The sequence below is a fragment of the Miniopterus schreibersii genome (genome assembly GCF_964146895.1).
Source record: "Miniopterus schreibersii genome assembly, chromosome: 2".
Taxonomy (NCBI): Eukaryota; Metazoa; Chordata; class Mammalia; order Chiroptera; family Miniopteridae; genus Miniopterus; species Miniopterus schreibersii.
Genome location: NC_138102.1, coordinates 170,009,317 through 170,297,674, shown reverse-complemented (window position 1 = coordinate 170,297,674; position 288,358 = coordinate 170,009,317). Strand labels below are relative to the sequence as shown.

General features: G+C 40.5%; 3 protein-coding genes and 1 long non-coding RNA gene across 7 annotated transcripts in view; 2 read left to right on the top strand and 2 right to left on the bottom strand.

Annotated features, from left to right (window-relative positions):
• The window catches only part of CFAP54 (cilia and flagella associated protein 54), a 215,331-nt gene extending 178,743 nt beyond the window's left edge, over positions 1-36,588 (bottom strand). Inside the window, exons 1-14 of the mRNA XM_081128376.1 lie at positions 36,255-36,588; positions 29,768-29,873; positions 27,192-27,335; positions 23,817-23,988; positions 20,060-20,118; positions 15,099-15,242; positions 14,358-14,471; positions 14,140-14,241; positions 9,641-9,839; positions 5,292-5,473; positions 5,042-5,204; positions 4,040-4,125; positions 1,791-1,925; positions 624-774 (exon numbers count right to left, since the gene is read on the bottom strand). Of these exons, the coding sequence (XP_080984502.1) occupies positions 624-774; positions 1,791-1,925; positions 4,040-4,125; positions 5,042-5,204; positions 5,292-5,473; positions 9,641-9,839; positions 14,140-14,241; positions 14,358-14,471; positions 15,099-15,242; positions 20,060-20,118; positions 23,817-23,988; positions 27,192-27,335; positions 29,768-29,873; positions 36,255-36,571 (2,074 nt within the window). The 5' untranslated portion in view covers positions 36,572-36,588. The remainder of the gene's footprint in view (positions 1-623; positions 775-1,790; positions 1,926-4,039; positions 4,126-5,041; positions 5,205-5,291; positions 5,474-9,640; positions 9,840-14,139; positions 14,242-14,357; positions 14,472-15,098; positions 15,243-20,059; positions 20,119-23,816; positions 23,989-27,191; positions 27,336-29,767; positions 29,874-36,254) is intronic.
• A 59,780-nt stretch (positions 36,589-96,368) lies between these two features.
• Positions 96,369-178,542, top strand: CDK17 (cyclin dependent kinase 17). Of its 2 annotated transcripts, none has more exons than XM_081127637.1 (17): positions 96,369-97,022; positions 138,553-138,699; positions 146,651-146,815; positions 150,416-150,549; positions 152,428-152,553; positions 160,584-160,640; positions 161,734-161,848; positions 162,586-162,680; positions 163,212-163,274; positions 165,913-166,036; positions 168,717-168,837; positions 170,832-170,929; positions 171,422-171,527; positions 173,624-173,666; positions 174,671-174,761; positions 176,264-176,341; positions 176,871-178,542. In XM_081127637.1, exons 2-17 carry the CDS (start codon positions 138,582-138,584, stop codon positions 176,906-176,908), a joined length of 1,572 nt encoding a protein of 523 aa, XP_080983763.1. In that variant the 5' UTR covers positions 96,369-97,022; positions 138,553-138,581; the 3' UTR covers positions 176,909-178,542. The 2 variants fall into 2 exon arrangements, with proteins under 2 accessions (XP_080983763.1, XP_080983764.1); XM_081127638.1 differs by lacking the exon at positions 96,369-97,022 and adding an exon at positions 97,858-97,876.
• Positions 178,543-182,750: 4,208 nt separating this feature from the next.
• On the bottom strand, positions 182,751-242,791 carry ELK3 (ETS transcription factor ELK3). Of its 2 annotated transcripts, none has more exons than XM_081131021.1 (5): positions 242,730-242,791; positions 216,716-216,924; positions 199,796-200,575; positions 190,493-190,615; positions 182,751-185,384 (listed from the first exon to the last, which is right to left on the bottom strand). In XM_081131021.1, the coding sequence occupies exons 2-5, from the start codon at positions 216,920-216,922 to the stop codon at positions 185,286-185,288; spliced, it is 1,209 nt and encodes a 402-aa protein (XP_080987147.1). In that variant the 5' UTR covers positions 216,923-216,924; positions 242,730-242,791; the 3' UTR covers positions 182,751-185,285. The 2 variants fall into 2 exon arrangements, with proteins under 2 accessions (XP_080987147.1, XP_080987146.1); XM_081131020.1 differs by lacking the exon at positions 242,730-242,791 and adding an exon at positions 241,465-241,859.
• A 10,641-nt stretch (positions 242,792-253,432) lies between these two features.
• LOC308552990 lies at positions 253,433-256,590 on the top strand. Of its 2 annotated transcripts, none has more exons than XR_013998168.1 (3): positions 253,433-253,548; positions 254,146-254,248; positions 255,783-256,590. It is a non-coding gene; the product is annotated as an uncharacterized lncRNA (long non-coding RNA). The 2 variants fall into 2 exon arrangements; XR_013998169.1 differs by lacking the exon at positions 253,433-253,548 and adding an exon at positions 253,633-253,763 and having other exon boundaries at positions 255,783-256,585.
• Positions 256,591-288,358: the final 31,768 nt, after the last annotated feature.

Below are 288,358 nucleotides of genomic sequence, written 5' to 3'. Positions count from 1 at the left end.
AATATCAGGGTGACTAAAACATGCTCTCTTCAAGAAACATACACTCCATCAGGCCATGGAAGGGGAGGGCGCATGAAAGGGAATAAAAGGAGAGGGGACAGAAAGAGGACAGAGGAGGAAGGGATGAGCAGGCGGCGCTGAGGGACAGGAGGGACATACAGCGGAAGACAGAGTTTCGTCCGCCATCGAGTCATGTGGCACATAACTTTTTCCTAAACATCCACTTAGTTAAACCTATGTTATTTCTATCTCTGATTATAAATCATCGATGAAGCACAATATTGAAATGCCCAGTTTCCATTACCAAAGGTTATCCTCTATTCTCCCGGCCGGGCGTGGCTCAGTGGTTGAGCATCAACCTAGGATCCAGGGGATCGAGGTTCGATTCCCGGTCAGGGCGCATGCCCCGGTTGTGGGCTCGATCCCCAGCAGGGGGCGTGCAGGAGGCAGCCGATCAATGACTCATCATCGATGTTTCTCTCTCTCCCTCTCCCTTCCTCTCTCTGAAACCAATACAGTTACATTTAAAAAAGTTATCCTGTATTCCAATTTATACATATATATTCATATGTGTGTCTATATACATAAATATATAATCTCATCCTTTTTATTCGATATTTTACCTAGAGATTTTTTAAATGTTCTAGTTGGGTTTCCTAAAGCCTCCAATATTTCACTTAATCGTAACGTGACCTCTGCCACCACCACGACATCAATGTCTTCCATTTTATAGCTGTGAATTACTTCGTTTATCTGCCACAGAAGATAAATCCACTAAAAAGAGAAAATACACAGCAAAATCAAAGTATGTTGCATTGCAAAAAAAGTCACACTGTTCAAAACTTAGTACTTGCCTAAAATCACCCTCTGATAATTATATGAAAACATTATACAGGTACCCCCTCCTTATTAGTGCATCTTAATTATAAATAATATAAAGTTCAATGGTCCTAATAAGATTATGTTTAATAATCAACATGTTTATGTAAACTTACATAGAAGATTCATGTAAGCTTATGGTCTGCATATTGATAGCCATAATGGAAAATTTATCATGTTATTTTTATTTATCAGTGAAGATTATCCCCAAAATTCTCATTCCACCCCCTAAAAGGAGCTGTTATGTTCGCTATCAAAGTCTTCCAAAATAGTGAGGGGAAGCAGATGTTTCAAGTTCCATGCTAGGTGCCTTCAACACTGTCTTTGATGTCTATATCCCCAAAGCTCTGTGCAAAATAAGCCATCACACTTTGGGAGCTAAGACAAGAAAATAGTATTTATGTACCCACATCATTACTTCATCACAGTACCTAATAAAATCATACCCTTGCATCCTAACATAGCCAATCTTAGCAGGCTTCAGAATCACAGGCAACTGTGTTATTGCTAAAATATTTTCTCCTAAGTTTCTGGGTTATAATTATTCACCTGCTCAACTTTTTCCTTCCCATGAAATAGCTCTTTATTTAGTCTAAATATATTATTGCAGAAAAAAACTAAAACTCCTTACTTATTTGTATTTTCTAATATTAACCTTCTTGATAAATTTATCCAAGCTCATTTGACCTTAGACACATTATATTTATTGCTCCCTTAATAACCTGAAACACCTCCCCACTCCCCAAAACTAAATTGGGGCAGAAGTACAGGGAATACACTTAAAAGAAAAGCTGACTCAGCAATACATTTTTAAAATGATAGTTATACAGATGGATAAATAGGGACAATCTAAATATCACAATTTAAATTAGCAATAACAAAAACATGTGAAAGGGAAAAAAAATAAATACTTTGTTAGTACTGATTTTCTGGGTGAATTTTGCATAGTCATTTCTGGATATACTGAGCCGCTGAATTCCTAATTTGCATTTCTGCCATAAGAACATTATCATGTCCACCACGATTTCTTTATCAGGCTGAACATTCTGAAAATAAAAGTGGTAAAATAAATTGTTAAGAATAGTAAGATATACAGACAACATTTAATGTGTTGAAATCCTAACTCTCAATGTGATCTCATTGGGAGGTGGGGCCTCAGGAGGTAATGAGGCATGAAGGTGAAGCCCTCATGAATATAACAGTGCTGTTATAGAAGGGGCCCTCAGAGTCTCTCTCTCTTTTCACCAAGGACACAGTGAGCAGACATCTATGAACCAGGAGGTGCATCCTCACCAGACACCAAATCTGCGGGCGCCTTAATCTTGGATTTCTCAGCCTCCATAATTGTAAAAAATAAATGTTTGTTGTTTAAGCTGTCCAGTCTGGCATTTTTTGTTACAGCATCCTGAACAGACTAAGACATATACCAAATGATTTAATCCTCAAAACAACCTACAAAGTGAGTACTATCTCATCATTCCCAGATTACTATCACCCCACTTTACAGATGAGCAAGCTGACGCACAAGAAGATTAATTGTATTTCCCGAGATGAAATGAATAGAGAGTAGCAGAGCTGGGATTCAAACCCATGTAGTCTAGCTCCAGAGATCTGTCTCAATGAATGCTCTAGGCTACTTCTGTCTCTCTAAAAAGAAGTCTCAAACATTTTTAGGCACTTATGTAAGTCACATTTGAAATGTTTATATATGCCTTTTTAAAATTCCTATATAATAATAATAATTATAAATGGCGGTGAACTATTAAGAGAGAGAATGGGAGGTAGGAAAGGATATAGACCAGGGAAAAGAAGAAATTAAACAGAACGTCACAATGGGTATCAATAGATGACCCAGAATGAGTACATCTCCTGTCAAATCAGTGACTTGGCTATTTTCAAAGAAATATAAAGTTACTTATTTTATCTGAACTAGAAAGATAACGAGTTTAAGATTAAACATACAAAACTGAGCTCTTCTAGGGCAGCTCTAAGATTAATTTGTATATATAGCACCTTAGTACAGTGTTTGGGAGCATAACAGAGATCAATAAATGTTTATTGAATTGAACTGAAATGAACTAAAATGTACATGATTTTTTAAAAAACAGGTAGGTCTCAGAGGGAAGGGAAGGAAGGGAGACAGGAAGAGATTAACCAAAGAACTCATATGCACAGCTCAGGGGCACACACAATAGTGTGGTGAAGGCCTGGGGTGGGGTGAGGGCTGAGTAGAGGGAGGAAGTGGGGAAAAATAGGGGACATCTGTAATATTGTCAACAATAAAATATTAATTTTAAAAATATCCTTTTTTTTTTACTAAAAAAAAAAAAAAAAAAAAGCCGATAGGTAAAACTTCTTAACTCTCTCCAGCCTTGATTAAAATTTTTGGTTTAGCTTTCCCACTATAATCATTATATTTGCTACCAATTATCTTTCTTCCAAAAATTAAATACCTGTCTCAGATTATAACGTAATTTAATAAACCCAGAAGAAATAGAAAACACTCTAACAGAACTTCTCAAATCTCGCACTGTGTTTCACTTGCCTGAACAAAAGTTAATACAATGCTCTATAATTGTGGTTTTCAAACTTTTTATTAATAGTAAAATCAAATTTTCTAATAAAATCCCATCAGAATCTCAACTAACTAAAATAGTCATGGTGTTACTACCCAAATTTGGGCTCCCAAGGAATCTCACAGAAGGCCTGGAGATCCTGGAATTCAGTTTTAAAGTCAGTACTGTACCAGTATTACTTAAACATTCATACCCACAAAGAGGTCATTTCTAAATACTGGCCATTATGTACAAAGTGATTCCAGATAATAACCAGGCTTTGTACTTATGAACTGAAAAGCAGTATTTCATTAAGAATATAAACTCTTCATTAAAACCACTGCCTCATTTCCTTCATTATTAGAAATATAGGAAGTCTAAAAATGTCCTCCCAAAAAAGAAACGGATTAACACCCAAAATGATGACAATAATAAAAAGAGACTTAAAATTGCAAGTTGGGATAAAACTCAATTTCTTATTATAAAGATTAAATATGTAGAGAATTTAGGAAAGGTCCAATTCTTGTGATATTTTAAATCTCACTTTAAATTAGATATAATAGCCTCTCTGATACTATCAAAAATTATCCAAATAGCTATTTCACCTGGGAAAAGGTGCAGACACAGGAATACAAGGTTGTTGCTAAACTGAAAAGATCTTCTGAATATCCATAAGTCTTCATACAAGTATCTCAATTCATAAAGGAAAGTAAAACAAAAACCAATTATAAAATTTCAAATAGAAAAGGCACAGAAACATAGAAATTCTACAAAAATGACACAAATGATATGTTGGCAAATATTATGTCAATAAGACACTTCAGATGTTTCTATATGAAAACTAATCAAAGTGGGCTCTAATTCAACTAAAATGGACTATTATTATTATTATCATGAATCTACAATCTGTATGCTATGTCCAAAATGGAAGTGAAGAAGCTGGTAATATTAAAACATATGTAAAACATGACCACTAAAATAAAAACAACAAAAATATCTATTCAGAAACCACTAGAAAAAATGTATCATTACTTGGTACAAATTATTTACTACAATTGAGCAGCCATACAATGCCTTAAGAACATGATAAACCATTAAAAATGGGGTTAAATAATTCTCATTGGTCTAAAAAAATAGAGGCTGCAGATTTTCAATTATATAAACAACTTCTAAGACTTAAAAAGTACTAAAATGGAAAACTGCATGCATACTTCTCTTACCAAACTAATGGCTTTTGATTTACTGCCCTGCTAGTCTCTCACCTACCAACAAGGCAACAGCTAAGGAGAACCACCTTCTGCTACTCAAAACCCACCACCCAGAATAAAATCCATCATCTTTACAAGGCCTAGGATCCTGCAAGATCTGGCACCCACCTATTTCGCTGGCCTGGTCTCCTCCACTTTCTCAAATTCCAGAACCACCACCAGTACACTCCAGCCACACACACCTCCTTGCTATTCCTTCAACAACCAAGCACACTCTCACCTCAGGATCTTTGTATTCCCTGCTCCCATTGCTTGAACATTCTCTCACCTCACCTATACAAAGTATATTTTATCAGATAAAATTACCTTAATTTTTCAAAAATGCAAATAAATACTAACCGTGAAAAACATTTTTTTTAAGGTAAAAAGCTGACTGTCCTTCTTTGTAGATTTCCAAAGGAAAGATCAAACCTTTGTTCCTCTTTATGTTGATTAGCGGTTCCATTGCAATAAGAAGAGTTAAATCCTTCTCTGCTTTCTTTGACTCTGGATCATCCTGTGTCTAAAAGATGTATACCCCACAAGGTAATTAGCAATTCAATGTCATCTTAACAATATAAAAACCAATTAATGATTTTTCACATATTACCTGGAGAAAATCAATAAGGTGTCCAGCTGCAGATACAAATAAACACCATTCCTCGTAGGTAAAAGCTAATTTTATAAATTTCACAGCAGCATCCAGAGAAATAACATTTTTTCTTTCTATAATAAGTTTCAGAAGAGATGTTTTTGGAAAACCAAGCATTCCCTCTATACCAGTATTTGACACTAGAAAAGGAAAGAAAGAGGTTTGAAAGTCATTCATGCAAAAAAATACTTACTAAATATTAACTATCAGATACTGCCAGGCACTAGGGAGACAATGGAAAAGAAACACAACCCAGGCCTTCATAGAGCTTACACTCTAGTTGGGGGAACAAGAAATCATAATGGGCAAATTCAGGGTGCTGTGGGGACAAATTAGAAGGGCATTGAACACAAAGCTTAGGGTATGTGAGTAGTCAGGGAATGCTACTCATGGAATGTCAAATATAAAGAATTAGCAAGAGTTAACTAGTGAAATAGGAAGTTAGATATTAGAGATTGAAAAAGCAGGAAAGAAATCTAAAATAGGAATATATGTTTTATAGTCATCATTATCTACCCACAGTAAATGATACGATCAGCCATGGACAATGTACAGCTACCTAGGACAGAACAGTAAAGGACACCAACATGTAAGAGAAGAGCAGAGGGAGAAAAGGCAGCAAAGAAAAATGTTTAGAGAAAAAGGAGTAGTCAACAGCAATAAATACTGAAGTGGGGGAAAAGCACTGAAGTGGATTCATTTGGTCTGAGCTTGTCAGTTAAGCCCATCTTCTGCCTCAGCTCAGACTTTCTATAACAACCTGAATAATCTCAACTCACACATATGAGCTCACAAATAATGAAAGAAACCTGCAGGATTCCAAGATGGTGGCAGATCAAGTAGAACCTACATTGACATGCTCCCGGGACCAAACTGAAATTACAACTAAAATATAGAAAAACCATCCTGAATAATCAACTGAAGACTAGCTGGAGAGCACCCTCATAACCAAGGACATAAAGTGGAGACGTCATAGAGACTGGTAGGAAGTGCAGAGGTATGAGAGGGCTGGCTGGGAACCCACAGGCAGCAGCTGAAGTTCTGGAAGGATATCTCAGCTGTGGGGGGTTCCCACTGAGAATTCTGGTTTCTAAACCCCAAGCTGGGCTTCCCAGCCCAGAGCACCAGAACTGAGAAAGGTGCCCACATAACAACTGGCTGTGAAAGGCAGAGGGGTTTCTGTCCACCAGGGAGAGATGGCTAGTAACGCAAGTAACCTCTTAAAGGGCCAACACACAAAATTTCATGTGCAGTCACTCACCTTGGGCTCCAGCAGAGAGAGGGCAGAGTGGACTAGAGCTGTGTGAGGAAAATCTATGGGTGCTGGCTCTGGGGATAGAGTTTGGATGGCAGCGATCTGGATTCCTGTGCTGAACCAGTCCTCTATACTGCAGAGACATATTTCTCAGGCAGATCTTTACCATCCAGGCAGCTTTTGCCTCAGATGGAAGCAATTGCTCCACCCTGTTGGAAAACCTCTTGCCCCCGCCTGTGGAGTTTGTACCTTACTGTGATCTACATCCTGAGGCTCATTAAGAGACAGAATAACAATCAGCCTGGAGGCAGAGGTGGATCTCTGGGTGTTTTGATTCTTTGCCTGACCTGCTTCTGGACCTGGGGCTTGGAAAAGCAGACCTTGGTGTGCATCTTGGTCCTTTCCAAATGCTCCCAGCCTCAGCAAAGGGAGCCACAAGCTGTGGATTGCTGATAGCTCCAAACATGGTACTCAAGGCCAATCACAAACAGCATCTGGCATTGGCCTGCACCAGAGACTGTCCAGAAAGATGGGAGTCCTAGCAGATCTACCTAATACATAGAAACAAACCCAAACAGGCAGCCAAAAAGGGGAGATTAAAAAAAAAAAAAAAAAGCGTCTTACATGAGAAGAAAAAAAAAAAAGCCTCAAATGAAAGAACAAGAGAATTCTCCAGAAGAAGAGCCAAATGAAATGGAGATAAGCAATCTATCAGATATAGAGTTCAGAATACTGATTGTAAGGATGCTCAACAGCATAAGGAAAGATATGGAAACTATGAAGGAATTAAGAATGACACAGCAAAAATAAAGAATACATTGGAAGGGATAAACAGCAGATTAGTGGAAGCTAAGTATCGGATCAATAAGTTAGAAGACAGGATGGAAAAAAGCACTCAATCAGAGACCAAAAAGAAAAAACAATTAAAAAATAGGATAGTTTAAGGAAGCTGTGGGACAACATAAAATGTAACAATATTTGCATCACAGGAATTCCAGAAGGTGAAGAAAGTGAGCAAGAGCTAGAGAACATGTTTGAAGAAATAATAGCAGAAAACTTCCCTAAGCTGGTGAAGGAAAAAGTCACACAAGTTTAGGAGGCAGCCAACAACAAGGAATATGTAATCTTTTTAAGTACATACAGTCTATTTACCAATACTGACCACAAGTTAGGCCATAAAGCACATCTCAACAAATTTCAATGGTTTCAAATAATATAGAACATGCTTCTCAGACCACTGAGTAATTAAGCTAGAAATCAATAATAAATAAAAAAATTAGAAAGTCTCCATTTGTTGTGACTCATGACCCATATATCACAGAAGAAATCACAAGGGGAATCATAAAATATTCTTAACAAAATGGTAGTAAAGATATGATATATCCAAACTTTAGGTACATAACTACAGCTGCATTTAGAGAGAAATGTCTTACTATGCAAATATTTAATAAGGATAAATCCTGAAAATCAATGACCTAAGCTTCCAAGTCAATAAAAAATTTTAAATCAGCAAAATAAAGCCAAGAAAGTAAAATAAAGAACAGAAATCAATAATATGTAAAACAAACATACAACAGAGAGGATAAACAAAGTCAAATATTGTTCTTTGAAAAGACTAATGAAATTGGTAGAGACTCCTGCTACAACTGATGAGAGAAAGGCAAAATGACCACTATTAAGAATGTAACAAAGATATTATAAAGATCATAATTAGATATTACAATTTTAATTAAAATTTGAAAATATTAGATAAAATCAAAATTTTTCAAGGAAAGTACAATATACCAAACTGATATAAGATTTTTTAAATGAAAAGAAAGCCTAAATAATCACTTTATATCTATGGAAGAAATTTAATCCATAGTTAAAAATCTTTCCACAATGAAAATTCCAGGTCTAAATGGCTTAACCAGTAAAGTCAATCAAACATTTAGAAAGAAGTAACACCAATCTGACACCAACTCTTTCAAATAATAGAGAAAAGGGTTAATAGAGAAAAGGGTATACATCTCAGTTCATTTTATGAAGCCAACATGACCTTGATAGCAAAATCTAAAAAGGACCTCATAAGAAAGGAAAATCTCTCTCATGAACAGAGAAGCAGAAATATTAAACATTAGCAAAAAAAAAAAAAAAAAGCAAGCAATATATCAAAAGGATTATCCTCACCTCAACATTACGTTTATCCTAAAAATATAGGGTGGTTAAAAGTTAGATAAGCAATCAATGTAATTCACCACATTAACAGATATAAAAGAGAAAAGCCATCTAATCAATTCAGTAAATCTCATTAGGTCTATACAAAAGCTGTTGATAAAAAGTCAACAACTATTCAGGGTTAAAAACAAACAAAACTCTTAGCAAACCAAAAATAAAAGCAAACTCCTTCGTCTGCAAAAGGGTATCTTTAAAAAATCCTTTAGCAAATATCAAAATTAATGGTAAATGTTGAAAGTTTTCCCTTAGAGATCATAAATGAGACAGGATATCTGCTATTACCACTTTTTTTTTAAATCTTCACCCGAGGATATGTTTTACTCATTTTAAAGAGAGAGGAAGGGGGAGAGAGAGAGAGAGAAACATCAGTGTATGAGAAAAACATCGATCAGTTGCCTGCCGTATGTGCCTCCACTGGGGATGGAACCCGCAACCTGGGTACGTGCCCTGACTGGGAATTGAACTGGCAACCTTTTGGTGCACGAGACGATGCTCCAACCGAGTCACACGGGCCAGGGCAACTGCTATTACCACTTTCATTCCCTGTTTTATTGAAGAGCCTATCCAGTGCAATAAGTCAAGAAATATAAGAAAAAATAAATAAAAATTTAAGAATTAGAAAGAAGGAAATATAACTGTCTTTATTGACAGTGATTGTATATATTAAAAAATCTAAAAAAAAATCCACTAATAAATTATTCAAACTACCAGTTGAGTTTAGCAAGTTTGCTGAATTCAAGATCAGTAAAAATTGGATATGAGCTTATGTGTGTACTACACACTAAAAGCTTCTCTTACTCTTGTTCTACAACAAAATATTATCTTAACAACTTACTTATTAAAAGTTCTCTTCCCGCTATAAACAGTTCTGAGACAACATCACGAATTTCTACTTCTTCTGTAACAATCGGTCCAGTTTGCAGTGTTCGCCTATTTGAATCAGAAAGAGCTTCCAAGACAGCCAGAAACCGGGATGCAGTGCTATCAAACATCTCATCCAATAGCCGTTCTGTGGTGGTACGTGGCCACGGCAACTATAATTTAAAAATATATATACAATCCATTTTTTAAAAGTTCTATGTCTGATATTATTAGGCAAAGTAAAGTAAGACATGCTTAATTAATGCTAAAAGAGAGAGTGGTTGGCCTATCAATGAGATGGCTGCTTTTATGATTTTCATTTTTTGAGGTGTTACTCCAGACTCCATTAAGGTTTATGTCATGTTGCCATTACATCAAAGACTTTGCTATTTCTTTATATTTTTGCGTTTCCAAGGCAGCATAAAAAGGCTATTTATTACTATCTTTTTATTAGGGCAGCATCAATCTCCACATGCTTTGTGATACCTTAATTCAGCCCTTAGGAACTGATCCTTAAACTTTGGTTGCCTAAGAATCTCTCAGGAGTGCTTTAACTTTTTATAAAAATATTTGTGTTGATTTTTAGAGAGAAAGGAAGGGAGAGGGAGAGAGAAACATTGATGTGAGAGCTGCCTCCTGCATGCCCCCTACTAGGGATCAAGCTCACAACCCAGGCACATGCCCTGACCAGGAACTGAATCAGCATCCTTTTGGTGCAAGGGACAATGCCCAGCCAACTGAACCACACCAGCCAGGGCTCTCAGGAGTGCTTTTAGATTCACACACCGCATCAGTGGGCCTGCATGGGACATTCTTAATAAGCGCTGCAGGAAATTCTGATGCAGGGTCCTCAAAACCAAATTTGAAACAATGTTTCATAGCATAAATAACTGGTCTTATGTGAGTTAACTCTAAAGAAGAGTGGACCAGCTGCATACTAATAAGTTAGTGACTGTTAGAGCTCTGTGTGAATTCCCAGCCACTCCACTTTGTATCAGGCCAGAATGATTCCACCTCCTGCAGATGGTTTGCCTCCATGCTCCATTCTCTCCGACAAATTACCTGTGCTCTGTATTTAGATTACCAGGAAATAAGAAAGGCAACTCTAGTTGGCTTTCCTAGAATCCATGTCCTATTAGAACACACCAGTCATATTCCCCGTTATTCCTCTGCTACTTTCCTCTTCTTGGGGCAAAGTAAGACAGAAAAACAAAAGCAGGAACAAAACCCAAATAGGTTACAGTGAACTTATTTTTTTAAATATCTTAGGAAAACGAGCAAAAAGAAGAACAGACTATTTATCAGAGCAATAGATGAATACCAAGTAAATGATTTTAAAATATAAGTATTTCATAGATCTATAAAAAAGATTTCGAGTCAAAGCAATACGAAATGGACTGTCAAGCATGACAAGAAAAGTATTAATGTCTATAAAAACAATTAACTTATTCAAATATATTTTAAAAATTAAAATCTCTAGTAGATAATTCATCAAAAAAAGAAAACAAAGAGTAAACACAAATAGAAGGGTAAGTTGAATCTGAAAAATAAAGTTAAAACAAGCCATTTTATTAAAACTGAATTATAAAAAAAAATGATAATATCAAAATGATAATAGCTTGTGGCAAAATCAGTACATGCAGGTTTTCACCCTAAAGAACTCCTTTTTGGAAATTAATTTTGCAATATATATCAAGAGAAATAAAAGTGCATCCTTTGATTCAAGTCATACACCTTGAATTTTATCCACAGAAAACAAAAAATATATATATATAATTGAAGATGTTGATTACATCAATATTTCTTAATAGCAAAGTAGTGGAAACAACTAAAATAATAAAATACAAATATTAGGCAAATTCTGGCACATATACTGCATAGGGTATATTAGATCATCTTTAAAAATGTCAGGACAGAGGAGAAGCTGAATGACACAACCCATACAGTCTGTTCCACTTCTAAATACTATGATTTCCACAACATTTGCTCCATAAGACGCATTGTTAACTCCCCCACACAGCACACCTAGCCCAGTCAAGCTCAGTTTCTCACTGTACCCCTATGAACTTTGCTTATTCCTGCTTCCAAGTTATGATCATGTTCTGATCCTTTAACTATTTCCCCTCTTTTCCTGTCTGGTCAAATTCTGCTCATTATTCCAAAGCCATTCAAAAAAACAGAACTACGACTTAGTCTTTTCTATATTCCACCACACTTGACAAAACAGTAAGTGTTCGATATATGGCTATAGAATTAATGAATGAAAAATAAATAACAGCAACAGCTAATATTTACTGAGGACCTACTATGTGCCAGGAACATTCTAACATGTAACTCATTTAATCACTACCATTATTTTCTCCATAATACTTATGACAAACTACATTTTATTTATTATGTAATTTCTCCACTAGAATTACTTATTCACATAGCAACTACATTAAAAATATTTATTGAATGAATCACTAAAGAGTCAATCATTAGAAGTCTGAATTAATAGTCCTTTAAAATTATCCTTTGAAAGTCAAAATGATTTACTATGAGTTACTGCTTTACAAACTCAAAAATGTTTTATAAAATAAATTTTGAAATTGAAATTGCTTTCTTGTACAGGAAACATGATAAAATTGTTTAATACACATAAAGCAGGACATAAGGCAAACTATATCAAGGTGACATATGATGACTTTGTAAAAAGGGTTATGTTAACTGTTCTCTGTATAAACTACCCACTAAACAATTATGATTTTTTCCTAAAAAGATATACTCCCATACTTTCCATATAGTAATTATCTTAAAGGAAGCCAGAAATAAATTTTTTAATATAACATTATCTGAAATTTTAAACATTTTTCTTTTAAAATATACTTAATTTTTATACCAGGATGACTATAAATCAAGTCCTGATAATATCCTAATTAGTGACAATCTTACAGCTTTGAGTACATAAGTTTGGTTTGCCTAGGGGGAAAAAAAATGCTAATGAGAAAAAAAGAACTGTCCCCTGCTCTCTTACAAACACGATAGTATTACTACTTACCAGTATCAGATGCAGGCAGTTCAACAGCTCATCCATGAAATTATCTGTAACTTGGCAAGTCACAACCCCCACCAAGTTTACACCATTGGTTGGTAAGGGCTGATTTTAAAACGCAGTATGAAATGTACTTCTGGTGTCAGTCATCAATATATCATAGTCACAGTAAGTAGCAATGGGCAGCTACAACGTCCAAATAATATCTGGATTTAAATATTGATTTAAAATTTTACAAAAGGGAGAATTTACTCCTAAATCTTAGAAGGAGAAACAGCAAGTTAGTAGTGAGAAAGCAGTGGACCTGAGACCTGGGTTCTAGTGCAGGGTGGCCAGCAGCTGTCTTTGTTGCCTTGAGCTAGAATTGTAAACACCCTGTGATTTATTTCCCCATCTGCAACAGACAAGGACTGAGCCACGTGATTTCTAAAATCCCTTCCGGACCCTGAGATTCTACTACTCTCCTGTCAGAAAGTGCTCGTCTTCTTCCCCCTCACCTCCATTTTCAGTCCCCACAAAGGAGTCACAGGAAAGAGTTTATGACCTTGAGGACACACAGGGGACGACTTCAAAGAAATATGGAACTGGCCTTAAGGAATCCTGAGGCTCAGAAAGGCAAAGGGGAGGACGGCGGGAGAAGGAAAAGGCAGGAGGGACAAAAGGCAGAGGACCCCACAAGGCCTAATGAGATCGCAGCCCCCTACCGTGAGAGCCCTTAGCTCCTGTGAGAGCCCTTAGCGCTGTCTGCCAAATACGTCTGTGGCTGGAAGGGACTCTGTACTAAGGCTTGACACGTGAAAAGCAGAGACTGCTGTCACTTCCACGCTGGGCATTACTGCCTGTGTGAGGTCCTCCAAAGCTCTCTCACATCCCCTCTGACAGGATAACCAGCAATTTTCTAAATGAGAACTGCTCCTCGATCTGGCCCTGAGCATGGATCATGAGCAGAGCCTGCTGGTAACTATAATAACTTGACTCCACTGGGAAATAAAGGGTTGTTTAAGCCACCAAGATATGGGGTTTGTTTGCTGCTACACTATGACCGAGCTCCCAAGCACTCCCAACGGCGAAACTGCGGCGGGTGAGAAAAGGTGCATCCGCCCTCTCCAGCCTTGAAGCCTCTATGCTACCACCAAGCAGTGGCAGACACAGGCCTCTATGGAGCCGCTCAGAGGCTTGTGCGTTTGAACCCCTCCCAGGATCTTCTCCAGCCTCTTGCCCTTTAAAGTTCCAAAACTGGGATTGTGCAAAGGTACAAAAGCGGAGAGAGGGGTGAAGTGAGGTCACGTCCAAACGGGGCAGGCATTCCTCTGTCTGCCGTGGGTGCCAAGAATCATCTGTAGGATTTGATATTTAGCGACCAACCTTAAAGGATGCGGAGGCAGAACCTAAATATACCATAAGGGTCTGAAAAGGAAGGAGAACAGTCTTAGACTTACAGTTTGTACTTCCTTTAGGTTAGTTCTTATCTTTGGTCTAAAGGAACTCTTGGTTTTTCTTCTGGATTCAAACACCCCTCTTCTGAAGATCATCACTGCCATCTGCCGCAAAAGGAAGAATTCTGGATGAAGTAAGAGTGGGGTGCAACCTCTAACATGAAGCATTTCATCAACTGCAGAGTGCAATACACTCCTTTTACTCTGTGAAATTCCTATACCTTTATCGTGGCCTCCCTGTAGTATCTTCTGGATGCTTCTGGCGATTGTGAGGAACCCATTAATTCCAGTTGCCTTAATTCATCAATTTTAGCTAAAGCACGCCGAGCGAATATCTATATGCAATGAAAACAGGTTGAATTCATAAGAGAACAGTGATTAAAAATGTATCAAGGCAGTATATTTTATTCCCCCAGACACTGGATTTAACTGATGAGTTAAGCTCTAAACTGATGCTGACTCTCTGTAACACAGTAGCTATTCAATCTACCATTTCCTATAAGTACCACTAAATTCTACAGATCTAAAGTTAATAAACTGTCAGATAGGCTGATTTGATGAATTAAGAAATTTTAAAAATAAGGAGAGTCAAATTCTGGTACCGATATTTCCAGTACCCACCTAATGCAACGTAATATTGAATGTCAAAAAAATAAAATAAACTAGGAAGGAAAGTGAATTGCATATAAGGAAATAATGAGGAAAGGAAGACATCAGAAATTTTACTCAGAAAAGCAACAAAGAGGGTGGAAGTGAATAGAGCATAAAGGGGAGAGAAAGGAAGTAGAGCAAGTCAAGCAAATTTCTGCAAATTAAGCCTGGGACTTCTGTCTTTGCATCATTGCAATTCTTTGCAATTCAAATGTTTGTTTATGTTTTTCTTGCCAGACATCTAAAGAAGAAAATGCTGCATACATTGTATTTTAAAATATCAAAATCCTCAGAATTAAAAAGTAGCATACCTCCCCATGGATACAAGCCTGGCAGTCATAGTAGCACTGGCAGACAGCAGTGTAAAGAGTGGCTCTCCACGTCAGGTACCTGACAGACAGGAGTGGGACTGAGGATTCCATGCACGTACTGGCCCACAGGAGATATTCCAAGGCCTGAGAAAGAAAGGGCATAATTGAATATATTTTCATTTTAAGCCAATGATTACGTGGTTTTTTACTCAATATACTCAGATTATAAGTTGTGAGCACAAATTGCTACTTAAACCAAAAACAATGAGTCAAGAAAACACAAGCATTTAAAAAGTAAAATAGTAATTTAGACAACTCGAAATCTCAAGTTAACCATTTTAGAATGTCTTCCTTCTTAGCTCCTAAAGTCCTATGAACTCGGCTCATTTTTATTAATATATATCAAGTGTCAACAATAGCATAGGAACTAATTACAATACAATTGTTACTAGCTGGCCTGGAACCAATGTGTTATTTTGAAAATAAACTGGTATAGCAGAATAGGGAAAATGGAAAAGGCTTACAGTCTGGGAGCTATGATACTTAGTAGAAACAGTTGAAGACTGGGATCAAATAGACCTGCATTTCAGTCCCAAATTTGTCACCTAGTAGCTGTGTCATTTTACCTCACCAGACCTCAACTTTCTCATCTTTAAAATGGGCACTTTGGCACAGTGCTATTAGGGAGACAATGTACACAGTGTGCTAGGATGGTATTGGTTACACTCCATAAATGATATCTATTTCCAGTGTAATCATTCCCAAGGTACAGTGTGAAACAAAATTATGGTGAAAGGGTCATCATTGTTATCAGTCTATCTGTAGGAATAGATGTAAGAGCCTCCTGTGCTATTTTAGCTGAATGACTTTTCCCCACAGATCCACTCATAATTCTTTTTGAACACGTCTTTCCCACAAACCCTATACCGGGAAACACTGTTTGACTACATGTATCCTGCAGTTAACTTTTTCAGTCTTTTTCCTTTCTTCAAAAACATTCCAAAACCTCAAAGGGTAATTAGATTGTATTGCCTTTCACTTGATTGAATATAAGAAGGAATTTGGTATGTGCTCCACATATTGTTATAAAAAATATTACTGGGATGAAAATAAGAATCTGTGAGCTAAATATCTCAGAATATCAAATTCTAAACTTTATCCATAGAAATGTTAGACTTAACCAAGCAGGTCCTCACCTGTCTCCCCAGTCTATTGGGCACTTCTGCACTTGCCTCCTCTCCTTTGGTCTCGCCATCGCCCTTCTTATAAACTGCCCGCCCTATACATACTCCTCACCTCCACTACAGTTACCTTTTTAATATGCAGATGGGGTTGTGTCGCTCTTGTGCTCAAAACACTTCCGTTGCTCGTTGCTCCCCATTGCGTATATGACCAAGTGCAAGCCTTTTACAGGGCATGCAAAGGCAACTGCTGCCTTTCTCCACACCTACAGATTTTAGTGCCAAGAGAGACCTTAAAAGTAACCTTTTAGACTTCAAGGGGCTAAGCTGCTTGTGACAAAGCTGGAGCTAGAATTCGGGTCTTCAGAATCCCAAGTGCAGCAGCATTCTTTCCACTACACAGGAAAACCCTGACAAAGGGGAGTTCTAATACATACATACACACACACACACACATATATATAGCTATATAGCTGTCATCTCACTTAGGGTTCTGAAAAACTGTCATTCAGATTTTTAAAATGAAAGTCCATTTTCAAAAAACTACTTCTTAATTTGTAGCCTGCTTTTTTTTTGGCCCCTGAAAGAACTATTTCTATTAATAAATTTTTTTTTATATTAATGGAATTTAAGCAGGACTGTTCTCTCCAGAGAAAAAACAAACTTTGAAAAACCAAATTTAAATTTAAAAATAAAGTGTTCTTATTACAATAAATTAAAATATCAAAAAATTAAATATAAATTACCAAAAATTAAAATTAAAAAAATTAAATTAAAAAAGAAATTTAAAGCTATTTTAAGTGTTTACATCACAACCAGGAAAATGAAAATTGAAACAATGAAAGCCCATTTGTTTTTAATGCATCAGATTGTCAAAGGTTGGAGAGAGTGTTAATGGGCCAAAACACTGTTGGCAGAAAAGTGTGTTTTGGTCAATGTTCCTCTGTTAAAAAATTTAAGATATCAAGAAATAAAAAAATAAAACGTTTGCTATACTAACTCTTCATTTAAAAAGAAAAAGAAAAACCAAATTATAGGAGCTCAGGAAGAGCATGGTTCCGGTGTAGGGCACACACAATTAATCGGTTCTGCCACAGGAAGGCACTGCAGCATCACTTATGTCAGCCTTCGAGGAAAACAACACAGAAGCATTTCAAAGCTTGGATTTGAAGTTTATGTAATGGAATGTGGAATAATTTGACAATCATTGTCCAAGCCACAAGCTTTATAAATGAAACAAATCAATATTTTCTTAGAATAAATAGATTCTACTGTATTCTTTAATGTTTGGTGAGTATGATACTACAGTTTTAAATGCCTCAGAAGCAGCTACAGATTACTCCATAAATGAAAGCAAAGTTGTAATACGTCTTTAGGAAAAGAGATTCCAGAAATCTGCCCTCCCTCCATTCCCTAAGCTCATGCTGGTGACCTCCCACAACACAAAGGTGTTTCCCATTTGGGAAAGGCCCCCAGCCAGTCTTGGTCTTCAGGATGTCTTCAGGAATACAGATTGATGTCAAAAAATATTAACCCCTCTCACACAGCTCCTCAGTTTGAGTAGGTGAGCCAAAATAGGATGGGTCATGAAAGATTAAATTTAGTCAACAGACATGGATTACTCTAATGGTGTTGAGAGGCAATACAGTGTGGCACCCACTCTGGCCTCAGCTACACTTCTAACTAGATGTTTGACGTTGAGCAAATTAACCTTTCTGAGCCTTCCCTTCTTCATCTGTAAGAAGAAAGCAGTAACAGCACCTTTCTCAGTGTTGGTATAAGGATTAAATGAGGTAATATATGAAAGTGCTTAGAAGCCTACCTGATAAATGGTAGGCATTCATTCAACAAATGATGATGATGGTGCCAACCTCATAAGACTATAATGAGTATTATAATGTATGCAAAGCCCTTCACCCAATAACTAACACACAGTAGGGATTCAATAATAATAACAAATGGTAGCAATAATGCCTGGATCTTGTAGTAATACGAGTTTATAGTATCTGGGGTTATATCAAGAAAACCCTGAGGATCTTCTATCTGTTTCTCCTGTCTCATGCTGTAAGAGAGTTGAACTATAAATCAGTTACAGAATCAGGGTCCTTCAAACCCAAGACACAGACGTGGTTGGTTCCCCCAGCCCCAGGAAATCAACTCACCAGCTGGAGGTTTAGAAATTTCTAGGTGAAAATTATTAATTTCCTTGGAACTTATTAGATTGAAAACACTGAAAGAATTTCCTCTCAATCTTCAAATGCCAACTACACAACCACCCATTACTCCAAATTTCTTGTACCCCACACTCTCCTCGCTCCCATCCCACGAGACTGGGACCACAGGGCTATTACCCCTTCAGCCCTTATTTTGTCAGAGAGAAATTCAGTTTCTACGAGGGGGAGAGGAGATGTCTTATGTAGGGTATAAATAAGAAATTATCTTAAAATGACTACCATATTGAAATTCTCTCGGCATTAACAAGCATAAACTTGAGCAGCTCAATTCTGGCACAGACATCTCTGCCCGCCGCAGCTCTGGCACACAGACGCTGCTTACACCAAACCAGGACGGTGTGTGCAGCGGTGTGTGCTGCAGAAGGGCAACAGCAGTGTGCAGACGCTTTTTAGGAAATCGTCTGGAACTGAATGTAGAGTCACTGGAATAGGCTGCAGGCCAAACTTCCATTCTACACGGGCCAGTCTCCCCTCATTTTAATTCACACTCAGAGAGCCGGCACAGTCCTGTTCCAGTGGCTGTCAGTGATGGAGCTTTTAGATCCGAGGAACAAGAGAGAGAGAAAACACACACATCATTGTTACCCACTCAGCATGCAAACAGCTCTGCTTCCATTTTGATTCTTAAGTGTTGCCAACTTTTAAGACACTTGGCTATGTTTTGAGAAAAATAAGAAAAAAAGTCTCTGTCTTGAGTGTTAGAATGTTAAGGGTAAGGTTTTGAGTGTGATAAAGAATAAAGTAGTTATGTTGCAGATGCTGGTAATAATTTGAGTATGGTCTCCACGAGAGTGTATTCTCCCTTCTTGGCCAACATGCCAATGAGAAAATAATGAATACAGGGAATAAATATGTCTCACAGAGACAAAGGCGCCACCAACATTGTAGGGAATTCAATAGAAGCTTGAAGCTAAACTCGAGCTGTGAATACTGGTGAGTGGGAATCTTATTATAAAATAAGGTCATGACTGGAATGGAGTTTAGATGTTCTTTCACCCTAAGGAACACTAACATTCATTCATTCACTCACTCATTCCCTAGCATGTGGGCCATAAGTAAAGTCCAATCTCTTCAAGCAAAATGAAGTCCAAGCTCCATAATATGACATAAATAGGATAACCATAGTTTATCCTTCAAATCAGGACACTTTTGAGAGTGAAAGCAAGCACTATTAATAATTACTCCAGGACAACAGATATAAACCAGGACTGTCCTGAGCAAGCCAGGATGGATGGTCACCCTGCCTGGAGATACAGTTACCAGATGGATGTTCAGTATCAAGTTGACAAGTTATGACTAATCTGAGAGACCAAGGGACAGTGGAGAATATCAATTTTAAGAATGCTTTTCTTTCATTAATACTTTATCTGCAATTTTACATACGATCATATTAAAGTAAAACTAAAAATAGTAAACCTATAATATATATTCACTAAATTTTGTTATGTAATTCACTAAATTTTCTTTGTTTAGCATTCAATGCCAACACAAGTCTGCAGAAAAATAAGAAATACAGGGGAAGATATTTTGTTGGTAAATTTCATACCTTGGAAGACTGGCCTATAATCATCAGTTTTCTGCAAATGGTGTAAATGTAAACGGTACCTAGATAGAAAAAAGGATCATTAACATGTTTTACAGTCAAATGAGGAAAGTTTTATATGCCAATTCCTGTGGTTTAAGTCTGTAGTTCTCAAAATAAGCAATCTCATGAGAAAGTCTGATAATGGTTCGAGAATTATAACCATTATAATTTGTTTTGTAACCAAATCATTAAAAGAACTAATATGACCGTATTTTAAATAGGTTGACACAGGAATCTTTTAGCCTCATTATAGAAGCAGTTTAAGTTTTGAAATATATTGAACAAAAGAATATTTTAGTAGCATAATTTATGTACCCTGTGGTTTTAGTAATTTACATAAAATGTTATTGGTTCCCATGATTTCCTTATGGTTGAAAAATTAAAGATTTATTTCGAAATAAGATTAAAATACATATTTAATCAGCATGGCACAATACTCAACATGGAAACTCATAATAATTTTAAAATCATAACACATAATAGGTTGCATTATATTCATTCGCAATCTCATATAATATTTATACTATTATTAAGGTATGTCCTCTGAGCACTCTAATAAAGAACAGCATTTTCAACTCCTATTTAACATCATTCAAGTAGGATTTTTTGGTCAGGCCATAGATTAAATGAGGATAGAAGGCTGGTGGCAGGACTGAGGGGAGGGGGAAGCATGTCAGCATGTCTCTCTAGATATACAAAGGACATTATCATGCTATAAACATAACCAAAAGATAGTAACATGCCTTAAAAAGGCATTTGATTTTAATGCAAGTACTCTAAATATTTCCTATAAAATAACTGTTCTAAAATTCATAACCATCAAAATTCAACAATTATGAATCCCGTGTTCACATTTAAATGTGAAGCTTCTGAGAAGACAGCATCTGCTCCAAGACACACATCACTTGATTAAAATATAGCTGTAAGCATAACAAATATTAATTGCATAATCAGTGACAAAAATATTGAATAAAATCTTAAACACATACAGCACCGTGAACTTCGGTCCTTAACACTCAAGGACTCGGCATTCTTACTGTGACTGCTCCCAGGACACGGAGTTAATTATGTCACGTACGATACCCCTGGGGAAGAAGCCATTTGGCTGGTAACGGCTCAAGCCGGGCAATCTTATTTCAATTTGGTTTTGTCCACCTCTATTTTTAATCTTAAAATTAAACTAACTGTGTTTCTTTGTTTAAAAAAAAAGTCACCAAGGAAGGATATCCACAGGAAACGCATGCCTCTCCACAAAACATGTGATTCAGGTGTAAGCCAGGAGCCTGTATAAACATGTCAGTAACAGGAACTGGGGATTTCGGGAGGCCTCAGGAGACTGACGAAAAGAATGACAAGGACCCTCTGTATTCCAAAATGTGCCTCTAACCTTCCAGCCCTCGTGCATCCTGACTAAAACTGAACCCTTCTTTGATGGCTCATGATCTTAGCGTGACTCACAAATTCCCACTGCCGGAGCGTGACAGAGAGAGTGCTGCTATAGAATGGAGCATAGGCTGACTCTTAACCTCAGGATATCTCTGGAAGTTTGTTTTGTTTCAGTTTTGACCAAATCCCTAATGTGAGTTTTTTGTCTTATCATTTGACTCCTTTTCATCCAAGACGGTCATCACCAAAATAATCTATTTGAGGGTTTAAATTAGTTGGGTTCAGGTTAACTGAGAAGCAAGGTGCTATGGAATATTCATACACCCAGGTAGGTTTTATGAGAGAACCAAGGTTGGTTACACATCTTAAGAAAGGAAGGGTGTCTATGTGTATAATAATCAATTAAAAGTAATGAAAATGAGTGTTCATTCTAACTGGAAAGGATAAATGTATTTTGATAAATTGTATCAATTAGTTTTGATTACTTAAAACCCAAAGTTTTAAAACTACAGAACCTTTGCATTTGCTAATCCTCCAGGTGGAACGCCCTTTCCCCAAATATTCCGACGCTTCATTCAGGTCTTCGCTCAAACATCATCTCACTGAGGACTTCCCTGACCATTCTATTTAAAATCGCAGCCCCGCCCCGGTCCAGGTCTGGCTTTCGCTGTCCCCTCCTCAGCTCTATTTTTCTCCATAGAACCATCTGCCTGACCACTTACTTTCATTTTGTTTATCATCTCCCTGGAGCAGAGCATAACTGTAAGAAGAGAGTTTTCATCTGTTGCCCACTCCTGTGTCCCTAGCACCTAGAACAATGCCTGGCAATATGCTGTGGATGAATTAATTAAAACAGGGACACGGGTTAGTAAAACTATGTGTATTTCCCACAACCCAGCCATCCCACTCCTGGGCATAGATCCCAGAAAGCTCGCACTCAGGTCTATAAAAGGACCTGTGCAAGCATATTCTGTGCAGGATTATTTGTGTAGTTATAGAAGTAAGGCAAACCAGGTTCTACACCTAGGAGTATACACCTACCTACAGAATACAAGTCAGTAGTCAGAGTTAACAAAGTAGATTTACACACAGGAATATGGCTAGATTCTAAAACCATAGTATTGAGCAGAAACATATTTAGGAAAAAGAAGAAAATCTCGAGCATGATACTACATGTATAAAGAAAAAGCACACACCAAAGAAAGGCTGTAGAAGATACAGAAATTGTTTATTCTTTTTTTCCAAGATTACTGAAATTTTTGTGTGTAATCTTAAAAGGACAGCAGCTGGGGGGTCAGGCTGTGTCATTTCACCACTTAAGCAAGGCCCAGCTGCAAGACTCAACCCATGGACCTGTCACTGCTTCTTGCTCAGTCCCTGCCAAGACCCATGACCAACTCAGGTGGAGAGTTGGGAAACTCTGGGAAACAGATCCTCTTGAGGATGATCACGCACAAAAGCTTGATAATCACTGGATTTAAAAATTTTCTTCCAAAGTTAGCCTCATCTCTGGCAAAAAATGTAATTTTCAATCAAATTATCAAAAAATTATTTGGGGAGGGTGAGGAAGGAAAAGGCTAGGAAATGCATTTCAATTGCCATAGATGATCCAATTGCACAGAAAATCCAATCTGTTTTCTTTTGAGTTATTTTGTCCTGCTCTCACACACAAAGAACACACTGTCAATATTTTCCTTTTGAGAATATATTATCCAGAGAACAATAGCAAATGACTCATTGCATCTTTTCATTGTAACTTTAAAAAGAAATTGAGTTTAAGCTGCAACTCTCTGAAGTGAAAAATAAATGCTACATTTTGAAAGATAGTATTTCATGATATATATACAATATATATATGTCTGTGTATATATATATATATGTATGTGTATCTATACAATATAAATATACTATACACACACAAAAGCTCCTTACTCAAAACCAAGGCGGAGAAAAAGGTTGATATGCAGAAAGCCAGCCAGTGGCCAAAGTGTCTGAGGAGAGGACCAATAAATAGATGATGCTTAGAACCCATCTAACCTGCAGTGGTTCTTTGCTTCTTCGCCACTTATATTTACTTATTAACTGTGGGCCCTGCTTTCCATATACCTGATACTGATTAGCCCCACAGGCTCTAACCCTTCCTTGAACAGAAAACTCACAGGCATGCTTTGTAAGTTCCTGCTTATGAGGACAAAGTAAGATGTAAAAAAAGTGCAAATAACCACAATCATCCTACTATGAAATAAACATGTTTTAAATCACAAGGTAATCAAGCTAACACCAAACTTCAAATAACTTTCTGAGAGATCTGGGGGGGAAATAAAATACATACCATTGAAGATAATCCAGCAAAGGTCCTCCTGTGGCAACGCCACCTGCATGATGAGCCGTAAGGAGGACAAAATCTGCAGACACTGGAGCACAGATTCTTTATTCTGCAGGTTCATGTCACTGTTACAGACCAGCTGGTAGCTGCAAATATTTTTGCCATTTAAAGCATGAAACTGAAACACATGGAAAAATATAAATATGAATATAAATAAAGCGTATGCAACTTAGAAAAGCTTTTCTTAAAACATAAAAAACTAAAATGGAAACAACTGTGCTTGAATTAATAGATTAGTATAGTGTCCCTCCAAAATTCTTATGTTGAAACCTAGCCCCAATGTGATGGTATCAGAAGGTGGGGTTCTTGGGACGTAATTAGGTCATGAGAGTAGCGCCCTCATGAATGGGATTAGTCCCTTATAAAGGAGATCCCAGAGTGCTCCCTCCTGCCTTCTGCCATCTGAGGACACAACAAGAGCACAGCCGTCTATGAACCAGAAAGCAAGCTCCCACCAGACACCAAATTTTCCAGCACCTTGATCTGAGACATCCCTGCTTTCAGAAAGTAAGAAATAAATGTTTGTTGTTTAAGCCATAAGTCTATGAATTTTGTTGTAGCATCCCCAACAAATTAAGACATAGAAAGACAGGTTTCTTCGAAGCATCCACTTAATTAAGATTACCTTTCCTTAATCAAAGAATTTCAAAAGCAAAAAAAAAAGTACAAAATCCTATTTCCAAGAATATGGAATTGAGTCAATTTTTAGAAATTCACCCAATAGCATTTTAACTTATTAATTCAGACATAATTATTACCATTTATACAACTGATTCTCGGCAAATGTTTACTGAGCACCTCAACATGCCACACTCTGCTAAGTAATATTTGAGGAAGACCTGGCCCCTGCTCTTGGCAGAAGGAAAAGAATTCCAGGCACAAGCAATGTTAGGAATGCTTAAGGCAGTTTCTGTGGTCACTGGATTGAAAAAAGTCCTTTGTAAGGTTGGGTAAGAAGGCTTAAGATAAAGAGGTTAGGTTACAGAGGTGGCTCATGGTCAGAACATGAAGAGTGTTCCAAGTCATTCCAAGGAACATGAACGTTAGCCAAAGAGCAAAGTCAGAGGACAGAGGAGTAAAATGATTTGATTTACACATCAGAAATTAATTATGACAAAAGTGTGAAAGATAAGAAGCAGAAGGAAGGGCACAAAGCTACATGCAGGGAGGCTGGGAAAGATCAGAGGCCTCCGAGGCAGTCCAGACATACCAGGGTGATGAAACAGGGCCCTGGAATCGGGGATGAAGGGAAAGGAAAGACTTAAGCCTTGTGTGAGTCAATGGGATTTAGTGGCCAATTAGATGCCGGAGATAAGGGAGAGGAGGCGGTCTGCAATGATTTCCCGCTTGGGCGACTGGCTGGAGGCAATTATGGACAGACGACAAGTTCTGCTTGGGGTAGGTCAAGCTGAGATGTCTGAGACATACCTGGAGAGATGTGGAGTTCAGAAAGGAGATTCTGGCTAGAGTACTGATGAGTATTGTTAAAGCTATGGGGGTGGAGACCCTTAGTAATACAAACGGGCCTTGTCTACCACATAGATTTCCTGCCTGGATACTTTCTAGCCACCGGGCAGTTGGTATCATAGAATGTATTTGTTGAATGTATCCATATGTCAGAATAATCATTATCTTCTAAGTGATCTCTCTTTTAGAAGCAGATAAGGATACCAACATTTTTTTGAGCATCAGGCCCTATTCTAAGTCTTTTATTATCTCAGGAATCTCAAAACAACACTAGGAGGTAGGTCTTATTATTACTTCCGTTTTACAGATGAGGAAACTGAGGCACAAAGAAATTATAAGGTCCCACTGTTGGGCAGTGGCACAGCAGCTCTTTGAACCCAGGCAGGGTGGCTCTGCAGACCAAATTCATACCAACTCTGCCATAATGCCTCCCTATAGTACATACAAAGGGGACCATTAAATATAACATACAAGATTAAGTACATTTACACAAAACTTTACTGTTAATATTTTGACAGTAGGTTGTTCATTATTACTACTTCATTTATGATCTTTATGCATTTAAATCCAAAATCTATTTCTCTAACAAAACTTCTCAAGACCTCTAGTTCTGTGTTGTCAAGTTCCTACTAGACTAAGTTTTCAATCTTACTAATTTTACACCTATTTGTTGAGAACTGAGGGGTGCCAGTGTCATGTCAGAACCTCAGACTTAGCTTAAAAAAACAAATTCTTCACATCTATTTGCACCCATCACAGCAATCCTGCTGGTATACTCTTATTGTCTTCATTGCTTTGCCTTCTGCCTCCAGTCTTTTCCCTTCTAATCTATTCTGTGTAGTACTTCTAGATTAATAATTCTGACTGTATCACTTCATCTATTCAGCCATTCAATAAAGCTTTACTGAGGATCTATTACATGTCGGGCACTGTTCTAGCCACTATAGATTAGAGGTTAGAGCAGTCCCTGTTCTTGTAAAGCTCACATTCTAGAATGGGAGACAGTAAATTTAAAAAAATTAAGAAATCAAAATGTAGCTGGTGACAATAAGTGATAAAAAGAAAAATAAAGTAGGGAGTGCAGGAGATCTGATGTAAGGGATGAGCCACACAGATAACTAAGCTTTGCAGACAGTGGAGCTCACCAGCGTACTGGTGCTAAGCCAGGGAGGCCAGGTGAAAGCAGGATAATGCAATAGTATGAGAGAGAGATGGGGGCCTGGACCAGAATGGGATAGGAGGAGCCTTAAAAGTCCAGACTCCTAAACTTTTCATTCAGTACTCTCCCCAATGGGGTACCAACTTATATTGCCAGTATTCCTATTCATACACCTATGATATAGCCAAAACCGAACTGCTCAACGTGGCCCCAAACATGCTTTGAGATTTTCTGCTTATTAAACCACATGTTTCCAAGGTCTTGAATAATCGAGTTTAGAATAACATAGCTTTGGAGTAAGACTGATTAGGGTTCAAACACCGACTCTGCCCATTGCCCTAAGTGGGCTGGTTTCTTAGTTTCTAATAGCCTCAGTTTCCTCATCTGTAAAAAAGTAATGTGAGGATCAAATGTCTTTAGTTTGTAGACTAAAAGCACTCTACAGATATTAGTTATTATAATAATAACCGTCTTCTGGGTGAACGAGTGATTATAGTGACACAATCTCCAAAGCATCTTTACAAAGTTTAAGAAGTGCACGTTCTTATCCATTACTGGAAACATTTATTAAGCAACTTGTAGCACGCAAGTAAATGCTATGCTAAGCACAGGAAGGACATTTAGAAGCTGTCCACAAAAGGATATATTGCACAGCTAATCATAAATTGTAGCTATTTTAGCTGCTTTCATCTTACTGTGTGTGCAGCGGTTTTGTCTCCAATGCCTTTTGGAAAAAAGACAGTTTTGAATTGATGTATATCTACTTTATTCTCATCAAAGTTGATATTGAACTGCTGAAGATATCTTCCATAACACTGCAAAAGGGCCAATTTATATTCCTAAAATAAAAAGAGCACTTGATGAACATTTAAAAATATCATTTTGCTTATTAAATGTTTAATAACTATTAAATTATTAAAGTGTATTGATACTGAATTATTAAACTGTCATTATTAAAATTAGCTATTTATATTATTCTTAATAGTATCAATCTTGATTATTACTATTACTACCACCAGTACATTATTACTACCATTATCACTATCTTTTCCAAACACATATTATTTGACAGACACCGTGCTAGGCGATTCATGTGCATTATTTCATTTAATACTCCTCACAACAAGCCTATTGTGAGATAAAACCATCACAATCTTAAAGATGAGAATATCCAAAAAATTCAGTATCGCCGTGATGGTAACCCATCCCCTCAGAGAGGTAGATGAGCTGTGTAACTAGCCTTGCTTCTCTGATACCTCCTAAGCTCCATAAAAGAAGGAAATAAGGAGATGAGGAGGGGGGAGAAGGAGGTGAGAAACCGAGAGGAGGAAGAAAGGAAGGGAAGGAGGGAGAGAGAAAGAAGGAGAAACAAAGAAGAAAGGAAAAAGGAAGACTCGAGAATGGGAGGGAAGGGAAGGAAAGGAGAGAGAAACCCAGATGAGCTGGCTCAATCTCTTATCTGTCAACAGTCTCTGAAGCCACATCAGGACAAGCCCAAAAAGTCAGAGCTATTGTTAGTTACGATTCTGTTAGTTCCAATCCATGCTTATATTCCCATGACAAAATCAGATGCCTCATTTCTGTAGCCCACAAGGCACCGTGGACCTGGAGAGTCTCAGGCCATGGGTATGCTAGGGCTCTGGAATGCGTGTCTGCTGCAACCCTCACCCAGCTTCCTGCCCTGAGCTGTCTCCGGGAAAAGCAGCTGCCCTGGGTGTGAAGTGCCTTTCAGGTTACCTAGCCCCTTGGGAGGCATCCACTGTCCAGTGCTGTTTTGTTTCTATTTCTACTGACTTGTTTGTTACTGTTCACTAATTATTTCTGATTCTTTTCTGTTCTAATTTGATTCATATAATGAATTCAAATCTAGGTTCAAAACAAGAGTATTCTAACAAAATGATCTTTACTGTAACTAAAATAAAAATAAAGAGATTCTAGAAACAAGGTAACAAGTCAAGTTCATTTTCAGAATTATAAATACTTCTATCAGCCCACTTTCCTAACAGTAAAAAGTATTTAAAACATTTTCTTTGGTCTTTTAAGCACATTTTAAAATATCCTATCTGGGCCTCTCTATCTGAAATATTCTGAATCCTCAGTCCCTACCCATCATCCACTTACTTTATCAACTTCTAACGTGTTCCTTCCTCCTCCTTCCACCAATATCCACTCCACCCACTGGATACTCCTCAAACAAACCTCCAACTGTGCTGAGTATCACCAGCTTCTTACATTGAGGAGAAGCATAAAAATGGAGAGGGAGCACGCTTCTAATTCTTGTCAAAACTATTATTCCACTTCACATAAATATAGCTTACAAGTTGGATCTCATCACCCCACCCTACCAGTTTTCCAAACTCTGTATTTTCAAGTTTCTAAGAATCCTGGTCCAATGGTGATTCTCTAATTTTGACAACAGAAAACAGATCTTAGTTCTTCCTTATGAAACTTCCTTCTAATCTTATCCTCTATTTGGTAAACTTCTCTCCCAAACCAGAAGGGTTCAAGTCCGGAAAATAGAAATATAGGGGGAAAGAGACACTGAGAAACTGAAGACTGAGGAGACACTATACATGGCCCATGTCTGGCCTAAAATCACTCTGGATAAAATAAATCTTGGTCCAAGGATCCTAGGTGCCAAACACTTGTATTTAACTTGGAATAATTTGGCCCTATGCCAGAACTTAAGGGGAAAACTTACATTATCATTAACAGAAAACTCAGCCTGGGGGGGGGGGGGGGGCGGGGTCTTGGCAAGTCCATGAGCCCACAGCTATCTAAGACCTGGGCATTAATATGGAACTAGAAACAGGGGCAAACTCAGTTTGGAATACAATGCTGATTAAGAAACAGGGCATGTGTGGAATGACTGCTATATTTATATTCGGCAAAATATTAACGAGTTGTTGAAAGTCATTAAAACAGGGCACTGGGAAGCAGGCAACGCAGCAGCAAGGCCAGAAGCCATGAGAGCTGTCTGCTGGGTTGGCCAACCATGTGAAAAACAACAGGAAGCGGGCCGGGCTCCTTTGTGTAAGGTAGGAACATGATGACTCAGCATTTCCTGTTGGGCGCGACCACACCCTCCGTTAACTAGGGGCTGCGCACCTAGCCATCCCCAGCCAGCTGTCTTTCTATTCAGGAATCTCTCACCTCTAGAAAATCTCAACTACAAAATTAAAACACAAAAAATGAATGGTACCAAGCCCAATAATAATATAATTAGCCAAATGAGTTTCATTTAGGTTCTTTTTACTCCGTAGGCACTTACTTTCATTTCACAAAGGCTGTCTCCAACCTTCAGAAGCTTTTCATCATAATAGTCAGCTGGCAGTCGGTGTGCGTATTTGGTCCAGATATTAAACAAAGCCACGGCACTGTAAAAATCATAAAATAAAATGATATCCTCAAAGTCAGTAGGAAAGCTCAATTAATTAGCAAGCAATCCTTAAAAAGTTATCTTGTGCTAAGTCTTTCCAATGTGCCTTATTGTTAATGTCTAATAATTAGTAAATTATAACTACAGTTAAAATCATTGCTTTTTTGTGTCAAGCACTGATCGAAGCTTTTTATAAATAGCCTTTTTAAAAATAGCCTTTTTTTAGAGCAGTTTTAGGTTCACGGAAAAATTGAGAGGGTATAGATTCCCCATATACCCCGTACCCCCACATGTGCACGGCCTCCCCCATTATGCACATCCCCCACCACAGTAGTACATTAGTTACAACTGATGAACCCACATTAACACGTCAATATCACCCAGTGTCCGTAACTTACATTAGAGTTCACTCTTGGTGTTACACATTCTATGTGTTTTGACAAATGCATAATGACACTGCCATTCACTGCCTTAAGAATCCTCAGCGCTCTGGACACTCATCCCTCCCGACCCCCAACCCCAGGCAACCACTGATCTTTCCATTGTCTCCATAGTTTTGTTTTTTTCAAAATGTCATATAGTTGAAATCATGCAGTATGTAGCCTTTTCAGACTGGCTTCTTCCACTAAGTAGGGTGCATTTAAGATTCCTCCAGGTTTTTTTCATGGCTTGATAGTGCATTTCCTTTTAGCACTGAATAAGATTCCATTGTCTGGATATCTCACAGTTTATTTATCCTTTCACTTACTGACAGGCATCTTATTTGCTTCCAAGTTTTGTCCATTTGAGTAAAGCTGCTATAAACATCCATGTACAGACTTGTGTACAAATGTAAGTTTTCAACTCCTTTGGGCAAATACCAAGAAGAACAATTTACCAGACTATGTTTAGTTTCGTAAAAAAGAAAAACCACCAGTGTCTTCCAAAGTGGCTATACTTACTGGCAGTGAATTAGAGTTCCTGTTGCTCCATATCCTTGCCAGCATTTGGTGTTTTCAGTGTTCTGGATTTTGGCCATTTTAATAATTCTGTAGTGGAACATCATTGCTGTTTTAATTTGCATCTTCCTGATGACACAGGGTGTGGAGCATCTTTTTATATGTTTACTTGCCATTTGTATATCTTCTTCGGTGAGGTATCTGTTAATATCTTTGGCCCACTGTTTTAATCAGGTTGTTTTCTTACTGTTGAGTATTATGAGTTCTTTGTATAGTTTGGATAATAGTGCTTTTATAAGATATGTCTTTTGAAACTATTTTCTCCCAATCTGGGGCTTGGTTTTCATTCTTTTGACAATGACTTTCAAAGAGCAGAAATTGTGAATTTTAATGAAGTCCGGCTTATCAGTTCTTTCTTTCACGGATTGTGCCTTTGATGTTATATAGAAAAGCACTGAGCCCAGCCGGGCATGGCTCAGTGGTTAAGTATCGACCTAGGATCCAGGTGATTGGGTTCGATTCCCAGTCAGGGCACATGCCCGGGTTGGGGGCTCCATCCCCAGTCGGGGGCATGCAGGAGGCAGCCGATCAATGACTCTCTCATCATTGATGTTTCTCTCTCTCCCCCTCTCCTTTCCTCTCTCTGAAATCAATAAAGATATATTTAAAAAAAAAAAAAAAGCACTGACCCACAATCATCTAGATTTCTCCTATGTTATCTTCTAGGAGCTTTACAGCATTGTGTTTTACTTTAGGTTTGTGATACATTTTAAGTTAATTTCTGGGAAAAGTATAAGGCCTATGTCTAGATTCATTGTTTTACACGTGGATATCCAGTTAATCCAGTACCATTTATTGAAGTGACTACAGCATCTTTACTCCATTGTATTGCCTTTGCTCCTTTCTCGAAAATCAGTTGACTATGTTTATTGAAAGCAAGAACCTCAACTATATTATCATTCATTGTCAAGCTCCAAAAATAGTGAATATCTAGTATATGTAGGTATGTGATAAATATTTGTTGAGCCTGGCCAGCATGGCTCAGTAGTTGAGCACTTACCCAAGAACCAAGAGGTCACTAGTTCGATTCCTAGTCAGGGCACATGCCCAAGTGGCAGACTGGATCCCTAGTAGGGGGTGTTCAGGAGGCAGCTGATCGATGTTTCTATTTCTCTATCCCTCTCCCTTCCTCTCTCTCTAAAATCAGTTAAAACATATAAAAAAATAAAATAAATATTTGTTGAAAGAATAAATGAATGAATGAATGAATAGGGGAACATCGAGCCCACAGGCCATATACAGCCCAAGAAATCATTTGGTCTGGCCCTGCCAAAGAGAAGCAGTTCTAGCCATCACATTAGGGGTGAGTTAATTAAATGTTTGACCAAATATAGCAGGCCAATTTTTAAGTTGATAGTTTTGTATGGCCCTTGACTGATGTTATAAATACCCAAATGGCCCTTGGCAGAAAAAAGGTTCCCCACACCTACCATAGATGTTTAGAAAGGAGGAAGTTTTTTGGGCTTGTGTTTGCTTTATCGTTTTCAGTTTCATTTGATGCTTCATGAAATACTACAGTATTAGAATAAATATAATGAATCCAAAAAAATTAATCAGTCTTGCTAAAATTCTTAAATTATGAAGATGAGAGAGCTAATTCTTCCAAACTTTAAGAGTGACATAATGATGACTAGGTCTGTTACTCATAAAAGAAAAATACCAGCCTTGTTAAATCAATCAAGGTTACATAATAAGAAAAGTGAACCCTAAGATAAAGTTAAGATGCCTCACTGGGAATGGCTTACATAACGATTAAACAAGGAAACTATAATGTACATCATTTAAGAAAAGATCGTTAACATTGTCTGGATTGCTGATTCATTATAGCTGCTACTGGGTATTTATAATTTTCCAAAATAGAAAATCATAACTATATAAACAGAGTATCTAAATTTTATGTGTTTAGAACAAAAGCATACCTTTTAAAAATTAACCACACTCTAAATTTAATGACATTGCAGGTATGATCAAAATCTACATTTTAAGTACTATGAATTTTTATGCTTATGGAGGTTCTTACAGTTGTAAAAGGAAACAAGTTTTGATTTTAAAAAATAACCATCTGTCGAATGTTAGAAAAGCAAATCCTACCTCCTGTATTCCTAGCTGGTCTCCACCTTGTCATGCTTGCTCCATTTGAACAAGATCACCAAAATAATATTTTAAAACAAAATCGCATACTGGTAATACATCGCCAAAAACTACCCAAGCTCTATCAATGGTCTCTAAAACCTTCCAAAGCCCTACCTACTCCTCTAATCTCATCTCACACCACTGCACCCACACTCAGTAAGCTATGCTAAATGGGCTTCTGTCCATTCCTCCAAAGTCCCTGACTCTTTCCTGCCAAAACCTTCCCACGTGCTTGTTCTATTTATTGTCTCTCCTTGCCTGGTCAACTGCCAGGCATCCCTCTAATCGCAGCTTAATGTCACAGTCCTCACCACTCATTTGAAATATCCCTGCTGTGTTCTTTTTAAGCCTCTGCCCAAGGGTCATCTACTCTGACCACCTTATTGAAAAATGACAACCTCCTGTCTCCCATTCTATAACCCTTCCTCTCTTCATTTTTCTCCTTAGCATTTATCACTCTCTAGGTCACCATAAAATGTATTTATTTAATATGTTTATTGTCTATTTCCTCCTCTAGAATATAAGCACCAAAAGGGCAGGGATTTTTGTCCAGTTCACTGCTGTATCCCCGGCACCTAGTATAATGCCTGGCACATATAAGTGCTTGGTAACTTCTTCCTATGTCACACTTGTTTCTGTGTTGACTTAATGACTCATTGAAAGCCTATCTCCCTCTCTAGACGGTAAACTCCAAGAGCACAGATTACCATATCTATTTTGTTCACAACTGTGTAACTCATGACTAGGGCAGTACCTGCCACATAGTAGGCACTCAATAAAAACTGTTGCACAAAAAACTAAATACCTAAATTGTACGAGAGGTTAGATTGCTAAGGTCCATGTCAATCCTTAACATTTGTGATTGTCTAACAGTCTGTTCAAAGAAAGATGGAACAGATACTGTACTTACTGACTGATCCAGGTCTACTTTCCCATATATAACATTAACAATTATTGAGATGCAAGGACAATAAACCTTAAACTCTTTCAATACCAAATATTCACTGAATGTTTACTATGTCCCAACCATCAGGCTACGTGCTGGAGATAGAGCAATGGAAAAGAGAGGCCTCATCCAAAAGCTCACAAGGAGCTTACATTCTAATGGTGAAGACAGACAGCAAACATCACTACAAATAAACAAAAAATATAAACGGAATAGGCAAACCTGCATCAGGTATGAAAGGTCACTCTAAGGAAGTAACAACTGAGCTAAGACTTGAAAGAAGAGAAGCAACCAAATATCTGAAAAGCTAAAGAAAGAATATTTCAGACATAGGAGGCAGCAAATATTAACTCCCTGGGGTGAGAAACAGTAGAATCTGTTTCCCTGGAAAGCCCTGAGAGAACAGTGAAGGATGAGCTGAGATGAGACAGGCAGACAAGGCCAGATCCTCAGACGAAGTCTTAATTTTATTCTAAAAAGCAATGGAGAGCAATAAAAAATCTTTAGAGAGGGCAGTGGGTGATTGATTTATGAAGGTCACCCTGACTGCTATGTGAAGGATACATCTGAGCATCAAGTAGCTACCGGGAGAATCTGAGATGGTGGTGTCTTGAACTGGAATGTTGGCAGTGGAGACGGGAAGATAAAGTTCTAGCTAAGGCACAAACGAGGAAATATGTTAAATACAAACATATATCGCTTAGATATGCAATGTGCTCTCCTTGGTCAATTCTCGGTTCTCATCTTACTCCGCCCATCATCAGGATTTGCCAGTTACTCAATCATTCCTTCTTCCTTGAAACACTTTCTCTACCTGGCTTCCAGTACGCCCCACGCTCAGTGATTTCCTCCTATCTCATTGGCTGCTCTTTTAAATCTCTGCCAGTTTTTTGGGGTTTTTTTTACACCCCCACCCCCACCTCCCATCGTCAACATTCAAGCATCCCAGGTTCAGTCCTTGGACTTGCCTCTTCTCCGTCTAAACGTACTCCCTTAGCTAGTCCGTCTGGTACCATGATTTAAATATCGATATGCTGACAAATCCCAGATGCATGTCTTCTCTGACCTGCAGATTCAACTACCTACATAATGGCTCGGCCTGACTGTCAAATTACATCTCAATCCTAACATATCTGAAAACTAAACTCATGATTTCCCTCGCTCCTGCTGGAAACCAGTCCTTCCGGCAGCCACAACCCCACCCAGGGACCATCACACTTGCCATTCTCCGTCTGATCAACTCTTTCTACAGAAATCCTCATCACTTGCTACCGTATCTGCTCGTCTTTCTCAAAGGCCACCTTTCCTGACTTTCCCTGACCATCCCCCCATTACCCCACTCTAAATTGCAACAGTCATCCCACCCCCTCCACCCCCGCTACCTGCTCTCATTTTCTCCCCACTGCTGACCTCCCTGTGAAATAATTTCCTTGCACATTTGTTTAGGAGCCATAAAAATGTGTGCTCCATGGGGATACAAATGTGTGTATCTTTTGTTAACTTGATGTTTTCCTAGTATGGTACCTGATATTATATATATAGTAGGTGCTCAATAAATAGCTAAATGCATGAAAGAATAATAGATACAAGTTATAACTATGTCTTCCTCTTAAATGCAGAAACAGAAAGATCAGTTGAAACTAGTCACTGCATTGGCATTCTCCGCCACTTGTCTAGATTTATAGTTGCTCAGTTTGCACGGTATTTGGGGGGCGGGGAAGACAGTTACGTAAACGGACGAGAAACCTCTGCAGTTCGACCTGATAACAGGGTGACAGAGCCTCGCAAAAGGCAAACAGATGTGCAAAATCAGTCCCAAAATCGAGAACACGTCCCCGTTGATCCTGATGAGAATATAAAACGAGGAATGAAAGGCACAGGTGCACAGAATGGCATACTTCATGGCATCGAGAACTTTTTCCAGAGCCTAAGCCACCCTCAAAGCGACTCCTTTTTTCTCGGTGCAGGAAACTGCGCCCGCAGCTCGGGAGCCTGCGAAGCCCCCGGCGCGAGCCTCGGCCGGGCGCGCGCGGAGCAGCCGCGGGACTCGCTCGGCGCCGGGGCGCAGGGGGCGCCGCGGTGCTTCCCTCGGGACCCGAGCGGGAAGTCAAGATGGAATTAAGGGCTGGGAAGGCGACGCGACCCCGCTTCTTGAGCTGCGCCCGCCTCTCCGGGGCCTCGGGCCGGGTCCCGCGGGGGCGCCGCGGCCGCAGCTCGGGGACCACCCGCGCGCTCACCCGCGCCTCGGCCTCGGCCCCGGCCCCTGGCGGCCCGGGGGCGCCCCCGCCCCGCCCCCGCTCACCTTCGCCGGCGGAGCTCGTGCTTGAGCTCCTCCGTGGTCGCCACGGCCTTCTTTCTCTTCATGAAGCCCAGCAGCTCCTGTATCTCCTTCTCGCAGGAGGCCAGCAGCGGGTTTCTAGCGTCCAGCGGCCCATAAAACACGGCGAGGGGCAGCGAGTCTTCGCCGCAGGCGGAGCGAGGCAGCGAGTTCAGAGAGCTCACCTTCGACTCCAGGGTCGACTTGGAGACGGTGGTGGAGGTGAGGAGCAGGGGCGGGCCTGCCTGAGCGCCCAACGACGAAGACGCGTCCGAAGTCCTGGAGGAGCGGTGCGCCGCCATGTTGGCGAGACCCCGGCCGCTCCGGGAGCGTCCACACACGCGGTTGCCTGGCGACGGTCTCGCGGCAACCGGGCGTCCAACGCGTTTTCGGGGAAACACAGCGGCCCCTGGAGGGCAAAGGAAGAAAGACCCCGGGTCCGGGAAGGAAGAGTGCTCCTAAGGCGGTTGGGGGTTCCCCCCCCCTTTTTTTCATTAATGAGAAAGACAGAAGGTTCGGGACAGAGAGCGAGCGAATAGGAGAGCCAGACTTACAATCAGATTCAAACTATACCTTTTTTTTTATTTATTTAAAGCACTTAAGAATGATGATCATCATCACTAATATATACCAGGCGTTCTAAGCATTTGAAATATAATCTCATTTAGTCATTAGAACAGCTTCATAACTTAGGATATTATTAGTATCTCCGTTTCATAGTTTAAGAAACCAAAGTTTACAGAGGTTTAGTCATTTGACCAAGGTCGGAGTAAATCATAGGATCAGGGACCAGGTCTTAGCCTTCTGACTTCAAAGCCCATGCTCAAAATGAATAGGCTATATTAACTATCTCCGAAACACTAAGCTTATCAATCAATTTGAAATTTTAAAAATATCTGACAAGCAATTGAAAAGTCAAGTACATGCAACTGGTCCAGTCTCTTTCCTCTGTTTGTGTATCTTGAGGTCTGTAACTGTGGGAATGATGTCGGTGTCTAATAATTACGATTCTATGGATTCATTTGTATTTCAAACATATCTTAATTATCAATATATTCTAAATTAAAATGCATTTTACTCAGACTTAACTATTGGACATTAATGTGTAATAGAAGCTTGAAGTATTAACTCTCAAAATACTTTCTCATTTTAGGCAGGGATTTTAGAAGGCTTTGCTTCTGATGGGGAAACTATAGGCCTCAAGGGTAATATATGAACAACAATAAGATTGAGTGATTGACTGATTGATAATGTGAGTTCCAACTAATAGGGAAACTGCTTTCTTTATAAATTATGCAATGCCAAAAATTATCTACTAGAGGCTCAATAAATAAATAAAGACAGTGACCCTAACACCCTGTGAATCCAATTTCCCACTTAAGATTAAGAAGCTTATTGGACCTCTGCCAGATTTCTTTCAGGCCTGACCTATTTTATTTATTTATTTATTTATTTATTTATTTATTTATTTATTATTTATTTTTGGTAGGGCTAGCCTAATATATCATGTGTACTATATTCTAAGATTCTTTGAAGGAAAATGATTATCATTTTGCTCTTCAAGGCAGGGAATTATTGCCTGAGAACCTTCTTGGTGCTCTGATACCTCACTGTAGAAGTTCAGTTCTCACATAAGGCTGTATAAATTATCCTTTGATCAAGATTTTATCTTGTTTCTAAGTGAGCAATAAAAATGTTAAGAGTTTTAAAGTTTTAGGCCTACAAAAATTCATGCTTGGGGCATTTACAAAAAGTATTTTTTTTTAAAATTTTTAAAAATCAGCTTGGTAAATATTTCTTATCTTATCCCTGTTCTCACATAACAGACTTGTCCAATTAGGATCAAAAGCTGGCATAATTTGCCACTGAGTACTAGCTATTAAGTTGATGAAAGTGAAACTGCCAAATAAAATGAAATGAAAGTGGTCAGAGAAGAGGAAAGAAAATAAAAATAAAACAGATAAAGTGAGGTTTTTCTCTATGATCTGGCTGCTCTCACAACCTTAGTCATAGTGCAGACACATTTCAAAGTCACTGGTGAAAGAAATGTGACTAATTAATTTCAAATACTTGAATTATGAAACATTGCACCTTAGTCATTTTCCTCCTTGCACGTACTATATTAACAATGCTTAACTTTCAGTAGTTTTTGGAGCTTGTCTGAATAATTGAAATGGGTATTGTACTCTGAATCATCCTTGTGGTAAGATGAGTTTCCATTTTGTTCAGTTTAAATTATATTTGAGGCATTTTTAAGACTTCAGAGGCATTGTCTTTCTTGTAATGAGATGCAGCTATTAGAATATGTTTTCTATTTCCCTGTCACTGTGCTTTATTCTTTTCACTGCACTGAAAGAGTGGAGCTCTGCAACTGTTGTGTCTGACAGGACTAAGTAATGTAAATAGCTTCCTTATAAATAATGTCAATTGCTGTTTCCTTATAATTAGTGTCTTTGCAGGCTGCAGGGATCCTTTTTGCCCATCCAAGAGTCTTTATCATCTAAAGTTACCGTTAGAGAAAGAATTAATAAAGTTAGTACTCTCCATTCCTAATTTAGTTTTTAATCATTTGGACTGTCCCAAATATGTGCATATCTATGGTAGTGTTTTTTTAAAGCACAGAGTTCCCCCCTTGCTGCCTCACCATCTAATTTAGACTTTATTTTTTAACTTCTTTATTCTTTCATTCAGTAAAATGCAACCATTTCTTTAGGGTAACATACAATGAAGAAGTGAACCCACCCATTCCCTCCAAGAAGCAGATGACACACCACTAATCATGATAAAAAGGCATGCTGTGAACTGTGCTATGATGAAGGTTGAAAAAGTGCTAGAGGAGTCTCCAGATGAAGCTTGGAACTGGAAAGAGAACAGAGGATTATAGAAGAGGTGATGTTTCAGCCCTGGACAGTAACTGCTACTTATTAACAGATATTGCAACAGATATTGGCCTATTTGCTGTGATAGCCCAGCACCCCAGCCTGGCAGCTGGCATAGAAGACGACTCGAATCTTTGTTGGAATGAGTGAGTGAAAAGAAATAGGATGAAACATTTAGAAGGATATCCCTGACTGATAGAAAAGCCAGAGTATGACACAGTCGTAAACATAAACAGCCAGTTACATACATAATCTGTCTAGCGTGGTAAACCACAAGCTGCAGTAAATCCAAAACAGAAAATAAGACAGAAAGAGAAGCATGAAAAAATACAGTGGGCAGTTGGGAGATATGCTAAGAAATTTGACTTAGGTCTGTATTCAGCGGGCAGCCTTGATTAGAAAAACAATATAGTGTAGAGGTTAAACCCTGAATGCAGGGGCCAGAAAGCATGGTTTGAATCTCCAGTTTTTCCAAGTTACTTAACCTCACTGTGCCTTGCTTTCTTCGTAAAACGAGGGTGAAATAATTCTACTACTTACTTCATAGCTTTTCTTTGTTTAGAAGTAAATGAGTTAATATATGTAAAACCCATAAAATAGTGCCTGGAACACAGTAAGTGCTGTGGAAATGTTTGCTAATATAATTATTTACTTGGGAACCATCAGAAGTTCCTAAACAGAGAAGAGCATGATCCAATTTGTATTTTATGTATTTTAGAATGGCAGTTATTATGGCAGAATGAAAGATGGATTGGAGCGAGGAAGGTCTGATCTGAGTTACATGGATTATCACGATGGTTATTATGCACAGTCAACAAGTGAAACAGAAGTAGTCAGCTAAAACCACAGGTAGACACCGAGGCAGAATTAGTAGAAAAACAAATTCTAATCAGTAAAGTAAAAGGAGAGTCACGGAGTGATATGTAATTTATATAATAATAATTTTATATATGTAGTATAACATATATATGTTTTATGTAATATATATGAAATAGCTATAAAAATAATAACAGAAATTCTAACAATATATTTATGGTTCTGAATTAAGTCTTTCCTAAAAGCTACAAAAGTAAGAGATAAAAAAGGGAAATACTGATCAACTTGAATAGATTTTAAAACTTTTGGAACAATGAAAGATACCACCACAAAAATAGAAAAGCAGCCACACATTGGGAAACAATATTTGTAATGCATAACTTATTGGGTGAGCACTATATTGATAAGTATTAATAGCAGGCACAAATGGATGGAAAGACCAGATAAAGTCTGGTCTTTAGGTACGGCTTAGGTAAATCAGCTTAATACAGACTACCAATGGGAGTCTGTAGTCAGGATATACAACAAAGAGATCAGCAACACTATCCAGGACAGATAGGAAGATAAGTTTTCAAAACCTAAAATCCTCACCAGTGGTACACAGCTCTGGATGGTAATATCCCAGCATCTTTCAAGTCTTTGATCCTTGAACAAATATCTCCAATTCCTTTGGAGTGCAGTATTGCTTCTAATTTAACATTTTGGTATGGGCATTTTCGAAGACTTCCACTTGGGCCTTCCATCCAGAACAGCTGTAAGGCTACAGGTTAGTGATACGGTGTTAGTGGTGTGCTAAATACTAAGTCCCCCTTCAGTTGATGGTTCTAGGTTTGTGAACTGCTTGAGATCTGGAAACTAGCTGAGGAGCCACAATTTTCCATTGCAGCAACTGATGTCACACTTTGTTTGCAATGTCATTGTAACTGAGTGAAATGCTCAGCCTCTCTGACTCTGTCTTGTTCAGGCTTGCCTGGTTCCCAAGGCCTTCAGACTTATAGCTTCTGCTTAGTCTTACATATAGACATGCTAATCATTAAAGGAATTTTGCTTTCGGCTTGAGTTTTACGAAACAGCCCCTTGCCAGAAAGTGCCTCTCCAGAGGAGATAAGGAAACTATGTATTGTTTATCAAAAATTTCCAACAACCTCGTCACCAGACTCACATCAACTAGCACAATCTTCCTCAGACACCTGCTGGCACCCAGGTGTCTTCGGGTCATCAATCACCTGTTATCCCTCCCATTTCCCCTTCCCTTAGCATAAAAGAAGCCTGAACTCTGTACTTTCTTAAGATGGATTTGAGAATTAGGTCTCCTATCTTCTTGGTTGGCATTTTCTCCATCAATAAAACTTTATTTACTCCAAAGTCTGGCATTTTGAGTTTTGGCCTTTCAAAGCATTGGGCACATGGACTTTGGTTGGGTAACAGTTTGAGTTTTCTGATTATCCATGTAGAGCAACACCTTTGTTGCCTGCTTATCTGCCTTGCCCCTTTAACACCGCAATCCATTAGCTAACATCAGATATCCATCCCTCTAGGTAAAGGCACTTTCATTGTCACTCTGGCCTACTTGTCCTTATGATAATTACATTAGTAGCCTTTGTTAACTGCTACCACCTGGCCTTTGTTGTTATAGAATTACATCATCCCCACTAATATTATGAAGCTAAACTTCTTGGCGGAATCTTCTACTATCAACCCTGGTGTACAGATAACAGGAACTATCCAGCTTCTCCAAAGGTGCTGATACCTCATTGCTGCATTCCTACATCCTCACTGAAGAGAATAGCCTCTGGCCATCCCAGGGAACACAGCCAAGTGGTGGGTTCTGAACCCATACATAATAAGTCCTTTCTAACATTCCCACTTCTGTGAGCCTTCTGACCCCTTCTTCAATATGATAGAAGTTCTGTCATCTCTGCTTCATTTGATGTAGAACATTATCAGATCCATGCTTCAAGAAGCCATCTCAAGTTATCAGGAATCCTGAATTATCGGTGGGTACCCCCCATATTAATTAATTCTACACTATCCAGCTTTGAATTCAGTCCTGCTGGTCTAACATAACAACATACACTCCTACATGTTTCCCCCAGTTTCAGCTAATATCCGTTAGCCAAATCCTACAATTCCTTTGGCATGTGGGCTATTTTTTTCTCAAAGCAGATCTTGTACTTTCTTGCTCAGGCTGTGCTGAAACCTGACTTTGGTTTTTAGCCAGGAGGTAATGAAAGATGTTGGGGGCATATCTTGAGGAAAACAAGAATCATCTTGAAAGGCACCTGCTTCAGATTAGAAAGGTTATTGTATGTGCCCCCAAGCAAGCAGAAACTCTCTCTGGCAAGTGGTTTGGGGCTATTTCTGCCAGCCTGGAGAGCTCAGAGGAATTTAGGAGTTCAAAATTCTTAGGCTTGTCTACCTAAAGATCTCCATTTCAAGTCTCTGAGTCCCATTCTTTTCTTGGAATCTCTGCTAGATAATCAGATCTGGGGCCTGATTTTCAGCATAGTCTACCCTGCAGTTACCCTGAGCTGCAATAAAGGCACTCTGACTCTCAGCGCATGACTTAAATTGTCAGTCAATTGCCCTAAGACTGTATATATATATTGGCAAGATTTTCAATGCCTTCAAAAGAAGCCACGCCACAATCCCTTTAATTAATATTGCCCCCATACTGACTAAGCATAACAGCTATTTGATCTCCTCTTACCTTGCTGTCTACCTGCACCCTACCACAATTAAACCATGGATAAAGTCACTGTATACAAAGGGTTCTTACCACCCTACGTTCTACCACGATTGTCTCCCTATTGCTTTCAGACAGTGGGCGATTTAACTCAAAAATCCCATCTTGAGGGTCTACTTTTTACAGCTCACTCCTACTGTGTTAACCTAAATATCTGGTTATCTGGGTTCCTTAGATAAAATAGTTTGAGGCAAAAGCTTAAGTGCTAGTGCTTTATTTGGTAGTGTAATTCCCATGCAGCAAGAATGAGAGAAAAGAGAAATGAGACAGGGGCTGTGATGGTTAATTTTCTGTGTCCACTTGATAGGGCTAAGGGATGCCCAAATAGCTAGTAAAACTTGATTCTGGGTATGTCTGTGAGGGTGTTTCTGGAAGATATTAGCATTTGAATCAGTAGCCTGAATAAAGATCACCCTCACCAATGTGGGTGAGCATCAACCAGGCCATTGAGGGTCAAATGGAACAAAAAGGCAGAGGACAAATCAGTTTGCTCCCTCTGCTTGACCTGGGGCATCCATTTCCTCCTGTCTTGGACACTGACATTCCTGGCTCTTTGGTCTTAGATTGGAACTTACACCACTGACAATCTTGGTTCCCAGGCCTTTGCACTTGGACTGAATTACACCCCTGGCTTTCCTGGCTCTTCAGTTTGTAGACAGCAGATCATGGGACTTCTCAGCCTCCATAATCAGTTGAATCAATTTGTTGTAATATGTGTATATATCTCCTATTGGTTCTGTTTCTTTGGCAAACCCTGACTGATATAGATATTGGCACTGAGACATGTTATTGCTGTACAAATACCTTAAACTATGAAAGTAGCTTTGGAACTGGGTAATGAGTAGAGGCTGGAAGAGTTTTGAGGTGCATGCTAGAGAAAGCCTACTTTGCCGTGAGCAACTGTTAAGGGAAATTCTAGTGAGGGCTCAGAAAGAGAGAAGAGAGCTGTTGAGAAAGCTTTGATCTTCTAAGAGAACACCTAAGTCATCCTGAACAGAATGTTGGTAGCAATATGACCATATGGTAGTAAAGGCCATTTTGACGAGGTCTCAGATGGAAATGAGGGACATGTTATTGACCAATGGAGGAAAGGCCATCCTTTGTTATAAAGTAGCAAAGAACTTGGCTGAATTGTGTTCATATTCTAATGTTTTGTGGAAGATAAAACTTGCAAATAATGAAACTGGATATCTAGCTGAAGCTATTTCTAAGCACAGCGTTGAAGGTGATGCTTGACTCCTCCTGACTGCTTACAGTCAAATGTGCGAAGAGAAAAATGACTTAGAGTAGAATTGTTAAGTAAAAAGGAAGCAGAATGTAAAGATTTGGAAAGCCCTCAGCCTATTTGTATTGTAAAAAGTGAAAAGTGTGTGTTTGGAAGAGAACACTAAGAGTGTGGCCAAGGGAACATTCGATAAGATTAGAATGGCTCAGCCATCTCAACAGAAGCCGGGAGCTATTGTTCAAGACGATGGAAGAACGACTCCAAAGGCAATTCAGAGATCCTCGGAGCTGGCACTCCAGTCACAGACCCAGGGTCCCAGGGGCAGAGCAGCTTCCAAGGAGGGACACGGGGTCTCTGCAACTGCCCCGGGCACAGCTCCAGCAGGCACCCGTGCCGCCTCTCCGGAGGGTTAGGCCACAAACTTGGGCGACATCTGTGCTGCACCATCCCTGCCAGGGTGCAGAGTGTGCAGGAGCAGTGCAGACGGCCGCCTCTATCTAGATTTCAGGGAACAGGGCTGCAGGCAAGAGCCACAGGCTCAGCACCCCAGCCGGGAAGAAACTCCTGCCCAGGGGAGAGGAGTGGGGAGAGAAGGGGGTGCAGGAAAGAGCTACTGTGGGACTGTCCCACTGAGCCATCGGGGCGATGCTGCCACCCCAGCGGGCTTGGAAGGCAGAGCATGGAGCCAAAGAGGACCGATTATTCTCAAGCCTTTGATGTTGTTTAATGTTGCTTGCCCTGTTAGGCTTTGGACTTACCTGGGACCTCTCGCTCCTTTCTTCTTGCCTATATCTCCTCTCGGGAATGAGGATCTCTGTCCTGTGCCTGTCCTACCATCGTATTTTGAAACATAACTTATTTGATTTCACAGGTTCACAGCTGGAGAGGAATCTTGCCTCAGCATGAATTGTACCTCCAGTCTCATCCGTATCTGATGTAGATGATATGTCGATGAGACTTTGGACTTTAGACTTTAAAGTCGATGCTGGGATGAGTTAAGACTTTTAGAGCTGTTGGGACAAAATGAGTGAATTTTACACAGGAGACGAAAGTGAGCTGGGGGTTGGGTAGGGGTAGAAGGCTATAGAATGAATGTCTGCACCACCCCCCTCCAACACACACACACACACACACACACACACACTAAAATTTATATGTTAAATCCTAATACCTGATGTAATGGTATTTGTAGGTGGGGCCTTTGGGAGGTGGTTAAGTCATGAGGGTGGAGCCTTCACGAATAGGTACCCTTACAAAGAGACTCAGAGAGCTCCCCGGATCCTTCTGCCACGTGAGGACACAGCAAGAAGACAGCCATCTATGAATCACAAAGTGGTCTCTCACCAGAATCTGAATCTGCCGGTGCCTTAATCTTGAACTTCCAGCCTTTAGAACTGTGAGGAATAAAATTCTGCTATTTAAGCCATTCGGTGTATGGTATTTTTCTTATAGCAGCCAGAAAGCACTAAGACCAGGGACAGGTGGAAAGGAAATACCGTGCTGGCCAACGCATCATAAAGAAACTCATAGGCAGTTACTCAGCCATGTGGGCTATCTCCCAACAGACTATATAGATTTTTATATACTAAATCTTGGTGTAGTCTATATGAAGGAAGGGCAGAGAGAATACACCTGCTGTTTCATCCTGTCTTCCGTATCCCATTGGTCAATATTCGCCTCTGTGCTTCCAGGTTGGATCACCTAGCCCCTAGGTAGCTATTGGGTATGCTAAAGCTCATACCTTGTGATACAGTGTTTCATCTTTGTTCAAAAGTGGTGGAGGATCCAGAAATTCCAGTTGGTGGCCTCAGGTGATGGAATCAAACAGCTCAGCACGGAGTGAGTCGCCACAGCAGCTGCGGAATGCAGCAAATTATCGCGGGCTCAGTAGGCAAGTGAAGACAAGGAATTCCAAGGCAGTAAATATGATGTGTCCTCACACACAAGGCCTCTTGGATGCCCACGTTAGCAATACCCTTAGGAAGCAGAGCAGCAATATGGAAGGAACCTGGATCCCCAACACTGTGAAACTGTCATGTTAGTCCTGGACCACTCCCATACCCAGATTATTACGTGAGAGGAAAATCAATTTCCATCTTGTTCAAAGCACTGGTATTGAGGATCTTTGTAGAAGCAGTCAAACCTGTATTCTCACTACCTATGACTCAGAAATTTTATTTATCCAAACCAGCATTAGATAATCATGCACACACTAAAGAAGCATATACAGATGTACAGCAGATGTTCATTATGAACATTAAATGATCATATTAGAAAAGCATTAGAAGCAACCTAAATGCACAGCAATAGAGTAATGTGCACATAAAAAATGTGTCCATTAAATACTAGTCAGCATCCTAAAAGAATAGTATATCTTTTTGTTTTGACATGAAAATATTGACATGAAAATATTTTTAATTAAAAAAAAATTATAGGATGATGTGAACACTATGCTAATATTTATCTATAAGGAGATACCATAAAATGACTATAGCATTTGTATTTACATGTATGTTTGTGTATATTATGGGAGAGAGGGAGAACCGTAAGGATAAGAGAGAATGTGTTGAGAAGTTCCGAAAGAAAACTTAATAAATTGTTCACACTGGTTACATCTGGAAGGAAACTGAAATTGGAAATCTGGACTCAAATAAGATTTTAGACTTGTCTGTACTTTTTAAAACTTTTAACAAAGAAAAGTCCTTTCTATATTATTTTTGTAATTTAAAAGTTAATTTGAAAATGTAAAAATAAAACGATTAAGTTTGTTAACCCAGGAAGATGGGATTATAAGGATCTTTGTTCTGTGTTCTTTTCTTACAGTGAACATGTGTTACTTTCATTGTAAAAAAAAAAATAATGAAGATATACACACAGCAACAACGATGCTACAAACTGAAAATAAAAATTCCATATTCCTTAAGTTGATAGAATTTCCACTATCTGCCTCATTTTGGGGGAAGTATTTGGAAGCACATTCTTGTACTATATACCCTTTGCTTCATTTACTGAATTTCTAAAAAGACATAAAATGTTTTTGATTCATTTGTGCATTTTTAATACTGAACTCCAAGACTCAGGGTCTACATGGATCCCCAAATAGGCATATGTTCTTTACGTGTCCTGCCTCTCCTTGCCATTCCCCCACCATCAACTTTCTTCTTTAAACGTGAACTCAGACTGACTCCTAGTTTACTACAAAGCAGATAGTAAAGGGAAATCTGCAAAGAGACTTAGCAACTGATCCATGGGAATGCTGGCTCCCCTAAGGAAGAGCTTAAGCAGCATGAAGACTGGAAGAGCACAAAGAAGAGGCCCTTTCTTTGGACTTCCATATAATACTCTTCTTAATGAAAAACTGAAATTTTATCTGACTCTCTGGATTGGTCATAAAACTCCAGTCTAATGGTTTCCAACACTTTTTACACCATAATGCACAGTAAGAAATACAAAAAGCATCATGACCATAATTTTAGTTTGGGCTCTTGTCAGGTGACTACATTTTAAATGCTGTTGGTTTTATCTGTTACCAGATCGAGATGGAAACTCAACTCTGTAAAGTCACAGTTTTTGGACTGTTTCATTCCTTCCTTGCTTGAAAACTGGCCAATTCTTTCCTGCACTCCGATCTTTCTTGTAGTACCTTGGCAAATACAACCAAAATAAAGCAATATATGCTTTTTGTTTCCCAACTCCATCTGAAGCCCCATGTTTGTTCAGTATGTTTTATGCTACAAGTTACTGCAGATAAGAGTTTTACCAAATAATTCATCATAAAACAGCGTGAGTCACCATCTTTCTAGGTTCCAATAACAGGTTTTTTTCTGCCCACCATCTGCTCTGCAGCCAGAGCTACACATTTTGAGTTTTTTGTTGCAGCAACAACCTAATACCAGTATAAAACACTTCGTCAGTCTCCTTAGACTCAATCACGGCGGGGTGACGAGCAATCCCACATCTCCGCAGTTTACAAGAACAAAGTGTTACTCCTTATGCATGTTTGTGAATGATGTGGCTCCGCTGAACCTATGCCCCACACGCTATGAGACTTGCCTGGGACATGGCAAGTCTCAGGGCAAAAAAAAGGAGTAAAAATGGTGAAGGAAGCATTTATTGGCTCCTAAAGCTGCTCTGCTGTGAAGGGCACCATTCACTTCCACTCCCAGCTCACTCTCTAAAGCACTTGCTACGCCTCCTGCTTGTTTGGTGGCATCATCAGAAAAGGCTACATTTCAGTTTTTGTATGCAGGGGCTTCAGCAAATTTTCCTCTGTTATGTGAGCCTTGACTTTTACTGCAGTTTATGAAATGAACTTGAAGGAAAGCGCAAGGGATTTTTATTTGCTTAATTTTCGTTATCATTATGGCACTCTCAGCCAAGACTTCTCTGCTTTCCATAGTCAAAAAGAAGTTGTTATTTCCTCCCAGATTTGCATAATTATTTTTAAATGTTGCTGAAAGAGTAGTTTCAAGCAGTTATTACTCAGGATGTTTTTTAAACGAAACCCAGGAGGGTTTCATTATTGAACTCATAGAGGATGTAAACACGTCTGCACGCCTTACGTTGTTTAGATTGACAGCTGCGGCCTGCTGTGGATTCCTTCCCTGTGGTGGTCATAGCGCTGCCTCCAAAGTCACTGTCAAGGTCATCGTGGGAATGGTCACAGGGCGTGTAGGAGAGTTCTTAGGGACACTGCCTGGCTCAACCACTTGTTAGTTGTGTGACTTTGCAAAATTAATTTAACCCCTCTGTGCATCAGTTTCCTCATCTGTAAAATGGAGATAATAAAAATTGTAACTAATTGTTGTAAGAATTCAATGATTTAAAGCTAGTGAAGTGCCTAGATTGTAACTCATTGAGTTTTTGGATAATATAATAATATAAAAGACCAATTGGTAAGGTGACAAGCTCACTTTTTCAAAAGATTTATTTTGGGGACTTAGAAAACTCACAGAGAAATTTTACATTTCTGTTTATCTTTGAAGTACGTTTTTAATTCTCATCTCAATAACAAACTCTCTTAACAGTATCATGAATGCAACGCTAAAATTATCAGGCTCCCTGTCAGCAAAAGGTCCAGTTTTTTTCTAGTTTCTCACCACACATGATTTTTTTCAACTCTCCGGGTTTTACACACACACACACACACACACACACACACACACACACAAAGTGAAATTCTGCTGGTAGAATTTGTTTGCACTTAAGTGTGGCAAGACTTTTAAAAGCCCCAAAATTCAAAACATCTTTTCCCAAAATATTTTCAAGTAATTTAATTTCTTGGAGAATGGTTGGCATACTTTTTCTGTTAAGGCCAGATAGTAAATGGTAGGCTATTCAGGTCATAGATCTCTGTTGTCACTGCTCAGTTCTGCCATTGTGGCCCCAAAGTAGCCATAGACAATAGTAAATAAATGAATGTGACTGTGTTCCAATAAAGCTTTATTTACAAAAACAGTGGGTCAGATTTGGTCTGCAGGCCATAGTTGTCCAGCTCTGTCTTAGATGTTACTCCATATTTACCTTGTGATTTTGATTTTCTCTAGTAAAGAACAACATACCCATGGTGAGAGGAGAAACTCAATTTGTGAAGCAATAAACTACAGAAAATGACTTATGAAACATACTATACAGGTACATAAACAGAGGAAAACAGATGAAAAGCATCGGCAGGTGAGAAGCTGCAAGAAACACAGATTAAAACAAGCACAAGTTTTATTTTCTGCCTCAGAGTACTTACATATATACATACATACATATATTCATCTTAATTCTCAATTCACCAGTGAGAGATGCACACATCACTAAGGAAGTTCCTAAAACTCTGTGCCCCAAATAGCATCATCAGTCCACTAAAATAGTATATTCTTATTTTCAGGGCTCACTGATGAATTCTTCATCATCTTACCAAGATTTCCCCCTTCTGTGTGTCTATATTTCAGAAATAAACAGAAACTATGTGTGTAGCTAAGAATGTTTTGCCAGCATTTTCAGGCCCTTTGATCTGCTGGTTTTACTTCCAAAGTTGGCAGACACTTTCAAGTTAATCAATTATGTATCAATCTCTAACTCCTTAACTATGAATCCATTAAACCACAATGGGCCTGAATCAAGGCTGTGGTTTAAATTAAATGAAAGGTGAAGCCAGAAACAGTGAAGAATTGATAGAACTTGATAGTGAGGCCAGAGATGTGTGTGTGTGTGTGTGTGTGTGTGTGTTAATTGTTGTATCTCCAGTGTTTAGAACAGTATCTGACACTGAGCAGTCACTCCACAAACATTTGACGAATGAATGAACAAGTGATTGAACAGAAAATGTATGACAAATATGGAAGGTAAAGGAAAATGGAATGACAATGAATTCAAGACTCAGAATGGTGTTAATATTCAAGATAAAATCTAAAAGAGATTATTTGAGAATCTTGCTATACAGCAATCGGATGCATGTAACCAATGCATGTAAACCTCCCTTTTCCTCCAAAAGCCATTCTCCAGGCACTTAGAAGTCTCGTTTCTACTTCATTTCTAATACTAGCCAGACCAATCTGATTCTTGGTCCTGGGGAATCTGAAACTGGGATTCTGCTGGGCACAGTAGAACTAAATGCAAAGGTACTCAAGTCTGCCAAGAGCTTGGAGAAGCAGAGAATGCTAGTCTGGAAAGATAGAAACAAGATGTCTCAGAAAAGCAAAGGCAGAATCTGAAGAGAGAGTGGTTTCTATGTTAACAAGAGTTTTCTGGTTCTGATTCGGCTCCCTCGTAGAGACCTACCTGCCTTTATGCCATTGTTTCTAGATATCCTCATGATGAATTCACCAGTTGAGAGAAGGGCAAGTAACCAGATTCATTTTCTCAATCTCTAAGCAAAAATCATTAATTAGACATCAAGGTAGATGACTGATTCATTTTTGGACATATTACATCTGAGTTTCCTTTCCTTCTTCAGAAACATTGGTACCTCATTTGACCAGAGCTTTCCTAGACTTTTCATGATGTTTTCACAAAATATCTAAGCCTTTTTCTTCCTGTCCTTCTAGGAAATATCTTACAAGATAGGTATATTTTTACTACCTTAACCTCAGGAAAGAAAGTATTCCTATTTCCCAAATCTCTGAGCAACTTAGGATGCTCATCCCTTTAGAGTGAATAGTCCTGAAAGAAGGAAGGCTCCCAAAGGGTTTGGACCATCAGAGACAAGCAACAGAGAGAGAGGGTTTTTCTCTTGTACACATGTCCACAAGGCATGATGTTATCCTCCTGGAATATAAGAAAAAATGGGATAGAAGACACGGAGAGAGAGCAGGGAAATTTGAGCTACAGAATATTATACAAGCAGTGACATGCATGTCATTCTCTCATCACCTCTTCACAGCACCTTGGAAAAGTCTGCAAATTTCCAACACCTCTTTGCAAATTGATTTCTTGATGTCACCAGGCCCCACACACTCACAGCCCACGCTCTTTCAGCTGCTAAGTGCACTGGATTGTCACAGTATGTTCCAGAGGCTCCAGATTTCTCTGAAACGCAAAAGATGTGTTTCTGATTGGAAGCAAAGTCCTTGTCTTTCAAATTCAATATTCTCTAAAAACAACGAAACGACACCCACTAGATTTCAACCAGTTCAAATTAAAACTGATTTTTCAAAGCAAAGCTTATAAGCTCTAAAATTAAATAATAGTATTTTACAACGCAGAACTCAAAGATGACTTATAGATTAATTTTGCACTATTAGCTTCACTTCATTAGGAATAAAAATCATATCATGCTACTAAAAATGTTTATTTCTAATATGCATCGGTAACTATTACTGTTTTACAAAAGACGGAGTTTCCTAAGTCAATAATATAAACATTTTAGGCAAAAGTGTAAGACTGTGATAAAAAAAAAAAAAACAAGGGGGAAAACCTATGGCAAGAAATAAGTAAGAACATTTCAATTTAATGGGTGTGTTTACATAAATTTAATCAATATTTGTTGACTAAGAGCACAATAATAGAGTAGGGACCAGTGAGATATAAAATGAAGTCCATAGACCTGAAGAGTTTAAAGACTAATAAAAGAGGCTGGTCATCCATTCATTCATTCAATAAGTTTTTATCAATCATTTGCCGTAAACAAAATACTTCACTGGGTACTAAATCTTAATGATTGCACTGTAGCATTGGATCATTTCAACACATGTCATCAAATTTAAACTTTTACTTTAAGATTTTATTTTGTCACAAGCACATGTTTGTTAAAAAGATCAAATGATACAGAAACAAAAAGTAAAAGACTCTCCATAAGTACCACCACTAGATGGGGTAACCACTATTACATTGTAGGGTATCTTTTCACACTTCCTAAAATAAGTACATGCAAATACACACAAATATCTTTTTTTTTAAAACAACAACAAAAAAATGGTATCATACTATACACAGTCAGTATAGCACACTGCCTGAGAGCGTGGGTTGAAGCGACACCACCTCAATTCAAATCACAGCTCTACCAAGTAACTGCTTCCTTTTACTGTCCATCTCAATGCCAAAATATTCTAATATTTAAAGTGGAAATAATATTAGTACATACCTCATAACATTCTTGTGAAAATGAATAGTCATAATCACTTATAACAGAGCCTGGCACATTCTAAGAACTCAGTAAATGCTAGCTCTTATTCTGTAATTTGTGTTATTTTAGTCAAGGTTGTGGACCTCCTTCCTCCGCCTCATTTTTTTTCAAAGACCAAATAGTACCATAGTATAAATATATTATACTTAATGTAATATATTCTGCTATAATTATACATGCAGATTCCTCCAATGTCTTCACAAAGAATGCTGTAAATAATATCTTTGTACTCTTACTGGAATACTTTTGAAGAGTAAATGCCCAGAAAAGAAATAGATGGATCAAGTGGGATAAATACTTTAAAGTATATTTCAGATGCTTCTGAATTTCTCTCCTAAAATGTGCCAACTTATACCACTGCCAACTTACTTGAAATGACACTCTTATTACATACTTAATTTCTACATATACATAGTTCAGTTTCTACTCACTATTTTTTTCTGTTGAAACACTAATCTTTCTCTGACACTACCATGTTACTTTAGTTATTATAATGTTTTAGTATATTGCAATATTTGTTAACTTTACAGTCTTTTGAAAACGTATTCCTGAAATTTGTTATTGCAGATTATTGGGGAGATAACCAGCTGAGCACCAAAAACTCACGCTCCTTTTTCATAATATACCTTTGATGCCATAAAGAGGCCGCCTAGTTAGGGACATTTCTCAGCACCCATCCCTTACGTCTAGCTAGGACCATGTGGCCAGTTCTACCAATGGAAATGAGCCAATACAATGTGTGTCATTTTCAGGTCAGAGTGATGGGAACCAGGTAGGCCTTGTTCATGGTTAGTGTCCCCCCCACCCCACCCCAGCACTCCAAGGACCTACCAGGAGGCCAGAGCCACAGAGTGGAAGATGCCTGGCTTGCAGAATGACCTTATGGAAATCAATCTGACCAGAAACACTTGCACTGATTGCAAATGAGAAATAAACCATTTATTGTAGTAAGCCACTAAGATCTAGGGTTTTCTCTATCACCTTAACTAATATATAGATGATGTATTACAAATGGCATTTTTTAAACATTCAGTTAGGATTTTAATTTGGATCACATTTTATTTATAGGTTAGGTTAAAGGAAACCCACACCGTAATATTGAGTTTTCACATCAGGAGAAAGTACATCTTTACATTTATTCTGATCTTTTTCTAACCTTCAGCAAAGCCTTGTTGTTTTCTTTATGCAGATCCTAAACATTTCTTGCTAAGTTTATTTCTATACATTTTATAATTTTGTTGTAGTGTGACTGCGATTCTTTTTCATTACTTTTTCTGTTTGAGCATCACTTGTACATAGAACGTTTGCTTTTATAAGATTGTCTTTTATCATCTTATGGAATCTTGTTTGTGCCCTTGGCTCATTGGTTTTATTTCTTGCATTATTTCTAACAAATAATGACAGTTTTACCCCTTCCTTCCCTATGTAAATACTTCTTCATTTTTTTATATTATTGCATTAGGTAGGACCTTAAAAATAATATAGAAATGAGCAGTGATGACTTTCTTTTCCTGTTTTAAAGTTTTCCACCATGATTATAGTTTTTACAAATTCTCCTTGTCTTTCTAACCATTTTTGCTTCAAAGACTTTAACACTGTATTGTTGATTATTATATATTTTTAATAGGCTTTATTTTTATCAACCTAATTTTTTCCTTTGTCTTGTGGATACTTTTGGTATTAGAAGTGGCCACATTAAAATGTAACCCCAACATTTGCCAATAGATCAGCCCAGAATAGGTATTTTTACCCACAGAGCCAACAATCTCTTCCTGAGACTCTCTGCTTAGGATTGTGAGACTCCTCAGTGACTGAAGCTGTAATGGGTAAAACACAGGTGGCAGAGGCACTGCCACCAGCTGAGTAAAAGAAACTCAACTACAAAGAGACTGAATAAAGCAGATGCACAGAGAGAAACACAGATGTCAGATAGGGAGACGGTTTCTTGGATACAGTTTGCATCTGAAGCCTTAACTGCATTCCTCCTCTAGGCTCTGTGAGATATACTCATTTCCTTATGATAAATTCCCCTTGGCTTAAACTAGTTCATTCATTCCACAGCTATTTATGGATTACCTAGCATGTACCAAGCGCTGTTAAAGGCACTCAAGATAAAGCAAAGGAGAAAACAGGGTCCCTGCCCTCATGAAGTTTACATTCTGGTTGGGATGTACAATGAGCCAGCAGTGAAGAGAGATGGGCTGTGCTGCTTAGATAGGTAGTCGGGGAAGCAGCCTCACGGTGATTCTGAACGCTGGCAAATCAATGACAGCTCCTGGTTCCTGGAGACCAGCCAGTCAGTGATAAAACCCACAGCCCTTAAAGTCAGCCACTCAACAACAGCCCCACCTGTCTAGACAAGAGCCAGTCAGCGAGTCAACCGCAGCCTGCTGCAGGGACCACCTAAAATCTGTCAATCCCCAAACACGCCTGCTTCTGAAAGCCCACCAAATCCTGAACGCCAGGCTTCTCAGAACCTTGCACCAGATCACATCTGGCTTTGTGTGGGGAGACTGTGCCTCATGAGCACAGCTCTTCCATGGAGGCAAACCAGAAGTTCACTTTTTTTTTTTTTGCATTATATAGTTCAATTTATCATTAGTCCATTAATTCTCAGTCGTTTCAAGTTCAGCCCCTGTTTATGTGAGTTGGACTTGTGACTGACAGACACACAGATGCTACTATGAGATTATCACATTCAGTCTTTTTTCATTCTAGCTGTGGTTGCCATTATCTGTTCTTTATTCATGTATATTTGAACCCAAAATGGCAAAACCCAAGTGTAGATTTTGTGATGAATTTTCTAAACAGTGGACTTTTATTAACAAGGGAAAAAGTTATTTTGAAACTCTCAGTGTGCAATTGTTTGCTCAGTATCAAAAATGGTGGAAAGTCAGATATAAATCTGTATATGCCAACAAGTAAGCAGATGAGATGTATCATTTACTCAACTGTTACCAAAGAAAGTGATAAAATAATAATTTTTTATTAAGAGAAATTCAGATGAAGAAGATAAAATAATCACAGCTGGAGCTGTAATACCTTCCTTCCTTACCATATACCAGTCTCAATCTTTCAGTTCCGTTGATCTAGGTGAAGTAGCCCATTGCTTAAAATAATTTATTGAATGTGTTTTAAAAAACCCTGATGAAATAGCTATCCCGTTAAGTGTAAAGGTTAATCATAAATGGAATAACATTATTTTTAGACAGGAAAAAATATTCCAACTTCAGGTGGATAATTTTTATGGCACTTCCATGGAAATCTCATTCCTTGAAGAATTCTGTTCTTTCACAAAGATGTTACTAAACATTCATACAACATGATAACAAGTAGAATGAGAAAAAGGGAATAAAAACTGATGACAATATTCTTTTTTTTTTTTTTTTTTTTTATCAGTACACAATGTTTTCAAAAGTTGTTGACCAAGAGATCACAGCGTAATCCTGAAGAACAGAAAAGCAAGTCATGCCTGAAGTATGGTATTATGTTGCTCAACAAATCAAATTTAAAACTTCAGCATACAGTAATACGTTACTAATGTTGAGTATATTTGCTCATTAATGAATATTTAATGGGCAAAAGAAATAAGTTGACCACTGTATAATCTATGTTATATAATTGAAATATAGATGGTACCTGCAAGAAATTTTATAAACAAATCCTACACAACAATAAATATTAAGGAAAGCCAAAGGAAATATAGTTAAAAGAGGAGGTGTGAAATTGAGACACTTAGAATTTATTTTAGATTAACAAGTAATGTTTAGTGTAAATATGCCCCATGCATTTTTTTCTTTTTTTTAATGTACATATGCATAGGCAATTAGAAATAATCAAAATTTAACTGAGTGTCCTTTATTTTTATTTGCTCATTCTGGCAACTCTAAGGGAGGGGTAATTCTTTTTTAGTTTCCCAGGACTTAAATTGCTTCTTTAAAAAATAACAACCTATTCTTGTTTTATAGACAGAGTAAATTCATAGGGATCTCTGTTTCTGCATTAACTCTGCTGCTTCATAGGAAATTTCCTTTGTTTCTACAATATGGGGTCACTTGTCTCATGCTGTTTGTTTTTCTCAAAGGTTCGAGAACTCTTAGATATCTAGTCACACTTACAATTTCAGGTTTAGATTGACCTACTTGGGTAGCTGGAGTGTTTGAGTTCATGACATTCCTCGTTTTCTTGGCAATCTATGCAATTCTTGGGTAGGAAAGACAGACTATGTTGCCAAGTGGGCTTTCCTTTAGAGGGCATAAGTAGCTTGCTCTCTGGATAGAGGCGCTCTCCATCCCTTATGCCAAGGAAATCATGTCCTGGTTTGCCTGGGATGGTCACAGGTTACACTTCTCATCCTGGCTTAGTTATTAATAGTGCTTGCTTTTATTCAAAAGTGTCCTAATTTAGACAACACATTGCATTTTCATCCTTCTTAGTACAGATGGAACTTAGCTGGGATATTGTCCCATTTCTCTGCTGGCCCCAGCGCCCATTTCGGAAGTCTCTCATGGCAAATATCCCAGTTAATTTAGAGAGCAGACTCATGGCCTTAAGCTGGGGCCAAATGCTACAGCAGCCACTTGGAAACGAAAGCCCCCTACAGGTTCTCCGCAGCGACATGATTAACTACCTTGCTGGCTGCCCTCCTCTGCCCATATTTCTCAGCATCTTAGGTTTCTTTTTCAGGGATTATCAGAGCTGCTCTCTTTCACCTAAATTGGATTATAAGCTTTTATTTTATCCCTTTAAATGGTATCATCCATAACTAACCCCATCTGCTTTAATATAATATTAAACCTATAATAGTAGCTATAATGATAATTTTAGGTATGTGAGCACTTTTTATGTCAGGCACTATTCAAAGCACTTTACTTGTATTAATCCTCACAAAAACACTATCATTTATCTCCATTTTCCAGATATGGAAACTGAGGCACAGAGAGGGAAAGTAATGTACCCGAGGTCTGGAAGACCCAAAGAGAGGAAACAAGTTACCAAGAAACTACTCCAGCTAAATTCCTCTCCTGAGACAACAGCCCTCTTTCTGGCTTCTAGAGGCGCTAGGGGTTTCGTGCTTCTGAATGAATTCTGTCATCTCTATGGGCTTTTTGACAGGAAGGAAAGATTAACTCACGAGGTCAGTTAACTTTTTGAACCGAAAGCTTATCAAACTATTTTTTTTCAATTGTGGGTGTTCTGTCATATTGAAGAAGGGCTTCTGGTCTAAATTATTATTTGCTGTTGTGCAGTCCGTTGAAACCTCCTATTAGCCAACCCTTGCTAACAGGCACAAGCATTCACACACTGCCTCCCCCTGCCCATCAATCTAGAGTTGGATGAAGATCTGCTATAAAAACTGGAAATAGTGCCATTGAAATTTCCACACAGCCTCTGGACATGCCCCAGTAGGTTCCTTATGGGCCACCCCGGGGTCATAGTAGGGCATCTCTTTGCAGTATATAACTCCAAATCATATTATTTTAAATCAGAAAGGGACAATAACAACTGAGATCAATCCCATTATTTGGCAAATCTGAAAATGAATTCCAAAGAGATCAAGTGATTTACCCATCACCTCACAGCTAATTAGTATAATTAGGGAAAAGGCCAGAATTTCCTCAGAGTTCTTTTAATCCTGTCTCACTGCCTCTCTATTCTGTTGCTTTGGGAACAGAAAAAGAAAATCATTAAAATCATGCTATCATATGCCTAGAAATGATTTGTTTTGTGTAGGTTTGCTCTAAATATTCTGGATCCATACTTCAGTGAAAATTACTATCTCAGTTTTAAAGGAAACCTTTCAAATTTGATTGCCAAATCTCTCATGGTCCCCTACAGTCTTTTTCAGGTTTTTCTGTCATATACATGCAGGTACAGTAAACCACACTACTTTTCACCTCCAGAATAGAATTGACTCATATCTGTTTGAATATGTTAACATTTTCATATCAACTGAATCACTCGCCAGAACAACAGGCTTTTATGCCAGTTCCTAGTATAATCCACATCACCCCTCTGCTGGATAAAATAAAGAAATATTATTCTACTGTAAAGCTAATGAACTTTGAAAAGTGAAAGCTTTTCTTCCCTCCCCCCCCCCCTTGTTTTTCCTAATAGCAATTGGCTTCCTGGGTTTCAGATATGTTCTAGAAATTGCAACACTGAGAAGGTTAAAAGGGGGGTGGGGGCTTGACATAAAGGAAACGGGAGAATTAAAAGATGTTTCATAATTTACCAAGAGATTAATAATTCTCATTCTAAAATAAATAAAGATGCCCTTCTTGTCCAGGACCATAAGGAGATCTAGAAGAAGAAAGGGGGGAAAAGTAAAAATAAGCTGATAAGTTTTTGTCATTTGTTAGAGGGAAGAAGTAGCTACTGATACTCAATAATCTCTGTTTAGAAGCATTTTGGGAAGTAAGTTCTAAAACTTCTGTTGTTCATAAGCCATAAATTCAAGATAAAAAGCAATGATTCTTGTCAATGAAGAGCTCTATCTTCTGTCCTTGACAGTCTGCAGCTAAGAAAGCAACAGAGCTAGAAAATGTGCTAAGATTATCTGCCCTTTCAGGTTACCCCTAGTTCCCTCAGCAGACGCACTTCCTCAGGCCCAGCAAAACCCTCCCTCCACCCCACGCCAATCATTTGGCCAACCATTTGCCTGTTGACACTGATATCTCCAGTTCCTCCTCTTCAGCCCACCAGAGTAATATCCCACCCACACTCCTGTTAACCCTAGCTAAAACACCATCTTTTCTTGTTTTATTTTCTTAATAGCTCTTTTTTGCTATCACAAATTACCTCATTTGTTTATATACTTGTCTGCCAGCCCTTTTTTGGTGCAAATTTTGTCTGTCTTAGTCAACATGCAACTCCAGTTTCTAGAACAATGCCTAACACCTAGGAAGTGCTTGAAAATATTTGTTGAATGAATAAATTATTTGGCTCCCTTGAAGCTTCAAAACATCTTGGGCTCTGGAACATAAAACAGCAGCTATCAACTCTCACACCTTGCCCACTTCAATCATCACTTGGAAATGTCCCACCTCTGAAACGAAAACCCATGGAAATCGCTTTAATTGCTACCCCCTCATTCTCGGGTATATTCTCTACTGCTTTAATGTCAACAATTCCAGACTTTCCAATTATAACACAAATGTTCCACCAATTCTATCTAAGGCTTTAGCTCAATTCCTTCTGCAGCTGAGCTTAGTGAAAGAGTAGTTTACACCCACTAGCTTGATTTTATCAGCTCTCACTCTATCTCAACCCCCAGCCATTCTGGTTTCTGTTCCCACACCCCTATCAAAACTGCCTTTGCAAAGTCACCACCTCACGATCCCATCAAACTGTAAAAACATTTTTTAAAAAAGAAATCTAATACCAAATATTAGGAGTATGTGGGAAAACAAACTTTCCTACAGCTGGAGCAAACATGGCACAGCACAATCATTTTGGAGAACAGTTGGTAAAGTTGAAAACATGAACTACCAATGGCATATTCCCCTAGAGAAACTCCCTCACATGAGCACAAGAGGACCTATTATATGTTTGTCACAGCACTGTTTATAGTAGCAAAAATTCGGAAATCACCTAAATGTTCACTGTGGTGGGGACTTGTGCTTGGTCTTCAAAATTCCCTTCCCCTTCCTCATCAGTAATTGAACAACCGAGTTTAGGCATGTGGTCTCTTAGAATGAAGATTCTTTTCTTATACTCTCCTTTAGCTCTGTGACAGTGTAATTAAGTTTTAGTCAATGGGATGGAAGCACAATTGAGGAATGAAACATCTCTTTTTTTGTTCTACTACAGGAATGCAGATACGTCCACTGGAGCCGAAGCAACCACTCTGAACTCTGAGGCAACATGTACACCAAGGTGCATGCAAAGAGGAGTAACAAGACAGAGCCTGCGTCTCTCAACCCATGGCACGCGACTCTATCCCTAGAAAACTACCTTTGTACTTACAACAGAGATAAAATTTTCTTTTCTTGCTTAAGACCCCATTATTTTGTTTTTTTGTGCATCATTGTTAGCCACAATTAATCCTAACAATCAAAACAGTGGATTCATTAAATGGACTCCAGTACAGCAATAAAGAGACAAACACAGAAGTCTATCAGCAGAGATAAATCTCAGAAACATAATATCGCAGAATAATACACACAAAATAATACTACATATTTAAAGACATCCATGTAAAATAACACATTGTTATGGGTTTTACATATTTACATAAAAAGTACAAAACTTATATGAGACTGATTCACAATGACTTCAAAATAGTGATCTCCTTATAGTAAAAACTTTTCTGATTCTACATTGATTAACCAGCTACACTGATTATCAGTCATTATAGTCAAAGCCAAAAAAATGAAGATGCTCTCAGTTTGTGCCGTCAAGAGCTTTCAAAGCTGATCTGTCCACACTCCCCTTATAAATCGTCGCAGTTGCAAGTCTTGCTCTTCAGCAGCTGAGTGGCTCCTGAATGATGAGAGGTGAGACAAGCTGTTTCTGGGGCTGACTTGGTGAGACCGAGTTAGGAAGACGACCCTGTCAAGCCTCAACAGAGCTGGAGCAGCAGAAGGGGCCTCTGCCAATCGGCCACTGAGGATTAGCCACAGTTTACTCGTATTTACAACTCTTCCCTTGGTGTACACCAAGTTAGGGTAGGAATATGGACCCTGCAGGGTGAGTGAAGCAAGAGCTGGCTCAGTATTTCTTAGATGTGCAGGAAATCTGAGCTTGAGATGGAAAAGAAAATCAACCAGTTAGCTATTTGCAAGTTTCCAGTAATGGTGAGAATAGTAAACACCATTCGTTGAGTACTTACCATGTTTTATATATGCACACACACACTCACACTCACACACACATGTATATTTGCTTATTTTAAAATTTCACAACAACCCTATATTATAAATTTAAAAACAGAATTAGCAATAGCTAGTGGTCACATAGGTAGAAAGGGGTTGAACCTGAATTCTACTTAAAGGGCTGTCTGAAGCCAAAGTCTATATACTTGACTGCTTAACTAGGCCACTTACTACCACTAACAGTATTTACTTTCATGGGCTAGTCACATGTGCAGGTAAACTAAATAGTTGATTACATTGTTCAGTTAAAATGGTGATTACACTGTGCACAGGCCATTGAAGGGTGTACCTGTCCCAAGCATTTCTATGTTCTCCAGTGTTGCTACCATTTAGGTCACTTTTGGGGTTAAATGATGTCCCCCAGAATATCAGTAAAGTTTGCCTCCTCTGATGGAGACATTATCATAGGTTAATTTAACAAATTGAACTACAATTTAATAACAACCTATTAAAATTAGATTTCCAAAGAATGAGATACCTGTCATATACACTTTACTTGATAATGTAGAAGTCTTTTTTTTAAAGATTTTTTTAAATTGACTTTTTTGTTTGTTTGTTTATTTTTTTAGCGAGAAAGTAAGGGAGAGGGAAAGAGAAAAAAACATTGATGTGAAAGTAAAACATCCTGGGCATGTGCCCCTAATGGAAATCTGGCAACCTTTTGGTCCATGGGACAACACCTAACCAACTGAGCCACACCAGCCAGGGCAATGTAAAAGTCTTATAAGGATCAAGTACTCCTAGGAGGAAAAGCTGTAAGGAAGGGACCTGGACAATGAAATGATAACATAAAGGAGATTTATGCCCTGTGGATCTGCTATCTCAACCTGAAATGGCATGTTTGAGTTTGAGGAAATCTTGAAGATTACTATTATCACTTCCTTTGTTGCATCCACCAAAATACACCCTTTACAAGAAAAGGAAGCTTAGCCCACAGAGATTCCTCCATTTGTTCATAACCAAATAGAGAGATTTAACTGCGCAAAGACTAAATTATGAGCCTTTTAACTCCCAGATCACTTATTTGTCAAAAGTTGAGAAAAATACCAAAGAGCAGAAAACAATGAGATAAAAAAGAAATATTTGGCCCAATTCATAACTTTCACCAGCACAAGCCAACACATTCACCCACTGCCTTTATCTGGTTTTGGACAGAGGGAAGAGAAAAGTCAGGGGAGGAAAGGAGGTGCTGGGTGGGCGCCAGCAGCTTTCTGCTTCTGTTTGGGAAGAGGGCTGTTCAATTCTCTGGACATGCAGGAGCTGATTGCCGCTTCCTTCCAGCCACAGCTCATCTGAGGAGGAAGGGGGGGCTGCTTGGACAGTGGGAGGAGAGGCTGCTGTAATAGAGCCAGAGGATCCATCTTACCCAGTTTCCAGCCGTCTATTTCCAACCCCCAACATCTCTATCAAGAGGAGTCCCAAGCACTAGTAAAAAGTTGCCCAACAGCTCCCTAGATCAGTGATCTTCAACCTTTCCATCTCATAGCACACAGAAACTATTTACTAAAATTCTGCGGCACACCAAAAAATATCTTTTTTGCCAATCTAACAAAAAATAGGTATAATTTTGATTGATTTACAAAAAATAATAATAATAGTAATTACCTACCCTTTTTGCTCCAAAGTGACTTCTTAAAAAATCAGGTGCCTATATTGGTACAAAGGATTTCTGGTACCAAGAATTAATCAATCAGATACAACCTTATTGTGCAATGTGACCCATAAGATGCAAGCAATTCTTTTGTATGACCTGTACATTTATGGTTCAAGATAGGGCATTCACACTGGACGGCTGTTGCTGTGTTGGCTGCTATTATTTTTTTATTTGACAATCTAAGGGAAAAGAGGTCAGTGCCCCTGACTAAATGGTCAGGCATTGTACGTTTTAAAAATTCTCGTGGCACACCATTTGAAAGTTGTTGCCCTAGATGGAGCTCATCTTTGAGCCAAAGCCAAGTTTGCTGTGGTTCTCACCTGCTGGTCCTAGTAATGCCCTCTGGAGCCACACAAAGAGGTGAAATCCCTTGCCAGGCTCATGTGGCTCAGTGGTTGAGCATCTACCTGTGCACCAAGAGGTCACTGGTTCAATTTCTGGTCAGGGCACATGCCTGTGTTGTGGGCTTGATACCCAAGGGGGGGGGTGCAGGAGGCAGCCAATCAATGTTTCTCTTTCACATTGATGTTTCTGTATATCTCTCTTCCTTCCTCTCTCTCTAAAAATCAATGTGTGTGTGTGTATATATATATATATATTTTTTTTAAGTGAAATCCCTTCTCTACGTAACAATCCTTCACATATTTGATGAGTCAAGTAATAATAATAATGGTGAACACTTACAAATAGTGTTCACTCTTCATTATTAGCACTATTAATTGTGTTCTAGATACTAGCACTATTCAAAGTGCTGTACTTACATTAATTTGTTTAACTTTCACAGCAACCCTAAGTACTATTATCATTTTCCCCATAGAAAACTGAGGCATACAGAAGTTTAACTTACTCTGCTCTCACAGTTAGTATGCACTGAAGCTAGGAGTTGAATCTTTTCACTGAATCATTGTGTTACATAAACTTTTCTTCCCTATTTTTTGCTCCCTCTCTCATGCACTTCTCATATGTCATGAGTCTTCATCTCTTTCACTCTTTCTCTGACTTACATTCCAGCTGGTCAATGTTGCTTTTAAACGGTTACTGTCAAAGGCTGAGTTCACTGACAAGCAGGTCTGAGTGAGACAGAGTTTATAGCACAGAGTATGTGTATTAATGAGCGCCCTTGACATCAACATAAGGTGAGTAGGGTTGGGTGAGTGGGGCAAAGCAGACCAAAATTTTTTAGCCTATTGAAGTATATATCATAAAATATTCATAGGTTACTCTGAAATGTAAAATATTTTCAAAGACTAGATTTAAGATTGGTTGACATTTTGCCTGCATTAAATAAACCACTTGCCCTATTTTTGTCCTAAATTTTAGTGAGGCAAGTTCATCTAGAACCCCTAGAACCCAGTTTATGAATGCTGATAATGGAAACCATTTCACTGATTAGGGCTAATTACGAAAAAGAAATCTGGGTATGTTCACCTCATCGGAGATATAGTTTATCTTTAAAAATCAAAGGTATGTTGTTCTTGTAAGTGTTAAGAAAAAGTGTACAGAGTCCCTGAAAAAACTATTAGGCTTCTTGTTTGTGTGCAAATTTGTTCATTTGTTTGTTAGTTTAATAATGCTACTGCTGGTTGATCGACAAGTTGTTTTTTAAGAGCTCCACAGTATTTTAGCAAATCTGTAAAGTAATAGATAATTAGACCCTAGGAAAAAAGGGATAGGATGTGACAGCCCCCGCAAATCTGTGATTTGTCAGATGCCTGTTATGGCTGCTGCTTTAAGTGCTATTAAAGTTAAACCTTGAACTCCTATCTTATTTATTCTTACAGTCTGTTTATCGACTTCAAATTTGAAGGTGGTTCACATTTCAAAGCTCTTTAAGTCTGTGTCCTAGCTTTTATTACATTATCAATTTCAGCAATCACAATTTCTGACTGCACTAGAGGAATTTGTACAGTATAAATAATAAAAATCATGCAAACGTATAAAAGGGACATGCAGGGGGATATTATTTTAATAATAACCATGAATAAAGAAATAAACGTTTTTCCAAGGCAAAGTAAAAGCAGGTTAAGTTAAAGTAACAGGAAAAACAATAAGATGAGGAAGAACCGTGGGCGTGCAAAGTTTACTATGCTCTCATTCAATGTGAACCCAGCACAGCATGGTTCCTCCACGTTAAGCTTGCCGAGAATGGTAATTCCCATTTTCGAGTTGAATTACTTCCCCAAAGCCAGCCCGTCACATTCCGCAGATGCCAGACGCTCAGCTACACTTTTCTAGCAGGCCCTGTGCCTCCCTCAGACCCAGCAACATCCAGGTGACCTCCTAGGACACCACACATAACTCCCTGCTCTTTAGAATAGTTCAGCCCTATCTCTTTCAGGAAACTAACTCCATCCCTTTGTTAGTTTTGCATAAATGTTCTTCATGGAAACTGCTCCTTCTCAGCCATACCGAGAAAAGAGCAAAAGAACTTGGCTGCTGGCTATATCCATTAGAATTATCTATATTTTCTTTAACCCCCTTGAATAATGAGTTTGATAGAAGTCAAAGAAGAATGCAAAGCTTACCAAATAAGCTATCCTCTATGGGCAGCTTTCCCATGAATGAACCCAAGGTTTCCTGTAAGAATTACATAATATGTTTTGCTCACTTTGCCACAAGCCCTCACCTTGCCTGTGATGCAGAGCTGAGCTGTCAGAGAGACACGTCGAAGGAGAAGGGTCAGCCGGAGGCGCTGAACCAAGTTTATAGCTGCAAAGGGAAACTGACTAATCTTAGAAATTTGCTTTTCCTTCCTTGTGCTAGGCTTGATCCAACTGGAGGAAACTGACTGGTATTTCATGATTTTCCTTTACAATAAGCTGGGAGCAAGCTGCAGAGGAAACCAGTCGGGTCGGAGCAGAAAGGAAACTGCTGAGCACCTCCGTCAGTTTCCTGTTGCATCCAGCTGATAGCAGGAGGGGAGGATGTGATGTTAGAGCCGCTGGCCTCAGGTTCTTAGATGCTGCTGATAAACACTGCTACCTCCATTCAGTGGCTAGCGATTCATCGTTTTCTACCGACCTAATCTAGATTCAGACTTTGAAGACTGCCTCTTAGCTACCTGGACCTTTAAAATGCTGTGCTGTGGAAGGTATAGAGAGCCAACAATTAAAATATTTCCTTTACAAACAGCCCCCTGATGATCTACCAAGCTTCAGACATGCACAAGATCTGTATCTCGGGAAATTAGCTCTTTCAGAATACAGTCAGCTCACTACAGACATTTCCATGCAGGGTAGGGGGAATGTCTTCTGATTTAGTTGGGGGTAGATGTGTGTTGAAGACATTTCACTAGACATCATTTCCCAGCAGGGCATGTGGCTGCTCTGCTCAAAAATTCCAATGATTATCCCTTGGTTACAGAATACAATGCTAGTTTATTTGCAAATAATTTGAAAGCCTTGCACAACATAGTCCCTACCTACCTTTACAGCTCTTGTCTCAAACCACCCCACTTATTATTAAAAACAAAAACAAGCAAGTCTACACATGGTATCCCAGGTTTCAGAACTTGGGCCTCAGTCAGGCTGTCATCCCAAATGACCTCACAGTTCCTATTCTCCTCTCCAAGTCTCTTCCACAATTTAAGTTCAGTTCAAGTTGCCATTTCTCCACCAAGTCTTCGGCAGTAACTCCAGGTACAAAGAAACTGCACAAACCTTGAAGTATTTGCTTCTCACTCGGCCATTAATCGTTTCCGTGACGGGGCAAATTTGTGTTACTTTGTTGTACAGTTCTTTCTTTCTTTCTTTCTTTCTTTCTTTCTTTCTTTCTTTCTTTCTTTCTTTCTTTCTTTCTTTCTTTCTTTCTTTCTTTCTTTCTTTCTCCTTCCTTCCTTCCTTCCTTCCTTCCTTCCTTCCTTCCTTCCTTCCTTCCTTCCTTCCTTCCTTCCTTCCTTCCTTCCTTCCTCTTTCTAATCATCACCCATGGATACTTTTCTCACTGCTTTTCAGAGAGAGAGAGAGAGAGAGAGAGAGAAGCATCGATGCGGGAGAGATACACCGATTGGTTGCCTCCCGCACGCGCCCTGACCCAGGCAGGGGATTGAGCCTGCAACCGAGCCATGTGACCTTGACCTGAAATCGAACTCGGGACCCTTCAGTCCCAGGGCCAACGCTGTAACCACTGAGCCAAATGGGCTAGGGCCAGTTTCTTAATTCTTGCAGTCCTGTTTATGTCTATATGCTTCTGTAATAATTTGGTGAGAATGGTGATATATTTTACTTCTTTAACTGCCTGCACCCCACCCAGAATAGTGTCTTCAGTTCAACAATACATATGTTAGGTTAGTTTATTGAAAGTACATGGTATTAAACAGGAACAGATACAACCATGTATAACCTTAAGTGGAGTGGAATAATCTAGCTCTAAAATAAGTATGGGTTTGGGGATTTAAATAGCTTAGGTTGCTACAAGTTTTCAGATTTAGAGTTTAATAGGAAATACCTTGACTATTTTAACCCAACAGCCAACCTATTAAACAAATTGAAGCATATAAAAACTTTTCTGAGTTTGGGTGATATTGATGTAGGTTCCTTGATTATGACAAAAGTATCACTCTGGTGCAGGATGGGGATGGTGATGGTAATGGAAACTGTGAGTGAGTGGGGGCAGGGGCATATGGAAAATCTCTGTACCTTCTGCACAGTTTTGCTGGGAACCTAAAACTGCTCTAAAAAAATAAAGTCTTTAAAAAAAAACCCTTCTGTATTGAATCCATTTATGTTCCACACCAGATCATTCAACAATATCTTGTTCCCACTCCCAAACCTCAGCCACTTACATGCTGCCACCATTATGCAATAGAAAGAGGAGTCCCTGTGCCCCGTGCCACCTGACAAGGAGGGACTGCTCCATGTGCACACTGGCTGGGGTGGACCTTGGAGGCTCTGCCTTCACCAGAGGCTGCCTGGGCCAGTTGGAAATCACAGAGGGGTAAAAGGAGTTAATGTCCCCACGGGGTAGATTTTAACCAGTGAGAGACAGGGATGACCCAACAAATAGTCTTTCGTCTTATCCATGGACTGGTCTGGTTTCTCATGGCCTCTCTGGACGCCAGTCGGTGGTGTTTTGTTGTGAAGCTGCGGCCAGCTTAACAACATGCAGCCTTGTCTTCACTCCTCTTTTCCTGACTCACCCCCTTTTTCTCTTCACTCTCACTTCCCTGACACTACACCCCTCTCTAAAATGATGGATATGTAAGCTCTAACTTCAGGCTCTGTTTTCGAGGGAATCTGAACATCTGTCAGATGCCAAACCCTGTGCTTAGTGCTAGGGGAAAGCCATAGCGCTCTATAGTAACAAATGCCCTTTTTATATTTTGTTTTCTTTCATTGGTAATGCATTCACATGGTCCAAAAAAGTAAAGGCGCAAAAGGGTAAACAGTTCCCACACATGCGCCCCTGGTACTTCATGTCTTCTGCATCCTGTCCACACACCAATAATGTATCTTGGAAATTGTTTCAATCGGTGCATTAAAAACTTCCATGACATTTTCGGCAGCAGAGTATTCCAACCTGTGGATATATCCTGATTTACTCCCTCATTCCCCCACTGATGAAACTTTAGCATGTTTTGTTCTGATTCTATTACAAATAATACAGAAATACATAACATCGCATGTCAGTTGTTTTGTACAAATACCCGCCTATTTATAGGCTACATTTCTAGAAATGATATTTGTAGGTGAAAGAGGATGTGCACCTAAGAGCATCTGTTATGGCATATCCTCGACAACATAGTCTGTTAACAAAGTTTTTGCTTTTTATGTTTTTGGTTAATAAAAGATGGCATCTCAGCATATATTTAAATTGCACTCCTCTTATTATGAATGATAGTAAATATAATTTCAGATGTTCAAGAGCCATTTGTTTTTCCTTTTCTGTGAACTGCTTCTTTCTGAAGAAATTTTCACCAAGGGAACAATCTTTAGAGCCTCTATTTTTAAAACCCTGTGCACCATGACTCAAAGCAAATTAAATTGAGGACTTTAACACACCCCTCACTACCGCTGCTTGAGATATTGCAATTTATATCATCTCCAAGTTTCAAAGTCTGGTCCCCACACTCAGTGAGTTCCCAGCCTAGCAATAAATCAAGGTGGTAGGGAGAAGAGAGTAAATCAGGCTAAAGAATATTCAGCTGTCCTAATTTTAGTGCCCAGAGGCAGGACACACTTGGCTGATGTTGGTACCCGAAGGCTCCATCTGATTGCTGGGTGGGCTATAGCTGGCATCTCTAAGCAGTATCAGGGCTAAGAGGGGGGTAGAGTGCCCTGGTTCTAAGAACTTTCCAAGGATGAAGACTGACTCCAGCCAGAAGTGGACAGAGCTGGAACAGGAAGGGCCTGAGATACTACCGGCATTAAGGTAAAGCTATCTATGTAGAAACTATTATAGGAATAGACAGAGGATAGGATGGAAGTGAGGTCTAGAAAGGTCTCATCCTGAGATGACTTGAATTAAGGTGGAACAACCAGACAGAGAGACATGGCCCTTCTACACAAAGGGAATATAATAAGCAAAGGTATGGAGGTCTGAGATCCTTTCTCTGTGACTGAAGACCAATCCAGGGTGGCCAGAGGACAGAAAAGGCACATGTGTGAGACTCATGTGTGTGTGTATGTGTGTGTGCATGCGTACACAGGGGAAGGGTGTGAAAGATGAGTAGAATGAGAGATGAGGTCACCCTTTAATTAAAAGCTTTTCTTTGTTAGGGTTCTTTTCAATTAAGCTCAAATTTTCTTATAAATTTTGTTCGGCGTAAATGAAAAGCCCTCACATAAGCATAGCTTGGGATGATGTATAAACAACCTACTTTAGGGTATTTTCCCTAAAATTGGAAAGCTCGCTAGGTCAGAAAGAGATTGAGAGTTGGCCCCTACTAGTCAAAGGCCTCTTCTTCCTCTCAAATCAAAAATAAATCCCAGAGCATGAAGGTTAGTGGTATATTTGGAAGGACAAGGCAGTATAGCACTGGGGATGGAGTAAAGGAAAAACTTACTTTAAAAAATAAGGAAATGTATACCCCTTCTGTATCTAAGGTTATTAGAGCTCTCAGAATAAAGCACAATAAAAGGTAGATAGATGTGAGAGAGGCCTGTGGAGTGAAATTAGCTACATTACAGAACTCTAATGATATCCACTTCCCAAACACCCAATAGGTTTTCCTAATGAATACTAGAGCTATAACCATTTTAAAAATCTGCTTGGCTTTAATAAGAAAAAAATACATGATAATGACTTTTTCAAAGAGACGTTGCCAAGGTTTATCCATGCCAAAACACTGAGCAAAATTTTAATGTGAAATGAACCACAGAAAAGAAATGTTAATAAGATAGAAGCTTACAAAAGCTCTGTCATCTAAAGAGACATTGGCCCTCACTACTCTTCTTTCAGCTCCTCAAACCACTCTCCTCTAATCCTTGATGTTTATATTATTCATCTCCTTCAAATCCAACAACTTGCAGACTCCAGGGCTTAAAAACAAAAGAGCTCAGTTCCCAAATCTTTACATATAAGGTAAAAGGAGTAGCAGAGGTTCAAATGACCTCACTAGTCATCCTAGAGTATCATTCTGCCTTGTCCTGAGAATCTAGGCAAGGCCATGTCTAGTCCATTCTTCTTTTGTAATGGCTACTGTTTACATCTTGTGTCCTTAAGGACTTAGGACAAATCAGGCCAGGAACTACCCATTGGAATAGTAGGGAAAGTGGGGAATGGATACACTGAGGTTAGGGGTCTAAGAATTAGTTGGGAAGTGATTACAAGGGGCAGGCTGGGATAGGCAACTGGGGTTCTGTACTCTTAGTACATGGCCAACACCTCAAGTCATCTGCCCAAATGCCATTTCCCTTCTTGCCTGCAAATAGCCTCAGCTTTGCTCAGAAAAATTGCCCAGCTCACAGGATGAATGATGATTGGTCTAAGTCAATCATGGGAACTCATAGCCCTTTGCCAGATATTGGTCTAGGAGTGGGCAGGTGGGCTTGACTTGAACAGTGCAATGTCAGAAGTCAGATGAGGGCTTGTAGGAAAGATTTCATTCTTGATAAAATAAACTCAGGAGAAAACCCTTTGCCTCTCTTCTCTTTTTTTTTTTTTTGCCTCCCTTCTCTTGCTTCCAGCAAATGCCTTTGTGTGTGGGATATTTCCTAGAAAGGTTGTAGCCATTTGACAATCACAGAGGCGAGGTTGCTGACTCACTGAGGAGGCCGGGTGAAATCTGCCTTCTTCATAACATTGCCGAATTACCAAACCAGCCTTGAGACAGGCTTCTTTTTAAGTAGGCGACAGATATCCTTATGGTCTTGGGTTGTTTGTTTCTTGTAGTTGAAAAAATCTCCTAGAAATGGTAGAAACCAAACCAGTAACCAGAGAAGTAGTGTTGTGGTGAAGTCCAAAGAGTAAAGAGGAGCAGTAAGTGGGGAAGGGGGCCAGGAACATGTCAGAATGTGGTATGGGAAACAGGCTGGGAAGATCATCAGGACTGGGAGAGTATCTGGGAGTTCCTGGAGGCCTCCCTCAATGTGCTTCTGGGTGTTAGACAGGGGTTGGACTGACAGCATAAAGAATCAGAGCAGGGCTAGGCATCTCTGAGACCCACTCCTTCCTTTATTCTTCCAATAGAACACTTAGCCCAGACCCTTGCTGCCTCATGCTTGGAATCTTACACATTTCTTGATTCTTTGGTCTCTCCACCCTCTAGCCCATCCTGGACCTGTAGCCCAATTAACCACCCATTATGTAACTTTTGCATATTGACACCTTCTATGGTGCCTCATTTTAAAACTTTACCTTCCTTCGCCTTTTTCATGCTATTCCACTATTGTTTCTATAGTCTTATGACTTTATGGTGAACACCATTAAAAGCAGCCATCAGAAAACAGTCATTAGTGCTATAAATTTTAGTACATTGACAAATTTAATAACGATGATCTTTTAAATTTGAGATTCTATTTGTTAGAATTCTTTTTAAACAATAATTTTTAACTAGCTTCACCTTTTAATTTTACAATCAGATTTTTTTTAATGGAAAAAGCAGAACTTTATTTCCTCAATAGCTCTGTTTAGTTCCTCAGTATCCAGCTCCCTGGTTTGTGGCATCATCATTTCATACTTTGACCACTGTGATAGCCCTAGTCAGTATTTTCGTACCTCTTGCATGTTCTTGATTCCACAGCTTTGCTCTTATCGTTCTGTCTAGAATGCTCTCTTGTCTCCCCTTAACCCAATCTTAAACATTCTTCAGAGCTGAGCCTCAGTTTCACATGTCAGCTGGGCCTTTTCTGACCACTGTAATGCACGGTGGTTTCCTTTTCTCTTGAGTTCCTGTAGCATCACTCAGTACCCATGTTTGCCTTGTACTCTTGGTCTTTTTAAATTTGCATGTGGCCCAAACATTTCCGAGACTTCAGCCTTCCCTTTAGTGTTACACAGAATAAATCAACCTCCTACGGCACATAGCTCTGCTCTCTTGAGAAGAACACTTGATTTTACTTTTGCTCAGAACCTCTACTCACAGCTCATTTTTTTTATCATCTCTCCCCATCTTGCCTCCTGCACTGCAGTGCTCTCTTCACACTTCTTTTCCCCAAAAAGAGACATAAGCTTTTCTCCTCTCCTTTAAAGCATCACTAGCACAAGGTTGTTCTATCTTGAGAACTTTTACTAAACATTTGGGAATAATTAAGCTTAGAACAGAAAGTGCTTAAAAGTTCTATATGCTAATCAAAATAATTATCAATTATTGAGCACTTCATATGTGCCAGATACTGTGCCAAGCATTTTACATGCGTTATTTCATTTAATATTCAGAGCATCCTCACGCACTATCATACAGCTGGTAAGTTAAGGAGCCATTATTCAAATCCAAGTCTTTCTGGCTCTACAGTCTGTCACAGTCATTAGTGATTCTAAAATTCATGGCCCTCAAAAAAACCTCTTATTGAGTGTAGTAGATTTGATGGGTCACCTATGCAATGTTTATTTACTGTATTTCTCACATTCCTCCTTATAGGACTTTGATTTGGTTCATGAATCCACCCTCTTCAAGCCCAACCCCTGATTCTTCTGAGCAATTATGGTTGGCAGCTATGCCGTGTTTTGGCCAATAACATATGAAAGGAAATCTGGGCTGCTTTTAGGAAAAGTTCCCTCCTTCCAAAAGTGATACACAGAAAGAGGTAGTCTCGTCCCCTGATTGCTGTCCTGTCCAAAGGTGATACATGGAACTGCTGTAGTATCTTATAACCACGAGGAGATCATCCTGAGGACAAAGACAATACAACACGGGGCGCAAAATGGAAAGATAGAAAAAAGCTGGTCTTTATTGTTGGCCCATTAACATATTTAGTCCTGAACATTCCTGCCTCTGGACTTCTTGGAATTATGGTGTTATTACTTATATCCATTTCGAGTCCTGGTTTCTGTCATTTGTATTCTAATAGACATTTGGTTTCTCTCTTCTAAGATTCCAGCCCACAGCCTTCTTTGAGCCCCAGGTTCCCCAAATCTGCTCTCCCTGAATGTCAAAGAACAACAAATTCTATTACTTTACTATGGAGTACAATTAGTTTCCTTGTGTCTCAACATCTCCCAGCTAGCCTCCAGGGTCCCCTTCTCACCACTTCATTTCCAAAGGGCCCACTTAATGAGTTTTCCTAAAAAAATTTTTCCTCAGAGATTAGATGCCAAAGACCAGGAGTCATATTGCCCTCATTAGAATCTCTGTTTCAGTTCTTGCTAGCTGTGTAAACTTTGACAAGCTGCTTTAAATCTTCTAAGGCTCAGCTTGTTCTGTCAAAGGGAAATAATAATTGTAGGGTTGTTATGAAGATCAAATGACTGTCATCCACACAATGCCTTTACACTAGTTCCTGGCACTTGTAAGTATTCAAGATAAAATGCTAATTGGAAGTAAAGGGAACTAGCTAAGGTAGGCCAAAATGGAAATTTCCATTCTGTGTTGGCTCATAGAATGGAAAGCCCAGATCTATAACCAGGCTCAGAAAAGGCAAGGACCAGGGAAGGCAGTTTGGGGATCTAGATAGCAAGCAGGAAGTGACCTTTTTCAGTCTTTTCATTCCTCCACTCAAGATTCAAATTCCTGAGAGCAAGCATCTGATTGGCCTAGCGTGGGTCGTACCCACCTCTTGGTTTGGCTGAAAAAGTACCTCAGTTAATGGTGTCACCAGCCTGTCTCCAATAGTGCCCCAAACCAAACTTGGTGCGCTGTCACCAAAAGAGGGGGTAAAGTGAAAAACACAACCTAACTGCATTGGTTAGTCTACATTTATTATGTGATGTTTATAGGACAAGGATTTTGTTTTATCCAAATAATTCCACCATAATCAATGTTCAAGGTCTACTGGTTTTTCTTATGTGACTTAGCACTGATTCTTTGTATTTTTAAGACTTGATCCAAAATCCGAAAGAAAGCACATGTATGCTCAGGAAGTCTGTCAATGACTAATTATAAAGGAATATAATGAGGTTGTTTTTGAAGGATGGGAAAAGCAGAGTAAAGGTGAGGTTGTTAACCAAAAAATATCGATATTAAAAAAAAGTGTGGAGGAAAGCATAGACGATTGGGAATACTACCATCAGCCCGAATTCTTCCTTTTCTGAATTGTGCATCGATTTCAGGCCTAGGGGATGAAGTAGTAAAAGGGAAAACATCTCAATGGTCTGAGTCTTTTTGTTTAATCTTTAGAGAGAGGTTTTGTTTTTGTATTTTTTTTTATCTCAAGCATGATCAGAAAAGAGATTTCATGTTGCATCTATAGGCAAAAACCTTAGAGAAAGCATTAACTTCACCATTTATCACTTCTTTCATTTTCAACCACCAATTTGTGTACATTTTTTCTTCTAAACGTATTTTCCCTTCAAATCCATTCCTATTGTCAAAGACAACCTGGATACCTATGTCACCCTGTGGCTGAACTGCCACCACAGCCAGTCTCCCAGTAGCTTGTTCTTGCTCCATTATTTTCTATGAAATCACAGCACGAGTCAGTTTCCTCAAGTGTTATTTGGTCTCACACTTTTCAAATCATACTTAGACTCCTGATCCAGATGTGAGAGCAATTTGGCTGAGACATCTGTTGCCTCTTTGTTCATCAACGTTGATTTCTACTGATCTCATTGGTGAGGCAGGTGCCCCCCTTCCTTCCTCTCTGCTCCATGTTCACCACTGCCCCCCGAGGCTGCGCACATGGAAACAGTGGCAAACAGACAGGAAGGGAAGCCATGGTCTTGGGTGAGCTTGTTTAAGGAAAGAGTAGAGAGTAAGAGGAGAGGAAGGCCAGGGACCAAGTTACAGGGAACTTCAACATTAAACGGCCAAGCAGCAGAGAGTGAGCTTTGAAGGAAGCAGAGAAATAGATGTCAGGTAGGAAAGTAAAGGAAAAGAGGCCCTTGCCCTGCTGGGCGTGGCTCAGCGGTTGAGCATCAACCTAGGAGCCAGGAGATCAAGGTTCAATTCCCGGTCAGGGCACATGCCCAGGTTGTGGGCTCGATCCCCAGTCAGGGCGTGCAGGAGGCAGCCGATCAATGACAACTCTCTCATCATTGATGTTTCTGTCTCTCTCTCTCTCCCCCTCCCTTCCTCTCTCTGAAATCAATAAAGACATATTAAAAAAAAAAAAAAAAGAGGCCCTCAAAAAGTAAAAAGAGGTCATAAACAAAATGTGGTATATACATACAATGGAATATTATTCGGCCTTAAAAAGGAAGGAAATCCTAACACATATTACAGCATGGGTGACTTGAGAACATTATGCTAAGTGAAATAAGCCAGGGGCAGAAGTTCAAACACTGTATGATTCCACTTTTACCAAGTACCTAAAGTAGTTGAACTCACAGACACAGAAAGTAAAATGTGTCTAGTAAAGTTCACCATATGGAATGGCCTCGGGTTTACCTTTTGCAAGATAGAAAGGGTGCTGTGGATGGACAGTGGCTGTGGCAGCACAGCAGTATGCGTGTACTTGACGCCACTAAGCTGTAAACGTAACGGTGATTGACACGGAAAATTCTGTGTGATGTGCACTTTACCACATTTTTTTTAAAAACAAAGAGAGGTAAACAGAGTTAGGTGCTACTAAAAGGTCAGGTGTAAGGAGGACTGAAACATCTCCATTTTAGTGTCAGGGAGACTGCCCATGACAAATGCAAGAGATATCCTGCCTACGTTCTGATGACTTCAACATCCACATGTAAACATCCACACATATTTTCTGGCTCATGCCTGACTTTCAGTAAAAGTGAGTCATGACAGACCCAGGCCCCCTCTGGTTCCGGGGCTCACCCTTCCTCCTCTCCCTGCCCTCACTTGGTATATTTCCCTCTCCCTGGTGTACTCTGACTCCCACACATATTTCACCATTTTCTGCATAAAGCTTGACAGGACTTAAATGTCCTGTTTCCCAAATAGACTACTTATACCTCCTCTCTGCCAGCCTGCATCTCTCTGCTGCTTCCAGGCGGTGGCTAAACCCTTCCCTCCTCCAAAGCTTTCTCCTAGATTAACTTCCTTTGGCTTCAAAAATTCTTACCATTGTCTTCATCTTCACTATCCACTTAATAGAATGTTGGTTGTTTTTTTTTATAAAGAATGGTAAAATGCCATTTGTCATTCCTTCAACAATTATTTATTAATGTAACATTTTGTAACTATTGGTAGAGCCCCTACTCCATACCAGGTCGTATGGTGGTCTCTAGAAATACCATCTACACCCTCCAACAGCTCCTAGTCCTGTGGGGGGGTATTTCTCTTTTTCTGGGCCCTGTACAGAGACGTTTTTGTCTTGAGGTTAAATTTTAAAATGTAAAAGGCCAAGGGAAAAATATACATCTTTATGGAAAGGTTCACAACTATTTTGGGAGACAATATAGTACTACAGTTTCAGTAGGAACTCCTTCCCATTGCCAATAAGTTAAGTGTACTATAAACTCACCATGCTGGCCTCATTATATGCCCATGGCATAACTTCTACAGCAGAACTTTCTCAGCCTCCCTACACGGACTTTATGTTCCAGTACCACTGATTTCCTTTATTATCCCATTTCTAAAATGCAACTGATGACTATAAGACACACTGTCAATTACATAACTTTTTTAAATATATATTTTTATTTATTTCAAAGTGAGGAAGGGAGAGGGAGAGAGAGAGAGAAACATCAATGATGAGAGTCATTGATTGGCTGCCTCCTGCACGCCCCCTGCTGGGGATCGAGCCCACAACCCGGGCATGTGCCCTGATGGGGAATCGAACTGCAATCTCCTGGATCCTAGGTGGATGCTCAACCGCTGAGCCACGCCTGGCCGGGCTACATAACATTTTAGAGGGGGAAAGAAAGGATACAACCATAGTACATTCAGAGAGTGATTATAAGACTCATACCAATTATACTAATTTGGAAATGTTAAAGGGGGAAGCAGGATTGTGAAGTGTGCATCTTATGTTAAAAGTTATACAGTATTTGTTGCTCCCAGAAAATGCTTTGCCTTTCTTGGACTCCAAACATTTGCCGATGCTTTTCCTTCTGTTTGGAACATCTCTTTTCTCCCTACCCTTACCTACAACCTATCCAGTTTTTAAGGATTCCCTCCTTCCTCTCATGAAACCTGCTCTGATCCTACCAACCGAATGTAATATTTTGTTTGTTCATCGGTTCATTCCATAAATACATAGTGAAAGCCTGCTATGTGCCAGGCGTTGTTCTAGGCATCAAGGATTAAACTAATTTGGAAATTATAAAGGGGGAAGCAGGTGGACAAGGCAAACAGACATAGTCCTGCCTTCACAGAGCTTATATTTCACATGGGGAGACAGGTAAAAATCAAGTAAGTTAACAAATTAATACAAAATCATAAATTGTAATGAGTGCTGTGAAGAAAAACAACAACAAACAAGGAGCTGAGACAGAGGATTGTAGTAGGGAGTGTCCTCTCTGATGGGTGGTCAGGGAAGGCCTCTACGAGGAGGTAGAAACATAGGCTGAGACCTGAAGGGAGAGGAGGGGTTGTGCACGCAGAGTGGGACAAGGACCATCCCGGGCACAGGGAACGGTATGTGCAAAAGCCATCAGGTGGACCTGAGTCTGATATGGTGGAGAAACAGACCCTCCCTTCCTTTGAACCTCCAGAGGAGTTTATCTCTTCCTGTGGGGTTTACTCTAGTTGCCCTTGATCAGAGTTCTTGCTATTATCTTCTTAGTTTTGTTTCCATGCCTTATAATTAGTAAATTCTTGAGGGCAAGAATTGAGTCTAATTTATCTAAGTTTTCCTCTACAGTGCCTAGGGCAGTAGCCTGCACAAATTAGATGCTCAGTAAGTATATTTTGGATTCCATAAGACTACAAATTTGGACCATATTTACTTACTCCATTATATAATCTTTAATTGAGCTACATGTTCATCGAATACTTTTAGTTTTTACCAAGGGTTGTTATAACAGCCGTATTAAATTCATTACAGTATTTGCTGTAAAACGGTACTGAAAAAACATTCTTCGATATATTATTCAATGTACCCTCTGTGAGTTCCTTTTGGAGCTCAGTGCTGGCAAAAATTCTACTCCTGAACTAGTTTGCTGCTTCCCTTCTAACTCAAGATTTATGTCACGGGTCATGCTCCACCTTACTGCTGTCAGAGCTAGAAAACTAAAAATCAATTTGACCATTTAACTCGAACAATTAGAGCAACATGTTTATCTCTATGTTTACAATATCTGTGTTTTTCTTTTTCCAAAATTCTGACTTTTCTCTTGATAATGAGGACTATCACAATTTTCCAGGCAGTGTGCCAGGTGCTTTACATTTCTCATTTAACCTTGACAACAATTCTGAGTTTTATAGCGGAAAAGAAAGAAACAAAACTGAGGCTTAGAGTAATGTCAGACAGACAGCAAGTACTGAAGCCTGGATGGAACAGGCAGCCTGACTTTCCCACTATGCTGTATTTTAATATTTCATCATGTGGAGTGTTGTAAGTCTCTTAAAATAACTTCAGGAAAGGGAAGGAGAAAAGTCTATTCCTATGCTTACATGTGCTTACATTAAATTATTTGAATTGAATTAAAAAATCAAATACAGCAGATATTGTCCTTGCCAGTTTGGCTCAGTGGTTAGAGGGCCACCCCTCGGCCTGAAGGGTCTTGGGTTCGATTCTGGTCAAGTACATGTACCTGGGTTGCAGCTCCACCCCCAGTCCCAGTCGGGGCACGTGCAGGAGGCAACCAATTGATTTATCTCTCTCACATTGATGTTTCTCTCTCTCTCTTCCACTCTCTCTGAAAATCAATGGAAAAATATCCTTGAGTGAGAATTAAAAAAAAAAAATACAGCAGATATTGATAACCTATCTTATACACTATCATATTTGGTGGTAATGCTGAAATATACCAAGAGGATGCTAACTCTTGAAACATTTTATATAGATGAATAGAAACTAAATGATGGAGCATTTTTATGCAGTTTTAATACACAATAAAATTTAAGAGGTAAAAAGTTGTATTTTATTTTATTTTTTTAAAGAATAATTTATTGATTTTTGGAGAGAGAGGAAGAGAGACATAGAGAGAAAGAGAAACATCAATGTGAGAGTGCAACATGGATCTGCTGCCTCCTGCACCCCCTACCCTGGCCTGGAAACTCAAGCACATGCCCTTGACCGGGAATTGAACCAGCAACCTCCCGGTACATGGGATGACACCCAACCAACTGAGCCACAGCGGCCAGGGCAACCTTTTTATTTTTAATTTTCATCACAATATGAGTGTGAATAAAGAATCCCTTAAACTGTCAAGTTCAAAATGTGGCCCAACACACTGCAGTAAATTTCAGAGTCATTAGCTGCATTGCAGTAAAATTCCTTAGATAATATTTGCCACGTTTTAATATAAAACTTGTTCCCAATAGGGAATTGGATCATGGGTTTCTGGCTCTTTCAGACACTCCAGTTGAACTCATCAGGAGGATTTCATATTGCTTAACACTTAAATAAGTGCATCCTCTGTCAGCCAAAATTGCTTTTGCATTTTTGGGGAAATTATTTATAGAGAGAAGGGAATTATTAGAGTTTATTCCTAAGGCAAATGCTATCTTTTAGGGCAGTGTTCAAGGCTATCTTTTTTTATCCACTCATGTCAAGGGCTTATATGAGCACTAGTAAGAAAACAGGGCTATTACTGTACTGAGAACTGAAAAAATTGCCAGCAAAATATATCTCCCTTCACCAAAGCCACAGAGGCAAGAAAGCTAAAAGCTAAGTAGAAGAACCTGTTTGGGGAACAAACAAGGCCACAGAAGGAAATCCTCCCAGGGTTTTCGAACTCATTTAGTGAGAGCAATAGCTTTTTATTCTCAGGAAGAAAGCTGTTTCCCCAGAAAAAAAGCCTGCAGAGTCACCTTGCCGAGCCAACATACAATGGGAAAACGGCAAAAAAATAAATGGATTATTGAAGAATAATTCAGGAGGAAGGTAAAAATATCTGCACATCTACAGCATATGGTGTTTTGCTTATCTGTTCCTAAGATTACCTCGTACTATTATTGGGGGCTTGGGGAGGGGGGAAGAATTAACAAGAAAATATAGTTCTCTCTTTCATTTTGAAAGGGATTCATAGAAGAAGCACAAATTAATTGCAGTCTATTATCAAAGTGGTCAGGCTTTAAATGGACAAATTTTAGCATGGCCAAGGGCAGTGGAAAAAATATGCTTTCTAAAGATATGAAAATGATGGCATTGCAATGGTGGCCCAAAAGCCCAAGAGACATAAGGGACCGAAAGATGTGCCTGAGTCAGCGCCACTAAGGGCTGCACAGTTCAGGCACATGCTTGTCCCAAGGCTGGCCATGCAGGAATTGCCAGGCGGTTCTACCCATTGTCAGACTTGATGTTGTTCATGGGATGGGGGTGGGGGCAGTTAACCATCAGTTTTGTCTAAATATTTCTCCTGCAGCACGCTTTCAACAAGTTGCTTGGGCATGATAGTCTGCCAGCTCGATTTGGTGAGTCTTTCAAAACCTCATTCATTATTTTATCAGTCAACTGACATTTGTTGGGTGCCCACTAACTGCCAGACTCTGTGCCAGACTGGGAGGCTGTAAGGGTGAGTAAAAGAAGGGATTCTGAGAAGCAGATGGTGTGATCAGGTCTCAGAAAAACTGTTCCACGCTGCTCCGACGCCCAAGAGCTTGTTTGACGTGAAAGACAGTCATTCGTTTGTAATGGAAATTTTTAAGGACCTGAATTGTGAACTGGGATTCCACTCCTGATAAACATTCGCTGCAGAGCCTAAGTCACCGATGAGAAGACTCTTTGGGAGTCAGATTCAGAGCAAAGGGAGCCGGATTTGTTTGTATCATGGTATCTTCCCCAAAGATACTTTTATTCATTTCCCTTTAAATTAACCCTCCCTCCTACAAATATCTGATATTTCCCTTCAGCTAAGACTTCTGCTCACTCTGCTTATAATTATTTTCTCACCCAGATCTCCGATTCCTTCGCATTTGTGTAGTAATTAAGAACATAGTCTTTGGAGTTAAGGAGACCTGGGTTTGAATTTTGACTCAGCCAATAGCTATGTGACAAGTTGGTTGTCCTTTCTGAGTTTCAGATTCCTCATGCATAAAACGAGGGCAATAGCAGTACCTGTCTTACAGGATTATTATGAAAATCAAATGAGATACTACATGTAAAACAGCTAGCCCAATTAGTTACAACTAACACAACTATTATTCTGAAAGTATATGCTCTCATAGCCAAGTGGCATATACTCTTCTTGACTTGCGCAAGTCTCATTTTTTCCAATATTCTGTTTCATTTTAATACGTAATTTATATTCTAAAAATAACAAAGTATTATGAAAAAATTCAAAATTGCAAGGAAAGATGCACTACCTCTTACTTTTGCCCTCCTAACCCAACCATTAAAAATTAAAATTATTGCCCTGGCCAGTGTGGCTCAGTTGGTTGGAGTGTCGTTCTGTACACCAAAAGGTGACGGGTTTGATTCCTGATCTGGGCACATACCCAGGTTTCGGGTTCAATCCCTGGTTGGTGTGTGGGAGAGAACTGCTTAATGTTTCTCTCTCTCTTTCTCTCTCTCCCTCCCCTCTCTTCTTCTCTCTAAAAAATCAATTTAAAAAATTAAAATTATTCCTAATATTATATTTACAGATATCTGCTTGTAGTGGATCTAGCTGAAATTGAAAAAAAAAAAAAAGTGCTTCAAAGCATGGCATCCTTGGCTCGATATGCTGTGCCCTGTTGTTATGAGGCGTGAAAGCCAGATTGCTTTCTGTGCACCGTGACTGGCTTATGGCAGCTGGCAGGTACAGAGCTGAAGAAACACCTTTCTGCCTCTCTACCCTGAAAATACACGAGAAAAGGAGGTGGTTTGGTTGCTGTTATTTGTTTTGTTTTATTTTGTTTTGTTTTGAGAAGAAAACAATTTGGAAGGGCTGGAATTTTCCAAAAGCTTACATTTGCCCCACACTTCTTGTCTGAAGGCTTCTGATTGCATTGCTGGGCAAAAGAAGTCACACATGAGCCTTGCGCCTTTCAGTGATCAAGTTAAATCAAGACTTGGCACAATGGGATAATATGGAGGCAGTGCCTTTGCCAAATGACATACTCTGCTCTGGATTTACTGACATTTCATCTGTTGTTTTGAATTGGAACATGGAGGAATTTGCAATTATGCTGTTTTCTTCAGGAAAAGAAAAATGCCAGTCATTTTCTGATGTTTGTCTGCCAAATATGTGTTGAAATATTTTTAAAGAATTTTACTTTAGGAGCTCCTTATGGAAACCTCAAAGGCCCTGAATTCCTTAAAAATGGTAAAGAGTTACTTCTTCAAGGAAGAACTCCTATTGTAAATAAAATTTTGGAACTATGGTGCACATGCCGTGTTTGGCAACAGATCTGGTTTTTCTGCTTTGATGAGGAAAGGCAGCCATGAGTCACGGCTTTCTAAATCACCTCGCATAGGCACCAAAGCCCTTGCCAATAGTCCCCAAGGAGTTTTGCCTATTGCTGCAGAAGTCATCAATTTCTCCAGGCTCAGGGCTTTGACTCATTGGGGTTTAAAAACATTTTTGTCCAGAAACGGAAGCAGGATATGAAGCTATTCATTAGATTTCACTCCTAAAGAGTTATTTGCGTTTTGATTTATTTGATCATGTGTATAAGGTAAGGCTTTTTTTCAGCCTAAGATCCTGAGGGCACCATGTTGAAAGCTAACCAAAACACACACACACACACAAACTCTCTCTCTCTCTCTCTCTCTCTCTCTCTCTCTCTCTCTCTCACACACACACACACACACACACACACGCCACTGTGCGAAAAAAAGATTGCAAACAGACAAATATGAACATCCCTACCCGTGCTAGAAAAGATTGTCCTGACTCTATTCAAGAGGGCAGAAATCTATAGACACCTGCAAACACTGCAGAACTTCTCCAAAGGTTAGTTATACTCATTTGACTTTAAAATTGAAATGTGGATTTTAACCATTTTCTTGCCGACATAGACAACATTGATGAAGCGGACTTTGCAAAGTTAGTGGACCCACAGAGGAAATGATGCAACTGTATCAGCTTGAAGAGTTCTAGAGAAATCCAGTATATCTTGACATAAGCCTATGCATTTGCTACAAACCACTTCGCTAACTGGGGGCTCCTTTCACTTGTTGCTCTCAAAATTAAAAGTCAAAACTGATAGAATGGCACAAATGACATTGTGATGTAAAGACTAATCCATAATCTCTTCCAGTCAAACGACAGCAGCCTTCTCACTTAAATTTGCTTTGAGGAAGAATTTTAATTTTGTCCTTTATTTGCACACTTGGGATTTATTTCAAATTACTCCATTTATGGGAATAAACAAGAAGAAGGAAAATTTGGTAATTTTTTCTATGTGAAGGAAATAAATTTCTAATGCAATAAAACAGAATGTGTGCCCCAAATTGAGGGAACACTTATGTGCATTTTTTTAAAGAAAATAATCCTTTTCTTTCATTAGATAAAAAAAGGGGGATGACTGCCCACCCCAAAATAAAACCAATTGAGAACCATGGATCTAATACAGCCACTTCATTTTACAGTGAATTAGTGGAGACTCTGGAACATGAACTAATCGCCCAGTCACACAGTGTTAGAACTGGACTCTAAGCCCAGCTCTCCTGTGTCTAAGGCCACTATACTACGTTGCCGTTACATGTCCTCAGTGGGACATCACATGGTTACATAAGAAGTTCTTTGGAACCAAAATAAAACCAAACAAAACCAACCAACCAAAAATACTGTCAATATTGTACACCTGGAACCAATATAACTAAATATAATACTGTATACCAACTACACTTTTAAAACATGTGAAAATGAAAGCTTTTGTTTCAAAAACATGTTATCATCAGATTTCCCCAACCTTGACTTCCTACCTGTCTAGACCTGCATTGATTGCCAGCCGCTTGGAAAATCCATCCACCACCTACCCCATCTTGTTCCTGCCTGTTTTTCTTCTTTAATAACAGGTGTCCTGGTTTTAAATCCACTAGCCGACTTAAGCATCTTAAATAACCAACACCGGCCTTCAGCTGGGTGTGTCTCTATTTTCTAAACCCAAACCATAGCTTTTCCTGCTGTGTTGCTTTGCCATTGTCTGGACTCCCCTGTACACAGCACTGTCTTAGTCCGTTTGGGCTGCTCTAACAGACTACCATAGGTTGGGTGGCTTTTAAACCACACTTCTTTCTTTCCTTTTGTAATCTTCGCTCAAGGATATTTTTTCCATTGCTTTTCAGATAGAGTGGAAGGGAGAGAGAAACATCAGTGTGAAAGAGACACGCCGACTGGTTGCCTCCTGCACTGGCCCTGACCAGGGCTGGGGATCAAGCCTGCAACCGAGGTACGTGCCCTTGGTGGGACCCTTCAGTCCTCGGCCAACACTCTAACCACCGAGCTAAACTGGCTAGGGCTAAACCACACTTATTTTTCACAGTTCTGGTGTTTGGCAAGTTCAAGATCAAGGCACTGACAGATTCCGTGTCTGGTGAGAGCCCACTTCCTGGCTCACAGCCAGCCATCGTTTCACTGTCCTCACAAGACAGGAAGGATGAGGGTCTCTTTGATAGTCATTAATTCCATTCATGAGAACTCCACTCTCATGACCTAGTCACTTACCCAAGGTCCCACCTCCTATTACTATCAGACTGGGGGGAGGGTGTGTGTTAGGATTTAACATATGAATTTTAGGGGGACATAAACACTCAGTCCATAGAAAATTGCTTATTCTAGAGTTTAGTGAGGTATGTAGTGAATGTCTTATGGCCATATGCTATCATGGACCCTTAGCTTCAAAAAAGAAAAAAAAATGAAAAAGCTAATTTAAAGCCATTTTATTTTCAAGTATATGAAAGTCATATATTGTTCACATTTAATTCAGTATGTCTTTTTTATAATATGAATTATTTTGAGTTCAAGAGTTTTTCTTAAATTGCTCATCAAAATTACAAAACAGAGCTGAAAATTCGATTCTTAGTCTATAGTTCCAGTCTACCACTTGGAAGACAGGGCAGGCCATTTAAATGAACTCTGCTTCTAGTATAGGAACAATAAATAATAATAATATTAGCTATCAGTTTCAAACATGGTACTGGGAGCCATATCGCCTCTAGGCCTTACAATCACTCCCCAAAGTAGATAGTATTATCCCAATCTATATAAGGTGAGACAAAAGTAGGTTTGCCACTTATTAATAATATTATATGGTACCTGGAATAAAGATTTTTTTAAAAATTCATATCAAGCCCAATATTTATACACAACTTCTCTTTTATCACTAAAAATGAGTGTAGTTTAAAGGTAGTTCAAGAAAAAAAATGTGTGCTTCCTGCCAGAACCCAAGGGCCTTTGTTGGCCCGCAGTCCAACTTCCCCTCTCGGCAAGCAGTGGGTGAGACCAAGGCAGGGGACTTGAGAGGAAGGCGGCAGGATCCAGGGCAAGGGAGGCCGAAGCAGCAGCAGCTTACGCAGACTCACCTGCCTGCAAACGTGGTGGGCTCCGGCAGCGGAGAGTGCCTAACACGCATGGCAGCTGACTGGTCAGTAAGGCAGCGAGGAACCCCCTCCCTGCAGTGACCCAGGCATACTTTGGGGAACACTGTGCAGAAAGGTGGGAGGCCCATGCAACACGGTCACAGAGTGTTAGGTAGCCAATAAATAGGGTCATCCTAAGGACAACAGGGACAAGTGTTTATCATGACCACAAATGAAGATCATGGCACAAAATTACCTCTACGCTATTAAAACATATGAATATGAAATAAAGGCTAGAAAGAAATACTTGAAAATGATAAAAGGCACAGTCTGGAGTTGAAGAGAGTTATGTGATTTCCTTTATTTCATTTCTAAACCTTTTTGTAATATGGTTATATTATAATTTTTAAAGAGTATTTACCAAAAAAGTTAATGGATGAAGAGAACATCTCATTAACATTTTTCTATTCTGTAAGCAAAATAGAAAGTTCTTAAAAATGCTAATAATTGTTTCTTCTGTTCTTCCTCTGTCATCTTTCCAAAGTCTGTCTTCAGGCTCCTTCTCATTCCAATTCCTTCTTTGTTTTGTGCTCGCTACAGCTACATGTATGCTAAAATTGAATAAAACTGCCTAGCCAGCGTGGCTCAGCGGTTGAGGGTTGACCAATGATCTAGGAGATCGAAGTTCGATTCCCAGTCAGGGCACATGCCCGGGTTGCGGGCTCGATCCCCAGCAGGAGATGTGCAGGAGGCAGCCGATCAATGACTCTCTCATCATTGATGTTTCTCTCTCTCTCTCCCTCTCCCTTCCTCTCTCTGAAATCGATAAAAAGATATTTTAAAAATAAATAAATAAAAATAAAATTGGAGAAAAATTGATCACTCCCCCCTCAGGCTCAATTATGACATAATTAGAGCCTGTTGTGCTTTGCTGGCTTGGTTGTCACTTACGTGTCTAAATCTGAGTTGGAAGTACATGACTTGCAAAAAAAAAGCTGAGACATCAACTTGTAAGACAGTAGAAGGCATGAATCAGATACAAAAGGATGGGAAGTGTTTCTTAGGTGAAGAAATAAAAAAACTGAGATGCCAAACTTGGGGAGTGAGATTGTTTTAGATGGGAAAACTGGAAACTCGATTCTAGGAAAAGAAACAGATTACTTCACATTTAATGGGCTTATAATTTAAACAAAAACTAAATTTATTTCTGAAGATTATTTAAAAATAAATGTGTTAAGGATTTACAGCATATCTATTGTGAAATAGAATGTTTAACCTTTCAAATAAAAGTTTAGTACTCCTCTCAGCCTTGCCAAGCATAAACACTAGACCCAAATTTCATGTGACTCTATAGTTATAACTATGTCATTAATTCTTTAAAAACAAGGGCCTGGTCAGTAACTAAATAACTAATTAAAATTTTTAGTTTTCAAAATATTGCCAGGCAGCCAAGATTCATGAAGAATGGGATGGCCCATTCACAATTTGGCCAAAAAACTAGAGGCTATTTCAAAATGTCCTGATTTCTTTTTCTTTGTTATTATTATCTATTTATCAAATGACTCACCTAAAGAGAGACACCTGCCTTTCATCTCTATACATAATAGATTCACTGTTTTTAAAGACTGGATTACTATTAATAACTGAATTACTATTAATAAACAATTGACATTTGAAATAAATATATCAAAATTTATAGGAGTAAAGGTAGCCTGCTTACCTTGCAAATTCTGCCAAATACATTCCTTGTGGCTTGGGATTATCACTTAAGGTATTTCTGTATTCTCTACAGCATTCAATGCTAGACTCCTAATTAGTCACCAATAAGTACTTGTTGACTTGTCTTATGTAAGCAGTGTAACCTGCCTCGATTTTCTATTCCTTCCACTTCTCCCAGCTGGAAGTCCTTCTCTTCCCCTGGCAGCATATTCAAACTTTTATTTTATGTCCTTAGTTCTTTCTGAGTTATGGCCAGGCCTTCTTCTCCTCTGATAGACACTAGACCCTTTGAGGGCAAAGACATTGCCTGTTATCTTTCTGTTCCTTACAATGCCTGGTACATTATAGACACCAAACATATTAGTTGAAGGAATACTTTAATGAAATGGTAGTTGAAAAGTAAATATAAGAGTTGGAAGGCTTCTAGCTCCCAAACCTAAAACTGCTTGAGTATCTCTGATAAAATAAGTTGAGGTTTATGGTTGTACTTGTAAATACAAGGTAGAGAAAGTAGATAACTAAGAATCTGGCCCTGCTGGTGTGGCTAAGCAGATGAACATCAACCTACAAGCCAGGCGATTGCAGTTCAATTCCCAGTCAGGGCACATGCCCGGGTTGCTGGCTCAATCCCCAGTAGGGGTGTGTGCAGGAGGCAGCTGACCAATGACTCTCATCATTTATGTTTCTCTCTCTCTCTCTCCCTTCCTCACTCTGAAGTCAATAAAGACATATTTTTTAAAAAAAGAATTTGTACTCATGTGTTTTGTTCCCCTTACAGAGAGAGGAAGGGAGAGAGAGTGAGAAAAACATTGATCTGTTGCCCCGCATACTCGCCCCAGCTGGGGATTGAACCACAACTTGGGTATGCGCCCTGACCAGGAATCAAACCCATGACCTTTCATTGTACCCGATGATGTTCCAACCAACTGAGCCATACCAGCCAGGATTACAAGAAACTCTTTACAGATCATGCAGTATATGTGTTTTATTCCAAATAGTTACTACTGACCCTTTACATTCTGACTGTTCAGGAATACTTATAATGAAATACACTAGTTATAAACATCTAATTTTTTTCTAAATGGGGCTGCTAATCAGCCAGCAAAAATGTTTATTTTTCTCCCTTCTAAATGTTGTAGTTCTGCTCCTTGAAGACAGATTATTTCTCTGGAGCATTATAAACTTAGATCTCTGCCTTCTTGGATGCATTATCACCAGAGTATTTTTCCATGACTTTTATAGTCATGGTGTGCTGGAGTGGAAGGAAGAACACTAACGTTTATTCATTGCCTGCTAAGTGCCAAATATTGTTAGGCACCTTCATATTTGGTGTCCCATTGAGCCTTCATGAAAGACCCTATGAGATGTGCCGATTTTATGTATGAAGAAACTAAAGCTCAGGAACATTAATATTTCTCATTGTCTTACAACAAATAGTGGGGCTAAGATTCAAATCTAGGTTTATTTTACTTCAAATTCTATATTCTTTCTATTGCATCATGCTAAAATTTTTGTGAACATTTAGGCAAAATAAAAGAGGGTTGCAATATTTTACTCCATTTTGGCTAACAGTGAATAGAAGGTAGCGAAGGAGTAAAGCACAGAGAGATACCTACAACCGTAAAAATTGGTTGATTTTAAATGATTTGAATTATCCAAACATGTGAAATAGCTTTTTAAAACAGACAATGCTACTAAAAAGTTTATTATTGGAAGAAAATTATCTTTTAACCAACAAAAATAGCCTTTGTAAAATGTCTTTGTATTTCTAGGTATAAAAGAGGTGATACTGAAATATTTAGCACTTCTGATGCCTTCCTATCAAACTAGAATTTGAGGATAGGTCATTGTTATGAGCTCTGGAAAGCAATTCTGACTGTGACCTACCTACTGGCTTTGAGTTTCAGGGTGCCCCAAGAAAAAGGATGTTGAGCCCAATACCAAGCTTCTCCCTCCCTAGAGGGAGAGCACATTGAATTGCACAGATCATCTTCATATCAGGAGTATAAAAATAGGAGATATTTATATTCAGTAAATATATGAAATGAACTATATTTCCAACCTTTTGGACTATTTTCACGTTGAGGAGATGGAGGGATAAGAGAGCTGACATCTATTGAGTACTACAATCTGCTTAAAAAGGATGTTCTAATTTACCAGGTCAATATTTTGTGTAGGGTCAAGTAGGTTTCAGGCAGAGCTCACTCGCTATTGCCCACCTATACTCTTTTTCACCATGGAGAGAAATATGTCAAGAAAAATGTGATCTTATTTGTAGCTTTTATTAACCTGTTCTTTGAGCCGGTGGCTAGAAACTACCTGTGGGTTAAGTGGTGTGACTTCTATATAGATATACTTACAGAGAGCCTGCATTTATAATATGGCTGGAAAATTCAGACTTGTGCAGATAGATCACAAAATGGTTTCAAATGCCATTAAATATGATAGTGTTTTGCATCACCTTCTCCCCCCCCCCCCCACACACACACACACGCACACACACAATTATTTAGGTATGATTAACAGACAATAAATCGCACATATATTAAGTGTCTAATTTGATGTTTCTTCGTATGTATACACCCATAAAACCATCACCACAATAAAGAAAGAAACATATTTATCATTCCCACAAGGTGTCCTCATGCTTTCTTAAATCCTTCCTTTCCCCCGACCCAAGCAACCATTGATCTGCTTTTTGTCACTATCAGTTTGTGTTTCCTGTAATTTTACAAAACACGGAGCGATGCAGTGGGTGTGCTCTTTTTTGATCTGGCTTCTTTCACTCAGTATGCTATTTTTGGAGTCATCTATGTTGATGCACATGGCTGTAATTCACCCCTTTTTATGGCTGAGCAGTCTCTCATGCTGAATATACCACCGTTTGCTTATCCATTTATTCATTTGCTCCCCTTCTTGGTTCACTTTGCCCTCCTTATCAAAATTACTTTCCTTGGTTTGAAATTCTTCGTTATACACTTGGCATTTACCCAAGTTTAGTGCACATGTGATCCAGATGAAGCAAACTCTACCCAGGCTTCAAGGGTAGAGCAAATGTGGCCATTCAACTGCTTCGGCGACAGTGACAGCTCATGGATTCAAGCTGGGCTGATGAGAGCTAGTGTTTGTGCTGCTGAAGATGTTGCTCCCTCTTTTCCATAAGACTTGAACCAGAAAGTACAGAGCTACAGATATTGCAGCTACCTTTTCACCCAAGGAGCAGACAAGCCAAGGCTGCCAAAGGCAGAATCGAAAGGAGAGAAATCAGGTCCTAATGACATCTTGAGGGCTGTTGGATAAGATGTCCCTGAAGCCTGTGCTACCCTTGGTCTTGGAATTTGTATAAACAACAAAGTCTCTTTTTGTATAAGTTGTTAGAGTTGCTGTTTATGTCATTTTCAAAAGAAAAAGTTGTGATACAGGTACTTTATATTCATTATCTCATTTAATCCTTACAACCTGGCAGGTATGGTATATCCTAATTTTACATATGGGGAAACTCTTAGTTAAATAACCTACCAAAGTCTCACAGTGACAAAGCTATAACACCCACCCAACCCAAAGGACTGCAAAACTCAGTTCCCAGTGCGGCTTTCAGGCTAGCCCTCTGACCTGCTCAGCTTTGTGTGTTTCTACACTTTCTTTTTTATCACCTGACGTTTAATACTATTAACATTTGTGGCTTCCTTATTTGCAGAAATAAAATTACATTTACAGGGCTTAATTTTTCTCCTCCTCTGCCCCTGCTTTTTACCTTTCTTCTTATCTTTTTTCTTTCCCTCATTTTAACAATGTTTCCATTTTTCCAAAGTTAAATACCAAATATTTGCTCTAGTCTTTCCTTCACAGGTCTTATCCACTCGAAAATGATCTCAGAGTGATGTTGGTTTGGGCAAGGCCAAGTTAGTTTACTGAAAAAAATATTGCCCTTCTGAACTGATAGCTAATGGCTAGAAGGATTACGTCTACAACTGATAAATTTCCCTAAAAACAAATCACTGGGCCAGATTTCAAAGATGACAAAACCAGAAGGACACTGCTGCTCCCTCCCTCCTCACATTCTTTAGAAGGGTGAAGAGTCCAATGATCATTTCAACAAGCCCCTGGGAAACAACTAATTGCCACATCACCCTGCTTAAGATGTTCAGGGTGAAAAACTATGACTGCCCTAGCTCCCACTTTTCAACACAATTGTCTTGAAAAAGGAGGAATCTGTTAAATCTGAAAGGTGGCTTCACGTTGTGTTTCATTTTTCAGGAAGTTCAAATAAGCTTTAAATGTATTTTATTTGATTAAGAGCCCACCTCTGCTTTTTTTTCTTTTTTTTTTTTTTCCGTAGACAGAACATCAATCTAGTTAAAAGCAGTTAATATCACAAGGTTTAAAAAGAAAAATGACTTAATTCCTTCTTAGTGTCTTAATAGAACCTTGTGTGGAGCCTTCCTGGAAGCTAGGAGACTAACACTCCTTAAGCACTTTGTCAGCAACTAGAGAACAACTTTATTTTACAATGAAATGTTTGAAAATTATATCGTCATTAATTGTCAAGACTGAGTTTGATTCCTGGATTCTTGTCTTTTTTAAGGACATATGACATCACTTTCCTCAAACGTTCTTACAATGCTCCCTGGACTGTACCAAATATCTCGGATGTTATCAAGCCTTGACAATTAAATCCAGGACAGCAAATATGAAATTTTACAGGTAGACAGGGAAGAAATTTCCCACCCCAAATTTGTAACTGGTATGTCTTTGGAAATATTGATTTTAACTAGATCTGGCTTTGTAAAACCTCTATAGTTAATCTCTACAGGTGTTATGTTTTTAAAGCGATGGGCTACAAACAACTCATTTTAAAGCAATGGGCTACAACCATATCATGCAATGGTATAAAGCTGTTTTGCAAATGTTGGAATGGTACAAAATATTTATAAAAAAATAAATGTTAGGGCGAGGCTAGCTGTTTTGTTTTTAAGGAAAGTTAAAAAAATCCTTTGACAATTCTCTTTTTCTTACCTATACAGGCATACCTCGTTTTACTGCACTTCACTTCATTGCACTCCACAGGTGTTATGTTTTTTACAAATGGAAGGCAAGATCCTCCACCAGCAAAAAGATTACAACTCACTTTATTGCTATACTCACTTTCTTAAAATGGTCTGGAACCGAACATGCAATATCTCCAAGATAGGCCTGCAGTGTCATTTTTACCAAATGTAAAATTATATTGTGCAAGTGATAGTAGGGGAAAGACAGTTGATTGCTTCCGTCAGTTTGATTTGTTTCACTCTTGTTGCAAAAAGAAAAATTATATTAAAAAAAGATTTATTATATGGTTCTGCCTAGCAAAAAGGGGAAAAAGCCAGACAAAAAGTTTTTCCCAATTTGGTAAGTTAACTAATTTCTTTGAGAATTTTTTACAATTATTAAAAACTGGAAATGGTCCAGAAATTCAAACATATGGAAAATTGTTTTGTAAATCAATAAAGGTATGTATTGATGCTGTGTAGGGGCAGTGGTTCTCAAATTTTATTGTGCAACAGAATTCTAAAGGACTTGTTAGAACAGTTTGCTAGGCTCCAGTCCAGAGTTTCTGATTCAGTTCATCTAGGGTGGGTCCTGAGAATTTTCATTTCCTAGAAATTCCCAGGTGATATTGCTGCTGCTGGTTCAGGGGCATTTGTTTGAGAACCAGATTTAGAGAACTAAAAACCAGCTTAAATGTCTCTTTTCTATATCTTATCCAGATGTTTCACATTTGTTTCCTAAGCTATGTCACTCTCAAAGTGTGAATCACAGCAAAGACTTTCTGGCTTCATTATCTTCTGCTCTCTCTGTCTAAAGTTCAGTGACCTTCAAATTCTCCCCTTCAAGGGCCCCCTTTCCCAAGGCTAAGGAGTTAAGTGCCTATTGCTCTCAGGGAGCAGTTTCCTAAACTGTGCTCATCAGCACACGTGGGTCTTAATATTTTCATATATGTCCTATGATAAAGCTATTGTATGGTCAAAACATTTTGGGATACACTGGTTTAACAGGAAAAAAATTATATTTATAAAAACTTTTTAATATTATATTCTTACAAAAATATTTTTATACTGTAAAAAATTTTAATCTCAGAACTTCTCAGCTTTTAATATGTAAATGTGCATTGTGAATTTTCAAAAGGAAGATAAAGTATAGGGTGTTTCCCATGTGGATTTGATCTTGGAATTCTTTCTCAACCCCTCTTCCTCACCAAGTGCCAGGGAATATCTATTAAGCACAGTTTGGGAAATGCTGTAAGTAATTTTATAATTTAACTTTATTTTACAATGTTTTTAAAAATCTATATTACAGCCTAGGAAAGAGCCCAACTAACATGCCAAAAACATGATGTATAAATTTTAAATCAATCTACAAAAGTAACTAAATAAATGCATTCACCCATTATTTTGATTGTGACTTTTAAGTTATCTTATTAATTCTCTAAGTGATTTACATGTTTATTGCCTGTTTCTACCACTAGAAAGCAGTCCCCCTGTCTGTCTTATTCACTTCTATATCTACAGTACCTAGAACAGTGCTTAGCACACCATGTGCAGTCAGTAAATATTTTTTGATGGAAAGGACAGATCAATAAAGCAACCACCTTAGTTCTAATTATGGAATCTTTATTATAGTAATAAAGATACAGCAAGAGGAAACAGTGCTCTTTAACAGCTTTAGGTAAGGCAATCAACAATCTTGATCTCTAACGGAGTAATTCCAATCTAACGGCATGTACGGGGAAATACTGATGTGAAACTCAGGATGCCAATTTGTAGCCTCACTTTTATTATGACTTTTAATATTTACTAAGGGATCAAAAAAAGGGCATACAATTATTTTTTTAAATAAGGAAAGTATGTGAAAAGTACTTGTCATACAAGTAGGCCTTAAATATCAATTTTTCTATCTAATTTTATCTATTTATAAATATATCTTTATTGACTTCAGAGAAGAAGGGAGAGGGAGAGAGATAGAAACGTCAATAATGGGAGAGTCATTGATCGGCTGCCTGCTGCACGCCCCCCACTGGGGATGGAACCTGCAACCCAGGGATGTGCCCCGACCAGGAATCGAACCCCGATCTCCTGAATCCTCCGCGGATGCTCAACCGTGAGCCACGCCCCACCGGGCTCCACCTACTTTTAAAATACCTCTCAAAAGGATGCTGCTTCTTGCTATATTATAAAGTTCTTTGACTTAGACAAATCTAAAAAGCATCATTAACAGTGCTTTCAATACATAAATTTTAAAAAGCACACTTGTTCTAAAGGAAAGCTTGCGTTAGGTTTGCATTCTGGTATGATAAGCAAGTGTTAAATATGCGTAGAGCATGTTGCTGATTTATGGATCCTGGTAATTTTAGACGCATGGAAGAAATCCAGCTGAAAAATGTATAATTGTTGGATAGGGCAGCCGATACATTTAACTTTGCCCAACAAAATAGAAGAAAGAAGTCAGCGGGCATTATTTTTAGGGGGAAAGGATCCACCTGGGAATCCCAGAAGGGAATTGTCTGGTCTTTAAAACAGACCGTGATTTGAAATTGCGTTAACAATCAATTAAGCCTATTTCCTGGTTTGACAGTGGCAGAGCATTTATATCTCACGGCACCAGGCCTTGTGTGCGGTTAAACTTTCCCTTCTCGCTCAGGATGTGCACATCCAGCCCGTTCTCTCCAGCCTCCTCCTCGCCTCCCTCTGGGCGCCGATGCTCCTTCTTCCTCGAGACGTTTCCATCCTAGGAGCGGAACAAAGTGGGTCAGCGTTACTGCAGTTTGTCTTCACTTTCCCTCCGCTGTTCATCGCTGAACTCGCTCTCAGCCTCTCGAAAAGAAGAAAGTAAAAACATTTACGGAAACTGGGCCAACGTCTCCCAGGCCCTCCTTCAAGAAAACAAAACCCAACCGAACCGCGGCCGTGGCTCCTCTGCTCTCCCAGCACCTTGTATTTCCTTTCTCATAAAGCTCAGGTTTTCATCATAATTGCTTATCGGATAGCTTTCATCCCAGCTACACCCTCAGTCCCCTGAGGACCTAGTATATTGCCGGGAATAGAATATAAAGAAGTTTGAAGTTTAAATAAATAAACGCTACGTGCGGAAATGACTGCTGCATTGGTACCCACACGCAATAAAGGAGAAAAGTTGCAGCAGCCAACGCGCTCACGTGTGGGTCCTCTGACATCAACTCTCCAGAAGACCAGTGAGGACCTGCGGCAGGGGGATCTTAATTACATAATTACCGGGCTAATTTAAGCCGGGGGTTTTCTGCTGGGGATGGGTGGGAGGAAGATGAAGGGGCTGAGTTATCCAGATAACTCTTGCCCGGTAGCCGTGGACAGACGCTGCCTGAGCTTCTCAGTCCTGTGGGGTCCTCTCACCCTTCCTGCCCGGGCCCGGCCGCTCCAGGAGGCGGGCGGCGGAGACGGAGGCCCCCCGCGCCCGGCTGGGGGTTTCCCGGGGATACCCCGCCCTGCCCGCCAGGCCCCGCCCCCGGCCCGCCGGCCCCGCCTCCCCCGCCGCCGCCGGCAGGGGTCGCGCTGCCCCCAGCCAGCAGCTCGGGCGGGGGTGGGGAAAGCTCCGGCGGCCGGTCGCCGTTCTCAGCCGACGCTGCTGGTTGGATCGTTTCAATAAAAGTCTTTTTTTTTTTTTTTTTTTTCCCCTCTCGCTCGCTCGCCTCCGGGACACAGGCGGAGGCGTCAATCCGCAGCCGCCGAGTGAGAAAGCGACGCACACGCAGGCAGCGAAAGCGACCGCCCGCGGTCTCCTCGGCTCCCCACCGGCCGCCCCGGAGAAGAAGGAGCCGCGTTCGGCCCGGCCGCCTCCGCCGCGCTCGGCGCCTCCCGGCCCGCCTCGCTCCCGCCCCGGCTCCTCCGAGGGGATTAGTGGGCCGCCCGCGCGGCTCGGCGGCCCGGGAGCCATGTTGACCCGGGGACTTGGCAACGCGTGAGGGACCCGCGCGGCCCCTCCCGAGGCTCCGGACTCTTCGGCGAGAGTCTGCAGGCGGCTGCGGCGGGGAGGCCTGCGCCTCGGAGACGCCTCGTCCGCCAGCTCCTGGGACCCGGACCTGCATCCGGTCGCCGCGGGCGTCGGCGGAGCGGCTCTCCCTCGGCGCCTCGCCTCGCCGCGGGACGCGGCCCCCGCACTTGCTGGTGAGTTGGCGGCGGCGCGGGGCTCCCCCGGCCAACCCCGGGCTGAGAGGGGCGGAGGGGGCTTGGGACGGAGGGCGGGCGGCGGGCGGCGGGCGGCGGGCGGGGCGCGGGAGCCTCGGGCCCGGCCGGGAAGTTGCGAGCGGGAGGCGCGGCGCTGGGCGTCGCGTGTGCCCGTCGCCTTCGGGGTCCAGCGGGGACCTCGGGTCGTCGAGGCATTTCTAGGGGTGGGGTGGCTGTCGGGCTCCCTCGCGGGAGGCGCCTGCCGCCGCCGCCTCCGGGGCTCGCTGCCGCTTTGGTCTCCGGGGGAGGCCGGGCTCCCCTCGAGGCCCGGGAGGGGAAGAGGTTGAAAGTCCCCCGAGACACAAAGGTCCCCTGGGCGGGGGCGGAGCTGCAGGCGCGGCGGCGTAGCTCCGAGGGCGAGGAGGGGACCCGGGCCCGCGGGAGGGGGCGAGGAGGCGGCGGCCGCGGCGCTCGCGGCTCCTAGGAGACGCCGGGGTGCGCGCGGGTGGGGAGCGCCGAGGAGGCGGGGGGCAGCGCTCGCGTGGGGCGGGGGCCGAGACAAAGATCGGGGCGGCCTCCCGCCGCCGGGTCACACCCCGGAGTGTCGGTCCGGAGCAGAGGCGGAGGGAACGTGGGAAACGCAAGGAACCGAGGAGGAGAGGGAAATGGGGGGCTGCCAAGTATTGTCTCCATCGCAGCGGCTTTTCTCAGCGTTTCTGTGCCTGATGCTTTTGCTCCCCAACTCAGCCGGATAGCTCCAGATTGCGTCCCTGCCGTCACCCCCTCACTGCCACATGGACTCTCCTGTGGTTTTCCCCGCGTTCTCCCCCTACTTTTCACCGACTCCTTTTCGGGTAAGCGGTGTTTTGCCTTCAGCTTGAGGAACGTTTGCTAATGACAGGATGCCTGAGCTTGCTCTGACCCTGAACTGCCTTGAACTCTCTGCTCTTCCTCCCACCCTTTCCTTTCTGGGATCTTATAATGTCACATGGCCGTTAACAATTAGCTTTTCTTCTGCAAAAATGGCAACAGCATTTAGCTGAAATCTGTGGCACTCGTCATTTATATTAATGCGTCCACCGAAGACACGTCTTTGGCTTAGCATCTCTTTAGTGAGCAAATTTCCTAGATACAATTCCAATTTTGTTGAGAGTTTTGGCTCTTTCTAGGGTCAGCAAAGTGTGTTACTAGCAGCCAGACCTGTCACTTATCAGGACAGGTCCGATGCTTGGCTTAGAGATAGACAGTTCCTTCCTCGAACTTTGCTGATTCTTTCTTGAAGGATTTCTTTTTAAGAGGTGCTTGTGTAAGCAGGTGAGAGTACTAAATCTGAATTACTGTGTGTTAGACTTATTTTGTTAGCCAGTGGGCAAAAGGAAAATGAATGGGATCTTAATACCTTTGATGCCTTGAGTAGTGGAAATCCTCCCTTGAGCTAGAAATAAGGTTCAGCCAAATTTTAAGGAAAAAAAAATTAGCTAGACGTAGTATCATTGGTTTTGTTCTTTTATGAGACCAAGTAGTTGGTTTATTAAATGTTGGGGGGATGTTTTGTTAATGAAGACATTCTAGTCTTTGTAATTCCAGCATCTGTAATCTAACATTGTTTCATAAACAGTTGGAACAAAAGAAAAAACTGTGGCTGTATGTAAGAAATATTCTTGTTTTTATGTTATGAGAGAATATTGGAATATAAAAGTGCTATTCTTTTACCTGGTAAACTATCTCATAGGCCAGAAACACAATTTAAATGCTGGGCTTCAAAGAAAATAGCTGAATCTTTGAATTTATCTGTTTTAAAATTACTATGCAAATGTAATATATTAATGATTTTTTTTTACAGTGAAAATAAAAACACATTGAAATACGAATGGAAAGAAAATAAAAGTAAAGCCTGTTTGATGTGGGGCATTACTGTTGATATTGTGTAACAACAGTCATATCTTGTTGCTCGCTACCATTAAAATGTTGACACTATAAAAATTGTGAAATAATTTCAGTTTAGGAACGAATGCCTGAATTATGGGACTCTTTACCCCCACCCCTGCCAATCACCACCACTTAACATATTTGGGGTGTCTTTGAAATTAATAGTTCATACTATTAATAATCGATGTTTTATATAATGTTTATTTATTGAGGATACACTGATTTTTTTCCTGCATGTTTATTAATGTCTGATTAGATAATAGAAGTTTAATTCTCATTGGAAGGTAATCTACCAAAAAGTTAATAAAGATTTATGGGTGGATTAAAAAAAAAACACATTTCTGTATTTTTCAGATTTTCATGTTACTTTTACAATCAGAGAAAAAGTATGTGAAGAGTTAAGGTCTTGTTAATATCCCAGTCTGATTATTATTAAAAGAGGCTTCTATAAAATGTGTAATTTATTCTCATCTTTGGATTCAGGCCCCAAAAGTAACTTCTAGTATTAGGTATTTGGAACAGTGTAGGTTGCCAAAGGTACTCTGGTTGATAGTAGGAAAGGAGAGAGACACCTAATAAGGAGAGATGAAATTGGAAGAATTGATTCAATGTATGGTAGTCTTGTACACCAGTAATCTTGTTCTAATAAGTCACTGGTTTTACAAAAAATAGAAATTAAATTTTGTCTGTGGCAGAATAGCTGTGTTGGCTAAGCAGATTTTAATGTATATATTTGTTGATACTTTCGTTTTCAGGTATTGAGTCAGCCCTACAATTAATGGTGGAAAGAGATGGCATATAAAATACTTTATTCTTTCAGGGCTTTTGTTTGTCTTAATATTCAGCAATATTTACTTCCTTCCTTTACTGGTAAAATAGATAACTAAAAAACTGCAAATACCTTATGGTGAGCCATGGAAGCTATAATGGCAACTGAGGTAGATACTCAATAGTGAAGATGATAGTGCCCCTTAATAGTAAAAACAAAGCAAAAACCCTGTAACACGAAATTTTTGCCCTGGTATTTTCTTTGGTATGGTTTAATAGTCCTGAATATTTATAAGGCACTACATTTTGAATCATTATTACTGTTCTCTAGTCTTTATAAAAATTACACCATCGTGTCATGACATTGTTTTATATAGCTTTTATACTTCCATGGTGGATAATTACTTAATGAATTTATTGCTGTATTGAAAAAAAGAAAAAGACATGTTAAATCCAGCTTATAAAATATTCTTTAGAGTATTTTATCTATTTAAAAAATTCCCTCTATTCATACTTACAAAGGAAGAATAATTTTATGTTCCTTGAATTTTGAATGTGTAATTTTTGCTTAAATTTTTACATGGGAAAGTGTTAAAGTGCATTTTATAAGCTGATTATGGGATTTTGCGTTTTAAATGAAGATGTAAATAAGTTTATGGCACTTAAAAATGAGCTTTGTATAGTATTTGTGAGGTAAAAAACTGCTTGCAGTAGAAAACCTGATATAGTAGCATTTAACCTATAATGTTGGTAATTTCTCTGAGCTGGTGGGAAGTGGACCTATTAGAGTGGCTGTAAAAAAAGAATTCTGTAGGATGTTTGTAATAAGCCAAGAATTCTGACTGTCATGAGTGAATTCTTTGTTATTATTTTGCTTCCAGGCTTTTTAGTTGGTAATTGCTTTGATATCTGCAAAATATTGACCTAGAAAGAGGAATTGCCAAGGGCCAGCAAAATGTATTGAATATATCTGAGTGAAGCTTACCTTTCCTAGCCTATTTTTCTGTCTCTGTTGGCCAGTTTGGAAAATCAATAGACATCTACCTGTAAATCTAATAGGTGGGATACTACTATAAATAATGTTATATTCTGCAGTAACATATGATGCTGTGTTTGAGATGGTTTACAGATTCATGGCATATTGAGATGAGTGAAAATTATCTTGCTCTCCAGAGTCTCCTTTTAAAAATATGTTTTGTTATAAGCTATGTGAAAGAAATAACCTTATTTAATACCTTTTGCTAGGTACTATGCCAAGTGTTATTTTGTTAAATCCTTACAATAAGCCCATCTGATAGGTATTGTGCTTGTTTTTTTCTTTTTTTCTTTTTATTAATGCCAAATACTTTAATTTGTTAGTAAGAAACAAAATACATTATCTTAAAGCTGTGCTTTGGGTCCTTCATTTTCCATTGATTGTAACTGTTTTTCAAATGAGAAAACAGAGGCTTTAGGTTCAGTAATTGTCTCCAGAGCGAAGATTTCTGTTTAGGCATTCAAACCATGTTACGCTGTCTCCATGGGGATGTGATTATTAAAAAGTCAGTGTTGAGTGCTGTAGAAAGATCTAAAAAGTGGTAAATTGAAAAGTTCATCAAAATTAGATTTAAATTCCATTGAATTCATTTTACTTCATAAAAAATAGAATTCTACAAAATGTATAAGGGAGGACATATACCTCAAAATGAGTTAAAATCAAGATGATAAAAATATATTTAAAGTATTTGTGGATTTATTTTTAATCATGGGTTTATTGATTAGATTTCTGTGGGCATAAAATGAATATGGGTACTGAAAAGCAAAAGTAAAATTATACCTGGCCTTGTGATTCAAGTATGTTTATTTTTATTTTTATATGTTTACTTACTTATTTTGACTTTTCATGTGTTAAAATTAGTTTGCATTATTAGAGCATACACTTTAAAAAGGAAGACAGCCCAGTGCATGCTGTGTAGGTTACTTCAGTATTAGGTGAAAATTTTGCCTTAAAGTAGATAAATTTTATGTTTATATCTATACACGTATAATTGCCTGTTGGCTTTGGTATTGCTTATGTATTTTAATTACGTAAAGTGTAAATTTTGATCTTGTGTTTTTATTAATATGTGGCTATATATCACTGAAAAATGGAATATCAAACCAGATTGTACATTTTTGGGTATAACTTTTTATATTAAAAACTGACCCTTATGATATAAAAATTGCTAGTTAGTATTGTTGATATCTTTTTTCTTGTTCAAATGTAAAATTTTATTGACTTGACAGTAGTCCATTAAAGTGAAAAACAATGAAAGATTTGTTTTCTGTTTTTGTTGTCATAAAAGTTTATTGTTAGTCTAAATACTTTCAAAAATACTCTAAATTTTGTATGAATATTTGTAACGAATGGGAAAAGGGCCCAAGAATAATTTATCTTTTACTATGTTCTAGGTTAGTTACTAACTCGCTTTGTTCTTCTCAAATGATAAATGTAATATTGTTGTTTTTACAATTGGTGGTTAATATTTATTATTGTATGTTAATTTCAAATAATATAAACAAAGTTTGGTCAAAATTGATAATATTTTGTGAAAAACTACCCAGAGGAAGGGAGAGGGGGAGAGATAGATAGAAACACCAACGATGAGTCATTGATCCTGGCCAAGGGCACGTACCTTTGTTGCAGGCTAGATCCCTGGCCCTGGTCAAGTTGGTTGGGGCTCGTGTGGAAGGCAACCAGTCAGTGTGTCTCTCTCATATCGATGTCTCTCTCTCTTTCTCTCCCTTCTACTTTCTCTGAAAAACAATGGGAAAAATATCCTTGGGCAAGGATTAAAAAAAAAAAAGTTTATAATTTGTGAGATTTGGTGCTTTTTTATATTCCTCAACTTATGATATGGTCTTAAAACATTAAAAAAATTTGTATCTTTTAAATTTTCAAGGTCATGACTTATTTACCTACATTTTATCACTTCCAGAACAGCAGAGTCAGCATTGTATTTTGTAGTAACTTTTGTTCATAAGTTTATGAGCATGGATTTTTGGCCCTCCACTTTCTCCAAATATTCTTATTTACATTTATATTTTCCTCTGATCCCTTTTCTTACCCAAAAGCTATAAAGTGGTTGACAGCACTTTTTATTTTAGGTATATATATATATATATGTATGTATGTATGTATGTATGTATGTATGTATATGTATATTTTTAAAAAAATCTCTCACTTTTAATACATAACGTTTAGAATTGGTTATCTGGTTTCATTTTTTCCCCAATAAGGACTACTTCAATAATAAGTGATAACCATGTAAACTTGAGCTAGTTACGTAAGCTCTTAAGGGTCATTTTCTTAAATACAATTGGGAAATGCCAGAACCTATTTCATAAGATTGTGGGAATTAAATGAAATAACATGTAAAGCACTTTGCAAAGAACCTGGCACCTAGTGAGCACCCACAGTTAGCAATTATTTTTATTACCCCTTAATATAATGGGAAGAACTGTTGGTAATGGTACTAGAATGTTTAGCTGATCCATTCCTTCATGTTGATGAATGTCTAAATGAGTAATTCACAAGGACAGTTGAATCAAAAGAATTTCTCTGGCTTTTTAAACTGTACCTATTTCCTAGATTTTCTAATATGCCTCCATGTTTTCACCATATTTGAGAATCAATGTATTAGTGAGTTAATGTTACTAATAGGTGTATGTTGCATCCTTTAGGTGTATTGGGGGGAGAGGGATAGTATAGACTAGTGGACTGAATAATGTAGGATACTCATTGTTTCTTACCTAATGACCAATTAGAAGTAAAGCTGCCATAATCTTCCTGATGAACACATTGATACTCTTTTCCTTAGGGCCAACCAAATTTTTCCTGTGCCCTGTCCCTCATCTTCAGGCCTGTACTATACCACTTGTTTGACATCTTAACAATCTAGGTAGTATTTGCTTTCCCTATTTAATGACTTTTGTTTGTGACTTAGGTTTTCTGAAGTCAAAGTAGAATAACAGGTCATATAACTTATCCATCAAAAGAAGAAACTGGTTTTGCATTTATCCTTTTGTTATAAAATCAGCTTGGATGCTTACTATTTATTACCTTACATTTTTGTTTATTATCTTATGTTTTTATGCGTCAGTGGCCTTAACCTGAACTTCAGAAGCACTCTTGTTGATTTTTAAAAAAAAAACTAAATGTGAGTGCGTGTGCTCATGTGTGTAAGTGTAAAATCTCAAGCTCTCTCCCAGTACAACTGAATTGGAACCTCTCAGTTTGGGTTTTTAAAACGTTCCAGGCAATTTTTGAGTTACAAAAACACTTCTAGGAGTTAGCAATATGAAGGGGAGGAACCAGTCACATATAAATTAAATTTAAAGTTAAGGCAAATTAATTAGAACTTTTCATCATTTCATCCTATTTTTTTCTCTCTTTTAATACTTTGAAATTTTTAGTTTTATTATATTTTGGGGGATTTTCTTAAGTTTGTGTATGAAAATCGAACTGGGAAGCCCCAAGCTAAAAGTTGTTAGACTGGGAGGAGGTTTTTATATAGAAGATGTGGAAGCAAAGCAAGGAAATTATTTGACCGTAGCTTAAGCAGTTGCTTTATTTAGGAAAGCTTAGGTGGTGGTTTGTGATTGGTTCTTTTTTCCTTCTTTAATCCTCATCTGAGGATATGTTTTTTTAATTGATTTTAGCCTCCCCTACGTACCCAGATTTTTTCATATTTAGATAAAGATCTTCCTTTATTTTTAACAGCTGAATAGTAAGTACTTGCATGGGTATATGATTAGTCACTCGGTGCTGTGTGGACACTTGGGTTGTTTCCTGTCTTTTCCTATTACAATGTTGAATTGAAAACATACATATAACATTTTGTACTTGCATAAAGAAATTAGATTCTGAGAACAAGTGTTTTTCCTTGCTCTGTCAACTGAGAGGGCCTAGAAGAAATGGCATCCCAAGTAGCAGTGAGCACACCTAGTGCCTGTTTCTTGGTTTCTAATACCATTCTTCCATAAAGGAACTAGGGCTGATTCCAGGCCTGGGACAAGAAATAAGTGTACAAGGTGAACCTGGAGCACCTTATAATGCTGGAAAGTAAGGAAGTACTCAAAAACAGTGAATGAAGTTTGTAAAAGGGACACAGAAACCAACTGAAAGCGCTCCCAGTGGCTCACACTAGAATAATTTGAGCAACAGAATAAGATAGTATTGGGTTGTGATTCAGATACAAAATAATATCCGTGAATCCATAAATAAATAAATAGTGGGGGAGAATAGACAAATCTGTGCGGAGTTATTCCAAATAATTTATGTAGATACTCAGCCCTCAAGGAGGTGTAACATAACTCCCCATTTAAGGAGCGGAAAAACCGGGAAAGGAGTAACTTGACATAAGTAACACCTGACAAATACTGTGTCAACCATGGGCCCAAGGTTTAATACTATAAATATTAACTATTTTATATACTTTAAATATGTAATACTAATAGTGTAGACCGAATGTGTCCATTCATATGTTGAAACCTAATTTCCAATGTGATGATATTTGGAGGTATGGGGCCTTTGGGAGGTGCTTATGTTGTGAGGATGGTGCCCTTATGAATGGGATTAGTTCCCTTATATGAGACCCCAGAATCTTCAGGGGCCTTGATCTTAGACTTCCCAGCCTCGAACTGAGAGAAATAAATTTCTGTTGTTTATAAGCCATCCATCTAATCTAAGGTATTTTGTTAAAGCAACCTGTACAGTCTAAGAAAGTTAACATTAACAGTCATAATCATGTTGATAGCATGAAGTGATGAGAATGGGCACTTCACCTCTTTGGTCTTCCTCCAAAAAAAAACCTAGCCCCAGTCTGATCATGAGAGAAGACACATCCCAGTTGAGGGATATTCTGCAAAATGAACAGTACTCAAAACTGTCATGGTCATCTAAAACAAGGGAAGTCTGAGAAACTCACAGCTAAGATCAGCCTATGAAGACACAGCAGTTATACTATAATGTATACTGCTGGAACAGTATACAATATACATGGGATTCTGGAACAGAAAAGGGACATTAAGTTAAAACTAATGAAGTCTAAATAAAGAATGAACTTTAGTTAATTATAATGTTTTAGTTTTGGTTCATTAATTGTGATAAATGTACCATGCTAATGTAAGATCTTAATAGCAGAAAGTAGGTATGTGGTGTACTGTCTTTGCAATTTTTCTGTAAGTTTAAAACTATTAAAAAATAAAACATTTATCTAGGAAAGATAGATGCTTCTGTAATTCTGTTAGATATAGCCAAATTGTCATTTTGTACTACTACCTGAATGTCTGAGAAGCTTGTTTTCCCATAACCTCACCAGCTGAATGTGTCGTCAAACTTGGAATTTTGCCAGTTTGATAGATGAGAACTGGTGTAACTCAGACTATTGTATTTCTCTCATAATGAATGACATTGATTGTTTTTTATGTTTAATGGGCATTTTACTACCTCCCACCCCATCTGTAAACTCTCATGTCCTTTGTTTATTTTTCTATTAGGTGGTTGGTTATTTTTTTTCTTGGTTTCAGTTCTCTGTAGTGAGACTAGCCCTTTATTTGTGATCTACATATATTTAGAATCTTTAAGATTTTTTAATGTAAAGTTTTTCCTTTTTTATATGGTGGTATATTTTTTTCTTTCATGCTGTTGGGTTTTGAAGTATAGTTAGAAAAGTTTTCACTACTCCAGGATTATAAGGGATTCATTCATATTTTCTGTCAGTACTTGTGGTTTCCTTTTTTACATTTAGATCTTAAAACCTGAATCCTTCTTCCCTGTCATTGAGGCATTCTGAATGCTTAACCTTTCCTATCAAATTACTCTCCTGTAAGCATGCCTTTGACTTTATAGGTGCTTTAAATGATTTATAGGAAAATAAATGCTTATATATTTATTGTTGGTGGATTAGAAGTCTCAACTTTCTAGACAACATATTCAGCATTTCATTGTGTCTTAATTCCAAATCATGGTAAAAATTTTACAGTAATGAGAACTGTATTTAGCAGTATTTTTTTCTTCTACTGATTATTAGTGTTTTGGATTATCCATATATTAATTCATTTTTCCCCCTCATCCTTTTTCTCCTAAGGCTCCTGCTTAGGTTGGTGAACCTGTCTGTAATTTATCTCCCACCTTCCTTAGAACTCCTCACTGGTTTAATGGCCCCTCTGATATTAGTACTCATTAAGAAACTGGAGCCAGTAGTATCAGTGGATGCTGCCTAATGTAGGGTGAAGATTTCTTATAACCTTTTATAAAGGTATTAGTATTTTCCTCACACTACTTGTGATGAAACTGGTAGTGCTGAACTGAATTGTAACAAACATTTTGGAAACTCTAGTATGCTGTGGAATGTTGGCTCCTGGAAAATACAACCAAAAGTAACCTGATAAGTTTATTGCCTTAGGGTGGTAAAGGAGAGTACTACCTTTACAGAGTTGGTAGGATCTGTTGGGTGAAGTGTGTATATGAAAAGAATAGCAAAGTAGGAAGGAAGAGCAAAGTTGGGACATTTGTTGAGAATTTGGATTTTTTGAGGCAGGTATTTTTTTTTTTTTTTTTTTTAATATATCTTTATTGATTTCAGAGAGAGGAAAGGAGAGGAAGAGACAGAGGTAGAAACATCAATGATGAGAGAGTCATTGATCGAGCCCCCAACCTGGGCATGTGCCCTGACTGGGAATCGAACCCCGATTGCCTGGATCCTAGGCCGATGCTCAACTGCTGAGCCACGCCCGGCCAGGCGAGGCAGGTATTTCAATGCAGGAGCTTGATTAGAATTAGTAATGATCATGATATAGTGGTTAGGATAGATAGACATAGCAAAGCAAGGGTTTTGTGGTGAGATTTTCAGTCTTGGAAAGTGAACAGTCATTTACTGCTATTTATCGAAAAGTCGAATACTCTGTGTTGGTTTATATGGGATTTGGGGGAAGTTCCTGAAATGAACAATGAACTTATTTGCAACTCTTATCTGCCTGGGCAACGGTTTCCTGGAATAGTAAAGTCATGTTGTTGAAGACAGCTGAATAGTGATGTTAATATAGATGTAAACTCTGGGTGCAGATGGTTTCAGTTCTCAGTGCCCATTCAGTGCCACAGTGAACTTGAAAATGTATTTATAAAAAGTCTTAACTCTTAGGTCCATCTACAAAGATAGTACATTTCCTTGGTGTGAGGAGTTTGACATTGAATTTTCCCCCTTGAGGAATGAGGCTTAACTTTGACAATTAAGGAGTCTGAGATACCTAAATAGGCAGTTGGATATATGCATCTGCCCCTCAGAAAAGAGAGAGAAGCCTGGCCGGGTGTGGCTCAGCTGTTGAGTGTTGACCTGGGATCCAGGCAATCAGGGTTCGATTCCCAGTCAGGGCATATGCCGGGTTTCGGGTTTGATCCCCGGTTGGGGGCGGGTAGGAGGCGGCTGATCAGTGACTCTCATCATTGATGTTTCTATCTCTCTCTCTCCCCTTCCCTCTCTCTGGAATCAAGAAAGTTATGTTTTTTTTAAAAAAAAAAAAAAGAGAAAAGGATCAGAAATAGAAATTTGGGAGTTATTGTTTAGATTGAATCATGTACCTAGATGAGTTTGCCTAAGGAGGAAGCATAGAGTGAGAAGAAAAATACTTGGGCCTTAAGAGTTCTTCTATCTAGTATTTAACAGCTATACTGGTGTGTCTGTCTCTATGTCTGTCAGTCTCTGTCCCCCCTTCCCCCTCCTTCTTCCGTGTGTGTGTGTCTGTGAGTGACTGTGAGTGACTGTGTGTGACTAAACCAGCAAAGGATGGCCAGAGAGTTTGGAAGAAAACCAGGAATATGTGTGATCTCTAGAGATATGGCTGAACAGTAGTGGGGAGAACACAAAGGCCTTATATGCCTAGATGGAGAAAGACCAGTTGACTTTAATGATGAGTTTTCACTCAACAGTTCTTCTGTGCATGTACAAAATATAGGCTGTTTATAGAACTATTCAGTTTCTCATGATATTCTTCACATATGAATTGCCTGGTAGAAATTGTTTGCAGGGTAATTTGAAATTAAGAATATTTTCTTAGAAATAATTTTACCAAACTGCTCCAACATCACCCCATAAAAGTTATTTAATCTCATTTTTACTGTGATCGCAGAAAGGAGGTCAGTGGTATGTAGCTTGCAATTTTATATACAGCACATATATTTGTTCATAATATTGAACTGTACAGTGGAAGAAGTAATGTTTGTTGAATGTATCCTATGTACTAGGCCCAATACAGACACTCTGGATGTCACATCCTTTTGAGGTATTGTTATGGCCCTCCTTCAAAGAGGAAACTGAGGTTGGCTCTCTTGGTGTCATACTTCTCACTCTCCCCAGTGCCTGTGTGAATCAGGATTTGAACCTGTGTTAGGCTTACTCTCAATTTCTGCTACACCAAGTGAACTTTATGCTGTAAACCCTTTATCAACCAGTTCTAAAGTTGTTTGTAATTAACATTTGACCATAGGTGTTAATTAAATGTAGGAATATGTTACCACTCAGCTTTTGAAGATCAAGACTGAACAGGTACTAAGTAATGAAGCAAAGAGAGGATCTAGGTCCATATACTCCATCTTTGATTAACGAGAATCCATTTAATTCCACTTACGGGGGACATTCAGGTCACAGAACAGTATATTGTTTGCCAGAATTCTGGTTAATTCCGGTATTATTCTTTTAAAATATTTTTCTCTATTCTCATAGGAAACCTTTCTTTGAACTTTTTTTTAAGTCTGTCATTTGTAATGCATATACTCATTTACCCTCTTTTTTTTGTTCATTTTGTGTTACTCTAATTTAGTACTTTAATTTTCCTATTTCTAATATGCCAAGGTTTCCTAAATAAGTAAAGTTAGTAGAATAGAAAATACTAGAAGTAAAAGTGAAAATTTTTGAAGAAACCAAAGTGTGGCTTATAGAGTTTAGTCAGGTTCAAATTTTCTTCTTAATCTTTGGATTGAAGTTTTATCCTGGCTTCTGTGAATCTTATAGAAGTAAATTAAGTGGACTTGTTAATAGCCTCATTGTTATGCTCCTTCCCTCATATTGGTGTGGAAGCAGTTTCTAATTTTCCATTTAGCAAATAATGCTGTGGAGGATCAATTTATTTTCTCTCCAAAACCACAAGAAGTCTTTCCAGAAGGTGATGATAGTTTTAAAATTTTGAGATCAGCTTGTCAGTGATTCAGCCCTAGGAAGACCCTTTTTGTGGGGGTATTTCCAGTATCTTCAGAACTAACTGACCACTTTTTAAGAGAAATTTTTATATTCTTAAACAGCCCTTCCCTTCTCCAAATAAAAACTTGACCAGAAGATTGAGTGCTGGCTTTTAACATGTTGCCAAAGTCTTTCCCTATTGCCAAGGAAAGTTGGCAGCTATCCAGTAAAATTTGTCTTATGAAAGCTTTGATAAAGTGTTAGGTTTTTTTTTAATGTGATAAACTATTATTGTGTCATAAGTTACAGAATGACAAAATAGCATATTCAGTTGTCCAGTTCAGATGTCTATGGGAGTGAAAGGGTAGAACGTTGCCCACACACTTTCTTTCTTTAAACATGAAGAGCAAATTTATATTTACCTTGTGCCAGCTATGCTAAGAACATTCTCAAAGAGACCTACATGAATATTTCGAAAGCAGGAGATTTTGTGAGATTTGTATTTTGAAAACATGAAAGACAATGCATAACCCTTTATTTGAGAGTAATTGAAAATGTGATAAAGGATTAAATTATTTTTGAAGGGAGTTGAAGTTTCATTCTTATAGTAACTGTAAGAATGTGACCTTCTAAGTATCTAAATGCACTTAATTCTTTCTGCTAAAATGAGGTTCCTAAAAATGCTTTTTCAATTTTATTGTTGGAGGTAGAAAGTAGTTATGAGTGAATGATTAACTGATCCTCACAGAGTATCTTTGCATCAGTGGAGTCATCATTGTGAAGTATGATCTTTTCAGTTTTGTAGGTTGACATTCGTGTTCAGTTCATTTTTGAGGCGATGTGGTATTGTAGGGATAAAGTATAGCGTTAATTTAGAAATTTACAATGAGAAATAATTTGGCTTGATATAACAAAACATTTTTGGATGTAACTGATGTATGGGTTTAGGGAGGGACACGAAGATTTTTAAAAATGTTTCTGGCCTTAAGGATTTTATAATGTGGTGTGAAACTCAAGAACTCTTCCTTTACATAGCTCACTTAACCCTGGTGAGTGAATCAAGAAGACGAGATTTTAGATTTGAGCATTGGTTGAGAATGGCTTTTAGAGTAGCGACTTTTCAGCATTTTTGGTCTGAGGACTTCTTTATATTCTTAAACATTACTTAACAATAACAAATATTACAAATCAACATAAATGTTTTAAAATGAAAAATAACTACAGGTATTTTCAAAGAAATACGGTGAGAAGAGTAGCATTGTTTTACATATTTGCAATCTCTTTAATATCTAGTTTAATAGACAGCTGGATTCTCACATCTACTTTTACATTTCAATGTATTGCAATACTCTATGCCATGTAGTATCTGGAAAACACTGTACACTTGTGAAGGAAAAGCGAAAAAGGCAAATAACTTCTTAGTATTATTATAAAATAGTTTTGACTTCAGGACCCTTCTGTAAAGCTCTGCCGACCACACAAGGAAGAACCTCTGCTTTAGAGCAAAATGAAATTGGACCCTAATCCTTTCCTTGATCTTCCCCTCTCAATTTGATAGTCTTAGGCTATTTCTGTTAAGCATAGTAAATCATTGAATTCCATTTTTCGAATCTACTCCTGGTTAACTTGTGCTCTGGACAGCTTTGTAGCTGTAGGCTTTGATTCTTCTGTTCCCTTTATTCCTTTTTCCTTGTCGCTTAGACACCATATGCTATAAATAGCAAGGCTTGCTAGCTAGGTGTGTAATCTCAGGCTAATTTGTTTACATTTTTGAGTCTTTTTCATCATTTGTAAAATGGACAGAGCAATAACAACTCATAAGGTCTTTGTGGAAATCGTAAGATAAAGTTATATACAGTTGCTAATAATTTTCATTAGAGGTTTGCAAAAAACACTACCTGAGATATGTTTCAGTTTCATCACATACATTTTAGACTATTTGATTAAATTTGCAAAAGATCCTAAACTCAGTACGATTTGAGTCTCCCTTGTTTATAAGTTTATAGTCTAGAGAGTGACTTCTTGTTTGTTTTTGTTTTAACTGGCCTCCTTTCTGTCCTGCCTAGTGCTTGCTTGGGTCTTCTTAGAGCTAAGTTGTTCACAAGGAAATGGGATTTTGAAACACAAACAGCAAAGCACTCTTCCTTTATTGAAAGTGTGATCTTGTGCTTAAACTAATTAGAAACAAATAGGAAGATGCTATAATAAAAGATCGGGAGGAAGCCAGAGCATACATAGTGTATGAAATACCCAATTCTGTTTGGGTAGCGAAGCAGAAAAAGGAAAGGAAAAAGGATTAATTTGTGCCTTATTTATCAGCCACTAAGTTTTATAACTGCTAGGAGAAAGAGAAACTACTAAGCACCCAGCAGGTTCATATTTATTGAGTGAGCTTTGTGTTAACCCTACTCTGGGTGATACTATGTAGCAGTTAAGAGCATGGACTAGGTAGGGCCTGATACTACTTGGGTTCTACCTGACTCTCTTGCTTACTATTTGTAAACTTGAGTGAGTTTTTAACTCTTTAATGACTAAGTTTTTAAAGATAATTTTAATAATATAGGATTATTGTGATATTAGAAGAGTTAATGTAAATAAAATACTAGAACAGATTGGCATACAATACTATTAACTGCTTTTTCTACTACATAAAAAAGGGAAAAGACATCAGTTCCTTGCTATTAACTTCTAGTAGTCTCACAGCAATCTTATATTTTAAAGTGGTTGCTAAAAATTACATAATGTGAAAGGTTAATTTTGTCTTTTTTTATTATTATTATTCCCTTGTTATTTAAAGCACATTTTATTACTTTGGCTTGCACAAGAGGAGAAAATTGATAAAGGCCAGATCTTTTAGCAGTTAAAATGCATTTTGCCTAAATTCACATTAATGATTTTTAAAGTACTTTTCCCCCTTGAATTTATTAATAAATGCCTTCTTATGTGATATTGCTAGAGAAACTAATGGCTAGGGAGGTACCTAAACTTAAATTTCACTTATTGAGAGAAAAACTATCTGTTGAAGTCACTAAGTACTAGTCACTTCCATATATTTCTAATCATTTTTGAAGGATATGGTTGCCAACATATAGGGACAAACTTGTAAATTGCCTGGTTAACTTTACAAACAGATTATTATTCATATTTTAATGTCGAGACTGATTTATTTGAATCTTTGAAGTTGTCCTTGGTAAATTAAAGTTTGGGTCAAAATCAGTGTCAGTCTCTATAGTAAGCCATAAATATTATTGGTCTCTGGGGCAGTGATTATGAGAAGTAAGAATCTTTTGAACAATCACTGAAAATCATCATTAAATTTAATCCTTTTTGCTTACAGAAAGAATAAAAATAGAAACCTTTGTCCTTTTGTGTCAATGAGGATATCAGAAAGATAATAATGGTAGTGAAATATGTACACAGAAGGTAAATACACACACACATTAGGGTCCCAGGAAAAGTTTAATTGTAGTGATATGCTTAAAACAAGAGATTTATGCTGCCACTTTTTAATTTCCAGATAAAAAATGTGTGTAAAAAAAAAATAGTGTTTTCTCCTTGGTAAAATAACTCATATTTTTTGAAGCAGTTGGAACCACAACACAGGGGGTCTATTTGGACTTCTTAAGCATTTTAATCCTCCAGATACTTCATGAACATTCTCACTATCTGTAATTAAGTGATGGGTTCCGATTCCCCTCAATTTGTGAGTAAAGTTGATTAGAGTAAAATACATTTCAGAATTAAATAATAATGAACTTATACCCATTTTTACTGTATCTTACTACTCATGAGTTTTGTATAGCCTTGCTGGGTGCCATTAGGTTTTCTTCCCTATTGATTGTTTGCATCCCTACTACTTGTATTTTATCAAATTTTCAGCCTGCTATTATGAAAGCAGTCATATAAATGAATATGTACTTAAGTTGCTAGGAGCTCACTATAAACCTTGCCCAAAGCATAAAAACAGAAATTGATTTTCCAGCATTAGGTCAAATTCTTTAATATTTATTTTTAATTTCTATATAAAACAATCATCAAATCTTAGCTGATACCACGTATTTTCAAGCAATATTTGTTGTAAGAATTAAATAAGAAATGACTTTTTCATAATAGAATTTAACCTAATTTTTAAAAAAGAAATCACCACATTCACAGAGGTGGGCTGATATGAAGATTATGCAACAAAATTTTTGTTTAACTGTAATACTGAATTTGGTTTTTTCCCTTTTTCTTTCTTTTTTCTGTTTAACTTCCAGTTTAAGAATATTAGTTAAAATTGCATAGAAATTTATTACAGTTCATCAGCACTCCATGTAGAAGAGAAATTCAAATTATCTGCCTATACTACAGTTATGAAATGTGTTTCAAGTTTGGTTTAAAGTATTTTTAAGACAGAGGCTTGCATGCTTGCAGAGACTCCTGTATATAGCATTTAAGAAGGCAAGTGAGGATCCTAGCTGGTTTGGCTCAGTGGTTAGAGTGTCGGCCCTTGGACCGAAGGGTCTGGGGTTCCATTTCAGTCAAGGGCACGTACCATGGTTGTAGGCTTGGTCCCCTGCCCCGTTTGGGGCACAATCAATGTGTCTCTTTCACATCGATGTTTCTCTCTCTCCCCCTGCCACTCTCTCTGAAAAAGCAATGGAAAAAATATCCTTGGGTGAGGATTTTAAAAAATAGAAGAAGAAGAAAGAAGTGAGGGTATAGTTAGTAGAAGCTCTGATTAATTTGTGTCCTTCATTCTCTCTGTAAGACTAGTGATTGATAAGCCATGGCAGGTTTAATAGTAATTGGTGGCTAGTAGGCTTTTCTTTAGTTTGACCCTTCCAACCAGTTGTTGTATACCAGGTTTTTTTTTATTGGAATTACATAATTTAATAGAGTATTACCTAAACCAATAAAATACCAATGCATAAGGAGAGTTATTTCTGTGAAAACTTTGGGAAGACTCAATAAAGAAGGATTGCTAAAAAATCTTGTGGATTTATATGTAAGGAAGACAACTAAAAGCCTGGAAAGGTCATACAAATCTAAGTTTGGCATTCAGTGCTTTACAGGTGTTTTCAAATGTTACCTTTATTTTTAAAGAAATGCATGAGAAATTAATTGTAGAGTGTATTGGCGCCTGGTTTATGTAAGAAACTCTGATCATTGTGTTTGTCTCACAGCAAAAGATTGGTAAGCAAATTTGAATGTTTCAACTTAAAATGCTTAAAGTACATAGGTGTAATGTTTTTCCTCTTTGTGATTCTCTGAATTATGGCCTTGATTAGTGGACTGGTCTTGAGTAGTTGGTTCACCAATTCTTATTTTTATTGAATATATCTTCTATCTCAGACATTTTTCTTGAACTCTAATAGTAGGACTAAAACACTTTTTCAAACTTTAGCATGTATTTTGTAGTAAAATTGGAATAATGCTGTGATTTTATAGTTAGTACCACTTGTAGCAATATTCATAAAATTTTGTATTCAGACCATATTCTTTAAGAAGACTTTATAGTTACCTAGGTTTTTGGACCCTCTTATGATCCTTTCTAGCCTTGTTTGCCCCCTTTGTTTTAAAAACAATGGGTTTCTTTTAAATTTCCTCTTCCAAGGAATCAGCTGATGTTTCTAAGGCACTTTTGAGCCAGTATAATGGTTTAATGTACAGGAATCAAAATATTTCATTTTCTAGTAAATATTAGACTAAAATGTGGAACACTTCAGCAATTATAGCTTATTTGGAAAATTAAAAGGATATTTTCTATTTATGTTTCTTTTACTTTTTATCTTAGAGAACTGAAAATACCTTTTAAGAATTAGTGGCAAAAGGATTGGCCTGCTCTGGAATCTTAGGAGGCACAGTGCCCAGAGAGGGCCCCAAAGCTTTTTCCTGGCTGCCTACTCTGGAGCAGCTGACTAACCAGCTGCAGAGCACATTGATCTGGTTGTAATTGCTTTCATCCTGGAGCAGAGCAAGTTAACACAATTTAAATCAAAAGTCACATTTGAAGATCCTGACCTGAGGATAACCTTTCATTTCCTACCTTTGAAAGAGGGAACAATTCCAGTCACTTCCTAACATCTAATGTTGGTGGTGAAAACGGTACCAATTGTTACCAGTGATTGGACCTCAGTTCAGCAACCTCAGTACTTGAATTCTGGCAAGGAAAGAATTCAGAGCCAAGACTCAAACTATAAGAAAGTTTATTTAGAAAGTCACAGAGGTAGAAGTGAACTGTGGAAGAAGTGATAGCTTAGGAGAAAGAGAGAGGCAAGGAAAACATGCAGGGGGGCGGGGGGACACGAAAGGAGGTTGAGGAAAGGCACACTGGGTCCTCTGTCTTGATATTTATCTGGAAGTTCTGGGAGGATCCTAATAGAATATTCGTTAGCTTTCCTGGTGTTTCCTTTCAGGATCTTGGTCTCTACTGATTGGTCAATGCCAGAGCAGGGGGTCATTAGCCAGTGCAGCTTGTCCTGATGTCAGCCATGGCCTCACTTGTCTGGTTTTGCTGCTTTCCTGGGCCTGGAGCTGAGACACACTGTGGCCTAGATGTATTTGATGCAGGTCAGAACCTCATTGTCTTGGGGGCTTAATGCTTAAGGGCTATTCTCTGTCCCCCCTCATTCATTCCCTCTCTAAGGGGGTCTAACTTGCATGACTAGCAACGTGCCAGGGGAGGAAAGATCAGAGGAGGGTCCAGGAAAGGTCACCCTGGGGACGAGGTCCCAGTTTTGTCCATTGCTAGGCACCTGGGGCTTTCCACCCTGGTGACTTTCTGCACCTGGCCCATCATCCTTGCTCTGCTCATTTCTGCCTTACTGCTTACCACATACCACAAAACTGCTTGGGAACATATAGCCACATCTAAAGATTGTGACCTCTTGACTTTATACAGGTGAATTCAGAGTAGGACCTTTCCAGTTTTCCTTTGGAGTAAAAGAAACAATAGTCTTAATTTACTGTTGAGAAATAATTCCCTTCCTCCTCTACTTTTTTTTCTTTCTATTGAAATCTTCCTTGACCATTCCTGTAGATGTAGCATAGATGAAATATACTTGGGATTGTGTTTATAAACTCACCCTTTTACTAAAAAGAATACCAGAGTGTGACAACTCTTGTCTGTGTTAAATGGTAGACAAGTATTTCTTGATACGTATATTTTTAGACCATTGCTTTCTTTTGATAAATCTAGGCCTCCCATTATTCTCTGAATACTCCTACCAGTCACTATAAAGGTTTTATTGAGCTTTAGTTTCTTGAGATTTCAACTTTGTTTCTGCTGTGACTCACATGACAGCATAGATTATTTCACACGTGGAAAACTATAACTATAGATAAGCTGTAAATCCACTCTGTTCTCCCATTCATTATTGGAATGATGTTATTATAGGAATAACCCTGAATCTGCTCTCAGTCATTAAGTATAATTAACATGTTCTTTATTTCAGTGGTTTGTAAGAAATTCAAATGTTCACTCTATGAGGACAAAATATTAATTGCAAAAATTCATCACAGAATTGAGAACTGCTCTTTTACATTGTAAGTCTACCTGTTACCAAAGGAATTACCACTATGATAGAAGTCTCTGTTCTTGACTTTTGGAGAACAAAATACAAAAAAGAGCAGAAATCATTAAAAATAACGTGAAATGGGGGGAGGGGAGGGAAATGAAGTTAAAAAAAAGTAGGTATTTTGTAAGTATTAAACTTTTGTTGACTTACGAAGTTAATATTTTTACTCAGAAAAAATAAAAGGACCCAGATATCCTACCAAGATCACATCCTTTGGAGTTGTGTACCTCATAAGACCACTGATAAATATTTACCATTTCTGAATGTCCAGAGTTATGGGTACATTGTATTCCTAGTAGTATAAAGCCAATGGATTTATATATGGATGAAATGATGGATCTTAGCCTTAGCCATATACTTTTAATTGCCGCTTTTCCTCCCCTGGTTAGTGCAATTTAAATAGCAGCTTATATAATTCCACTTATTTTTTGGAAATGATTTTTACTTTCTTCATGTCTGTTTATTCTATGTATTGCAATACACTAGGTAAAACATTTCAGATATTATGTCATATATAATATGTCAGATAATGGTGTGGGTTATTGTACTTAGGACTATTGTACTTAGGACTAAGTAAAATAAATATATGGATATTTATTTTACTTTTCCTTTATATGAAGACTGGATCATACTACTCATGATGACAAAAGTGGCTTGCGTGTAGGAAGGGTAATATCTGTGTTTATACAATATATGGATATGGCCTGTTTCTCTAACAGATTGTCTAACACTTGACAATACTGTTCTCAAAAAGAGTTTATTAATAATTTTAAATACATTTAAAAATACACTGGCTAGTCTAGGAAGGCTGGATAGCAGTGGAGGCTTTTTATCCTTCCCTTTGTCTGAAATCTCATAAGTATTGAAATATAACTAGGAATAATTGAAATTATTTTTAACCATTTGTGGAACCGAGTCTGGAATTTGTTTTTATGATTCTTCCCAAGGAGGAGTGTTCACGGGCTTATTGAAGGAGGAAGGGGGAATGTTTACAGGTCTCTTACAAAGGTATTATCTACTTTGTATAAATACAGTCTTAAAAATATAGGAAAGAAATATCAGGTAAGATGCCTTCATTAGGAAATAATTTGTTTTGCACATTTTGTAGGATGGTAAGTGAAATTTGTTGACTTTCAGACAGTTTGCTATTGCTAAAATAGCTTATAAAGTGTGGTTTTTCTTTTGAAAAAGATTATTAGGAATGCTATGACTCATTTTACTCAAGAACATTACCTGATGTCACAAAAATTAAAAGGAAAGGTGGTTCGTGTTTCATTCATGTAGGTTAATGGGAAAAGCACATACGGTTTGAATTTGGCTTGATCAGGATTTACTTAGTAGCTTAATCACTTTTTGTGAGTCACTTAAGTTTTGAGCTTTTGTTTTCTCATTTGTATAGGAATGGCAAATAATACCTTTTTTTTTTTTACCTCACAGAATTGTTCTAAGAATCAAATTAGATGATGGATGTGAAGACTGTTTGAAACTCCATAGGGCTAGGTTCATAGTGGTGTTATTCATGTTATTTTAATAGTAAATTGGTAAATGAATTACCTACACTGTGGCTATTAATATATATCTTACCTTTGAGGAGAAAAGACAATTTTAAAGCTTTTTAATTTTTATAAGTAAAGACATAAATATTAATATATTCAGAGACTTATTAAATTCACAAAACATATTTGTGATAAAGAGACAAAGGTTTGGTGTTGGAAAAGGATTTCATCGTAACCAATTAATGCTTTTGCAAGTTTAGCACCTTCTTTATATACTTCTTCTTTTTTATATTTTGTGATGACCTCATAAGTCCTTGAACATATTTAATAGCTTTTTTCTGGATGATGCTGAAGGTAGGGCTTAATTTCTAGCCCTCTCACTAAAAGGGAGGAGGAATTTACTAATCTTAAATTATTTTTTCAAGATAATTTTTGAAGTGCCTTTGTGAAACATAGAGGAAAATATTTTCATTTCCCCGTTTTAGGAGTAAAGTAAAAACCCAAGCATACTGAAGGGATTTCCTATAATCTTGCCATTTTTCTTGATAGTACCCACTGAGAGGGTTGTTTTGAGGCTATGAGAGAAGACAAGATGGATGGAAACAGAATAGCATGAAAAAGAAATAGAATAGCCCTGGCCAGGTGCCTCAGTTGGTTGGAGTGTTGTCCCATACACCAAAAGAGTGCAGGTTTGATTCCCAGTCAGGGCACATGCCTAGTTGTGGGTTCGATTCCCCAGTCGGGGCACAGAAGGGGGACAACTGATCTATGTTTCTCTCTCATGTCAGTGTCTGTCTCTGTCTCTGTCTCTCTCCCTCCCTCTCTTAAAATAAAAAATATATATCCTTGGGGGTGAGGATTTAAAAAAAAAAAAAAAGAAATAGAACATAGCCAGGTGATTTTACTTATGTATAATTGATTGCCATGGCCTGAATGTTTGTGTCCCCCCCAAATTTTACATGGTGAAATTCTAATGCCCAATGTGATGTTATGAGGAGGTGGGGCCTTTGGGATGAAGATGGAGCGCTCATCTTTTAAAAGAGACAACCAGAGAGCTCCCTAGTCCCTTCCACCATGTTAGGATATAAGAAGAAATCTGCAACCCAGAAGAGGGCCCTCACATGACCATGCTGACACCTTGATCTCAGACTTACAGCCTCTAGAACTGTGAGAAATAAATGTATGTTGTTAATAAGCTACTTAGTCTGTGGTATTTTGTTATAGGAGCCTGAACAAATTAAGACATTGATGAAATGGTTAGGAGAAAGGGGCAGAAGCAGTATTTGAAGAAATAATAGCTACCTTTAAAAACTGTTAAGACATAGCCCTGGCCAGTGTGTTCAGTGGTTAGATCATTGGCCCACTACTGAAGGTGTCTCGGGTCAATTCCCTATCAAGGGCATCTACCTGGCTTGCAGGTTCACTTCCCTGACCGTGGTCAGGGTGCGTGTGGGAGGCAACCAATTGATGTGTCTCTCTCATATCGTTTCTCTCTCTTTCTCCTCTCTCTCAAAATCAGTGGAAAATATATCCTCAGGTGAAGATTAACAACAATAAAAAACTGTTAAGACATTGACCCAGGATGCTGAGTGAACCCAAAACAGGGTATATAACAAAGAAGACTACACTTAGCCTTAGTGTCTCAAACTTTTTTACAGCACCACTAAGCCAAAAGAAATAACTAATAAATCTGTTTATTAGTAATCAGTTTCAAACAACTTAGTAGTAGAAGTTAGTACAGTTTCTGACAGATGTTGCTGTGTTTCCCTCAGCACACAGTTTGGGATCATAGTACTAAAGTCCACATATAAAGAGAGGACTTTTTTTTTAAAATATGTTTTTATTGATTTTAGGAAGAGAAGGGGAGAGAGAGAAACACCAATGCATCAACATTGATCGGCTGCCTCATGCATGTCCCCTGCTGGGGATCAAGCCCGAAACCTAGGTATGTGCCCTGACCAGGAATTGAACTGCCGACCTCTTGGTGCATGGGTCGATGTTCAACCACTGAACATACCAACTGGGCAAGAGAGGACTCTGAAAAGCAGTCAAGTGTGGGGTGTGGTGAGGGAGTCATTATGTACAGGGAAATCAGAATTTGAAAGTTGACTTTTCAACAAATTATGGAAGATAGAAGATGTTGGAGTGACATATTTAAAGTGCTCTAAGAAAAAACTGCCAACCAGTAATTCTATATTCAGTTAAAATATCCCTCAGAAATAAAAATGAAACAAAGATATTGTTAGGTAAACAAAAGCTAAGCAGCACATCTAGACTTAGGGAAATGTTAAGGAAATTCACCAGGCTGAAGAAAACAATCCTCAGATGGAAGCATGATGGAATGAGGAGCAGTGGAAAAACTAACTATTGTGGGCAAGACTATTGACTGCTTAATCCAACAGTATTAACAATGTCCAGTTATAATAGTGTTTTATTGAAAAACAATATATAATGTATATAGAAGTAATTATATGACACCAGTAACAAGGAGAGGGCATATATAGAGTTAAATTGTAAGAATCTCTTACTGTTTAGGACTTGGTAAAAGTACTATTTTTTTTAAGATATAAAGATGCTTTTTTGTATTTTTTACAGTGACCACTGACAGAATGATGTTAGAAGATAATTCCTATAGAATAGGTAAAATAGAATAATAAAATAATACTTGATTAATAGAAAAGAAGGAAGGAAATGAAGGACAAATGACAGAACAGTGGGACAAGTGGAAAACCAATAGAAAAATGGTAGACTTAAGCTCAGCTATATCAATAATTGAATATGAATGGGCTAAATTCTTCCATTAAATGACAGGTTATCCAGCTGAATAAAAAAGCAAAACTCAACTGTATGTTGTTTACAAAACATAAACAGAGATAGCTTCATAGTAAAAAGATGGAAAACTATATAATGCAAACATTAACCAAGAGAACGCAGGTGTGACTACACCTATATGAGACTCAGTGGCTTTAAGCCAAGAAACATTATTGGAGATAAAAAGTGATAATGTTAAAAGGGTGAGTTCATTTAGGAAGATAAAACATTTCTAATTTGTATGAACCTAATCACACAGCTTCAAAAATATATAAAAAGCAAAAATGGACTGAAAGGAGAAACAGACAAGTCACAATTATAGTTATGAATAAAATGGACCCTTCTGATAAAAGCAGCAGACAAAAAATTAGTAAAGAAGTGAATATTGACATTTACCTCACACCAAACCCAAAAATGTAATTTAAAATGGATGATGGGCTTAATTTAATAGCTAAAACTATAAAACTTGTTGAGGAAAATGTAGATCTACTGGCATCAAAAATTTCTTAGGGCACAAAGAGTACCAACCATAAAATAAAAAGTGGGCATGTAAGTCCCAGTCTCAATGAGTTTGTTTTAGTAAATCTAGGATGGTGCTTGAGCTTCAGTGTCTCTTTTTTTTTTTTTTTACCTGAATTTATTGGGGTGATGTTGGTTAATAAAATTATATAGGTTTCGGGTATACAGTTCTATAATACATCGTCTGTATCTTGTGTGTTCACCACCCCAAGTCAAGTCTTCCATCACCATTTATCCCTCCTTTACCCTCTTCTACCTTCCCCACCCTCCTTTCCTTCTGGTAATCACCATACTGTTGTTTGTGTCTATGAGGTTTTTTTCCTTTTTTTGCTTAATACCTTTACCTTTTTCACCCAGCCTCCCCAACCCCCCTGCCCACTGACAGCTGCCAGTCTGTTCTCTGTATCTGTGAGTCTGTTTTTATTTTGTTTGTCAGTTTGTTTTGTTCATTAAATTCCACATAAAAGTGAAATCATATGGTACTTGTCTTTCTGTGACTGGCTTATTTCACTTAGCATAGTACTCTCCAGGTACATCCATGCCATTGCAAAAGGTAGGGTCTCCTTTTTTATGGCCAAGTAGTATTCCATTGTGTAAATGTATCACAGCTTTTTTATCCACTCATACACTGATGGGCTGTTTCCAAGCCTTGGCTTTTGTAAATAACACTGCAGTGAACATAGGGGTGCATATATTCTTTTGAATTAGTGTTTTGGGTTTCTTCAGATATATTCCCAGAAGTAGAATTGCTGGGTCATAAGGCAGTTTTATTTTTAATTTTTTTAGGAAACTCCATACTATTTTCCACAGTGGCTGCACCAGTCTGCATTCCCACCAGCAGTGCACAAGGAGCAGCCAGGGTTAAGAAATGCTAATATAACTGTGCAAATGCAATCTATCAATCACTCTTTTGTACTTTATCATTTACTCTCAATAACTTTGTTAAATCAAAATTAGAAGCAAGGCATATGGCAAACCAGTGACCACAGTTAGCAATTCTTGGTCAGAATCTATATTTATTAAAATGCTCTTATTGCCACTGAACTGTGTACTTCCAAAGGGTAAGTTTTATAGTATGTGTAACATTTTTCAATATAGCTTTTTTTTAAAAAGAAAAAGAGTGTTCTCTATCTATATCAGTGTTCTCTATCTTTCTCTCTGCACATAAGCACCAAGGAAAGACTGGGTGTCATTAAATTTAAAAATATTTGTTCTTTAAAAGATACCATTTCTTAACAAAAAGGCGAGCCACAAAATAGGAAAAAATATTTGCAATACATGTATGTCTAACAAAGTGTTTATATAATACATAAAGAAGTCTTAATAAGACAATTAAAAATGGGCAAAAGATTTAAATAAGCTATGTGAATGGATAATAAACACATGAAAAGATGGCCAACATCATTAGTTACTAGGAAAATGCAAATTAAAATGACAGTGAGATGTCACTCATCAGAGTGGCTAAAATTTATAAAGATAGTACCAAAGTTTATGAGGATGTTGAGCAACCGGAAGATAAACATTGCTGGTGGGAATGTAAAGTGATACAGCCACTTTGGAAAATTGGACATTCCTTAGAAAGTTAAATATACATATCTATCATATGACCCAGCAAAAAATGATTGTACAAGAATGTTCATAGAAACTTTAATGAAAATATTCAAAAACTGGAAACAACCCAAGTGTTCATTAACAGGCTAATGAAAAATATGTGGTGTATTTATACAGTGGAATACTCTTCAGCAGCAAAGAGAAACAAACTGCTGATACAACAACAGGGGTTAATTTCCGAATCACTATGCTGAGTAAAGAAGTTAAACGTGTAAGGGTATTTTCTCTTACGTGATTCAGTTTACATAAAATTTTTTAAAGTCACAATCTCTTGTGCAAATAGCACTTCATGGAACTCTAGGATGCTGTTGAACCCCAGTTGAAAAACTATACTGAGTTCTGATTATAATAATGCTGGCTGATGATATATTTACTTCCTTTCAGAACTGGAAATGCCACTTTGATTCTCAGCTTGAGGCTAGTGATAGTGTCTTCTGTGTCTCTTTCCTTAGTTTCTAACACAGGATTTATATATACTAAATGCTCAGTAGTATTTTAATTATGCTTATGGATAATGGTTTTAAAGGGCAGAAGTCATGATGAAAATTATCTAATGGTTATTTTGATAATTTTTGGCATCCGAATTCTTCAGGTATTGAGATGTTTACACCAAATGTTAATGTGGCATCAAAGATTATATGATACCCCTCTAAAAGTTACACATCTGAGGCTTGACTGAGCCTTTCTGGTTCAATCCTTCCAGTTCATTTGTTTGCGAGATTAAATGTGCCTCATTCTCAGCAGCACATCTTCATCAACTCTTGTTTGACTCTGTTCCAGGGAAGAATCCAAATCCATCCATCATGATAGCTCTCAGGTTATCAGGCCTCTGCCTATTATGTGTCACGGTAGCCTTTAGGTTTCTTTTCCCTTCCACCATCATTGTGCTCTATACTAGAGTGATCCCTGATTCTTCAGCATACTTTCATCATTATTAATTAAGTATATGTTAGAGGGCCACCCAGGGGGGTGTCCAAATCTTCTAGTTAGTTGATTGCTATATACTTTCCAGTATTTAGTGGGGTCACCCTGTCCTACACCCATCTCAATCCCAGACCCTTTATTCCATCATGTTATACCTTTAAGGCACTCATGTCATTCTTACTGTAATACCCTGTAGTACAGGCTACCTCCCCTTCAGGTTAAATCAGACAATTTAAATCTACAGTTACTGCCCGGCCGGGCGTGGCTCAGCGGTTGAGCGTCGACCTAGGATCAGGGTTCGATTCCCGGTCAGGGCACATGCCCGGGTTGCGGGCTCAATCAATGACTCTCTCATCATTGATGTTTCTATCTCTCTCTCTCTCCTTCTCCTTTCCTCTCTCTGAAATCAATAAAGATATATTTTTAAAAAAAAAATCTACAGTTACTATTTTCCAAAATGAGAATTTTGGGGACATCTTTCTATTCCTACTTTATGTCCTTTGTGGTGGAGGATCTGTTGATCAACTAACTGGATAATTTGAATGTCTTATTTTACAATACTGAAATTTTAAGGAAAAGAGTAAATGCGTCATTGAAATTTCTTTATACTTGTTGAGAGATATCAATTGTTTTTTAATCTTTCAGAATTTTGTTGAGGATTTGGTTTGCCTTTGCCTTTTCTTTATTTGCTATTTAAGTTTCCATGCTGTTAAATCTTTTAAAAACCAATTATGTTGGTTATTTCTTTTTAATCTTGAATTTTTAATACATTATAGTATTAGTTAACATTTCATTTGATGATTATCTTCAAATGCTAAAACATTGTGAAAGTTGTTCACATATATTCTGCCTCTTCTCTTGGGAATATGGTAGAAATTCCTGCCCCTTAAAATTAGGCATGAGCACATGACTTGATTTAGCCAATGAAGTGTGGGTAAAAGTAACGTGACACTCCCAGGTGGAAGCTTTGAGAGTTAATATAACTGTTTTGTAGAAACATCATTTATTGAACAGACATGTCAGATGTTCTCCAACAAGGGTATACATTGTCTTTTGAAGTGCAGCCTGAGTAGTTGTAATAATCAGTGTAAGTTATGAGTAGAATCTGATGGAATGATTAGTTAGGTGCCCTATTTGTAGGCAAAATAATGTAGTGACAATTAACAGATACTGTTGGCCGCCCAGGAAAAGAGGGGTAGCCAAGAACAGAATGATATGTTACCCAAAAGAGACCAGATATCATACCTGATGACACTAAATGGAGGCCATTTGTTTAAAAAAATAAATCCATTTGACTAGAGTCAGTTTTAGAATTTTATCTGTTAAGTGACTAGCCTGAAATTACATAGCTACTTAATGGCAGGACTGGGAAAAAGAAATCAGCCCTTTTGACTAACCCTGTGTCCTTTTATTATTAAGAGGTTTCACTTAACTCTCTTAAGATTTTTAATCCACTCAGAATATTTAATTAAGTTTCTCTTTTCATTCCTGGGTATTAACATTTTTCACAGATTTGCACAGAATTGTGTTATAGTTCTTGGCTTATGACACATTATCCTCATTGGTTTATGCATGATCTGCTTATCTAGTGCGTATGTATTTATACATCAATAAAATAATTAGTATTTGTGATCCAACTTCTCATACATTGCCATTAGTAACTTACATCTTCTTATGTGTTCTCCTTGCCTCTTCCTGTGGTAGCTATCATCCTGAACTTTGTATTTCAGTCTTTTGCATTTTATAAAAGTCCTGTTTACCTAAACAATACATTATTTTTTGTTTATAAAAAGGATATACTAAATATAATCTTCTGGACTTGCTTTTTTGGTTAAATACCATGCTACTAACATTCATTCTTGTTGCATTTGGTTGTAGTTCATACATTTTTATCACTATATAATCTATTTTGTATAATTTATTCATTTCCTGTCAGACATTTGAGTTGTTTCTAGTATTTATGCTATTATAGACATGTTGCTATGAGCATTTTTGTTCATATATCTGGGTAAACGTGTTAAAAGTTTCTCCTGAATACGTATCCAGAATAAGAATTGCAGGGTCATAGAATATGCAGTGTTTAACTCTACAGGGTAGTACCTAATTAATTTCCACCATCATTATAATAATACTGTTCATTTATGTTATTTTTCTCTTAACCAGGATTTCCAGAGGTTTGTCTGTTTTATAAATCCTTTGAACAAACCAGGCTCCTTAATTATGAGGCTTGTGGTAGTGATTTAGATAAATTGTCGTGGTTTAAATTAAAGGCTTAACAGTAGAAATAGAAGAGGATGGGATTAGAAATATGAGGAATATGAAGGCACCGTGATCTGACTTGATAATTCAGTTGGACCATGGCAGTTGAGAGAGTGGAAAGGGTATAGAATGACTTGTAAGTTTCTGGCCTGTATGTGAATCAGTATAAATATATACTTTTTCTGACCATGCAATTGAAAAGTACCCAGGTCAGTTTTGTTTTTTTCTCATTAGTTTCTGTGCAGTTGTTTTCTAATTTTAAAAATAAAGCATTATTACCTTGTGAAAATTGGTGGAATACTGTTTTTTCTGTACTAATGTTTGGGAAATATTTCATATAAACTACCTTCCTCAAGAAGAATTTGAAGCTATTATTCCAATATTATTTTTAGTTCACTCTTAAATAAGTTGAATTGTTCTAGAAAGAAGACAGGCCAGATACTGCACAAATCTGTAAACTCCCAGAGCTACCTTTATTGTTTAAAATACTTGTTTTCAAGGGACTAAGTAATTTGAAGCCAAGAATTAGTAGTAGTCTACTATAACCTTCCTGTAGTTGTACTCTGAGAAATACAGTACTTATATGCAAATGCATGATTAGGAGCTCTCATCACTTAACTGAGATATAGGATGATAATTTGAATTTTTTTGTTTTGGAAGTTCAGTGGAGGAATTTAAATTTTTTTTAGAGTGGTAATGTTTCACTAGCCACAAGAGATGAAGATTCTCAAGTAACAGAGATAATTGGCAGAGCAAATGTTTTAGAAATAGTTCATTGTATCTTTCAGTGAGCTCTCCTAGCATTACAATTTAAAGCTTTTTTAAAAATCAGAGAATTTGGTAAAATAAATTCAGCTGAAGGGAATAATTAAGTTAAAAGAGAATTTGTTCCATTTACAAAGATAAAAATTAATGAAGTGTTACATTTTTTAGATACCAATTTCTTTCCAAATCTGCTGCTTTTCCAGTGGGCCTTTTCCGTTTTGTATATAACTATTTGTGTATCAAGAGGAGGCATTACCTCAAGTGATTACAATTGCTCTCTTGGTTGTGCTCTGAGTGAGACCATTATTATCAAAAGCATCAGATGACATTTCTAATAGATGACTTTTTGAATTCACTGAAACAGAACAGCTGTTTCAAACAAATGCCCTTTATGTGAGGATTTATCATCTGCAAATCAATTGATGATTATTCATGATGAAAATATCTACATTTCAGTGATTTTTAAATCAGATTTTAATTGTATTTTGAATTTTAATTTATAGCCCAACAGGCAATATGCAGAAATAACATATTTAAAGAAAATAATTAAGCCCTAGCTGGTTTGGCTCAGTGGTTTTGGCCTGCTTACAAAAGGGTAGCAGGTTCAATTCCTGGTCAAGGTCATGTGCCTGGTAGTGGAAAAATATGATCTAACAGCCAGAAGGTTTGGGGGGATTATTTATACCATTGAATGTATTGCGATAACAACATTAACAAGCCTGTTAGAGGATCCTCCGTTACTGGTTTAGGTTTTGTCTAAACTGTTACTAAATCCAAGGGATAATGTGGAGGCTTGTCATTTTATGTACCTGTAGGGGTTACAACCTTATTAAAATCAGCCACTCAAATGAAATTTTACATAAGTTGTCACATTGGTGAAACAATTTTCAGAAAAAGTACGATTTGAGTATTTTCTTTGTTGTATGGATTGTTTGGTTTTGCAACAATTATAAAAACATTTATGTATTAACCTGGAGTTATACTCATTTGTATTACTACAACTTCATCATTCTGGAAAATACATAACAGCTCCGCAAGTTTCTTGTGGACAGAGTTTATATTTCATTTATCTTTCTGCCTTCAGTGCCGCCTATATTGCCTGGGACATGGTAGGGCCTCTGTATGAATGTTTGTTGAATGACTAAATACAAACATAAAGGGGAAAACCTTTATGAGCTGTCAAAATGAGATAGTTATCTAAAACATTACCAGTTAATAGATTTACTTTAGATAGGGAGAAAGATCCTCCATTATAAAAGATGACTAACCTCCCTCCCTCCCTCCCTCCCTCCCTCCCTCCCTCCCTCCCTCCCTCCCTCCCTCCCTCCCTCCCTCCCTCCCTCCCTCCCTCCCTCCTCTTTCTCCCTCTCTCTCCATTCATTCATTTATTTCACAGGTATTTATGAGTGCCTATTGAGTGATTGAGTGCCAGGTTTTGTACTAAATGCTGGGTTGTACTAAATACAACAATGAACAAAACATTAAGTCCCTGCTCTCAAGGAGATTAAATTCTAGTGGAGGGAATCAGTAATAAACCAATTTTTAGAATGTCAAGGAAATTAAAACCAGGTAAGGGGGATAGAATGTAACCTGGGTGTAGAGCTGTCACTATTTCATACAGGGTGACCAGGGAAGTGATGTTTGAGTAGAACCCAGAAAGAAGACCAGTTAGAATTATCTAAATAATATATTCTAGGCAAAGAGATAATGTGACTTGGATCAGGATTTTAGCAGTTTACTTGGTAAGAAGTGGTCAGACTCTGGATATAATCTGAAGGAGGAGCCTATAGGGTTTGGGGATGTATTGATTATAGGGTGTGAAGAAAGAGAAGACAACCAGAGTGGGTGATAGTTTAGTTAGTTACCTTTTACTGGGATGGTGACGACTGCAAAAGGAGCAGGGTTTGGCAGATGGAGATACATGTGTTATTTTTTCCCTTAATATCTGTCCCTGACTTTAATTCTTTTGTAGTTAGGAGAGGGAAGAGTTGCTTCCTAACTCTCTGGAAATTTGGTACTATGTAAAGAAAACTGAATTGGGATCCTTAAAGTAGAATTTTAAAACCTGACTCTCACTTTCAGAAACTTAATCAAATCACTTCATTTTTTGAGGCTCTTCAAACTCTATTTCCTTAACCATAAAGTAAATTGGTTGGCCCAGATTGTCTCTAACATCCTTTCATTTGTCCCAGTTTGTTTCTCTATTCATTGTTTTTGGAACTGCTTTGATGACTTCTTTATCCACTTATTTATTGTAGACATTCCTCATTTCTGACCTTCCCTCTTATTACACATATTTTTCCTGGCTTCAGTCAGTTTTATAAATGTAACTCTCAAATCCACACTTTAAACTTTTACTTTTAAATTTGTTCCAGTAGTTTCAATCCTGAATTCATTCCTACCCCCCAAACTTGCTCTTCTTTCTGTGCTCAGCAATTGGTAATTTTGATCATGTGATTATATCCCTATTATTAATAGCTGACCATTAACCTTATTGAATTATTAATGTTCAGCTTGCTAAATAGGTTAATTATAATTAAGTTTGGGAAACTAACCTACCTATCAGATCTTAGTGTGACTGCAATCCTAAAACCCTTTCATGGAGCCTACAAGGTCAAAACTAAATTTTCATAATACTAAAACAATATTTGCCTTTTTTTTTTTTTTTTTTACTTTTTTGACATTTGCATATGCACTGCTGTGTAAAACTACTGGCTCCTTATTTCAAATCATAGCAATGACATTTTTTGCCTACAAGCATTTACAGGGAAAGAAACAGTTTCATTTAAGAAGGTTTTTGTTGAAGCAATGAAAGATTAGTTTCCTTAAATCTCACCCGTGAATACATGTCTGTCTTAATATTCTGTGTGATAAAACAAATAGCATTAAACATTTCTGCTGCATGGTACAGCCATACAGTGGAATAGCAAACACCTGTTTAAAAGACAGCTACATTCATTTACATAAATGGATCCTCCATGACATAGTTGAGGGGAAAAAGCTGAAATATAATACTTGATAGGAAAACACCCTAATTTGGGTCAGGGCTCTGTTACAGCTTTGGTTATATTTAGTTCACTACTGTTATCAAATGTTTTGAATGCAGAATCAGGACTTTACCTTCATTAGGGCTTGGGATCTGAGCACCTGTGAGACTCGGGCAATCTCTTCATACTTTACATCTCTGCCAACTAGTTAGTAAAACTGTAAGAGATCTATCTCTGTTTTGCAGCCCAGCTGCTGGGATTTTGAGCAGCTGGGACATTTTCTTTTCTCCGTAGTTCCACCCCTGGCTTTTCTTGACCCTGGGGAAAGCTTTGACTTCTTCCTATATGAGCCTGGCCTTGAATTTGGTGAAGGCTCTGTGCCCCTTGGGGACAGTTTTCTCTCAGATCTGATGCCCTAGTCCCGGCGTTTTGCAGCTCTACTCTCTCACCCCTGGCCCCAAACAACTCCAATACTTGGAAAGAATCCTTCTAAGAAAATGCAGATTTGCTTTGTGAATGAGGCTCCTTGGGATTTTAATGTCTTGCCAAAAGTTGGGCTAGTTTTCCCCTTGTAGAGTAGGTTCACTCCTTTCGCCATGACCCCAGGCATGTCTTCATTCCTAGAAAGGGCTTGTTCCCTCTAGAATTTAGTTCATTTACGTTTCTTTGCATCTCTGCTCTCTGACTTGAAAAAAAACTATTGATTTTATAGTCTGTCTTCTTATTGTTAAAATGGGAGAAACAGTAGTCGTTTGGGAGTTTCTACATACTAATCATAAGCATTAGTCCTAATATTTTACTCTGTGTCTAAAATAATTGGTATAGGCTGACTGTTCACATTGAAATTATTTAACCAGTTTTTAAAATAAAATTCGACTGAAATGAGGTATTGGCTTTATTTAGGCTTGGTTGAAAAACTGATATAAATGCCTACTGACAAAATAGTTTAAAATTTTTATTGTAAGTATACATAACAAAAAATTACCAGTTTAAACATTTTTAAGTGTACAATCTAGTGACATTAAATACATTCAAAATGTTATGTAGCCATCACCGCAGTCTATTTCCAGAAATGTTTCATCATCCCAAACAAAAACTCTGTATCTAGTAGACAACTTCTTATTGCCAACTTCCTCCTAGCCCCATAACCTCTATTCTACTTTCTGTCACTATCCATTTGCCTAGTCTAGATACTGCATATAAGTAAAATCATACAATATTTTCCCTTTTGTATCTGCCATTTCACTTAGCATAATCTTTTCAAGGTTCATTCATGTTGTAACACGTATCAGAACTTAATTCCTTTTTATGGCATAATAGTATCCTATTGTGACATAGATAGATGATAGATAGATAGATAGATGATAGATAGATAGATGATAGATAGATAGATAGATAGATAGATAGATAGATAGATAGATAGATAGATAGATAGATGATAGATAGATAATCACATCTTATTTATCCTTTCATCTATTGACAATGTTGTTTTCACCTTTTATGTATTCTGATGATTAATGCTTTAACATTGGTGTACAAGTATCTGTTTTAGTCTCTGTTTTCTTTTTTCAGGGATATATCCCTAGGAGTGGAATTTTGCTGGGTTTAATGATTATTCTGTGTTTAAGTTTTTGAGGAAGTTTTTCACAGTGGCTGCATATTTTAAATTTCCACCAGCAGTGCACCATTGTTCAGTTTGTTCACATCCTTACCAATGTTACTTTCTGTTTTGTTTTTGTTTTTTTATGATAGCCATCCTAGTAGATGTGAAGCAGTATCACATTGGTTTTGATTTGCATTTCTCTAGTGAGTAATTATGTTGAGGATCTTTTCTTGCACTTATTGGCCATTTGTATACCTTCTTTAGTGCAGTGTTAACTCAAGTCCATTGCCCATTTTAAATTGTTTTTGTTGTTGAGCTCTTTATATATTTTGGATATTAAACCCTTAGATACCTGACTTGCAAATATTTTCTCTCATTCTGTGGATTGTCTTTTCACTCTCTTGATACTGTCCCTAGATGTACAAACGTTTTTTATTTTAATGCAGTCTTAATTCGTCTATTTTTTTGTTCCCTTTGCTTTTTGGTGCCATATTTAAAAATCATTGCCAAATTCAACATCACGAGTATTCCTCCATATTCTCTTCTAAGAGTTGTATAGGTTTAGCTCTTAGATTTAGGACTTTGATTCATTTTAAGTTAATTCTTATTTATGGCATAGGTAAGGATTCAACTTCGTTCTTTTTCATGTGAATATAATCCAGTTTTCCAAGCACCATTTGTAGAAAAGACTATCTTTTTCCTATTGAATGGTCTTGGCACCCTTGTCAAAAACCAATTGATCGTAGACAGGAAGGTTTGTTTTGGGTCTTTTCATTCTATTCTTTTGGTCTATATGTCTGTCTTTATGCCAGTACCATAATCTTTTGATTACTGAGCTTTGTAGTAAGTTTCCAAAATCAAGAAGTGTCAGCCCTCCAACTTTTTATTATTTTATTTCAGGATTGTTTTGGCTATTTAAGGTCCCTTGGAATTCTATATAAGTTTTAGGATTTGTATTTCTATGTCTGCAGAAAACACCATTGGGACTTTGATAGGGATTGTATTGAATCTGTAGATCACTTCGGGTAATGTTGTCATCTTAATATTTGGTCTTCCAATACCTGAATACAGGATCTTTGCATTTATTCAGGTCTTTAAATTCTTTCAGCAACATTGTGTAGTTTTCAGGGTATAAGTTTGTGCTTCCTTGATTAAAGTTTTTCCTAAGTATTTTATTGTTATTGATGCTATTTAAATTTCTTTTTAGTATGTTCATCATAGATGTATAGAAATACTACTGATTTTTCTGTGTTGATTTTTGTATCCTGCAGCTTTGCTGAATTTATTTAGTTAACAGGTTTTTGTGAAATTTTTAGGGTTTTCTACACATAAGATCATGTCATCTGTGAATAGGGATAGTTTTACTTCTCCCTTTTCAATTATGATGCCTTTTATTTCTTTTTCTTGCCTAATTACTCTGGCTAGAACTTCCTAGAAGTGGTAAAAGTGGGCATTCTTGTCTTGTTTCTGATCTTAGGGAAAAAGTTTTCAGTCTTTCACTATTGAATATGATGTTATATTCATCTGTGGGTTTTTTGTATATGATCTTAATCATATACATAATTGAGGAAGTTACCTTCTATTGAGGAAGTTACCTTCTATTCCTAGTTTATTGAGTGTTTCGATCATGAAAGGGCATTGGATATTGTCTTTTCCGTATCAATTGAGATGTTGATGTGGTTTTTCTTCTTGGTTCATTCTGTTAATGCAGTGCTTTTGCATTGATTATTTTCTCAAGTTGAACCTCTCTTGCTCCCTGGGGATAAATCCCACCTGGTTATAAGTGTAATCCTTTTAGTATGCTGCTGAATTGACTTTGTTAGTATTTTGTTAAGGATTTTTACATCTAAATTCATAAAGGATATTGGTCTCTAGTTTTCTTGTAGTGTTATTGTCTGGCTTTAGTATCAGGATAATGCTAGCCTCATAGAATGAATTAGGAAGTGATCCCTCATCTTCAGTTTTTTGGGGGGAAGGATTCTTGTTAATCTTTAAATATTTGGTAGAATTCACCAGTGAATCCTTTTGGTCCTGGGATTTCTTTTGTTGGAAGTGTTTTGATTACTGATTCAGACTATTTACTTGTTGAAGGTCTTTTCAGATGGTATGTGCCCTTGATTGGAATCGTACCCATGACCCTTCAGTTCATGGGCCAATGCTCTAACCACTGAGCAACACTGGCCAGGGCATTAGTTGATTTTTTAAAATTTTTATTTATTTGAGGAAAGAAGAGGGAGAGAGAGAGAGAAACATCAGTGATGAGAGAGTCATTGTTCGGTTGCCTCCTGCATGCCCCTGACTAGGGATCGAGCCCGCAACCCAGGCATGTGCCCTGACCGGAAATGGAACCCCAATCACCTGGATCCTAGGTCGATCGATGCTCAACTGCTGAGCCATGCCCAGCTGGGCTTGATTTTTTTTTTTTTTTATAGTGTGCCATTTTGATTCCCTTCTTTTTTCCTTTTCTGTAATATTTTTTAGTTAATTTCTTAATAGTTACTTGGGAATTACAATTAATGTCTTAAACTTATAACAGTCTACTTTGAATAATACCAGCTTAGTTTAGTAGTATATACACACTCTGATCCTATGTATCTTTATTCTTCCCCCTTTATATTGTTATTGTCATAGATTACCTTTCTTATATGTACATTTTGTGCCCATTAATACAGATTTATCATTTTTCACCTGTGTTCATTTGCCCTTTAAATCATGTAGGAAAATGGCGAAAAAAGAGAAGTTGCAAACCAAAAGTACAGTAATATTATCCTTCATAACTACATATGTACTTACCTCTACTGTTATTTCTTCTTATGGCTTTGAGTTACTGTCTAGTGTCCTTTCATTTCACCTTGAAGCTCTCCCTTTAGAATTTCATGTAGGGCACGTCTACTAGTAATTAACTTCATCAGCTTTTGTTCATCTGGAAATGTCTTAATTTTTCCTTCATTCTTGATAGTTTTGCTGGATGTAGAATTCTTGGTTAACAGATATTTTTTCTTTTCAGACTTTAAAGACACAATTCCCACTGCTACCTGATCTTCATAGTCTCTGATGAGACATCAGCTGTTAATATTATTGGGTGGGGTCCCTTGTATGTGTCACGATGTTTGTCTCTTGCTGCTTTCAAGATTTTTTTCTTTGATTTTGAGTTTTGACACTTGAATATAGTGTCAAATGTGGATCTCTGAGTTCCTTTTTAGAGGTCGCTGAGATTATTGGATGTTTATATTCTTTTTTTCCATATTTGGGCTGTTTTCAGTCATTAGTTCTTTAAAAAAAATTTTTAGCCCCTTTTTTCTCCTCTTCTGAGACTCCTCTGATGCCTATTGTGGGTTCATTGATGGTGTTGTACAGGTCCCTTAAGTTCTGTTCATTTTTTTTTCATTTTTTGGTTTCTTTCTCGGACTGGAACATTTTAACTTTCATATCTTCAAGTTCACTAACTGGTCTTTCCCTTTCCCTTTCCCTTTCCCTTTCCCTTTCCCTTTCCCTTTCCCTTTCCCTTTCCCTTTCCCTTTCCCTTTCCCTTTCCCTTTCCCTTTCCCTTTCCCTTTCCCTTTCCCTTTCCCTTTCCCTTTCCCTTTCCCTTTCCTACTTAAATCTCCTGTTGAACACCTAGTGAATTTTTTATTTAGTTAGTGTACTTTATTAGCTTCAGAATTTCCGTTTGGTTTCTTTATGTAACTTTTCTCTTTATTGATATTTTTATTTTTAAAATACATTTTAAGTGGTCAGAATGGTATGTTACTTTGTTATGTGAATTCTCTCCTTGAAGGAGAGAGTGTGTTGGAGTTTCCCAAGACCACCCCCATGCTTAATGATTTACTAGAAGGACACAGAAATCAGAGAAAAGCTGTTAAACTCACAATTATGGTGTATTATAGCAAAAAGATACAGATAAAAATCAGCAAAAGATGTTAACAGGGCTTGTAGAGTGGAATCCAAGAAAAATCTTGCGTGTGTTTCCAGTTATCCTTATCTAGTGGAGTTAGTTGCATGGACAGTGCTTCATGCTTCCAGCCACCTTGTATGATAACCTTGTATATGCAAAATGGTGTAACCAGGGAAGCTTACCTGAGTATTGGTGTTCAGGGTTTTTATTGGGGGTTAGTTACGTAGGCATGAAAGTACCCACATGATTGTCTTTAGCTATTCATTTTCAATTTATCTTATCCCTCTTCTACCCTAAGGTCAAACTGATACAGTGTGGCCCAGACCTGAGGCACACAAAAACAGGCATTACCATAATTTACATTGTTGACATAAACTACCTGGTGTGGCCCAAGATCTCAGGTATACAAAGAAACTTAACAGGCAGGATATTCCAAGGGCTCAGAGACTATCTTCCAGAAATTTGTCACAGACTAGTCCTTTCGTTGGAATGTGCAGAGTTTGAGCCCCCAAGCTTGAAGAGTTACCCCTTTCCTGCACAAATTTCCTGATACCTTACAAAGGAACGTGTCTCTAGTATAAATTCTTACAGAAACAAAAGGGTAAATGAAGTTGGCAATAGCTCACTTCACCTTAAATACCTAGTATGTTTTAAACAAATGACATGGATTACTGACTGTCAAGGTAGAGCTTTGTCACAGCTATGAGAAATAAAGAATCTAGCATTTAGGACAGCTCTGCAGTTATAGGCTTCTTAGTTGAAAACAATTTACTACCTGTCCCCTATAAATTCATCTTGCTTGGTGAAATACACATATTATCTCTTCTAAACCTCCATTTCTGCTTATGATGGAGCAACTTGTGTAAGACCAAGGCTTCTGCTGAGAACTAGTTGAAAAGCTAGTGAAAAAATGAATTTGAAGGCATTGTGGAGCTTCTGAGTCAATCAAGACTTGAAGAGTAAAGATTCAGGAGAGAAGGGAAATAGACATACTCTGTGCTGGGTTCCCTCTTGTCATGACCCTAGAGGTACAGACAAATGACTTGAAAGAAGTGTTCAATAAAGTGATTCCAGATAGCGTTGGAAAAGGCATAGAAAAGGCTTGCCAATCTATTTATCCGCTCCATGGTGTCTTTGTTAGAAAAGTCAAAATGAGGCAGAAGCCGAAGTTTGAATTGGGAAAATTCATGGAGCTTTCATGGTGAAGGTAGCAGTTCTGGAAAAGCTCTCGAGGATGAGACAGGTGCTGAAATTGAATGAGTTGATGGGCATGAGCTCCCAGTCCAAGAATCTGTTTAAAAGTCAGACATTTACTGGTGACAAATGAAAAATCCTATTTGTGGGGTTAAAGAAGAGAAGATGAAAGCTGTCAATTATATTTTGACATCCCATTAATTGTGAGATACATCCTGATTTCAGAGATGTCAAAATGTGGGAGGAAAGGTAAATGGTAATTCTAGTTTAAAATCTCAGTTCTATCATTAATTGTTTGTTTCACTTCAGTTGGGGAACTTCTTTGAGCCTGTTTGCTTGTTTGTGAAAAAGGAATACTGTAGTCTACTCTTTAGAGTTAGGAAGACTAAATGAAGAAATATGAAAGTATCTAGTACGGGGTAGGCATTTGATACTAGTTAGTTTGGCTTTCATTTCTTCTTTCTAAAGTTTGGCATTGTTATGATAATAGGAAGAGATTTCTGACAACTGATCAAGGCAACAAAACAAATCTCTAATATATTGGCTAAATGAGAGCTTACAAAAGAAAATTCCTGTTTTACAAAATGTGAAACATCATTCATTATTCTCTCCCCTGCCTCCTTCACCTCCTCCTATCTAAAGATATCATTGACTGGTTCTAATATGATTATAATGGTAGAACCTGCGCATGAAAATAATGTTGATATTTTCACTATATTGGTTTTTAAAAAGTATGTTTTAGGAAAATTTTTTATCCTAAATTTAATTGTGATACTTAAATCGCAACCTTTGGTCTGTAGAATTCCTGCTCTTCTGATAATGCTATATAAATATAACATTAGTTTGAGTGAGTGGATATTTAAAGAAGTGGTTGGACTTTATGATGTTTGGCAGAAGTGGGAATTCCTCATTATATTTCAATCTTGAAAATTCTTAGTGAACTTAGAACGACGTTTTTCTTGAGCTGTAAAGTATTCATGGCTTTAATTTTGTGTTCATTCTGTTATGTTCTTTCAGGACATTTCACGTCACGTTCAATCGATAGGATGAAAAAATTTAAGAGAAGGCTGTCCCTCACACTTCGAGGAAGCCAGACTATAGACGAATCATTGTCTGAATTGGCTGAACAAATGACTATTGAAGAAAATAGCAGCAAGGATAATGGTAAATATTTGGGGGTGGGGAGGGGAGGAAAGATTCCTCACTCTTTTGGTTACTTTATAAATAGAATGCAATTTACTTTCCTAATTAGTTCCCAATAGCTTCCTTTTGTTTATTTTTCCCTCTGGGTCCCTCCAAGTTCTTAGGAAGCAAAACTACACAACTTTGCTTGCTTGCTTGTTTATTGGAATATCCCACTCTTACGCCAAATGTTACTGTACCTGGTCTCTAACCCTGATGAATTCTCCTATCCCATTTATCTTTCCATTTTTATTGGTTCTTAAATAAGAATGCCTTGTATAATATTATCCTAGTTGTTAAGTAACTTTTTAAATTAATGTTTAAATATTTTTGTTCTTATAATCTGTTAATACAGCTTAAAAGTACATAGTAAGTATGTAAATTTTCTGTTTGAGGCTTCATCATAGTTTATAATTATATATGCATGTTGAAAAAGGACAAAGTTCATTATATGAGTCTTAACTGTTTTCTTACTTTATATTTACCACAGAATCTGCCCTAGTATTGAGGGAACTTACAGTAGATAGGCATATAATGCTTCACACATTTGACAGTTATTTTTACAGTGTAAAGTAGTACATAGATGTTGATATAAAATAAAAAGAGCTGGTTAAATTGAGTGGATTAAAATACAAAATACTGCTGAAATTTATAGAGTAAGACTACATATTCAAAACTGAACTATCCCTATGGAAGTCATAGTAACAACCAGAAAGGAGCTTATAAGAATTTCTGCCAGTGTCATGGTGTGCAGATTTTTTGGCAAGCCTTCTATGTCTGTGCCTGAAATTCTTCTGTGAGAGATTTGTGGTAGTGGGTGAAAGCATGGATGCTCCTACCCCTCCAGCTGAATGCAAATGTCTTCGTTGTGAGAGACAACAGGATAATGGAAAACAAACTGTCTGGACTTTAATTTAAAACTCATGGGCTGGAATTTGGGATGCACTAACACTATGTGCTTTTTAGTTGTATGACACTGGGTAAGTAATTTATTCTACACAAGATTCAGTTTATCTCTGTTCCTCAGAAGAGTCATTATTTACTCAAATTTACTCAAGGTTATCTGGCTCTTCGTAGTATGGAGAAGAGACATAGATGAGTTTTTTAGAAAATTTAAAATAATAACTTTCTAATATAATTTACTTTTATTTAGGAGGGAAACATTTTGCGTTTGGATCAAATCTCAAAGATAGTTTTATAATGTCTTAACTTTTATTCCTCTTGCCAGGAACAAAATTCTTCATTCTCTCAGACCCCCTTTGAATTCTTATTATTAATCAAGCTCAGTGTGTTCATTTTTATGATTGAAGAATCTTGCCAGCTATTTGCCAGTGATGTGCAGGATTAAAATAAGCACAGCATATATTTTGATGGATGGTTTCTGGGACATAGTTCCGTTGTGTCCAATATAAATGAGTCTCAGAGATAATTAATATTTTAGATTAATTGCATATTTTGTGGAATATTTTAGTTTCAACTATTGTTAAAACATGCTTTAATTATAGCATGGTGAAATGTCGGAAATATTTTTTTCAAGTAGTACATATTGTTTACTTTATTAAAACTTTTTTTATTATATTAACTTTAACAGGTAGTAAAGAAGGAAAATAGGAGCTCTCTTGAGTTTCCACTTAACCCAGATTACTGGAAATAATACTTGAAGATGCCAAATAGACACTGATTCCTCTTGGGTTGCAGAGGTTGCTGGTAGCATAGGATGTCTCAGAGTTATAATCTGCTGTTGCTTATTACCTATGTGTAACAGCACATAGATACTTACCTTTTCGGTCATCTATCAGTTCCTGATAGTTGGTCCCATCATATTCTTTCTTTATGGAGTTTATCTTAGAGCATAAAAAGCTCCTAAGATAGGTGACACACACAGTCCACTTCTGAACATGGCTCAATGAATACTTTTTAAATGATCTCACGTGTGATGTAACCTGTTTGTGAAGCAAGTGATCTTTGTCTTAACAGCCATACAGTGGCAATGCTAGCTTAGGGAGGAGGAAGAATTAGTTTATAATTTCCCTAAGTAAGCTGACTTTGAACCAACATTTGATCTCCTGTGTCTTACTGAGTCACATTCATGAGCACAGTCCTGTTAACTCTTGCATTGTATAGGCAGGTGGCTCTCATGTATACTCTAGAATACATTGAATGTGGAAATAAATATATATGGAGATAATACTATAAAAATCTTGGAAAAATTATGATGCATGTGATGTATTTGATTATACACATATGCATATATACTCTCATTCATACATATTCTACCCCCAACCAAATAGAATTTGATATATTATCTCTGTCATTTTGATAATTGAGTTATACTGTGAAGGCTTTAACTCAGTTACAAATGTGTAATATAATTATAGTTCACATTAGTGTGCCTGTCTATATAAGCTATTGTGTTTGCACATTGATTGATAGATTGAACCCAGGGAAGAGGAATCTTGAACTTATATTTAGTATGTTAAAAATAAGTTGACAGTTTGCAAACTTGGTTGATTTAAACATACTTGTCCTTAACTCAATACAACTTTTTCTAAATAGTAAATGAAATTTTTGTACAAATTATAAAAAATTTTAAATTGAAGTATAAGAAATATTTTTTTAAGTAAGGAGAAAGAGTTCTGAATACATCAGATTTATATTTTTGGTAACTGAGAAAGTATTGAATATTTAATTTTTGAAAAGCTGTCATTAATTTTTCATTCTTCAAAAAATTACCGTATGACCCAGCAGTTCATTCCTAGGGATATACCTGGAAGAATTGAGACAACTATTCAAACAAAGTCTTGTACACAAATGTTTATATTCTGAGTAGCACTTTTCAACAATAGCTAAAAATGCCTTCAACCCAAATGTCCATTAGCAGATGAATGTAGAAACAAAATGTGTCATGTCCCTAGGATGGAATATTATTGAACCATAAAAAGGAGTGAAGTACGTTGATGAACCTGGAAAAATGAAAGAAGCCAGACCCCAAAAGTCACATATTCTGTGATTCCATTAATATAAAGACAAAACACAGATTAGTAATTGCGAAGGACTCAGGAGAGAAGGGAATGGACAGTGACTGCTTAATGGGTACAAGGTCTTCTTTGATAGTGATGAAAATACAGGGTTGGGCAAAAGTAAGTTTACAGTTGTTTGTATGGAAATACAGTAATTAATAAGCAATAATACCAGGATAAACTGTGTTTTACATACAACTGTAAACCTACTTTTGCCCCACCCTGTAGTTTGGAACTAGATAGAAGTGACGTGATGGTTGCACAACATTGAAAATGTACCAAATGCCATTTAGTTGTGCACTTTAAAATAGTTAATGTTATGTGAATTTCATGTCATAAAAAAACTTAGTTTATCTGAGAAATGCCTTTTCCTCATAGATTCTCAATTTACTTGATAAAAGTCTTAATATAATGTTAGACATATCACAGGAAGTTATGATATTTCAGGGTCTTTTAGTAGTTAACCTTGAACTTTTTTCTGTAATGAGAAGATATATTAAAATTATTGAATTTGATGAGGAGGATAGGTGACAATTTAAAATATAGGGGAGAGAATAGATCACAGTTATACCTATAGAAAGGCAAAAATAATGTTTTATAATACATACACAATTTGGGGCCTCCAGGTGCAGCTACAGCAAAAGTTACTTCTTTTGGCTCAACTGAAATTCTTCACCTAAGAAAATGAACTGCATCCTTCTCTTCCCAGGAAGAATAATAAAACAGAGCAGAATATTATTTCTCATGATTATGGATTAGGATTTGAAGTAACCCCAAAACGCAAAGATTGGAATGGTCTAGTTTTCCAGATGTTAACTTTTCTTGTTCTTAGTCATTAGTCTCTTCACTGGGTCAGTTTACCATGTTGTTTGGCGTCAACAAGCCTAGTTTTAGTGATATGGTGAGGCTTTTATCTTACTCCCAGGTTTCTTTCTTTCTCCTATTGATCTAATATGTGCTAGTGGTCACAATTAATGTTTGACAAAAGTGATGACAGAGGGCTGTAAGTGGTGCTAATTCCTACCAACAGCACAAAGTCCATGAGAGGATGAGGTTGAAAGCACAGACCTCATTGTATGTACAGTCTGGAATAGGATCAGGGTAATAAAAGTGTTTAAAAGGAGAGACTTGGCAACCGGAATGGAGTGCGCTAAGAAAGTGCATGTTCCTGATCATAATAGTTCACTTGATCGGAAGAGCCAAATAAGATGCCAAGTAAATTTCTCAATGGAATCATAATGATTGCCGTGTTACTATGTTAAAAATCATTGGAAATCCTTAGTTGGAATTAATTGCTTTATAGAGTAAGATTTATTGTGTATTTTCATATAGATTCCATTACTTTTTAAAAAATATTATAGTAAAATAATATATAATTTACTATTTCAGTAGTGAAGTATACAGTTTTAATGGCATTAACTACCTTTACATTATTGTCCAACCATCACCACTGTCCATCTCCAGAACCTTTTCATTGTATCAAACTGAAACTCTGTACCTATTGAACAGTAACCCCTCATTATCCCCTCCCCTCAGCCCCTGCTAACCGCTGTTCTGCATCTTCCTGTCTATGCATTTGCCTATTCAAGGTACATCATATAAGTGGAATCATACAGTGTTTGTTCTTTTGTGTCTGATTTATTTCATTTCACACAGTGTCTTAAAGGTTTCCATTACTTCTAAAAATACATAGTGTTATCTTATTGAACTGTTCAGTTAAGTGCTGTCATAATCTTGAAACATTAGAATATTTTATGATTCTCTCATGGCTCCCATTCTCTTCTCTGTACACTGTCCTTCAGTGACCTCATCCAGTCCTATGCTTTTAGCCACTGTGTGTATGCTGACTGCTCCTGAATCTGTATCTCTAGTCTGGATTTTTATCTGGATCACTAGATTCATGTTCAGATGCCTGCTTGGCTTCTGCATAGAGATATCTAATAGGAATGTCATATGTAATATAACCAAACCAGAATTCTTGATTTCCTTCCTCCCAAATCTGCTTCTACTTCAACTTCCCTCACTGTACCGTGAAAATAACTTAAAGCTAAAAATTCAGGAATTTTCCTTTATTCCTTTCTCTCCTTTAACTTTCTGTTCTCTCCTCCCCTCCTCTGCCATGGTAGCTTGCTATATATTTACTATATAAATAACCCCTAAAAACTCACTATTAATGATAGCCATTTATATACTTGCTACATATTCTAATTACTGTTCTTTCACCTATCATATTTCATATTTTTAACAGTTGCTCTGCTGGAGATTTAAAAAATATTCTTTGGATAGATGTTTTTAATACAGATCTGCACTAAAAGCTGAGTGGGAGAGTGTATGTGAAAGTAATTTTGCAGTATGTCTGCTGGCCTTTTGGTTCCACCTTTGTAATATATCCTAAGTCTGCTTGCTTCTCTGTTCTAGTCCAGGCCACCACTATTTATTGCTTAGGGTACTGTAATAGCCTCCTTCTGTTTCCCTTTTGTTGATTCCCTGTCATCTTTTCTCCAGCAGTAACCAGAGTGAAGTTTTAAGTTTTTAATTTTAATAATTATAGATTCAAAGGAAGTTGCAAAGATAGTACAGAGAGGACACTTACACCCTTCTCTCAGTTCTCCCCTTTGGTTACATCTCCCATAACTATAGAACATTATCAACCCAGGAAATTAGCATGGGAATAAAGTGCGAGTATAGTCTGTCCCATTTTATCACATGGATGGTTTCGTGTAACTACCACTGTAATCAGGATAAAGAGCTATTCCATTGCCAGAGATCCCTCTCATGCTACCCCTTTATATTCACTCCTACCTCCTTATCTCCCACTATCCCTGACTCCTCAGAGTGATGTTTTTAAAACATGAATTAGATCATATTACTGCCTGCTTCAAAGTTACTGTAACTGCTTCCTATCCCAGAATAAAATTCAAACTTTTATGGTGACATACAAACCTGCTTATTGCTCTGACCTTACTTAATAACACCATTCCCCCCACAATCATATACTACAGCTACACTTGCCTTCTTTCTGTGCCTCTAATGCAGTGGTTCTCAAAGTGTGGTTCCTGGGCCAGCAACATCAGCATTATCTGGGATTTGTTAGAGATGTAAATATTTGGTCCATGTCAGACCTGCTGAATCAGAAAGTCTAGGGCTTGAGGCCCAGCTATCTTGTATCTTAGCAAGTCTTTGAAGGTGATTCTGAACATGCTAAAGTTTGAGGATCACTGCTTGAACAAGTCAAACTGCTGTGTGTCAGTTTTTGCTGTAGTTTTTTTCTCTGTCTGGAATATCTTAATAACCCACCATTTACCCATCTTCCTATGCCTGGCTCTTTTTTGCATTTATATCTCTGTTAAAAAAAATACCTCTGCAGAGAGAACTTTCCTCTATAGTCAGTGTAAAGTAGCTACTCATTTATTTTCTATCACATCTCCTTATTTTAATCTTTTGCATATTGCCTATCAGTATCTGATATTTTTCTTATTCATTAGTTTATTTGTCTTTACTTCTGTTAGATTTTATAGTTTCAAAGAGTAGCATCTTGTTTGTTTTGTTCACTTCTTGATGCCCAGGGCTCGTGATATTGCTTGTCATGATAGGCAAACAATAAATATCCCCTGAATAATTGAATGTATTTATGATTTCCTTTTTTTTTGTTTTTTAGCTATATTCTCTAGGATTATAAAGCATATTCCCCAGGACAGCTTTACAGAGTATCTGAAACAAATGTTGTCTGTAGGCAGAATATTTTTATATTTTATTACTCTAGATCTGAAATCCTATTACCTAGAAAGAGAAAAATTTTCTTATGTGTTCTAGCCTGTATCCCACAGTTTTTGTAACTTATTTATGCATTTATATCAGATACCTTTCCCCATTCATTATTAAATCATTGATTCTTTTACTCGGCTTATGTAAAGATCCCCAAATTCTTGATCAGCCAGCTACTGCCAAGGAATGAACAGTCTGTGGAATACTTTAGACAGATTTTCTCTGTAATTTAGTTGGGTACTTTCTCTTCCTCCAGTCTGGTGATGTACCCAGATTAGATGACTTAGGCCTTGTGTGAGTCTGGAGGACCCTTCTGTCCCATGCTCCCTCTCCCCTTTTTCAGGCAGCCATTATCAGTAGAGGCGCAGGCCAAGTGGCCTTATTGGCTCATTTTCCCTAAGCCTATACCTTGGTTTGTTCTGTGGATTGGAGCCACCCCCTCCTGCCAACTTGTTCTTGGTATCTGATATCCTTTACAGGTAGGGGAATTCCTTCATCAGGTGATATCCTTATTGCTGATTATCAGCTACAAAAGAAGAGCTGGCTTCATTTTAGAAGAGAAGATATTCAGAGAAGCCCATTTCCTTTTTAAATTCCTTGACTGTATTATGTATTAGTAAAAACATAATTCTCATGTGGAAGACTAATGGTGTATCACAAAAGACTTCATCATGTCCTTAACTTATATCAGAGCTCGTTTTTTGGAGGTGAGAAGGAGTCATGAGAGTCCCTGTAAAAATTATAAATCAGGATTCCCCCTATTTATAATTAAATATCTTTTAAGTGTTTTAAAAAGATTTCTACTTGATTATAGGTCTGTGATTTTTTAAAAAAAAATTTAAAAATAAGCAAATAGATAAAAAAATCTATAGGTTATAATTAGTTTTATGATTGCTAACCATTTTGATTATATAAGAAATAGATCATTACTAAACCAATTTTGAATAAGAAAGTATTTTCTTTAAGTATTTTTCATAGAAATTATTTTAATTCTAGTACTTTGTATAAGTAGCCAAAGAAATTAGGTTAAATGTAGTGATCTCTATTATAATGTTTGTTTTATTTTCTGTTTTTCTTTCTCAATCTTTTTCATGTGATCTTGGATCTCGGGCTGTTAATGGAATGATTTTGGATACTGTGAACCGCAGAGCCCATTGTGAAGAATGGCAGACCTCCAACCTCTCACAGTATGCACTCCTTCCTCCACCAGTACACAGGATCCTTCAAGAAGCCCCCATTGCGGAGACCACATAGTGTTATTGGAGGAAGCCTTGGCTCCTTCATGGCAATGCCCAGAAATGGAAGCCGATTAGGTAATTTAATTATTTGTCTTTTTTTTTTTAACTTTCTGACTGTAGGTTGTGTACATAGCTAGTAGGTTTTAGGTATATGGAAGTCAGCCAGCCTTTATTATCTGATTTGTCTTGTATTATCTGTTTTGTCTTATAAGATGAAAATCAAGTTGAGAATAAGAGAGAGAGCAGAAAGATGGAAGGTTCTAGAGAGGTAGTAGTACTGACACTACAGAGAAATAACGTTTGAAAACTTGTCCACTGTGAAGAAAATAAAACCCTTGAGAGGTGTGTGCAGGATTTCAGGCTGTGGCCACTTGAGATGATGGTTAATTTAGGATCATACCTGGTAACTCCAGATTATCACCATATGATAGCCCAGTACAATAATTAGCATATATGATTAGCACCTGATTTGTTATTCTTATGTCCCTGTCATTTTAAATATCCAGGAAAAATGTATACCTGCAAGGTTCTGTTTATTTCTCTGGTGTTTTTTTGATGGTGCCTTATTTATCATGTTTTGATTTTAAAATAATTCTAAGTAATTTTTTTGTAGTCTTATGTCAATTATATTTACTGAAGTTTCTGAGGGCTCTAGTCTGCTGCTTGCTCTTGCTGTGGTAGATTATTTCCTCAGGTGTTTTGTTAATTTTGGAAGTATGAGCTTATCTGCAGTGGGGTGTTATCTGTGGGAATTGTGTGTGGCCTTTATTCCTATAAGTATAACCTTACAGAATGGTGTGTTGGAATTGACTCGCACTAGTTCATGACAGATGATTGTTAAATTTTCAGGAAATTTGCAAGCTGATTGTTAAACACAGCCGTTATTAAAATTTAAATTATACAAATATACAATTAGGTAAGCTAAATTGAAAACAAAGGTAATGAATACTTAAGAGTAGTTATTTCCTAATTATTTTATTATACTTTACTATTACCAATGCTTTGGGGATTATTTCTATTGTAACTGTATAGTCAAACTATGTAATGTGCCTATATCTTCCCAAATACATGTTAAATGATATCATGTTGGTAGCTTGAAGTTGGCATGGAGGGAGTATTTACCCCACAGAAATTGGAAAACATTTTAGATCAGGACTTGATTTATTGCTTTGTTAATTGTCTAGACCAGGAGTTGGCAAACATTTTTTGTCAAGGGCCAGATAGTAAATTTTTCAGGTAGTTAAGATACGGTCTCTTTTGAATATTCTTCCTTTTAAAATAACACTATAAAGATGCAAAAACAGTTTTTAGTTCAGGGTTCATACCAAAACAGTCATGTTTGCTGACCCTTGGTCTAAACTTAAGAGAGTGATGTCGAGCTCTGGACTGGTAGCTCAGTTGGTTAGTGTCGTCTTGATACATCAAGGTTGCAGGTTTGAACCCCGGTCAGAGCATGTACAAGAATCAACCAGTGGGTGCATAGAGGGTGGAACAACAGATTGATGCTCTTCTCCCTCTCCCCGCTCCCTCTCCCCCCCTCTTCCCCCTCCCTTCTCCCCGTCCGTCCCCCTCCCTTTCTCCCTCTTTCCTTCCCCCCCTCCCCCCACCTCTCTCTAAGGCAGATTAAATTTTAAAATATGCCTTCCGTCTGTAGCTGTTACATTTTGAATTGCACAAAGTTTGAGTGATTTGAGAGGTAAATATTCTTTTAGTACTTCAAAACTATTACCTGATTCAGCAAAGAAATTGCTCACACCAGTTGCAAATGAGCTGAATTTTGACATAAGCCAACATTGTTTCACTTTTTCTTACTAGCGGAAATGAAAATACCAACCAATATTCATGTTGGAACTGCAGTTGTAGTCTGAAATTAATATGCTGCTTTGTATTCCTTGTGCTTTAAGTCTGCCCTTTACTGAAGATGTAGCACTTCACAAGTCTTGTGCCTTTCTGTAGGAAGCTCTCACTTGCAGCTCAGACACCTAGGCTTTATCTTTTATCCCAGTGTGGCAGCTAAACCCAAGCACCTTCTTACCAAGATCAGCCACCTGTCTTAAGAAAGTGACAGTCAGTTTGTACATTAGCAGCTTTGGGTTTTCAGTTCTCTGTCTTTGTTCCTGGGTATTATGTATACATTCTTGCAAACTCAACTATACATTTTAAAGTACTATATCTTATTCAAAATTTTCTTGAAGATTTCTACCAAGTTAATTTTTTGTTCAGATCTCTGTATAAAGTTTCTCCAGAAATTTCTGTGCTTGAAATGTATTCTTGAATTACATTTGACCTATCAAAAAACCCCACAAACCATTGCCATTTGCAACTGTTTTTTAGTGTGAATAAATTTTCTCAATAATGTAAGGCAATATATGGAAGTGTATGAATTCTGAGACTGATTTGATGAGATCTTTGAGTTTAATTTTTGTTAAACAGTTTTCATATTTTTATGAGCAAATATTTTTCATGAAACTTGAAATTTTTCATTATAAAATACTATTTTTTGTTTTGCATATTATTTTGTTTGGGAAAAAAGTCCCAGTTACCTAGTCTATTTCTTGATTTTTAGTTAATATTTAATTCATTGTAATATTTATTGAGCACCTGTGAAGTACCAGGCACTTTTTAAGTTTTCTGGGAATACGAAAGTGAATAAGCCACACCCTGTCCCCAAGGATCTCAGACATAACTTGGTGCAAAATCACGTGAACCACATAGTGCTGTTCAGTGCAGTAGGTACAGTGTGGGCACAGTACTCCTCTGGGTCTGAGAGTAGGAACAAACCACTGAGTGATGACACATGCACCTGGTTTTGAAGTGTAAGTATGAATTTACCAGATTAATAATATAGGGGAAAGACAACTCTTACAGATAAGGAAAAAAAGTGTGTTAAAACACTGCAACATGAAACAATAATGATGCTTTTGGTTAATGAATAATTGTATAGAGAGTGCTAGTGACAAGAGATGTGTTTGAGATCTAGCATTTGTTTCTGGTGCGCTACTCTTACTAGATGAATTAGAGGATGATTGACAAATGTACATATATGAGCAGGTGTGTAAGTATACAAGCGTGTTTTGTACAGGTTTCTTTTGTTTAGTTCTTGTGTAAAGTAGATAATCTGAATAATTTTTGAATTGTTTTTGTTTTATTTTTAATATTGGAAGGAAGGGTAACTGCACTAGCAGTTTTTAAAGAATATTCAAAGAACTAGCTCATTTGACTGTGGAACCCATGGAACATTGTTTTAATGAAAAGAATACTAAACTAAATAAAAGGCAAAAGACCAGGTTTGTTTTTCACTCTGCTTCTAAGCTGTATGACCTTTGAAAGTCATTTAACCTTTCAAGGTCTCAGTTCCCAGATTTGAAAAGTGAGAGAACTGACTTCAATAATTCTCATTGTTATTTCCAGTCTATAATTTTATTATTCAACCTTGGTAAAATGTTGAATGTTAGTTTTTTTCATAATCTGAGAGTATAAAAAGACTGCTTACTAGTGTTTTAAGGCATTTATGTTTCAGTCTATTAACTGTACACCATCGTACCCAGAGTGTATAAGACCTTTTATACTATGATTTTTTATGTGTTGGCTATCTACATCTTACTGTAGTGGTAATAAATTATGTAACATAGGGTATAATACATCTCTTATAAAATGTTTCATGTTCTAATACAGATATTGTTCATGAAAATCTAAAAATGGGATCAGATGGTGAGAGTGACCAAGCTTCTGGGACATCATCTGATGAAGTCCAGTCACCTACAGGTGTTTGTCTTAGAAATCGTATACATAGACGGATCTCAATGGAGGTAACCATTAATAACTATAAATATGCCTCTGTGTGTGTGTGGTGTGTTTGTGTGTGTGTAAACACACATGTATATATCAGACAAACTAAATGCCTATTGGAAAATTTTCTTGAAGGCAAATGAAACTTGTAATAAAATTGTTTCTTTGTGTTAGTGAAGAGTAGTTTTGTGACTTTCTCTTTTCTAATGATCTACTATCCCAAAGTAAGTATGCATTAATTATAGTTAATACTTTTCAAAACACTTTGTAGGTTCTTTGTGAGGGAAATGTAAATTTTCAGAACTTCCGGAAGTCAGAATGATACATTAGTATTCTTTTTAGAAAATACGATTTTAATTAAATTGTGAGATTCATCTGTATGCCTTATATTTTATTTATAAATATTTCAAATTTTGAAAGGTGTATATAAAATAAGCACCAATTCTCTTGCCTTATATTATAAATATGAGTATCATTTCCTCTATGGTTCAATATACCTACTAATCTCTGTAGCACATATAAGTTATTTCTCCATGTAAAAGAATGAAGAGCTCATTTCCTTTTTTCAGTGTTATGTATAACCTTGAGGACAAAAGTGGATTATGAATGTTATCATTTTAGTATATACTGTAGATTAAAATAGTTTTCTCTAAAAAAAATTGGTTGTGTTTTAAAATGAGTATTAACTTTTTTAAGTGCTGTTAAGATGATGATGATTAGGGCATCAGTACTCTTGGTTGCATTTTCATTGATAAACGATTGCTTCTGAATCAGTTAAGGAAAACAGTATCAGTTTCCTAAGTGATGAATTAACATTTTCATCTCATAAGATCAACTTGATATCTCTTCATATTACTGTATAACGTATCATAATAATAAAAATAATATTCCTGATTTTCTTGACCATATAGATACATGATTTTCTTTGTTATATATTTTGAGGTTTTATTTACTATTAGGATCTGTACCTGGACTTTCTCATTCTTCCAGTGAGCTATATTTATTTTTCCTAAAGGTGACACTCTTGATTATATTCTTTTTACTGTGTATTTTAATATCTGGAAAGACTTCTTTCTCAGTACCCCCCTACCCCCCACACACATTCTCTGATTTATTTTAGAATGTTTTTGCATATTTCTGTTTATTCTTCTAGATAAATTTTAAGTACTTTTTTCCAAGAATGATCTTATTGTGATTTGTTTGGGGTTATGTAAAGTATGAAACTAATATGAGAGAGCCATCATTTAGTTTTATCATTTGGGAACATGGTATATTTCTATACTAAAGTCATATATCTTTCAAATATTTATACAGGTCCTGTACATCTCAATTTTGCTTCATGGCTTTGGTACTATTATGAATAATAAGGATTTATTTTTGTAGGATTTATGTTTCTTGGTGTGATGATATAAGCAAGATTCCCTTTCACATCTCTTCCAATTCACATTCTATTATTAAATGAAATAGAAATGCCTTTTGCTTACTTCTGTCCATTGATAGAGCAATAATAAAATATTTCAGTTGTCTCACTGTGTTGTATACAAAATCATACAGTATCTACTTGGTTATTTCATTTAAGCCAGTCACATCTTCTCATACTCTTTGCCTATTTCTACTATATAATAATGTCAGGGTAAAATCATTTTGAAAGGAGTTCAGAAATAGTGGGTTGCAGAGTATTTCTGTAAAACTGTATTGTATACTTTTGCTTAGAGTAAATATGTTTGCATTTAGTATATTTTATGTAATCAGCATAAATAACTTTGCAACTGCAATAAAACTTTACAGTTACATATCATTAAGAAATAATATAGCCATGAATTCAAAAGTCAAATGCCCTTATCTTTTCTATTTGTAGTTACCTACAAAAATATTTTTGTTTTGTTTTGTTTTTTAAGGATTTAAATAAGCGGTTATCACTGCCTGCAGATATCAGAATACCTGATGGATATCTTGAAAAGTTTCAGATAAACAGTCCACCATTTGATCAACCAATGAGCCGAAGATCTCGTAGAGCTTCCTTAGTAAGTTTTTAGTCTCCTATACCTACAGCATCAGATGTGCTTTGTTTAATTTTTCTGGATGTAAACATTTTATATTCTTATATTTAGTTTTTTAATAGCTAAATTTTATTACATTTCTTTCTGGATTTTATTTTTTCCCATTTTTAAGTGTTTACAGTTGCATATTAGAATAGGGTTTAAGCTGTGTTCTATTTTATTTTTGTTAAATTTTATTGATATATGCTAGATGTACAGAATATGTACTAGATAAATATACATATTAATATATACTAGATATACAGAAAAGTACATAAACCATAATTGTATAGCTCAGTGAATTTTTGCTGAGTTAACATACCTATATGACCAAGTACCCAGATCAATAGAAGAAAATTTCAGAAATCCAGAAACCCCCTCTGCCACCTCTCTGTTTACTTTTGACTCCTACTTCCTCAGCTGTAGACATTATCCTTTCTTTTAATGCCAAAGATTAATTTTACCCATATGTTTTCTACTATTTTGATTATGTTTATAGTATATTTTAATATCTAGATAGACTTTTTAAAATCCTCATTTACATGCATGTTCTTATTTTAAAAATGCTTTTGATATTCCTTTTCTGATTATTATTTAGACTTTTGAACTTTAATTATAAATATATAAATTATTAAACCACATATTATACAATATGTATCTTTTTGTGTTTGGCTTCTTGGGCTCAGTGTTATGCTTGTGTTTTATCTAGGTTGTTGTATATAGTTATAGTTCATTTGTTCTTATTGTCACATTTTATTCCATTGTATGAATATTATACTCTCTTCAGTCTCCTGTTGCTTTAGTTTTTAGCTGTTACCAAACAGAGCTTCTATCACCACACCTGTATGTGTTTTGATTAATGTATGTAAGCATTTCTTTTGGGTGCATACCTAGGAGTGGTATTGTTGGATAAGATTATGTGCATATGTTCAGCTTTCCTAGACACTGCCAAAAGAATTTCCAAAGTGGTTGTACCAATTACCAATTTATACTTTCATCACCAGTACATGATAATTCTAGTTTCTCTCCTTGCCTGTTTTTGATAATTGTCCCTTTTTAAAAATTTTTATGCTTTTCTGATGAGTGTTATCTTGTAGTTTTATTTTGCATTTTCCCATAAACTAAACTGAACACTTTTTAAAAAATTCTTTATATTAGATTCTCTGTTTTTCAGTTACAGTTGACATTCAATATTATTTTTTATTAGTTTCAGGTGTATAGCTCGTTGAACACTTTTTAATGTTTATTGGATACTTTTGTGAATTAACTGCTCAGGTCTGTTGTCTCTTTTCTGTTGGGTTTTTTGCCTTTTTCTTATTGATTTATGGGCATTTTTTTATACATTCTGTGTAAAGGACCTTTTCCAGTTATATGTCTTGCAAATATCTTCTAGCATGTAGCAATTGACCCAGCACTGTTTATTGAAAGGGCAGTTTTCACTATTGCAGTGTCATCTTTGATATAAATTCAGGTGATTGTATATGTGAGGATTTCTTTTTGATGGCTGTAGTCCTTTAGAAGAAGTACATATAAAGTGCTATGAAACAACAAAAGAGATAGCAAATAAAATGTCCTTGCACATCACAGACTTACAGAGGAGACAGTGCTCCAACTGGCTCTAGAAGGATGGGTAGGAATTTGTCAGGTTGACAATGGGTAGAAGAGTGTTCTAAGCAGAGGAAACTTCGTGTATTAAAACCAAAAGGTAGAGCCTAACCGGAGTGGCTCGCTTGACTGAGCATTGTCCTGTGGACTGAAAGGTTGCTGGTTGGTTCCCAGTCAGGGCACATACCTGGGTTGCAGGTTTGATCCCCTGTTGGAGACTGTAAAGGAAGGCAATCCAGCGATGTCTCTGTCTGTCTGTCTTTCCCCCCTTTCTCTCCCCTCCCCTTCCTTCCGTTCCTCTCTATAAGTATGTCCTCAGGTGAGGATTAAAAAACAAAACAAAACAAAACACACAGAGGTATAAATGTAGGTATTATTACAATTGATATGAAGGGTAAATGTGGATTAATATTAAAGAGGAGGGCGTGAACGGATAGGATGGATCCAGACTGTAAGGCCAAGGCTAACAGACTTCGTCCCATGTAATGGAAGGACCTCAAAGGTATCTATTTAAATAAGGACTGACATCACATTTTTGTTTCAAACAATAGCTTTAAACGAAAGGGTAAATGATGAAGTAGGAGGAGAGAAAGACTAGAGATAAGGAGATAAATTAGGAATTTATTCAAAATTAAGGGTGATGTGCAAGTCATGTGGGAATGGAAAATCCGAGCAGGGTCTAGAGACCATGAGGGGTAAAATGAGCAGGGCGTGGCACCCAGTTGGACTTTGTGTCTGAGGAAGGAGCGGTGGAAGAGGCTTCCTGGGGGCTAGCAGTTGTTATATCTCCTTTTTATATATTATATCCTGGCATATTTTTATTCACCAAAACTTCTGTTTTTGATTATATCTTCTAAAGAATAAAATTATTTTATGCTGTGTATAATATGAGCACATTGTTATTTGACATTCACCAATGTACAGTAAGGTAAAAGTGTAATGCTCACTTGATTCTTGGTACAGGTTTATCATCATCATAGTTCTGCATCACTGCTGAAGATATTTTTCTTCAAATAACTCTGTCATTTGATTATTGGTTAAAAGTGTTGTTTGGCTATCAATTTTTATTAAAGATTGGTACTTAGGATAAATTTTGAAGTTATTAAATGTTCAGATTGGTACTAAAAGTGTGATTCAATCACCATGTAATTATTTAAGCTATCATTTTAAGAGCTTTATCAGATCTACATGAAATTAAGGAAAACAGTGCCCTCTAATGAATGTTAAAAGTGACTGGAGTTTTTATTGTGATTGGGTGTTCCTGCCCACCTCTCTCAGTTTTTTATCTGAAATGGCTTATAGATTTCAGATTAATCATGCCAGCTGTGTTTTAGTTTCTATTAATGCATCCCTTTCATTATTCATCTGACTTACTAAAGCATGATTTCTTTTGAAATATATTAGAAAATTTTTGTTCAGTAACCTAGGCTTATGTATGAAGAAGCGGGTTAGGGAAAAATGGAAAGGAGATAGGAAAAGAAAAGTATTCTTCACACGTGTTAGCGCTTATGTTTCTATGGATAGTATACACTTTATCTAAAAAATAAGATTTTTTTTTTTAAGGTAAAATATAAAATTTTAGTTTTGTCTTTCTAAAAGTATCAAACTGTATTTTCATATTTTCAGTAAGCAATGTATAATAAGTAAAGTAGTCAAAATAACAAATCCTTTGCTTGGGTAGGAATTAAGAAACAAGTCACAGAATTCATTTCTGGAGAAAGACATACAATAAGGCTTATTGGTTTTTTTATAAATTTGTTATTGTCAACCTCAAGTGGACCCTCAGTATTGTGTGGCTACCCTGCTATCTTTTTCTGGTTAACTCTTCCTCTCTTGCTCCAAGCAGATAATCTCTTCTACATCATAATGAAGAAAGAAGCCATTAACCAAAAACCCCCTTATATCTTAAGTAACAAATGTACCAATCTACCTATACTTGTACTCATTCTATTCTTTCCTTGTTTTAATATTGAGGGATTGAAATTCCTGTCCATCTCTTCAAAATGCTTAGAGTATTTGTTATCCCTATACACTCATGTATATTCAGTCTTCCTCTTAACTGAATCCTTCCCATTGACTTTTTATTTAAATAAATTTTAATTTTATAATAGTTTTAGATTTACAGAAAAATTTAAAAGACTATAGTGACCTTGGCCAGGTAGCTCAGTTGATTGGAGCGTCATCCCATACACCAAAAAGTTCTGGGTTCCATTCTCGGTCAGAGGACATACCTAAGTTGGTTTGATCCCCGGTTGGGGCATGTACGGGAGGCAACCGGTCAATATTTCTACCCCGTTCCTTCCTTTCTCTCTAAAATCAATTAAAAAAACATATCCGGTGAGGATTGAAAAAAAAAAGGTACTACTATAGTGTTCTCATATGCTACATACCCAGTTATCTCTATTGTTAACATTTTACATTACTTTAGTACATTTGTCACAAATAAGGAACCAACATTGGCACATTACTATTAACTAAACTGCACACTTTATTCACATTTCCCAAGTTTTTCACTAAGGTTCTTTTTTTGTCCCAGGATCCCATCTAGGACATCTCATTACATTTAGTCATCACATCTCAGGTTAAAGCACCTCATTACATTTTAATCATCATGTCTCATGTCAAAGACACTGGTTATTGGGTTGGTGAAGTGCTAGTTAATACTCATTTATGTTTGATAATAAATGGAATATTAGACTAGTGGGAAAGCCCACATGCAAGATTCATTAAAAACAAGATTCATTAGAGCACTGTTGAATTACAATGATGACATACCCAGTGGACGTTTTGTGAGACTATTAAGCACAACGTCAACAGACCAAAAATCTTTATATGAAAATTTGTCATTATATTGAAATTATAGGTTGTACACATTTTAAGAATCTGCTTCTTACTAAACAATGAGTTTTGGAGTCCTCATTCATGGCCTTACTGATATAGATGGTATGTAGTCCTTTCTGTTTCTAAGAGTAGGTGAGAAAATTATCAAGTCCTGATGCCTTTCAGAAATAGTGAATATATTATGGGGTGTGAAAATGAGGTTCAAAGTCTGCCCACAACTTAATTTACCTTTGCCGTATTATTTACAGGGTTAAGATAGTCATGATGATGGTAACAGCAGTTTTTCTAAGACACAATGACCCAGTAGCATAGAGGTTCTCAGTCTCTTCAGCACCCCACAGATCTAAGAACACATTTCTGTCAGTAACAGTAACTAGGTAATTCTCACAGGAGGGAAATGGGGTGTTTGAGAAAATCTCCCTTTGTCTGAGTGTTTCTAATATACACATTCACTTTTAGAATGGCAGCTACAGAACTTTTGCACATACTTCGTTTGTTTTGAAGCTCAATTAGAACCCCATTGCCAGCATATTAATACATCATTACAACTGTGACACAGAGATTATGTTGCCAGAGCCAAGGTAATCAAGAAGTCTCCCATAATGCTCAATACCACTTAAAGGTTACACTGAACTATAGGGAGGCTGTTATAAATTATAATTTATTGAATTTTTTGTTTTGTTTTCATATGCTTATCCTGGTAAGAGCCATCTGAACAGGAATTTGCTTGTAGCTGCCAAAAAGCCAAGTATTTTCCTAGAAAAATGAAGTATCAGAAAAAATTATATTTCTTTAGAAAGCAGTATTAAGGGAGGTTTATATTATGTTCAAATACAAAGCTTCTTGTTCCATTCCTTTAGCTATTTCTTTATTTATGAAACTTTTAAAATATTCTAAAATAATCTAAGACAGAACTCATAAAAACAGGAATCATATTTGTCATCTTCACTGTATCCTCAGTTACCTAGCACTGTGCTTGGTAAATGTTGAATAAATGAGCTTTGTCCTCTGTCCTCTGAATAATTTCTGTAGGAGAGCATGTCAACAAGCTAGTCATTATATCTTTTGTTAATCTTGTCATGTTCCGCAGATAAATATGCAAGCAGAATTTTCTAAAAATTCCATTTAAAGATTCAGTAAGTGACATAACTATTAAATCTTGAGGGTTTGAAATTGTTAAAATGGGTGGTGAAGTAGGTATGCTTTACTCTCTGAATTAGGTTCTGACAGACAGTTTATTGGTAAACTGTCTTTTGTCTGAATTCTCTGGCTGCCTGCATGGGAGGAATTTAGTTATGCTGTTTATTTTATAGCTCAATTATTAAAATTTAAATTTAACTTTATAATGATAGTACAGTATTTACTTCCTTTTTTAAAAGCAGACTTTCAGCATATTTTAATGATAGCACTAAATTTCATCCTTTGAAGAGTTACTCTTTGCTGTGTTGATTTTTGATCCACCCCTTATAGTTTATTCCGTATGTACTTCATATAACAGTAATCTCTATAATATTTTATCTTTACATTCTTGAATTTGTTATCTACTTCACACGCCCGTAAAACCAAACCCCAGCATTGTTGTCGTAGCCACCCCTGGACCCAAGTGTATTTGATGTTTTAAGGGTGTGCTGCTGTTTATTCATTTCAGAGAAAAGGGTGAAGAAGAGAGCAGTAGTCCAACTCCTGATAAGCACAAGTTCCTAGCTTGCAGTCACATTTTTCTGTGTTCTTCTCCTTGTTATAGTTGATGATATTTTAATTTTTTTTTCAGGTATATTTATTGCTTTGTTTATACTAGTTTCCATTTGTTCTCAATGTAGTTTTTTCCTTCATAAAATATATGACAAGAGTTAAAATTCGTATTTGTGAATTTAAGAACCTGAATTCCAGAGATAGATACAGGAAAATAAACATGTTCTATCAGTTTGTGTGACCTTGGCAATAAGCCTCTCTTTTATTTTTAAGGTATTTAAGATCATATGTAAATAGGGTGTAAAAATCCTATGTAAACTAAAAGAGTGTTCAAAATCAGGCTTTTATGTACCAGATTTTGTTTTCCACATTTTCCATGTTAAAGTTAAAAAACTCCATTTGTATTTGGAAAGTGTTGTCTATTATAGTTTTACTTTATTATTTTGCATAGTTGGTTAATAGAAAGCAAGAACTTAATATCTCTGAGTCATATACAAGATAGTACATTGATGGATGGTTTATGATGGTTCCAGAACTTCATATTTTAAAGTTTTTTGAAACACTACATATAGGCCTTAAAGAGTGCAAAAAGAAGCAATTTTTCAATCATGCAATGATACTACCTGTGACCAAAGGTTTTTTATTAGTTTACCGAAGTTAAATTAAGTACTGTTGGATATGCAGGTTTCCTCGTGGCTTTTTAACTTGATATATATCATTGTAAAAAAACAATAAAAACAGTTCCTTTGAGGGGCCTCTGCTGCTTTTGGTCATTCAGCTTTGGGATGTTTATCCTATTCAAAGTATGGGGAGTGATGTTAAAAATCTACTTGTCAGATTCTATTCAACACCTACAGAAAAATTTGAATATTTAAACCTCCAGAATTTGACTAAAACATAAATTTAATGATGCAACATAATTGATACACTTTTTACAGCTGAGGTTCTATATAAAAGAGCATTATTTCCTTTTACTGGCTGTTTATTTAAGGATATTGTCACCACTCTAAATGAGAAGCCTATTTTTTTTACATTATTATTGTCTTTTTCATTATCTGCCAGGAGTACTAGAAAGTAATGTTAAGAAAATTCTTAGTTTCTTCTCCTGCTTGTTTTTTTCTATTTTTCTGTTCTCTCAATACCTAATTTCCATCTCTCTCTATTTCTCCTTTTTACTAAATCTTTTGTGTTAGGGCTTTTTGTTTTGTTTTTTTAGTTTTTAAATATTGAGTTTCCATTACATATTTGAGTGCATTCCATTTACCTCATTTTTTTTAACTCCATGCAAAATAGGCAGACAAATTCAAGGTTTAAAAGCAATGGTTTTGAGAACTCACTTTTAAAGCCCTTTTTTTCGGGGGCCAGATTTAGACTTAAATTTTAGCTGCTTCAGTGTCAGCCGTTTTCCTGGTCCATAATAGGTTGTAACTTGCAGTTGTCTTTTCATTATATTTTGGTTGGAAAACCTGAAATAAATAGTACTTTGTTGCTCAAAGGCATTCCTAGGGAATGCAAAAGATTAGTGAAGGAAAATGTGTAGAAAATTTATTTTGTAGTTTCGTTTAAAAAATCATTATTTTTTTATAAAATTCTTTGTTATCTTAAAATCTCAAGGTCTTAAAATAAAACAATTTTTTTATAGCAGAATGTTAACTAATCTATATAAAAGATAGGTTGACAATTTTAATTGTGAACTTTGATGTTCTTGAATGTTCTAATATCAGGTATATTGCAAAACTTGACAGATGTTCAACAATTTAATTATAATCATTTTTTTTCTATTCTAAGATACTCTTTAGAGCAGAAGTGTTTCAGAAATTGAGGAAGAGGTGAATTGAAATTTTAAGAATACTAAATTTATAATCATTTCCTTTCAGTCAGAAATTGGATTTGGGAAAATGGAAACCTACATCAAATTGGAGAAGCTTGGAGAGGTAAGTAAAATACTTATTTTAAAAATGTAAGACTTTTTTTTCTTCTTATCTAAACTTCTCTATTAATCTGTAGTTTTTGCCAACCTGGGGAAAAAATGTAAGCATTATTGTCTGAAAGTTCATAAATGTAAACTTTATTGTCTAAAAATTCTATCTTGTTCTGAAAAGACAATGGATTGTTAGAAAGAAAAAACCTTAAATTCTTGAAATTACCCTATCAGTTGGAGGAAAAAAATGAATATTTCTATAGCCTTGTAATCTTTATTGAAGCACAAAATATTGAGCTTCCTTGGTAACAAAATTAGATATCTATTAGTTAGCCTCCTGGCAATCTGCTGTCTGTATGGTCATATGGGAAATTACTTGACTTCAAACCTGTGAAAAATCAAAATACTCTCTTTAAGATAAAGATATGTGTCACAGAAGGAAAGTCTTGGCTAATAAGACCTTGGTTTTCTTTAACTTGCTGCTACTACTAATTTTGAAATGGTCTCCCTCCCAGAGTGAGAGAGGGCAAAGAAAATAATAAGAATTCATTAACAGGGAATCCTTAAGAGTGTTTGAGGGCTATCCTGGCAGTGATAGAAGAAATCTGTAAAATATATTTGTTTTTTAAAGGAGAGTTAATGTTTAAAAATTCTGAAAACCAGTAAAATTTTTATAATTTAACAATATGTTAGTAATAGTTTCAAATTTTTATAATTTAACAATATGTTAGTAATAGTTTCAGTATGTTCAGTTAGTTTCCTTAATCTCCACATACTATTGCAGTGTAAAGAACCTTTGATTCTAAAGCTACTGATCCAGTTGTTAATCTGATACAAAGTATAGAAAGTGAATTAGATATACTTACTGTATTTTTATACTTTAAGGCACTCTGTATGGTTTTAAGTATAGAAGCTGTGCTTACAGAACTGAATGTCCTTTTAGATACAGGAAAACCAAGACTAATCATTGTGGTGTTTTCCTTTCAAGGTAGAATTTAACATATACTTAGAACTTAGAAATTTGGTTAGGGCTCTTTATTGTGTAGGTGGTATAGATACACTCTTCGTGATACTTTAGCTATGTCTTTGATAAATATATTTTATAGGGTACTTATGCGACAGTATATAAAGGAAGAAGTAAATTGACAGAGAATTTGGTGGCATTAAAAGAGATCCGGTTGGAACATGAAGAAGGTGCACCCTGCACAGCTATAAGAGAAGGTATAATTTGATCTTTTGTGAATAAAAATTTGTTGTAGAATTTATATAGAACATTTTAAAACCAAAGCCACATAATGAGTTCATTTTTTTGTAAGTAAAAAGTGCTCAGATATAGAAATAATAGATGACTGGAAGATATATTTAGGCCTTAAAAAGCTGATCTCTAAAGCCAAAATATTTAACAGAAAGGAATTAATTATATTATTTATAGCTTATTATGAAATACTATGAAGTCATTAAAAATCATTGTCATAGACAAATACTTGACACTGGGAAATGTTATATAATGGCACATTGGGAAAAGCTAACTATAAATTAGTATATACAGAATGTAAATATATTTCTATCATGCTACCATTTTTTAAAAAAGAGATTATCTAGAAAATGGTTTGAGGTACTGATGAGCAATTTGGAGGAAAAAGGTGCCTTGCACTTAATATCTAATTAATCCTAGAAGTCTCAATAAGCTAACCTTTGAGGAACAACCAGAAGATAATATAGAGAGTATTATTATTATATTGGGGACAATTTTAAGTATTAAAAATATCAAACCTAGAGTCATAAAAGAAAAGAAAAAAACTTGACTCTATTAAAATATTTCTACTGCATATCCCCTTGGTGAATTATTGTTTTAAACTTAAGAGAATCTTAAACATAATTTATGTCAAACTTACCTCAGGTTTTTATAAAGACTGGCTACCACAGACCAATAATTGACTTTCTTTTCTCTTTTGCAGTTTCACTATTAAAGGATCTAAAACATGCAAATATAGTTACCTTACATGACATTGTTCACACAGATAAATCTTTGACTCTGGTCTTTGAGTATCTGGTAAGCATTTAATAAAAATTCAGTATTTATTTTTTGGGTTTTTTTTTGTTAATCCTCACCAGAGGATATTTTTTCCATTGATTTTTAGAGAGAGTGGAAGAGAGGGAGGGAGGTGGGGAGACAGAAAGAGAAACATCAATGTGTGAGAGAAACATAGATGTGTGAGAGACACACTTATTGGTTGCCTCTTGCACACACCCCAGCGGGGCCCGGGATTGAACCTGTAACCCAGGTACCCTTGATGGGCAATTGAACCTAAGACCCTTTGGTATGTAGGCTGATGCTCTACCCACTGAGCCACACCAGCCAGGGCTACTTTTGCTTTAATAAAACATAGAGCAAACTGGATTTTCTAACAGGCCCAGGGACATTTTTGTTTAGATATTGGTATTTAATTAAATTATGTGTTGCATTCAATATCTCCTCAAAAACTTTTTTTTAATGTATAGTATTTATTAATAGTATTTAAGTAAATTGGCCATGCCTTCTGAAAACCCTGTATCACAAAGTAAACTACTATATTTTTTTCAGGATAAAGACCTGAAACAGTACATGGATGATTGTGGAAACATCATGAGTATGCACAATGTAAAGGTATGTTTTAATGTGTAATTTTAAATTTTGTTTAAAGCAGAGACAAACCCTAAGCATAGACAAACTACATTACTTAATGAAATATACTACCTTGATAACTATTCTGCTTTAGAATTTTCTGTTTGGCATTTAAATAAGTTACTATCCTCTAAACAAATTTGATCAGAACTTTTGATAACTACACTATAGTATTTCTTAAGATCAGACTTTTTGTAGAACCTGCTTTGTTTCAAAAATCTTAAAAACCACTTTTGACATTTCTTTTCACATTATAACACTGATTCTCTTAGATATAGAGTACATTTACAGGTGTAATCTGCTTTAAAAAAAAAAACCACACCAAAAAGCCTATTACATAAAAATCCAGATGCTTAAAATACAAATGATTAGTACATTCTGCGAAAGAAAGGCCTTCTTTAAATGGTAAACTCCCCGAACATATTTAAAATGGTACTTAATTATGAAACACCAACTAATTTTCAAGTTACTAATCTAATAATAAGGCCAGGAACATATACAAGTATTATGAATATTAAGCTGGAAATACCAGTCTATATTGTCAGGAAGAAATATGAGATAATTAATGTGTTTTCTTACCTATATATCTAAAGATGCAAGTAATGCCAGAAAAGTTTGGCATAATAATCATTGCCAGATGAAACCCAAAAGTCAAGTAAAAGTAAAATCAAGTAAAAACATTTGATACAGTTGTGTTCTTACAGTAGGTTTCTTTGACCAGAGTGGTATACTCCAAATTTAGCAAAGATTTATTTATCCAAACTTAGCCTACAGTTTGTGAGAAACTACTCTGGAAATAGGCTGTCCTGGCTGTGTGTTTGAGATAGTTCCAATTCTGTAGATACTAACTTTAAACTTACTTTTTTTTTTTTTTATTGTAATTTTGGAGACATAAAGGAGAATCAGTTTCTTTTACTAAAAGATAGCTCAGAACATATTGCCAAGAATTTTAGAATAGGGCTTTAAGTGTATTTCCATATACATTCTCTAAGAATTGTTTTCATCATATTTTACATTTTGTTTTGCAAGTTGTTGTGAATCTCATTTGCATATGTTTCTCTTTGTGGTTTTTGTTTTTTCCTGCTTTCATATTAGCAATAATTTGGAAAGAAAAAATAAGTTCTTAGTTATAATTTGACAAAGATTTGGGAGGTTTATATCTTTTAAGGTAGGTCTACATGTCTGGCTTAAAGTATTTTATTTGTTTAAATAGCAAATTTAATTCTGTGCTTGTCTTTTTCCAAACATAAAAAGTAACAGGAATATATGGAAATAGTAATTTTAGACAAAACAAACACATAAATATGTAGTGTAGAAACTCTGCTGCTTAGAATTTCTTTAGGCCTGTTGTTCACCTGCTGCCTTAGCTGATTCTCAAAGTTCTAATATAGCAGTTTTCAGCCTGTGTGCAGCAAGAATGTTTAAACATGCACTACCTCACTATTTAGTCAGGGCACCGACCTCTTTTCCCTGAGACTATCAAATAAAAAATGACAGCCAACCAGTGTGAATGAATCAAAATTATACCTATTTTTTGTCAGATCAACAAAAAAATACAAAGTATTTTTTGATATGCCATAGAATTTTATTAATTTGTATGTGCCATGAGATGAAAAAGTTTGGAGATCGCTGTTCTTATGCTTTATTTTCCACCTGCAAGTAAACCAGGGATATACTCTTTTTGGTTCATCCTAAAGAATCAAAAAACCTTGTGTGTTTCACATCCCTTTTCCACCAAAATCAACACAAAAAGTCTACATTAGCCTTATAGGAATTGCTTCTTTCAAAGAGTAATTCAGAGCTCTACAGTGCTAATTCCCTTTTCTGAATCATAGCAGATTTTGAAGGCTGAGTAGGAGGTGCTGAAAGTAAAATACCCAGGAGGTAGGTGATAGAAGCTGGCTTAGGTTATTTTTATAGCACATAATTTGCCAGAGCTGTGTGAGGCACCATTCTGCTTGACATCTCAGAATTTTCACAAAACCACCAATTCTGATACTTTATTTTAAAGACACTGTCCCAGATCAGGTTTTCTTTTTTTGGCAGGGTGGGTGGTGGCAGAGTTTGGTTGCTTGTTTTGCCAGAATTTCATAATCAAACTGTAAGCCTTGGTAGGCCTACAAGCTTATGAGGATATGTTTGTTTATTTTTAAATGTTTTATGTTTTTTATTGATTTGAGAGAGAGAAAGAGAGAGACATCAGTTGGTTGCCTCCTGTATGTGGCGCCGACCCAGGATGAGACCCACAACCTGGGTGTGTGCCCTGACCGGGATTGAACCCACCACCGACGCTCCAACCAACTGAGCCACACTGACCGGGCAAGGATATGTTTATTTTAAATCATTTTCTATAACAAAGTGAACTATTACTGCTAAGACAACTTTTCATTTCACTTTATTTTCAATAGTTTTATAGATACCATCAGGCTGAAAAAAAGTAAATGCTTCAAATAGAAAATAGCTATATAAGGAAAAGGCTTTGTACTTCGGGATGTGGTTCCTTTTAATTTTTTTACCATTCTAGGCCAGTTGCTTGTCTCTTTACCTACCATAACATATACTTATACCAAAGTGTATCTCATTATTTGTAAGACTAATTTCTATTTATTTGTTCCTGTAGCTGTTTTTGTACCAAATTCTACGTGGTTTGGCGTACTGCCACAGAAGGAAAGTGCTGCACCGAGACTTGAAGCCACAGAACCTGCTCATCAATGAAAAAGGGGAACTAAAGCTGGCAGATTTTGGTATGGGTCGTGCGAGACACACACAGATAGTTCTGGGCGCTACGTGTGAAAGAGCAGCTGTCCGCACGTGTAATTGCTTTTATATGGGTGTGGAAAGTTTCTGCATAGAAATAAGATACTTGACAAAAACTTAGGTGGGTGAGTTATGTTAGCAAGTGCTAAACGGCAGCATTCTCAAGCATGATCCATAGATCCCTAAGACCCTTTCGGGGGGTCTCTGAAGTATAATATGTTATCCACATTATACTAAATGTTATTTGCCTTTTTCACTGTGTTAATATTAGCACTGATAACCCAAAAGCAGTAGAGGGTAAAGCTGCTGTTGCCTTAGTATAAATCAAGGCGGTGACACCAAACTGTACTTGGTCGTCATTGTATTCTCTTAGTAACATTAAAAACTCACTGTTAAGTGGTAAATTTGTTCTAGAAATTTCTGTACTTATTTAACACTTTACCATTTGTTTGAAAGGTAGGTTGCTATTTGTATTTCCCTTTTTAAAAAGGAAATAAGTAGGTCATGTGCTTAAACAGGAAAGTACAAGTTATTTCCATATGCTTCCATTCATTGCACAATCTCCTGCGCATACTTTGTTATTTTGTTCATAATTGTTATTCCTCCCCAAACCCCCTCTTTATTGCCAAGCTGCATTTACTGTTCTTTATTCCGTAATCCCAAAATGAATGGCAATGATAGAGAAACCCAGCTTGGCTATTAGAAATTCAAAACAAGAATGGCAAGGGCCATCAAAAATTTACTTCTGGGAGTTGGGGGGAAATAATACCGTCAATGCTTGAAATTTCGCTTCTAACCTCTACAAAGCAAGCCAAGCAAATCTTGTCTTCCAGAGGCCAACAAGAAATTTGGATTGTTTCATGAGATAGTACAATCAGTTTTTTCTCTCGCTTTTAGTCATATTTTATTGGTTGCTTAGTAGTACATATTAGTTATTTTTTATTGGTTGCAAGTAAGGGAGGGTCAGGTAAGTTTGAGTATTTTACTGTCAATTGTCCTTGATCCCTGTGAAAATTCTACCCTTTTTCCTGTGATCGATGAAATTCAGGTTTAGGAAGTACTACTATAGACATTTTCATTTATAACAGAAAATGGCCTATATAATAATACCATATCACATTTAATTAATTTGGTTTGGAAGAGATTATTATTTAATACCATGCCAATACTGAAATTGAAATTCTAATTGTGAACCAGGACCCTGTTTAAACAAGCACCCTAGTTCAGACTTCTCTCAGGAGTAGGAGAGTAAGGTACTGAGGAAACTATAACTGGCAATTGCTTTGATGCCATAGGTTATAGGTATAACCCACTGTTAATATCAGGAAGAGAGATCAGAAAGCTGCTCTCATCTTGCTAATTACCAAAACTGGTAGGAAAATAATTTGTTGAACTTATTTTTCCAAGTTAGGATGGTAGAGTAAAACTTGTAATTGAATAATACAGTGTCAACATTGTTCCAGCTACACCCTTCAGCCATCATACTAAACAAAAATAGTATGAGTGCTACCTGTTATTTTAAATTATGGTTTCATTTGAGTGACTTTATCCAGTTTTAAAAAGTATTGAATTATACTTTTATGACATTTAAAAATTTTAATATTTTAACCAGATGTATAAGTAACAGAAATCACAGCCTAAAAAGGGAATTGTTCCTTGTTGTTTGAAATAAACTATATGTTAAATTTATATTTCTTCAGACATCGTTTAAAGTTGCTGTTTCAGAATTTTGAGGCTTAGCGGTAGTAAAGCAACTCTCTCCTGCCAGTGGCTCATGAAGTAAAGTTGTGAACTCTCACCTTTATATCTGGATAATTGGTTAATTCTATATTAAATTGGCAAAGGAATGGCACATGCATTATATCATTTACAACAGTTAATAATACCCAAAGGCAGTAAGGTTCTTCTTATTTTTAAATTATCCATATAACTTAACATTTAAAAAGAGTGCTGAATAGCAATGTAATTTATTCTAAGGAAACTTTTTCTAACTAGACTTTTGCGAGGAAATGTCAATAAAACTCAACAGGATGGTGTCAGATGGTTCCTAGACTTATCAGAGTGATCACTTTATAAGTCATATAAATGTCTATTCACTATGTTGTATACCTGAAACTAATATTTTATGTTGACTGTAATTGAAAATTTTTAAAAATATATTTAAAAAAGAAGTAGGTTTCAATGACAAAAAACCACAACAGGTTCTGGGACAGGTTCTGGGACCAGTAGCTTCCTTTTTGATAAAAATTGATGTAGCAAATGAAAGTTGGAATCAGGTTTAAAAGTGACAAAAGCCTATAGCTGTAAGAAGTAAAATTGTTTATCTCAATGTCATTGGCCTATTTTGCATTAACTTTAGTTTGGCTAGGAAATAATTTTGGCATCATGATTCATGGATAGCAGGAAAATATCTTAAGTTTAAATTAACCCAGACACTGTACCAGATGCATTCATATGCATATAAGGAATTACTATTATTTAGTTTATTTACATAAGAATTTGCTGACCTAAGACCATGCTTTTATAAAAAATTCATAAAACTAATTTTGTTAGGCTTCAAAAAGCTACAGAGTAGCCATCTCAGGCATCCTTGTGATTGGAATCATGGTGAGGATATGGGCTGGGAAGTCCATTATAGCTATTTCTTGTTTTCTTCTTCCTATGAAGGACTAGCCAGAGCCAAGTCAGTTCCCACAAAGACCTACTCAAATGAAGTTGTCACACTGTGGTACCGGCCACCTGATGTGCTTCTCGGTTCCTCAGAGTACTCAACACAGATTGACATGTGGTAAATATATGTGGATGTTATTTCTATTTATAATATTGAAAGAATGTATCCATTAACACAGGGCATCCTGATATTTCACTTTTAAGGAGATGCTGCTACTTTATAAAGAGCCACAGTATAAGCAGTGACTAAGATTTCTGGCACGTAAGATTACCTAGGTTTAAATACCAATTCTGTCACTTATAACTGTAAAATAACCTTATTCAGATTATAGATCTGTGCCTTAGTTTCCCATTTAAGGAAATGGGAATAGTAACAATAATGACTTTAAATGGCTGTTTTCTGCATAATATTGAGACCAAATGAGCTAATATAAAGCACTTAAAAGAGTGCTTTATAGTAATTTAAAACAAAATTATTATTTTTATAATCATTTAACAGTCACCAAAATCTACTTGCTTTAGGTTGATCTAAAAATAATAAAATATTGTAGCCATCTTCCTCACACAGCACTTTGATCATGACACTCCTTCGCTCACCTTTGCTCCTTCCCCTGTAGAATAAGATACAGTTCTTCAACCTGATACTTAATCATGATCTCCATAAAATGCCTCTAAGCTACCTTTTTCAACTCACTTCAGATGATTCCTCTACACAGATGTTTGATTTTAGACAAATGGGGTACTCATATCTCAGAAATAACCTGGGCTTTCCTACCTTTGCTCCTGTGCTCATACCAGTCCATCCATCTGGAATGCCTACTGTTTCTCTAATGGGCGTGTAGCTAGGAACTTTCAAAACACAGTTTTCATAAATCCTTCCTGAATACAACCTAACTTCCAGGGCAGTTTCTTCCTCTGAACTGCAGTTGCGTGTAGTTGCCTTCATGTAGTGATAAATCATGTACTTCCTTCTGTTGTCTTGGGTTGAACAATTGTATATAACTTGGTTTCGTGTAACATTTCTTCTTTTTTTAAACTTATTTTCTAAATTGTAAATGTACATAAAATTTGCCATTTTGACCAGCTTTAAGTGTACAGTTCTCAAAACTGAAGCTCCGTACCCGTTGAGCCACTCCCCATTTCCTCCTCCCTTCATCCCCGCAGCCATCCTTCCACTTTCTGCCTCTGTGAATTTGACTTTTCTAAGTACCTCAGATCAGTGGAATGAATCACAAGTTCTTTTGTGACTGGCCTATTTCACTTAGCATAAATGTCTTCAAAATTCACCCACACTGTAGATACTTGACTTTTTTATGTGTGTGAATTCCCTTCACCTTTAAGACTGAATAATCATTGTATCTGAGTGCTACACTTTATCCATCCATCCACCAATGGACACTGGTGGTGGTTTCACCTTTTGTCTCTGGTGAATAATGTTGCTATGGACATGGGTGTACAAATCTCTTTGAGGCTTGCTTTCAGTTCTTTTGGGTATGTACTTAGGAGTGGAATTGCTGGATTGTATGGTAATTCTATTTAAAATTTTTCTGAGGCCCTACCATATTGTTTTCCATCATGGCTCCATCATTTTCTTTCTTTATAACATTTTAATATGTAAAATTAAATCTTATGTACAACTCTAGATTGCGATTCCTTAAATGGGAGGACTGTGGTCACACAAATTCTAGAAGAGAGTATCCATTCATTGAGGCTCCATCCACTTCTCCTCCTTCCATTACACACATGCACTCTAAACACTCCACCCTGCACCTACCTGTTCTGTCTCTGCTTTCTGCATAAAAATATCTTGAATCATTTGCTTCTCCCTGTTCCTGCTACCCACTACCTAACACATAGTAAGCATTAAATCACTCTTAGCTGTTACTATTATTCTTCAAGGATCTTGCAGAGGAGAGCTGGACATTTGATGTGGGAAAAATGGATATAGCAATATGGAAATTGAGACAAATAGGATAAATGTTACTATCTCTGCAGGAGGTTTTCTACAAGTGGGCTAGTACAAAATTCTCCAGATAGGTGGTCTTAAGGAAAAGATTCTTGTGTGTCATAGTATGTAAAAGGATTACTCATCATTTCTTATATATTTTAAAGGGGTGTTGGTTGCATTTTCTTTGAAATGGCTTCTGGAAGACCTCTATTTCCAGGATCAACTGTGGAAGATGAACTGCACTTAATTTTCCGACTGCTAGGTAACAAGATGTCTTTTCCCAGTGATTTGTTAACTACAATTGACTAGCTAGACTTTTTTTTAAGACTGTATTTAAAAATTTGATACTGAGACTAGCATATTATATGAATTATAATTAACATAATTATGATATAGATCCTTCTAGGTAACTTTATTTACTGAGCTCCACCTTTGTGGAAGAACAGAGAAAAAAAATATTATTGAACATTGACCTTTATCATATTATTGGGAAATATTTCTAGCTTAGACAAGTTAACTATAGGAGGTTTTTCTAGCTTAGATGTCAGTTAGTCATCATCTTTATGGCATCATTTCATAGTCCAAAAAAAAGTCCATATGTTTACTAGTCCTATCATTTTCTGTTTCAATTGAAAGATCATCTACTAAGTGTAAATTGTTCTTTAGAACACTATCTTAGTTCTGCCTACTTATACATATTTGCATATATATAAATTTTTACATATTTATATGTATATAATTTTTTTTAATTCAGGAACTCCATCTCAGGAAACTTGGCCAGGTGTTTCTTCAAATGATGAGTTCAAGAACTACAACTTCCCAAAATATAAACCACAGCCTCTAATTAACCATGCACCCAGGTATTTTTTTTTTTTCCTTTAAGTAAAAAGGAGGAAGCATACATGATTCTTTTTACTCTCATGAAGCATTATCCACAGTAAGGATTCAGTACTTAATACACTTACATAATTCTTAAGTATTTTAGTATCTAATGTAATTGAGCCTTCCTTCCTGTATCAGATTAATTTTATAATTCAGTGACCAAGGATCACCAGAGTATGTGAATCACAGAATTGAGTTGTATACAAAATGAATATAGAACATATGTATTAGAATTCTAGAGTTTATGTAGAAAGACATTAATTAATGCCTTATTCAATGTCATGAAAACCATGATGAAATTTCTGTTTTGCTTTCTACAGAATATTCTATATTTACTTTTAAAAAAACCTAAGAAAATGTTATAAGTAAAATCTTGACTCTGACAAAAGGTGATTCAGCAGTATTTTGTTCAGAGTTAATGACATAATTTGTATTTGAAGAATATAAATTGTCCTCAGTGTTTACCATTCAATTAAAGTTTCTTCTCAGTCCTACCCCTAGATCCATCTAAGACTCCCATTAAAATTTGACTTGCAGAATGTATTACACTTTAGTAAACAACATAACCTCTTTGTATTTTTCCATCTTTTTTTTTTTTTTTTTAATATGTCTTTATTGATTTCAGAGAGAGGAAGGGAAAGGGGAAGAGAGAGAGAGAGAGAGAGAGAGAGACATCAATGATTGAGACAGTCATTGATCGGCTGCCTCCTGCATGCCCCCTGCTGGAGTTTGAGCCCCCAACCTGGGCATGTGCCCTGACCGGGAATCGAACCTTGATGTCCTGGATCATAGGTCGATGCTCAGCTACTGAGCCAAGCCAGACGGGCATGTATTTTTCCATCTTTCCTTTAAAAAAATAAGGCCACCAAGATACCAAATAAGTACAATATCTGTTTTACTCAAAAGCCATTCACATTGCTCACAACATAACACGCTTGCTCTAGTTTCATTTATTCTGCAGCTGTGGAAGAATAGCAATACAGTTCTGATACCAAAAATATCTTTAAAGTGTTTTTGTGAGTTGATGTTCTTACTGTTACTGTAGCAACTAATAACGTTCTAAGAATTCCTGCTTAGGAAGAACCATATTATGTGCTGGATTTTCTGTGTGTGTCTTTCCCAAGTAGCATAAATCCTATTTTTGTCATTTATCTATTGCTTGCTATTGTCCAGTGTAGAAGGTTGAAGCTCTTCTTTAAAGCAGATTCTCCATGATCTTAGCACTGAGCTTGTCTGTGTCCAAGGAGCTCTGTATATTTGTCAGGATGGCAAATGACAGAGGATTAAGAGAGTCTGGAGAATGTCTAGGCCACAGCATACACAGTACCCACAGTACTCACTACAAGCCTTTGGGTGGGAAAACATTCTTTATTCATAATTCTGCTTTTGCAAGCGAAAGGCAGGAAGATAGAACTGGTGATTTCTGATTAGTAGATTATATCCATTAAGATAATCCCTAAACCCTATTATATTGAATCCATCACTATAATTATCTTTATCAAGTGTATCATTGTTTTTGTAGCCCTTTTAAATTAAGTTTTATGAAGTTATTGAGGCATACTTGAATTGAACATTATAGCTCTTCATACCCCATGCTCAGCAGACTACCTGTTTATCTTGACCACAGGGATCCATATTGAGGTCAGTTTTCTCTGTGTTTTCACCTGTATAATAGGAAACTGACGCTTTCATACTCTCGTCTTCAGTGGACCACTGTGAAAATGGATGCAGTTTACTTACTTAAGCTTTCCCTATAAATAGACATTACTTTGTCTTGAGACAGAATGGTGATTTTTTAAAATTCTATAGTTTTTAATAATCTAATTTGTCTTTGAATATTGGAAATTTGAACTGACGCCCAGTTGTTTATGGTTTCTTCTTAAACAAGTGGCAAGATTAGTCTTTTGAGAATAAAAGACTATTTGACAGTTTTGAGTCTTTTTGAAGGAACAAGAGTGGCTATATTAGAGCACTATTTCACAGATTAAAACATTTGGAAAGTAGTTTTATTTGAAAAGTTGGTGTTAGCTAAGATAAAGAGAATAAACTACCACTTGTCTTTTGCTGTTTCTAGGTTAGACTCTGAAGGAATCGAGTTGATAACAAAATTTCTTCAGGTAAGTTACATGTTATTTTGTAATTGTTAAATAGCTTAACTTCGCTGAGCCTCAGTTTCTTCATCTGTAGAATGGGATCAATAATACCTACTTCAAAAATTTGTCATGGCAATTAAATAAGGTTATTTATTGTAGTATCTAGCATGCTTAAGGCATATGCTAAAGTAAAAAATATTATGGTCCCTCTTAATGTGTTTGGCATGTCTCTCATTGTGACCTGGAACAGTCTGAGGTAGTCAGCTGCTGGCATTGATCAGCTATGTCAAGGCCATGTTCTCTGCAACTCATGTTCTCTTTCTCTTCCTTATACTTAACTGCTGTACAGGATGCTGCACCTCCAAATATCATTCATATCATTATTCAAAGCAGGAAGAAGAGAGTATAAGGGTTGTGTCAGCCACATTAGTCCTCTTGTATCTGGAAAGCAAAAGCTTTTCCAGAAGCTCTGTAAGGCTTTTTCAAAGCTAAGTTTTGTTGGCAGAACATTAATTGTAAGAGAGTCTGGCAATTGGGGAGCAGAATTATCATAATTAGCCCAAACTTAGAATAGTCGTGATTCATGATCCATGTGCTGGAGTTGGAAGCATAGACACCTTAAATAAATCTAGGTTATTTCATCAAGGAAAAAAGGGAAATGGGTATTGAATAGGTAATTTCATAATGTCTGTTAAAAAGGTTTTAGGTATATTTTTAATGATCCATTGGTGTTCATGAAGAAAAGTAACACCAAGGTTCAGATATTTTAATTTTTCATCACTTCAAAAAATACAGGGAATCTAAATTTTTAGTTAATATCCGACTTTATCTTGGAAATTTGGAACTGAGATATACTCATTACTACATAATCTCAATAGCAACTCAAATTAGAGCGTATCTGGAGTACCTCCAAACTGTTTCTTTAAAAATAGTGATTGTATTAAGTAATCAAGATAAAGGAATGCTAACTTTCCTCATTACAGTATTTGGAGAAAAAGTTAATAAAGCAGATTTTTGCTTTTTCACAGTATGAATCTAAGAAAAGGGTTTCAGCAGAAGAGGCCATGAAACATGTATACTTTCGAAGTCTGGGACCAAGAATACATGCTTTACCTGAAAGTAAGAAATTTTAGTGTTCTCTCCCCCTCCCCTTCTCCCCTCCCAAACTTCTTTGTTTTTATTTGTCCAGGGCTGGAGACTGGGGCGAATTAAGGGATTAGGAAGAAACTGCTGTTGGTTTGTTTGGTTTTTGTTTTGTTGGTTTGTTTGTTTGAATCCTCACCTGAGTATATGTTTTTATTGATTTGAGAGATAGAGAGAGAGAAACATCAAAGTGAGAGAGGAACATCGATCGGTTGCCTTCAGTACTCACACTGACCGGGAATCGAACCCGCAACCTAGGTACGTGCCCTGACCAGAAATGAAACCGGCAGCCCTTTGGTGTACAGGTGATGCTCCAACCAAGCAATCCACCCAGCCAGGGCAGATTGCTGTTGGTTTTTAGGCCTAAAATTCTGGTCTTGTAATTGGATTAGAATTCCTTGAAGGAAGGTAGATGTCTTGTTTGCCTGTGTCTTAATTTATTTAACACTGAGCACATTGCCACTACTCTGTAAGAAATCAATAGTACGTAGGCATGGGTAATTAATCTTACTGGACTTAAGTTGGAAAATGCCGTCTGATGATAGACATTGTCATTAGTCCCAGTCTGTAATGCTTTGGTTCAGAGTTGTTAAAATACAACCAAAACATAAGACAGATTTCCTTTTCAAGATACACAGATAACTTTCCTTCACTATTGCCCTGACAGTAGGGAGTATATTGTCAGTCACTAAACCAGCCCATTTCTCATGCCTGAGGTAACTGCTTGGTTCTACTCCATAACATTTTTTTTTTATTACCTCAGTATTTTCCTCTAAAATTAAATAAGGTGATTGGGAAATTAGGAGAATATTTGGGAACTGAGCTTCTAAAAGCTTTTATTTCTCATTCTCATTTACTAGACAGTATTTATTCATCAAAGTTTGTTTATTGGAACCAAGAACCCTTAAGACTTTTCACTTAGAACTTACTATTTTTTAATGAAAGGTTACCTCTCTGGCCAAGGTTGGAAATGGAGAAAGGTGAATTATAGGTGTTTTTAAGATATTTACATTTCATTATTAATATCAAGTTTCATAGTTTAAGATAGGCAGTTATGAACAAGCCCTTGTGCTTCTCTAAAGAGCCTGAGGATAGTTTGAGGACCTGATGCCTTCATGCCACCGTAAGGAGGGAGGAAAGGGACTGCGGGAGTAAATCCAAATGGTAGTTTGCTTAGGTCCCCCAGCCCCAGCAAGTCCTACAAATAGACGATGTATATTCTCCTTAGAGAAATACGTATTTAAAGCATGACTTAAAACAGAATTGGGGAGGGGTATTCTAAAGAGAGATGATTTTATTTGGTTTTCTTAAAACGTTGGGACAAAAGGGAAAATATTTCAGCAGGGCTATAACCTTGTAAATGTACTATAAATGTTTCATGTTGAACCATTATTTATTTTTAAACATTTGTCTATAGTTGGATTATAATTGATTTAATGTTAGACCCTTGCCTGATCATTTTTGTTTATGTATTTTAGGTGTATCAATATTCAGTTTGAAAGAAATTCAGTTGCAAAAGGACCCGGGTTTTCGAAATTCTTCTTATCCAGAGACAGGTGTGTTTGTCATAAACCATTTCACGTGTCGATCATGAAATTTTGCGTGTAACCAAGGTTTTGGTTTATAAATTGATCAGTAAAATTATTGATGTAAAAACCAATGTACAGTGCATTCCACAACTGTGTATGTTTAGCATTGCACATACTCACTTTTCTGTATGATGTGGGCCGCTCAGTAATTCTTCAGAGAGAAATCTGACTCATTCAAGTCAGGGATCCTGAAAGCTGCAGATGGCACAAAGACCTTTTACAAGTGGCCTGGCTTGATCACTGCAGACGCCATCCCTGGTACCTGAGGCAGAAGACACATCTTGTGCTTCCCTAGTCATCAGGTTCATCACTTCGAAGCATAGAAGCTGTAGACTGACCCCATCGACAAAAGGGTCGTTTAAGACAGTGCTGATCACTCTTACCATGGAAAATTAGCTTTTGCTGGTGGGAACATTAGCTTCCTAGAGTCACCAAATACTGTATGTGGGATAAAACTGAACCTTGAACTGCCTCATAAAATGACTTTGTATTTTAGGACATGGGAAGAACAGAAGACAGAGCATGCTCTTTTAAGTCTGATAACATGGTTTCAAGCCCAGCCCCCAGCCTTTCTTATCAATCAAGGACTCAGATCAGAAGGCAATTATTTTTGGACTTGGAATCGCCGTTTGTCTACACTGTCCTCTTCACAGTGGAGTCTTTTTATTTCAGACCTACAGATTGTTTTTATATTTGTTGTCACAGTGTGACAATTTTTTTGTACAGTTGGTTTTAAGGTCTTCTCTGCCATTAGAGCCAGTAGGTTACAGCTATTTGATGTAACTGTAGCTGCAATTTTTGTGCAGGACTGAGAAACACAGTGCATTATTTATTGCGGAATCATTGCTGCTAAATAACTACTGTCTGTTTATTTAACACAACAGTTGAATGCCTGAAGAAGTTGCAGTGGCTTTATTATGTGAATGCATCTGTTTCTCCTCACGAATTGTTTTACTGCTGCATTTTTTGTTTGTTTGTTTTTAAAATTAAACTGCGGTGTTTTCTGGAATGTAAATTTAGCTTTGCTTAACAGTAAAATAAGTGAGCCATCTTGAACACTCTAAGTTCATGCTATATAATCAATATAATTTTTTTATTGAACATTGGCAAATAGAGTAGCTAAGAAATTGATAAGCACATTATGTTTAGGAAAGCATGTGATGCAGAAGTTGATTCAAGCAAGTGAATGCCTGACATTTTGGGGATCTCACATTAGATACCAGTAAATTAAAGCACCAAAATTATTTATTTTTACTTTTCCTCATTTTAGAACTATTTACTGCATATTATTGGATATTCGTATACTAATACACTTAACCTATTCTACATTGTGCTTTAATTTAGTTCAAACAAAACCATACAAGTCCAGTCAAACATGAGAAGTCTTGTTTTTGTTTTAATTTTATTAGAAAGATGATATATCATTGAGGAACAATTTATTTCATTTGGGGGCTGTCTGTATGTGTGTGTTTTAATAACATTCACTTGGAATCAGCTGAAAGCTGTAATATGTCTTTGAAATGAGCCATGGTAAATACAAATGAGAGAAGTGAGAACTTAGAGGATTGTTTTAAAACATTGTAGATATTTTCTGTTTACCAGATACAAATATTAGTTCTAATTACGCATCTCTTTGAATATCATAAACACACCTTGGTGTTGGTAACAGTGTTTAAGCATTTGTGTTAACTTTTAGGACTATTTGTTTAGTGCATCTTACAAACTACAAATCTTAATTGGTATATTTTGAGATGGTCATGTAAATTTTTGGCATATATATCATGGAAATAGTCATAACTTAATTTTTTTCCTGACATTCACTGTAAAACATTCAGGGGTCCTACCATTTCTGTTCAGGAAATCTTGTAGTTTATTGTTATTTAACAGTATTAAGTGAATTTTTGTATATTTCATTTTAACTTTATTTGTGAATAGTGATTGTGGCATGTTTTAGGGTGTTATTTTAATATTTCATGATACTGAAATTTTAATTTTAAAAAAAAATTCTGGAAGAAACAGATTTATGTGTAATGGTGAATATTGGACCACTACTGCTTTTCACGTTTGTAAATTAGTTTTATGTTAAACCCTGTAGCCTAACAAACTGCTGTTATTTCTAACTGACAGACATGTATTACTTTGAAGGTTATAAATATTATGTGAAACTCCTCCATTTTGTTTTGAAATTTATAATAACAAAATCTTCATGTTGTTAAAATGTGGTTTTGTTGTCGCAGTTCTTTCTGGGGGAAGAAGGCTCTGCAGAATGGGATCTTTTTCTTTCATGGGACTCATTCTTAAGGTGATGACGTCTCATGCCGATAATATTTTATATCTGTGCTGGTCAGACTACAGTAACCTCTACTGTAGTTTTAAAGGATAGCACTCAGTTATAAAGTATCATATATTTTATTTCATAGGTTATATATTTGATTTGTGGCACATTTGACACAGTTATTTGTAAGTTCAATTCTTGCCAATAAAAGGTGAAGAGTGTAATCTAGTAATTACGTAAAATGCTTCTTCCTAGAAAATCCTAGGAATGTTTATTTTATTAAGGAACTTGGTATTTTTTTGATACTTGAGTACCATTCAGATCCTGGAAACTTTTTTAATGAAAAGAATTGAAACTCAGAATTTTTTTAAAAAATTTTATTGAATTTATTGGGGTGACATTGGTTAGTAAAATTATATAGGTTTCAAATGTACAATCCTATAAAATATCCTCTGTATATTGTATTGTGTGTTCACCACGCAAAGTCAAGTCTCCTCCTGTCACCATTTATTCCCCCGTTTACCTTCTTGTACCTCCCCTACCCCCCTTCCCTCTGGTAATTACCATCCTGTTGTGTGTCTTGAGTTTTTTTGGTTTTGTTTTGCTTAATCCCTTCACCTTTTTCACCCAGCCTCCCAACCCCCCCTCCTGATAGCTGTCAGTCTGTTCTCTGTATCTATGAGTCTGTCTCTATTTTGTTAGTTTATTTTGTTCATTAGGTTCCACATGTAAGTGAAATCATACGTTATTTGTCTTTCTGTGACTGGCTTAACTTAGCATAATGCTCTCCAGGTATGTCCATGCTGTTGCAAAAGGTAAGATTTCCTTCTTTTTTTATAGCCGCACAGTATTCCATTGTGTAAATGTACCACAGCTTTTTTATCCACTCATCTATGGATGGGAACTTGGGCTGCTTCCAAGTCTTGGCTATTGTAAATAACGCTGCAGTGAACATAGAGGTGCATATATTCTTTGTAATTAGTGTTTTGGGTTTCCCAGAAGTGGAATTGCTGGGTCATAAGGCAGTTCCATTTTTAAATTTTTGGAAACTCAGAAATTTTGAACCTTTGAACACTTATAATTTGTCTTAAATTGACAAGGTTCTCAAAGGTGAGAGAGGATGACTTTTTTGTTTTCTTTCCAAGTGATGTTAACACATATTGAATATATCCCTTTAGGTATATAGAAGTAGCCTCATTCTTTTTTGGTGCCTTATCAGCTTATATTTGAAAGTCTATTTGTTAACATGTAATAATTTATCTTTTGGACTCAAGACAATTCATGAAGGTTTTTTGTTTGTTTTTTAAATATATCTTTATTGATTTCAGAGAGGGAGGGAGAGGAAGAGAGAGAGATAGAAACATCGATGATGAGAGTGTTGTCATTGATCGGCTTCCTCCTGCACACCCCCAACTGGGGATCTAGCCCAGAACCTGGGCATGTGCCCTGACTGGGAATCGAAACACAGTCTCCTGGATCCTAGGTCAATGCTCAACTGCTAAGCCAGGCCTGGCCGGGCCATGAAGGGTTTTTTTGAGTGTTTTTGCTTACTATTTTTTTAATTGTGGCAATGTATATAAAACACAAAATTTGCCATTTTTACCTGTGATATACAATTCAGTGGCATTAGATTCATAATGTAGTATAGCAAATATCACTATTCCCAAAATTTTTCATCACTCCAAACAAAAACTATACCCACTAAGAAAGAACCCCCACCCGGCCGGACGTGGCTCAGCGGTTGAGCATCAACCTAGGATCTAGGAGATCAAGGTTCGATTCCCGGTCAGGGCAGATACCCAGGTTCTGGGCTAGATCCCCAGTTGGGGGCGTGCAGGAGGAAGCTGATCAATGACAACACTCTCATCATTGATGTTTCTCTCTCTCTCTCTCTCTCCCCCTCTCCCTTCCTCTCTGAAATCAATAAAAATTAAAAAAAATAATAACCCCTTTTTCCCCATACCTCAAATCCCTAATAACCTCAGAAATACTTTTTGTCTCTGAATTTGTATAGTCTAGATATTTCATACAAGTGGAATCTTACTATGTTTGTCCTTTTGTGTCTGACCTGTTTCACTTAGCGTAATGTTTCCAAGGTTTACTGATGTTGTAGCATGTCTCAGAAGTTCCTTTTTCCATGGCTGAAGAAGATCCCAATGCGAGCATACCACATTTTGTTTATCCACTCACCTGTTGATGGACCGGATTTTCCTCCCTTTTTGCTATTGTGAATAACGCTCCTATGAACATTGGTGAGCAAGCTTATGTTTGAGGCCTTGTTTCCCAAATTCTTTGGGTTTATATACTTGGGAGTGGAATTGTTGGGTTATTTAGTAATTCTCTGTTGAACTTGTTGAGGAACCTCCAGAGCAACTGCACTATTTATCATTCCCAATGGTAATGTATGAGGGTTCCAATTTCTCCTCATAGCCAACACTTGTTTTCATTATTATTATATTCATTCTAATAGGTATAAAGTGGAAACTTGTGGTTTTGTTTTTCATTTCCCTAATAACTACGGATGTTGAGCATCTTTCATGTGTTTATTGGCTATTTGTATATCTGCTTTGGAGAAATGTTTATTCAAGTCCTTTGCCCATTTTTAAATTGTATTGTCTTTTTGTTGTTGAGTTTTAGGAGTTTTTTGTGTATTCTAGATATTAGACCCTTATGAGGTACATGATTTGCAGTTTCTTCCAGTCTGTGAATTGTCTTTTACTTTCTTGATGGTGTCATTTTGATACGCAGAAGTTTTAATTGTAATGAGATCCAGTGTATCTGTTTTATTGTTTCTGCTCTTGGTGGCATATTTGAGGAACTATTGCTGAATCCAAGGTCATGAATATTTTCCTGTTTTAAGAGTTTTATACTTCTAGTGCTTGCATTTAGGGCCCTGATCTATTTAATTTTGGTATATGGTGTAAAGTGAAGATCCAGCTTCATTGTGCATATGAATAACTAGTTTTCCCAGCACTGTTTGTTGACTCTCCTTTTCCCACTGGTCTTGGCACTCTTGTTGAAAATCAATTGACCGTAGATGTGAGGGTTTATTTGGGGGGGGGGGGGTCTTGATTCTATTCCATTGGTCTACGTCTCTGACCTTTTGCCTGAGCCACCATGTTTTGATTACTTGTAGTTTTGAAATCAAGAAGTATGAGTCTCTCTTGTTGTGAGATTTTTTGGCTATTGAGGTCCCTTGAAATTCTATATTAATTTTAGGATGAAATTTTTCTGGAAAAAGAAATGTCATTGGGATTGTAATACGAATTACATTGAATCTGTAGTTCACTCTGGGTAGTATTGTGTGTGATATTAACAATAGTGTCTTCTAATCCATGAACGCAGGATGTCTTTAATTTCTTGTAGCAATGTTTTGTAGTTTTCAGTGTACAAGTCTTATGCCGCATTGATTGAATTTATCCCTTAAATATTACATATTATTTGAGATTGTAGATAGAATAGTTTTCTTAATTCAAGTTTTTTTGTTGCTAGTATGTAGAAATACAAATTATTTTTACATGTTGATTTTGTATCCTACAATTTTGCTGTTTATTAGCTCTAACTTTTTTTTTGGTAGATGCTTTGAGGTTTTTACATGTATGACATCATCTGTAAATATAGTTTTATTTCTTCCTTTCTGATTTGGATGCCTTTTATTTCTTTTCACCCTCTTTTTTTCTCCCCCTCTGGCTAGGACTTTCAGTACTATGCTGAATAGAAATGGCAACAGAGGGTATCCTTATCTTGTTCCTACTGTTAGGGGGAAAGCTTTCAACCACTGAGTATGATACTAGTTGTGGTTAAAAGAATAAATGGTAGTTTTCCCCCTCCATCTCAATATAGAACAATTGATAGAACTTATGATTTAAAAGATGAGGCGACATTTCTTAAACCCATTCCTTTCTCTCCAATTCAATTTCAGTAATTACATTTTTTCCTTAAGTATCTGCTTAAAGCAGGTTATAAATGCATAGCATGTTTTGACATACCACATTTAATGCTAGATGACAAGGTTCATTTTCTAATGTGTACCATATGGAAAAGTGAAATTTGGATTATACCAAGTAAATGGAAATAAAACGACCCACTTGCCTCCTCACACCTTTTATCACAAAGTATTTATTGAACAAAAATAATGTAACAGTAAAAATGATACATATATGAAAGTGAATGAAGATTTGCAGGTGTGTACAAACAGACCAATGTTTAGATTATAGTTCTATAAAACTTCAGCTGTAGCAGTTTAACACTGATCAATCAAGCAGACATATAAAAAGGGAGAAAAAATTTAAGTTCTGTGAAACCTATTTTCTGACTAAAATAGTTTAAAAAAAAAACAAAACACAACAACAAACACCACATAGACACACACCACACAGAATGAGGCAGAACTATAAGGGTTATACTTCAATACCTCTAGTTCTCTATTTGTGTTATAGTGAGTTTTTCAATCCATCAAAAATTATGGTATTTTTCCATTTCTAGTAAATGGAGCTAGATTACATGTTAATCATAGTATTTGGAGGAGGGGAATACAAGAATCAGATATGTAATCATTTGAATATTTCTAATCAGTATTTCCATACTGATATATAAAAACATTTAAAAATATTTTTGGTTGAGATATTTGTACATTAACTTCCCTTTTAGTTAGTTTCTCTAAGAACCTTGCATTTGGAGTGTGTTCTCTTATCTGACCATATTTTTAATGCTCTTTATCTGTTTTTTACCTAACATACAGTCTTGGACTAGTTACTTATAGCTAAGCATGGGGAAGCAGAGCTGGACTGAGCACCTTCCATGAGCTGTGTGGCCTCAGGCAACTTCCAGCTTCTCCTCTGCAGTTGTCCTTAACTGGAAACCGGGGTGTGGAACATATTCTCAAAAGCCCTTTCTAGCTCTTAACGGTTTATGTTTGGTAAGTATCAGCTGGACCAGCTATTTTAGTACAGAATTATTCTTTGCCCATGACACTAGTGTCTGTGGATTCTGGAATCAGCCCCATTATTTTATATTCAAAGATGCACATTGGAATGTTTGGATTTTTCCTCCAGATAAGGGCATATATCCATCCCCTCACACACAGATGCTCAATTCCAATTGGCAATCTCAATCAACATCTGTATCATTAGCAAAACTTTAGATTTTTTTTGAAAATTCAAGAAATATTTGTGTTTTTATAAGCTTTGTTTTTTATCCCTGCTATTTAATGCCTGGTTTGGATCAATCAATCATTTAGCCACATTTCGAATTGGTTTCTCTTACTTACAGTTAAGGATGATAATTAACCTGATCTTGAATTAAAAGCACTGGGCACTTTCTAGTTCTTTTACCATTAGAACTTTCATAATGTACAGATGTCTCAGAGTGGTGCCTGCTGATTTTTTGAAGGAACAGAAAATATGTTCCTATTATCACTGCTCTAAAACTACACTACACAAAAGAATTTACTGCTGAGTGTTCCAAATTGTTATGTAACCAGTTCAGTTCAACCATGATAAGGTTTCTGAAGAATTTTGTATTTGTTATATCAGATTTCCTTCATTCTCACCCTAAATTTAGCAATAACCTCTCAATTTTCACAAGCAAGGCTATACCTAAAGACGCCTGATGTTACAAAATTGTTTCTTTGTTATTTGTTTTCATCACCAGTCTGTGATCCTCTTCCAAAGCACAGAATTTTTAAATGTCAACAATAGTTCCAGGGGTTCAGAGAAAGAAACCTTAACTAACTCATAATATACAGGAATGTATTGGAGGGGTGTGATCCTCTATGGAAAACAGGGAGAACCAGGGCTAATTTCTTGAAATAAGAATATGCTAACCTAGGAAATATTCCAGGGGTATGGATAGAATAAACTTTTCTATCCAATAGCTTTTCCATCCCAGGTTTTTGGTTTGGGAGGAGTCTAAAAGATTGTAAACAGTTGAGAGGCTAGCCTTTCAAGGTTCCTTTTTTAAAAATGCACTTTCGAACATTTTCTTTTATGAATGTTTATTGTCTAAATATGGCTTAGTTTCTTCTTATAAAAACATTACATTTATTGAATTTAAGTTCAAAAGAGGTTCTAAGGCAATTCTTATAATTGAAAGCAAAAGAAAAAGTAATATGAATATGCTTTCATATTGCCTACTTGTGAAAAATAAGGAAATTCTACTAGAGAGCTGTTTGATACTAATTTTTGTCTTTCAAACATTTTCTCTTAATACTAAAAAATATATAAATCATTTACATAAAACTAAATGCAAAGGAAGGCACAGCTGGTTATAGTGTATATAAGCACAGTTCAGCATATGCAGAATTAAAGAGAAAAAAGCTTCACATCCTTATTAGTTACACTGAAAACCATTAAGACAAGTTCTTCACTGTCAACAGTGTTCAACACTTAAGAGCTAAGAGGATATAAAACCAAAAACATTAAAATTCACTTAATGCAAAACAGATTTTCATATATACTTGAATATAAAAAAAAAAGTTTAAAAAATGCTAACATATATCTAGACCATCCATGTTATGAAAAGTGCAAACCAAATTAACAGGGTTTCACAAAGTCCTTCTCATGACACAGGTAAACTAGCCCATGTGGACAAATTTGCTTCATCAGTTAATGAGTCTTTAATTGTGGCCAAATGTCATCAGGACTTCTGAGAGTTCGAAGAAAGCAGTACTGGAGAAGCAGCTCTGTCCAGACTGGGGATTGGCACTGGCATGTGGCCATTAAGCAGTGTTGGGAACTGTAGGGGACAAGAGATTTTTAAAACAATTATTGCAAATCTATTGGGAAGAACATGAGTTCTTTACACTCCTAGATAGACTACCATGGCTCAGTTCTGTCACCACTACTGTGATACAGGTTGAGTTGCAAATTATTTTACAGAATGAGTAATTACATGACAGTGAGGTCAGGAAAAGTACAGCAGACAGAGGGGCCCAGAAAATGTCCCTCATTCTTTTATATGCCTAGGCTACTAGGAAAAAATACGTACTTTATATGTTGCTAAAGTATGTTCTGCCACTATTTTTTAAAAAGATACCAAGCTATATAGAAGGCTGATTTGTTTCAATATTAAGAAAAAAATTAATTTTGAAAACCACAACTGACTCTTTACATGTCAATCAGTAATTTCTAATGCTGGCATTTGAAATTAGCCATCAATTTCCCAGAGTGCTACAAAAATGCTTCCCAGTAACTTAAAAATGAAGAGTGTTTTTATCTTAAAAGGTTTAAAGAGCAAGACTGTCTTTATTTGGGGGCTGAAAAAGTGTTCTTTCTAATTAAAAGGATAATATCAAACTTCGCAGAGAGGTCACCCGTACAAGAGGAAACTTAATAAAGCCAGTGTCAGTGTTGTTGGTAACTAAGATGATAAATAAAAGATACATGCTTTAATAACTTTCAGGTCTGAAGGAAGTACAGCAGCTCTACTGCAGCTGAACAAAAGGGATGAAAGGCCTCAACTAGATTTTCATTGTCTGGGACGATATGTATCAGAATGATCTCCTGGGTTCTGTTCTAGTTTAATTTATCTGGACAAAACAGGAATTAAATATTAACATATTAAACTTCAACACTAAATTTCAAACTACAGCGTCCAGTACATGTTAGAAATACAATAAATATTTGTAGAACAAGTAAATGTATTTTTGTAATTTTCAAGCTATTTTAGTAACTTACGTGTCTGGTGCCTTGCAGTTTATCAGTGCTTGTCATTTCATTTGATATCTAGAGCCTGTAAGGTAAGTTTGGTTTTCCCCATTTTATAACGAAAACAAGAGTTCAAATAAGTTTGAGATTGTTTAAAGGTCGTAGCTAATAAGCAGTAATGCCAAGTTTTAAACCACTTTCTGTGCCAAACCACCCCATTTATTTTTTGCAGGTCTTTGGGAGAGGGGTGTTCTTCAATTACTGTTTCAGTTTAATGGTTATTGGCATATTCTAGATTTTTGTTTTCTGACACTTCGGAATTTTAGGTTTTTTAATAGAATTTTATCCATTTCAACTGGGTTATAAAATCTACTTGCAAGTCTGTGCTCCTAACCACTAATCCCATGGACTTAAGAGGAGCAATTTTCATCTCATGGCACATAAGCTAATTACTAAAATTCTGCAGCACACCAAAAAAAATTTTTTTTGCTGATCTCACCAAGAAAATAAGTATAATTTTGATTCAGTCACACTGGACAGCTAGTGTTGTGTTGGCTGCTGCGATTTTTTTATTTGCCAGTCCAAGGGAAAAGAGGCCAGTAACCCTACTAAACAGGTGTTACATGTTTTAAAATTCTTGCGGCACTGGTGGGAAATCGCTGGCTTAGAGTGAACGCTGGAAGAAGACCAAGTTTTGAATTTTCATTCTTTTAGTTGCATCTTCTCTCATATTGGTTTTATCCATCTTACTGGTGTTTTCAAAAGAATGTACTTAGGGTTTAGTCTGGTCTTAAAAATGTTTGGTGATTTCTGCCCTTTTTTCTGTGTCCTGTTCACGCAGCTGGCAGTTTCTCTCGGCTCGCCTGGCTTTTCCGGCATGTTTCATATCATCTTCATGGGCACTAACCCTCCGCGCCACCTTGTTCCTTTTCTTCAGTTTGCAACATTCCCCTCACTTTTGTCTAAAGACTTTTCTCTTATACTGGACTCAGCAATCATTTTCTGTTGTTAGACGTATCCACCAGTGCCTCTTCCCCACAAAACCTGCTCTGCGCTCATTTTTAAGTCAGTGAGAGAGGTGGTTGTGAGAGCAGGACAACCCTAAACTTGACTTAGAACTCTGCCACTTACTGGTGTGTGATCTGGGTAAACTGAAGCAACAAGATACATCTCTGCTTACTAGGCTTATTCCAAATTTGATTAACATCTGTTTCAAAAATGGAACAGACATCCTATAGACAAACTTAAAATGAACTGTCCGGTTAAAACTGGTATCACTTTATTTGTAAACCAAGGTTGTGGTTTTAGATTTAACACAGTATGTCTCTGTCATCTCTAAGACTTGTCTCGATGACAAAGCATGCCTCTCCCAGAAAGGGAAATACCTTCTGCCTTCCCTTAAATTCTTCAGTATCTGCTGTAACAATTCTATCAGGGGACCTTCTGTGCAAAAACTTACCAGCTCTGTCAACTGTTACTCTAAGGACTCTGATCTACTTTTCTAATCAGAGCAGGAATTTGCCAGCATCAGGTAAAAAACACATTGAGAGCGTATATGAAAGAGGTGTGTTATTTTTAAATAAATTGGGGCACTGTTGATACTCATAGAAATTTTGAAAATCCATCATTTGAAATATCTAATTTAAAAATCAGAAAGTGTAGGAAGCATCTGAGATCTTGCTCCTCGGCTTATATCCATTAGTTTGGCTCAAACTCTTATAAAAATTCAAAAAAAAAAAAAAGTATTATTCTTTGTACCATGTTTTGTTATTTACCATTTTCAAAACTGCCAATTTCAACTTTTACCATACTCATCTGCTCTTACTATGGGAAGAAGAAGAATATTTGAAAGGGTTCTTCCTTAGAGGGTCCAAGGCGCTGTGGGACATCCAGTCATGGTGATTTGTTGTTGTTTTTTCATGGTTGTACAGGGTGGGGCTAAAGTAGGTTTACAGTTTATTTTTAAATAATGTAAGAATAAACTTTCATGTATTCACCACTGTAGACCTACTTTTGCCCACTGTATTTTGAATGGCTCCAGGAGAGAGAACAGGCCCATGTTGTGAAACTTAAATTCTGAGCATGTAGCCTTTAGATGCAGCAATTTCTTCTGAAGTCTAAATGTAAATTGGGAAGGACTGGTCTGCAGTGGTTCTCAAAGTGTGGTTCCTGGAGCAGCAGTATCACCAGGAACTTAAAAGAAGGTTGTCATCTGGCCCCTTCCCAGAACTTCTTCTGAATCTGAAACTCTGCCTATTTTCACACACCCTCCAGCAGATTCTGTTGCATTCTGACTTGGAGAATCACTTGGTTTTTTGTTGTTTTTTGAAGAGAACATACTTACATCCCCCAACCCCCAGATCTCCACATATTGATATAATGTGTAGAATCACTGTGGACATGAACCACTGTTACTGTGGGGAGTAATGGGCTAGAAAAGGTTTAGTATCTAAAGTAAGGTATGCCAAAGAACTCATAAGTAATAGTTTCCCCATGGCTTCCTCGGGAGGTCACCAAGCCCTGCACCAAACGGGGCAGGACTTCCAGTAAGGTGGGAAGTGAGCATCATTAATTACTCAGATACTTAACGCTACAGAGGCCCTGTGTTAAGAGTCTAGGGTTAGAGCAGTATTACAGCCCCTGCCGGCATGGAGCGTGCGGTGCACAGGCCCACGCAGCTCCCTTCTGCTCTAAGCCGAGAATGCTGCTGCTCCGACCTGCAGACTTTCGGGAAGAAAGGTCTTTGAGCTTTCCATCAAAAGACTGCTCATCTGACATTTTACTGAAACTACATTTTGCTCTCTTTTTACTAGTTTTTGTTTCCCTGCCTGAGTTAAAATGGCTATGAACCAACATGTTGGCTGTGCAGAGCCATAGCTCAGTTTCTTGTAATGGGAAGAAGGGCCAGGAAGAGAAACCGCATTACTCCAGGGATGCAGTGACATCGTGACACCCTACCTCCATCCTGCTACGAAACCAGAGAAGCAAGATAGCAATCAAAACCTCCATAGCTCCACCCTTCTCCAGACAGGACCCGAAATCCCACCGTGTACAGCTCCTTGCACAGAGGAGGTAAATATTAACCCTGACAAGCAAACTGACCAACTCAAAAAAGCATGGAGACCTGATCTTTTTAACACTTAAGTTTCTTAGGCATTTCTTGACAAATGCTTAGGCATCCATTCAGTTAGTCAATGATAATTACTGAGCATCATTTGTGTGCCAAGCAATGTGCTAGATGCTGGTGGCCCACAGTGAACAAGATGCAATTCTGACCTCTTGAGAGCCCACAGTCTATCATGATAGAAAATCGTGCATGCTAGATGCAATAGGATCAAAACAACAACTAGCATCAGGTGAGCCACGCGGGGCGGGGGGGGGGGGGGGGCAGGTCTAGGATGCAGGGTGGATGGGACAGGCGAGGCCAGAATCGGGTAAAGAGGGAGGTGGCACTTGATCCAGCTCTGCTTCATTCCTGTCCCTAGGATCCTTTCTATTCTACACTCACATACTCACACAGTAACATCTTGTTCAGTGAGTAACAGTCTTCGGGTCTCAAAGAGGAAATAGTGACTTCCATGTGATAGCAAGTGATGCTGCTTCGAGATCCTAGTTTGTGAATGAATAATGAACGTGTGCTTACCCAGTACAGGGAGTTTCACAAGATAAAGCCACTAAGACCTAATTAGTTTCTAACCAAGTGCCCTGGATACTCCTTTTTTTATTATGGAACAAGGAGAACTTGATTATGTACCATGGAATTATACAGATAACTTTTCTACTGTAGTATGGAAAAATGGTTCACTATTTTTCATTTGATTTTAAGCAATGTCACTGTTGACTAATATACATTAATATTTTTAAGTCTTAGGAGATTTTTATAAAATACAATTTTCAAAGTTTTGCCTTTTCCTTAATACATTTCCTGTTTTCACAGTCAATGAAAATTCCGAACACTTCAAGAAGGCATTGTTCCATTTATGGCTATCTGGCCTGAGTGCTCCCACTTTTGCCCCAATGAAAATTCCTGCCTTTGAAGGCTGCCTTTTGTGTCCAGCCCCATTAACATAAACTCCCTTTGGAAAGTTAACATTTTAACCAAACATAGGGCAGAACTCACTGCTACCTTTGCAGGATTTATTGGGGAACACATCCCTTAGAAGTGCATTGTTTAGAGGTTCATTTCCAAACGCTCACCTGGAACAGCGTGTTTGGCCCTTGCAGCCGGGCAGGACTCAGTGGAGCAACTGGACTGAGGCTGCTCCAGAAATGTATGCTGGATAGCAGTGGACTCGGGGTCAGGAGCAATCCATTTGGTGTCTGAGAAAGCAAGCACACAGACAGTTTCAGAAATTGGTATCACCTGACTTCCAGCAGGGTGGCTAGGTGCACCAGCCACGAGCCAAGAAGCAAGCCTCCCTACCTTAGGGAAATGTGACAGTTATTTCCGCACAGCTACACACAGATTAATTTTAATTTTCTTTAATGCTAATTGTATTAGCAACTTTTAAGGCATGAACAAGTTACTTTCCCTTAAAAATTCTAGTGGAAAACTCAAGTTTGTAGCAATTTTTGTCCTTGTTTCTTCAATTTGCACCCCACCTTCCATTAAACAAGATTTCATGTGTAATAAAACAGGATCCCATTAAGGGGCTTTATTTGTTCTTAGTTTTCTATAGTAGACATCCATTGGGTTACAAACACAAAAATATATGTTATTTTTTTAAAAACATTGATTTCAGAGAGAGGAAGGAAGAGGGAGAAAGAAATAGAAACATGAATGATGAGAGTCATTGCTTGACTGCCTCCTGCACGCCCCCCACTGGGGATCGAGCCCGCAACCCAGGCATGTGCCCTGACCGGGAATCGAACACCATCTCCTGGATCCTAGGCTGACACTGAACCGCTGAGCCATGCCGGGCCAGGCAAACACAAATATTTTTAAAAGGGCCTCCCAAGCTTCATTTTCCTTATCAATGACCCTTTGATACTTTAGGACTTGCTACTAAAATACCCTGTAGCGGCTTCTTCAGAAACTCTGAACTGGGTTTTCCAGATTTCACTCCGGATGTGGGACTGATGAGAATTTGTCTCCCTGGCAATGGTTTGAAGGGGGGGAAAAATCCTTTCTTGTCAGATTGGGTGTCAAGCCAAGACTCTGGGTTTCCCGGGAGAGTGCCAAGGGCTGGGTTTGCTTGCACACACTCAGCAGGAGTCCTGCCTGCCAGCCAGCTAGAGGGCAGGGAAACAGCCCGCCCAGCTGGCAAGTCTGCCAGGCTTTTATTCTCTGCGAAGGCGAACTCCCTTGCCCAGGGTGGTTTTGCACCTTGGGTGACTAGAGGAGCTCCTCCGCGGTTTTGTGGTGTCAGTAGGTGCTTTGTGTAAGAGGAACCACAGCAAAGGCAGCTGTAGTTCAGATTGCATCATGCTGGATGCTCAAGTGTTATTTTTTCCTAGAACTGGCCTGAGCAGCTTTGTTAATTATCAAGAACACTTGGCTTAAACCAAAGTTGCAAGTTCTCTGCTCAGTGGACTGGAGACAGACTCATCCCAAGGTCCTCAAACTGAAGCTGCTGAAAGGTAATTTATACCAAACTATTTGAGTTTTTCGTTCCATGGCACTTCCTACATATTGAATGACCTATAAGGTTACTAGGATAAATTCCTGTTTCGGATAAGCTTCCCCTTTGTTCTAATCCAGGGCAATTTCACAAGTGTGCCAGGCCATCTGGCCTCACGGTTAAGACCTAACTGGCTCAGCATGGGCTCTGCCAGGGCTCCCGCCTCAAAACCACCACTCATTAGGTAGGTAACTGCTCTACGCCTCAGTTTCCTACTCTTTAAAGTAGGGAGGAAAAATGTCTGCACTACAGGATTGCTGGGAAGATTAAAGTTCTTAATATGACCTGGCACAGCAAGACTGTTATTAGTAATTAAGAGTCTACCTGACACACTTAACTAAATGTATTTCACCTATTCATGGGAGAAACTCTCAACTGTCTATAGAGAAGTACTGAATGTTCTGCAACAGGCAAGCCCATCTTGTCAGCTGGTACCAGTCGACAGGCTCAGGTGACCTGAGAACTAATGTTTGCATGTCACTCTGGAGCCAGGTCCGACCACAGTCTGCCACATTAACATTTAATAACTGCATGTTTACAGCTGCCTCGTTTACCCACCAATGACGATCTCAAAGCTCTAAAGAGACAAGGAGTCTTCTAAACTACAAAATCTAGCTACCTTTCATCCATGGCCATAAATATATATAATCCTTTGAGCTATATGCAAAGTGTAGCATTTATATTTTCATAGTCTAAAATTTGTACCTATGTCTTGTTTGAGATGTTTGCACATATGTTTTTCTGAGGGATTCAGGATGTATTCAGAATACAGTAGCCCTCTGTTCTCCATGCTTAATGTTTGAAATGCCTTTCATAATATATGCAAATAAATATTGTGAAATGACTTCAATCCACTCCTCTCCCAGCTCTGATCTCCCTGAAGATCCTGTGGCCTTAAAGAAAACACTATTTGCTTACTCTTTTTTTTTTTTTTAAATCCTCACCCAAGGATATACTTATGGATTTGAGAGGGAGAGAAACATCGATGTGAAAGACACGTCCGTCAGTTGTGTCCCTTGCACATCCCGACCAGGGATGGAACCCGCCGCCTTTTTGGTGCACGGGACGATACTCCAGCCAACTGAGCCACCCGGCCGAGGCTATTTGGTTGCTCCGTTAAGTAAAGTTTCTCTAAAGCCTGCCCTGGGTTATCTCAAGTACAGTGCGAGCTTTCAGAGGGAGGTCTGGCATGAGCACTAGAGGCCAACGAAAGAAGTAAGTCACACGCAGGATGCATGCTTCCTCTTCCACGGGCCCTTCTCAACTGCAGAGCTCCTGATCCCATCAGCGGCCAGGGAGGGAGGTGCCCGAAGCCCAAGGGCAATGAGCATTCATTTTCGAGGGGGGAAGCCCTCCTGCCAGGATCTCATTTTTATCCACCCTCCCTCTTAGCTCCTCCACTTAATAGTGAGTCTCCTAAAAAGCTCCCACACCTGAGCTAATAAGCCTAATGAGCTGGTGTCCAGACATGCCACCTCTGAGTGCCCTTTGTTGATGGCCTTCAGCCTGGATCCTACCTTCCTCCCTACCCCTGCCTCCCTCGCCCATCAAAGAGCCACCACCTTACAGGAGACCTCCCTGCTCTCTCCTCAACCGGATGGCACTTCCCTTTTTTCTGGATCCTTAGAACGCTACATAACCACCTCTCTTAAACATTTAGCACGTGCTGCCTCATGGTCTGGTAACTTGCATATTTTGATTATACCTCTTTCTGTAACCTTTAAGATACCTGGCTCATCTTTATTTCACCTGTAGCCCACAGCTCCTAAATACCTGATGAGCTGAAGTGATCTGTCACTCTAGGTGTCCACCCTCCCTTCTCACCTGCCGAACATCTCCAGGTGGAATGCCCCACATTTTCAAACTTGAATTTACCACCTTCTTTCCAAGTTCAGTTTCTTATGACTCCTCCATTTCTGTCAGTGTCTCTATCTGCCCAACACACACTGAGTACACAGTATGTATCATGTGCCTGATATAATACAACCCAGCACCCCAGTCACCGAAATGCAAAATACCCCCCTCGCCACAACCTCGTTTCTACTCATGCTGCATAAGCACAGCCTCCGTAGCCACAATTCCACGTTCACCCATACTCTGGCTGCAGACGCCCTAATTTCCCTATATGAACCCTCCACTTGATATGTCCCGAACTTAGCTAACAGACAGAGAACCCAGAATCTCGACCTGCCAGTTCTTCAGAACTCATTCCAGAACTTCCCTGACCACCCAGCCCACAGCTCCCTGGGCGAGACCTACTCCACAAGTGATCTCGTCCATACCCATGGTTTTAACCCCTCCTTACACGTCGATGACTCCCTACATTATCTCCAGTCCCAAACTCCTTAACTCCGGGTGCAATTGCACGTTTCCGCCTGACTCAATATGGCCCAAACTGAACTTGTAACCTTTCCCTTTGAGCTTACTCTCTTCCTCCCATACTCCTCAGACTCAACTCTGGTTCCCCGCCCCACCCCCAGTCACTGTGGATGGCATTCCCTTTGTGTCTCAGACCTGTCACCTTTGGCCCCATCCCACTGCCACAGCCTTGGATCCTCATTGTCTTTCACCTGGAATATAATAGTATCCTAACTGGTTCCAGCCTCACCCCTGCCCAATCCGTGTCATCAGGATGATTTCTAAAACCAATCTGGACTAGGTCACACTCATGCCCCATCTCTTACCACTCCCTTTATCTTTAGAATTTACCTCCCCCCTCACTAAACCACTGTACTAAGCCACTTCACAGCTCTACGCCTGGCTCAAGCTCTTCCTCTGTCTACAATGCCTTCTTCACCTCATCTGCCAGATAAACTGCTACCGATCCCTCCACGCCCTGTCCAAGCGTGTTCACCACTCCCACCAAGTGCGCTCAGCACCCTCCCCACTCCCCAGCAAAGTTAACACCTCCGTCCCGAGTCTTCCTTTTGCTTACGTATTCCTTCTGCGCTACATCTGGGATACTATTTTAACTAACCTAAGGTAGGTTACAAGCTCCTAACTATCATGGATGGTCTAATTCCTATTTGTATCCCTACTGAACAGCAAGCTGTAAGCTCAGGAGCGCAGGAACTGTGCCTCCCTTGATCACCTCTGTATCTGCAGGTGCCTAGCAAATTTGGGGGGCGGGGGCGGTATTCAACAATTATTTCCCCAAATGAATTACCAAACAGTAACCATTCCTTAGCTGACTGACTAAAAGGGATATGCATGAGCTGATCAACAAGAGTGTTTGCAGGTTGCTGGATCTGGTGACTTGAGGTACTGGTAAGTGATAAAGGAGAGAGAATCTGTCCATTTAACAGTTTGCTGCACCAACAGACATCTCTAATCTCCCACAGATGCCAACAGAATGCACGGCAATACCACTCTAGAGTTAAGAAAAAGTCCACAAATGAAAGGTGACAATGAGACCCTAGAAACTCCTCGAGTTGTCTGAATTAAAATAAAAAGGTGGTTTTTAGGGCCTTTAAAAGAGAAGTAGACTCACACAGCAGTTTGTGTGGAACTGAATGCTCTGGTCTTAAGGAAAGGGGGTCATGGTGGAGAACTCCATGCGAGGCCAGGGCAGGTATAGTCAGTGGTGGAGGAAACAGGAATAAGGGGGGAGTGGGGAAGAGGGAGAACCGTGAAGGACCAACAGAAAAGGCAAAGGAGGGAGAGGAGATGGGTCCCAGGGTGCAAAGAGGGAGCCCAGAGCTGGGGAAGGCATCTTCAACAGGAGTGTCAAGTTGTCACCAGTGACATCTTCCAACGCAGAGCTCCCTAATGGACAAAGAACCTCTTCACTAGGGTCAGTGTGGAGAAAGCTGCAGGCTGGGCAGGGGAAGTGTTAGAGTGAGATGAAGGAAAAAAACTTCTTTCCTTCTGTGATAATGGCAAGAGAGACAATAAGGTGAGAAACCACCCCAGAGCTGGGCTAGGATGAAATATACCCTGATTGCTCCTCAACACACGCGTCCATTTTACTCAATTCCCACCTTGTGACTTTGGCTGGCAGTTGTTACATCCACCAGTAAATGCAGGAAGGAGGGTTCAGCATTTCAGTCCTCAGCAAACTGTCTCCACTCAGTTAGAATCCAAGGCTGCTGCTAACGAAACAGCCTGGGGCCTGCATGCTCAGACTGAGGGGGAGCGCATGCCCTGGTGCCTGCACATAGCTGAGCTGAGCATCTTAAACATCACAGATTAACAGCAGTTTTGGCAGATAGGAAGGGAAGTGCATTGTGCAGGCCTCTGATTCTGAACCAACTTTTCATTGTTAGGAGATGAAGGAGAGAGAACAGAAGAGGCGAATGGAAGAAGAGGGACAGACGATCCAGAGGATCAGAAGCTCCAGCTGGCACCACTCAGGCTTCCACGGTGCCTGGCTGGGAACCAGGAGGGTTTCACATCCTGGCTTCCCACCCCCACCCCCACCCCCACCCCCGGCTCAATTTCTGCAGCTCATGCCATCAGAGATAACACCCTTGCTCTTCTAGCAACAGTCCAACATGACCTTGATACTCTGGCAGCTATTACCCTTGGCAGCTAAGCTCCAACTTCATCACTCTCTGGTACCCAGCTGGCTCTTGTATTCCCATTTTTAAGTTCCTCATATCCATGCTTGAGGGGCCTTTGGGGGATCATCATATCTGTTTACATTAGTAATCTGGCTTAAAAACTCAAACAAGGGTCATCTCAACTGCACTTCATACAAGTCCCAGCAGATACACCACAAGCATTTTTGATGGGAGGGGAGGTTATGATGTTGGGGGAGTGGCTGGTGATTTTCATGCACATCATTTTGCAGATAAAATTTCAAATCTGAATTTGGGCTTATACGAGGTATGTGGTTTAGTAAGGTCCGCAGAGGGCACTCTCACCACAGGACCCTGGTCATGCCAAAAGACTCCTAATCCTACCCTTCTTCCTCCCATGTTTCCAGCTGAAAATAACTAGGAATTATTCTTAGAATAATATAGTAAAATATAAATAAATACATAGTTCTTAGAATAAACTAAATTCTTGGGAATTTCATTTTTAGGATATGGAGTTATTACAGCACAGCTTTTACCTCTTCTAAGGCCAGCCTTTAAGAGTTTGTAGGAGGTTCCTATAGGTAACCAGATGTTTATGTGCAAACAATGTCACGCTGCACATAGCATAGAAGGGACAAGAGTTTCTGGGACACAAAGTGCTACGGTAGGAGGGAAACCTGAGCTGCGGGAGGGACTGGGAGGAGGGCTCGAAGCCACATCCAGGTGGAAGTGGAACCCCCAGAGCTATCCTAGGAGCAAAATAAAGTCTCTCCGGTCCTCAGGAAAATGGGCTCATCCCCCCAGCTGAGGCTGGTGGCCTTCCACAGCGTGGCCGGCTCCTCAGGGAGCCCATGCTGTCTGTCCACTGGAGGGAGGCCCCAAGTGGATCCATTTCTGGGGCACACGCAGGGGGTAGAATCTTAGGATCCAAATCCTACATTGACTCCGAGCCTACGCTAAATCCTCAAATAGCTGAGGCTTGTCAAGATAAAACTGCATGAAGTGTATGAGTGTCAAACCACAAGCTGTACAACTGAAACTAATAAAAATAATATTGAATGTAAACTAACTGGAAAAAAAAATTTTTTTTTTAAGCTAACACTGCATGGTAGTCCTGGCTGATCTCAGAAAAACCACCTGGGTGGACACCTCCAATGCCAGAGTCCTGCCGTTTCTCTGGTTTCTCCCCCTGTCAGCCACCCTTGACCACCCACACTGGTGCCAGGTGCAGAGGTGATGTCAAGTCCTGAGATGGTGCCATCTCCCGAAGGCAGCCCTTAACAACTTCACCTGTTTAGAGCACTGTGTACTGCTTTCTTCACACCCCACCCCTGTCCAAACGCCCCCCTCAGGCCAGGCCCCCACTTCCAGGCTCCTGTCCTGGGTCCAGACCTTGCCCTTTGCCTCCCTCCTTCAGGAAGTCCTGGCTCCATTTCTGGGCCTCCTGCCACTAACTCACACTTCACTGCGTGAACCCTTCCTCACAGGCTGGCTGAGGAGCATTCACTCCCATCTGCCCGACACAGGTCGTCTGGCTTTCCTACACTTTCCCTCCCTGGTTTTAGGTCATTTCTAGCAGCATCTGTCTTCCATCCTGCGCTTTGCATCCATTCGTTTGCAGCCACCCTCATGTCAAGGTCTCTCCTCAGCCCAGCCACACCATCCTTAGTCCCACTGAGTGAGCCACCCTAAATTCACTGTGTCAGGTTCAAAACCACAGGGCTCGCTTGAGCCGATTTCCTCCGACTTGGCTACAGGGCTGGCAGCTGTCCCAGTCTGTTCAGAGACAGTGAGACAGGCTCTCAGAGAAAGCAGATACCGAAATCAGAGTTGGCCTTGGCCTGGCTCAAGACCTCTCTAAACCTTACAGTTGTAAACAAAGTTGACCAGGGGAGGGGATCTCTAGATTGTCCACCCTGGCCCCACTTCTCTGAGCTACTTGAGGAGCCACTGTTTCTGAGGCATTTACACAGCTGTCCTTAGTCACCGGACAGTTTTGCTTGGTTGGAAAATGCCCAGTTGAAGAGAACCCATGCTCCTTCTGCCCAGTAACTGAGCCCTTAGCTCTCCCCTCCACGGGGGCATCCCTGTTACCACCAGCTCACAAGCTTGAGCTGACACCGAATCCCTGGGCCACCAATGTCAGGGGAGAAGCCATGGAGAGGTCAAGAGCTGTTTTCAGCTCCTTTGCACACTGTTAGGATCAAGGACAACTGGGCGTTTCCCAGTGAATATCAATGCCCATAACACGGATTCTGGAGAGACTGGGTTCAAATGCGCTTCTACCACCTATCAGCTGTGCAATCTTGGACAAATTACTTTAGCACTGTGCTCATGCCGCTCAGCTGGAAAAATGGGGCAATAACAGATGGACTTCGTGGAGCTGAAAATTAACCATGGCAATGTGTGAAGTGTTTAGAACAGCGCCTGGCACACACAGCTCCATGACAGCAATACCTGCCAGTTGTAGCCAGCTCTTACCACAGCCGCTATCCCATCCAGTCCTCACAATCATCCATCTCACAGACGTGGAAACAGGCTGAGCGAGCCAGTGCCCAGTCACATTCTACCAAGCGGTCTAGCCAGGAACTCATTCCAGGTCTGCGAGCCCAAAGCCAACGAGCTTAACTCTGCCACCAGAATGCATCCGGTTTTCCCGAGGGAGCAGCAACAGGGTCACCAGGCACGGCTCTGCCTGTGCCCTGCCACTGCCAGCCGGACAACAGCGAGCATCTGAATGTCACAGTTAAAGGAAAAAGCTCCGTCCCCTTGGAGTTTCAAACACTGAAGACGTTCCTGCTCCACACGTTTGCTGCCCTGCCCTCTCCCTCCTGACGTGGACCTGGGTTTTGTCACATAGCACTTCTTTTCCTGGGGACTCTCTTCCGCAGTGTTTGGTATGGCCTTTACTATCCTCACCATTACTTCCTATTGGGGACTACGGGGCCCCACAGCTCCACGCTGACAATCGGGAGGGCCGCATCCGTTAGTGTCGATTTCCTTATAAACAGAAAACAAACGCTACTTACCAAGCTCCCCACCTGCGAGGACACTGCCGTAAAAATTTCATATACCCCAAATGCCTTCTGAAGCATCGCCTGGCCAGCTCCACCGTCCCTAGGACATCCCTGGGTCTGCTCTGACGGCCAGAGGGCACATCCCATCTCATGACCACTTCAGGCCACCGAGAGCAAGAAACCAGCCACGCGTCCCATTGCGGCCAATCTCCCACCTTTCCTCCTGTGGACACTTTAGGTCTGGGGTGGGAAGTAACCTCCCTTCACATTCCCACTGCGACTTTGTTACCTGAGCCCTTGGATTCTTGAAGGCAAAAGGAAGGTGCTGGGTGCGGCTCTTACCTGTGCGGTGAAGAAGGCTGGGGTGAGGGATCCTGAGGGCAGGGCCGGGCTGTTGAGGGCGATGGAGCCGAGATCGGTGCCGGAGAGCACCAGCGGAGGCGCAGAGATCTCCAGGCCCTTGGGTTTTTTGGCCTTGGGGGGGAGCGATGGAGACCTGGTCTTGGAGCCTGATGACAGGTTCAAGGGCTCTAGGGAATCCGAGTCATGGCAGGCGGCCTCCAGGAAGAGGCTTCTGTGTTCAGAAGGGAGGGGCGAGTTGGGGGACAGGGATGGGGACCGAGAGGAGGAGGGCGAGGCAGACGAAATGCTGGCGGCGTTTGGCAACATTAAGGAGGAAATCTTGGCGGAGACGGACGAGGCCAGGAAGGCCTCCGACGTGGAGGGCAGGGACACCACGGGCCTGCTCATGTGCTTGTCGGTCTTGTTGGTCACAAACCTGATGACAGTCCTAACCTCCTCCACAGGAGGGCTGTCCTCCGGCGGCTCCTCCAGCTTCTCCGTCTTGATGGCTTTGAAGGGCTCGGGCGGGTTCTGCAGGGAGTTGATGGTGAAGGAGGAGTACAGGCCCGAGTGGATGTATTCGTTGCGGCTCGTGCTTTTGAGGGCGGACAAGCCGTGTCTGTGCGCCTCGCGGCCTTCGGGGGGCGCTTTGCAGTCCCTGTCCTGCAGCAAAAGGCTCTCCCGGCTGATCTCCACGGCGTGAGGGTCCATTTTCAGGATCTCCGGGAAAGAGACAAACTTGTACACAAACTTCTGCCCAATCACCTTCTTGATGATGTTCTGTGAATGACACAAAAGGAGACACCAAAAAGATCAGCGCACCAGAGAAACGAGGAAGAGCTTCACCGACGGGGAACAGCCTGGCTCCGGGGTCCCGCGGAGAGGCCCAGAGCCGGCCGGAGGCAGGATCAGACCTGCGCTCCGGCTCTGCCGGTTCCTCATGGTGTGATCTTCAGCAAACGGATTGCCATTTTTAGTTTCCTCACCTGTGAAGAAGATTATAATTGTATCTAAACGTAATAACAGCTGCCATTAAGCGCTTACTCTGCAGCTGGCATTGTTCATGTATTTTCTCATTAGAATCTGTACAGCACTCCTAAGGGGAAGGTATTATTAAACTCCCATTTTAAAATTTAGGAAAGTAAGCTTAGAGCTTAAATAACCGGCACGGCCACGTGGTCGGTACATGGTAGAGACAGCATTTCCTTAACCATAATGCAGTATTGTCTTACCTACCTCTGGGACTCGTGCGAATTCAATGCAATAATAGTGGGAAAGCATTCCGCAAGCTGGAAGGCATTATAGAAACGTAACTTATTATCAGCAAGCCCCACTGTGTTTTCTTAAATCATGGAGACAATTTTTCCCTTTTTAGTTTTCTGCCAAGAAAGCCGCTGGGGGAGAGCAAATTGTCTCCTTTGATATTTGCGGCGCTCATCCAGTGTCCTAAGTTGCCAGTATCTACTTTCGGCTCTTCGGTTTATGGCTCCAGTCCAAAGCCATGAGGATTTAAATGAAAACCAATAATCAGTGCAAAAGCCTTCATGCCCCTTTGGGAGAACGGACTTCGTATTAAAGGCAGTACTCAATCTCTCTCAAATGCCAGCGGGAATCCGAGGGGCTCGAGGGAGGCGGAGACAGGCTCCCTCCAGCGCAAGGAGCTAGTGGCACCATCCCGCGGGAGAGGACTTCCCAGTGGCTCCTCCATGAAGGTTAAAAAAGCCATTTGGGGGAGAGGAGCTCCCATCGAGTGCCTGCTCCATACGGGTGTTGCACACAAGCTGTCTCATTTGATCTCACACTAACCCTCTTGTAGGTGGAAGGTCCCATCCTTATGACATAAACTGAGAGATCTGCCCAAGAACCCACCAGAGAAACCGAAAACCACTGACAGACCTTCAGAGAAATTTGGGAAACTTAGAAGTTCCACCTGGGCCTACCTGGGAGGATCTCCGTGGGCCACATGCCAGGCCCGGGAGAAACCGGCTGCCAGCAGGAGAGGGTTCAAATGAGGGCGTCACTAAGTGCCACCTGATCCAGAGTCAGTTCCTAGTAAGAAGAAAGCATCATGCTCCTCTGCTAAAATTCTAAGGTATTTTTGTTCTTTGCTCATAATATTTTTTCTCTCTGGGGAAAACTTTGCTTTGCCCTCAGCCAGGGGAGCACTCATCCAAACGGAGTGAGTTATTAGAGCCTAAATACACAGAAGAAGAAAGAAACTATGGTCTGAATTGTTTCTTCTGGCAGGTCTTATGAACTGGTTTTTGCTTTTTAATACGAGCCTTTAATTTTATTATGGTATTCAGAACACAGTGTCTGAGCAAGCATTACATATTCATAAGCAAACCGAGAAGTAATTTGGGGCTGAAATAAAAACGATAAAAATGCCTCTTCCTCCTCAAAAGATGGTCGGGAATGGAAAGGCAATCTCAATCTCAGGTAGAGAGCCTGGAATGCGTGCTTCAAAAAGAACATGAAGAACAGCCCCCAAGACTGTCAGCTGACAAACAGGTAAACAAAACGTGGTATAATCACGGAACAGAGCATTACCCAGCCAGCAAAGGAGGGGCGCTCTGACGCCTGCTACAGCATGGGCGCTCCCTGAATGCAGTGTGCCAGGCGAGAAGCCAGACACAGAAGGCCACACGGTGTATGGGTGCCTCTGTTTCTACAACGTATCCAGAGCAGACAAACCTATAAACAGAAAGTGCACTTGTCATGTCTCATGTTTTGGGGGAGGGACGGGAACTGAGGGGGGGACGCCCAAAAGGGAGTAGTAGTTGTGCTGATGGATGCACGACTCTGTAAATATACTCAAAACCACTGCACTGTACACCTTAAATAGGTGAAGAGGGTGGTATTTGAATTATACTTCAACAAAGCTGTTTTAAAAAAAAGAACGAGGAACCCCCCCCCCCCCAGCTTTATTGAGATATAAACTGACAAAGAACAGTGTGTGTGTTTAAGCCGTGCTATGTGATGACCTCCTGCATTTCACTGCAAATGACAGCCACAGCGGGGTTAGTTAACACTCCATCACCTCGCACAGTTACCACTTCCTTCCTGGGGAACACTTGAGATGTGCTTACTGTCTTATTAGCAAGTTCAAGTATATTACACAGGACTGTTAACTGAGAGTCACCACGCTGTGCGTTAGATGCCCAGAACCTATTCACCCCATCACTGAAGTCTGTACCCTCTGACCAACAACTCGCCAGTTCCCCAAGCCCCCAGCCCCTGGAGACCATCCATCTAATCTACTCTTTTTCCGTGAGTTCGGTTTTTTAGATTCCGTAAGTAATATTATAAAGTGTTTGTCTTTCTCTGACTTAGTTCACTGAGCATAATGCCCTCAAGGTCCACCCAGAACGGGAGGAATCTTAAGAATGTTACACGTCTACATGGAAGACAGAACCGTCGAGGCTGGGCGGCGTCCGCCTTAACACGCTAACCCTCCTGAGTGCAAAAAAGGAGGCACCTCGAAGGGCACTGAACGCGGCCGCAGCAAGAAGGGCCCGTCAGTAGCTGCCGCCTCTATCAAGGGAGCTTTTCAGGGACTGGTTACACAGTGACAGGGATGGAGTGGGGACAATTTACAGCGCTGACCAAAACGAGGAAGAAACAGCCTTTGGAAAGAACCAGGATGGGTCTTGCTTCTCCAGAGACCGAGAGGAAAGATAGATTAGATCTGGCTCCCTGGACAGTGTGAAAGCTCTGCAAGGACAGAGGCTGGGAAGGGAACCAAGTAAGAAGAGGGAAGGAGAGGTCGGAGCGAAGCAGCCCAGCTCAGCACAGGGATCTGTTCCTGTGAGGGGAGCAGGCAAGGGAAGTGCCCACCAGGGTGCCCACAGCTGGAGACCTAGGTAGACAGTGGACTCTGGAGGTGAGAGCCTGGGGCTGAAGGGCCAGCCCCTCCCTACCTCACTGCCAGGGCAGATGGGTAGCAGGGGTATTTGAAGATCTCTCTGTGGTCTCTGAAGGGAGGTTTCAAGAGTTTGCCCCACGAGGGGTTTGCTGGAAAACTCACAGTGTAAGGAACAATAATAGGTGGTATTTGTTGAGCACATACATCTGTCAGGCTGTGTCCTAAGAACGTGACCACCCTTGACTCGTTTAATCCTCTGAGAGGTTGGAACTGTTCTTGTCCCCACTTTAGAGATGGGTAAACTGAGGCTTGGAGGGTATAAATCACTGATGGTCACATGCTAGCTAACACTTGGGCAGCCTGGCCCCAGAGCGCTTGGCCATGCTGGAAAGTGATATGAAACGGGCTGAGTGAGACAGCCCAGGACACGGGAGCACATGGGGACGGGCTCTTATTATTGAGGATGTTTAGGAAAAGTCTGATGTGTTTACCCCTTCCTCCCAGACTCACAAGTATTTGTTGCTTACAGTTGCCCGGTAACCTCACAAATGCCATTTGTCTGGTGGAGCCGAGTGACCCTCCAGCCCCGTTTCAGAGGGACAGTTGCACACATCTGCCTCTCTTCACGCACACGAGACCAGCCTCTCTGCTCCTACTTCCAAGTGTGTATTCACAACCAGTGTGGACCCCTGGCCCGCACTCCGTGTAAAGGTTACGGGCAGCAAGGATGGGCCACCTTCAGTGAGGGCAAGACCAACAGCCACCGACACGCCCCCAAGTGGCGGTTCCAGGCGAAAGCGGAAGCGTGGGTCCCAAAGCTGCTCCTGCCATCCCGTTGTCCCCGTTGGTGTTTTGAGAATGCAGGAGCTTAAAGGGGAGGCAGCCCATGCGGGCAGGACGGTGGCCAACAGGTGCGAAGGAATCCTCCTGACTCACCAGCCACCTCCGGCAGCGCGAGCGAGGGTCCCCTGGGTGACTTCACCCGAGTGGGACGGAGGACACTGAGAGAAGGGGTCACGGTTCCTTTCCCCTCGGTGCTGTCCGCTGCCCTGCCAGTCGCAGCCCACTGATGAAACGGATGTGCCCGTAGGTGTGTTTAAACACGTACACACACTGACCCCTACCTTCTGCCATACACAAGCAGCAGGTGCCTGTTCAGCAGACCCGTGTAGTGGATAAATCAGGAATGTCTATTAAAGTATTGTGCTTTTTAACAAATTATATACAGTGCTAGGTAATGATCTGAATTTACCTCTTAATTTTGAAGTCATTACGGATAATGTTAACTACAAGTTTGTTGAATGAATGGCTCTCCCTGGGGAGAGAACTGACCCGGGCGGGAAGCCAGTGGCTTCACTCCACGAGGGACACAATTTTCTGTGGCTGTTCCCCAGGTTGGTTAAAACCCATGTGACTAAGTCCCACTTGTATACCTGCCTGTTCTTTTTTGCTGGCATTTTTAAATTGAAAACCCCCAGACAGACAGCGGGGCCATATGGGAACCCCTATAACCTCATGCCTCCTGTAAGAGTTTAATGAACTGTAATTTCACTAACCCTGTACTGGGCAATACCCGCTGCGTGCATCAGCTCTGGCCTGACACCCAATATTGATCCAAGGTCGCGCATGGGGCTCTCCTGTGCTCAGACTTATCCCAGCTCTCATTTCTCCACCAGGGCTCCGTTTCCCCCAGGGCTGCTCCTGCCCCAGGAGAAGCCGGACCAGCAGTGGGTCCCCACCAGAATGGCTACAGCCCCCCTTAATTTTCCACCATTTGGGGACTCCCAGGAGCTGCAGGACTCCTGCCCTCTGATTTTGCAACTGCCTTATCTTGTTCCCCAAGCTGAGAAATGTCAGCAGCTCACTAAACAAGCAGGAAAGGTCATGTAGATTATTCTGAGCAAACAGCCCAGCCTTTTCCTAACCCAGCACCCACCTCAGGGCTGGATACAGAGGACAGAGGGGGGGATCTTTCCATAAATACCCGCTTGACCCTGTCACAAGAGCTGCCACTGGGAACGCAGTTCCAGAGTCACCGCCTGAGTTCAAACGCCACCCCTGTCTGTTATCGGCCATGTGCCTCAGTTTCCTCATCTACAAAATGGGTACTGACTTACCACCTGCCTCATGGGAGATAATGTGTAGGAAGCTTATAGCAAAAACCCAAAACAGCCACACATGATAAGCCCACAGTATTTACCTGCTCTCAGTATTATCATTATTTTTATACTCCAATTTAAACAAAAACAAAACAAAACAAAACCACCCCCTGTCAGCTTCAATGACAACTGAATACTCAAAATTAAACCTCTTAGAAGGCTGTGCATGCTCCTGCTCTATCCCCAGCTCTGGGTGATGAGGCGGGTCTATGGCAGATAGAATTACATCTGGTTTACATATCTCAACCACACAGGGGAAACATGATGTTTTATTTAGTTGGGTTCAGATGAGACACAGACGCAAGGCTTACAGTATGTCATGCCTAGCGTGGCCAGCACTTGACACCCACCGTGAAGAAAACCTCACACATTCCAATTAACTCAGGGTGGGGTGGGGGGCAGCCCTGGGGGTGGCGGCAGCAGATGTGAACGATCGTGGGATCCACGTGTCCCACTTAGAGGCCATGACAGCTTCAGCAGTGCCGCCCACGTCCAGCCCTACAAGTGGTGCAGACACTAAGCAGACACCAGCTGATCTCTGCTGTTGTCCAGCCTCTCAGAGCGGGAAACGCCTGCCTGGCAGGAGGGAGCAGCCCAGCTCCGCCCTGGCCCAGCCCCGGCTCAGCTTCTGGGGAAGGCAACGCCGGCCGCTGCCCAGAGCGCCTGCCACCCAGATCCTGGGGTGGGGAGGCGGGATGGATTTATCTTGGGAACATTCATCTCGCTGGGGTAGACACCCTACGTGGAAGGAACCAGTGGCCAGAAAGGGCAAAGGAAAGCAGCATTTATGGGGGCCTGCCACGTTCTGTACGTGCACTGTGATCCCATTTTAAAGATGAAGTTGAGGTTCCTGGTTGGAAAGTGAGGTTAGACTCAATTTCCCACCCCACAGAGGTGGGTTAAATACTGTGAGGGCCCCCAGTGGAATACTATGCAGCTACGTTAGAGGATAATACATTGTTAACATTTCCCTGTGTCTTTAAATATACAATAGGTTTAAAAAAAAGCAAAAAAAAGCAGCATGCATGGCATCTTCCATTATTTTAATTAAATAATTATATAGGGTGGGGCAAAAGTAGGCTTACCATTGTGAGATACAAAACACACACTTTATTCTTGTATTATTATTTAATTATTGTATTTTCCACATGAACAGCTGTAAACCTACTTTTGCCCTACCCTGTATATTAAAAAAAGGGAAAAAGAAAAATTAATCTCAAAAGATACATAATAAAATTTAGTGGTGGCAGGTTTACCATTGATTTGTAATTTTTTTCACTTATCTGCATTTTCACGTTTTTAAATATGTGTTTAATCTATGTATACTTATCAAATTAAGACATTTTTTTAATCCTCACTGGAGGATTTTTTTCCGTTCCTTTTTAGAGAGACTGGAAAGGAAGGAGGGAGGGTGGGGGAGAGACAGAGAAACATCAACACAACCATGTGAGAGAGACACATCCATTGGCTGCCTTCTGCACAGGCCCTGACTGGGGCCCTGGGTCGAACCTGCAACCCAGGTACAGGCTGTTGACTGGGAACCGAACCTGTGATCCTTTGGTGCATAGGCCGACCCTCTAACCACTGAGCCACACTGGCCAGGGCAAGACCTTTTTTTTTTAAAGAAACAGGCTCAAAAAGCTTGCACCTGTTGGAGCTGGAGTCCCAACCCAGTCCTATCCGGAACCAAGGCCGAGCCCTTCCTGCTCCGCCACCACACCCCTTCCCAGCAGCAGCTGCTGTTGGCCCGAGGCTGCCGCTCGCCTCGACCCTCTGCAGTGATCGTGGGGCAAGTGCGGAGCGCCTGGGAGAGCCGGCTCTGGGCGAGGGAGGCACGGGCCCTGTCAGAACGGTTCTTTCCAGCTCCTGGTGAGGAAGGCCGGCCTCCCAAGGCCTGTTCTTTAACCAGGAGTAGAACCGCCTCTGCCCACCTAGGGGTAAAGGAGGTGCCTGCTTTGATGGGGTACCTTGCCTGGGGTACCAGGAACCTGGTGGTCCCACCACAGCAGACCAGACATCGGAAGTCCACCTCCAAATGGGTGGCACCCAAGACAAGGGTGAAGGGAAAACAACCCGAAGCTAATGTCCACATGCACTGATGCTGCTGATGCCCCCACTGAGCAGCATTAACGCTCGCAGGGCACCAGGGAGCACTGACCCGCTCTCCTGAGCATCCACAGGCCTGAGAGCTGCTCCGACAAGGGCACGGGCCCAGAGCCCTGATGAGCCAGATGTTAAGTGGAAGCAGCGCTGGGCGGACTGACCTGGGTTCCAGTCCTAGCTTCTCTACTTACTATGACCTTGGGGAAGGTACTGAACTTCTGCAGGCCTCAGTGTGCTCACTTCTGTGAGGGAAATAAAAACACCTCGCGGGGTAGTGTTTTCTAAAAGGACAGCATATGCCAGTGCCCAATTCATGCAGGTTCTCAACACGGGACCCAGTGAAATTTCACTAAGTAATGATACCATTGTATAGCATCCTCACTATGTCACACTGTCCCCGCATTTTATTTTGCCTTCAAGTAATCTAAATTCCTTACATGGGTTCCTGGCTTTACAGTTTATAGAAGGTTGGTGCATGATCTCACATAAGCCTCACAACTTAATTACACTTTACAGACGAGGGACCCGGGCCTCCAGCTGAGTTCACAAACTAGTAAGTAGCAGAGCCAGTCTCCAAGCTGCCAGCTCCCCAGCCACCACCCTTTCTTCAGCTCCTCATTTGGGTTCCCTTCCAGAACACGGTCTGACTCACTCTTTCCAGACACAACCCCCAACTGTCCTCCCTCCAAAGTCAGAACAAGTACCCACTGTAGGAGTCATGCTCCAAGCTCCTCCCCTTTAACAAGCAAACATTCTTTCAATGAACACTGAAGACGCTTCCCTATGGAAAGCTCCTTGCTAGGCTCTGAGGGACAGAAAAGGAAGTGAATCCAGCCTCTGTCCCCGAGTGTCCGACTGCTGCTGGCATGGGCAGTGGCGGCCCCTGCCCTGTCATCCCCAGCTTTCTGGACCCGAGGGGACACCAAGTGGCTGGCTGGCAGCATTGGGCTCTGCTAGGAACTGGCTGTGGGCAGGCTTACCCCATACCTGCTGCCCTACAGAGCAGCTATGACAAAGCTCCTTGGGCCCATTAGCTGGAGCTGCCTCTCCCTGGGGCCGCCTTTCCCCAGGCAGTGAGGTGAATAGTGGGTGCGCTACCAAAATTCAAATCCACCCAGATCCTCAGAGTGTGACCTTATTAGGAAATAGGGTCATTTGTACATGTAATCAGTTAAGGATGTTGGGATGGATCCAACTGGAGTTAGGATGGGCACTAAATTCTGTGACTGCTGTCCTTATAAGAGGAAAGGACACAGGGACACACTGAGAAGGCCACGTGAAGACAGAGGCAGAGACTGGAGTGATGTGGCCACGAGCTGAGAAAAGCTGAGGATTTCCTGGACCCACCAGAAGCTGGAAAGGCCAAGAAGGATCCTCCCTAGAGCCATCAGAGGGAGCCCAGCCCTGCCGACACCCTGATCTCAGGCTTCTGGCCTCCAGAACCCTGAGAGAATAAAAAACGCGTTGTTTTGAGCCACCACCTGTGTGGTACTTGGTTACAGCAGCCCCAGGAAACCTACGCCCTCAAGTCTGCTTGTTCAAGTCTCTGTCGATGGGAGGCACTGCGTCCGAGTGCTCGGCTGCTGTCCCGTTGCTGGAGGCACCGGGTTCTGGAAGCCTGGGCTTCGGGTTTCATTCTGGAGCGTGCACACGCGCAAACACCCACTCTCACCCCACTTCCAACCTCTAAGAATAGTGCGCTGCCAGTGAAGGGCTCCAGCTCTGTCTCAGAATCGGCCAACTCCCGGGGGAGGTTTCCTGTGGTTTGGGCTGGGATTTCTCTCTTCTCTGGCACTTCTGAGCTGCAGTGGGAACCGGGCTCCACGTCCAATGGCTCGGATTCACTGACGATGACAGGAGCCTGGCGGGACTCCCGGCCCAGGGGGCTCAGGCTGGACGCTAGCAGCATTTTTCTACCCTTGCTGGACCCTCCTGACTCTTTTTCAACATCCAAGGGTATTTTTATTAAAGTCCTCTGGGGTGTTAATAAAATAAAACAGAAAACTGCTCCTCTAGTATGTCTTCCTCCACTTTCCCTGCCAGGCAGGGGAGCTGCCAACAGTGACCTTCTAGTTTCCAGTGGCCACCTGTCACCTGGCAGATGGCTGGGGGAGTCAGAGCCACAGGTGGTCTGGGAGTGTGCTCTCATCCTGGCTTTGGCTTTGCCACCGATTTTCTTGAAAAACCACCTTCCCTCTTGTTTCCTCACTTGCGAAGAGAAGGGCAGGGGGGCAGGATGGTTGGTTAGGTGCTTCCCAGGGCACATTCTAAGAAGACAGACTTCCTTTTCTATGCCACGGAGCAGCGCGTTGGCTCGTTCCCACGCTCGCTCACCTGCCTCCCTCCTACCTTCCCTGGACACCGCAGGCCCCAGGCTGCGAGATGCTGGGCGTGGTAAGAAAGACCAGTGCCCGGCAGTGACAGCAGAAGAGAGCAGAGGAGGAGACACCAAGCGCAGCACCAGCTGGAGGAGGTGAAGCAGAGAGGAGTCTGAGGATGAGCTGGGTGGCCAGGAAGGAAAGCAGAGGGAGCAGCCAGGCAACGATGAGAGACGAGGTCTGAGAAGATGAGAGCGATGGCGGCAGGTGGTGCGGGGAGGCAGCCAGGTGGGACCCAGATGGTGCAGGGAGTCTGGAGTCTTTCTTGGCAGCCACAGGGAGCTGGGAGGCGCACAGGCAGGGGTGCCACACTCTGATCTGGTTTTCTTTAGGAAGCGTCATCTGGACACACTGAAAACCTGGGGTGTTCTGGGGCCCCCAGAACCATCACCTCCTGTTTTCAGATGGCTCCAAGAACGCTGCCAGGAGGTTTTCCACTGCCATTCTGAACAACAAACACTGAGGGGACTGGTCTCTCTCTGCCTGCCCTGGGGTAATAATCAGCACTGTTGGAACTGTGGGGTTCAAGTTTGGGCCTGTGGCTCTGTAACTGTGTGATCCTCCAGCTTCATAATCCTGAGCACGGACTCTGGGTTTAAGACTCCTAGGCGGAAAGCTCTGCCGGTTACCAGCTAGTTGGTCTTGGATCTGTTACTTCGCTTCTCTGAGACTCAGTATTCCCACCTCTAAAATGGGCCCATTACTGACCTTGACAGTAGGCATTTCACATGTGAGAAAACAAGTCGATAAATATATTCAGCACCGTGCCTGGCTTAAGACAAAATGCTCCATGCACGTGAGCTTCCGGTCCTTAGGTCACAGGCCTGGGGCAGCAACTGAGATACACCGTTGCTGGAGCCCAGGCAGGCAGTGGGGGGAAGAGAGTGCACAGAGGAGCAGCTGGGCCGGTGGGTGGTGGGCAGAATGATGCGAACATTAGGGCTTCTGTCAGTCTATCTACACAACCACTAAATTTTCCTGCAGCCAGAAGCCCAGGAGCAGGAACTGTCATGCCGGCAAACTGGCATAGGCTTGGGCCACAGCCCGACACAAGTGGAGTTGGCCAGGCTGCCCAAGTATTGGCAGCGGAGCGCTGAGCACTGCAGCCTCATCAGCGGTGCTGAAGGTACTCCCAAGACTCTGGGTGTTTCTTAGCAACTGCCTATTTGGGGGAACACTGAGTGCCACAGGGAGGCTGGCGTGGAAGCCTGTGCAAGACAGGCAGCATCCTCAACCAACATCGGTGTCCCCCCTGCAGCCTGGTCCCCTTGTGCCAGCTGCTCTCTCCCCAGGCCAAATGACCAGGCCGGGAGACTTCCACGAGGCCATCAGCTACCCGGCAGGTCTCCATCCAGCTTCCAGGACCAGAAGCTTGCAGAGAGGCCCGGTTCTCTTCTCGGCCCCCAGGCAGAGCCCAGTTGCCATCTGTTGTACTTCAAACCATCTGAGCTGCTGACATGACACAAAGGGGAGAAAAAGACACCCAACAAAACACACCGGGCCCTCAACACACAGACCCAGGGCTGGACACAGAGGGTGCCGGCGATACACAAAGCACCCCGGAATGGGTCTTCTTTGCAACCAACACAGGTGTTCTAGAAAGTTCCACAATACAAAGGCTTGCTGGATTTTGGTTCTTTCTCCATTCTGACAGCCAATACGTCATTTGGTCTTCACAAAATTTACTCTGGGGAATTAAAAAACTCTGCCCGGGCCAGGCTTCTTGGCACAGGCGGTCGCTATCAGGTACGTAATATTAACGCAAGCATCCTCCTGTGGTGACTGCACACCCAATTTAAAACGAATTATCCAATTCAGCTAAGAAGGGACCCTACTTCCAGGAATATGTTGCCAGGAACTCTGTCTTGACTGCTCTCCCCTAAACCCCTTCCAATTAAAATCAAGACTGTTCGGTACATTGTGAAGATAAGCTTGGATGTTGCCGTGGAGATGGGAGGATTTTTCATCCTATCAACATTTCAATCTCCTGATGAGAGGGGAGCTGGCAACACTTCCGCCTCCCGCCGGGAAGAATGGTCACCGCCAACAACAAGCACAAAAGCTCTGCTGGGCAGAAAAGAATGAGGGATGGTGTAAGCTTCCAGGCCTCCTCCTGCAGCAACCCCGAGAGTCCTGGCTTCAGCTTCTATGAGCAGAAGACAGTTGCTGGCTGTATGCGAGAGGCAGACTCCCCGATTTTCCTTCTCCACCCCCAGGGCAGTTCTAGAGAGGGGTGTGTAGGCTCTGAGGCTGGAGGTGTGAGAGCGCCAACTCTGCCAGCAGAGAGAAATCAATTTGCGGGAACCGGCCAGAAAGATCAGGGACACAATCAATGCCAAGAAGAGTGTGAGGAGGCAAAGATTTTTATTTCTAAAAATGCAGATCTGGTCGTGGTACTCCCTTGCTTCCAGCCCTTTATTAGCTCTCTGCTGCCCTCGCCATAAAATTCCAACTCTCTGGAATGATACACTCCCGTGCTCCATTCGCCACTCACTCTTCCAAACCCCTATTTCCCTCATGCCCTAAATAAATACCCCGTGGCTGAAAAGTTGAAAGCCTCCCTGCCTTAGCACCTGCTGTTCCCTTTCTTGGTAGATCCTTTCCCGGCTTTTTTCAGCCTGGGTCAGGTATCTTGAGCTCTTGGTGGCCTTCTCTCCGCCTTTACTCCCTCCCCGCCTCTCCCGGAAGATGCTGGAACCATGGTCCAGCGAGCATTTTACACACTGTGTTCGACTGTAATTGGTCTGCATGTCTGTCTCCCGACCAGGTGCCATTATGGATGCCCACTTTCCAGTGGGTGAACTTCGACTCGGAGACCGAGGGATGGTGGGACTCTAACCTGGACAGCGCCTGCCACTCAGAGAAGATGGAGACTCGCAGGGCGCACTGTGATTCAGAGGGGCGAAGAAGAGTCACTTAAATATTAAAACATCTTAGTAGCTGAATTTTCAGGACAGCCTATACACACAAAAATAGCCTATTGGGTAAAGGAGTTGTGGCTGTCCCTCTTCAGTCATTAACAAGCACGACCAAGGGCTCCTGATGGCTCACAGGTCACAAGAGCTGCCTTCTCTGTGTGGCTTGTGCAGGAGGCAGGACAAAGGTCCCAGTTTCCTCCTTTGCACCTGTCTGAGCTTTTTCAGTGAGTGATAAGGAAAATGTCATCTGTGTTATTATTCTGGCCAGTACTTGGTAGCACCTGATGTGTCTGGGGCACTGTTCTCAGCTAATGTGTGAACTCAGCTAATCCCCAGCACGGCCCCACGGTGGAGACCACCCATTTTACCAAAAAGGAAGCTGAAACCAGAGGGAACAGGCAAAGCACCCACGGTCGGAGCTGGATTCACACCCAGACGCTCTAGCCCAGAGCTCACGCTCCCAGCCACCTCGCTGTGACGAGGGAGGGGCGATTTTTGGTGGAACGATGACTCACGGGCCTCAGCCCCAACCTGACACCAACAGCCCTCCGTTACTCTCCCCGACGCCTTCTGCAAAGTCCTGCACACGTTTTCCACGTCTTTTCTCTGCCCACTTCTAGCTTTCCGGAATGAGCTAAAAATATAACATATAACACAAAAATGATGATACGCTCGCGCTCGTCTGCTGTGGCAGGAAACTTCCCTATGAGGACAAACCAAGGGATGGATGTGCAATCTCAGCCAAGAGCAGAGAGGTGAGCGCGAGCAAATGACAGAAAAAACAGCAGCAAAAAGGATCGCAGCTGTCAAGGTAGGGAGTCCCCTAACTCACATCCTGCGCACAGCGGGGTCAGGATAAGTGTCAGTGGGAGCGGGAGGGGGGAGGGGAGGGGAGGGGAGGGGAGGGGAGGGGAGGGGAGGGGAGGGGAGGGGAGGGGAGGGGAGGGGAGGGGAGGGGAGGGGAGGGGAGGGGAGGGGAGGGGAGGGGAGGGACAGTAAATGGCAGATGGGGTCGCCCCCAGTGCTGGGTAAGTGAAAAACCCAGGGGGAGCAGAGTGGGACACACCATGTGTTTGGGGGCTTCACGTGCACAAGGACCCTCCTCAAACCTGCCTCTGAGGTGAGAGCCTGAGCCATTTAAGGTTGTCATTTCTGTGGGTCAGAAATGGTCAGATACTGGCAATGTCATATGGTTCAATTTATGCTCGGGGCAACACTGGCAAAATGGAAAGAAGTGTTCACCTAAGATGCAAGATGCGTAGACTTTTTGTAACCTCCTTTGCCACTTCTCCTCCCCCTCCTCCCTCTTTTTACTTTAAACTACGTCAGGAGTCTAACGATCACTCTCATTCATCACGTGAGAGCATCTCACGAGAAAGATTAAAACCGCCGTGTGCCTATATACGTACACTGTGTATACATACGCATTTGTGTACTGTGTCCCCGCATATGGGTACAGTGTACACGTGTCCAAGGACACAGAGCACCTTCCCCTGGTGGCCAAGCCCGTGTGAAACACAGCGCAAGCCCCGCTCCTGCCCTCACTCAGTGCCAGCTGGCCGCTCAAAGGCCCTGTGGCCAGGCCTCAAGCTCAGCCCCAGCAGAAGAGGGAAGGGGTGCTTTTGGGGAGCAGGACGCTCTGGCCGCTGGCGCCCCGGGCCTCGGGTTCAATGGATTTTCCAGTGCTGAAGTGATTGATAATAAACAAAAAAATGTCTAAGGCTGCAGTATACTTTGTGCTGCCTAACTGCCCACCTGGAACTCAGGTGTTCAGAGGCGAAAGAAATGAAAGGCCCAGAAGGCAGGGCCCGTGTCCTTTGGGTAGGAGCCTGGGCACCATGGCTCTGCGGCACCCTGGCTCTGCGGCACCCTGGATCTACGGCATCCTGGCTGCAGGAGCTGGGGCAGGTTTCTCATCCAAGTCCCGCATCCTCACCTGAGAAAGGAGGCGATGCCAGCAGGGCTGTCTCGGGCTGTTGTAGTTTCAGGGAGATGAGGGTAGGAAGCCCTCAGCACAGTGTCTTAGACACAAAGGACCAAAACATGATGGGTGACCAAGGCCTCTGAAATTGCTTTCCCTAGAGATTAAAAAAATCTGCTCCAGGGAGATCAGGTGTGGTCTGAACAACAATGGCTTTGCCAGTCTTTTCGTGTCATTTCCAGCCCACAATCTCCCTTCCTGCTGACGATAGCCCCAATGACGATAGCTCCTGCGATCCATAGCCCCAGTGCCCAGACACTGAGGCAGGACTCCTTTCCTTTGACACCTTAACTTAAAACAATGGGTTGTTTTTTTTTAGTCTCAAAGCCAGGCTTTTAGGCACCCTGCCAGCAGGCAAGCTGACTGTTTTCCTTCAGAGGGTCCCAATTCCCATCGTGCAACTTAGAACCTGAGTAAAAACGCAAAACAATAAACCGTCTGCCAGACTTCCAGACAGTGCAATTTGCGAAAAGTGCTTTTACATCTTAGTGGGACTCTGCACTGAGCCAGGATTAATTAGTTGCCACATTAAAGGAAAGCACCTTGAACATTTCGATGACATAATCATATGCAATTAAGATCACACGAAGGAACACTTCATAATGAATGATGCTGCCACTTCCTGAACTGTGTAATCCTTCTGTCTCGAATCCCAGAGGTTGGCAGAAGGAAAGCGCTAAATATAGATCAGGAACTAATATTTAAATCAGTTTTTAATTCACCTTTCGACGTGAGCGGTAGAACCAGAATGGAAGCTCAGCCTTATCAGGACTCTAAGTCCTTCTATGAGGCTAAATATTCAGCAACAACAAAGCTGCAGAGAAAGGGTCAACAATTACAGTCCCCAAGTGACTGCCCCTAGACAGCAATGTTTGCCCTGGTCGGAACATTAACTGCTTTCCCAGAAATGATGAAAACTCGCCCCAACTGTCCTGGCTCTGGCAATGATGCTGTATTATCATATAACAAAGCTTCTTGACATGTCTCTGTCACTCAAAAATGAACATGGTTTTTCTCTTGATTATGAAGTTTCCCACAAATTTGCAAACCCCATGTACCAAGCAAGCATTGTTCTAAGTACTGACCATGCAACACTGGCTTTGTCTTCATAGCAATGCTAAGCCAGGCTTGGCAGGATCCCACCTTATAAATGAGGACACAGAGGCACCAAACTGTCACATAACATGCCCAGGCTACCATGCCCCGAGGAAAGGCCCATGTGCGGGAGCTACAAACCAGATGAGACAGACTTTCTAGATTTTAACATTCACTCCATCACTCCAGCAACCATGAGGGCTTCCAGGAAAAAAAATCTCCATAGCACAGCTTTTTCTCCAAAAAAACCCCAACAAAAACAAACAAAAACCAAAAACAGCAACAACCAAAACTGCATCAACTGCCTCTATTTGATTTTCCAGCTTGCTTCACAGTGCAGTTATCTGCTTTCCTCAATGCACTATGGAGGTGGCTGGTGCTCCACCTCCCCAAGGCAGCCTCAGGTCAGGCAAGGGTTTACCTTGTCATAATAGTATCGCAGGGCTCTGCTCAGCTTATCGTAGTTCATGTTCGTTTTGTTTTTGCGGAGTCCCCACAGCTTGGCCACTTCTTCTGCTTTGAGGAGCTTGAATTCACCATCGTTGGACGTCCAGCAGATCAGATGCTCATGTTTCTGGTCCAGCAGCAACTGCAACAGGAACTGCCACAGCGTGATTGCACTCTCCATACCTGGGGAGGAAGGGGGCGGGTCAGAGGGCAGTGCACAGCCAAGCCTGGGGGAGGGGGACTGCGGATGAGTGCCCCAGCTCCCCCCTCATCTGCCCCCCGGAACCTAATAACGTCAAGTTCGTGTTCATCCCAACAGGCCACTCTGAATCGGGTGCCTTGGGCTGCATTTTGGAAACAGTTACAATTCAGAAATACAGGGGAGCCCTGTGATCCTCACATTCACAACACACATCCCGGCAAGTGACAGGGTTGCATTGGAAATCAAATGAAAAATGATTAATGAACTGCTCCCTTGTGGAATCAGTCCCCATTCAAACGATTCCCCACTTCACACTAGTGTCTGTTCCCACCCACCCTATCAACTCCTCTGGTGGCGGGTCTCTAGTCCGTTAATTGCTATGAATGCTGGACCCCTTGGTACGTGCCTTTGCGGGGCAGCCTGGGGGAACGGGGTTGGGGTATGTAAGTCAGTGTAACTGCAGGATGAGTTTCACTGTAGCGAGGAAGGGTTTTGTTAGATTAGTCTCTGTGTTCCCAGCGCTCTGATGACCTAGCGCAATGCTCAAATGTAGCATGCACCAGCCGACAGACGTCTGTCACTTGAAGACTCCTTCCTCTACATTCCCGGGCATGCACCGTGTTGCAGATCAAACCCCACTGTCCCTAGTGCAGAGGTGGGAATACCATTCTCCAGTGTGGACTTTGTAAGTACTGTTCCTTCTGCCTAAAATGCTGTCCTCTAGCTTTGGAGGCTGGTGAGCTACTCATTCATCGGGCCCAGTTCAAATGGGGCCTTCTCGAGGGCATCTCCCCCCACCTCCTCAGGCAGTTTCCCAGCTTCAGACGTTGGAGGACTTCCATGGCAGTGGGTAGCAATCCTAAAAACGGTACCAGCAGCAATAATAATCACAGCAACAATCCATTTCTCTTATCAACATACATGAAACCAGGAAAAGAAGAGGTGGTGGGCTGTAATCAAAAGCTTCACCTCAGAGCAACTGTCACGACTGGACACGTGACATGCACTGGGTTCCGACGTGGGCGGGATGGGGTGACAGTTAGTGCTGGGCCAAGGAGGCCAGGGACTAACAGAGGGTGGAAAGTTAGCTTCTAGTATGAAGAGCAGCTCTAAAAGCAGGCCGTGAGCTGGCGACAAAGCCAGAAAGAACTACGATAGCAACGAGGGGACAATGAAGTTCTAGGAGGCAGCCAGGCATGACTGGAACAAGGGAACAGTGAGAAAGGTCCACGCCCCTGGGAGGCAGAATAATTGCTTCGGGAGAGTTATCTGCTCCAACACTTGTGTCATCTGCGCAACTCCTCTCCTGCACTCCTCTTACAGGGGCGCATGCAGGCTGACAAACTGTTTCCCCTTCCACATGGCAACGGGTGTGAAAATACCCAGCCACCCAATAAGTATTCATGTCCTCATTTCCTTTCACATGTTTAGCCAAAAGAACACGTTTTATTGTTTCTCCTAAGCAACGTGGGTTTCTCAATTAAAGGAAAGCAGATTAGGAATGTTCTCCAAATACCCATACAGCATTTTATTTATGGCTCTTTAAAGGAGAAATCAACCTTCCCCACAATGGCCACTCAGTCTGCGAGACTGTAAATCACCGAGTTGTTGGATCAAAACCGCCTCTGCCTCTCACGAGCCTTGTAAGCGCCACTGCTGTGATACGAGGCAGCCTGCCGGCTCCGGCTCCCAACAGGAACCACCCTTCCAGTTACGGGGGATGGGATGAGCCACACACTTTCTTCCCATCACTGGCGCCAAGAATTGCTGACAGCTGTCTCAAAATCTTTGGCTTTATTTTTTGGCCAAACCCTTCAGAAAGTAAGCTTTAAAATTTCTTTGAAACTTGAAGGAGATGCTAGAGGAGTCTGGGCCTCCCAGACTTCTTGAAGGGGGATGCAAAGGGCAGAAGGCTGCCAGGGGCATTGGAGGTTTGGATGCAAGGGACCTGTGGAAAGTGGTCGGCCACCCGCCCCTCCTCCACCTGTAACGGACATGAACCACTGTGCTCCAGAGGGGACAGGAGGCCACTGGAAACATCTCTATGCATTTTACACTCAGTCCTTCTTCCACCCAGGACTCCTCAGAGCTCCTTGAGCTTCCTGGAATCCCTTCTCATGGCGTTCCCATGTCGTGCATGGGAGCATGTTCTCCAGCCATAGTTATGAGGACCCACATGGCAGACTGGGTAAACGCTCTCAAACCTTCCCTCCTTCCTCTGTCCACATAATCGTGCAACAGTGCGCTAGAATGGAGCGGGTACCTTTTCCCCATCCCACTGAAATTTGGGCTTGGCCATGAGCTTTGACTTGGCCAATGGAACGGTGATAGAAGCTATAATGTGCTGATTCTCAGCCGAGGTCTCAGAGGTTTTCGCATGTTTGTACTTTTCCTCCTGTGCTCCTGTTACTACCATGAAGTCACTGACCCAAAATGTGACACATGGGCCCAACCTGAACTCAACCTGAAGCCTGGAGCCAAGTCTCAGGACCCACAGTCTGAACGAGCATCCCTGAAGCCAAGCCATGAGAAACACAAATGATGCTGTAAGCCAGCAAGAGTAGAAGCAGTTTGTTACACAGCACCATTGCAGCAGAAGTTGACTATTACAATGCCTGATGCCTTTGCTTAAAAAAAATTCTCTCTTCATTGGGGTGCAATGTCTTTACACTATAGTACATCATCGGCACTTTACAGAAAGTATTCAACAAGATGTAGAGGGATCCTGCAGATCACGTCTTTACTCAGAGGGCTACAGTGGGCTCAGTGATGACCATGGGTACAACGGCCATGGCTAAGACAAAGGCAGGAGGAAAGGGGGAAAGAAAACCAAGGGGTAAAGAGTAGAAATGAAAAGTAGAGGAGCAAGTGGTGGAGATGGGGGCCTCCAGATCTGGGGCCTCCCAGACTTCCGGAAGAGAGGAACCGGGCTGAGGGGAGGCATGGAGCTGTGAACTAGGACTCACAGAGCTGCCCTGCAAACTCTCAGATGCCAGGAGAGCTTGGTGGTGGCTGGGTGGGTGGCTGTGGAACATTCCCTCCCTTCCCCCTCATTCTCACACGCCGAGGTGTTACAGACGGGCTACCACTACGGACTGGAGGTACTGGGAAGGGTTAAGGGTGAATAACACCGCTCCACCGGAGGTGACGAAGGCATCGGGAATTCCTGCCTAAAGCTGAGGGCCTTTCTCCTCTCCGCCAGCTCTCTCCAGCCACCCTCCACCCTGGTTGGGCCACCAGTTTCGATGATTGCACAGCACACAAATCTTCACTGTTGAAAATCCCAGTCACACATTACTCAGAGATGAGTCTCAGAAATATTTCCCTGTGAGCTAATCATCACATCTAGAAACATCTGTCACTCCCTTCAACACTTGGCAGAAGTAATCCTGGGATAGAGTGGGCCCCAAAGACAGCTGTGGACCCTCCCACACCCTCTGGCCAGAGCCATAGGTGGGATTAAAATGTGTGAGTGCGGGGGGGGGGGGGGGGGGGGGGGGGCAGAGGCCACCAGCTGACGTCACTGCTGTGCTCCTCCCCATTCAAGGGCACTCACTACGTTTCTTTGATTTTAGTTCCAGTCTTAATTCATTTTAATGGTGATTAAGTTAAGTGTCATAATTTACACAGTTGTTTTCACATACAATCACGCTTCACATTCGGTCACACCTCTGCCAGATATAAATTTTGTTCCCTCTGGGACACTGGAAAAGAATCTAACATCGTGGTTGGGGAACATGCTCTTCCAACAACCGCCAACACTGAACGTATTAGCAAATTCATCCAAATGAGTCTCTCTCTCACCAGAAAAAAAAATCTAAGTGGTTTTTTTGTTTGTTTTTTCTAAATTGACTCCTCAATGAAGCCCTGTATCTTAACATACAGGGAATATGAGTAACTCAGACGGTATGCCGTGGCTCCTGTGCATAGAAGTTCCAGAAAGCGTTGGTACTTCAGATTCATGCTGGATACATTCTTATGCAAACAGAGGCCTGCTTTAAGTTAAAACGTTTCATCAGCCTAACCTCATTTAGCTGATTTGTAAAACTCTCCACTGAAAATACATAGAACACATGAGCCCTGGAATGTGTGGCTCAGCGGGCTGTGCACTGACAGGTTGCCAGTTCGATTCCCACTCGGGGCACATGCCCAGGTTGTGGGCTTGATCCCCAGTAGGGGGAATGCAGGAGGCAGCTGATTTATGTTTTGCTCTCTCTCTCCCTCTCCCTTCCTCTCTCTCTAAAAATCAGTAAGAAATCTTTAAAAAAATAAAAATATATAGAACACATGAAAGAAATGCTATATAAATGCTCTAAAAAATATTCCTCCAAATCAAATTTCTGCTAATTAGAAAAATGCTTCTCCTTCCCTTCCCCATCCAGACCGTATTCTGAATACACGAAACTGCATTGAGTATTCTAATGCCACTCTTTCTGTCAAACCAAACTCTGCGCTTGCACACCTAAGAGGGTCAGTCCACGTTAAGGTGTCGCCGCTCTGGCGGGCAGAGGAGCCCCTCAGCACTTGAGGCTGTCTCTTCTCCTCGGACTTGGCCTGGGTCGTGTCGCCTGCCACGGACGTCACCATTTCCACTGGAGCTAACCACACAGGACAGTCGCAGCAGCCGGCAGACCCACCTCCAGGCCTCCCCGGGGAACAAGGCTACCTGCTATTTGCCCCAAATGCTTCTTTCTCTCCCTTAGCAGTTTATACCCCAGACCTTGCCGCAGTGGAGTCCAGTCAGGTCATCTAAAACAGGCGGTCCAGCTGCAATGCTGCACATACCTCCCTTTAAAGGCACGGGGGGGGGGAATTAATAGGTTCTCCCCTTCTATGTAAACAACAAAACTGGATATAAGCTCCTCAAGGCTTATAATTCTCATAGAACGGTAAGTGAAATTCACAGATAAAATATATCCCCCCCCCACTCAAATTAACAGTTAGCTTTACATATGAGAGAGGATGCTTTGTGGAAACATATCCCATGCTCACCGAATGACTGAACCAATGTAGGTTCTTTTGAGTAAAATGTGTTTGCACGGCTATACTTTCCAAAGACTCAATTCTCTCCCCACTTCTTTCAATTTCTTTTCTTTTTTTTAAGTCAGAACATGCATCTATTAAGTTCACCATCTTATACGGGCAGGGTTCACAGCACCCTAAAACAATTATAATAGTAACATCGAAGATCAAGGAATCACAGGTCTCCATGAAAAATATAATAGTAATGAGAAGTTTGAAACTGTGTGAGAATTACCGAAACCTGACGCAGAGACATGATGTGAACAAACGCTGTCAGAAAAATCAATTTCTTTTTTAAGTGTCCATTTTACGTCCAGACACTGGGTATCTGGGACACAGCAGTGAACGACAGAGACGAAGACCCCCGTCCTCACGGAGCCGGCCTCGCCCCGCACACGGGACATTACGCGGCACCCTGGAGGACCAGCTCCACGGGCGGCGCAGCCAGAGCCCGTGGGGGGCCCGGGGGACGCGCGGGGCAGGGGCCCGGGCAGCCTCCCTGGGAAACTCAGAGCCGAGACATTAAAAAGTAATCTGCAAACTGGGTACAACCCTGGCCCTCTGACGGAGACGAAAGGAAGACGGGTGACAGGTTCAGTTTTGCGCATCTATCCGGGAGGGAGCCAGGCAGGGGCGGGAAGCGCAGTGACCGGCGCCAGAAGAGCCAGGGCGGGCCTGCCGCGCACTCAGCCTGCGGTTCACACGCAGCCCGCCTCCCGCCTGAGCCGGAACGGAAGGCGCAGGGCAGCAGGGTCACCGGGCGCCTCCGGGCGCCTCCGGGCGCCTCCGGCCGCCACCGGCCGCCACCAGCCGCGGGGAGTCAGCGCCGGCCGGGACCCCCCGCGTCGCGGGGCCACCGGACCTGCACCCGAGCTGGGTCACAGCGAAACAAACGCCCCCGGGCCCGTCACCTCGCACTCAGAGCCCTAGCGGTCTTACACCCCTAACTTCGGGAGTTTTCTGTACACAGACGGTTCCCCCCAACTGATTAAGCTTCAAGCCCCACAGAACCTGGGCCTGCCCCGCGGGAGCCGCTCCTCCGCTGCCGCCTCCCTCCCGGAAGCAGCCTTCCTTTCCGGGGAGGGGCGTTCTGCCCGTCTGCCACGAGGTGGCGCCAGACGTCTTAACGTGAGAGGGGACCGCGGGCTGTTTATGCAAAGCGTGGGGTTTTTTCGCTTCCATTCTTAGAAGTCGAGATACCCACTAATTTGTTCTTCTTTCTATTGATGGCAACCTAACGCTTCTCTTTGCATGTTCCTGAGTTCATTTTTTAAAGTTACACTGAGGTGGGAGTTGAGGGGGCACAACTATTATCTCTGATTTTCTAAAGCCTATATATTGTAGAAACTGAAGCAATCAGCCGACTTAAAAAAAATAAGTCAGAAATGAGAGAGGCCAAGGAAAGGAGAAAAACTCCTGTGTAAGAAATAAATAAAGTAGGTGTTCAGTAAGTACCTGTCTCCCCCCCCCCCCCCGTTAAAACTTGTACGCTTAGAGAAATTAGGATAGATATGAACACTTCATATAGAAAATTCTCTTAAATTCAACTTTGTCCAACTCCTCTGTCTAAAGCAGCATCTACTAAGCATTTCTGTATCATTATATAATCAATGTCCAAGAGAAAGGGCAGAAACCATTTCACTATATAAAACAAACCCTGTACTCAAGTCAAGGAATTGGAAAACAACAATATGTATTATCTGAGGTCTGCAGCAACTCAGCAAAGACTAATTTAAGGCATTAAGTAAATAAGGGTAACATCTGGCAACTATGCAGCCCATGCTTGAAATCTTTTCTTATTTTTATAGGTGGAATGAAGATTATTAAAATGTATTTTCAAAAGTCATTTTAATTATTGTCGATCACTGCATATTAAAAAGTGCTAATCTGTGAGGTCAAGTTCATGTCCCTCAAAGCTTTTCATCTTAGTAAGTGCTTGTACTCTTTCATTCTGCGAATATCTACAGACCGCCCATTTTTTAAGAGTAAAATGAGCAGGAAAAGAGAGGGGAAGCAGCCACTGCTCAGCTTACTTACTGACCCTTGACAGTTTGCAATGTTTTGCAAATACTGTTTTTCAAACAACTCTTCCACCTGAGGAAAGAGACTTTTCAGGGGAAATCGCTGATCGCCACTGTAATAACAAGCCGTTTACTGCGTGAATGATCCACCCCCCTTTCCTTCTGAAACTGCGTTATCTCTGGCAAATTAGAAACAACTCAACTGGTTTGTCGGTGACTTTCATATGGGAACTTCCTTTGGAAAAGTAAATGGACAGCTACACTAACTGGGGCTGGGAAAGTGTGTTTGAAGCATTCTAGTTCCTCCCACATCCGTATATTCAGGCCACTTCCCACCGCACCCCACCCCACTGCACCCCACCCCACCGCACCCCACCCCACTTCTGCACGACCCAGCCCTCTTATCCCACATGGAGACCCAACAGCACCTCTTCTCACTCGAGGCCGACTCCCATGGATACCTCTTTGATCCCTAACTTGGCAATGTCCCCGAGCTTCCTAACATTCCTGGTGCAACGTTTGCTCTTCTGGACTTGAGGATGAAGAGATGATGAACCCACAGGGTAAATAAGGACCTGGTTGTCCCAGCAGCAAACACCTATTCCTCTACCTCAAAGCAGAAAGTCAACTGGAATGAGCTGGTGCTTGGGGAAAGCTCAACTCGGGGCTCTGTCCATTATAAGCCTCCTAGGAAGCCTTCAACAAGGCACCCACAAATGGAGCTCCTTGCTGTTGGCCACCACTTCATCAGTGTCAACCAGCAAGTTCAAACAGCAGCAGACAACAGGCATTCTGGAAAAGGTGTGCACTGAATCTAAACTTCTTTGGATCTTAATTTCTTTACCATTGAAATGGGTAACGTCTGACTCCAGAGACTCTTCTATGTGTCAAAAAGCCTAGACATGAAATCATTTTCTTTTTCCTTCAGGAGAACGATGGACTTCTCCACTTTTCCAGTGTCTTCTGACCGCCTGAGCCCTGCATCTCCCCACATCGGGTAGCGACACAAGCACCCGAATAGAGCGTGTGCGATCTGAAGTCTTCAAGGTACCCATCACCATTTAATCTCTTCTCTGAAAGCATCAGATGCAATTTTTATTGGGCAGTTAAAGGAACACAAGCCTGCTAGATCAAAGCAGCCAACTGGTCACCCAGCCTTCCCAAAGAAAGGCTGTAGTTCATTATAGCCAGTCGGTTAACCATATCCACCTCCCTCATATATCAGCTTGCCCAGGAAACAGATTTAGAAGTCCTGGGCACTGCAGGGAAAATCTTTCCAGGTAACCAACTGCATGAAAAAGCAGACCATGTCCTGAAAGATGAGTAGGGCCGTAAAAATCAGAGGTTCCTACAACCTGGGACAGCCCCCAGGTGCCCCCACAGAGTCCCACATGGACATGCAGGCTCCGCTGACAATGCTTTTTCTTTTTTCTTTTTATTCATTTATTTTATTGTTGACAGTGTTACAGATGGGTCCCCCATTCTCCCCCTTTTGCCCCCCTCCAGCCAGCCGCCCCCCACCCCAGGCCTTCACCAGACTACTGGCAGTGCTTTTTCTTTGAACAGATGGCTGGGCCGTGCCTTGCTTCCCAGACATTTCTGGACTAACACCCGAGCGTTCACTTTCTCTGCGATTGTCTTGGTTGTCCATGCTGTTTGCGCGTGTCCGAGTTCTGGCCCGAAGCACCGGGCGCTGCAGTTCTCATACTCGGTAACACTCAGCTTCCTGTTCTGCAGGTTGCAGGCAGGAAACTGGAAAATGGGCCACAGGAAACCTGGCCTCCTACATCTGTCCCACTTTGTAATTGCAGCTCCGGTTTCATTTTGCCTGTGTGTCACCTCTGTTTTAACCCTCAACGCGACGGCCAAACCCTGCTCTCTGAAAGAACACTTAGGGCCCAAGAAATCACACTGACACTGGTTTCCTCCTCAGAGTAATTAGCCCCATGAGTTCAATGGGGGGGGGGGGGGGGGGGGAAGAATACTAACTATTTTCTAATTCTAAGTATTTTAATTCTAAAAAAATACTAAGCAAATGCTCCTAACAGTAGTCATTTGGAATCAAAGAATATGGAACTAGAAAAATGATTCACTAGATGTGATAAAGCTACCAATAAGTCCCCAGTGAAAACTCATGCCTATTTCAGAATACTGTACACAGCAGAGGTTATTTCAGATAAATATGATTACTACTGGCCCAAGGCTGCCTGATGACTTATAACTTTTGAGGCTTTGATAAATAACATGAAAATAAGCTATAGTTATCATACCCCATTATAATCTCTCATCATAATACTGTTTCAAATTATGTTTCTTAACATCACCAACTGTTAGGTTGAGCTTCATGAAATTGCTGTTTTATATAGACAGCCTAAAGCGTGTAACGAGAGAACATACATATACACACGTACACACCACACACAATCACATCCCCAGGGCAGTATCTTCTTCCTGTGTTTAGTCCCTGGACCTGTGTGAGAATCTGAAATTCTCTAGGGGAAAAAAAAGATATATTGATATAAAATATACACAATTTCAGTGGGATTTATAAAACCCTCACGGTAATTTATAAACCTCAAATAAAGAGCCCTGTGCTAAAGGAAATGCTAGCTACAATGTCCCCCTCCAGCAGTACTGAGGTTCCATGGAATTCTCAATAAGGCTCATACCAAATAAAAAATTTTTTAAAAAATCCAGTGCTTCTTTAAATAAGGGCCTCTCTTTTTAAATGCTAACATTTGATAAGCATTTATGTGCCAGGCATTGTGCTGAGTGCCTGATACATGCTGTCTGAATTTAATACTCCAGGAGGAAGTCATGGCTTAAAAAGGTGAACTAAGCCACTCCTGGCCACAGGAGTAACAGAGGCAGAGACTCCCATCCAGGGGCACGAGGCTCCACAGTCCAGATTCTTAATCACCACACGTATTCCTTCTAGCAGAGGCTCCATTTCTCATATGCACACCTCACCGCTGCTACGAGAAGAGTCTCCGTTTAACTTAGGGCAATACAACATTCCCACTAGGAATCAAATCAGGAAATCTCCTTGTTTATTTCTGACTTTGCCTCATCGGTCACTCCAGTTGTCCCAATTGGTTCTGTTTTAAGAAACGAACTTCAAACCCATCCCACCACCGTTTTTGTTTTTAAACCAATTTCCCTTTTTAAAAAGTATCTGTCTATGGGTTTAGCTATGCTCCAGGTTCATCCAACACTAAAGGATGAAGGTGAGAAGCTGTACCTTCTGTGACTTAGCGCCTCCGGGCAGGAAGGACGCCTCCTCCAGCATCCGCCTACTCGGGGTGTGCACATAAGACGGAGGAACGAGAGAGAAGATGACAGTCAGCAGTGATCTAGCCTGGTCCCAGAGAGGGGCCTAGCACCTGAGCCACTCCCATGATGAAGAAACGAATCTCGAAAAACACTTCCCATGTGAGCAGGGACAGGCTGGGACCCGCACTGACATGGCATGACAGCACCCAGTGTGGCACCTAGCACCCTGAAGGGCTCTAAGTTTTTCCTTTAAAAACAAACCCCTCTGGCCCTGGAGGGTGTTGCTCAGTGGTTAGAGCACCAGCTGTGCGCCGGAGGGTTGCAGGTTCAATCCCAATCCGGTCAGGGTGTTTGCAGGAGGCAATCAATGTGTCTGTCTCACATTGATGTCTCTCTCCCCCGTCTTGCCCCCACTCCCTCCCTTCCACTCTCTCTAAAAATCAATGGGAAAATATCTTAGGGTGAGTATTACAAAAATTAATTAATTAATTTTAAAAAACCCACACTTCTGGGGAAGCCCTGTTTCAGGTTCTAAGAAAGAAATATTTGGGATTTCATGGAGGATCATGACACACACGTGGGGGGGGGAGCTGTTTTGCATTTAATAAAATTTACTTAAAATCTTGCTAACTGTTCTGAAATTTGAGCTTCAATTTAATGAGCTCCCTAATTTCTAGTGGGTATTTTCCCTCCATACTCCCCTTGTTTCTTGTATTTCATAGGCCTCTGGATGGAAAGCCTTTTACCTAATTTTTTTTACTGTTCATCTTAATACAATTTGGTTCTGTGCACAAGGGAAAGAGGTCAGAACATATAAATCCTCACCTTGTCCCCAGCCTTAAAAGATCAGGGCTCTCAGGCAGGGATGTCAGTTTCTCTCCATTTCAACTTCTTTATCTATGAAATGGGGATACGGACAACCCTACCCCCTCCAAACATAAATATTATCAAACTAAAAGACTTTTTACAATTAAAAGTATTTTGAAAGTAAAAATCTAAGTTATCCTTTTGATCAACACACTGTGCAAATGATCTCTAAAATAAGGGGAAAATGCCTCCAGCTTCAATAAAGCTTAACAGATACATGTTTAAAATCTGTGTCTTCACATCAGAAAATGTTTATTTGCTTAGGTGCTTTGTTAAGATAATTTCACGAAAATTGAAAACAAAGCAAATCTTCCATACCACTTCCACTGGAATGAAATCATAACCTCTGAGATGAACTTGAGAGCTGGTCTGTGCTGAATAACACACTGGTGAAAGCCAAAAGTATATGCCCAGCGTGGTAAGAACACTTGCATGATACAAAATGATGGTGGTTTTTCCACATCCAGAAACTGAGCCGTTTCCTGCCAGAGCATCCTCCAGACTCTTCTATTGTGTTGAAACTGTAAAATCTTTCTAAATCAGGACTTCCTCCCATTATGCTTTACAGCGTCTTTCTGGGAAGGGTAGATCCAAAGCAAAAGGTAGGAATTCCTGCAGCACCACCCAGTGGAAACATTAGAAAAAAAAAAAGGCAAGATAAAATATGCTTAAGAGAAGAAAAGAAAATTCAGGCCTTACCTCTTCTCATTAGAAATCTGGACATTGCTCTTTTCCCACCACTGGCAACCTGCAATATGTCTAACAATGGCACTCTCCTTCCTGGGGGCATTCCTTGGGGCCACCCGCACAGACGACAGCCATTGCCAGGCTGCCCTGCCTCTCTCACGTGCACACACTGGGCCAACACCACGGCCAGGGAGGAACGAGTCCCGGGTGGGTTGGGTGTGGGTAGGACACCATCCCTTCCTCTCAGGAGGGTTCCCAAGGAACCCTGGGCACCGGGAAATGTGCAGAGCTGTGCTCGCACCCCTGAACTGCTGCAGCGTCGGGCATTTGGGGCAGAAAGGCAACCATCTGTACACCCTCCCCTGGCCCTGGCCCGGCTGCACCTGGTCGGGCCACTCCAACATCCGCACGGCAGTCCTACCCCCAGCGGCACCCGGGGAAAGGTACAGAGCCTTGCCTCTCCTCGTGGCCCATGTGCTCCCGTCGCACCAAAGCCACCCGGGTCCCACAGCCCCTGCCCTCTGCCCCCGCCCCATAGGTCCATTCAACTGGTCTCCTCTTTTTTTTTTTTTTCTTAATCCTAATCCCAAGGATATTTTTTCCACTGATTTTTTTAGAGTGTGTGGAGGGGAGAGAAGAGGAAGAGAGAAGGAGAGAGGGAGAGAGAAACATCCCTGTGAGAGAGACACATCAAGTGTTGACTGGTTGCCTCCAAGCCTGCAACTGAGTTACGTGGTTACGGGCCTTGACGAGGAATCGAACCCATGACCCTTCGGTCCACCAGCTGACGCTCTAAACACTGAGCCAAACGGGTCAGGGCCAGCTGGTGTCTTCATTTACTGCCATCACCAGATCATGTCTCTCATCACCAGTGTCTGCTTCTCACGCACACGTGACACACCAGGCTGCGAAACTTGGGAATGGGGCACAGCAGTTGGAACCCCTGACCCTCTCCTAGCTTCCCTTCACAGCAAGTCCCGGCAGGGGCCCCAAAGGGTGAGGAGCCGTGGTCTTCCCAGAGAAACCGTGAACTCTCTTGTCTTCTCCATTGAACTTAAAATGATAAAGTGCCATTCCTTCCATCATTTCTGGATGGTTAAGTCACGAAAGAAAACTGTCCCCAACATCGGCATTCCTGGGAAAGTTATCTTTCCCTCTTCTCTGGAGTAAATCCACTAAAACCACTTCAGATGTCTTTTTGAAATAGTATATACCAGACAGCTGATCTTGACATTGCTTAAACATATATGATCTGTTTAAAAACTTCATAATATGGTATATTTGAACTGCTAATTTACAAATGGCTAATAGTATTTAAACCCTTTTTTTCTTCCTTTTTCTGAAATTTAACATGTACCATAATGTGTTGGTTTCTGGCAATGTCAAGACTTAGCTGGATAATACTGACATCAGCTCATCTCTGGGTCCTACTCTAGACACTATTCTTCCAAAACTAGTTATAAATTGCTGGTATTTGTGACTTTTTTTTTTTTAAGAATCGTTTATTCATTTTGAGAGAGAGAGGAAGGGAGAAGAGATAGAGAGAAATATCAATATGAGAGAGAAACATCAATTGGCTGCCTCCTGCACACGCCCCACTGGGGATCGAGCCCACAAACCAGCAACCCTCAGTGCCAGGGTCACCCAACCAACCGAGCCACACTGGCCAGGGCTTTGTGACATCTTCTTCAGAGATTTTTCAGAAGCACAAAGAGCTACCTCAGAGGGGAGGTTACCTAAGCAAGACCTGGACTCTTCCAGGCTTCTAGATTCTGCGGTCACTTTAGCCTCACTGCTTTTCTTTGGTGCTCTTCTCAGCAAAACTCTTATATGGTTTAGGATGTGCAAATTCTAAGCATAAACATGTATATATAAATCTGGTATGATAATATATTCGCTGTGAGAGGGATCTATAAAAAACAGTGACTCTGCAGCCTTCAAAACATCATCACCTGCTCATGTGGTGGACATCTGTGGTGGTTTTAGCTGCCTCGAGAGTCCTGAAGGTAGTAACTCAGTTACAGCTTTACTCTCTCCATGTGCATATGTTTCTCTTACATTTTCATACGTGGACATCAAGTCTAGATACATATGATGACGTCAAATGTAGCATTTCTTCTAAATTTAAACAACTCCTAATAAAGTCCTCCTTAACATGACACAAAAAATATAAGGGCATGCAGGTAAAAAGCCAAGCAAAAGCCATCTCACTTTCTCCCTGAACGTCTATCTAACATGAAGCCTGGCGCACAAGCAAACTCCGCTAAGTGGAACACGTTAAAAATATCTTGGTGTCCCTGTTGAGTGCAGTTATTTCTAAGAGAACTGTTGCAAGAAGGGACAGTGCATGATTTCAAAAGGAAATCATCATCTCCCAAAGCCTTATGCCTAAAACCTAATTTTTTTTATTTACCCCTCAAACTGCATTGAATAAATAAAAATAACAAAACTGTCATCAAGTGGAAGATTGATGGTTCATCCCTCCGTGTCACACGGAGAATGGCTATTGGTAGCATTCGCATCACACCTCGATTCAGAGCCCAAAGTGTCCTGCTGGCTCTGAATTCCCATGCAGGAAACTGCCATCCACTCACTGGCATGGTGCTTTATGAAATGTCACATACAACTTGTTCCTCTACTTACCCCTCCAATAACTGTACAATGTGACTATACTAACGGTACAAAATAAAAGCCAGATCCTGCCAAAAATGGTCTTTTCCCCCTTGCTAAAAAAAAATAATAATTTTTTTTTTTTTAAATCACCCTTTCTATATTTTAATCATCTGGTGCATGTCTGATCTTCTACATCAAGGCCTTAAAGTTTCCACTTTCCTAAAAACAAATTAGTAGGTCTTAATATTTAGGTTAAAAAAAAAAAAGCAAAGGATGTGGCAAAGCCTGGAGGAGGATGCCGTTCTTGTGGTTCGGCTCTGATTTGAATCAAAGCAGAGCAGTGCTCGTGTTTGAGAGCGGTGATTCCGAGCTTTTGAGAAGCCCAGTGCACCTGGGTCATTTTGTGTGACTCAAGACATCTTCTGAAAGCGCCTGCTTTTGTAATGCAAGTAATTAACTTTAAGAAATTTCTAACACTCTTCAAAATTACTCAACTTATCCATGTTATCATAAATGTAGAATGGAGAATTAGTACTAAAATGCCTGAACAAGTGACTTAGGCAAAGTCGAGGAATGCTGAGTGGCACACCGAGTGGCGCTTCCGTTTTCTGCCTCGACTGTCGAAGAGGAAGTGAGGCCATCGCAGGCCCTCCTGCCCTCTGCTGCACGCCCAGCACCAACGTGATGACATCTCTCTGCCTGGGTTTAATTGCTTCCAACCCTGACTCACAATGGCACTTGGAGAATTTGTTCTAAAATGCTTTTTAAAAAAAAAAAAAAAAAAAAAAAAGCAGAGCCCTGGCCAGGTGGCTCAGCTGGTTGGAGCATCATCTGTCCACCAAAAGGTTGCAGGTTCGATTCCTGCTCAGGGCACATACCTAGGTTGCGGGTTCAATCCCGTTGGGATGCAATTGATCAGTGTTTCTCTCTCTCTTCCCCTTCCTCTCCCTCTAAAATCAATAAGAAAACATATCCTTAGGTGAGGATTAAAAAAAAAAGTCAGGGAAAAAAAAAAAAAGCAATGCTCTACCATCTAACGGCCTCTGGTCTAAATGATCACAGTCTGGTGCTTAGAAAACAGGCGGGGGCCTCAGCAGACATCACTTCCCTACCAACGCCCATGAACTCTAGATTCCAGAGGATTTCAAATGGCCAGGCCATACAAGATTGAAGTGCCACATCTCCAGGTGGTCTTCCAAAAACACTGCATGGTTTGGTCCCTTCCTGTATGTTTTAAATAGGTCTTGCTGAAATTAACGGGAATCTCAGCCTTTTCTTCTCCTGAAAATTACATAAATACACCCAAGTTCTCTCCCGAGTTCTCACAGTAAAGCAATGATTTTTGGGGGTGACGTTTAGCAACCATTCCTTTATGCTCCAATCCTCTGTACAGAGCTAGGGCTCAAACCCTGCAAGATAAGAGGGACTCTGCACAGAGGAGTAAAAACCTAAGTCCACTGTCCCACTCTCTTAGGCTCAGACATCCTTCTTGCAGCCCCCATCTAGAGACGCGTGCCCGCGCACACACAACACACACACACACACACACACTCACCATCGCCAATGCTTCTCTCTTTCATTTTCAAATAACTCCAACAACAAGGGCTTACAGTTTAGGCTCTAAGGACAAACCTTCCCAACTCCAATAAGGAAATACTGGGGAAGTCACATTTCCAGTTCACTGAGTTTTAGCGGAGAAGTGTTCTTAACTGTTAGTGTTGGGAAGTTGTTCCAACGTCTACAGCCCTTCTCTTGCTTAACGAGGGTGCCCACCTTTCCGGGCCCTGGTTCATCCTCCTGAGGATGGCGAGCGCTCACAGGCGCAGACAGTGCGGGGGACCTGCAGTCACCCCAGAGCACGTCCTGGAATAAGTTCTGGGGCTTGTTTCGTTGTTGTTTTAATCTCTCTCTTCTGACAAGGAGAAAAATCTCCTTAATCATACATTCTGGTTAATCAAGCTCTATCAACAGACGGCTCCTTGGCAAAACCCAGCTGAAATGAACAGATCTAGCCCCCCTCTTCCAAAAACAATTCAGGTACTCAGTCATTCATCTTTTCATAATCACACAGGCAGAGTCTTTTTTTATTTTAAAACTCAATCACAAACATCGTTCATTAGTTACAAAAAGTTACAGACAAAAAGACAAAAGGAAAAAAAAGACAAAAGCTACACACAGGTGTTAGTATAAATGAAGAACATTTAACTGTGGATACTGGGTGGGGCAAAAGTAGGTTTATTGTTGTATGAGAAACACAGTTTACCCTTGTATTATTTATTACTGTATTATTTTCCATATGAACAACTGTAAACCTTCTTTTGCCCCACCCTGTATTATGAAATTCAACTGATCAACTGAAGTCTTGATAAAGGCCTAATGATAGATGCTATAGAATGATTAATTTTAATATGGAAAGAACTTCACATTCTTTCGGGCTATATTATCCTATGAATTACTAAACTGTTAACCAATGATTCTTTGTGTAACACTGATATCAATAACAGGGCTAATGTTGTCCTCTTGGATATTTAACAAACTAACCTGCCTTCTGTACACCTATTTTTCTTGCAAGTCTGGACAAAAATTCCGGAAAACAATCTAATCTCTATAGAGGATCCTCTTGGCTGTCTTTATGGGTTAACCAAGAGATATGCCTGTTATTAACTCAAGTAATTTACTGTCTAGGAAAGAGCTGGATTTATGCATGTCAACAAAGTGCTTTGTCAAGTCCAATGGCAAAGTGGAGGGAGGGGAACGGGCTATTCTGGCAAGTTTATTCCCCTTCGGATTATTTTTAATTCAGTGAGTGCCAGGCTTTGTACAAAGTGCTGGGCTAAACATAAGGATGAGAAAAACAGATGCGGGCCTAGAGGGAGCTTACAGACCCAAGCCAATGTGCGTGACAGATGTGAAACACATCGTGACACATACATATGCAGGTATCCCTCACAATGGATTCAGGGGTTTGGACGGTGACTTTGGATATTGTGCTATCAAATCTGCTTGGTTCCTGAGTTTGGGATAAGGAGCATTAATGAGGGACACCGGTTCTAGCTCCAGAAATTTCTATCTGAAACTGTTCCATGCATACCTATGTTTGGGTAGTAAGAATTTGGAGAGGGAGAACTTGGATAATGAGGACACGTATGAATACAGCCTGTGGCATGGGCTCCAAAGACCAGGGACAGATGACCATGGGAGATCTAGTCTGGGTGACCAGCAAAGGCTTCCTCCAGGAAGAGATGGTTGAGCTGAGACCTGCAGGATGACTACAAATTGGCTGGGCAAAGTGGAATGAGAAAAATCAATGGGGGTAGGGGGCAAGGAAGGGAATTCCAGAGGGCACATTACATATTGGAGGAATTGAGGAAAGGCCAGTGTAGCTGGCCCCAGTCAGTTTGCAGCTCACATTAAGGATCTGGGTCTTTATCGTTGCTGCAGCCACTGGGAGATTTTAACTGGAGGAGTGACATGGGTTTAAAGGATTGCTCTAGCTTATGGGTGGAGAAGGGAACTGGAGGGGGAGAGAGGGAATGTGGGACCCATCAGACACTGCCGTCCAGGATGGAGATCATTTTCAAAGACTATCAGAAGGACGGCCTAGGGACGTAACCTGGTGATAAAAACCTTCTCTGGGCCTTCTCAGTGCCCAACCCAGATCAGTAACTGGTGTCCTCAAGAATCAGGCAAGTGTGGGTCACTAGAAATAAGTGGTGCTTGTCACACCCTCAAAAAAAGGAGGAAAGGTAAGCACAGTCCCTAATACTGACCCTCCCTTGGGTGTTCCTCATTCAATAAGGGGACACAATGGGATTGAAGGGGAAAGTTTTAGGGAACCCCTTTTCCCACCCCAAAACAGCAGTTTGTTTAAATTGCTGTATATGTCTAAAAGTCAGCTGTTTGGGAATGACAGCAAAATTCACATCACACTTTCACAACTCTTAGAAGAACTCAAGGTCTTTACTCCAAAAAAGTAGTACAATAGAACTTTTGCCTTGAAAGTCTCTCTAATTCACTTTACCAACCAGCCAGGGAAACTGAAGTCTAGGAAGATTAAGTGATATCCTCTTAGGGGAATCTACTTTTTCCTGCAGCATATATATATATTACTTTTGGTTAGTTTAAGTGACATTAAATATTGTAGAAGGGCCCTGGCCAGTTTGGCTCAGTGTTTAGAGCGTCGGCCTGCAGACTAAAGGGTGACAGGTTTGATTCCGGCCAAGGGCCCATACCTCGGTTGCAGGCTCAATTCACAGCCCTGGTCAGGGCACATGCAGGAGGCAACCAATTGATGTGTCTCTCTCCCATCGATGTTTCTCTCTCTCTCCCTCCCACTCTCTGAAAAGCCATGGAAGAATATCCTCAGGTGAGGGTTAAAAAAATAATAAAAATGTAGAAGGGACTTTTCCTCCCTATCACATAAAGAAATCCACATATTCTCATGATTTATTTTTAAACACACGGATGAAATAAAAATACTGCATTATCTTATCAAGGTGCTCTGGGGTTTAATAACCTACATGGTAGAATCATGAAAATGCCATAATATAATGAAAAAAATAGCCAGGAATGTTTTGGAGAAATGAAAATATTCTCTGGAGGGAGGGGGTAGGGATTACACAAGTGTATACATTCATGTTTAAAATCTGTGTTTTCATGTATGTAATTACATCAATTTTTTTAAAAAAGTCACCAAGGGTCGCAGATTCCTTATTCTATTACTTGCAGTAGAAGACCCCTAACACCTCACCAGTCTAAAAGAAGGTATCAGGTAAGTGTGCATTATACCTACCCCATCACTCCCATATATATTTTTTAATATATTTTTATTGATTTCAGAGAGAGGAAGGGAAAGGGAGAGAGAAAGAAACATCAATGATGAGTCACTGACCGGCTGCCTCCTGCATTCCCCCCACTGGGGATCGAGCCCACACCCTGGGCATGTGCCCTGAGCCAGAATCAAACCTCAATCTGCTGGATCATAGGTGGGTGCTCAACTGCTGAGCCACGCTGGCCGAGCATCACTCCCATATTTGTGCATGGAAAATAAGGTCCTATTCTTAAATATGGTAACTTTAAAAATACTTATGAACTTTTTAGAACATGTATGTGAGTAAATTCATTTCGTCCAATTCAAATTAAAATATATTAGTATAACCACTGTCTTAATTTCTTTAAAAATATACAAATAAATCTCATGGCCACATTAAAAATAATCCCTTTAGATTCTTACAATAATTTAATAATTACTTTCCAGAAAATGGAATTAAAACACATAAAGTAGTCAATGAGCTAATTCCTAGTGGCAATTCAGACCAAATTCCAATTTACTGAAATGACCAATTTAAAGTTTACTTTTAAACTGCTGACCTGACATATACGTAAGTTTCCAGTAATGGATGAAAGCTCACTTTTATTTTGGTGTGGATAGGAATCATGGAGAGTCAAATTTCTGCACAAGTTACTTAAAAGACTAAGTAATCTACCATTTTTGAAGGCCTTTAGGATTTGTTAACAGGTTACCCACACACATGTTGACAACTCAGTTTACTAGGGCTGCATGAGAGGTAGTAAAACCAGAGTTCCCATGGTCTCACTGCTACGGTTTCAACCCAAAAGCTGGATGATCTCAATTCAAACTGGCCAAAGATGGGCAATAGCAATCTTGAGCTGAAAAGAAACAGTATTAAATAAAAAGTTGTCCAAGTGTGCAAGAGGCACTTCCCTCCCTCCCTCCCTCCTATAGTTAGGTAAGTTCAAGGCGTATTTTCGGTTTAACCTAGTTTCTCTTTTCTCATCACTGAACATTCTATTTTGATGTGGAGTGCCCTGGACTTCCTGTTACTACATCTTCATATTCTCCTGCAAATCATGACTCATTCTTAAATCATAGAGAAACTCAGCAAAATCCCGAATTTCACACCACATATGAATTGAGTCTTTCAAGAGGGCAGCATTCTTAGAACATTACTTGGAGCCACAAAGACAAAAAACACTGAACAAGTCCATGTCGAAAATATGTCAATCTACTGTTGAGTCAACACATTTATTAGATCAATAAATACAAGTTCTATGTGTGGTCATTCTGGTCTTCTGTATTAGTTATTAAAATGTTACATGATCTGTTTAAGGGAAAATAAGTTACAAAACAGAAAGCATAGTGTGACTGCAATTAAAAACGCTTGTGTATGTATCCACACATTTGCATTTTTAAAAAACAGAAAAATATACACCAAGCGTTAAAAATGGGATTAAGGGAGATGTTTATTTTTTTCTTTGTGGTTTTCTAAATCTTCCTATGGTAATTCACATTAATATTTTTATAACAGAAAAAGAAAAAAACTTTAGAAAATTTTGTTATGCTAGTGTGATCTCAAATGTATTACAATTCAAACTATGAAGACGAGGAGGAATTATGGATAACTAGGACATAAAAAAAAAACCCAAAAAACTCTTGCCTGAAACATACAGAAAAATCTGACAGGAGTAAGGTCCTTTATTCAAACGACCTGGGCCACTTCATGTATGTGTGGCTGCAGGCCCTTAGGAAGGGGCGGAAGCCAGGTGCCTACTGCCAGGGCATAGCCAGAATGGACAGAGAACCGATTTCTTTTAAAACTTAATGAGGAACCCCAGGTCTGGGAAACATGGATATGGCTAGATCATTCTATAGGGCTGCAAAGGAGTAAAGCTATTAATTAGTAAGCAGTAACTCATCAGTGAAAAAAGACCCTATTCCAAGAGGTCACATCCTTGGATTTTTTTTTAAGTGTTCTGGAGTTGTCAATAGGTAATGCTTTGCAACCATACTGGATTTTGAATCAGACGGATACATAAATATAATTGGATAGCACAGAACACACAAAATTCAATATCTGACAGCTAAGAAAAGAATATTTTAAATTTATATGCACTGCCTGGAAGTCCTTTAAAACCAATTTCAGGAAAAGATCCAAGTTCCAAAAAGTTATTACAAATATAAATTTCAATATATGATCTCAGAGTTACATTTACTGTATACTAGCAATTTTGAATTATTAAATTTTTTAAATAAGAAAAAAAGGAGGTCTTTAGCAACTGTTTAGGAAACTTCAAAATTCAAATGGGGCTAGGAAAAAAAATCACTGCTCTCCTCTATCCAGGCTATTGTCATTCTGGTTCAAAAAGCATTAATACCAAGTGAGTGAGGCTCAGATATGGTCTAATTCAGCTCACAATGTCTTCACTTACGTGTCATGCTTTTGCATATTATCAAAAAGAGAGTGAAAGGGAAAGAAAATTCACGCACACGTGTTATATATGTGGCAGAAAAATGCAACTGATGAGTTTTAATGTCCTCTTCATTGAAATGAATGCATGTAAAAGAGTTATTGTCATTAATGCAAACAAGAGTTGCTCAATCTGGGCCCTACTGACAATCTGGGCTGGAAAATTCTTTGCGGGGGAGGGGGCTGTCCTATACATTATTGGATGTGTAGCAGCATCCCTGACCTCTACCTACAAGATGCCAACAGCACCCCCTCTGGTTACGACAACCAAAATGTCTCCAAATACTGTCAAATGCCCTGAGAGGCAAAATTACTCCCAGGTGAGAACTATCCAAATAATTTATTGGAATGAAGACTTCTAATTATCTCCTTTCATTTTGAAGCAAATGGAGTCTTGAGAGAATATTTACAACCTCCATCCTTAAGAAATGCTCGTGCCGAATGACGTTAGCTTTGCAAAGCTTTTTTTTAAATCTATTTAAGTCCTGTTATCCTACTCACAGCTTTCAATGCAACAATTTAGTGAGCACCTACTCTGTGCCAGGCACAGTGTTAGGGACATCCTGTACTCATGTCCACTGACTCACAAACCTGGTCAGGCTGGTTGGGCTGTTTTTAGGACATGCTTTGCCACCATAAAAGAAATGCCAACACCTTAGAAACCTTCAAGACAGCAACACATCCTTGTCAATAAAGGAGCCCTCCAGTTCCAATTGTGTTCCTTCAAATTCTTGACCCTTTTCAGTAACTCTACACATTTCCACCGCATAAAGGTTTAAAAAGGGGGGAGGGGGGAGGCCAGAAGGCCCTTGCTATATTTGGCATAGAAAGACCATCAGGGGGTTTTGCAGGCAGGATCATTACTGGAAACTCTAAAAACACTTATGGACAGTCTTCTTAACTGTCTGACCCACGTGCCCTCCTAACACAATTTGTATTTTATAATCCCCATAAATTGAAACTCATAACTGACCTTTCCCAAATAAATGTGTCACGGAGAGAGAGAAAGGGAGACAGATCACAGGGTATTTTGTTTGGCAAGAAGGCAATGAGGCTCAGAAACTGATTTGAGCTCATTAATAGATGCCTGGAACAGGCTTGATTTCCCATCTCCTCAGCCTCGCCTCCCCCCCCCCCCTCCGCCGCCCCCCAACAAAGACTGAAGCTCAGACTCGATGGGATGGGTGTGTTGAGCTACTTAGGCAATAGCAACTTCACACACACAACTGGGAAAGAAAAACCTGCAAGTCCGAAATCCAACGTGACTTCAAAGTTTTCATAGACACTACCCTGAAAAGATTGGGCTGGCGGCTGCACCTCGAAGTAAATAAAGCCGTAACTTGTCTCCCTCTCCAGCGCACTGCTCGCCCGCCCGACGGTGGCTGCACAAAACCCCTCCTGTGCAGAGCAGCGGAAACTCCTAATGAGATTAGTTGGTGTGTGTGCAGACATTACTTAGCAATGACTAAAGGGGCTCTCTCTTCCTGCAGCAGCCAGTGGAAAATTCAGGGAACTTTTTCCCCCTGCAGCAGCAGAATCCCTTTAACCCTCTCCCCAGCCAACTCCAAAAACAACTCAGCCTCCCCCTTAACTCCCCCCTCCCGGCTGGGGTTCTGGGGGGAGTTAAAGACCAGCCAGGGGCTTCCAAAAGCGGGAGGGTGGGAGGGGGCCGGCGGGGAAGGGGAGGGGGACCCCTCCAACACTACAAAGGAAACTGTAAAAGGCACAAATACATAAACCTGAGAAGGAGCAAACCACAGTTTCTTTGTGAGCTCCTCTAGTGAGTCATTTTCAAGATGCTGTCTGCTGCCAGTTTCAAAGCGGAAGCGCATGGCAATTAGTCTTGCAGTTTCCAGACAAGCCAGAAACTCTCCCGACACTCGTTTTATTTTTTTTCTCTCGAAAAAGCCCCTTTTGCAGTTTCTGAAATAACATTTCTTGCTCCCACCCCCACCCGCCGCCTAACTGCAGCCTGTCCTCAGGATGATTCAGTTCAGAAAACATAAAACCGAGACCTCTTATTTTTCTTTAACTCTCCAAAATTTTTCATTTCCCCCTCCCCAAAAAGTTACAGTAGCACTACAGGCCAACACTCCGCTGGAAGCTGAAGAGCCCCTTCCTAAAAAGCTGGGGGCGCCAAGCCCATCTCCTCCTGTCCTGTCCTCCCAAACAGTGTCCAGTAAAGGCTCCGCCGGCTTTTAAAGGTCCTGCTGGGCGTGCGCCCGAGGCGGTGACCCGGGGGCCGGGGTCACCTGCCCAGCGAGTGGACACAGCCCCCAGCCCCGTGTCTCCGCACGCCCTCGCTGCTCTCTCCACCCCGTCTCCCTTCCAGAATCCGAGCATCAGTGCCCACTGCCACCCCAAGGGGCGCCCCAGCAGGCAGGTCAGCGGTGGTCCAGCCTCCAGGCACGCAGCCTGCTCCAGTCACCGCTCCTCCTGAGGTCCCCAAGTCTCACCGTCCTCTGCTCCCCGAGTGCGCCCCCCCCTCTAGGCTCTCAGGGCAGCCTCAGGGCCGGGTGCCGCCACCCCGGGGTCGCCGCAGCCCCCGGCGCGGTGCGCGGACCGCTGCGGAGCTCCCGCTGGGTGGGCAGCCGCGCGGGCGCAGGAGCATCCCAGCTGCGCCCCCTCCCCACGGCCGCCCCCCACCCCCGGGCGGCAGCCCACCCCGCGGAGCCCACCGCCCAACCCCCACCAAAGAAAAGAAAGGAAAAAACACCCCCAACGAAACTTTGCAACTGTCCCAGCAACAGGCAGAAGCCTTGCTACCTACCCAGATGCGGGGGAGCTTTCAAGATCCTTCTTCGGGGGAATTTCTAGGAGGAACCGGGCGAAAGCCCCCGACTTTCCATGCTGACAGGCGTCTGCAGACGGTCTGTTGCTCTTGTAATGAGATCCTGATTTTTCCCCCCCTTTTTTTTCTTTCTCTCGCTCCTCTTTTTTTTTCCCCTCTGGTGTGTGTGAGAGCAGGAAGTTGGAGCAGTCAGGCCGAGCCGGCTCACTTCCTTTACTGCATTATTCCCCAGGCGGTGTGCAGTCTGTGTAAACAGGCTTTTCCGCCCCGCGCCGCGCGCCCGGGCCGCGGCTGTGCGCCGGGGCTGGCCGCCCAGGCCCGCGCATACTCCGCTGCCTCGGCCCCGCGCGCTCGCCCGCACCGCGCCGCGCGTCCCCGCGCCCCCGCCCGCCGCGCGCCCCGCTTCCTGCTCGGCCACCCCAGGGGAGGAGCCACCAGACCCTACGAGTCTCCTAGCCGCCGCAGCCCCTCCCCACGGGGGGCGGGGGCGCAACTCAGCCAGAAACCCAGGGAAGCCGCCCCCAGTGCGCTGGGGCGATGACCCTGGTTGGGGCGAACCCGGGGATCCCTCTTCTCCCCCGGGGGTCCCTGCGCTGGGGACCCCGCTGGGCACGGTAGTGGGGTCGAGCCCTACCCAGTTGGCCTAGATGGGGAGGCCCGAAGTGGGGAGGCCCGAAGTGGGGAGGCCGCCGAACTTGTTTTCTGCCCGCTGGGATGAAAGCGTTGGGGAGGGGACATCGGGAGAGGGGTTCGGGGTTTGGTTGCTCTGGGGCAAGGGCTGCTTTTATCGTGGGTGGGGGCGTGATTGCTCAGGATGAGATGTTGGATGTGCAGAAAAGGAGGCACGGCTTCTGTCTGGGGATGGACACAGTTCCTGTCTGGGATTAAAAAAAAAAAAGCCAGTGCTCAGAGAAGGGGGCCCACTTTGGGGAAAAGGAGGAGCAGCCATACGCTGGGAGCCAGGATTCCCCGGGAAGCGACCTTTCTGGCCGTTCACTGTGGCCTACCCCAGGCCAGCCCTTTCCTGCCCACTCGGGAGCTTCCGAGGGAAATGCGCGGCGACCCCCGGGCCCAGAGACCGAGGCTCTGCAGGGGGGCTCTGTGGTCTCAAAACTGGACCCCACCCCAGACTCAGGCCCAGCTCAGCGAGGGGAGCTGGCCCACGGCCCCGAGGCTGAGAGGAAGGAGGCGGTGCGGCGAGGAGCCCCTAACCCCGGCCCCGGGCTGCCACCCTAACTGCTCACCTTGCGGCGCCCTCCATTGCCAAGCCTCCCCTCCTTGGCAGCTGGGACCAAAGGTTCTCAAACCTGAGCGCGCACCCGCCTCACGTGGGGGCGGGGGGCTCGTTAAAACCTCGGTCACCTGGCCTCAACCGCCGGCGCTCCCGCTTCGGTAGGGCCGGACTTTCTCGGCTAACTTCAGAATCCACTGGGGGTGCTTTGAAAACTATTGATCTCCATACAACCCAAACCAATTAAGTCAGAATCCCTGGGGCAGGGCGGGAGTCCTTTTTAAAGGACCTCATTCTAAGATTTCCTCTGCTTATTTATCTTTTGTAATCTTTCAGAAAGAGGGTTTGTTTACCAACTGTAGGCCCCTAAAGGCCAGGGTTGTATTTATTTTGTATTTAGTCTTATCTAGTTACTAGCAGCCCCACACCCCGGCTCTGGCCTGAGCACCTGACTCAGAGGACAGTCCAGTTCACATTTGCTCCCAGGCTGGCGTGGACGGTTCACCGAGAGGCGCGACAAGGCCCACCAGCCCCCTGGGAAGCGTGGGAAGCCCGCAGGGGCAGGGGTGGGGCAAGGTAGGAGAGAGGGCCGCAGGGGAAGGTATGGGGAAGACGGCTGTTGATCAGCCCCTGATTTTCCACAGCTGATTTTCCACTTTAGGGATTATTGTTTTAATCCCTAGGAGGCTTCTCCTGTCACTCAGCAGAGAGCACTCCGCGTCCCTGTATCATGCAGCTGGCTGTGGACTGGGAGAAATAAAATCTCACGCACACAATTAAGAACACCATGTTGCTTTATTTTTAAAAGTATATGACAGAGCCAAACATAAACATACTTTAAGCCAGTGGCTTTCATGCTTTTTATTGTATTTTTTCACAACAAATCTTTGTGGAATACTAATATGTAAGACATAAAGGGTATGTATATATACATATGTATTTTTATCAGGCCATTTAATTGTTTTGAGGAAATGTCTCCTTGTCTAAAGTACTTCTGAAACACTTTTGGGTGGGTGGCCTTAGCATTTCGCAGACCACATGAATTCAAGTTTTTCTGGTGTTTTAGACCAACGATTTTCAATCAGTGTGCCACAAGAATTTTTAAAACATACAATAAATACCTATTTAGTCAGGGGCACTGACCTCTTTCCCCTTAGATTGTCAAATTTAAAAAAATGACAACAGCCAACACAATAGCCATCCAGTGTGAATGAATCAAAATTATACCTGTATTTTTTGGTCAGATTGGCAAAAAATATATTTTTTGGTGTGCCTCAGAATTTTAGTAATTAGTTTATATGTGCCATGAGATGAAAAAGGTTGAAAACTCTGTTTTAGATTGTCCACACCAGCCCTTCATATGAATGAGTAATTCAGAGCTGACTCTGCTCTACCTAAAGGCATGGGAATAACTTTTACTTTTAGGTGGCCACGGCTTCTGTCCTTTGCATTCTAAGGGAAAACTGCTGTCTTAGCTCAGGCTGCTATAACGAACACCATAGACTGGGGGGCTTAAACAGCAGACATTTATTTCTCACAGTTCTGAAGGCTGAAAAGCCCAAGATCAAGGGGCCATGAAATTTGATTCTTGGTGAGGACCCCCTTCCTGGCTTGTAGATGGCCATGTCTCACTTTGTCTCCACGTGGCCTTTCCTCTCTGTGCACATGTGGATGGAGAAAGAGGGAGGGCACTTATAAAGGGCACTAATCTCATTATGTGAGCCTCACCCTCATGACCTCATCAAAACCAAATTACCTCCCAAAGTCCCCACCCCCTAATACCATCACATTGGGGGTTAGGACTTCAAAGTGGAATTTTGGGGAGACACATTCAATCCATGATAACTGCTATTTGTTTTTCATGCTTTCCTTCCCACTATCGAAAAGTAGCCAAGAGGTGTGGCATTTAGTATTGCATGATCCACACTCCTCTTCCTATGCTATTGTTGCAAAACAGACAGGAGTTAAGATTATATGGATTATTAGTAAGATTTCTTTAGGAGCCCTTTCTAGCGGGTGAGAGGGCCTCGGGTCATTCATTTCTGCTGGCTGAGAGAAAGTGAGGCTCTCTGAGCTTTGATAAGAACAGCAGAGATCATACTGGAGTGAGTTAGTGTGGCGTGTTGCAGGGTGCTGGGCAGCCCAACTAAACTCTGTGGATGAAGAGAGGATGAGGGCTGGGCCTCCAGAAGAAAACCAAAGCCCTGGTTCCATTAGCTTTTGCTGGGATAATCTTATGTAACAAACAACCCCAACACAGTGACTTACAACAGCAAATAGGTCTGGATTGGCTGGAGTCAGGTCTGCTTCACAGGTTTTTCTCATTCTGGGACCCAGACTGAAGGAAAAGACTTGACTAGGGACAGGTGGTTCTCCAAGGGGGCAGCAACTCAAAAGAAGTGAGTGGAGACACAGGATGCCTCTTAGAAGCTCTGCTTAGGACTAGCACACACTCACTTTGACTCACAATCTGTTGGGGAAAGCAAGTCATAAGGCCAAGTCTAAAGTCAGTGGGACAGGGAGGACAGGGAAGGAAGGGAGAATTCTGGACAAGTAATACAACCCTAACCTACCACCAGAGGAAAGGACGCTGGGTATACAAAACAACTCAGCCCAGGTCCTTTATACATTAACATTCCACAATATATAACAGAATGGGATGCTGTGAAAGGTCAAAAAATAAATACGGATGGATGAGGAAGCATGCTTAGATAGGGCTGGAGAAAAAAAATGAGTTTTAAATATTCTAGAACATAGCAGAATAAGTAATATATGAAACTTATGAATTGATGGCATTAAGTTTATTAATTGATGAGTTTTGGTAGAAATTCAAGTGTTTTGCCATCATGACTTTGAGGACTGCCTCAATATTGAGGGAATATGGGTAAGCGCTGGAGAGCTAAAGCCTGATGGGAACATAGCCCACGCTAGTGGAAAGTATGGATTTGGAAGCAGGAATTTTGGGATCCAGTCCCACACTGGTTTGTTCTAGATAAGTGACCTTGACTAAGTCACCTCCCCTCCATAAGCCCGAGTGATCAGTTTTTGCTGATTTTTACAGAGAATGCCAATTTTACATTAAAACAATATGTTATGGACTAGGATTCAAAAACTTTCATGACCTTCTTTTGAAAGAGTATTTAAAAGAAATTTATAGACTTGCAGGCAGACCCTGTGGGAGCCTGCACTCTCCCTTTTGTGTTGTTAGAGGTCTTTCAGTGGGCACATTTGAAAAGCATTAATTTGGACCATTTTTTGCCCTCAGGCCATCCAGAGGCCAGGGTTGACAAGCTACAGCCCACAGGGCCGGCCACCTGTTTCTGTATGACTTTCAAGTGAAGAAGCATTGATTTTTCCTTTTTTTTAAAAATGTTTAATTGTGCATAAAATTTACCATCTTAGTCTTTTTAAGTATACTATACAATAGCATGTTAAATATATTCACATTATTTTTGTGCAACCGATTTCATCTTGCAAAACTGAAATTCTATACCCCTTAAACACAATCCCCCATTCACCCTTACCCTAGCCCTGGCAAACACTATTCTACTTTTTGTTTTTGTGAATTTGACTACTTTAGATATCTCATATAAATGGAACTGTACAGTATTTATCTTTTTGGCTTATTTCACTTAGCACAATGTCCTCAAGGTCTATCCATGTTGCATCATGTTACGGATTTCCTTCCTTTTCAGGGCTGAATAATGTTCCATTGTATGTATGTACCACACTTTTTTTAACTGCTCATCTGTTGATGGACATCTGGGTTGCTTCCACCTCTTGGTTATTGTGAGCAATAGGAATTTACATTTTTAAATGGTTGAAAACAAATCAAAGGAAAAATATTTTGTAACATGTAAAAAGTATATGAAATTCAAATTTGTGTTCATAAATAAAGCTTTATAGGAACACAGCCACACTCAGTCACTTATGCATTACCTAACGCTGCTTTTGCACTATGAGGGCATGGTTGAATAGTAATGGCAGAGATCGTATGGTCTATAAAGCTAAAAATATTTACTCTTTGGCTCTTTACAGAACAAGGATGTCAGCCTTGGCATAGACTATCAGAGACAAGTGAGATTCTGACCTGTTTTTTAGCTTAATTTAAACTGCATTCTCTTTCTTATTCCAGAGAAAGTCCTTCCTTGCCATATTGGGTAAAAACCTTGGTGTCTTTAACAAACATCACATCCAGGAACTTTATCTTCAAAAGAAATCAAGTAGTCTTGCTTTATTTAATTCCTCTTACTAGGTCATCTGATGAGGTGCAGAATAGCTGGCTTGCCTTGTCCCAGTCCCTCAGACAGCCTATCAGGCCTTTCTCTGGTCTCTGAACAGACCTGAGCCTTTGTTTCTGATGGTTCCCAGCCCTAGTTACACATCACAACCACCTGTACCAGGACCTCACTCCTGAGATTCTGAAAAATTGATATTTCTCCTGAGGTTGAGCCCAGGAATGAGTATTTCTCCAAAGTTCTACCCAGGTGACTTCTCTCCTCATGAAACCCCTATAAATATTTTACTCATCTTTTAGGCTCAGCTCAAAGCCCACCTCCTCCAAGAAGTCTTCCAAGACCTACCAGATAAAATAAATCACTCATTTCTCTTGCACCCTCACTGCATGATGTCTGAATCTTATGACTTAGCGTTATTTATACTCCTATCACTCCCCCACGCATCCCATATCTAAATCCCTAATGCCTGCCAAAAAAAAAGTGCTAAGGTTTTTTTGTTGAGTCAATCTGTTCATCAATAATAAAAAGAATGATATAAATAACATTTTGTAAATGATGTTATGTGGTACTAATTGAAACATGTAATCAATGATATTTGGAAGGAATTAAAACTGATTCCAGTGAAGGATTAAGAAGTAAAAATTGCCAGTTACAAAGCAGTCACAGGGATGTCAAGTACAGCATGGGGAGTATAGTGAATAATGTTGTAATAACTATGGTGCCACGTGAGTACTAGACTTATTCGGGGGATCACTTCATAAGTTACATAAATGTCTAACTACTACATTCTACACCTGAAACTATATAATACAGGGTTGGGCAAAAATAGGTTTACAGTTGTAATCCAAATAAATAATACAATAATTAATAAATAACACAAGAATAACCTCTGTTTCAAGTACTCACAACTATAAACCTACTTTTATCCCACCCTGTATTGTATGTCAATTGTAACTGAATTTTTTTTTAAAAAACCCTGATTCTAAGCTTCAGGCTTTTTAAATTCAAAATTGATTGAAATCCATTAATACTTTGTATCTCTACATTCACCCCAAATCCACAGTGTACCATTAGAAAGGGAGGGAGATGAAAACATGGCAATCGGGTGTCACAACTCCCCAAACTGTGAGTCGCTGCTATAATTTCCAGGGTGAATGCAACTGAGACACTGTGTCCAAATCAAACACTGTCGTAAGTGGGACCCCCATGGTCATAGGGCCTCAGGTACCCACAGGCCTAGGAGGCTATGGGCGTAACTCAAGCTGAAGGAGAAGAGAAACATCATTCTACAGGCTGCTTTCAGGAGCCATGTAGCATGGTTGGGAGATAGAGGAAGCAGGGCCACTGGTGTGCTATTAAACTAGCTTTATTATTATTATTATTATTATTATTTTTAAAAATATGTCTTTATTGATTTCAGAGACAGGAAGGGAGAGGGAGAGAGAGAGATAGAAACATCAATGATGAGAGAGTCATTGATCGGCTGCCTCCTGCACGCCCCCGACTGGGGATCGACCCCGCAACCCGGGCCTGTGCCCCGACCAGGAATTGAACTGAGATCTCCTGAATCGTAGGTGGATGCTCAACTGCTGAGCCACAGCTGGCTGAGTGAACTAGCTTTAAATGAACCAATTTCTATAGCCTGTGAGGGTTCTGAGGACACAGGAGGAGAAGAGCCTCCTCCCTGGAAAGTGTCAGTGAATATTCTTAATAGGCGGTCAGAAGTGGTAACATTACATTCACCCCCTTCATCCCCATGGCACTATATATTTCATGAATAAATGTCATGGATACTCAAGAAACTAAAAATAATTATTATTAGAAAATGTGTACAATGCCTCAGAGTCTAACAAGTGCCATTAAATAGATAAATTCAATCGGTCCCTTAGAGTATGAATCCTGTTTTATATTTGATACAACTGAGGAGTGGCAATATTAAGCAATGTATGAGTTCACTGTCACACCATAAGTGATGGAGTTGGGATGGAAATCCAGGTTTTTTGCTGGAGATCCGAATCCTTTCCACGGTTCTATACTGTATTGCTATACAGGATGACAGAAAGTCAAGAGAAGGAACCCAGGAAAAAGGCAGAGAAGTTGCATGGAAGGGCAGCCTCCTTCACTAGCTTGTCCTATTGCCTTCCTTAGATTTGGCCCCGTAAAACTGTAAACCCAGGGCATAGGATGAGAGTGTCTAAGACCCTGGTGTGCTGTGTAGTCCTGGATGGTTCTCAGCATGGCTCAACTCCTACCACAGTTATTCATGGCACTTCTGCCTAGGAAGCCCACGGTCACAGCACCCGCTCGGCGGAAGGCTGGGGCACTTGAACCTGCCACCTAGAACAGCAGATTGAAAATTTTAGCTCTGACACACAGTAGGAAATTAAGTTTACATCTAAACCCAATACACGCATATATGGAATTGAAACAGAACAACTATTTTTCCCTTTTTGCATTTACTGTGTAACCTATTCCAATATTTTCTATCCTGTTTTATTTGTTTAGAGAAGTTGGTTGCAGCCCACCAATTTGAGTTCAGGAGCCATGAATGCTCCTGAACTGCACAGATGGGAAAGCTGAACATTGAGGGGTAGTGGTGGGACAGAGAGTGGAAAGACGGGATCACAGAAGCCACATGAGGCCATTTGGAGAATTGGCCTCATAATATAAAAGGGAGAGTGTTTGGCTGTCTATGTGTGAGTTGGTGTCCTTAACACCCCCTACATTTTCACATTGTCTACCACTTCACCAAGCACTTTCCCAACTCTCTCTTCCCCAAATGTAATATTTAAAAGACACTTTTGAATGTCCTACTTTTGTTTATCACTGGCTTGATTTGTCAGCCGGGTCAGGCAACAAGTTTCTTGAGGAGCTCTCACTGTGTACATAGCTGGCTGCTCTACTTACGACGGTGAGACTTGCGCTATTTTTGAGGAAAAGACATGACAACGTTAAGGTGTCACCTGGGAAAGGCTGATTTGGCCAGTGGCCCATGGATAGCATCACCTTGATGATGGTCTGAGCCTGAGCTGACAGGTTCAGACAGTGGATCTACACCTGTGAGCATGACCATTGGCCTTGGGCCTCACCACTCAAGGCCTCATATTTAGCTCTGATATTATCACCAAATGATATTCATACAGCACAGAGACAGCATGGCAAAACTGAAAGTAGAAGGCAGTCGTCACATATCTTTAAACGTATGGCCCATCCTCTAACCGCACTGCTTAAATGGCACTAAGAACCATTATTTCTGTAGGTCCTTAATGATGTTGTAACTAGCAAAATAATATCGCATTGTGTTTAGTATGTTAACAATTGAAATACACTGCAAGATTTATAATTGTCTTTTGTTTAGTTTTTAATATACCCTATGGAGAAGGCCTTCAGGATCAACGGCTGGAGGGGAGGGGAGGAAATGAAACAGTCATATAACCTTTGTTTGCGTTCTCTGCAGCAAACCCTAGCACACAACTGAAAAGACCTTATAGTCTGATTCCTTTTTCAGAGCAACAAAATTGGATTCTAGAACATCAGCTATAAAGGGGGCTGAATCAGCTATCTACTCCTCTGTAACAAACCACCACTCACTGGGTTAAAGCAACATTTATAGTTGTTCAGGATTCTGTGGGTCAGTAATATTGGCTGGGCTCAGCAGAGCGGTTCCTCTGCTGATTTGGTCTGGGATCGCTCCTGTGATTGTGCTCATCTGGAAACTTAACTGAAGTTGGATGGTTCAAGACAGCTTCGTGCACATGTCTGGCGGTTGGTGCTGGCTCCTGGCTGAGCCTCTCTCTCCCCATGATCCTTCCTCCTCAAGGAAGCTAGCCTAGCTTGTGAATGTGGCCACAGCATCATTCCATGAGAGTGACAGTGGAAGCTGCAAGATCTCTTAATGCTTAGACAAACCAATGTTGCTTGTACTGCATTCTCTTAAAGTAAGTCACAGGGCTAGCCCAGATCCCAGGGAACAGGAAACAGATTCTACCTCTTGATAGGAGGAAAGGCAAAATTACATTGCAAAGGAGGCAAACATGCAGGGATGGGAGAAATTGTGGCCATCTTTGTAAACAATCTACTGCAGAGGACTAGAGGTTCAGACAGTTCTCTCATTAGAAACAGGAGAAGACTGAGACATACATAGGATAAATGACTTAGTCAAGTTCAGAGAGGTAGTGGCTCATCCAGGTCTCATGCATCTCAGACCAGTGTTTTCCCACTTCAGGGACCTCTTCCACCTGCAGCCTCTATCTTCTTTATCCAAACCTGTGACAGAGCCGGTCTTTGGAGCCACCTCACTTCTCAGGCAGGCTTCCTTATTTGGATTCCTTATATGTGATTGTTGACCCATACAATCACAGCACCAGGGCTCTGTTTCCAGGACTGGCTGCAGCTGCCTTAGTTCTATGAGTCTCCTTAATAGGAAAGGAGATTCCACTCCATCTTCTGGTCCCTTGGGAGCCTTTTAGGCTCCCAGGCCATAGCTAGATTTGACAGCAAAATCTCATTTCACTGGGTTCTGTTACAGCCATTTAGTAAAATAGTGCTTTGTTGTTGTGGTAGTTAAGGCAATATGTCTCTAGTATACCTTGGAAGGGTAACAAGTCGATCTGTTAGACATAATATGACTATGAAGGATTGTTTCACCAAAATAGTTTCTAAAAGGGAAGGCTAGAGGGAATAATAATAATCATCTGATATTTATTAAGCTTTAATTACATCCAGGCACGGCGCTCAGCAATCACATATATTAGCTCATTTAACTCTCATAACTACCAGATGCATGATATAGGCATTGTTGCTACCCCTATTTCTAAAACTCTTTCAGATATCACCTTTGCTAAATCCAAGGTCTGATCATCTTTCATCTTCTCAGCTCTGAAGAATTTGGAAGTGCTTACTCATTCACTCATCTATCCATCCATGCATCCTATTAGGTGACAAGACCTGGTCTAGAGGTAGGCGATATAGCAGCCAATACTCAGGAACATTTCTTGCACTCATGGACCTTCCTGTCTAGGGGGATGGACGGGCATTGAATAAGTAGCAGCCAACATGATGGTGTTGCAAAGAGGGAGGTGGGGAAGCCATCTGAAAGGTGAGTCTCTCTTCCCAAGGTTTCTGGACATTGAAACTCCAGGTTTTAGGTCCTATTCCTCTGACCACTTCTTTATTGATTCCTTTTCTTCCATATGCCCTTTAAACTCTGACATTCCCAAAGGATTTGTCCTTATAGCTCATTCTTTCCTCTTTCCCTGGCGGTGAAATCACCAGTCCTCTATCAACATAAGAACATTCACACCTGTAGAGAATTTTTATGTTTATTTGAGCCCAAATGATGATATGTGCCAGGAGCAAGATCTCGAATGCTCCTGAGAATAACAGTTTTGCAACTTCTTTTATGCATTTGAAATTAAGGAGGGAACCTAAAGATTACAAGGAGGTGGGAGGAAGCGGGTATTGGACTGCAGGAGAGTAAACAAGTGATTACGCCTTCCAGGAGTATTATGTCTGACGTCTCAAGGGTGCATCAACCTAGATACAATGGACAGGTCTTGCTTAAAAACATCTCACTAAAGAAGTTACAGGCCTGGGGCATGACTACTTACCTTGATCTTCCCATTTAGGAATTTATGATCAGATCACCCTGTGATGTTACTTTCCACAGAACCTTTTTTTCCATCCATACCTTCTGCTTCAGCTGTCACCCCTGGCAAGATCCAAACCTATCACCCAGGGTTTGGATCTTGCCTTCCTCCCTCTGACTTGGCATGCTTTACCTGGGAGCTCTCCTGCACTCTTTGGCTCCAACACCTGCCAAGGATTCCCAAGCTTGCTCTCCTTACCTTTCCAGCTCCCTACAGGATATCATCAGCTGATCCAGAATCACACCTTGGCCATTCACACCTCCTTGCCCATATTTTTATTTCTGCCTTCATTTACCCTAGCCTTTTCAGCTGGCTAAAACCCCATTCACCTTCAGGGCACAGCTCACAGCCAGGTCCTTCCCGAAAGTCCACCCCACCCCCTTCAGGTGGAGCCAGTCACTTCTTCCTCTGAACTGTTCTCAGATTTCCTCCCAGCTACTCCTACTTCTCAACTTATAGAATAATCAGCCTTGTTCATCTCTACATGCCCTATGTTTTGCACAGCCATAAATGCCCAAATACTGTTTATTTTGCTGTTGAAATCTATTTGGATCTAGGAAACTTTTTAAATTCCCCAGTCAAAATCAGTGTTTTTTTAATGAGGCTACAACACTTCTTTTAGCATTTCTGTTAGGATTAGCTGAGTGCGCCTGTCTCAGTCACGAGATCGTGGACAACCGCCCTCCCCCCCACACACATTTTGTCTTCTGTCCATGAAAATGTTTGTGGTCCAGAGTCCTTCCATTACCTAAGTCCATGCTTGGTCAAAGGTTCATTCATTAATTCACTTGGGTATTTATGTACTTATTTAACAAGTACTAATCGAGTGCCTCCTTTGGGAGGCACTATTTGATAAAGCAGGTATTATTCAAGGCAAAAACCTTTACTCAAGGGATCTAAATTCTAGTGGACACAGACAATAAACAAGCAAAGAAATACCAGATTGGTAAGTGCTATAAAGGGAATAATTAGGGGGATAAGATAGAATGTGAGGAGAGGCGCCGTTTCAGACAGAAGACACTAAGAGGCCCAGAAGAGACTCCGGGAGGGAAATGGGCAGGGCGACAGCCCTGGCGCAGGGAAAGAGTGGCCGCGCCTGAGACGCAGGAGGGAACGTGCATGGGGTGGAATGAACACTTGGGACAGGATGACATTGGAGAGGTGAGCAGGGGCAGGTCACTTGGAGTCCTGCAGGCGTGGAGGGTCTCTTGATTTTATTAAAAGCAAAATGGGGAGCCATCAAAGGGGAGACACGATCTGACTGATTTTGTAAAAACGACTCTCTAAAAAGAATGCAGGGAGGGCAGATTGAGAGCAGAAAGAGCAGCCACAAGATTGTTGGAAAGGTCTCGGGCAAGCGTACTGGTGGCTTAGAGCAGACGCTGTCATTTCAAACCATCACACCGGCCAGGGGAGCTCTCAGTGATGCCACCCCGTGCCCGGTGCCCGTGACAAAGCCAAACGTGGTGGATGAGAGAGACCGAGTTGGCCAGGAGCCCGGATCCTCTTGTCTCTCACTGTCTTCCCTTTGCTTCTGGCTCAGCCCCACAAGGAGAGCCTTGTTCTGTGCCAGCGCTTGAGAAGTTTGGCGAGATGGGCAGGGCTCAGGAATACCTGAAAGCCGACCCGGCCACAGGATTTGGCAGGTAAGGGCAGCCACGGTGGTGGTCTCTGCTTGTCCCGCCGCCTTAACTGCAGGCGCCCAGGTCGGTGTCCTGTGCCAGCTGTGCCTATCTTGCCTTATTCTTAGACTATCTCTCAACTGCGAAAACACAGTTTGTTAATGTCCTTGTTCCCTTCAAAATAGGGAGGCGTTTTAAATCGATTAAATGGAGCTGAAGGCACTAGGTAACAGTTTAAAGGAGCTAAAAGGTGCCCAGTGGCGCTGACCTCAGCCCACCTGTCTGTCCGCCTTCAAACTCCTCCAGGGGACCAGCCTCCTCTCTCCTGAGGACCTGATACCCTCCCCTGTTTACCAAACTCCTCCTTCAAGTCTCTGCTGTCGTATCACTTCCTCCTGGAGGCTGTCCCCGAGGGCCGCCTGCCAGTCTGTGTTGGGTGCCCTGATTAAATGCATTCAAAGCATTAGGGACTTTTTCTTCACAGGACTCCCAACAATTATAATTACATACTTGCTTAGCAGGGTGGAAAAGATACACTGCAGCTCAGGAGTTTTCAACAGTAGTTTAAAAAAAAATTTTGGTAACCGGTTTCATCAGCTCCCTCTTCTGCTGATAGTGGGGGGTGAAAACAGCCCTTCAACTGGACAATGAAAGGTGACAGCCTCTTCCAGTTTAAAACAATCTGTTTTCCCCAACTAATCAGCTAATTCAAGGTTGAAACTTCGTGTCAGGGTTGCTTGCTTCCCTTTCAAGCACTTTCCCACAGGGAGGGGTGGGTCGGGGCGCCGGGGGCCCTGGGCAGGGCCCAGGTGTGCAGCCCTGGGCCGAGGAGGCCCCCTGCCCACTTGGGGGTAGGCCTCTATGCTGGCCTTGCCCAGTCCCTGCTCTCGGAGAACCAAGGGACGCCCTCCTGCCTCCACAGCCAGCCCGCCCTCGCTGGCCCCAGGGACCCCCGCGACACCTGGGGCTGCGGCTGCCTCCTTGTGTGTGATTTGGGAGGGTCACTCCCACCTCCTCGCTTGCTGTGACAAGCTCCCAAGCCGGCATTCTCAGCTGGCCTGGGAGTGTGTCTTGAGGAACTTCTCTGCCCTCTGTATGCCACACGCAGGCCAAGAGGAAGTGGCCAGCAATCTCAGGTCCCTTTCCACAGAAACCCACCGGCCACCATTTCAACTCCACTGAGGCCACCCCATGGTTTAATGGGGTGCCCGAGAAGGGGGTTTTCTTTAAGTTTCAGGCAGAAAGCAGAGCCCAGTCTCCTGTGATCTGACCCCCGCCCCCTTTGCCAACAACTTTCCACATCCCTGCCCTGATGGCTGCTTAGGATAGGGGCCCCCAGGCTTGCTCTGCCCCCCTCCTAGGGGAGTGGGCTTTCCCTTCCCTTTCAGTCTTGCCAGCCTCCTGGGCCCTGGGATAGGGGCTTGCCACTTAAGTGGGAGGCTTACGCTGACCGAAGCCCGTGATCCAGGCTCGTCTTCCATATGTAAGGTAAGCTTGGAAATTAACCTCCCTCCTCCCCCCTTACACATTTTCTTTCCCCCCAAATTCTGCCTTTTAGGATTATGCTCTTGTGGATTTGAACAGGGAGTCTGACCCTCAAAGCTAAGCAGTGACCTTCCCCTAGCTGGCCTCCACCCTCTCTGGATCCATCCATCAGTCGCAGCAGCGGCATGGTTTCCAGGAAACAAAAATCGCCTCAGCTTCATGTTATAAAAAATAACTTCCTACTTGAGTAACTGTGTGATTCTTTGCTGAAGGTCTATCTCTATATCTCTTTTGCTTAGCACCGTTCTCTTTATAACTAACACGTGTACACGTAACATATATTTTGTCACATGATTTAAGTGAATGATTTAGCTTTATAATCATAATAAAATGTCAAAATTGTCAGGGACCATAGAGATTATTTAGTCCAATCTCTTTGTTTTAGAAGAAGGAACCCAAGGCTACAATGATTAAACTTACTGTTCAAGGTCATCAAATACTGACAGGTATGGGTCTCAAACCTCTCACTTTTCTATCCCTGATTACTGTTTTCCACTCAACTGCCTTTGCGTGGGATTTCATTGACCTCTGTCTCCTTAACCAAAGTTATGTAATTTCATAGATTGGTTTATGGGGGCAGACCCTCTTCCCCCTTCTTACTTTCTTCATCTGGCAGATAAATATATAGATATGCTATTTTCAGAATGGAAACAGTTTGATTTTCTATTATTACAAAAATCATACATTCTCATTGTAATACAACACTATAAAGAATTCTTTACACTGTATTCCTAACATTTAACATAGTGCTGGTAAGTAGTGAATTCTTGTTGAATGAATATTAATAAAGAAAATAAAAATCATCTGTAATTGTGCTACCCAGAAATAATTATTTATTCAGTGTATATGATTCAGTGTACATGCTTTCTATTTGTACCCATATACACACATTAAACAACAGAATTAGATATTTATTTTTCTCTTACAGATTCCTTAAACAAACACATCTATATGTGTATATATATATATTTTTAATTCTCACCTGAGGATATTTTTTCCATTGCTTTTCAAAGAGAGTGAAAGGAGGAAAGAGAGAGAGAGAAACATCGATGTGAGAGAGACACATTGGTTGCCTCCCATACTCGCCCCGGCTAGGCTGGGGATCAAGCCTGCAGCTGAGATACGTGCCCTGGATCGGAATCAAACCCGAGACCCTTCAGTCCACTGGCCGATGCTCTAACCACTGAGCAAAACCAGTTGGGCCACATCAAAATATATTTTTAAAAAATAATGGCCCATTCAAAGAGGTCACCTTGAGAGGCTATGTTCTTACTTCCAGGATGTCCCTGTCGCTAATACACTGATGGAATTGCCTTCCAACATTGTTGCTAATTATTTTATTCTCAGTATGAACAAATATTCATCCCTTAATGGATTTTAATTTGGAACAAAAATATTATTTGCATAACGGTGAAAAAGTGGGTGTTACTGTTTTGAATCAAAAACAAAGAAGTGAATATAAAAGGAGATTGACTTTTACTGTATGGCTCATAAATTGCTTTGAAGGTTAGCCCCCACAGAAAGCCCCAAAATGTTTCTTGCAGGGAAATCATGGGAGAAGGTGCATATCTTCCAACGGGACCCCTTAGACGGTGGTGGTTTGCATCTGAATGCAATAATTCCAGTTGATGAGTTTTAAAAGATAATTATATTGACTTATAGTAATAGTTTTTATAATATTGGGATTTTATAGAAAATTCTTTGTAGTTGTAGGGAATTTAGCTTAATAATCAGATTGTTTGGTTTTTAATGAGAAAATTTAGGTCCTGCATGATTTGGGTTGAGGGAGGGGATCAAGGATTTTCTTCCCAATGGCACAAGCTTTCTCCAGCAGTTTGAATTTGCCCGTCATTGATTTGCTTCTTTCCTCACTGCTATCATTTAATTTTCTGCTCCTTAATAGCAATTCATAAGAGAAGCGAGCGCCTCACATACTTCTGCAAGTCCTAATATATGTGTTAGAGCAAAAGGGCATATTGTCTTTAGGAGAAGTCTAGTTGAGGGTCACAAATGTCCACAGGGGCCAGACAGGTCACACACATGAGTGAAGAGAGCTGTGTGTACGGAAACAACAGTGTTAGCCTGATGACAAACAGCCAGTGACTGTCAGCCTCGGTGTTGGAAAGTGGCAGGGAACGGTGGGAACTGGGGAAAGCCAAAGAATGCATCCCCACGCAAAGGGGGCTGACTGTTACCTTGAGGGAGTGTGAGCTTGTGGTTATTATAACTGCTGATTTTTCATTCTGACAAGCTGTAAATCTGGATCTTTATCTTACCTCTCTTGACTTTCAAATGTCAGCAAATAATTCAAACATACCAGAGGCAGTGAAGCATAACCATCAAGAACTTGTACTCTGGAGTCAGACAGCTTGGGTTCAAATTCCTCTGCCATGTATTAATTAACTGTGCCACTCTAGGCAAGTTATCTGTGCCTTAGTTTCCTTATCTGTAAAATGGGTGTGATAATACTAGTACCTACCTTGTAGGTTTGATGTAGATTGAGTTAATATATGTAAAGCATATACATGCCTGGCCTATAGTCAGTGCTACAGAAGTGTTAGCTTTTGCTATTTAAAGTGAGAAATCACTGTATGGATTAAATAAAACACATCTGTAGGCTGAATTCAGCCCGTAGACTTCCAGTTTGGGTACTGTGGTCTAGAATCAGGACAGAAAGCTTTTGGTAACCTAAGAGAGTTTGTATAAAATTATACTCACCATGTCAGCATATTCCAAAGCACACTAAGACTTTGTATAATTCAATCTGACCCTTAGTAATTGTCCAATTTGCTGATGAACATAGCTGCCCCAGTAGTCACTCAACTGAACCACAGGAGGGGGAAACTTTCCATTTTACCTGGGCAGGGCTCTATAGGTAGGGCTGGCTGTGTTGTTAGCATACTGAAATACGTCTCTAATAATGGTCCATAAACAGATACTATCTTCACCAACTCCATCCATGACTTGGCTATCCCAGCCACCCAGCCTCTCCCCAAGAGCGGCCTCTGGCCCTCAGACCCTGCCTCTGCTCCACAGCCTTACATCTCTTCTGATTGGTTAGTGTCCAGGCCATACCGATTAAATATTTTCTTTACCACCCCTGCACTTAGGTGCAGTGAAGTCAAATAAGTTGCAGATTCAAACATTAAAATGGTGGGGTTTTTTCTCCTAAAACTTGTTATTTAACCTCTCTGAGTCTTAGTTTCCTTATCTGTGAAATGAGGATACAGTTAGTAACTACCTCTTGAGTTGCAAGAAATGAGAGAATCCATGGCAACCCTCCATCAGTGCTCCTATCGGTATTAACCTAGGTCCCCCAACACCAGGTCATGCCTTGAATCCGTCTTATCCTCAGGAAGACATAATCTAGTTCATATGGGCTTGCTAGTCAAGGCCTATGGATTTCTAACTATATATGTTCAAAAAATTTTTAACAATTAAATATAAATAATATTAATAAAATTATAACATATCACAATTAAATATAAAAATATTAATAAAATTAGAATATAAGCACAAAACACTATAAATAATTTGGACAATTAAAAAAAGGAATATAATTCTAATATCCCAATCTAGAACATCAGCTTCTAAAAGAGCATATTTAAACATGATTATTTAAGAAGAAATTTTCAGGAACAATTTTATATCTTTCTGTGATTTGGCCAAACTATTAGCCCCCTGAGGGCAGCGGCATGTCCATCTTGGTTACTGTTATATCCTCAGCACCTGCAGAGTGCCTAGCCATGATAGATACTCAATAAATATTTATTGAATGAATGCTTCAATGATGAATGAATGAATGAAGACTGGGAGAAGGAAGACACAGAATATTAGAATCCAGGGGAGACCTGGGCTGGGCATCCACTAACCAGGAGTTGGCCAGCAGGTACCATGGATTCAGAATTCAGTTTCTGGGAAGAGAGAGAAGGGAAGAAAGTTGGGAGTCAAGGTCCAGGAGTCTACACAGGGACAGACCAGAAAAGGACTTCATCTGATGAGAAGCCCCAGCATTGAGGTGGCAGCTTGGAACCGAACGGTCCTGCTCACCCCCCGCTGGGGCACTTGCTGGTCTTGAGGTGTTGCCAGCCCATTTCCACAGGTAGCTACACCCTTACTGGGCCAGGTGGGAAACAGAGCACCCAGAGGCCAGACGGTCCGTCGCCTGGTTCATCATCCTGAACATAACTCCATTGCTCGTTCCAGCCTCATCTCACACCGAGTCTTGGATTAGAAGGGCCCTTTCTGGTTCCTGCTGCTTCCCTTCAGTGGGAATTAAGAACATCCTGGGGTCTATGCAGGACTTAAGGCTCCGGTCAGCTTGAGACTCAAAGGCCCTTACATCATGGCTCTCTGTGAGTAGCTCCTCATTTAGAGCAGCAGGCCCTGGACTGTTGGCTTCTGGAGAGGGGGGACCGTGTTAGTGCCTCATCATATTCAAGGCTGTGATGCAGCGGGCATGCGCCAGCGCAGCTGCAGGGGTTACTAACACATGGAAATGCACTGACTGCAGGCTCACACCTGGCCCAGGAATGGGCCTCTCCAGCAAAGTGTCCGGCAAGGTCTCCAAGAACCAATGACTTGCTGTGAAAGGTATTGACAGCCACCCTGATTATCCACAAAATGTAACCCAATGTCTGGCACCTTATTACATGAGGTGGGCAAAAGTAGGTTTACAGTTGTGAGTACAGGAAGAACTGTTTATTCTTGTATTATTATTTATTATTGTATTATTTTCCATGCGAACAACTGTAAACCTACTTTTGCCCACCCCTGTATAAGTGAATAAATACATGCATAAATGAATGGGAGGGTGTAGGTCACAGCTGTTCCATAAACTTGTGTTGCACGAACGGGTTCTCTCATCAACTGTTTTTGGAAAATTCGAGTGTCCCTTACACTCGGCAAAGCATCCTGAATGCATCTTAACCAGCGCTTGGAACTGGTTTCAGAGGCCAGGGTCACCCTCTTACTTGTACCTGGGCTTTTATGTAACACACTTCAGTCACCAGTCTGGGGCATCTGTCAGAAAAGGTTTCTGCTGTGAGTAACACATCCGGAGCACAAGCTTTATTTTGCGTTACATACTTGAGTGAAGAACTGGTCCCTGGCTGAACATAATGGAAGTCATTTGTTCTGGAAAAAGCAATTCAGAAAAAGATATCACCTAAAAAGCTAGAGTCGTCCACTCAGAACTCTCCTCTGATAGGCTGTGAAAGATACTTGGGCTTAAGAGCTCTTTGGGGGGTGGGGGGTGGGGGTGATTTAATTTCCCATAATGGCATCTTCTAGGAAGCCTGTCTGTTCCCTGTAATCATTGCTCCTGCAGTGTGTGATTGGCCCCGTCTGGGAAGTAAAAGATGCTCCTTTTAGTGTCTGGCGGCCCCATTAGAGCCGGTTTGGAAGCGGCTTCCACAATCCCTGGCCAGAGTTGCAGGCGTTTCAATCAGTGGGAAAAGTGGAGAAGCTGCTTTCACTTCAGCGGCTGCCCTCGAGAAGACCCTTTCCCTTGAGTCCCCATCAGGCATCTGGCGACGTTTTCCTAGTGTCCTGTTGTTCTTTGTTGCCCATCTCTGCAGCTTGAGCCAAAGGGGAGCCATTTGGGGGGTTTTGCACAAGGACTAGGAATAGGGGGAGGGGGCCCCCAAAGCTGCTCTCTTTCTCCCTCCTCTTTCAGGATTAACCGTGGGATTACTTGTCCCTGTTAGAGCTGTGGTTTTCATAATTCAGCCCTGAGACCATAGAGCCCCGTGGCCTCAGGGCAGGCGGCGGCGATGCTCAGGCGGCAGCTTCTGAGCGCCGTGGGGAGAGGGGCCGGGAGGTGGGAGGGAAGGCCCAACCCTCACCGGAGCTGGGACACAGTTCTTCTCACGTGCCTTCCAAGTGACTTTCTCAGGGTGCACCTCTGGGCCCAACTCGGCAGCTGAACCCAGACCCTAGGCAAGGGTCTTGCCTAGTTGGGGGAAGCAGCCATTCAGCCACATTCAGCTTCTGTTCAAAGCCTCCTGGAAGGGAGCCGCCCTGTCCCACACGGGACTTCAGGGAAGCTGTACCCTCCCCAGAAATGACAAATGGAAAAGACAGAACGGACTCGAGCCAGGCCAGGATACAGTCTCTGGAAAGAGGTTGTTTTTGTCTCCAGTGCCATAGAAAACACATCCTTTTAACTTATTAAGTAGGGAAACAGCACAATCACCCAGGCTGGAGGTTACCAAGGTGAACCGAGTCCAAGATTAAAATCTGCCAGCCCAGTGGTCCATGGAAGCGTGGAGGCCTGGAGAGGAAGCCGAGTTCACTGTTGGTAAATTTTTTTGGATGCTGTTTATGTTTGAACTTCTCTGTTTTCCTGTAGAAACTTCCGTACCCTCTTCCTGTGTCCCTACAAAAGGCCTGGACAATGCAGTCCCTGCGCTGCTGTGGGACATGGGCGGGACCCCACCTTCCTCCTTCCTGCAGGGATATCCTTTCCTATAGAAGAGGTAAGAATGTAAGGTTCGTGTGAAAATGTTATTATATTCCTTATCTCAGTCATTTTGTGATTTGCTGTTTGGCGACAATAAGTCAGCCTGGCCACATTCACAATAGAGGTGGCCCGGGTTCCTAGTTTGGGCTCGTGCTGTTTTCTCAGCTGAAGAGGGCAAAGGACTGGTGAAAACGCTGCTTGTTTTCCGGGAGCTTATCAAGAGTTCACGTCTAAGGCCAGAGAGAGAAGGGAGGGCTCCGTTTTTTTTCTCTCTCCTCATTGTTTCCAACTGAATTGGCAGGAAACAGGAATCCTCTACCTGTCCCTCTTGGGAGCAAAATGGATTCGATTCCATTTTTCAGATGTATCCGCTACCACCAGGAGTTGGGGACATTTCCGCTCACCCACCAAAACGAATGTGTTCTGCATTTACACAAATGACCTTTTTCAAGATTGGAAATAAATCAAATTTAAATGAAGAGCTTGGGGATTAGTGATTGCTGTAAATTGCATCTCAGGTTTGTTTAATTTTCTCATTTACTCCTTTGTAAAGGACCTTTTCAGGCTGTGGACCTTGACTCCGTGTGTGTGTGTGTGTGTGTGTGTACTGTCTATGGCACAGGCATTCTGAATTAAAATCCTTCACACAGAGGTTTACATCAATTAGAAGAGTTCACATTCACAGCTGCCCGAGAGCACATGTGACAGATGGACAGTAGACTCAAGATAGAAGGTAAGTCAGTTTCTCAAGAACCATAGTGTGTTTTGTGGCTGACTCAGTATTTTTCATTTAAGTCAGTTCAGCTAATTTAGTCAACTTGGACAAGAGTCAAGGTCCATCTAGAGTCTTCATTTTATATGAAATCAACCTCAGATAATTATATTTTGAGGAAAATGGTTGTTTTACTGACTGTGGATAAAGTTTAAATATAGGAATTGTATATACCACAATATTCCATAGACAGAAGCTTTCCTTTCAATGTCAACTCTTCACCTTAGAGCTTAGACTCAGGACCTCAGTTACTAGATGAAACAACCCACTTTTAACTAACCCTCGAGAGCACAAGAACCAGGAAAAGAAATTTGGTCTGCTCTAGTGGGGTCTTGGTTTTCCCAGGCCACACCATCCTCAATCCGAGGCCTTGCCTCTGATCAGAGACTCTGCCCCCATCCAGTTTTGTTATGGAACTTCCAGCTCTTCATACGCACTGCTTACCTGGTAGCTGCTTGTGGCTCTTCTGCTATGTTAGGATCTTTGAGGGAGAAACTCTCCAGACTCCCTCTTCCTGTGGGTCCTTAGTGGCCCATGGGGCAACTGCTGCTCCCAGACCTGCCTGATCCTCCAGTCCCTTGGCTGTGTTTGGTGAGAGCCATCCCCTCTGTGCTCATCCTGGGGTACCCAACTGATGTTTCAGATACAGAAATCCAGTAGATCTGCCAAGAGTCACTCCAGATCGTTTTTCCACCCAAGTAAAACAACCAACTTTAGATTGACCTCTAACAAATTAGATTTATGGGGAAGGACATCTCACATCCTTGTATAGTATTAACCACTGCTTTCCTGTAGTCCCAAGATTTCCTTTCTCTCCTTGGTGTTTCCCTCATGTCCCTATTCCCTTTGAAGCAGTTGGGCTCCTCTGTGTGAAATGCCTCAGAGAAACGATGTTACCATGGAAAACAGAGCCTGAAAAAGACTCTCCCTGACATTTGATTCAAAAACTTAGGCCATTAAGGAAATGGAAAAGACCCACAGAAAAGATAAAACATTTGACAGAAGTATCATGAGTGAAAACAGTTTCTCACCAGCCTTACCAAATGAACGTCAAGAATTCAGGAGAACCAGAGTACAGAGAATAGTTGGTGCTATCTGGGCCACAAAGGCCAGATCTGAAGGGGCTACAGAGCATTAGCTGAAACAACATCTAAAAACCATCCATTATCTACTCACATGATGCTGTGCATCACCCATGCCCAGGGATACACTAATTGACTTGTCCTCTGGCGTCCAGGAAGGACATCTCATTGACTAGTTAGCAGGAATAGCAACTGCCAATGCCCCCAACCTTGGTTATGCTGTCACACTTGAACTTACCCGATGTGATCAATCCAACATACGATATCTCAGGGCACTTGTAATCTCCCAAGAAGGAAGGTGGGGCCCTTAGGCACTTGACAAGGTAGTGCTATGGAGGGAAAAGTCCCTGTGTCTACAATTGAACTGAACCAGCTCAAGATTCTCCCTCAATAAAAATAGTGGTTAAGCTCCACCTTCACCCAAGTCCTCTCTGGCCTTCTCAAGCGAACCACCTTCTTCCACGTTAAAGAACTTTGAACTGTTTCCCCAGAGCCTGTCCAGTGGTCTTTTTGGGTTATTCTACCCTGTGTTGCATTTCCAGCTTCTGACATAATCTTAACCTTGACCTCAATCTTGTTTAATTGCCTGGTTTTCCAGGTCCTCATCTCCCTTGACACAGAGCCCTGAACTCCGCAGCTCCCAGGCCAGGGATTTTTTAGCAGCTTTCATCTCTCCACTTCACTGGGGTGTCAGACCCAACACCCCAGTCACCCTCCTTCTCATGGGCACATCAATTACACACCCAGAGGCTTTACAACTTCTAAGACCCTCAACCCTCACCCCATTTCCTTAACATGGAGTGAGGTACAGATAAATGGAGTCCTTGGGGCCACACCGCAAGCACAAGAAGGTGGAGGTTTTGCCTTGGATGACTCAAGGTATTAAATTAACAGAACAAGTTTGGTCCCACAGCTGGCTTGGATCCCTTCTCATCAATATGGAGTCCCTTCTTCACCTTCTTTCTACCCACGTGACTGGTGTGGTTAGAAACCCCGAGGACAAGCCCGCCCTCCTCCTCATTAGGGAAAGGTTAGTAGGGTGGATCCAGACCCCACAGAAAGGCTTCTATAGTCTAGAGGTCATATCCAGAGGGCCACAGAATGGGCCTTAAGGGCAACGCCATAGCTGAGGTTTTAAACTGGAGAAGAAAGGGTGCAGGGACACCAGATGAGTCTTCAGTGCAAAAGCCCTCTGATTATGGCTACCCTGAGAGATAAAAATGGGAAACATTGGGTGGGGGTATCACTTCTGGTTTATGTCACACACCTTTTCATCTTTGCACTTCCCCTTGCCTTTTCCTGCTTCACAGAGGTGTTGTGAGGCTTGACTAATGTTTCTAAAGTGTTCTACTGGTCTCAGAGGAAAGTTATTATAAAAGCACAAGAGTGAGCGCCATTACTCACCCTGATTAGACCGAAGTCAAGTGAGTGTTAACCAGAGTTAAAGTTAAAGAAATGTTAGTGTGTTTCAAAGGCTACCACCACCTGGAGGGAAGAAATGCACAAGGAAAGGTGATTTTTCGTGGTGAAATTATAAAAGTCTTCAGAGTCAAAATAAGAAAGGAAAGAAGTGAACATCAAGGGATTGTGAGTGACCATGAAAGCAGACTAGTTAGCAAAATCAAAGCAGGTCCTCAACCACAGTGACAGCATGACTGATTTCTGTGTAAGGCTTTCAGATCAAGTCTATTAAAGGCTCTGTCGGCTCCATGAGCTTTTATTGTGGTTGTCATTTCTCTGGATTGAATTCTGGCTAAATTAATGGAGCATGGGTTGGGGGTAAATTTTTTTATTAAAATACAGAGATTTTTGTGGTAAATTATGGTGCAGTTGGAGGAGGGGAATGTTCTAGAACATGTCTTCTACCAGTTGCCCTAATAATCATTTCCATCTTTGGAGGCTCACCACCTGACTTCTAATCCTTGGTGACTTTGGGGCAAGTTATTTAACCTTTTCAGGCCTCAGTGTCCTCATTTGTAAAAAGGAAATAGTGGAATAGCAGTGGCTATGTCTGTGGGGTAAGAGTTCACTTTTTACTGTGTTGCTGGGCCTCTTACAAGAAGCATTTATTACTTTTATGATAATAGTAATAATGGCTGTGGTACATTGAGCACTTACTGTGTGCCAGGGATGCCACTAAATTCGTACGACAATCCTCACAATATAACACCATGAAGAAAGTATTTTTATTTTCTTTATTCAATGGATGAGATAAACGAGGAACAGAGATGTGAGGCAATTTGCCCGGAGCTAGCAAGTGTTAAAATCAGGATTTGAACCCAAGTAGTTCAGCCACGTGATATATGCTTTTAATCACTGTACTACAATCAAAATAAATAATAACTTTTTAAAGCCTCTTCTCTCTTCAAGATACAGTTCAACTCTCATTTCTGTGATGCCACCTCTGACCACATCTGGCCATTCATTCATTCAACAAACATTTACTAAATACCTATTATGGTCAAAGGTATTGTAAAGTATACAAGTCAAATAAATCATAATCCTTGCCATCCAAGAGCCTACGGTCTTGCGATGGAAGATAGTGACTTCAAAAACTAGAATAGAGGTGCCATAGACAGAGACAAGATTCTATAAGAGTTCAGAGAAAAGGGAGGGTACTTCCAACTGTGGGACACTGGGAAGAGGAGTCAAGCTCTGAAGGCAAGAAGAACATCAAGAAAAGCAAGTTATTCTGTTTGACTGGAATGAAGGAGGGTAATGGACAAAGCGGTTGAGATGGAGAAGGACTTGACAACCTGTTTTGGGTGTGGCCTTTGTTTGGTAGGAATGAGACCCCAGGAGAGAGTTTTGCTTACGCCAGTGCTAGGGTCATAGAGCAATTTAATGGTAATAGCAAATATTTATAAAGTGCCAGAAAAGATGCTAAATACTTTCACATAACTCATTTAATTCACAAAACAACCCTAAGGGGAAGAAGATATTGATACTTCCCAATTTTACAGAGTTGAAATAAGGGGTTAGTTAGGTAGCATAGCTGGGATTAGAACCCAAGCAGTCTAGGTCCAAAGTCTGCATCTGTAACCACCTCATTAAACTACCTTTTCTATCCACTAGTCTATTGATGAGCACTTGAATTCCTTCCATAGCTTGGCTACTGTAAATAATGCTGCAATGACCACAGGGGTGCATATATTCTTTCGAATTTGTATTTCAGGTTTCTTTAGATATATATCCAGGAGTAGAATCACTGGGTTCCATTTTTTATTTTCTGAGGACCCTCCATACTGTTTTCCACAATGCAGAACCAATCTGCATTCCCACCAACAGTGCACGAGGGCTCCCTATTTTCCACATTCACCGACACTTGTTGTTTGCTGATTTGTTGATGACAGCCATTCTGACAGGTGTGAGGTGATATCCCATTGTGGTTTTAATTTGCATGTCTCTGGTGACTAGTGATGTTAAGCATCTTTTCACATACATACAATGGAATATTACTTACTCAGCCATAAAAAAGAACAAAAGCTTACCATTTTCAACAGCATGGATAGACCTAGAGGGCATTATGCTAAGTGAAATAAGTCAGTCAGAGAAAGGCAATTACCATATGATTTCACTTATATGTGGAATCTACAGAACAATAGAAATGAACAAACAAAACAGAAACAGACTCATAAATACAGAGAACAGACTAATGGTTGCCAGAGTGGAGTGGGGTTGGAGGATTGGGTGAAAAAGGTGAAGGGATTGAGAAGTACAGATTGGCAGTTACAAAGTAGTCACAGAGATGTAAAGTACAACATAGGGAATATAATCAATAATAATTGTAATAACTATGTATGGTGCCAGTTGGGTACTGAAAATATCTGGGGGAACACTTTGCAAAGTATATGATTGTCTAACCACAATGCTGTACACCTGAAAGTAATACAAAATATTAAATATAAACTGTAATTTTAAAATTTTAAATAAAAAATGAAAAATAAATCAATCAAAATTTAGTACCTCCCCCCCGCCCCCCAAAATAAACTACGTTTTGTTAGAGAAATACCTCTGGTGCCACTACATGGGGTAGGTTGGGGAGGAGAGAGCCGTAAGGGGCAGGAAAGCTGGTTAGGAGGCTTTTTCAATGCTCCCAGCACCATCCCAAACTTCCATAGCATTTTGTCCAAAGCACTCATTTGGTTCTTCATTCTACTGTTAGCTTTCCGTATGTGTATTAGTGTTCTCTTCTCAAGTGAATGGGAAACAATAAAAAGCATACTGCTTCTATAACCCATGTAACATATAAACACACGCGCACACATATCATACAAAAGGGTTTGAATTAATAATTTCTAATATTCCATCATTCTCTGATGCCACAGGGAGTGGATCTTGATAATAGTTACAGTAACAAATTACACTGCAAGGCACCCTACAGTGTTCCACTTTCCTACAGAGAGCCATTCTAACTCTGACCTTTCGAGCAAACTAATGAGGTGGATGGAGCAAGCGTTACTTTTACAGAGAACAAAACAGATCAGTGAGATTAAGTGATCTGCCCAAAGTCACCGAGTGCCTAAGCACTAGAGTCTGGAATCAAACCTAGGTATTCAATTCCAAGTCGGGTGCTCTTCTTAAAGTCAAAGAAAATTCTGTGATTTCATATGACAGTGCTCTCCTAAAAGCACAATTAAACTTTGCATTAAACTTTCATATTAAACTTTGCTTCTGAGAAACTCAGTGTCTCAGAAATTGCATTCATCTTTTCAGCATCAAAAGGGGCAGGTGGGTAGGACCAAACCTGCTTTTAAGGTGGATAAACCTTAGCATAATTGAATGGGCGCATCAGAGCTGAGTGGAAAGGAGCCGACTGCAGACCTTTGTGGGGGGCTGTCACTGCATTACCTGGGTTGCAGCTTCCTTAGGTTGCAGCTTCCTGCAGCTTCCATTTTAAGGCGGCATTAATTTTGCTGCTCTTGAATTCATCCATAAATACTTTGATGTGGACTAACTTGGGTATGAAGTCACACTCTCTGACTCACTTCTACTTCAAAGAAACAAATTATGAATGTCGAAACACTGGAAATCATTGACAATTCCCTGCTAATGCTTGCAAGAAACCTTCCTGGACATGGTTACATGAAATACTGTTTGTGGAAGTGTCTAGCACAGTCCAGGCACACCCTAGTCTTTCAACAGCCAATCACCAGTTGAAGAAAGGGCCAGGCTCTGTTCTAAGTGCCAAGAATAGAGCAGCTAATAAAACAGGTGGAGTTCCTGTCCTCAAGGAGCCTAGTTTGGACAGACAAGGAATAAATGAGTAAATGAACAAGAAGGTATATCATGTCCTGAAAAGTTCAGAAAACGCAACAGGTGATGGGAAGTGACTGTGAATGACTTTAGATACAGAAGTCAAGGACAGTCTCAATAACAGGATGTCTCTCTTTTAAGGGCTAGCCATCCAGTAGCTGCAGAAATGCCATTTGGGCAGCAGCATACATGCGCTTAGCCTGTGGGGGCCGTGAGAAGGTTACAATGTGACCAAGAGGGAGAGGGCAAAGACAGAATTCTAGAAAGGAGGCCAGATCATTGGGGGGCGGGGGGGGGAGGGTGTGGGTTATATTCACTGGAAGTCAATGGGGCAGTTAAGGCACAATGGCTCCATCGGTTCAGGTCCAGACCACCACAATAAAGCAAATATTGCAATAAAGCAAGTCATAATCTTTTCACTGGTGGAGGGTCTTGCCTTCAATTTGTAAAACAATGCAAATCTGCAAAGCACAATAAAGCAAAGTGCAATAAAACGAGGTCTGCCTACATTGGTAAAAGCTGCCAACACTAGCTTCTGTGTGGAGAGTGGAGTGTAGGGGCATGTCTCAGTCGGCTCGGGCTGCTACAACAAAATACCATAGATGGATGGCTTGACAGTTCTGGAGTCTGGGAAGTCCAAGATCAAGGTGATGTAAGATGTGGTTCTCGGTGAGGACACTTGCTGGCTTGCAGACAGCTGCCTTCTTTCTTGGTCCTCGGGTGACAGAGAGAAAGAGAGCCGTGGTCTCCTTTCCTCTCCTTATAAGGGCACTAACCCCATCATGGGGACTCCACCCTCACAACCCCATCTAAACGAATTCTTCCCAAAGACTCCACCTAATACAATCACCCTGGGATTACAGTTTCAACATATGACTTTTGGGGTCCATTACAAAGCAGGTGGAAACAATTAGAGGAGCTGCCACAGAGGTCCAGGTGAGAGATGGTGGGGCTGGGCCAGGATGGGCCTAAGTGAGTGGAGAGACACTGTCAAATTCATGTTGTCCTTTGGAGTTGGCACCCACAGGACAGGCCCAGAATAAATGTTTCCACATGGGTTTACTTTTCTTCATTTCCTGCCTTGCTCTCTTGCTAGCTCCTTGCTCCATTTCATTTGTTGAGTTTTGGCATAGGATATTTCTTAGGTAATTTCTTTAAATGTGCAGGTGAAAATTGTATCCAAAGCCAAGTAGATTCAAATCTATTTGACAAAACTTTGTGTTAGAACAGAATAAGTAGTGAGGGAAATACACAACCTCCTCTCACCAGATGTTTTTTGCTACTTGTTTCCATTCAACAATGGGGCTGTGAGTGGCAGTTATGAGCCAGGCATTATCCTTGGTCCTGGAAGTTCAGATGAATAAGACACCCACCTACCCCTCCATGATCTCACAGTCCAGTCATGGAGAAAGATCAGCAAGGAAAACAAAATACCTGCAGAGACACATGAAGCACAAGAAATACTAAGATAGCGCCAATGAAGCACAGAGGGGGCAGTGAGCGAGAGAGAAAGTGCTACTGGCCTGGGTATCAGGGAAAGATGGGTCCCTGGTCGACAAGGAGGACATTCTGCGTGGGGGGAATAGCACAGGCAAGTACATGGAGGAATGAAAGTAGGATCGACCTGAGGAACTGGAGGCCGCTCAGCATTGCTGGAATAAACGTAACGAGGGAGGGAGACGAGGCTGGGAATGTAAGCCGGACCCAGATCATAAAGGGCCTCATTTATTATTATTAATGAGCTTGTACTATATTCTGTAAGTGATAGGAAGTCAGAGACGTATCTCCCACCGGGACAGACCATCAGACTCATTCAACTCTATGCATCTGCCAAGTGTACCTTTAAAACACACACAGACACACACATTAATTTTGAGAATATTTGCAAAGGTGTGTGAATGAGAGACTTGCAAAACATGTGGCTCCAAGGAAATTATATAATTTGGAAAGGACAGAGAATGAGGAGAGGGAAAATTCCAGCGGCTCAAGCAGATTCTCGGCCCCTTTCCAGCCCCTGGGAAAAGCCCGCCACGGGGAAAGCAGTCTGTTATGTCTGCAGGCGTCTGGGGCCAGCCCTGCTCCTCCACAGAACGGAGCGATTCATGCCGAATGTAATGATAAGAGGTGCCCATTTTCCAGGGGCTGACATCCAATTACAGTTGCAGCGAGAAGGTGACAGGAGCCTGGAGGCCCAGTTGTGCCAAGGTACACATTTCCAGTGGGCACACCATTGAGGCATGTAGTAAAAAATCCTAATTGTGCTCTGAGGACTTTCATAGAGCTTGGCAGCTCCGCCACGGGTGTGGAATGTGAGGCTCCCAGGCCTGGCTGCGAGGTGCCCTGCAGCATCTCAGAGGGCCTCAAGAGGCAGCACGAAAGCCTGCAGTGATGCACGGAAGCAAATTAATCTGAGTCCCACTATATTTCTCAAGATGCCACATAAAGCCTGGGAATGGGGGTGTTGCAAACCGAAGACTTGGGAGGATGGCATCACCCTGTGACATCCCTGCTGTGCAGAACAAGCTGGGAATGTCAAGGTTTCGACATGGAAAAATCCCCCCTGGGCTTCCAAATGCTCTTGTTGGCTTTTTTGGCTTGCTTGTAGAAACTGTAGGGGTGCAATCCAGTCTTTGTAGTGGATAAAGTAGCAAAATGGGGCTCAAGGCACGCCTAGGAAATAGAGTGGGAATTATTACATTCTTTGGAAGAAAATGCTCAGACATTTTCTACTGACAGCTGCTACAAAATTTTACAAATCTACTCTGCCTGATAGGGTTGCAGCTAGCTGCATTGCTATTTGGATTTAAACTTGCATTGGCCACATATCAAGTGTTCAGTAGCCATAGGTGGCCACTGACTGCCCCTCTTGGACAGCGTGGATAGAGAACATTTCCATCGTGGCAGAAAGTTTATTGGGGAGCCCTGTTTTAGACCCAGCTTCTTGGTGCTTTTTCCTCAGACCGTAGCCTGTAGTTGCTGCTTCATGCATGGTTGTAATGAGAGTCATAATTACATGAATAAAAACAATGTTGGCCCACATTGTTGAGCTCTCTGTCAGGCACTATGCTAACATCTTTATGGACCTGCCAGGTTAATTCACTGAGAAGGTGATTTTTTTTTTCTCTTGTTTTTCCCCTCTCCCCACCCCAGGGCCAAGAGAGAAATGACTGCAGATCCTTGTGCAAGGAGAGGTTGGTGTTGCAAAGCCCAAAGCTGAAACTGACTGAAGACAATGTATCTGCTCGTCTTTTGCAAAAAGGCTCAGCTCGTGGAGGAGATTGTGCTGGGTCTCAGGGAAGGGCAGGGGAGAGAAGGGAGGAGAGGAGAATGGGGCAAGCCCCCGAGACTGAAAAGGGGACAACGGTCAGAAAGTCCTTTGGGTGGTGGAAACAAAACCCCATTCTCTGGCAGCTGGGCTGCTGGTAAGACTCCCAGAGGGGAACGGTTGTCTGTGTTCCTAGGGAGGCTGGACCCAGGTCCTAGGTTCCTAGCCACAAGTGTCACACAGAAGCCTGGAATCACTGAGCTTCAAGGGACCACCAGCTGGGCCACCACTAGTCCATATGGTGTTCTTATGCTAACTAGAAAAAGGCACCCTCTTCCTCATGTAAAACAATTTATTGTTAAGTTAGTATATTACTGATATGGGCTGAATTGTGCCCCCTTATCAAATCCATACATTGAAACCCTAACCCCCAGGACCTCAGAATGTGACTGTATTTGGAGACAGGGTCTGTAAAGAGGTAATTAAGTTAAAATTATGGTCCCATAATGTGGGACCTAATCTGACCTGACTAGTGTCCTTTTGAGAACAGGAACTTTGGGCACACAAAGAGACCACAGGAGCCCACATGCAAGAAAGACCATGTGAAGCAGCAGCAAGGGCATGGCCATTTGCAAGCCAAGGAGAGAGACCTCAGAGGAAACCAGCCCTGCCAGTGCTTTGATCTTGAACTTCCAGCCTCCAGAACTGGGAGAAAATAATTCTGTTGTTTAAGCCACCCAGTCTGTGGTACTTTGTTATGGCAGCCCCAGCAAACTAATGCAATTACTGTGCAGTCGGAACACCTCTCCCTAGTTAGTCTTCCCAGAGCCTTTGCTGGGCAGCAGCCTGACTGCATGCTCAGATATCAAGACTCTCTCCTGTACACATATGGGCTGTACACCTGTCAGATTCAGAGGGACAGACACACAGGAATGGGGCCTCCAAGGGCTGCGGGGGGGGGGAGAAGAAACTGCTGGAGTGAGCTGGGGCAGGGCATGGCCCCGTGTGCCAGGGAGAGTGTGTGTGTGTGTGCGTGTGTGTGTGTGTGTGAGATCTAGCTAGTGTGTGCATAGCTGTGTGTCCCTCACTGCTCTAGGACTTAGCTGAGAGGCCCAGAATATCCATGCCCCCCCACACCCCCATAAACCTTAGTATGAGTCTTTGACGTGAATGGTGCCCCTTTAGAGGGGACACTGTTGGGTGCAGAGCCTGACCTGCATATGGACTTGGACAGTGAGGGAATCGGCAGCAGAAGCGAGATGCTGGAGGCCAAAAAGTACAGTTCCATGTTCTAGAGAGACCTTAGAGAAGAGAATTGCCACAATATATCCTGCCAACCCCAGGGAAGGGAAGATTGGAGGCAAATTTAATTTCAGGCAACAAAAAGAGATTACATGACTCTTCTTGCACATTTAACTTTGTGAAATAAGATTTGGGTTTCCTGTAATTTTTTTTTTAAATTTTAGTTTTATTATGTAGTGCACCACATATGCAGTTTATTATCTGGGTGGTTATAGTTTGGATAATATGTTGCTAGAAAAGACTGCATGGAGATGATGCTCCAAAAGAAAGATCCCGAAGGTCTTGTTCATTCTTTCGTCAAACTTGTATATTTGTTTGAAATAAACTCTTTGGCTTTCACTGAAGTCCCGAGTGTCCATGAATAAATGATATTTTAGTTTTTCCACACATACACACAAAAAGATTCTTCCTTTCTGTGTGATTTGGGAGCAGGTTCCAGCAGGATACTGGTGACATGCTCAAATGCAGTAGCTGGGGATGGTTAACGGGATGAGCTGGAGATGTGGGCAGGGAGCACTTTCCGGGAGAGATGAAGCTGTAGGAGAGGGTCTCATGGTAGGAGCTGCGGCCACTTCTACCAGAAGCCCAGCAGGCAAGGAGCCGGGGGAATAACATCCCCAAGCCCATTTTCCAGCCTCTGATCTCTACCATGAGAGGTCTCAGAGCTGAGAGCAGCCTGAAGCCCAGAGCAGGGAGAAGAGAATGGGGAGTGGAAGCAGGAGAATAAACAGGGAAGCCCAGCACACCGTCTAAACATGCATCATTTCACCTAGACCACCAGGGACCCTCTGTTTATCCCCACTTTATAAACACAGACGCTTAGAGTGGGGAGGAGTTTAAGGGTTTTGTCTCACAAGATTTAAAATGTAAGGTTTCTATGGGCAGGACCTTGTTTGTCTTGTATCTAGTTATAGCCCCCAGTGCCTGGAAAAGTACCTGGAATGTTGTAGGTGCTCACTACATGTTTGTTGAATGACTACATGAGTGAACTCCTCCAAGATCACACAAGGACCATGTGGGAATGCAAAAGTCGAACCCAGACTGTCTGAGGGCAAAGCTCACAGGCCTAAGGATCACATCAGCGTTCTTAAACCAAGGTCTATATATCTCTGTAGGTGTAAACGTTTGCTGAGATAATTCTAAAATTTTGTGTGTTTCAGTGATAGCTTTAAAAAGTTAATATTAGCATATCCTGGATCACCTGGATGACCACCTAATCCTATCAAAAGAGACTGTTGTTTCATGTCAGTGCCCAAGTCTGTATTTGCATTTATTGTCATGTTGGCACAAAGTGGTATCCCTGTAATTGTCTTGTGCTAATGAGAAAGGAACATGGGTGGAATTAATTCCTAAGTGATTCATAAGTGATGCCTGTGAAAGCCATATGACATCACAGGACACTGTACAAATGAGAAAAGTGGGGGCTGCACACAAAGAACTGGCAGTGGGAGGCCAAACACATAGACTCCTCTAGGCCAGTGATTTCGGTTAATGCAGATATCATCTCTCACACTAATGTTTTTTTGTTGTTTTTGTTTTTATATAATTGCTTTTTTTTTTTTTGATACTCACCCAAGGATATGCTTTTATTGATTTTAGAGAGAGAGGAAAGGAGAGGGAGAGAGAGAGAGAGAAAGAAACGTCGATGAGTTGCCTCCCACACATGCCCTGACTGGGATCAAACCTGAAACCTGGGTATGTACCCTGACCAGGAATTGAACCTCGACTCTTTGGTGCACTGGATGATGCTCTGACCAACTGAGACGCCCTGGCCAGGGCATCTCACACAAATGTTTTCACGCTGAACTGCAGTGACTATGCATGCATCAGTTTTTTGGTTTTTTAAAAATTCAGTTTGGTTTTATAGTTCCATAGGAGTTTGGGTATAACTTCATGCTTATATAGTTTTGGGTGAAATGTATTTTAAATCAACCCTTAAATGTCTTTTTCTTTAAAATATGCCCAGATACTAGTCAAGTGTAGGAAATGCTTGAGCTATATGCTACAAACTATGGTATAAACTGCTTGTGGCAGGAACTTAATAGGCAGCCCAGACCCAACTAGGGATGTCTGAGGAAAGGGAAAAATCTTGATTCCCCCATAAGCTGGAAATAGTTGTTATTTATTGAGCACCAATTAGTCACTGTATTGAGTTTTTTTACATGTGCTGTGAACTGAATGTGACTCCCCCAAAATCATATGTTGACGCTCTACCTCCCGCAATGTGATGATGTTTGGAGATGGGGGCCTTTGGGAGGTAATTAGGTTTAGACGAGGTCATGAGGGTGGGGCCCTCATGGTGGGATTAGTCTCCTTGTAAGAAGACACATAAGAGCGCCTACCCCCCCAGCCATGTAAGGACACAGCAAGCAGGTGGCCATCTGCAAGCCAGAAAGAGGACCCTCACCAAGAACTGAATCCGCCAGCACCTGGATCTTGGAGTTCCCTGCCTCCAAAACTGTGAGAAATGCATGTTGTTATTTAAGCAACCCAGTCAATGGTATTATTTGTCATAGCAGCCTGAGCTGACTAAAACAGCATGTTTTATCTGAAACCCTCCTAATAGCTTTGCAATGTAAATGTTATTTCCCGATTTCACAGATAAGGAAGCTGAGGCTCAGGGAGGTGTGTAATTTCTCCAGACTAGAAAAAGGAGAACAAGAATCAGTTTATAAAGGGTTTGAATAAAGGTTTGTGGATTTTTAAAAGATGCTCTACCTTCTATGACCTTTTTAATAAGCAACAAAGGTTATTCCTACCATCTATGGTGAATGTCTTACTGCTCCTACTGACGGAAACACTTCCTGGTCCCACATGGATACTGCTTAAAAAGTTCCTCAGCTTTGATCTGTGGACCATTTGTTACATGGGTGTTTACTATGGTGAAGCTGACAGCTCAGCTATAATTATTTTAAACTTAAGCATCTTTGAACCTAACCTCTCTTCCCACTGAAAAGCATTCCTGTATGAGCAGAAATTCTATCTGCTACATGTCTTCTATAGTTGCACGGCCAACCCTTAGATGAAGGAGGACTGCAGGAGCTCAGCTTCACGCTGCACGAACCTGGGGCTGCCTTCACTGCTGTCATTCCTTGTAGTGAGTCTCCAATTCACCAGGAGCATCCAGGCTGATAGGCAGAATCACAGGTCAACTTCGCAGGCAAAAGCAATTAATGACACAATCCGTTCTAGGTGCATCATGCTTCAGAGTCCAGAAAGAAAATCCACATACGTGAGTCATATAGACTTCACATCAGGGGTGTTATTCTTAACTTATTGATAAGAAAATTGAGTCGCAAAAATGTTAACTAATTTGTTGAAATTTTGAGCCCAGATCTTTGGGCTGACTCTAAATCTAGTGCCTTTTTTTTCTTTTTTTTTATTCTGGTGGTTTCTCCAATCTGTGTGTGGAGTGTGGACCCCTCAGAGGCCATTGTGTGCTTGCAAAGGAACCTATACCAGCATATGCTTGAATTGCTATGAATGTAAACTCCACAAGGGCAGGGGTTCTTCAAGTGGTTAAGAGTCAGGGCGCTGGACCCAGACTGCTGGGCTCAAATCGCAGCTCCCAACTAGCTAGCTGTGTGACTTGGGGCAAGGACCTTAACCTCTCTGTGCCCTAGTTTCCCCATTAAAATGTTTATATTAATATGTAATAATTTATAATAATATTAATAGATCTATACTATAGTGTTTTAGTAATAAATTAATGATATACATAAAACCTTTAAAATAATGTTTAACGCAATGACTACATAGAAAATACTCAAATATACTAACTATAATTATTATTGTTTACCACTGAATTATTTAGCATCCAGATTAGCGCCTGATACATAGTGCACCCTTCAAATACTTTTTGGATGAATTAAGTATTTTAACAGAGAATTCTAAAAATAATACTGTGGAGAGGGAATCCTTAAAACATTTTCACTTTAGGAAGTAAAAAGAAAATACCTTCCTGTGACAGTGACATCTAACCTTGAATTTAGTCAGTCAGCATTTCTAACTGACTTCAAATATCCAGAAGAAAGTCCATTTCAAATTACTTTGACTTTTAAAAAATAATTTCACATCAGTGACTGGCATAATTGGATGGCATACAATAGGCATTCATTAAATATTTATCGTTGATGATAAATACATTGTTTTGTATGTGTTTCAGGCAGGACCAAAGGAGAGGAGAGGATCACAGTTTCTGGAAAATTATTTCTGCAGAGACTCAACAAAAGGAACTCGGAGCGCTGGCCTTGACATAACCGATACTGTTTGAATGTTTCTTGTTGCAGGTCAGTCCTTACATGAGTAGAGGTAAGCTCCATCCTGAGAGGGACTTTTTTTCCTTTCCTTTCCCAGATCCAAGACCTCTGCTTTTCTGCAGTAATTTGAGAAGCAGAGGTAGTTTTTCATCCAGGCCAGAGGCAGGAAGCTAGGCACGCAGTATATCTGCCCAGCACTGTACGTCAGTTTACCCAAAAAACTCTGGGCTGCAGCTTTTGTGATTCAGAGACTGGACAGCCCATGATCACGGATGCAAACTGCCAGCCAGCCCACTGAGAGGATGTGAGCAACTTGTCCAGGATCAAGAAATATTGCAGCTCAGGGTGGGGAGGATTGTTCCATGGAATGATGCTTCTCTCCTTGCAATCAGCTTTGCTTCTCTTTTCTTATCACTTTTGACTTTTGTGAACTTATTTGGACAATGACAGTCTCAGAGCAATGGGAGTTCCTCCTTCCAGGATGAACTTGACCCTCCTGCCCTCCGCCACTGGGAATTTTCCGTCAGACAGGTTTTCGAAAAAGCACTGGGGGTCTTTTCAGCACACAAGACGGCTCACAAGGCACGATTGGTAGTTTTCAACCTGGAATTCATCTCCATTGAGACAGGGACAAAATCAAGGCAACAGAGGCTTTAAAATTCAAAAGGGAAGTTCTGCCCTTTTGCCAGGGGAAACTGACAAGAAGGTGAGGAGGAAGACGATAAAGAAAAATACCAGGAGGTCTGATATCGGCGCCTCTCGTATACCTTCCATGTTTTCCCAGCACATTTTTAAAGGTAGAAGTATCTTTTTAAAGACTAGTGATGAACACCAGCTGAGCCATGAGACGCCCCCTGGCACCATCCAGGCAGGCTCCTTGTCATAAAATCCTTTTCAGGCAGATATAAGATAGCTAAGGCAAGTGGTTCTAAGACAGGGAGGGGAAAGAACCCTAGAAAAGAGTTGGTCCTGTAGCCCTTCCAACAGTGTTCTTTCTACCCGTAAATCTTTCACATCCCACTTTTCTCTCCGTGTCCACCCATGCACATTTCTCCCTTCCTTCCTTGCGTGTCTCCCTTCCTTCCCGCGCGCACTGCTCCCTTCCTTCCCGCGCGGCCCTCCCCCTTCCTTCCTGCGCGCCCCTCCCCCTTCCTTCCTGCGCGCCCCTCCCCCTTCCTTCCTGCGCGCCCCTCCCCCTTCCTTCCTGCGCGCCCCTCCCCCTTCCTTCCTGCGCTTCCCTCCCCCTTCCTTCCTGTGCGCACCTCCCCCTTCCTTCCTGTGAGCCCCTCCCCCTTCCTTCCCGCGCGCACTGCTCCCTTCCTTCCTGCGCGCCCCTCCCCCTTCCTTCCTGCGCGCCCCTCCCCCTTCCTTCCTGCGCTTCCCTCCCCCTTCCTTCCTGCGCACCCCTCCCCCTTCCTTCCTGCGCACCCCTCCCCCTTCCTTCCTGTGAGCCCCTCCCCCTTCCTTCCCGCGCGCACTGCTCCCTTCCTTCCTGCGCGCCCCTCCCCCTTCCTTGCTGACCGCCCCTCCCCCTTCCTTCCTGCGCACCCCTCCCCCTTCCTTCCTGACTGCCCCTCCGCCTTCCTTCCTGTGCGCACCGCTCCCTTCCTTCCTGCGCGCACGGCTCCATTCCTTCCTGTGCGCACCTCCCCCTTCCTTCCTGCACGCGCCCCTCCCCCTTCCTTCCTGACTGCCCCTCCCCCTTACTTCCTGACCGCCCCTCCCCCTTCCTTCCCGCGTGCACCGCTCCCTTCCTTCCTGTGCGCACCTCCCCCTTCCTTCCCACGCGCGCCCCTCCCCCTTACTTCCTGTGCGCCCCTCCCCCTTCCTTCCTGCGCGCACTGCTCCCTTCCTTCCCGCGCGGCCCTCCCCCTTCCTTCCTGACCGCCCCTCCCCCTTCCTTCCTGTGCGCCCCTCCCCCTTCCTTCCCGCGCGGCCCTCCCCCTTCCTTCCTGACCGCCCCTCCCCCTTCCTTCCTGTGCGCCCCTCCCCCTTCCTTCCTGACCACCCCTCCCCCTTCCTTCCTGACCGCCCCTCCCCCTTCCTTCCCGCGCGCCCCTCCCCCTTCCTTCCTGACCGCCCCTCCCCCTTCCTTCCTGACCGCCCCTCCCCCTTCCTTCCCGCGCGCCCCTCCCCCTTCCTTCCCGCGCGCACCTCCCCCTTCCTTCCCCGCGCTTACTCTTGCCCCGCGTCCACTTCTCGCTTGTTTGACCTGCTTCCTCCCGCAATCCTCGCTGCATCCTTCCTCCCTCTTCTGCTCCACCCCAGGCACCGCCCTGCCCCCAATTTATCTTTATTTAAACCACTTTTGTCCCACTTCTTTCCTCTCTACCATTCGTTCTCAGTAGGATTTTGAAAAACAGCATCTCCTCTCTGTGTGTAGTATCAGAAGCTACTTTACAAACTGTGGGTTAGCAGGTCCTGGGCTTCCACATCTGGGCAGATGTTCCACTGACAACTGGGACTAAACTAGGCTTAAACGGAATTCGTCACCTCCGTCCCCAGTTCCTCTCACCCCCCTATGACTCCTCTGGTCCTGCTTCTCCTCTTCTGCCTGGACACCCCCAAACTACATCCCTCCTTCTCCTCCGTCCCCTAAAGCCTACTGATATCACTGCAGTGTCCTTTAAATGTTTTTCTTTCTCTCTGTTCCTATTGCCCTAGTTCGAGAGACCTCGTCATCTCTCACCTGAACTGTTCTCATGCCTCCTAATCCTGCGCGACTAGAATCTCTAAAACAAACCTGATCGCATCAGGTCCCTTACTTACATGTCAGTGGCTTCCTGGCTGGGTGGCTCAGCTGGTTGGAGCGTCATCCCTACACCAAAGGGTTGTGGGTTCGATTTCCAGTCAGGGCACATACCTAGGTTGCAGGTTTGAGCCCCGGTCCGGGCCAGTGTGGGAGGCAACTGATCTTACATTGATGTCTCTCTCCTCTCCCCCTCTCTCTTTCCCTCTCCCCCTTCTTTCTCTGTAAAATCAATACACATATCCTTAGGTGAAGATAAAAATATTTTTTTTCAGTGATTCCAGTTTTTAAGGACAAATCCACATCCTACCGCAAAACATTCAAGGCCCTTCACCATCCAGCTCAAATCTACTTTTCCAGCCCCATCTCCCATCATATGCTAGGTCCTTGGTCACCATGCATTGAATTAAAAAAAGCTTTACCTTAGGATGCTTTATTCTGTGGTTGTAGCTGCTGGGTTTCAGAGCCAGGACTCCTGCCCCAGGTAAACACTGAGGCATGGCTTCCTTGGGTCGTTAATCTGGGTCCTAGCTGTGTGACCTCATTTCTCCAGGTCCTGGTTTTCTCATTAATACCATGAAGCTTAGATGACTTTAAAATGACCCTCCAGTACTAAAGACGATGGATAAGACGTGCAGAGTCTCTGCGCCAGACATCATGGGCTGTGGTACCTGGCTGAGTTACCCAGGTACGAACTCTGGCCGCTCAGTTCCGTCCATGTGAAGCTGTCATCTCATTCAAGGATGAGATCAGACCCCGGGAGAACTGACTCATCCTTCCCAGGCTCAGACAGGTCAGCTTTGTACCAGAAAGCTCCTTTATGAATATGTAGTAGAAAGAAGACCTCCATCTGCCATCCAGAACACAATATAGTATCTAGCTTTTTTTTTTTCTTGGTAAGTTAAATTAGTTATCAAGAGATTGTTTGGGCATATGGATTCAGAGCAAGAAGGGCTCATGATCCAGAAGCTAGTGTTTCCAGGCTGTGATAGGGTCTGATGAGTTATCTTTCTTTCATTGTCTATCAGGAGTGTTTGAATCAAGCAATAGAAACTGACCCTTGTTGTATAAAGAAAGAAAGAAGGATTATTGGGAAGATCATGGGTATCTCATAAAGGTTTTCCTTGACCTTCCTATCTGAAGTGACCTCCCAGCTGGTCTCTATCACACCACTTATTTCTTTCATAGCACTTGTCTAATGCGTAATTTTTTAAAATTTGCTTGTCATTGACCTTCCTCATTAGACTGCTCATTCCAAGGGGGGCAAGAATATTGTCATTTTTGTTTGTGGCACTATCTCTAGAAACTAGGACAGTGCCCTGCACACACAGTATGCTCAGAAATATTTTTGGGATGAATAAGTGAGTGAATAAATGAGGAGGAGCTGAAAAATTAAGCCCTAGGAACAACTGGAGACAGGGATGACCAGTAGCAGGAACTTCTGAATTTCTTTTTGGGCATTGCCATTGAATGACTTAACTCCAGATGCATTTGTCCCTCTGTATTTCTGCTGCAGGTTCACAGCTAGGATAGAGAATTCAACTGGCCCAATGGAGAATCATGTGCCCACCCTAAAGGCCATGACGTTGGAATCCTGGAATTGGCTCCAGAGCAGAGCCTCACAGGGCAGGTAGGAGGGCAGATCCTTAAAGAAATGGCTACCAGGCAGACATCCACTGCATTCCACCACGGTGATCGCTTTTCTTAGAGACCAATTAGATATAGCATTTATGTTCCCTAGAGATATATTGCCGTAAAAGCTTGTTTGCTATTTGTCATGTTTCTTATCTCCATGGGTTCCACCGAAGTGGGTTTCATCGGCTCAAGACTCTCACCTGCTCAAAGGAGGCTGACACTAATTCTGCAGATGTGATCTATGTCCTCTCTGCCTAGCATATCCCAGTATATCTTTTTGTACATTTGTTTCTTATTTTCTAGCTCATGAATAAAACATACACCTACTTTACGTTTTAAAAATGTGTGTGCTTTCACTTAACCTAAATTCCTTGTTTTCTGTAAACCCACTTTTGGATTACTTTGTTGTGGCTAAGACTGTTGGTTGTCTACCGAAAAGCAACTCAGGGCTGCGATTCACCCAGCCCCAGGGATGAATCATAATGGAAGCCTCTTGCTCCTTTACCCATAATTGGACTAGAGCTGACATGTAACACAAATCTGGTCTCTGAGAAATAATGCAAAGCCTACTGGGGACTTCTGGAAAAGATTTCCCCACTGATGAGAGAGTCACATGGAGAGAAGGGTTTTTTTTGTGTGTGTTCTTTCCTCCTGTCTTCCTGCCTTCTTGATGGGGATGCTGTCCTGTAGGGATGTGATCACTGGAGCAGTGGCAGCCATCTTGCAAATATGAGGAGATAAATGTAAGAACAACATGCAGAAGGTGATTGAGTAAAAGAATGTAAAGGCCTGGGTCCTTGATTGATTTTATTGTTGAAGCTCAGAAAACAACCCTAGATTTCTTAAGTGAATAATAGGTGTTCATATGCCTTAAGCCACTTCGTTGGGCTTATAGTAGCTTGCAGTCAAAAGCATCCCTACCTGATGGCCCTGTGACAAACAACTCCTTAGCTCTTACTCCTTGGCTTTATCACACCAGAGATGCTTCTGTTGCCTACTAATAGGGGTCCAACTGAGCATTAGTGTAAGAGTAAATCAAAGGCCTAAAAATTCATTGTGTTCCATTATAAACACTCTTCATTATTTATACCTGCTTCTTACAAAGTGATCATTATGAATATCTACTTGAGTGAATACTATGACTATTCATACAGATATCTCATGCACATAAATATATATTATCTAAATTTTTTGTTGAATTTCACATTACAATGTAATAGACTCTAATTTGGTGTGATTTTAGAATTTCTATTCAGAAGGGATTTAAAAGTGGCAATTAGATGGGAAGTGGGCGTGGCATCTTGAAATTGTATTTGCATTGCTCTTTGAAGATTAAGAGGCATGTAACTGTCCCTATTGTGAATGGGAGGGGCTGAGGCAGCCTCATGCATTCCCATCTGAGCCTTGTCACAACTATCTCTTCTATCCTTAAAACCAACTGCCTAAGAATTTTAACTTCCCTCCTGGAAGCCAAGGTATCAGTGTTGAAGGTTTTAGGGCATGGGCCTCCAAGATTGGAACCTTGGTGGAATAACACGGCTTCACATCTGCGTTGTCATGGATGCTGTCAAGATCACTTTCCTGTATGGATTATCACTAGAAGTTCACATAAAGAGAAACTCAGGCTCAAAGGGTGCAAGCGACCGCTCAAAACACACAGCTCACCAGCGACCCAGTTCTGCAACCCTGGCCCCTGATCGTCACTCTTTCCACTGCGTCAGGTTGTTCTCAGTTCAGGGGTGGGGTCTTTGGAATCTAGAACAGTGTGGCTAAAAAGGAATGTTCCTGGTCCATTAAAAGGAGCCTTTTTAGGAGCATACCTTTTCCTACCAGAGAACAGAAAACCAGAGGGTTTGGGGGTGGGGGATGGGTTGTCCAATCACTCAGTGCATCTGGAAGGTGGCTGCCCACTACATGAGCAGCCCCATGTTGTCACCATATACTCCTCCCGAATATTAACTGCCTTCTGTCCCCTAACTGCCTAAATGAAACTGACCAGTCTTAACTAGAACAAGCACAGCAGGAGGAACTTTAGATCTCTGAGCAGGAGGGATGAGGAGTGGGCATGCCCCACACTCTCCCTGTACTTGTGGTTTGTAGGCACATGTTTCCAATTCCTCTCTAGGAGTGTGACCTGAGAGAAGGGGGCTATGTCCTATAGAAAGGAAAGAGTGTCTTCAGGAGCAGGCTGGCGGACCAAGTGAGCGGAGGGTTTCTGGTTAAAGTCAGCCCTGGGTTTTCCTAGCCCAAAGGGAAACCAAGCTCCAAAGAGACACGGAAAGTTAGAACAGGGCCAGAATGGGAGCAAAGGGGAAATAAAGCAAAAGGAAAACTTGTGTTGACAGACAGACTGACTGAAAAGGTTTACACATAAATGTGAAGAGAAGGAGATTCTGAGTTAGCTCAGGACCAGGGTAGTGATGTAATCAGCAAAGTGAGACATAGTGGCTTGGCAAACATGCCAAGAATGTGGGCCAGAGGGGCCTGGGTTATTCCAGGTTGCCATGGTTTTCAGCCAAAAGTAATAGTGCCAGGCAGGGAAGGCAGGCAGCCTTATGCCTCAAGGATGTCCACGCATACTCTGAGGTCCAGGACAAAGGAGCCTTGTTCATTCCCTTACAATATTGGCCAATGAACAGAGTGAGCAGTAGAGTGTAGCCTTTAAAGGCATAAAATTTGGAATCAGACAGATTGGAGTTCAAACCCTGGAGCCATCATTTTCTTGCTGTGTGGCTTTGGCAAAATGACTTCACTTCTCTGTGCTTCATAGTCTTTATCTGTAGGCTAATCAGAGCACCTAATTGATAAGGTAGTATGAGTCTAGTGCCTGATACAGGGCAAGAACTCAATATTAACTTACTATTTTTTCATAATAAAGTATATATTGAGGTAAACAATGAAAGAATAAAAGTAGTGTAGTGGTAAATACTGATTTTTATACACATAATAAAAATGCATCCAATGAATGGATGGGAAAGAAGTGAGGGCTAAGAATAGGGTCTGGACCATCCATGACTGAGACAATGGAGAAGAAAGCAGAAAGTATCATCTCAACTTAATAAACTGATGAACAGAATAGATTCAATGACACGGAAGCATAGATGAGACTGACGAATGTCAGAGGGATGGAGGAGGGTGGGTGGGTGGAGGGGGAGAGAGTAACCAAAGAATTTATATGCATATTTGCACAACCCAAGGACATGGACAATGGTGGGGAGAGGGACTGGGGAGGGGGGTGGGACAGGGTGGAACAGGTCACTGGGGAGATAAAGGGACACTTGTAATATTTTTAATAAAAATAAAAATAAAAAATAAATAAAATAAAAAAAGAAAGTATCATCTCAGATAATTTCACCAAGGAAACTTCTGGTATGTATTAGGTTAGGATCAGGTGAGAAATTTTGAATCCCCAAACTATCATCTGGAAAAAAATACTGCATCACACGGATTTTCCAATAAGTGCTCACATGTGGAGATAATTTCTTTCTTCATAAACACAACAATTGCAACATCTTTAATCCTACTCCAGCAAGGGCTGTACCGTTTACTAGGTGTATGACCTAGGGCAAGTTACTATGCTTCCTCACACCTTTCCCTCATCAATAATAAAATGGGGGACAATAACAGCACCAACGTCATAAGGTTGCAGAGAGGATTGGGTCAGTTAATACGTGTAAAGGTCTCAGAAAAGTAGCAGGTACCAAATGTTAACCCATTTATACTACACCCCCCAAATCCCTGGGCGTTGGGCAGCATTACCAACATACCCACTATCCTACTATCTGATAAAAGCCACATTTAATATCTTGTACATAGTCTTCCAACCTTTCCCAGGCACATAGAGTCATGTAAATATTCATTTGTTTCTCACAAAGGGGATCGTTCTGTAATGTTTCCTTATGATCTGCTTTTCCACCTAGCAACATATGGCGAAGACCTTCTCATTTTTCAGCCTCCACCGGCTTCGGGGATCATGGTCACCCTGTCTGGTGATTTATCCCGGGTCTCAGCAGGGTCAGCCCCATTTCAGCTGTTCCTTCTTATTTCATGCGCTTCTCCCTCTCCCAGCTGTGCCTGCACCTGCTGCTCCCTTCCTGGTTCTCCAAGCCCACTGCCCCCCACCCCGATGGATGCGGCTCCCCCAAAGGAGGCCTCTGTCAGGGAAATTTTACTTCCTTTCTTTGCCTACCTCTCAATTTTCCAAAATAGCACCAGCCAAGGCTGTGCGTGTGTTTAACAGACTTTCCCAAAGGCTTAAAAAATAAAAAATAAAGTGTTGAGAGAAAAAAAACAAACTTAAAACTTGTCACCAACTCTGCTTCTGGAGTCTAAGTGGGGGGGAAATAATACCCTTCATAGGAAATCCCTCCACTGGCGCACCCCAACTTTCTCCTATTTGTCCTCCATCACCCAGGCAGACTGGTGACCCGCAGGCGAAATGCAACCATCTGAGGCCACGTGACCAACAGGTGCTCAACATTTTTTTTCGAATGAATTGTCACCATTTGAAAACCAGGAGATTTTATTTCCAAACGTAGATTTCTGGCTTCTCTTGAATGAGGAAGAGCTCTGGCAACACTGAGCCCGCATCCCTGGGTGGCAACAATTTTGGAGCTCAGTATTGTTCCATGTGGGTAGATCGCGTGTCCGTGGGTGGCTTGCGCCCCACGAGTTTCTATAACACGACACTGGGTGCCATCACTTGTTTATTTACCTGCCTGGCCCCTATAGGAATTTGAGCCCAAGTGGGAAAAAACTACTGTAAGCTCTCGGCTCCCCACGTTCATGGAAAAGCTGCCTTCGAGTCTCTCTCTCTCCCCAGATGGCTGCCATTGTCTGGGTCATTCTGGTGTCCAGGAGGTGAGTCCACCTCCCACCTGAGGCCAAGGTCATCTGGGTGAAGGCGATCCTCTCTGGGTGGTGCCCAAGAAGGAGGGTACGCCTGGGGGCATGTGAATACCAGGAGGGAAAGGAGGGATCATTGTTGGGAACAGTCGAAGCCATTGGAGGACAAAGCCATTGGAGTAAAAAAAATGCAAGAAATCTGAGGAGAGAGGCAAAGGCAAAGGGGAAGCTGGGAGGGTTGGTGGAGACAGTTGGGACAAGGTACAGCTCATGTCATTCGGGACTTAGTCCTAGGACAGGGCTCGTAAGGTTTTCCCTACTTTATGTGATGCCAGCAAGGTCACAAAAGCAGAAGCATGTCCACAGAGGTGTGTGGGTGGCCCTCACCTCTACAGTCCCTGAACAGCCCACTTGTGTCACCATATCCTCAGCCTTGTCATCTCTGAGAAGTGTTCTCTGTTAGAAATCTTAAACTGCAGTCTCAAGACTAGACCACAAATGTTCTAGCCTTTCAGCTCTCTTGTTGAGGACTCAATCCCAGTCTACTGACCCTCTTCACTTCCTTCCTGCCCAGCCTGGATCCCATTAATTACTAGTTTAAGCTTGGGTACTCTGCTCCTTCATAACTTTCTCTCCCAACACCTGTCCTTCAAACTGGCAATCTTCGCTCAGAGGCCCCCTCTCACCCTTCACGGGGTCACTGAGCCCTGCTGAGCCAACCAATGCCTTGCCCAACGCCCGCCCAACTTCACTGAGCCTCCCACTGCTCTAAGATTAGGACCTTGAAATACTGCCTCACCCCCACCTCCAACTGGTCGATGTCCACACACATCTTATTTCTGCCCCCCACCCCCTCAGACAGTCCTTGATCCTGTTCTTGGGGCCACATCTAGGCCTCTGTTCTTTCAAGAATTCTTTTTTCTCCTCTATATTAAACTTTTCCCTCTCTCCTGAGTCCTGC

Bases quoted from the DNA above. Each gene is read 5' to 3' on its own strand.
- CDK17 (XM_081127637.1), top strand. From the start codon at position 138,582: ATGAAAAAATTTAAGAGAAGGCTGTCCCTCACACTTCGAGGAAGCCAG. The intron at 162,681-163,211 runs GTAAGCATTTAA...TATTTTTTTCAG, and splicing joins CTCTGGTCTTTGAGTATCTG to GATAAAGACCTGAAACAGTA. The intron at 176,342-176,870 runs GTGTGTTTGTCA...TTTGTATTTTAG, and splicing joins TTCTTCTTATCCAGAGACAG to GACATGGGAAGAACAGAAGA.
- ELK3 (XM_081131021.1), bottom strand. From the start codon at position 216,922: ATGGAGAGTGCAATCACGCTGTGGCAGTTCCTGTTGCAGTTGCTGCTG. The intron at 200,576-216,715 runs GTAAACCCTTGC...TGTCATTCACAG, and splicing joins TGCGATACTATTATGACAAG to AACATCATCAAGAAGGTGAT. The intron at 185,385-190,492 runs GTGAGCGTTTGG...TGTCCCCTACAG, and splicing joins GGCCAAACACGCTGTTCCAG to TTCCCAACACTGCTTAATGG.